Source organism: Urocampus carinirostris, chromosome 11 (genome assembly GCF_059441175.1).
Source record: "Urocampus carinirostris isolate Australia breed hairy pipefish chromosome 11, RoL_Ucar_1.0, whole genome shotgun sequence".
In the NCBI taxonomy this organism is placed as follows: domain Eukaryota; kingdom Metazoa; phylum Chordata; class Actinopteri; order Syngnathiformes; family Syngnathidae; genus Urocampus; species Urocampus carinirostris.
The window spans coordinates 11386185-11635506 of NC_142359.1; the positions used below are offsets into that span (position 1 = coordinate 11386185).

Here is a 249322-nt window from a genome sequence, read left to right on the forward strand (position 1 = left end):
CACCTGACCCGTTGTAGCGAGCCGATGCAGCCGCAGCCAACAGAGGGCGCCGCCGACCACTTTTTAAGTCTTAGGAATGACTCGGCCGGGGCGCGAACCACCGACCTCCCAGTCTCAAAGCGGGCGCCTTACCATCTAGGCTACTGAGCTGGTACATGGCTGCACGGCCGCTATTGGGAAATGTGAAGCACACTGTAAAGCGCTTCGGGAAGTCTTGACTTGAAAAGCGCTATATAAATGCAGATCATTTCATTTCATCCATCCATCCGTTTTCTGCACTGCTTATCCTCAGTAGGGTCGCGGAGGGTGCTGGAGCCCATCCCAGGCATCTTAGGGCAGTGGAAGGGCAGTCACAGGGAACCAGTTTTAGTCAATATAAAAATGAATCCATCCATTTTCTGCACCGCTTATCCTCAGTAGGGTGGTGGGGGTGCTGGAGCCCATCCCAGCTATATTCGGGCAGTAGGCAGGGGACACCCTGAATTGGTTGCCAGCCAGTCCCAGGGCACACAGGGACAGACAATTCGCTCGCTCATTCACACCTAGGGTCAATTTGGACCGTCCAATTAACCTAACATGCATTTTGGGAATGTGGGAGAAAACCGGAGTGCCCGAAGGAAACGCACGCAAGCACAGGGAGAACATGCAAACTCCACACAGGAAGGTTTGATCTCATGACCTCAGAGCTGTGCCGCACACATGCTAACCACTGCGCCGCCATGCTGCATAAAAATTAATCATTAGCAAAAGATAAAATAGAATGGCCAGAATTTTTTCAATTCATAACAGTTTTTGCTATGTTAGATTCGTCCAATTGGAACAAATCAAGGGTCCAAACACATTTGAAAATCGCTAATGTTAACATTGACACATTTCTTTCATGCTGTGATATTTTTGCTCGCGATTATCATATTGTCTGAATCTCATATCGACCTATACCTACAAGGTGCATACTGGAATATTTTTAATGTCTTACACTGTGTTTGAGGTCAGATCAAACCCGACTTGGAAATGTGGGCCGGGTTCGGGCTTAAAATGTCCATCATTATGTCGGGCCGGTCGGGCTTCTCTCTCGCCATTCATTTCTCTTTTTTTCCCATCGTGTGGAGGATCTGCACAGCACACACTTACTTTCACTCAAGTAATTCTTTAGATAAAGGAAATGCTTACTAAACTCTCAGTTTAACGCTGTGAGAGGTCACCCAGTATCCACCCCAAAGAAGAAATTGGTGCTTCTACTTCCTTGTTCGTGTGTAAACATTCTATACTGTATCTCTAGTACACTAAGAACATTTTTACTGTTTAATATCTCGTGCATCCATTCAATATGGTTGGTGTAAAGTGTAAAGAAGAGGCGAGTCATTTCTTTTGAAATAAAAGTGGAATAAGAAAGCTTGATGTGGTTGAGAAGATGGTTGGATCGCTTTTTTTTCGTCCATTTTTTACCACGGAGGTAAACTCTTCCAAAAGTAAGTTAAACTTAACTTTGTTTATCTTTATAGTCAAGTCAAGTCATGTTTATTTTTGACGCCCTTAATCACAAGGAGTCTCATAGGGCTTCACATGATGTCAATGCCTAATATGTATCTTTGTTTTTCAGTAATATACTTTATCATTCAGCCTGCTTTGTAACGTTACAGAGCATATTATTTTACTAAACGTTTATTTTTCTGTTTCAAAACAATACAGGTTACTTATACGTGTCACGGTTGCCCAATTGGCCCCCGCTGTGTGTCTCCAGCTTCTGTTACGGTTGCCTTGGAGCCCAATTGGCCCCGCCCGTGGGCGCCAGCTGCAGCTTGTTGACAGATAGACTCCCTGTCAGTATTTAAACTCTGTCCTGCCAGTCCCCATTTGTCGGTCCGTCTGCGAATCTCCGTTTTTACACGGCAAGCCCTTTTTTTTCGCCTGTCCTTTTTTTTTACTCCTGTTTTTCTCCCGCTACGATCTGTTTTAAGCTAGACCACGTCTGCTCTCCTGTCCCGAATAACGACCCATTTTCTGATATTGATCACATTTTTGCTCTTCTATTCCGGCTACTGGCCTGTTTTTTTACCGTTACCGACACCGCCATCGCTCGCCACGGAAGTCCCACTTCCGCGTCTGAGCAACCGACTACCCACGACCAGCGATCTCCGGATTGTGAGTGCACTCCTTCCCTTTTTCCCAATAGAACTGAGAGAAACTTTACGCGAATGGGTCCTGTCTCCGTTCTGGTCCTGACAATATGAGCCTTAAACACACTTATACAAACCTTAAACATACAAAATTATAGCGCTGAAGCAACTTACAAACAAATTCAACTTACGAACAATCGTTTGTAAGTAGGGCAGCGTTTGTATGGATATGTTGTTGGACGGCAAAAAAAATCAAAATGGTCGTATAGTCTTATCTTTCTGATGCAGTGTACATATATGAGGTATTCCTGGAAGGCATCAAGGGTGAAGTGAAGTGACTGGTACGGCCTGGTTGGTGCATCTTTTTGTGCACGTGAGTGTGCACAGCAACAGGCCCGCGCAGCCTGGCACAGAAACAAGAGAACCGGGGAGACAAAGAGTGTTAGGATAACAATGTGACGGACTGACAAAAGGAAGGTTTGTGTTTGTTTGGTCATGTCACTCCAGCTCATGTGAAATCTCATCTGAGCTGTCGTTACAACTTGCGCTACTCTGCTACTTTTTAAAAGCACTTTATGAAATACTATGTTTTCTGTTGTTTGCCGGTTTATCTTTTGCTTACAAAACGACATGACACCTTTAATTCGCCAACAACACAATACTGAATGTAACTGATGAACAGGGTGGGAATCAATGTTCCTTCTAATTTTCAACGGGTCTGAGCGTTCACACAAAGTCGGTGAGCAACGCTTGAAACAACGGTGAGCAACCATAATCCCAAGTGTGGCAAGATAATTAATTGTCAAACATGTCCAAAACTTGACATCAAGTTACATTTTGCTGAGTTTCCGGCAATGCAAAATTATTTTTCTCTTTTGAATGAATTGACTCATGTACTATTGCAAAGGTTGTACGGCCTACAAACGTCGTTTGTTCTTACAATTCTTTCACAAGATATCCATTTCTTTTTATTTCCTGACATATTTTGTCGCATAATATTTACATTTTGGGGGGCTTATTTAGTCGGTTGTAAGATACAGAACTGTAATTAATCACATTTTTTAGTGGAAGTACAATGTTGGCAACACGATTCACTTGATATAATTGGAAATTATTTGAATGCAACGCAAACTTTTTCTTCTTTTTTCCGTGTTTTTTTTCTACTTTTTTTTTAAATTCCTTTAAAAAAAATCTCATTGTGCTTATTTTTTCTGAGCTGTTACTTTTTTCTTTTTGTTCTCTATTAACTTTTTTCCTACATTTCTTTCTTTTCTTTTTTTCTGGCTTTTTTCTAAATTTTTCCTTCTTTTTTCTCTTCCCTTTGTTTCTTTTTTTATCAGCTTTTCACTACTTTTTCATTTTGGTATTTGTTTTCTTTTTTGTTCTATTCCCCCCTTCCTTTAAGTTATTTTGTGCATAATTTTACATAATATTTGGTCATGTTGGGATTAAAGAAGCAAAAACAACCCAAAGGGCCGTTTAGGAACCGAAAGAGTCGGTTCCTTTTAGTGAGCCGAGCCGTAGAAGCCCGTTCCCGACAAACTCTACTAACTTTACTCAACTTCGTTCTCCTTCGACTCGACTACAAAATACCGCATTTAGGACACAACGTCAGGGGAACCCGTGTATTTTTACCTTCATGCACTGTAACTTTGACTTGAGTTGCTTCTTAATTAGTCATTTTGAGCCCTCATTTTTGTGCGCTGGCTCGATTTTCTTGTGCGCTGAGAATGTGCGAGCTCGCTGCTTAGAGGGAACACTGGTAGTAACTAATAACTAACTATTTACTTACTTCAGTAACGTGCCCAGCACAGCGTGTGAGTAAACATTAAATTATGAAACTGTTGCGTCTTTTTGACTGGAATTCCAACACCATTTGGCATGATTAGTCGATATCTGCAACACGATAGTGGACCGTGCCAAAAATAACATGTAGCTGAATAAATGTGCTTCCTATTAACCCCAATTATGGATGCCGAGAATAAGAGAAGCCGAGCGACAGGTTGCGCCAGTGTTTCGCAACTGTTTACATACGCGAACCGTTGCTACACCTCGTGTCTGAGTGACACAACCCTCCAGAGAGGAAAATAACAAAACACGAGTCCGAAAGTGAACTTTGAGCCCTGCTAAAGAGCGGATTACTCGATCAGCTGTCAAAAACATCAAGCTCGAAAGCCTCGCGGTCTCGATAACTATCAGCGACTTAAATCTTTCAAAGAATAATTGGAAATACTCGAACGAGAGGCAGCATGCAGAGAAGAGCAAACAACAAAGGCGCAGTGGCTAAACTTTTTAAGTTTCTAGGAATTATTATAGAAAATAGTGGGTTGGCTGACTGGTCATAAAAGCCTCTCATTTGGGGATTATGTCGGAATCTGCTGCTATAATAGTCCCCCAAAACAATCCGGGTGAAGCAGTCCATTGTGTGCTGACAGCGCAGACAAGAGAAGCCTAAGTCTGGAAAACCACAAAGAGGGATTTGTGGAAGAGCCCAAATAAAACAAGATGGTTCCTAGAACGGATTTAAATGTTGCAGAAAGTAAGGAAACGTGTTGTTGCAGAAATGTGAGCCATGCAGAAATTTCAAGCCAAGCAGAACTGAGCCGCAAACGTATGTGTAAAGCATTACTTCAGTACAAAAGATACAAAAAGAGAGAGTGTTTCTTATTGAGCACCTCCTAGTGCACAGGTGTCCAACTGGCGGCCCGCGGGCCAGATCAGGCCCGCTAAGGGATTGAATCCGGCCCGCGAGACAACACTCAGAGAAGCGCAAGATAAAAACAAGCTGCAGGTTGAAATATGTCAACTTGATGTTGCTAAAGAATGGTGCTTCTCACAAAGACACTGCACTTGTATTTATTTCTCTCTCTCTCTCTCTCTCTCTCTTTCCTCCCACTCTCTGTCTCTTTCACTCTGTGTCTCTCTTTTTCTCTTACTTTGTTGCTCTTTGTCTCTTTCTCTCTCTGTCTTTTTAACTTATTTTGCCCTAATTTCCTTTTTTTCCTTTTCTCTCTTTTCTCTTTCTCTCTTCCTACCCTGTGCGCTTTCTTTTCTCTTTTCTCTCCTTCTGTCTTTCTATTTCTTTTAGATTTCTTTCTTCTTCTCCCTTTCTTTCCCCCTCTCTCATGACTTCTCTTTTTATCTCTTTTGTTTCTCAGGCTCTCCCCCTCTCTCTCTTTCTTTATCCCCCCTCTTTCTCTTATTTCTTTATCTCTCTTTTTCTTTCTCTTTAATCTACTGGTCCGGCCCCCAACAGAATGTTTGTTCTATCGTGTGGCCCCCGAGTTAAAATGAGTTTGACACCCCTGTCCTAGTGGTAAAAAAAATGTGATTTAAAAAAAAGCAATATTGATTCAAAAAACGGGCAAATTAGATAAACTAAGATACAACCATGCAGGTTTAAGGTCCTTATAGGTCAAGAAATATGCATTTACTTGACATAGGCCTCACCTAGAAGAAGCTGCTACGAGTACCCAAAAATGTAAAACCTGGCAATAAGCTGGGCTAGCTCCCCGTTAACATCGGGGCTGCCAAGAGCTTTCCTGTTTTTGTTTGCTCTTGGTTGGCGCGAGTTGGCTGTCCACCGCGTGTTGTTTGGCTGGCTCTCCTGGCATTAGCACCAGATTTTGCCATCTGACTTTCTTCACGTTTATTGCAGTAGCCATTGTTGCTGGATCCTGATTACCTTGGCTGCTCACTGCACCTAAACACCACCAAGACCAGAGAGATGGTGGTGGACTTCAGGAGAACCAGAACTCACCCGGTTCCTGTAACCATCAAGGGAGAATGTGTAGAATTTGTCCAGACCTACAAATACCTGGGTGTGCAGCTGGACAACAAACTGGACTGGACTGCCAACACAGAAGCTCTATGTAGGAAAGGGCAAAGCCGACTTTACTTCCTCAGAAGGCTGGCCTCCTTCAACATCTGCAAAAAGCTCCTGAAAATATTCTATGAGACAGTAGTGGCAAGCGCCCTCTTCTATGCGGCAGCGTGTTGGGGAGGCAGCGTCAAGAAGAAGGATGCCTCTCGTCTCAATAAACTGGCTAGGAAAGCGAGCTCTGTTGTGGCCAAAGAGCTGGACAGCCTAACAACAGTAGCTGAGAGACGAGCACTGAAAAAGCTGAGGTCAATCATGGACAATCCATCGCATCCACTACACAGCATTATCTCCAGACAGAAGAGCAGTTTCAGCGACAGACTGCTGTCACTGCCTTGTACTACGGACAGACTGAAGAGATCTTTTCTTCCTCATGCCATGAGGCTCTTTAACTCCACCCGGGAGAGTAAAGGCCCACATTAAACCACACCACCTACATTGGATATTACCGAATCTTACAGCAATATGTATTCTGTGTAGCACTATCTAGTTACTCTATATAACACGCTACAGTGGGCATTTGCACGTCACACTGGGTATTTGTATATTGTATTCTTTTGGCTTTATTATTGTACTGTTCTCAGCTCAGGGATGCTGCTGGAAATGTGAATTTCCCTTCGGGGATGAATAAAGTATCTATCTATCTATCTATCTATCTATCTATTTTTTTGCTGAGGCAGTGGCCGTCTTTCGTTGATCACTCCCAGTTAGCCTCTTTTTCGCTGCACCCCCTTTGTCTTACCAGTACTGCATCCACCTGTAACAAAACGCCTAGGCATTCTCCACAAAAACGACTCAAATTTGCTTAAAAAAACATAGCCTATTCGACTAATGAACAACGACTGGCTTGCTAGGGTAGTGGTGTTCCTCTCATGACGTCACAGCTCTGGATGACAAAGACAAGACACGCTGTCTACAAAACGCATCATCTCAGAAAATAATTGGAATACCGTAAAGTCCGGTCTATAGAGCGCACCTGATTATAAGCCGCACCCACCACATTTTAAGAGGAAAACCGATTTTGTACTTACACAAGCCGCACCTGTATATAAGCCGCACGCGCCCACATTAAAAAATGTAACACAAACACCAAATTAACCGAAACCCGACTTTAAGTCCCGCGATTGAAACTGAATGTCCTTCATTAAAGTACACAGCCGGCAAAATGAACGGAAAATGATACTGGTACTTAATGTTTGATGCAGACCTGCACAGTCCGGGTCCCGTTGAAAGTAATCCAAGGAAAAAAGTATATATTTCCAAAGGTAAGGGTGAGAAAAATATATATCCACTATTTTTGTCGACCGCGTCCACAAACACGTCTCACGTTTACTCCACTTCCCGTCAGCCCCCATGGTTTTCGTCCCTTCTTTTTGATTCGCCCGTACAAAACATATCAGAATAAGTCTCTAAAATAAATACATTACACAAATATACAGTTGCAAATACATATTATACATGGTTACACATATTTACAAAGAAAGACGGTACACCGAGAGAGTTTTCAAAGCTTTAATAATAATAATATAACTTTCATCCCAAACGGTGCCTGTGACAGGGCAGTTAATGGTAGCAACACGCTAGCAACACGTTGCAACACAGTAAACAGGTCTGTTAAAAAAACATACCGTACTTGTAAAAATCACGGTAAACCGTCCTCATCTTCCTCCTTAAAACTGAAGCCATCAAAGTCGTCTTCCTCAGTGTCGGAAAGAAACGTTGTCATATAGACGTCGTCCCACGCTCCCATCCACTCCTGATTCTGTGCCCTCCTCTTCGTCACGCAGCAAAACCGGCTTTTCGGAACCCGTTGGTGATGGTGAATTTTTCGATGCAGCCCCAAGCTGACATGATCCACCTGAAGACTTGCAAAAAAGTTGCCTTTCGCATGCGGCCAGTTTTAGTGAAAGATTTCTCGCCGCTAGTCAAGCCAAGAAGTTGCAGTCTTCCTCGGCGCATATATTCCACCGGTCTAAATATTACCTTTTGTACTCGAGCGCCGCATCACTGAATAAGCCGCAGGGTTGAACGTTTGGGGAAAAAAGTAGCGGCTTATAGTCCGGAATTTACGGTATAAAGATCTAATAAATATATCAATTTTATGCAAAACCCATGTACTATTTCTACACATTTTGTGTGTTTAAGAATTGAAATTACTATGAAGAGCCACACAAGTGTGTAAAGAAAGAGAGAGAGAAGAGAGCTGATGGGAAGAATGGAAGCAAGTGAATAAGCTATTTGTTTCAGCCTCCGTGCCCTCTCTAGCTTGGTGCAATATTCTCTCATAAGGACTTCTGCCATTGTTCTACTTTCAGTAAGTGTTCTCGTCCACAACGAGCCTGATCATGCAGGGACTCGGGAAGACCGACCGTGGAGACCAAGGCAGGGACTTGGACCTGACGTCCCAGAGATCCACCATGCCAGTTGGCGGTCCCCTTCAGGTTAGTAACTCGCTTGCCACTCGTGATGCGACTGAGTCACTGAGGCTTTCTCGCCGAGTTGCGGTATGTCCGGCCTACGTGATAGCTGAAGATCACAGGGGCTTCCAGGCGGCTCTTGCAAAAGCCAGAGGAGCACTATACGCACTATTGTGAGACAAAAACCCCACCGGCGGCATCAATCAAATATCAATTAGGGTCCAGGTGCCAATGCTAATAATACAGCTACACACTAAAGAGGGTCAAGGGTGGGCCGCTTTGTCAGCTGTTGACTAGCTGTCTTTTATTTCGAACCATTAGAATGTCTGGGAACTGTTTGTAGAAGAATTTTGGTCCAGAAAAACTTGCCTATGTAACAGAGTTGAAATTTGATTGTTTTGAATGTTTTTTTGAATTCTCACAAAATCTGTGTTTTTGTTGTATTACTGGTAATATTCCGGTACCTCATTCAGTTGTTAAGTCATGGGCGTCTGCGACTGTCTTTTTTCGTTTGGCACTTTATGGGCTTCAGCGCTTGCCGTAGCTTAAGTGAATTTGTAAGCACTGAAGGTAAGATGTGCCCAATATCAGTTGGATAAAAAATGCATATTTTGCTAGACATATGAGCTGCTTTCGCAAATTATTTTTGTATATAAAGATATATAAGTTGTGCTAAATGATGTATATTAAAAAAAAGCACTAAATAAGAAGTAAAGCAATACAGCTTGAAACGATGATGCAACGTGTTTTGATGCAAACACGCCACGAGGTGCGGCCTGTTGAGTGATGACCCGTTTTTTTGTATCTTTAATATTTCAGATAATTGCAGTCGTGAACAGATGCCCCTGACTTTTGTATTGTTTTGTTTACTGAATGCAGGTACGTGGGAAAGTTATGTTCATTGTTATTATGGAAGTTTCATTATTAATGTGCTCGCATGTTGTCTGCTTGCCGTAGCTTAAGTGAATTTGGAAGCGCTGAAGATAATTGCAGTCGTGAACAGATGCCCCTGACTTTTGTATTGTTTTGTTTACTGAATGCAGGCAATAAACCCAGAGACTGTGAAACTTTGTGTCGTGCATGAAAGAGGGTCGCTACACCTACAACTATCAAACTATAAAAACAACATACTCCACTTAGTTGGTTAAGTCTTAAATTTGGTAATCATGAAAATTGACATGAAAAGACATTGTAACTTTAGAACTGTAAGACTTGACTGGTGTGTCCTATTTAATCCATTACAAAACATATCTAGTTAGGACTATTTATAGTAATAATCAATGTTCCCTCTAATTTTCCACGGGTCTGAGCGTTCACACAAAGTCGGTGAGCAACGCTTGAAACAACAGTGAGCAACCATAATCCCAAGTGTGGCAAGATAATTAATGATCAAACATGTCCAAAACTTGACATCAAGTTACATTTGGCTGAGTTTCCGGCAATGCAAAATTATTTTTCACTTTTGAATGAATTGACTCATGTACTATTGCAAAGGTTGTACGGCCTACAAACGTTGTTTGTTCTTACAATTCTTTCACAAGATATCCATTTCTTTTTATTTCCTGATACATTTTGTCGCATAATATTAACATTTTTGGGGGCTTATTTAGTCGGTTGTAAGATACAGAACTGTACTTAATCACATTTTTAGTGGAAGTACAATGTTGGCAACAAGATTCACTTGATATCATTGGAAATTATTTGAATGCAACACAAACTTTTTCTTCTTTTATCCGTGTTTTTTTCTACTTTTTTGTTACTTTTTTCTTTTTGTTCTCTATTTACTTTTTTCCTACATTTCTTTCTTTTCTTTTATCTGGCTTTTTTTTCTAAATGTTTCCTTCTTTTTTTCTCTTCCTTTTGATTCTTTTTTTCTCAGCTTTTCAATACTTTTTCATTTTAGTATTTTTTTCTTTTTTGTTCTATTCCCCCCTTCCTTTAAGTCATGGTCTGCATAATTTTACATAATATTTGGTCATGTTGGGATTTAAGAAGCAAAAACAACCTGAAGAGCCGTTTAGGACCCGAAAGAGTGAGCCGAGCCGAAGAAGCCTGTTCTCTACTAACTTTACTCAACTTCGTTCTACTTCAACTCGACTTGAAAATACCACATTTAGGACACAACTTCAGGGGAATCCGTGTATTACCTTTATGCACTGTAACTTTGAATTAAGTCGCTTCTTAATTAGTAATTTTGAGCCCTCATTTTTATGCGCTGGCTAGATTTTCTTGTGCGCTGAGAATCTGCGAGCAGTGCGCAATTGCGTACTCGCGCAGCTTAGAGGGAACGCTGGTAATAATAATGAGATAAAAACACAAATTTCGCACAAGGACATTTTTATTTCTATGTTTCTGTGCGGAGTTTGTATGTTCTCCCCGTGCTTGCGTGGGTTTCCTCCGGGCACTCCGGTTTCCTCCCACATTCCAAAGACATGCATTTCAGGTGAATTGGCCGGTCCAAATTGTCCCTAGGTGTGAATGAGCGAATGAGTTGTCTGTCCCTGTGTGCCCTGCGATTGGCTGGCAACCAGTTCAGGGTGTCCCCTGCCCACTGCCCGATGATTGCTGGGATGGGCTCCAGCCCCCCCGCGACCCTACTGAGGATAAGCGGTACGGCTAATGAGATGAGATATTTCATTTGTATATACTTGTATAATTGGTATCGATACAAATTTTATACACAGTACACAGTGTTTAAAGGAGATACAGAAGAAGATTGGATTCAGGTGCTTGGAGTGGTTGCTGGTCGTAAGCTGCAGTACCCAATTTGGCCGCCAGAGGGTGTAAGAGACCCCAAAAAAGCAGTTCACACAAAAGCATGATGTTTATAGGTTTTGTTGGTGTTTATAGGGGTGCCTTGAAATGAAACCTAGCTATAGCCATTTGAAGAGGCCTTAAATGGGCAGTGTGTCATATTTAGTGCCGCCTAGTGGTATAAAACACTTTCATTTAGTAAAAAAACAAAAACAAAACAACAAACACTGAAATGAATTGTTGGTTGATTGGGTGGTTGGTTGGTTGGTTGGTTGGTTGGTTGGTTGGTTGGTTTGTTCCCTTAACAACTAGGGTTGTAGAGCAGCATTTCCTGTGGTGTGTCTTGGGAAAGTACAGCCTGGTGGTGCCCATCCCTCTCCAGGCCAACATATGTACAAGGCAAAAATACAGGAACTATGTAAAAATGTATTTCTTTTATTCTGTAGAATCCCCACTTTGGTCCCCGCCATGTTTGTCTGGTCCCAACCACCACGTTGTGCACCCTCGCACTCGTTGGCACCTGACTCACAGTGCCACCTTGTGGTCAAATAGTACACACTGTCGCTTCACAACCGTGTACATTTTCATGAAAATCGGTTTCGCTACACAGACGCACACACAAATTGGGATTAATAAAGTAGTTTAAATTCGATTTAGCTAGGTTTATTTTATAAACTCTACAGTTTAGACCACCGGTGTCAAACAGGCGGCCCGCGGGCCAGATCAGGCCCGCTAAGGGATTGAATCCGGCCCGCGAGACAACACTCAGAGAAGCGCAAGAGAAAAACGAGCTTCAGGTTGAAATATGTCCACTTGATGTTGCCAGAGCCAGGTGCCTCTCACAAAGACACTGTACATGAATTTATTTCTCTCTCTCTCTCTCTCTCTTTTCCACCCCTTTTCTCCCACTCTCTGTCTCTGTGTTCACTCTCTGTGTCTCTCTTTTTCTCTTCCTTTGTCTCTTTCTCTCTCTGTGTCTTTTTAACTTTTTTTGCTCTAACTTCCTTTTTTCCTTTTCTCTCTTTTCTCTTTCTCTCTTCCTACCCTTTGCCCTTTCTTTTCTCTCCTTCCGTCTTTCTATTTCTCTTTGGATTTCTTTCTTTATCTCCCTTTCTTCCCCCCTCTCTCACGACTTCTCTTTTTATCTCTTTTCTTTTTCCCTCGCTCTCTTTTTTTGTCCTGCCCTCTCTCCTTTTCCCTCCCTCTTTCTCTTATTTCTTTATCTTTATCTTTATTTCTTTTTCTTTCTCTGTAATCTACTAGTGCGGCCCCCGACAGAATGTTTGTTTTATCGTGTGGCCCCCGAGTTAAATTGAGTTTGACACCCCTGGTTTAAACCATTAAGTACATCTACGCACTTTCTCTCAGGTAATCAAAGTCACTATTGTGTATCAGCATTGCTTTTTCCCATCATGCAACGGGTAAATCAGTTAAAAGTACATTTCGTAACAGACCGAACAAAGTGTTACTCAAAAGCGAGAGTTATGATTGAGATGACAAAAATCATAAATGGAATAAGAATGAGTAGATTCTTATCGTTGAATTCAAATATGTATATTGTCATGATTACTGATGTGATGCACCTGTGCCCGCTCCTTTGGCACCAACTGCCTCAGACTCTGATTGGCTCCCTGTCCCTATTTAAACCCACTCCTTTCTGTCACCTGTTGTCAGTCCGTCTGCGAACCTCAGTGTACTCCAGGCAAGCTTTTTTGACCCTGACTCCTACCCGTTTTTGCTCCCGTCTGTTTCCGGGCTTGGACCCGTTTTTTGATCCTGACCACGTCCACTCTCCTCTCCTGGCTTTTGACTCGTTTCTGATACCGACCTCGTCATTTGCTCATCTGCCCCGGCTACTGACCCGTTTTTTCAGTTCCCGACACCGCCATCGCTCGCCACGGAAGTCTTACTTCCGCGTTCAGAGCGACCTGCTTCCCGCGACCAGCGATCACCGGATCGTGGGTGCAACCAGTGTTCCCTCTAAGCTGCGCGCGTGCGCAATCGCCCACTGCCAGCACATTCTCAGCGCACAATAAAAGTGTGTTTTATGGAAGGACAAGTTACTTAGCAGGGTTGGGTAGGGTTACTTTAACTGGATTACTTTCAATTACTTTTGGATTACTCCAATACCAAATATGCTAATAAAAGACAAAAGAAAATCTATCCAGCGCAATGTTTCCTCGAAGCTGCGTGTGTGAGTTTTTAGAGTTTTTTGAGAACTGGCTTCTTCGGCTCGGCTCACTAAAAGAAACCGGCTCTTTCGGGTCCTAAACGGCTCTTTGGGTTGTTTTTGCTTCTTTCATCCCCATATGACCAAATCTCTCTCATCTCATTAGCTGCACCGCTTATCCTCAGTAGGGTCGCGGGGGTGCTGGAGCCCATCCCAGCAATCATCGGGCAGTGGGCAGGGGACACCCTGAACTGGTTGCCAGCCAATCGCAGGGCACACAGGGACAGACAACTCGCTCATTCACACCTAGGGACAATTTGGACCGGCCAATCCCCCTGAAATGCATGTCTTTGGAATGTGGGAGGAAACCGGAGTGCCCGGAGAAAACCCACGCAAGCACGGGGAGAACATACAAACTCCGCACAGTAAGTCTCGTAGCTGGATTTGAACCCACACAGGAGGTTCCCGAGACCTTAGAACTGTGCCGCACACGCGCTAACCACTGCGCCGCCGTGCTGCCCATATGACCAAATATTATGTAAAATTATGCCCAAAATGACTTAATGGAAGGGGAATAGAACAAAACAAAACAAATACCAAAATGAAAAAGTAGTGAAAAGCTGAGAAAAAAAGAAACAAAGGAAGAGAAAAAGGAGGAAAAATTCAGAAAAAAAGACAGAAAAAAAGAAAATAAATAAACAAAGGAAAAAAAGTAAATAGAAAACAAAAAGAAAAAATTAACAGCTAGGAAAAAATGAACACAATGAGATTTTTTAAAAGGAATGAAAAAAAAATAGAAAAAAAACAGGGGGAAAAAAAGAAAAAATTTGTGATGCATTCAAATAAATTCCAATTATACCAAGTCAATCTTGATGCCAACATTGTACTTCCACTTAAAAAATGTGATTAAATACAGTTCTGTATCGTACTACTAATGATTTAGTTGCCACACTTGGGATTGCCGTTGCTCACTGTTGTTTCAAGCGGTGCTCACCGACTTTGTGTGAACGCTCAGACCCGTGGAAAATTAGAGGGAACATTGGGTGCAACCCTTCCCTTTCTTCCAATAAAACTGAGAGAAACGTAACGCAAGTGGGTCCTGTCTCCGTTCGGGTCCTGACATATACAAACATAAACAATATCTTGCAGGCTCGTATCATTTCTGCAGATTTCCTCAAAATTACTCTAATCTAGCATTGACTACATCGTGGTAGTAGGATTGCCTAGTATTAACTGTAAATGAAATGTAATATCACAATCAGCTATCATCTGGATGCCAGATGTAGTTGTAGCTTGTGAATTGAAAAGGTCCATCACCCTCCATTTAGCAGCCATGAATGCTGGCACTGTTCATTCATCCTGTTTTTTTTTTACATTGAGTTTATTGCTTTCTATTCTCTAGCGTCTTACACAGCCTGGTACGGTACCTTAGAATGTAAAGTTTTTTTAAAAATGTATTATGCATTTTGCATACAAGGGCAAATATCAGAACACACCCTATGGTGTGTATAGCTGATATTAACAAGAAATTGACATTATTTCCTCAAAATCATTACAAATGAAAGGGATCCGATCAATTGCGGTTTTCATTTTGGCACAGACGTGTGGCGAATCTATTTCTAAGGTGTGAGGGCTTAGCACCTTTTGCCTACTTTCTATGTATAGTGCGACAGAAATCATGCCTTGCGCACTGACGCAGAATAGCGCTAGGGAATTAAGCGTCCTTTTCAATAAAGACAGCTAGGTTTCATAATAAAAGTGTGTTTTATGGAAGGACAAGTTACTTAGCAGGGTTGGGTAGGGTTACTTTAACTGGATTTCTTTCAATTACTTTTGGATTACTCCAATACCAAATATGCTAATAAAAGACAAAAGAAACTAAATATGAATAAAATGATGACTCACAACACGTGGTAAGCTTTGTCTCCTGGCTTTGATCTCTTTGATCTCCCTCAAAACTAACATAAAATGCGACAGAAACAAAATGAAAATAAATCCAAACAGCTTGCCAACATCATTTTTGCCGTTCCATGTATTCCGTTACTCCCCAAGCCTGCACAAAATTTAGTCATTTTATTCATATTTAGTTTCTTTTGTCTTTTATTAGCATATTTGGTATTGGAGTAATCCAAAAGTATTGAAAGTAATCAAGTTAAAGTAACCTTACCCAACCCTGTTACTTAGTTACACAAACTATTGGAATCCTGCATCAAAAATCGGTCCTTTGTGATAATATTGCACTGATTTTCTTTGAAATTCTAAACAAATCAAAATGATCTACAGAACAAGGGGAGAAAAACAGTTTTTTGGAAAATAAATCGGTCTATTTACATAACAGCGCTCAAAATAAGCAGTTTTCATTGTTGAATTACCGTAATTTCAGTCACTGGTATTTTTAAAGTTTTATTTTCATTTTTTTTTAGAAAGCTCTACTGGTTACAAGTCATCTACTTGTGTGGTCCTTTCACACCACAGCAACTAGCTAGTTTTAGATAGTGCTCAGATTAATAAATACAATTTTGAAGTCTCTTCCAATACTGTCTATCATATACTGTCAAATTTGGGTGAATACAAACAAGCTATGCTAATTCTACATCAATTCTGTGCTAGATAGATAGATAGATAGATAGATAGATATTTTTTAATGCAACTCTAGATCTACTGTAGTTTTAATTCCATGTGCCTTATAGTCCAGTGCGCCATTTATCTGAAAAATATATCTCAATCACAAAATCTAGGGGTGTACCTTATGAACGGGGGCACCTTATAGTTTGGAATACTGTACATTGTCATTACATTTATACAAATTTACAAAAATATTTGTGTTGGATAAGTATTTCTTTAAAATTATCCTTCTTTTTCTGGGGGGAACAGTGATATGTTTATAAAGTGGAATCTGTATCTGATATAGAAGACTACTTGGTCTGGAAGAAAATGTTATTAAACATGACTTGTACCCACTAAACGGTTTCCTGGGTAGATGCATAGCTTGCTATATTTATTTCATTAATCTCCATTAGTCTTTCTTCTTTCACCTTTAAGGATGCATGGCTTTTCTTTTGTGCGTATATGTACATGTTCCCAGCCACTGTATGGCCACTGGCACATTCTGAGCATGAGTGTAAGGAACCAGCAAGAGTATGTGTTTGTACACCAGGTACACTTTGTGGAGCATGTCCCCTAGGAGTGATCACATCATCACATGGTTCAGGGTGCGGTCGTTATACAAGATATTTGAGTTTCACGGCCACTTTGTCATTTATAATAGAAGTTATATCTGTTGGATTGGCGACTCTCTTGTTGACTTGGTTGTAAAATATCCTGCTACCAGTGACGTGCAGTGAGGTTTGTGTCTAGTGAGCAGAGGTGGGTAGAGTAGTCAAATATTTTACTCAAGTAAAAGTACTGTCACTGTCAGGACCAGAACGGAAACAGGACCCAACTAAGTTACGTTTCTCACAAGTTTTAATGAAGGAAAGAGGAAGGGCTGCGCCCACGATCCGGCGTTCGCTAGGCGCGGGAAGCAAGTCGCTCCCGTACTCAGTTTGTGATCCGTAGCGAGCGATGGCGGTGTCAAGGACGGAAAAACAGGTTGATAGCAGGGATAGGAGAGAAAAAATGTGGTCGGGGTCAGAAACGGGTCATAAGCTGGGACAGGAGAGCAGACGTGGTCGGGATCAAAAATGGGTCGTAAGTCGGGACGGGAGAGCAGAGGTGGTCAGAATCAAAACGGGTCGAAGCTGGGGGGACAGAAGGGTGCAAAAATCAGGTGGGAGTCAGGGTCGAAAAAAGGCTTGCCTAGTGTTAACTTGGGTTTGCAGACGGACAGACAAAAGGGATAGATAGGAGTGGGTTTAAATAGGGACAGGGAGCCAATCAGATTCCGAGGCGGTCGGTGCCATGGGAGCGGGCACAGGTGAGTCACATTGGTATGGGATTTATTGAGTAACGAAGTAACGACTTCAATGTTGCCTAATGTAGTGGGGTAAAAGTACATTTTTTTCTTTACAAATGTAGTAAAAGTAAAAGTATAGGGATTTTAAAATTACTCCTAGAAGTACAAAATTTCCCAAAACTTACTCATGTCAGAACCAGGACAAATGGTAGACCCAATCGCATAACGGTTCACACGAAAGTTTATTGGGATATCGAGGAAACAAACGCCATCGATACGGTGCTCGCTGGACAGAGGGAGAAAGCAGCTCACGGGATCGTAGCGCTATCAGAATGCGGAAGTGATTCGCCAGGATGGAAGATCAGAGAATGGTCAGGGGCAAAAACGGGTCGATAGCCGGAACAGGAGATCAGAATGTGGTCGGTGGTCAAAAATGGGTCGTTAGCTGGGGCAAACGCGAAAATCAGGAACAGACGAGTGGACACCAACGAAGACGGGACAGACGGGATCCAGAATCAAAGTGCTTGCCTTGCGTATGCAGAGGTTCGCTGACGGACTGACCAGGAGTGAATGAGAGCACTGAGTTTAAACAAGGCGGAAGCCAATCGGGCGGGGCCAAGTGAGGGCAATGGGCAACTGTGACAACTCAAGTAAATGTAACAGAGTAAATGTACTCCATTACTACCCACCTCTGCTAGTGATAAATTTCCCCCTTCTTATTGATCTTGTATTCTGTGAGATTATTAAGATAGTTCACTGAGAATGTTGTCACTATCACATGAGTTTTCTAGCTATACAGACGTTCCCCTACTTACGGCCATTCAACTTACGAAAAACGGTAGCTACGAACATTTTTTTCGGGATGTGGAAAAATATCCGGACATTGCTGTGAGTTAGATTTTGTAGTGTGTGCACCTTCTTCCGAGTAGAGGACAGTACTGTGGCGCTTCTTTCCGCCGTGAGGAATATCAAATTCTAACCCCCGCTACTTGTCATATTGATACACAGGGTTGGGTAGGGTTACTTTAACTGGGTTACTTTCAATTACTTTTGCATTACTCCAATAGCACATATGCTAATAAAAGACAAAAGAAACTAAATATGAATAAAATGATGACTCACAACACGTGGTAAGCTTTCTCTCCTGGCTTTGATCTCTTTGATCTCCGGCAAAACTAACATAAAATGCGACAGAAACAAAATGAAAAAAAATCCAAACAGCTTGCCAACATCACTTTTGCCGTTCCGTGTGTTCCATTACTCCCCAAGCCTGCACAAAATTTTGTCATTTTATTCATATTTAGTTTCTTTTGTCTTTGATTAGCATATTTGGTATTGGAGTAATCCAAAAGTAATTGAAAGTAATCAAGTTAAAGTAACCCTACCCAACCCTGTAATGATACACCCTTTATTGGTTATAAGATGACATCAAGAAACTGTTTTCTGTTTATTTAATAGACAGTTATGCTCCGTGTACGTACACACAAAGCGCTAACAACGAACACTTAATCAAAATGTTGGCATTTTTGCGAGTTTCCCTTTCTCAAGTCATAAATTGTCTCGGCAACCCCCCTGCAAAACTCCACGTCCGTGACGTCACTTTATTGTCAATTGTAAATTTTAATCCATTTAAGTGTACCCAATAAAGTGTCCAACAAGTCGTGTGTTTACTCTAAGGCCTGAAATAATTATTGTTGGATTTGCTTTTTGTGCTAACCTTCCACCCGGCCTTTTTCTATCAGTGCAGTGTTTTCTTTTCATTTCTGGAGGGGAAATGACTGCAAAATCAGGTTGAATCCCGAAAAGCCTAATTGGAAAAGAGCCCAGCCGACTTCTTTGGGAGTGTAAGCGTAAAAAACACTGTCATCACTTGACCAAATATGAGTGGTCGTTAGATTTTAAAAGAAAGTTTTTCGGGATAAGGAATTCTAAAACTGGACCCATCTGTTACTCGGAACAATTAAATGCAACTTTCAGCGTTTATTTGCAGTGTTGAGAATAACGGCGTTACGTGACGATGTCATTTTTTTAGTAACGAGGTAATTTAACCAACTACTTCTTCCAGCGGTACAACACCGTTACCGTTACTTATAGTCAAAAGTGTTGCGTTACTGCAGAACGCCAACAGTGGCGTTTCTCCGCATACCTGACACTGTTTGTTCCGAGTTCGTTATGTCACATATTTTGGGATTATGTAATCATTCAAAATAGCGACTACCACATAGTTTGATAGCTGTAACGAATACAGTGTGGAGATTTTTCTAGGTTTAATATTGAAAATCTTTAGGATTGAAAATGAATTATTCTTTACTGTAATCAGTTAACAAATTTGCCTACAGGTGTTGAAGCTTTTTTATTTTTCCTGAAGGATGCTAGAAACTCCTACACAGATAACTGTTTTTTAGTTTTGTTATTGGAGTTCTTATATAAATTACTAAACCCCCAAAAATATAATCAATGAACTAGGCCGATTGAAAAAGGACACACAATTTATCAACACAGAGAATCAATGATGAGGGGAAAAAAAGGCAGCAGAGGGTTGGACCGCCAGAGATTATGGGAGTGTTCGACCGCTGAAAGTCTGGAAGTGTCATGATTGCCGAAGTGAAGACACTTGTGGCAATCGTTTGGCGCGCCGGAGCGCACTCTCTGATTGGCTGACGTTCTCTTCTTAAGCGGTGCATTAAGCCTGCAATGGGTCAGGCAGGAAAGAAAGAGAGCGAGTTATTGATCAGCTACTCTTTTCACATGGACCAGTAACGCTTGATCAGATCAGATCAGGCCTCTTTGGGCGTGGTCTCAGATATCTGATACCGCCAGTCTCCTGGAGTGCCGCGTCCAATCTCTTTCCCTACAATGTCAACACGTTGCTATCAATGACAATGAAGACTCCTCGATTCTATTCTATTCTATTCATTAAGACTGAAGTCCAATCAGAATTGTTCTCTGACTTCATATCACTAATTACTTGTTTAGAAAACTCATACAACCATATTTTAGATATGGCGATGATTATCCTTGGACAGACATATGGCCACAAATCACACCGAGGTACGTAAAAGTTGAGAATACTGTACTGCACTATACTTTCACATTTAGAGTTATAACATTGCACACAACCACATCTCGCAGAGTACATTTCCCAAGTTATTAGTTCCCTTAAACCCCCTCTGCAAACATATATGCACAGCATATTTATAAAACAAGCCCCCAAAACTTCGGAGCCTTTCAGCCTCTCTCATTTAGAAAGATTCATATGTCCCTTGACCTCCTCAACCAGAGTAAACAAATACGGTCCCACACAGACTCATGAAGAAAAACAAGAAGAGGTAATGTATTTAGTCTGTATGGGCAACGCACGCTGACCAAACTGGGTCATTCCTGGAATCTGAGTGGAAATTAGTCGAAGTACACTGCGAACGAACAAGAGAGACATGTCCTCACTGCATGTGCTCTCTGTTTGATCTCATCTAAATGCAGAATGATGTTATCTTGTTTAGGCCAATTTAGTCTGTCAAAGAGAATGTTAATGGAAGTTGCAAGGACGATAAACTTAAATGATTAGTGTGATATACAGCTACTGCGGTACATACTTGCACCATAAACAGGGAGTAGGGCCTGGCAATAATCAAACTAATTTGATAGATTCGTGGTTTTTAAAAATGAGAATTGGAAAATTTGTCATTATTACTGATGTGACTTAGCTGTGCCCGCTCCTTTGGCGCCAACTGCCTCGGACTCTGATTGGCTCCCTGTCCCTATTTGAACGCACTCCTGTCCGTCCCCTTTTTTCAGACCTCAGTTAACGCTAGGCAAGCTTTTTCGACCCTGACTCCCACCTGTCCCGTTTTTGTTCCCATCTGTCTCCGGCTGTGACCCGTTTTGATTCTGACCACGTTTGCTCTCCCATCAAGGGTTACGATCTATTTTTTTCCCAGAATAAGTCTACTTACAACCCGTTTCTGACCCGGACCACGTTTTGCTTTCCTGTCCTGGCTATCGACCTGTTTTCCATTCTTGACAAAGCCATCGCTCACTACGGAAGATCCTCTTCCATGTTGGGATCACAGACTTAGTACGAGAGCGACTTGCTTCCCGCACCAAGCAAACGCCGGATCGAGGGTCCTTTAATAAAACTTGTGAGAAACGTAATGCAATTGGGTCCTGTTTCCGTTCTGGTCCTGACAAAATTTACTGAAGAGTGAATTTGATGGTAGGAGATCAATTCAGATTACTTGAAGCTGGTGCTAATTATTAACTCATTCAATGCCAGACGTTTGTCTCAAATGGCAAGTGCGGGTGCCAGAATTTTTTTTGCCATTTTGAATCAGTTTTAAAGGCCTAAAGAAAATTTAGCTCTTTATAGGAAATATCAAAGAAAGCTTCAACTCTCGTCTTTCATTAAAAAAACACTATGTTTCTAGCTTTTACCATTGTTTATGTCAGGACCAGAATGGAAACAGGACCCATGTGACGTTTACCACAAGTTTTATTGAAAGAGGGGGAAGGGCTGCGTCCATGACGCGGTGTTCGCTGGGCCCGGGATGCAAGTCGCTCTCGTACTCGGATTATGATCTGAACACGGAAGTGGATCTTCCGTAGCGAGCGATGGCGGTGTAAGTGGCAGAAAACTGGTCGGTAGCCGGAACTGGGAGAGCAAGACGTGGTCGGGGTCAGGAACGAGTTGTAAGCCGGGACGGGAGTGCAGACGTGGTTGGGATCAAAAACGGGTCGTATGTAGGGACGGGAGAGCAGACGTGGTCAGAATCAAAACAGGTCGTAGCCATAGACAAACAGGAGCAAAAAACGGGACAGGCGTGAGTCAGGGTAAAAAAAGGCTTGCCTAGTAAACACGGAGATTCGCAGACTGACTGACAACAGGGGATTGACAGGACTGGGTTCAAATACTGACAGGGAGCCAATCAGAACCCGCGGCAGTTGGCGCCAAATGAGCAGGCACAGCTGAGTAACATCAGTAATCATGACAGTTTAGTAAACAAAATTTTCTTGAAAATATCCGTTTCCCCAAAAACTACTGAGAAAAATGACTTTTTATTTGCAATTCTGACTGCGCAAGATACAAAATTTCCTGCACGTCACTTATGTGTTGGCTATGAAACACCCCAAAAGAGAAAGTTGCTAAAGTGTCTTTAAAAAAAACCTGTTCATTCACCACACCTCCACCTTGGGGGCACTAAAGCATAAAGCATCGCGTGAGACTGCTAATTATAATGGATGCATAGACGCACGCTTTATTCAGAAATTGGCTTTGCGTCTATCCATGTAGCAGTGATGATGTGCAATCATGTTTTCTTTGAATACTGTAGCGTGACTTGGAATCGACATTTCTCTACAATTACTTTGATTTATGTTCTTTACAGAACAATTATTCTCTTTTTCTGGAAAACCTTGTCCAATACATTTGGGTAGTTTTCAAAAGTAAGGTGCGACATTAAAGAGTATAGCATGTATACAAATTTCACATGTCAGTTTCACATGCACTGGGATTCTTTTTTTAACCATTTTTTTAGAATTGCTATGTGAATTCCTTTATTGGAGATATTGGTTTGTTATTGGATCAAGTATGAGAGGCCGTTTGAGAAGTAAACCATACTTGCTCTCACATTTAACATCACATGCACAACTATGCTCTCAGGCACAGTCATACCCATGCAGAAAAAACTAATATACTGTACTCTCTGATACACACTTCTATCATACTCACACTATTATACCCTCTTACGCATACTATTATACCCTCATACACACTACTATGCTTTCACTCACATACTATGATACTGTCATAGTATAACTTATGCTAACCATGGAGATGCACACTGGTCTGTGTGTATATGTTGTACAGTTCCCAGTATAGTAGTATGTGTGAAACAGTATACGAGTATGTGTAAGAGATTACAGTAATATATGTGAGAGAGTATAGGTAGTAGGTGTGTTATTGCATAGTAGTGTGTGTATGAAAGTATAGTAATACAGACACTCCCCTACTTACGACCATTCGACTTACGAAAAACGGTAGATACGAACATTGTTTTCGGGATGTCGAAAAATATCCGGACATTACTGTAAGTTAGATTTTGTACTGCGTGCACCTTTTTCCGAGTACAGGACATTGCTGTAGTGCTTCTTTCCGCTGATACCTGCGTGTGGTGGCACTATGAGAAGTAACCTAATATCCACCACGAAGGAGAAATCCGGCATTTACGTCCTAATTCATGTGTAAACAAACTGCACTATATCTCTAGCGCGCTTAGAACTTTGACATTTTTACTGTTGAATATCTCGTGCATCCATTCGATATGGTTGGTGTAAAGTGTAAAGCAGAGGCGAGCCGTTTCTTTTGAAGCGAAAGTGAAATAAGAAAGCTTGATGGGGTTGAGAACATGGTTGGGTCGCTTTTTTTGTCCATTTTTTTTATCATGGAGGAGGAAGTCCACCTAACTCTTCCAAAACTAAGTTAAACTTAACTTTATTTATCTTTATAGTCAAGTCAAGTAATCTTTATTTGTTTAGAACTTAATCACAAGGAGTCTCAAAGGGCTTTACAGACACAGAATGTCAATGCCTAATGTGTAGCTTTGTTTTTCAGTAATATGCTTCATCATTCAGCCTGCTTTGTAACGTTATAGAGCATTTTAATTTACTAAACGTTTATTTTTTAGTTTCAAAACAATACAGGTTACTTATACAACCCTTAAACATACTCAAGCACTGAAGCAACTTACGAACAATTTCAGCTTATGAACGATTGTTGTTCGTAAGTAGGGCAGCGTCTGTATGTAGTAGAGAGAGTATATTAGTTTGTATGAAAGTATAGTAGTATGTGTGTGAGAGTAAAGTAGAGTATAGTAGTTTGCATGAGACAGCATAGTAGTGTTTGTGCATGGTGTATGACTGTATCTGAATGAGAGTATAGTTGTGCATGTGTGAAAGTATGGTGTTAAATGTGAGAGCAGGTATCATTTACTTCTCAAAGGGCCTCTCATAAACAAGGTTTGATAACAATTGTTTTCTCCAAGTTCATTTACGGAAGTACAAGGAATTCTAGCCATCGTGCTGACAAAAGGCGTGCTTGAAATCCATGCGTCTGCTCTACAAACATTCCCCGGTCGCAGTAAAAACTTCCAGCAAACGTTTGACAATGACTAGTACATTTTTACAGGGGTGCAAATCATGCCGCAGGGGACGCTGGGATTTCTGTCAAACATGCTTTTGTGGCCAAACCATGAGTAACTCCGATAAGCGTGCTGCCTGATTTGCTGTCAAGCGTACACTTAGAGGTAATAAAGATATACTTAGACTTATTTAATACAGGAATGTTAAGCAGGATACTAAATGTGTACTTTTTACGAAGTCATTAAATATATTGAATTACATGCGTGGAGTCATATAAAACTGCATAGATAGTATGCACGGACATTTTGGGATGTCACAAATTCACGCCGTTCGTTTGGGAGAGACACAATCTCGGCATGTAGCCTAGCTACTTTTTGTTTACTAGGAGTGGGCAATACTGTTGTTTCCTTTATTAATCCGATCCAAATGAATACAAGGTGGTATCGATCGATAAAGATTCGATACATATACTTTTTACTTGGAAATCTCGTGATCATCAAACAATTAGATAACTCTACCTTTGAATTAGTTTATAATTACGATAAAAACAGCCCAAAAAATGTGCCTTTTTAATCAAAATAACTACTATGCAAACTCTAATAGTATAAAAATAAATATAAATATTTATATTGCAATTGTTTCAGAACAGGTCATGAGAGTCAAACAGAAACAGAAGCGATATAACTAAAATACAAACACAACAACATGGCTGCCGTCATTGCCGACGTGCAAATAATGTAAACAGTACAATCTCAAAACCTCTATCGGTATTAGAAATAAAATACTTTTACAGCAACTGTTTCAGAACAAAAGTCAAGAGTGTCTTACGAATACTGTATAACAATGTCAAAATAACAACAAATATATATATATTACATGTAAAGATATTCTCAGTTTCAGCTCCCTCAAATGTTACATTTATAAAAATTACTTTAGAGGCTCAAAGTCGAAGCTAAGAACTAAGACCAACTTAGCTAAGAGTCCAGAAAACAATGTTCAAATATAGTTTGATACGATGCACACAATTTAAAATGTCAATAACTGATTTGCATTGACATTTTTTAACTAAGTAAGCACGATACTACAAAGATGTGGTACCGCTGACACGTTGTTAGTATTAGGCATTTTGTATACAGGTTAATTTTCATTAAGTTCAATACTTTATCTAGATTGAGGTTTTGTTCTAAAGTGTTTTCGTACATCAAAGTAGCAAGGGAAGCTACTGTTGTCAAGGTTAAAACTTGAGATTGTATTAAGGTAAAGAATGAACACCCTGTGAGTCAGAGATTAGGTTTTTAATAACCCATCCATCAGAGGCGTGTCCCACCCGAGCTTTTACCAAGGTATGCTTCCAAGATTGGCTCAGGGAGGAATCACAAACTCCCAATGGCTACAGGCTCATTTATTGAATATACGGGCGTAAAACAACACATCTAATTAGCTTAGACGAGATCACATGGATACATGAAACGGATCGGATTGGTTTAAACTGAAATCACATGTTTAAATGAAGTGATTAATGCTGGTCACTAGATGGCTTGCGAGCATAATGTATGATTAGTAAGAAAAGGGAAACTTTGTTAAACAAAAGTACAGTAACTGTAAAACCTACAGAGTGTAGAAGGGAGGCAAGCTGGTGACCAGACTTCCCAGCACTAAAGTGAAGGACATCTTGATGAATAGCTATATATTTGGCTTTGTTATGATACTTTTGAGGATATAAGGCACATTCAAACTATAATTTCCCTTACAACTGTATACTAGTAAGCCAAATGCTAGGGCAAAATATCCTTTTGGAAAATTGCGACAAAGCCTTCCTGGGTAAATACACTTGAGGAATAAGGCTGTTATGGCTATAAACCCTGCAATCGCGTCTTGTCAGGTCACATGTAATTCACAGCAAAATGTGTGAAATATATTCATAATATATATCACGACCAGAACGAAATTAGGACCTAGATTTGTAACGTTAACCACAAATTATTGAGATATAGAGGAAAGGCAGCGCCCACGATCCTGGCCGCTCACAGAAACGGAATGTGTTCCGAATGCAGAAGTGGATCTCCTGGGGCACGAGATCGCAGTGTAGTAGACGGAAAAACAGGTCGATAGCCGGGACAGGAGATCAAAATGTGGTCTGGGTCAAAAAACGGGTCGTAGCCGGAGACAAACGGGAAAATCAGGAACGGACGGATGGAAAACGGATGAAAAAGCGGGACCGACGGGAGTCAGAGTCAAAATGCTTGCTTTGTAGAATCAGAGGTTCGCTGACGGACTCACAACAGGCAAGTGAAAGGACGAAGCTTAAGTAGGACGGGGAACCAATCAGGAAGCCAGCGAGCGGGCACAGGTGAAATTAATCACTCATCATGACAACACATATATATGTAAATATGTTGTATGTAGGTCCAAGCTGTAGTACGACAGTGTACCCGTGGTGCTGTGTGTTACCTAATGTTGTGGCCCACAGGAAATTAAGGCCACTTAAAAGCCAGTGGAACGCATACCTGTCATTCCGCTCAACTCATCACTTTCCTTCTAGTCAGGACATTCTTCTTACATGTGTTTCCTTTGTCCATTGTTGCCATGACAGTATGTACTGTATATGGTGAAAGCATCGATGGATGAGTGCAATTTGCCTCCCACTTGGCACATTTTCATGCACGCATATGCAATGCACATGTACAGAATGGCCAACAGGCAGATATGCCGAACGATGTTATCACAACAGAGTGTTGACGTCAGTGTATGCAAGGCACTCGATGTCCTGACAGTTGAGGAAAAGCAGGACTTTAGTGTCTGGACACTGATGTAGATATAATATTTGTTACTGCTTATATTCACTCATCATTACCGTAAATTCCGGAATACAAGCCGTTATTTTTTCTACATTTTAAACACTGCGACTTACAATACGTAGCGAGTATATTCTTCTTTATTTTGACAATGGGAATCCGACTGTTTATTTAAAACAAAGGATAGTGCGGGCCTGCAGTGGTTGATGATGCAATGTGATTTCTGCCCAGTGCCCTGAATGTGTAAAGAGAAGAAATTGAATGAGGCATGGGTAAAAGGCGGGAGGAAATATGTACAGAAAATTCACACATTTTGTCACGATTAAGACACAATCACTAATAATCAACTAGCACAGCAGTTTAAATTTGATTAAATTTGCATTAACATATGCAGGCGGGTGATAAAAACATTCCTAAAACAAAACTCAATATAGTGTACTGACTAAAATTCAGGAGCTATACATTCAGAACAGCCTGTTCACATTCTGAGCCATTCGACTGATCTTAAGCTCTCCCATCCCTTGTGCACATAACAAAATGATAAAGGACACAAAGTACTGCTACTACTAGATACAAAATGGTTTATTGTTCTATTACTTTCCTGTGCTAGACAGAATTTATGGTATATAATTTCTTCATTATTTTAGTCATAATTATGTAACTTCAGTTGTGAATATTTTCATAGTCAGGAAGTGGCCCTAGGGGCCATTGTTAGGTCTATGACCTTACTTCTTTAAATGGAACTCATAATGGAAACATCAATTTCAGCTTACGAATAGATACGTAAACAAGCACATCCCTGAGTGCCAGCACGGAAGATCACATGGTGTGAAGTCGTTCATAAATTGAATTTGTTCGTAAGTTGCTTTAGTGCTATATTTTGTATGTTTAAGGTTTATATAAGTATGTTTAAGGCTTGTATTGTCATGATTTTCCAATTGCTCTCATCTGCGCTCTCTCATTTAGCCCCAGCTGTCTCTCATTACCGAATTAGTTCTCCTCCTATTTAAACACATCACTTTCATTCACCCCCGGGTCAGTTTGTCAGCGAACCTCCGCACATGCAAGGCGAGCACTTTTTGACTCTGGCTCCCGTCTGTCCTGTCCGTCCTGTTTCCTGCTCGTCCGTCCCTGGCTTCCCGATCGTCTCCGGTTACCCGACTTGTCCCGATCCCCAACCACGCTCCGTTCTCCTGTCCCGGGCTGCCCCACTTGTTTCCATCCTCCGACCACTCTACGATCTCCTGTCGCGGCTGCCCGACTTTTTACCTTTCTCGAGGGATTCCTTCTCTTTCTGCGCAGCGAGCACCGGAATCATTGTTGTTTCCCCACGCCTGACTTCTTCGATTCCCCAATGAAGCTTTGTGTGAAACGTTACGCGTTTGGGTCTACTGCCTGTTCTGGTTCTGACATGTATAAGTAACCTGTATCGTTTTGTCCTAAAAATAGACATTTCATAAAATAATATGCTCTATAAAAGATAAATAAAGTGAAGTTTAACTTACTTCTGGAAGATGAGCTTCAAGAGTTAGGCGACTTCCTCCTCCGTGGTGGAAAGTGGCCGAAACAAAGCGATCCAACCATTTTCTCAACCGCATCAAGCTTTCTTATTCCACTTTCATTTCAAAAGAAACGGCTCGCCTCTTCTTTACACTTCACGGCAACCATATTGAAAGTCGAGATATTAAACAAAACAAATCTTGCATGATTTTTCTCAGGGCACTCCGGTTTACTTCCACCTTCCAAAAACATGCATGTCAGGTTAATTGGCCAGGCCAAATTGTCCCTAGGTGTGATTGAGCGAGTGAGTTGTCTGTCTCTGTGTTCCCTGGCAACTGGCTGGCCACCAGTTCAGGGTATTCCCCTGCCCACTGCCCGAAGATAGCTGGGATGGGCTTCAGCACCCCCGCGACCCTACTGAGGATAAGCGGTGCAGATAATAGATGGATAAAATGACTGCCATGGCAAACACAGCCAAATGATCAGCCTCCAGATTGTATGCAGTTGTGCATACTCTTATAGGATCTTTAATGGAATTCTTTTTCTTTGTAAGGCCACCATAGTACAGGAAGCAATCACGACTTCCTTCCATCTTGTGTAACAATAGTCCACGCTTTACCATAAGAGAAAAATGGCCTGACAGATTAGGAGACAAACATTGGCAATGGTTTTACCTTCCGGAGCAAAACTAACATACATTAGTTGAGTATTGATGAACATAAACGGAGTGCATTCGTGTCTTGCACAACAGTGGACAGTAACCAGAATTCTTAGACCTGGAATTTCCCAGAAAAGGTTTCACGACTTCAGGATTAGGTTTAGAAGGATATTGAGTGTTCAATGATGACATGTGGGCAATGGACTAAGTCTTATGTATGCCTTTTGGTGCAGGAAACGAATTCCAAGCCTCCCAAGCATATGCAGCCCTTCAAGCTGGTTTTTCGCACGTATTTTCTCCTTATTTGACAGCAGGTCAACAGCTGGCTTTGAGTCGCCAACTCACGGTCAAGAAGGAGTAACAAACTTGGGGCATGTGGACAAAAACATAAAACTAAAAAAAACATAGATGGAGTGATGGAAGGACATTGAATAATACGTTTTGCAAGCGAAATCAAAACTTCGCTATTGGCTATTGGAGCAACCAATCGAAATGCAGGGGAGGAGCACTTCCTGTGAGGTAACAGAGAGGGGCTCCCATGTGGTCTTGTGTATGTTTGGATGTGTGTTGCAATTTAAAGTGGAGAAACTGGCACATATCCTGTGTCAAGTTTTGTTTTCAGTGCAAGTGTGTGTGTCTGTTTGTGTAGTCAGCATGGCTAGGGCTGTGATTTTGGGCCTGTGTTAGCACTTTGCTGCTTTTTAAGGATGTGCGGCTTTTATGAGGACTCTGGATTTCTAGGAAGAATGTAGTGTATAAACACACACACTGGGCAAACTAGTACAGATATTTTCCACTCTGAAGCAGCCACCTGACTCCTTCTTAGCTGCTGGAGTGACAAAACATCTGAAGATATTGAACAGGGGATCAAATAACCAACAATTGTCGATTCATTTTCCCAATATTTTCATTTTAAAGGGATAGTGTGTATTATTTAGCGCAGTGGTTCTCAACTGGTCTGACTTCAGGACCCACCATTCTACCCGTCAGGACCCGAACAGAGACAGGACGCACTCGCATAATGTTTCTCACAGTTTTATTGGGAAGAAGGGAAAGGAGTGCACACACGATCCGGAGATCGCTGGTCGCTGGGAGTAGGTTGCTCAGACGTGGAAGTGGGACTTCCATGGCGAGCGATGGCGCGGTCGGGAACGAAAAAAAACAGGTCAGTAGCCGGGATAGAAGAGCAAAAACGTGGTGATTATCAGAAAATTCGGGACGGGAGAACAGACGTGGTCGAGATCAAAACAGGTCATAATTCGGGATGGGAGCGCAGACGTGGTCGAGATCAAACAGATCGTAGCGGGAGGAAAACGGGAGCAAAAACACAGGACGGGTGAAAAAAACAGATTCGCAGACGGACCGACCACAGGGGACTGCCAGGACAGAGAATAAATACTGACTGGGAGCCAATCTGTCAACAAGCTGCAGCTGGCGCCACACGGGCAGGGGCCAATTGCGCGCCATGGCAACCGTGACACCACCCTAATGACAAGCGGTGATCCAAATCAAGAACAAAAATTCCACTTCTCCAGTTTATCGTATGAAATGGTTTCACACTCTAAAGTAGCGATAGTATAATATATTAAAAAAAAATGTCCAGCAAAACCGAAATGACTTTAAGTACCCTATATACTGGAATATAACCCAACATCACATATAAGCAACCTAAAACTGCTATAAATAGCCACATAATGGTTGGGTGGATCCCTCACCCACAAGGGTGCAGGGGCAACATTTCTGTGCTCCGTCTTGGGCAAGTACAGCCTGGTGGCGCCCATACCTCTTCAGGCGAACAAATGTTTCCACGTGGTCTCGAACTGGGGTTAGGGATTATGCTAACCACTGCAAAATAGCCACATACTAAAACGTTCAACATATCAATGAAATGTGTACCTGAACAACGATAATTGCTACATTTGGTAGATAAAAACCTTACAAATATAAGATTCTAAAACCATTTACTGTACCTTCCAGCAGGGATTCAATGGCACTCGTACACCATTTTCGTATTTCACAATCATTTCCTTCTTTGACTCCATCGCCGTGTCACGTTATCCACTTTTCCTTCCCCTTATCACTAACTTTCTTGGGACTCGTTATTATTGACGGAAGGAAATAAAACCAACCAAATCACAATAAAAAGAAATGTGGTCCCTCTTGAGTCAAGTCATGCTTATTTGTAGAGCACTTAATCACAAAAAGTCTCAAAGGGCTGAAAACACAATTGAGACAGTGCCAATTGATTGAACAGGGAGAAGAGATTGAGCAAGGCATTGTACGCAGTGGTACGACAAAAAACAATAAGCATAAATGCTTGTAGTGTCGGCTGATTGAATAGTTTAGATTTTTAGATTTAGAAAAAAGAACAAGCTGCATCATATTGCAAGCCGTCGTGCAGGAGTCACCAAACTTTTTCCTGTTAGGGCCACATAACTTTTCCCTTCTCTGATGAAGGGCCGGGGTCAGTTTGTAACAGAAAAAGTGTGATGATTGCAGGAGTGCCTAAATGTAAAAAATTATTGTACATCTCACCTGCAAAATAGATGGTAAATGTCAGTCTCACACGACACCATTTACTTGTTGACATTAAGAGTGATTTATTGAACAAGTCTCATTAAATCACGTGAGGTCACGTGAGACTTGCCCCAAACACCCTCCTCTGACCTGTGAGACTATGTCATCTAGTGGTGATATACTGGTACTTCACTTTTTCTGCTTTACAAAACAACACCAAAATCCCAAAATATAACATTTTAACTAGTCAGCAACCCTTGTTGCGCTATATAAAATAGTTACTAACTAATAGTTAATAATGAAAATAGTTCATAACTAAGGAACATTTTATTGCAAAAGTCCAACTTCATTATCAAATACAAATACACATATATGAAAAAAAAATCAAAATGCTTTCTGGTATTGTCCAGGGGGCCGGACCAAATGTGGAGGCGGGCCGCATCCGGCCCGCGGGCCGTAGTTTGGGGACCACTGCCGTAGTGTGTTAAAATTTGGGAGAAAGGTAGCGGTTTGTAGTCCAGAATTCACAGTGCACAACAAACACATCTAAGTTTTTTTTAACTCTTCTGTTGTTCTTTTATTGTGTGTTTGTGGTCCTTTTGAACACCACTGCATTAAATATTACACTGCCCGAACTCCAAAGAACTTTTTTGTGCAGACAGGGCGTTGACCTTTAGCTACCACCTGCCACCGCAGTAAATAAGAATCTGTGAACACCCACTGTACCTGGTAAGCCAAACTTAAACTAAAATAATACACCCTGGAAACCGTTGACTCAATTTGGTCAGGCATATTCGGGACGACTTTTTGTTAAGTGAATGCATATGTCCTTTATTCCTATATCCAGACATTGTAGGACATTCCTAACTTGTGCGACTGTGTTCACGTGTGTGCATGTTGGCAGTCCATCCTGAGCTGATGTTGACAGAGTAAGACCACAAGACTCTAGGGGAAGGGAGCGGATGGACACAGACCGGCACATATACATTCTATACATACTTTTGAAATGTTCATATTGACTCCTTTTAGGACCTTTTGAAAAAATGTTTCCATGCGAAAAAACATATAAGGTTGTTGAATCGTGTCGAAAACGATGTTTTACGAAATTGATCGGTGACATTGATTGACTGATCGATCATTGAACTATTCTATACTGTAAGTGTAAAGCCTTTTCTTATGTCATCTGCATTGTTGCAAGTAACGCTGTGACTTAAAAAAAGCATTTGATACCATTAATCATAATATACTATTAAAAAAACTGGAAATATATGGCATCAAGTGCGTGGCTTTGCAATAGATTCAAAGTTATTTGACGGGGAGGAAGCAATATGTGAAAATGGGAGAGTTGTCATCTGAATACTTGGACATCTGTTGCGGAGTACCACAGGGTTCTATCCTGGGTCCAAAGTTATTTCATTTATATATTAAAGATTTTTTTTATCTTTCAAAACTATTAAATTTAGAAATATTTTTAGACGACACTTACATTTTCTATTCATATGATAACTATATTGATTTGGTAACCTGCATTAATCGTGAATTAATTAATCTAAAAGTATGGATGGATATAAATAAATTATCTTTATAATGTTTGAAATAAAGTTTTCATTCATACTTAACGGCGTTATTTTTCATCAACCGGGTAAAAAATCCCCCCCCCGTTTTCCAAGCCGTTACGTTACTGACAGTCAAATTTATTATTAATTAATTTAATTAAAAGTGGTGTTACTTCACTTTGGCTGGTTAACGGCAGTGTGCCTCTGCAAAATTGATGCCATTTTCAGCAGCACGGTTTTCCTTTCTCCTTCGAGTTGTTTACATCATGTCTTTTCGGATCGTGTCACCATTTAAAATAGCAACTACCATATAGTTGGATAGCGAATATGAATACAGTATTCAGTAATGCGGTAAGTGAGGGCCGGCCGAGTAGCGAAAAATCTAAGCCTTTAGTGCTGTTGACATTCGTGGATGCGGCGCAACAGACTCTCGCAAGTGAACGAAGGGAGCTGGTTGCCCACCAATCAACACGCCTCTTTTCTTGTGATTGGTCAATATGCATTTTTAGGGGAATCTGTGTTGTTGACTTTAAATTTGTTTTCCATAAATAGATTTATATATATTCTAATTGTATTTTCTGTGTTTTTTTAGTTTGAATGTGATTATATAAAAATGTAAAGTGTATTATTTTTTTCTTGAATGGCTCTTTTTCCTTTTGTCATGATTACTGATGCGAGGCACCTGTACCCGCTCCTTTGGCAACAACTGCCTGGGACTCTGATTGGCTCCCTGTCACTATTTCAACCGGGTCTTTCTGTCACCTGTTGTCAGTCCGTCTGCGAACCTCAGCTCACGCTACGCAAGCTTTTCGACCCTGACTCACTCCTGTTTTGGCTCTCGTCTGTTTCCCGGCTTCAACCCATTTTCTGATCTCGACCACGTTTTTTTTGCTCTCCTATCCCGGCTACTGACCTGTCTTTTCCACTCCAGACACCGCCAACGCTCGCGACGGAAGTACCACCTCCGCGTTTAGAGCAACCTGCTCCCCGCGACCACCGGATCGTGTGTGCAATCCTTCCCCCTCTTCCCAATAAAACAGAGAAACGTACGCAAGTGGGTCCTGTCTCTGTTTTGGTCCTGACAGTTATTGTATTTTTTCTTTTTTTCATTTAATTTATTAAACTCACAATGAATCGTTTACTGCTGATTGTTTATTTAATATATTGTTTAGTGTTTTTATTTGTTGCACTTCAAGTGTAGGATAGATCGGTTGCAAGTGAGGTGAAATGAATATTACATGGTTCTATAACACAACCAGCTTCCTGTTCTGCTCCTTTCAACTGACTCAAATACTGCTCAGAAAATTTCGAATTCTTTGACATACAACTTATTTTTGAAGTAACGGAAATAGTTACCTTCCCTGGTAACCAGTGGCTTTTACTATAGAGTAATTCAGTTACTAACCCAGTACAACTGGTGATCTGGTTGTAAGGTATCGGCTCCCTCATTGTCACAACCCGGGTTTTAATCCCATTGTGTTGCAAATTGGGATAGCAATTATTATTAATTAGTAATGATTGATTATTCAATGCTCCAATGTGGTGGTTTACCATAAAACCCAATTTAGTAACACACACATTCTGTATAAACACTGAATGCGTTACCGATTGTATCCATCATTTTACGGCCCATGGATTCCTTAATTGCCAGGGTCTTAGGCGCACCATTTCCTGTAGTGTGTTTTGGGCAAATACAGCCTGGCGGCACGCATCCCTCTGCAGGCTGTTATTTTTGCAGGGTAGGGGTTTTCTCCCCCACATGAAAGAGATAGATAATACTGGTTTCAATGGTTAACAGTAGCAGGAGAAGCCTCCTGATCTGACTCAGATACAGCACCTTCATCATCGGGTCGCCATTGTTTTCGGTGTAAAGCGTCATCTCGCTCTTAAAGATGAGCTGGACCTGGGCAATAACGGGCAGCAGTGAATATAAGGTGAACCAGATTACTAGGCCCCCTACAAATTTCTGACCTACATGTTTTTTTTTTTAAGTGTGCTTTATAGTCCGGAAAATACAGTAATTACATATTATAGGACATTTATTGTATGAAGATTAAGGACAAGTAGTTGGTTAGAAAATCTAGAAAATATGTTTTTTTCCCGTCAGGACCAGAACGGAGTTTTTATTGGAAGGAAGAGAAAGGGCTGCGCCCACGATCGGGAGTTCGCTGGACACGGGAAGCAAGTCGCTCTAGTACTCGGATTGTGCTCCGAACGCGGAAGTGTATCTTCCTTGGCGAACGATGGCGGTGTCAGGGACGGAAAAGCGGGTCGGTAGCCGGGACAGGAGAGCAAAAACGTGGTCGGGGTCGTAAGCAAGTCGTAAGCCAGAAAAGCAGAGAAGACGTACTTGTGGACAGAAAGAGGTCGGAAGCCGGGAAGGGAGAGCAGACGTGGTCAGGATCAAAAACGGGTCGAAGCCGGGGACAGACAGAAGCAAAAAACGGGACAGGTGGGAGTCAGGGTCGAAAAAGCCTTGTTCACTGAGGTTTGCAGACGGACTGACAACAGGGGATTGACAGGACTGGGATCAAATACTGACAGGGAGCCAATCGGAACCCGCGGCAGTTGGCGCCAAAAGAGCAGGCACAGCTGAGTTACATCAGTAATCATGACATTTTTCTATCATTTTTTTTTCAAATTGTGAAAGATCGGAGATGTTTTCCTAGAAAACAAAAAATACAAGAACTGCCTTGTCGAGAAGGAAATGTGTCAGCTGTAGTTGAGTACAAAAGGGAAGTAAGTGCAGAATTAGTAATCAGATTTAGTTACTGAAAGCACTTTCACTATTCATTACAAATGACAACCATTTTACGAAACGGTATGCTCTACTCTGCAACTTAGTCTAAAAAAAACAGTCAAGACCGAGAAAAGAAACAGTTCTGCGAATCAAGTGTTTATTTTGAATTTTCAGTGAGTGAGATCATAAAACAAGCCTCTCGTGGGCCGATGCCTTGCATGCCATTTACTGCACGTTTTCTAAGACAAATCTCTATTTGCGTGCATGACGACAAAGGCTTCGAGTAAAACGATCCAGTCGCTGCTAAAACCAAAATGTTGATTACTTCAATATGTGCAGAAAAACTACTAAAGAAACTGGGTATCATTTGTCATAGTTTCATGCGGTTACGTAATAATATGTGATTTTTTTTCTTAAAAGTCATGCGCAGTCCCTGAATCTTATTCCTGATTTACATAATATGCACCACAACATTTGTATCCACGATTTAAAAATGCAAAAATTTTATACATCGGAATTTTGTCAGCGTATTTGGTTGAATCTTTAAGGGTAGGGTGCGACGTTTAAGGTGTCTTTAAAAAGTAGAATGTTTTCTCCAATAAGTATGTGTTAACAATAGCCAACTGAGTTAAAAAAGCCTTATTAGTTTTTTCCCACTGCACTTATACTGCTTTTATCTTACATTTAGCATTGGGGGGATGGGGGGAGGAAGGATGGAGAGTGATTTCATGCTTGTTTCCGTTTTTCTTTGTTAGTGTCATGATTACTGATGTGATTCAGCAGTGCCCGCTCCTTTGGCGCCAGCTGCCTCGGACTCTGATTGGCTCCAGATCAGTACTTGTACCCACTCCCGTTTGTCCCCTTTTGTCAGTCCGTCTGCGAACCTCAGTTAACATTAGGCAAGCTTTTTTAACCCTGACTCCTACATGTCCTGTTTTTTTGCTCCTGTCTGTTCCCCGGCTTCGTCACGTTTTTGATCCTGACAACGTCTACTCTCCTGTCCTGGCTTTCGACCTCTGTTTGTCCCCGACCACGTCTTCTCTCCTATTCTGGCTTACGACTCGCTTCCGACCCCGACCACGTTTTTGCACTCCAGTCCCAGCTACTGACCTTTTTTTTCCGTCCCCGACTCCGCCATCGCTCGCCACGGAAGATCCACTTCCGCGTTCAGAGCACAATCCGAGCATTAGAGCGACTCGCTTCCCGCGTCCAGCAATCACCGCATCGTGGGCACAACCCTTTCTTCCAATAAAACGCAACGCAAGTGGGTCCTGTCTCTGTTCAGGTCTTGACAGTTAGAGTAGCCTGAAAATGGTAAAAGTAAGAGAAGTCCTGCTTCAAATACAATCCAAAGGCCAACCCAAACTCACCCAAAAATGGGGAAAAAAAGATGTGTTTATTAGTACTTGAGGAATGAGCTGACTGAGGCTGCTACCATGACTTTAAACCAAGAGATGGCAGCAGAGAGTAGCACCATTTCAAGTTGAAGACACCACCTTTGAGTCTGATAAACATTCCCTATGACCAATTAATACATAATATACTTAAGATGCTCCTCCTATCGAATAAAACATATGGTCATTATTATTATTTATTTATTATATGTATTACTCTCTTTTCTTCTCTTTATCTCCAGAACACTTGATAGCTTTGTATTGTTGTTCGGCTGCTTCATGCCGATTTTGTTTGGAATGATCAATTCCAATTAAAAGAAACGTCTGATTAAAAACAACAACAAACATATAAAATGTTCGAAGCAATATTGAAAGGACCTAATGTTAAAGGTACAAGAGATTTAAATTATGTAGCAAACAGTTAGTAAACAACTTGTGCAGTGTTTTGCTATTAGATTTCTTTTACATCCAGGTTCAAGCGAAGCTCTTTTAAAGTCCTAAAATGATAAATAAAATCTGTATACAGTCAATTCATATTTAAATGAAAATAAGTCAAGCCACAACATGAATAAAAATACCTACTGTTAATGTTTCGCTAGAGCTCATATTTTGTACTCGTAGTTATTCAGCACTAGATCTTGTGCAATGCTTCTCTCGTGTGGCGACTTTTATATTACTTGGATTAAGTACATCCGGGTCACTGCTGGCTGGGGTCTGTTATTCAATGTCAGTACGGCGTTACAGATTACTTTGTTTGAACAAGTAGTTAACTTACTTTTTTTTAGTAACAAAAGGTAACTCTCACTGAAAATGTAAAAGTAATTATTTCCATTAATTGTTCCAGGGGAAAAAAAAGGAGAAATACATTTAGTTACCGGTACTAGTCCAGTGGTGGTCAAACTACGGCCTGGCGAGTTTTGAAATCCAGACCGCCCAAAAAACTTGATAAGAATATAATAATATAAATAATAATAATAATAATAATAATAATAATAATAATAGTAATCATAATAATAATAATAATAATAATATAATAATAATAGTAATCATAATAATAATAATAATATATGTGAAAGTAACAAGTACCAATAACAAACATTAATCATCGTCTCGCACCGGAGTGCCCGGAGAAAAGTCACGCATTATTTTTATTGTTTAATATCTCGACTTTCAATATGGTTGCCGTGAAGTGTAAAGAAGAGGGAGCCGTTTCTTTTGAAATGAAAGTGGAATAAGAAAGCTTCATACGGTTGAGAAATTGGTTGGATCGCTTTTTTTCGGCCGCTTTCTACCACGGAGGAGGAAGTTGCCTAACTCTTGAAGCTCATCTTGCAAAAGTAAGTTAAACTTAACTTTATTTATGTTTATAGAGCATATTATTTTATTAAATGTTTATTTTTCAGTATAAAACAATACAGGTTACTCATACAAGCCTTTAACTCTTGAAGCTCATCTTCTAGGAGTAAGTTAAACTTCACTTTATTTATCTTTATAGAGCATGTTTTTTTAGGAAATGTTTATTTTTTTAGGACAATCATCGTCTCGCACCGTTTCTCCTTTTTGTTTGTAATTTATTTATCAAGGTATTTATAAAATATAGAACATAAACCATTACTTTTCTTTCACTCTAATTGTTTCAAAATCAATTGTATGTTATGAAATGATATATAAACAAAAATAAAATTGTCACGGTTGCCATGGCACCCAATTGGCCCGGCCCGTGTGTCACAGTTGCCATGGCGCCCAATTGGCCCTGCTCGTGTGGCGCCAGCTGCAGCTTGTTGACAGATTGGCTCCCTGTCAGTATTTAAACTCTGTCCTGTCAGTCCGCTTTTGTCGGTCCGTCTGCGAATCTCTGTTTTTACACGGCAAGCCCTTTTTCGCCTGTCCCGTGCTTTTGCTCTTGTCTTTCTCCCACTACGATCTGCTTTAATCTTGATCACGTCTGTTCTCCCGCCCCGAATAACAATCCGTTTTTGATCTCGACCACGTCTGTTCTCCCGCCCCGAATAACAATCCGCTTTTGATCTCGACCACGTCTGTTCTCCCGCCCCGAATAACAATCCGCTTTTGATCTCGACCACATCTACTCTCCTCTCCTGGTTTTTCGACATTTTCCGTTCCGGACACCGCCATCGCTCACCACGGTAGTCCCACTTCCGCGTCTGAGCAATCTTCTCCCCGCGACCAGCGATCTCCGGATCGTGTGTGCACTCCTTTCCCTTCTTCCCTATAAAACTGTGTGAAATGTTACGCGAGTTGGTCCTGTTTCCGTTCTGGTCCTGACAAAAATGAAATATAGCAAATATTCATATGAGAAAAAAAGGGGCCTGGCCAACATTATCTGCCTTTCCTCATGTATCGCTAAGGTATCACATTTGAAACTGTATCGGCAGACTTATAAAGTCTGATTAGTCAAAAATTTCTTCTCTTCTTGGTCCAGCCCCTATATTTCATTTTTTTAACCAAATGCAGCTTGCAACTCCAAAGGTTTGCATACCCTAGTCCTTTGTACAATACTGCTTTATACTGTGTTTAGAATGTGTTATATTAAAACTTTAGTAGTCACTCAAAACAAGGAGAGAAGACATCAATGGATTTCAAACTTGCAAAGACGGCCCGGGAGTGAAGCATTCAGATAAGAGAATTCCACCCCTTCTCAAGGGTGTGGGATCAAAGAACAGCAACACGATTGGCCGATGGCGACAACGACGTCATAGTCAACGGACAACAGTGTGTCAAAATAAACAAGTGGCATCTGTTAGGAATTAAATATCAAAATGTACCGTTTAACAAATTGTTCGAATTAGTTATCTGACTCCATTAACCAAACACAACCTACATTCACCCAACAACTCATGCGCGCCCATTTCTTGAGGGAAGAGATGAACAAGAAAGCCGACATTTTCAAACGGGGGCAGATTTAATTTCATTAACAATTTAAATAAGTATACTCCATCGAAAACGACCAATTTAGTGTCGTTGGAGTCTCTAGGAAGCCCTCTTCTCAAGTCATTTAGCTCTCTCCTATTGGCCATCTTCTCCCCGCATAATGGCGTGCCGACTCCTCCCATGGGTGTGCCAAGGAAGCCCCCCCTGGACGTCGCGATGTCTGGAATACTCAAAACCACCCCGAGCATTTCCACGTCATCAGGGCCTTTCTGCGTCTGGATGTGCTGATTATCTTATCAGCCTTACGTCCCGTTCTCGCCGTTCCTTTAAACATTTTCCACCAGGGTACCCTGACATATAACTACAGCCTAGTCAGTGAACATCTTCTTTCATCTCATTATCTCATTAGCTGCACCGCTTATCCTCAGTGGGGTTGCAGGAGTGCTGGAACCCATCCCAGCAATCATCGGGCAATGGGCAGGGGACACCCTGAACTGGTTGCCAGCCACTCGCAGGGTACACAGGGACAGACAACTCGCTCGCTCAGTCACACCTAGGGACAATATGGACCGGCCAATCCACCTGAAATGCATGTCTTTGGAATGTGGGAGGAAACCGGAGTGCCCGGAGGGAACTCACACAAGCACGGGTAGAACATGCAAACTCCGCGCAGGAAGTCCGGTAGCTGGATTTGAACCCACACAGGAGGTTCCCAAGACCTTAGAACTGTGCCGTACACATGCTAACCACCGCGCCGCCGTGCCAACATCTTTTTTCATTAAATGTAATTTGTAGTCAATCGTATCAAATCCTTTATAGTCAAATGTATAAAATCCTTCACATCCTAATAAAATCTCCTTTTTAAAACAGAATGAACTTAAGCGTCACTGGATGTCTTCAAGATCGAATAGCTAAAGCAGCATGATACAGAAAAAGCCTGACTATTAACAGACCCTAATCCTTGCCCGCCCACCCACGCAGGGGGGAGGGGTTCAGACTCACCAATCTGCCAATATGTGACTCAATGGTCTTAAATGGTTACTGGATACTGTGTGCGAGGGTGTCTCAAGATCACAAAGAGCCAGAGAAAGTACAAGTCACAGCAACCAAGAGGTACAGATAAAATCTTCTATCTGATACATGGGTGTCAAACTCATTTTAACTCGGGGGCCACACGATAGAACAGACATTCTGTCGGGGGCCGGACTAGTAGATTAGAGAGAAAGTAAGAAAGAGACAGAAATTGGAGAAAGAGAGGGAGAGAAAAGAGAGGGTGAAACAAAGGAAGAGAGAAAGGGAGAAAGAAAAAGAGAGAGAAAAGAGAGGGAGAGAATGAAAGTGTGAGAAACAAAAGGAATAAAAAGAGAAAAAGCGATAGAGGGGGAAAGAAAGATAAAGTATGCAATCCAAAGAGAAATAGAAAGAGAGAAAGATAGTAGGAGAGAAAAGATAGAAGGGGGAAAGAAATGAAGAATTATAAAGAGCTTTTCAAGTCAAGACTTCCCAAAGCGCTTTACAGTGTGCTTCACATTTCCCAATAGCAGCCGTGCAGCCATGTAAAGCGCTAACCTGCTTATTGGGGGTATTAGGGGTTCAGTGTCTTACCCAAGGACACTTCGACATGTAACACGGAGGAGCTGGGATTCGAACTGCGATCTCTTGATCCCAAGACGAGCGCTCTACCTCCTGAGCCACTGCCGCCCCCAAAGAGAGATGGAGAAAGCAAGAGAGAGAGAAAGAGAGAAAAGGAAAAAAGGAGAGCAAAAGAAAATAAAAAGACACAGAGAAAGTAACAAAGAAGAACAAAAAAAGAGTAAAAGACCGAGAGAGTGAAAGAGAGAGATAGAGTGAGATAAAATGGGAGGAAGAGAGAGTGAGAGAGAGAAAGAACAGCATTTGTGAGAGGCACCTGGCTTTGGCAACATGAAGTGGATATATTTCAACTTGCAGCTCCTTTTTCTCTTGTGCTTCTTTAAGTGGTCTCGCAGGCCAGATTCAATCCCTTAGCAGGCCTGATCTGGCCTGTTTGACACCCCTGATCTAATATTTGAGAGGCCTGATCTAACAACCCTCCTGTTTGAATGGCCTTAAGGGTCACTTCACCAAATTTGAGCTTATGATTGGTACGAGTTTTTTGAGGTAACAGTAAAGCAGGCCTAAACTTATCAAAACACCATTCTTTTTTATGTTTTTATGACAGGGTGGTCTGCCATTTAACTTAAACATGAACCTGTACGCTACCAAGAAAACGGCAGCTGAGGGGATGCTGGACATTGCTCTGTTCTTGGCGAACATCACGCACATGAAGACTGTCATCGAGCAGGGGGCGGGATACAGGTATGGACATAGAAACTATTAATGAATGAATGATTTAAACTTTGATTTCGAACACGACAAAAGCAAAAAGAAAACAAATCGAAAAAAGGAAAAAAAAGCACAAAAACGCTGTTAACGTTTGGGGGTTTTATTAGAGTAAAAAAATAATAACAATGAAGCAGAATATTCTGGGTTCGTGAGTACAGGACAAGGCTGTAGTGGATTCACAAGTGCGCTTTCAAAACGATTGACAATCGTTTTTATTCTAAATGGGCAGAAAACTGAAGTTAGTGGAAAATTTCCAAAAATCAGCTTCAAAACCAGTTCTTTGTTCAGACGGAATCCGCCCATTTAGAATAAAAACGATTGTCAATCATTTTGAAAGCACACTTGCAAATCCTTTACAGCCTTGGCCTGTACTCACAAACCCAGAATATTCTGCTTCATTATTATCATTGGTTTCCTCCCACATTCCAAAGACATGCATTTCAGGTGAATTGGCCGGTCCAAATTGTCCCTAGGTGTGAATGAGCGAGTGACTTGTCTGTCCCCGTGTGACCTGCGATTGGCTGGCAACTAGTTCAGGGTGTCCCCTGCCCACTGCCTGGAGATGGCTGGGATGGGCTCCAGCCCCCCCGCGACCCTAGGGATAAGCGGTACAGCTAATGAGATGGGATGAGATTCTAATAAAAACCCCAAACTTAGCTGTCTCTTCTCATGACCCAAATATGGATTCGAATATATGAAGAAAGAGAGTATATGTCCTCCATCACCATTCAGTGTAAAAAATGTGGAAAATTAAGTAAAATCTAGTGCAGGGGTGTCAAACTCATTTTAACTCGGGGGCCACACAATAGAACAAACATTCTGGCGGGGGCCGGACTAGTAGATTAAAGAGAAAGAAAAAGAGAGAAAGAAATAGGGGAAAGAGGGAGGGAAAAAAGGAGAGAGGGCGGGCGGGACAAAGACAGAAAAAGAGAGAGAGAGAGAGAGAAAGTGAGAAACAAAAGATAAAAAGTCGTAAGAGAGGGGGAAAAGAACGGGAGAGGAAGAAAGAAATCCAAAGAGAAATAGAAAGACAGAAGGAGAGAAAAGAGAAAAGAAAGCGCGAAGGGTATGAAGAGAGAAAGAGAAAAGAGAGTAAAGGAAAAAAGGAAGTTAGAGCAAAAGAGGTTAAAAGACACAGAGAGAGAAAGAGACAAAGAGCAACAAAAGAAGAGAAAAGGAGAGACACAGCGAGTGAAAGAGACAGACACAGAGTGGGAGAAAAGGGGTGGAAAAGAAAGAGAGAGAGGGAGAGATCGAGAGATCGAGAGAGAGACAGAGAGAGAGAGAGAGAGAGAGAGAGAGAGAGAGAGAGAGAGAGAGAGAGAGAGAGAGAGAGAGAGAGAGAAATACAAGTACAGTATTTCTCTTGCGCTTCTCTGAGTGTTCACAGGCAAGTTCCGGAATCAATCCCTTAGCGGGCCTGATTTGGCCCGCGGGCTGCCTGTTTGACACCTGTGATCTAGTGTTAAGTGTGTTGGGCTGAATATGTGTACATATGAATATTTTTGTGAGTACTTAACTGTATGTACTTTTGATACAGACTTGAACGAATGGGGTCCTCGTATATGTACACATTTCTTTAATTTACCATTCCAGGTATTACGCTGCCGTCCTGACACTCATCTCATTCTCACTGGCTCTCCAAATAGTCGCTGGAATCCTGATCATTATCATCGGTAAGAGATTATAATTAATTACATCAAATTAATCCGCCATCTTAACTGATCCATGCCAGTGACGTGCAGTCAGGGTAGGCAGGTGAGGCTGTGCCTCACCTGTTTCATGGAGATATAAAATTAAAATTGTATGTTTGTCTCTTTATACTTCACAATCAAGTTCTTTTTTAAATACATACAGGCCAAATGCTCCTTCCTGCCACTAGAGGGCAGTAAAGGTGGATAATAGTTAGGATCCAGTCTGGTTTCATGTTAAAGACAATCAGGGTTGAGTAGGGTTACTTTAACTGGATTACTTTCAATTACTTTTGGATTACTCCAATACCAAATATGCTAATAAAAGACAAAAGAAACTAAATATGAATAAAATGATGACTCACAACACGTGGTAAGCTTTCTCTCCTGGCTTTGATCTCTTTGATCTCCAGCAAAACTAACATAAAATGCGACAGAAACAAAATGAAAATAAATCCAAACAGCTTGCCAACATCACTTTTTACGTTCCATGTGTTCTGTTACTCCCCAAGCCTGCACAAAATTTAGTCATTTTATTCATATTTAGTTTCTTTTGTCTTTTTTTAGCACATTTGGTATTGGAGTAATCCAAAAGTAATTGAAAGTAATCCAGTTAAAGTAACCCTACCCAACCCTGAAGATAATATTATGCAGTATTTTCTCAGCTTCAGTTGGCCCATCCTTAGTTTGATCTGATGTTATTGCGCATTCACTGCTAAAACACAAATTTTGAATATTTTTTAAAATGTATTTCAAAGCCGTATGATAATTAATGCAAGGCTATTTTTAGTCATACCTCCCACTTGAGCTTTGTTTCTGTTTGTGATGTTTGTGTTGAGTTGGTTCAGATGTAAAGCTGCATTTGCTCAACTGTTAAAATCAAGAAATTTTTACCACAATCCATTTTTTACATTGAAATCATGTTTTCCCACTATTTTTGAGTAAATATGCGCTTAGAAAAGATCTCTCATCATCCGTTCATATAATTTGTAGTAGAGGTGAGACCCGGCCTGCGGGTATAAAAGCCTGGACCAATCCGCGCCTGGCTAATTACCTTGATTTGACGGACCGAGCGCGAAGCATACCCAGATTTTAGCATTTAAAGGTTAAAACGAGTGGAACTTCCACAAAAGAAAAGAAACAGAACAAATGGATAATTTGAAAAAAGTCAGCAAGAGGGAAGCCTGGCCCGAACCCGACGTCATGATTGACACTTTAGCCCGAAAAGGATTTCCATGTATGGCATTGAATGTGTTACCACTTTGAAATTGGGCCGGGTTCAGGCTTGGGCAAAATACCATACATTTAATTTGTTGGGTAGTCTGCAAGTGTAGGCTGATTGATAAAGGATAGTACTGAAAAACAGTAAATATTTAGTGTTGACATTTTTTTATTGATCCAGTCCACCTGAGAACATAAAGTTTGGATCCAGCCCCCGAGCAAAGCTGAGTTCAACATGCCCGAATATTAAGTAAAGATAAAACAATGAAACGTGTTTTCTATGCAAGAATTTATATATTGCTCTCTTCCTCTGGCAATCAAATGATGAATAGGACGTAGCAGGGGTTGGAAACCTATGACTTGCGAGCCACATATGGCTCTTGTCATGGGTACATATGGCTCCGTGATTAAATATAAAGTGTGACTTTCTTCCAAAGTGTTCCTATTCTGACAGCCTTACTAACAGGTTTAATATTTGATTCAACTGCAGTTATGGGAAAATTTCAATCCTGTATATAAAGAATTTAGTTTACTTACAGTTTACAGTCGAGATGTCTCAGCAACAGACCCCGTTTTGGTTGTACATTGCTGAAAAATCCTTTATATGGAAGCTCACTAAATAACGAATATTCATTGTTGAGACACTTTATGATAAAAACCCCACACAACGAATTGTATTACCCACAAACGCTAGCCAAGCACACAGAACGATTTGATTGGGTGAGCGGTAGGGGTGGGCGGAGCTATGCAACACAGCACACACACACCCCACACGCGCCCACTGCGATGAAGAGAAATATATTCAGAAAATTTCTTTCCTTTGCAGTTTTTGGTGACATATTTACAAAAGACCTTTGCTTTCACCTTGTTCTGAAACCATTTTGTAAGAAATGAAGGTGAAAATGAGCCTCAAGGATCTTAAGTAACAAGTTTCAAGTTGAATGGTGTGTTTGTTGATGTGGAACACAGGCTCTGGCATTATTATTATTATTATTTCATAAATTTTATCAAAGCATCTAACGTCGAAAAATGGAATAAAATGCGCTGAAAAATTAGCTTTTGTCTGGAGAGTCTGTTTGGTGGTTTTGTTGAATTTTGTCTTAAGATATAGTATGGCTCACTCTCCCCCCCAAAAAAAAATCAAAATATGTTTCTATTGTACGGCTCTTGAGGACAAAAATAGAATAGAATAGAATAGAATAGAATAGAATATGTGAAATGAAATGAAATGATCTGCATTTATATAGCGCTTTTCAAGTCAATGACTTCCCAAAGCGCTTTACAGTGTGCTTCACATTTCCCAATAGCGGCCTTGTATTGCAGCCATGTAAGACGCTAACCTGCTTATTGGGGGTATTAGGGGTTCAGTGTCTTACCCAAGGACACTTCGACATGTAACACTGACAAGCCGGGATTCGAACTGGGATCCCTTGATCCCAAGAAGAGCGCTCTACCGACATGTCGCATTTTATGTTAGTTTTGCCGGAGATCAAAAAGATCAAAGCCAGAAGAGAAAGCTTACCACGTGTTGTGAGTCATAATTGTATTCATATTTAGTTTATTTTGTCTTTTATTAGCATATTTGGTATTGGAGTAATCCAAAAGTAATTGAAAGTAATCAAGTTAAAGTAACCCTACCAGACCCTGAAAATAATACAGGTACGAACTCTACCGCACGTCACTGTTTTAAACCATCTTAACTTTGACGTCGATAGGCGTGAACACACTAAAACACTGAAACCGTAACCCACTGTTCCCGCAAATTACGCAAACTTAAAAAAAAAGAAAACAAACTGCTGCTGATGCTATTTAGCCATCTGTGCATCTCGCTGTAGCCCGTCGAGACCTCAACGATGAGGCCAACCACAAGCGCCTGGACAGCCTCAACAACAGCGCCACCATCATCATCTTCCTCGTCTTCGTTACCAACATCTTCATTTCTGTCTTTGGGATGGAGCGCACAGGCCTCTTTCGAATGCATTTTTAAGACACTGAGATAAATGCAATACACTAATCTGGCGGTGTCCAAATAATAGGCCACTTATTGTCACCAACCATTCTTGAGGGGACATTGTGTCTAATTTAACGCCTCCTATTGATAAAAAAAATAAAAAACATCCAATATTGATTGTAATAAGAAGCAAACTATCATTTAAACTTGCATTTTCTCTCAATATTGTCGGTTTAAAAAATTGCATTTATTTTACACAACAGGAGCGTCCCCTAGAGGGAGCTGACTAAATTGTCAGCCATCTTGCTTCTACGGATACTCTCAAAAAACAAAAACAGTTGTGAAAGGCTGTGTAAAAAAATGGGGGAAGAAAAATGTTGTGGTTCGGTCTCTTTGAGTCTCCATAGTTTGTTCTGTTCTTTGTGCTTTGTGGCACTAGTTTTCGGTTGCACTACACCACGGGTGTCCAATGTGGTGCCTGTGGGCACCAGGTAGCCTCCTAAGAACACCAAAGTGGCCCGCGCACAGGTTCTGAAAACTGATAACCAGTGGTCAATGCAATTTTTTAGCAAATTTTATTTCTCACTGAAAAGATATTTTATAATCATAATAACAACAATAATAATAAGATAAGTTAACATTATTATTATTCTATAATGTTATACCATATGTCAGGACCCGAACGGAAAAAGGACCCACTCGCGTAACATTTACCACAAGTTTTATTGAAGGAACAAGGAAGGGGTGCGCCCACAATCCGGTGTTCACTCTCGTATTTGGCTTGTGATCCGAGCACGGAAGTGGAGCTTGATGGCGATGGCGGTGTCAGGGGCGGAAAACTAGTCAGTAGCCAGGACTGGGAGAGTAAGATGTGGTTGGGGTCGGAAACGAGTCGTAAGCCGGGACGGGAGAGCAGACATGGTCGGGATCAAAAACGGATCATAATTCGGGACAGGAGAGCAGACGGGGTCGAGATCAAAACAGGTCGTAGCAGGAGAAAAACAGGAGAAAAAAAAAACAGGACAGGCGTGAGTCAGGGTCGAAAAAGTGCTTGCCGTGTAAAAACAGAGATTCGCAGACGGACCGACAACAAGGGGATTGACAGGACTGGGTTTGAATAGGGACAGGGAGCCAATCAGAGCCCGCAGCGGTTGGCGCCAAAAGAGCGGGCACAGGTGATTCACATCAGCAATCATGACACTATATACATTTTATGATGACACATTATTATATTGATAATTTTAATAATTACGGATTAATTGTCGTTATCATTATCTTTTTGATCCCACCAATATGAACGGTGTATTTAAGTTAACGTAGGTGCAAGCTAAAGAAAGACAATTCTTCCAAAGTTTAACTTATGAGTGGGCCACTATTTACAATTTCTATTGTTGTTGACTTCAATCATTTAAACAAAGTTGGTGTCTTGCTGATGGCACATATTTTGTGCTTATTTGAGATATCGCTATCTACGACCCACGTTCTTATTCTGTAAATGGGCTTGTATAAACCGATGAATTCCGCCGTTCTGCCTTAACAATGCGCGCGCAGCTTGGCTACCTCACACTTGTTTACAAACACAGAGAGGGGTTATGCCGGTGGTACTTTGAACATGTTAGGTAGGGCCGCAAGAACTCATTGATAACATTGATTAAAATGGATTGTTTAGAGCAATGGCAACTAATTAGATCATCGATTCGTTGTATCACATTATTTATAAGCCATCAAGTACGTTAAACCAATGCAAAAAAGAGGGCAAAGAATTTCGTTGCACTACTACTTTGGTTCGGCAGAGGGCGCCAAGACCGTTTTTATAAAAAAGGTATCTTAGATTTTTTTCTTTTTTTAATTGAACATTGGATCACTACAAAAATTTGTTAGAACAATTTCAACTTTGTAATGTTTGTCTTTCAAAATCAACAATTTTCAAGGGCAAAGAAAGTGCTGCAGAGGTACAGAGAAAGAAAACCTGAAAATAAGGAAATAAAATAGTATAATAATGACATGTGTAACTGTGCAGATTCCAAGAATATTATTTTCATATTGCTAATGGTGATCGCATTCAAAGATTTGACCAAAAGAAAAACAAAACTTTGAAAGTTGTTTTTTTAAACTTTGATATACTGTATTTTATTGTGGATAAAAACATTTGCTACACCTAAAATAAAATGCATTTCTATGTCTTTTTCGTTTTGTATGATATATCCAAATTGTCATGAACCAGAACAGGATCAGGACCCAAACTTGTGACGTTACTCACACAAGCCTTTTATTATATGTGAAATGGGGAGTCATGCACGTTAGGCAGAAGTCTGGCGTGAAATGAGGCCGAAGAGATCGATACCAATTGCCCGAGTTGATATTGGACAGATGGGGTTGATACCGGACAGGACGGGACAGACAGACAGGAAAGATGATGAAAAAGGATATGGAAAATAAACAGGACAAACTAGACGGGAACAAAAACTGGAGAGAATAATAACCATGACAAAAATAGACCGGAACAAAACTGGAAACCGATATTAAACAGGACAAAGATAAACGGGAACAATACCGTAGAGATAATACCAACAGGAAACAGGACTGAGTCAAAACCCACGTCTTGCGGGGCGGAGGTTCGTTGACAGACTGACAAAGGAAGCGTGAGAGCACTGAGCTTAAATAGACGGAAAGCCAATCTGTCAACGAGCCGCAGCTGGCTCCACATGGACGGGGACAATTGGGTGCCATGGCAACCGTGACACAAATATAAAATGGTATTTGTATAAGGTGATATGTGTAGGTGTATAGCATATATTTGTATGTATCTTTGTTTATTGTCAAGTTAATTGACAAACACTTAGATTTTTTATTGTTCTATATTATAAAATATTCTGCTGTTGGGTGCACTATTTTCCTATCTGTTCAAAACTTCAATATTGAAAAAAGAGTAGGAAATAAAACATGTCTTCAACGAATCCCATTCATCGATTGATCGCAAAAAACAATCAACCGATTCATCGATTATGAAAACAGTCGTCAGTCGCAGCCCTAATGTTAAGTATTATTATTATTAAATATCAAAAAGTACCGTTTACCAAATTCTTCGAATTAGTTATCTGACTCCATTAACCAAACACAACCTACATTCACCCAACAATTTATGCGCACTCGTATCTTGAGGGAAAAGATGAACAGCAACCCGACATTTTGAAACGAGGGCAGATTTAATTTCATTAACAATTTAACTAAGTGTACTCCATCGAAAACGGACGAATTAGTGACGTTGGAGTCTCTGTGAAGCCTTCTTCTGAAGTCTTTTAGCTTTCTCCTCTTGGCCCACGTCTCCCCGCAAGATGGCGTCTCGGCTCCTCCCATGGGCGTGCCAAGGAATTGTTTTGCGCCCACCGTTCTCAGAACACAGCGCCCTGTTCTCAAAACAACGCCTGCCGTCCTCCTTTAGAGTCCTGTTATCAACAGAACTAGACAAAATATACTGCATTTGAAACAGCCTGACCCGTCATTGAACTAAAGCCTGCTCAGTGAAAATCTTCATTGCATTATGAGTCAATCGTATAAAATCCTTTATAGTCAAATATATAAAATCCTTCAGTATCCTATTCATTTGAATTTTCTGCCAGAACTCTGAAATAGACCAACCACATGGATGGGTGTTTGTGTGCGTGTGTTTTTTGTGTCCAGCTCGCGTCGAACTGACCCAGCTCCCCTCATACCAGCGACTCTTAAACTTGCTCAACAATCTGACAACAGGCATCATCTTCCTCACCCTTCTCGTCAATATCCTCAAATCTGCTTTCGGCACGCAGCGCAGCTGCCTACTGCGATGGATTTTTCAACGTTTTGTTTTATGAATGGGGGTTGATGGTCGATGGGTTGGATCCCTTAACCACTAGGTTCGGAGGGGCACCGTTTCCTGTGGTGTGTCTTGGGCATGTAAAGCCTGGTGGCGCTCATCCCTCTCCAGGCCAACATATGTTTCCACCAGGGTTGGGTAGGGTTACTTTAACTTGATTACTTTCAATTACTTTTGGATTACTCCAATACCAAATATGCTAATAAAAGACAAAAAAAAATAAATATGAATAAAATTACTAAATTTTGTGCAGGCATGGAACGGAAAAAGTGATGTTGGCAAGCTGTTTGGATTTATTTTCATTTTGTTTCTGTCGCATTTTATGTTAGTTTTGCCGGAGATCAAAGAGATCAAAGCCAGGAGAGAAAGCTTACCACGTGTTGTGAGTCATCATTTTAGTCATATTTATTTTCATTTGTCTTTTATTAGCATATTTGGTATTGGAGTAATCCAAAAGTAATTGAAAGTAATCCAGTTAAAGTAACCCTACCCAACCCTGGTTTCCACCAGGTCTCGTTTAAACACGTTTTTAAAGAGGCCCTTGTCGTTGCACGTTCGAAGCAGTTTATTAGCACTAGAGGGCGCCACATTACCGATTTTAATTCCATTAACTACTTCACGTCAATATTTTTGTGGATCATCTGTCAGTGCGGCGTGGTGAGGTTCGCGTCTGGCATTCTGTTTTACAAATAAATAAACAAACAAACCTACATATTATTCATCATTTGACAGTCAAGTCATGATTGTTTGTATAGCTCTTGATCACAACAAGTCACAAAGGGCTGCACAGAACACAGACTATTATTACACCATTCCCTGATCTAACACCAACATGATGGCAAGGAAAAACTCAAAAACCTCAGCTAAGGAGAATGAAGAAACCTTGAGAAGGGACCGCACATGAGGTAATCCTCCTTCCAGGATGACCAGGGTGCAATGGATGTTGCATTAATAAACAATAAAAATAAAGATAAAATAATTAAAGTATAACATAAAAAAGGATGGTTATGTTGCAATGGATGTAGTATTACCAAAAAATAGAGAGACATTGTCAACATAAAATATATAGGTCATTCATAAACTAAAGAATAGAAGTTTGTTTTAAGCCCAGATTTAAACAATTCCGCTCAGAGGGCAGAGCATTCCATAGCACCGGGGCCCGAATGAAGAACGCTCTTGAACCTGCGGATCTCTTCTTGGCTCATGGAGGTCACTAGAAGACCTCCATTTTCAGAGCAAATGCTCTGGGCAGGTGCATATGGGGAAATTAAATAGCATGTAGTTTGGGGTGGACCTTCATCATTTGATTATTGTTTGGGGCTAAGTTGTGCGTAAAATCTGAATCTTCAGTCTCACTATCGCCCTCTGCATGAAGCAAAAGAATTGCATGCCTCACTCTGCATCTTCATATGCTCTGCACAGTTATATGTTGCATACTAATTGTATGAAAGGGACAGTTGTAATGTTTAGTTGTCACGAGACCGGACCAGATCGGAGGCAGGAAGGATGAACTCAATCGCGTAACGACCAGTTACTTTTATTTAGCAAAATAAAAGTTGTCCAACACTCAGGGACAAAACAAAACAAAAACAGGCTTACAGGCAAACAGGAACTCAGACTAGGAATACTCACAAAACAGACTTTTACTCAGAACGTGCAAACACAGGTTTCCTAAAGTCAGACAGAACAGATTAATGCAGAACAGAAAACGCAATGAACCAGCAACCGGCAATCCCCAAAACCCGCCTTTAAGAAGCACACACGCAAATTAGACGATCTGCTACAGCCGGTGCCCAGGGGGTGGGGCCAGACGGTCACCACGGCGACCATGCTGGACATGACATTAGTGCCTTTTAGTGGTACAATAACAAACATTCAGTAAAAAAAGCATTACATTGATTAATAAGCAAAAATACACAAACTATCATACCAATGTTCATTTTCATGAAAAATTATAAATCGAGAAATTAGTTTTTCTTTTACACCCCGCTTAAGTCGGCGCCATGTCTGTCCGGCATCCTCCCGCGAATCTGGCCCTTGCACATACCATACATCTGTCACGGACCAGGAACGGAGACGGGACCCAATTGCGTTTGTTTTACTCAGCTTTATTTAGAAAGTGGAAGGGAATTGCATCCACGATCCGATGATCGTAGCTCACCGGTAGCAGGTAGCTGGGACGCGGAAGTGGCACTTCCGTGTCGAGCGAAGGTAGTTGTTGAAAACGAGAAGAACAGGTCGATGGCCGGGGCGGAGGAGCAAAAAACATAAACGGGTCCAGAAAAGAGGTCGGCAACGGGAATCAGACAGAACACAGGGCAGGATAGAGTCGGAGAGTCACAAAAGCTTGCCTAGTGGGTAGCATAGGTTCGCAGACGATCTGACGAGTGTTTTCAGGAAGGCGGGAGTTTAAAAAGAGTCCAACAGCAAATCGGGGTCCGTGGCTGTTGGCGCCAACGGGGCAGACTCAGGTGGGTCGTATCAGCAATCATGACAACAACACAGTGCCCTCTAGTGATCAAATATTACACATTAAGGCTGTAATAATATTTATAATATACTGTGGAAATTTAACAATTTTGGAAAACTAAATCCCCAAATTGGAAAGGTAAATGAGAAAATATGTTAACACTGAATAAATATAACCATTTCATGTACAGTATATTTGATTTTATACCGCCACTTTGACAGGCGAGGCAAAGCCACTCTTGCCTCCCTTGACTGCACGTCACTGTAGTACCCCAGGACTACCTCAGTCGTCCTTCCCTCCTGTGAGTTGCTTGAACCAAGTGTGCATGTCTGCCTACCTTTGCATGTGTGCATTGCAGCACGTAGAGACCTGAACGTGGTTTCCAATCAAAAACGACTGGACTACCTGAACAACCTATCCACGGGCGTCATCTTCCTCACCGCAGTCACCAACTTTTTCATCAGCTTCTTCGGATCCAAGAGGACAGGATTCTTCCGTTGGCTGCTTGCTCGTTTACACTTCTAAAAAAAGATGCAATATATTAATATTCCATATGATCATACTGACAATTCCTAATCTCTTTTATTTTACAGTTTTTTGTGATGTTCAACCTGTTCTATTAAGAAAGGTGATCAAATAAATGCATTGGTAAAACGTGTTTTCTCTGCATTGTGTCTTTGTGGGATGTGTGTGTGTGATAGGGCGTCGGAATGTGAATAACTCAGCTCTTCAGAGCCGCCTGGACTACTTGAACAATGTAACCACCGTCTTGGTGTTCATCACCACGGCACTCAACTTATTCATCAGCACTTTTGGCATGCAGCGTACAGGACACTTCCCGTGGCTGATGATGCGCATTCACTGATCCCAGAGGGCATACGTGTCAATTAAACAATTTTGTTGTATTTTATACGTTTTTGGGCTAAACTATCCATCTGTCACGGTTGCCATGGCGCCCAAATGGCCCCGCCTGTGTGGCGCCGGCTGCGGTTCGTTGACAGATTGGCTTCCCTTCTATTTAAGCTCAGTGCTCTAACTCACCCTTTGTCAGTCCGTCAACGAACCTCTGCACCCGCAAGACGTGTGTTTTGACTCCGGTATCCTGCTTGTGAATCCTGTACGGTATCGATCCCGTCTATCTCGTCCTGTTTGATATCTGACTCCAGTCCCCAGTGTCTGGTATCAATCCCGTCTGTCTTGTCCTCTCTGATATCTGACTCCAGTCTCCAGTATTGGGTATCGATCCTGTACCCCCGCCTGCGTTTCCTGTCTGGTATCGTTCCTGTCTATGTTTGTCCTGTTTGTTATTATCCCCAGTTATCGTTCCGGTCCATTTTTGTCCAGTTCATTATTATCTCCAGTTTTCATTCCCTAGTTTGTCCTGTTTAATTTCGATATCCTGCTTTGACAACAATCCCGTCTGTCCCGTCCTGTCCGGTATCGACCCCATCTGTCGAATATCTGCTCGGGCAATTGGTATCGATCTCGTCGGCCTCTGGCTTCCTGTCATTCCACGCCAGACTGCTGCCTAACATGCATGACTCCCCATTTCCCGGAAAATAAATGCGCGGAACCCCAACGCCAGTGATTCGGCGATCGCTGGGCGGAAGAAGTAAGGCAGAAGTCCGGTGTGGAAAAAAGGCCGACGAGATCGATACTAGATACACGAGCAGATACCGGACAGACGGGGTTGATACTGGACAGGACGGGACATACAGGATCAATACCAGATACACGAGCAGATACCGGACAGACGGGGTCGATACCGGACAGACGGGGTCGATACCGGACAGGACGGAACAGCCGGGATCGATACCAGATACACGAGCAGATACCGGACAGACGGGATCAATACGGAACAGGACGGGACCGACAGGATCGATACCAGATACTGGAGAAGGGAGACAGATATCAGACAGGACGAGATGGACAGGATCGATACCAGACACTGGACACTGCAGTCAGTTACCAAACAGGTCGAGATAGACAGGATCGATACCAGACACTGGGGACTGGAGTCAGATGTCAAACAGGACGAGATAGACGGGATCGATACCGTTCAGGATTGACAAGCAGGATACCGGACAGAGTCAAAACACACGTCTTGCGGGTGCAGAGGTTCGTTGACGGACTGACAAGGGGTGAGTGAGAGCACTGAGCTTAAATAGGAGGGAAGCCAATCAGGCAACGAGCCGCAGCTGGCGACATACGGGTGGGGCTAAGTGAGGGCAATGGGCAACCGTTACAATTAACAAAGTTACAACATAGTAATAACAGGATAAGTTGTGATTTTAAAGATGCGTATAAAACTGGTAGCTCTTTTGCTAATTAGTAACGAAAAGTAACTCTCTGCTTCAAACAAGGATGGAGACCCATGTTCTAAAGATTATAAACGTTGTAGGTAACTTCTTTACCGGTCGCCGTTACAAAACAAGTTCTCTGTGCGATGAGAGATGTTTGTAAATTGGACAGTTCTACAGTTCTAAGTCAGACAACTGCAATCGTAGGGTACAAACTGCTTTTTGGCAAAGACCATGAACAGGAAACCCGATATAACATAGTGAAACCTTCATCCGATCTCATCAGAACGATAAGTGAAGCGTTCTATTCAGTAAGAATGTATTATAATCTTGTGTTGTAGAAGAAGAATCTTTGCAACAAGATTGCCAGGAATATAATTTATATTGGGGACAATGACTTGTATTCATTAAGGTTGCTAGGAGCATTGTTAGTTAAGATGATAAGATTTTTGTGATAATTATTTCATATTGTTTTTGTAATTTTATTGTTAGTTAATGCAACATCCATTGCAGCCTGGTCATCTTGGAATGGGGATTACCTCATGTCCCCTTCTCAAGGTTTTTTTCATTTTCCTAATGCTGAGATTTCTGGGTTTTTCCTTGCCCTCAGGTAGGTTTTAGATCAGGGGATGGTGTAATAATAGTCTGTAGTTTGCAATGGTCGAGTCAAGTCAAGTCACATGTATTTGTATAGCCTTTAATTACAAAATTTCTCAAAGGACTGGACAGGTTTCAATTACACCATTCCCTGATCTTGGTCGGTGGTCTGTGCAGCCCTTTGAGACTCTTTGTGATTACAAATAAAAATAATTGACTTAACATTAAAAATTTAAAATTTAGTATTGGGTTGTTCATGGAAAGTCTGTAGTTACCCTCTCTGGCCATCCTATGATTTAAGAACCATACGTTTGTGTCCGCAATACAGTTGAACATGTCATGATGACTGATTAGTTTCACCTGTGCCTGCTCTTTTGGTGCCAGCCGCTGCTGGCTTCCTGATTGGTTCCCCGTCCTACTTAAGCTCAGTCCTTTCACTCGCCTGTTGTCAGTTCGTCAGCGAACCTCTGTTTCTACAAGGCAAGCATTTTGACTCTGACCTCCGTCTGTCCCGCTTTTTTCACCTGTTTTCCACCCTTCCTTTACTGATCTCCCCGTATGTCTCTGGCTACGACCTGTTTATTGACCCCGACCACGTTTTGATCTCCCGTCCTGGCTTACGACACATTTTTTGACCCCGACCACGTATTGTTCTCCTGTCCCTGCTATCGACCTGTTTTTCCGTCGACGACACTGTGATCTCCCACTCCGGAAGATCCACTTCCGTGTTCGGAACACAATCTAATTCTGTGAGCGGCTTGCCTCCCGCGTCCAGCGAGCACCGGATCGCGGGCGCTGCCCTTCCTCTTTATCTTAATAAACTTGTGGGTAATGCTACGCACCTGGGTCCTAATTCTGTTCTGGTCGTGACAGAACACTCAACTCAAGTCAAGTAATGTTTATTTGCAAAGCCCTTCATCACAAGGAGTCTCAAAGGGCTGCGCAGACCACAGATTATTGCAAACCACAGACTATTATTCAGATTCAGATTCAGATATATTTCATTGTCATTTTTGTACACGTGTATACAGAACGAAATGTCGATACATCTGATCCGCACAGTTTCCTTGAATGAACAGATATAAATAAATGTTGTACTGAGTTAGAGTATTGAAGGAAACTGTGCGGGTCAGATGTATCGACTTCTGTATACATGTGTACTAGAATGACAATAAAGTAGATCTGAATCTGAATCTGAAGTACTAATAATATTCTAAATAATTATAGCTATGTATAGTATTATACAGTAGTGCAAAGAGTGCAAGAGGAGCAGCTAACCAGATGTGCAAAATGGGCAGTCTGGTAAACAAGTCGCTATACAATAGCAATAACACTGGAGTACGATAGTGCAGAGGAGAACAGATGAGCAAAGGAGTGGCTAGGTATAAGACACCATCCCCTGACCTAAAATCTACATGAGGGCGAGGAAAAACTCAAAAACCTCAGCATGAGGAAAAGTCAGAAACCTTGAGATGGGATTGGACATGAAGTCAAAGATGATAGTGTTGGAATTGCCGTCGATCATCGAATAAACGTATGTTGGCGGTGGTCAGTACAACTCTTCTAAGAGGCAAAGACAGGCGATTATTTTAGATACAACAATATTTGTAAAGCCCTGACAATTCCAGACTGAATATTTAGTGTCACTAGTGCTTTATCGACAAAAACGTGCCCAGTAGTAGAGCGCTCCATTGTCAATGACGTCCTCATCCAGTGAAACCCGATACTGTATTGCAATTGTTCATCTACTATATCTACGCTATGTCTATTTTTCCATGTCTGTGATTTTGACATGCACATTGTCTTGACAGTCGTGACTTGAGTGACACAGCATGTCTTAGATTCTCCGCTTTAACTCTTTTTTTTGTGTCTGTAATCGACTCTGTAAGTATTGTATTGATTTCATAGTTATTTGTAAAAAAATTCATGAAAAAAGTTTATTTTACCTTTGCTTATTTTACTAATTTAGGATTTTTTGTCAGTATTTAGTGTGCCTTTGATAAGGTTATCTGTAAATGGTCCTTGCAGATATAATTTGGCCTAGTACTTGATTAAATCATGACTGTAAACAATCAATCTGCCACTGATTAGCTTATTTCAGAGTATTTATAGTTCTAGTTTCATGTTATATACAGTGGCTTGCGAAATTATTTGCCCCCCTTGAACTTTGTGACCCTTTGCCACATTTCAGACTTCAAACATCAAGATATAAAACTGTCATTCATTGTGAAGCATCAACAATAAGTGGGGTACAATCATGAAGTGGAACACGCTTTATTGGATATTTTAAACTTTTTTAACAAATAAAAAACGAAAAAGTGAGTGTGCAAAATTATTCAGCCCCTTGACTTTTAGTGCAGCAAGCTCAGTGAGGATCTCTGAATGATTTAATGTTGATCTAAATGATTAAAGATGATAAATGGAATCCACCTGTGTGTAATCAAGTCTCTGTATGAATGCACCTGCACTGTGATAGTCTCAGAGGTCTGTTTAAAGCGCAGAGAGCATCATGAAAAATGAGGAACACACCAGGCACGTCTGAGATACTGTTGTGGAGAAGTTTAAAGCTGTATTTGGATACAAAAAGATTTCCCAAGTTTTAAACATCCCAAGTAGCACTGTGCAAGCAATAATATTGAAATGGAAAACTGCTTTTCAAAAACGCTTTCCATCCAACCTCACTAAGCTCAAGCTATTTTGCAAGGAGGAATGGGCAATAATATCAGTTTATCGATGTGCAAAACTGATAGAGACCTACACCAGGCGACTTGCATCTGTAATCGCAGGAAAAGGTGGCGCTACAAGGTCTTAACTTAATGGGGCTGAATAATTTTGCACACCCACTTTTTCGTTTTTCACTTGCTAAAAAAGTTTAAAATATCCAATTAAGTGTGTTCCACTTCATGATTGTGTCCCACTTGTTGTTGATGCTTCACAAGAAATTAAAGTTTTATATCTTTATGTTTGAAGCCTGAAATGTGGCAAAAGGTCACAAAATTCAAGGGGGAGAAATAGTTTTGCAAGCCAATGTAGGTACTCATTGTAATCAATTTCAATATATATTTTAAATTTTACCTATACATTCACACACACAAATTAAATATGATGTTAGTTCAACATGTTGAATCTCAGTTTAATAGTGAACAAAAATGTAGGACTAAAATGTATCATTATTGTGCATGTTGTGTGTAGTTTTCAGTATTTTCTTGCATGTAAAAATTCAAGCATCTGACTATTTAAGGTTGTGGTGGGAAAACTACGGCACGTCTGCATTTTTAATCCAGCCTTCAAAACGGAAATGCTAAAAATGTTTAATTATGTATGCTAGAAAATATAGTAATAAAGGAAATTGTTGTTTTGGTGCCTATCTTTTCCTACTTTTTGACATTTTACTTTAGTTGCTATTTTTTAATAATGTGGATATTAATGAATATATTTATTGAATTTCTGGTCAAAAAACATTTGTTGAGTTTTTCAATGCATGTAATTAAATGTTGTGCCAAAAATAAGGGACAGCATATGTTAATCTGTTTTACTTCTGAGTGTTTCAAAAGTAATCTGATGAAATTGTCTAATAAATATGAAATAAAATACAACATGTATGGGTTGATGTCTGCAGGTGTATTTATTCATTAATGCATATGACAAAAACTGGATCGTTTTTTTCCTGCATGTATTGCCGAGGTATCGGATTCCAGACTCTGTGTTGAATGAATCAATTCATCAATCATTGATTTTCTCCAGCCCAGGGCCCCTCAGCCCAAATTTTTAACCCAATGCAGCCTGTGACTCAAAAGGTTTACCCAGCCCTGTTTTAAGGTTGGAACATTATTTTTTTCCACTTATTTAAACCCTCGCCATTGTTTAGCTTAGCTTTTACACATTTTAGTCACCCAGGGTATGAAAGGGAGGCATGGAAAGTAGTATTCTCATATTTAAGAATTTTTATTTGTCAGGACCAGAACAGATGGTTGACCCAAACGCGTAACGTTTGACAACAAACTTTATTGCGGAAGCTGAGAAGTAAGGTATGGGAACGCAAGCGCCAGCAATCCAGCGATCCCTGGGCAGGAGCAGGAAGCTCACGGAATAATGATGATAATTATAGCAATAATGATGATGATAATAATAATAATAACAATAGGGCAGCATGGCGGCTGAGTGGTTAGCGCACAGTTCTGAGGTCATGGTTTCAAATCCAGATACCAGCCTCCTTGTGTGGAGTTTGCATATTCTCCCTGTGCTTGCGTGGGTTTCCTCCGGGCACTCCGGTTTCCTCCCATATTCAAATTGTCCTTAGGGGTGAATAAGCCAATGAGTCTGTCTCTGTGTGTCCTGGGACTGTCTGACAACAATTTCAGGATGTCCCCTGTCCACTAGCTGGGATGGGCTCCAGCACCCCCGTGACCCTACTGAGGATAAGCGGTGCGGATAATTTTAATAATAAAAAGATGATAATAATCATAATATTTCAACTACTACGACTATTACAACTAATGATAATAATAATGCAATATTCATCTGTATTGGGGAATGAAGGGATTTTCGTCCAGATACAACAATATCTGTAAGGCCCTGAACTTATACTATTGACATAAACGGACATGTTAATAACTATCAAATTGCAGTGAAGGGAAGAGGAGAGCTGCAAAATCTTTTGGTGTGTGTCGGACTCTGGCGAGTAGACTATATATATCAGCTGTCTGACTGACTGGCGCCCGGGGGAGCAGGGAAACTGTGTGCAAATGTTTTCTTCTTGATGCCGAACCGTGTGTAAGGTCAGTGGGTGTCAAAGTTGCAAAGATTTATTGGAATGACGTACAATTGTCTGGGAAAGTGATAAGTAAGCATTTGATGGCAACTCGCTATCATCCTAAAAGTTCATATTTATTCTGAAAAATATATATGTTGCAGGAACGATTTCTCTTTCATGATATTTTTTCTTATTTTACAACAATTTGACCTTTTCCTCAAGTAAAAAAAAGGACCATAATCTTTAAATGGGCAAAATGATCTGATATAGCACAGGAGAGACAATTTTGCGACTTAGAATATATTACTAAAATCGGTAAATGTTTTGCCACTATAAAATATTTTGCTTGGTTTAGCTTTGTTTTAAGGTTACATGTACATATTAAATTACGACTGTTCAAAAGTTTTAAATTTCCATTCTTTGATGAAAGCTTGAAGATTGAATGAAATATTTTTATAGTCTAAATATTTTTTTCGAAACCTAACCTTAACTCTGAATAATTATTTGATTTTTTGTCAATTTTACTGATGTGACTCACCTGTGCCCGCTCATTTGGCGCCAACCGCCGCGGGTTCTGATTGGCTCCCTGTCACTATTGGAACCCAGTCCTGTCAGTCCCCTTTTGTCAGTCCGTCTGTGAACCTCATTCTATACTAGGAAAGCGTTTTTCGACCCTGACTCCCACCTGTCCCGTTCTTGCTCCTGTCCTTCTCCGGCAACAACCGGTTTTGATCCTGACGACGTATGCTCTCCCGTTCCGGCTTACGACCTCTTTTTGTCCCCGACAACATCTACTCTCCCGTTCTGGCTTACGACTCGTTTCCAATACCGATCATGTTTTTGCTCTCCCGTGTCGGCTATTGACCTGTTTTTCCATTCCTGACACTGCCATCGCCCACTATGGAAGATCCACTTCCGTATTCGGATCACAAGCCGATTGCGAGAGCGACTTGCTTTCCGCGTCTAGCGAGCACCGGATCGCAGGCGCTACCTTTCCTCTCTCTATCTCAATAAACTTGTGAAAAACATTACGTGATTGGGTCTACACTTTGTTCTGGACGTGACAATTTTTAACCTTTTTAGTCTCACCTGTACTTTCTATTTATTTGCAAGAAAAAGAGTGTTTTTTCATATTCATTTACTGGGTGACTCCAAATTTTTAACTGCAGTGCATGTGAATTTCCCTATGGCGATCAATAAAAAAATCTATCGATCTATCTTTGTTTATATGTCAGGACCTTGAACGGAAACAGGACCCACTTGAGTGACATTTACCACAAGTTTTATTGAAAGAGAGAGGAAGGGCTGTGCCCACGATACTGTGTTCGCTGGGCGCAGGAAACAAGTCACTCTCGTAGTCTGATTATGCTCCGAATGCTGAAGTGGATCTTCTGTAGCGAGCGATGGTGTCAGGGATGGAAAAAAAAAACGGTCGGAAGCCGGGACTGGGAGAGCAAGGTGTGGTCGGGTCGTATGCGATTCGTAAGCCAGGACGAGAGAGTAGACGAAGTCGGAGACAAACACAGGTTTGCAGACGGACGGACTATATATATATATATATATATATATATATATATATATATATATATATATATATATATATATATATATATATATATATATATATATATATATATATATATATATATATATATATATATATATATATATATATATATATATATATATATATATATATATATATATATATATATATATATATATATATATATATATATATATATATATATATATATATATATATATATATATATATATATATATATATATATATATATATATATATATATATATATATATATATATATATATATATATATATATATATATATATATATATATATATATATACAGTATATATGGCAGCACGGCGGCGCAGTGGTTAGCGCTTGTGCGGCACAGTTCATGTCATGGGAACCTGTCGTGGGTTCAAATCCAGCTCCAGACTTCCTGTGCGGAGTTTGTATGTTCTCCCCGTGCTTGCGTGGGTTTCCTCCGGGCACTCCGGTTTCCTCCCACGTTCCAAAAACATGCATTTCAGGTGAATTGGCCGGTCCAAATTGTCCCTAGGTGTGAATGAGCGAGTGAGTTGTCTGTCCCCGTGTGCCCTGCGATTGGCTGGCAACCAGTTCAGGGTGTCCCCTGCCCACTGCCCGGAGATGGCTGGGATGGGCTCCAGCCCCCCCGCGACCCTAATGAGGATAAGCGGTACAGCTGATGAGATGAGATGAGATGAGATGAGATATATATATATATATATACACAGATTTTTTTCTTTACCCTTGAAGCAAGTAGTAAAATGAGAAGAATTACATTTAGAATGTGCAATTTTTTTGCGAATAGAGTACCAGTCATATTTTTTATTTATATTGTATATGTTTATTTTTTGCAGTGTAATTGCCTTAGTGGGTAGTATGTAAATACAAATATTATATATATATATATATATATATATATATATATATATATATATATATATATATATATATATATATATATATATATAAATATGACTTTAGTAACTGTTTAGCCCTTTTTATCCGTATTTGTGTGTTTGTTTCAAGTTAGATTTTTTTGTATGGAAATGTTTAAAACCTCAATAAACACTGTCACTAAAAAATCAAATAAAAGCTTACCTCTAAAATACACCGTTTGTTCAAAAATGAACAAATATTTTAACTGAATAAAAGTAAACAAAATATAGGTTAGCCAAACATTTGTCAAGTTTACTCCACCAGCTGTCAGAGCTTAGAGGCGGGGCTACGTCGCGTGGCGTGCGTCAGCGTCATGACGTCACAATAGCGTCCGCTACGCTCAGTGGGGAAGCCGCCTGCCTCTTCGCCTGTGGAAGAGCTTGCAGTGTCGGGTCCATAAGCAGGAGAACCGCGGAAAAACGGCTTCGTACGGCTGCAAGGGAGCCGAAAAAGAGCCCCCTTCGGCCCGATCAACGTTGCTGAGTACCTGCAAAAACTGCCTGGATCCCAAGATAATCTTGGAGCTTCTTCGGACTGTCCATCTTGAAGCTTATTTCGCAACCGTGAGTAGTGGAAGTTAGCTGTCAGTCGGAGCCTGCGAGCGTGGATGTTTTTTAGTAGACGGAATGGTGGATTTGTGCAATTCCCTGCAAATGTCGTGAGCTAAAATGCGAATAGTGTGTGCCCGTGTATGTGTGCGCGCTGACACTACCCTACACGGGCAGGAACATCAGCAATAACATAATTAAAATTTGATGGCTAGTGAGCCAAAGCACTTTGAGCTGGAGCAACCCGTGTTTAGGGACACTTTTGGGCTTGACTCTCTTTAACAATCTACAAAACACGTACTTTAATATCGCCGATTCCATGGTTGCCATTGTTACTTTACAATAGTATTGCCCTTTACACATTGGTTTTCTGCTGTTAAAAGTGTAGATAAAAATTGTTCAAACCTTATCTCATCTCATTAGCCGTACCGCTTATCCTCAGTAGGGTCGCGGGGGGGCTGGAGCCCAGCCCAGCCATCTGCGGGCAGTGGACACCCTGAACTGGTTGCCGGCCAATTGCACGGCACACGGGGACAGACAACTCACTCGCTCATTCACACCTAGGGATAATTTGGACCGGCCAATTGTGAAATGCATGTTTTTGGAATGTGGGAGGAAACCCAAGCACGGGGAGAACATACAAACTCCGCACAGGAAGTCTGGAGCTGGATTTGAACCCACACAGGAGGTTCCCATGACATGAACCGTGCCGCACAAGCGCTAACCACTGAGGCGCCGTGCTGCCCCTGCTCAAACCTCATATTGTTATAATATGATATAATGAAATTGTGAATGTATTTAATTGCTGTTAAAAGTGTCGATAAAAACTCATATCGTTGGGATAGGATATAATGAAATTGTGTCAAAAATGTCGGAAAAAAATGTTAAAACGTCATATTGTCAGATATAACGAAATTGTGAATATGCTTAAGTGCTGTTAAAATTATCGAGAAAAAATGTTCAAACCTCACATTGTTTATTTGCTGTTAATAGTGTCGATAAAATTGTTCAAACCAAAAAAACAAAAAAGTAATCTGATACAGTTACTATAGTTACCTGTTGAAAATTGTAATCAGTGATGTAATCCAAATACTATAATATTGCAGTAATGCAACTTGATTACTTTCAATTTTTAGGGGATTACTTCAAGCCCTAAAACGCAATTAAAAGACAAAATAAACATAATATAAAATACTAAATATTCTTTAAAGCAGTGTATTAAACATAAATAGTACTTACTAAATACTATTTTGTTATTTTTTAATGATTTTAACTGGAGTACCCTGATTTCAAAATGCATTAGCTCATTACAATAGGTTTTCATCACTTTTTTACACATTCACCGTGATGGGGTATCTGGGGTTAACTGAATATCTAAAAATAAACAGTTATCTAAGAAAAGAGTGTTTTGTATATTCTCGTAAAATATTTTTTTTTTAGTGGTTGGCTACGTCTATTTAATGGCTGTTTATAACAATTAAACCCGTAAGAACATACTAATCATATATTAAGTAGTTATTTTAAAAATTCAAAAAAATAATTTCAAGTTCATGGGTTTGAAGGACAAACAAATCTATTCAAGTATTGATAATTCAGAGATTAGAATGAGAATCTATTTGTGTATGAAACGTATTTATTTATTCATATTTTTATTGATTTATTTCACAGGAAATACAACAAACGAAATTTCAATGTATGGGTTTTAGAAAGCAAATGAGCAAAATGTTTTTTTAGCTAGCTATCTGGCTAGATTTTTAGTTTTCTAGATAGCTAACTTCCTTTTTTTTTTTTAGCTATTTAGCAAGCTATTTAGCTAACTTTTTACATCTTTTGCATGGTTTCTATTGAACATTTTACCTTTTTGCTTATTCTCAAGCAAAATGTTGGCTACTTCTGTTTGTTTTTAGCTTTCTATCCAGCTATTTAGATGGCTTTTTTTCTTATACTAGCTATTAAGCTCTTTTCTAATTATTTACCTGTTTACCTTTCTAGATAACTATTTTTTTACTCTATTTAGCTAGCCATCTAGTTAATTTGCTATTTTAGGACGTCATATCAAACTGGGTGCACTTTGCGCTTATTAGGAACAAAAAGTAGCTCGACGCTTGAAAAAGGTTGGAGAACCCTGCTTTAAAGGGATGGTGTGTAATATTTAGTGCCTCATATTAGTACTAAAAACATTCATTCGGTAAAAAACATTGCTTTGGAAATTAGGCAAAAATACATACAACTATTATACCAATGTTCATTTTTTACAAAGAAATTATAGATCAAGAAATTCGTATTTTCATGTTTGTTTGGTATCTAGCCGCCACACTGTGGCTCTGGCCCTTGCTCGCACCTGACAACACATTGCCATCTAGTGGTGAAACATTACACTTTGATGCTTTGAAATAAATGCACAATAGAATTGTTAATAAGGAATGTCAAACTCAGTAGTCTTATAGTTTTTAAACAAAAAAAAACCCAACAAGATACGCTCTGTTTTAGTTCTCATTGAGAGCACATTAAGAAAATAGTATTCTTTTTAACACGCCAAGTGTTCTCTTTCTGAATTTCCAACAAACTCTGGGAGGTTTTGTGTCCAAGTTCATGTTTTACTTGTTTGAAGTGGGGATGCCAAACCTCTTTAAGATATTGAGATTTACTAGGCTCTCCATTCATCCCTGGCCTGTACTTGCCCAAGACACACCAAGCAACCATTCATCCCAGATTGACTGGTGTCTCTTCTGCATCAGGCAAAATGTCTCACACAAAAAGTCCCTATTGTGGCTTGTACAATCTATCTATGGCACTGATCAAAAGAACAAGTTTTTTGTTGTTGTTGACTCTGGTCACTAAAATAAAGTCCCTGTCTTGCTGCTCGCACATACTTTCTGTTTATTTAAGATGTTACTTCGATCCACGGTCTTACTCTGTCAACCGGCTAGTATAAACTGACATGTATTCAGTTTTTTGCCTCAACCATCTCACTTGTTTACACACAAAGGGGTCTATATGTAAATGTGGTTGGATCCCTTAACAATTAGAGTTGTAGGGGCACCATATCCTGTGGTGTGCCTTGGGCCTGGTGGAGCCCACCCGTCCCCAGGCCTACATATACATTCAAATAAATATACCATCCATCCATTATCTACACGGCTTATTCTCAGTAGGGTCGCAGGGGTGCTGGAGCCCATCCCAGCCATTTTCAGGGGACACCCTGAACTGGTTGCCAGACGGTCACAGGGCACACAGAGACAGACAATTCGCTCACTCATTCTCACCTAGGGACAATTTGTACCGGCCAATTCACCCGACATGCATGTTTTTGGATTGTGGGAGGAAACCGGAGTGCCCGGAGGAAACACACGCAAGCACGTGGAGAACATGCAAACTCCACACAGGAAAGTTTGATCTCATAACCTCAGAACTGTGCCACTCACGCGCTAACCACTGCGCTGCCGTTCCCAAAAGAATATACATTTAAATTAAATGTTAATCCTGAAAAGTAATCCGTTTTACTAAATATGCCTGTTCTCTGATTATGTAATTTTTCTGTAACTGCAACGAAATATAATTACATTATTTTCTGTATCCTAACACCGTTCCACATATTCTATTACTCCCTGAGCCTGCATGACTAGGACACAACTTCAACAGCCCGTCATACTGTGCAAGGCTTTCTCTGCTGGCCTAAAAATATCAGAATCATGTGATTTTAATTATATTTTGTCCATGAATACTTATTAAAAAATTCCAAATTGTCTGTCGACCTCCTCTTATTGCTTTTCCCCAATTGCGCTGCTTCCAAGTGTGTGCTTTCATATTTAGGTATTTAACCATTTACAGTAAAGTCATTACTTGTCGCCAGGGCCAGAAATCTACCCAGAGGCCTTCACGATCAGTTCTGCAGGCTCTGAGACATAAAATAAGTGTTGATAAAGCTGTTGGTTTAGTCAGTCAAATTTCGAGTAAGGAGAGCCAGCGCCTTCTTGCTGGCCTAGGAAAAGGTCAGTGGTTTCACAAACTATGGTTAGGTTCACACTCCATTAAAATTGACTTATTTTGCATGGATGCGACCTTTACCCGATCTGTTAAAGTCGGTCCAAACTGCACATATCCGCTTTTTTCACACCAGACTAGGGCCACTTTCATATGTGGTCCTAAATCCGATACATATTAAATCGATAAAATGCGATTTTAGTCTGAACGTCATCTATAGGCGACAAATGTCACAATTCTGCATTTAACCAGGCGGGAGAAACCGAATAAATAAACAAATTCAGTGCATGAAAGAGGGGCCATTATATCACGCATTCATGAAAGATAAACTCTCTGTTTATTTTGTAACTCGTTGAACAGCCAACATTGCGTCGCAGATTCACAACATGTCACTTAAGTTCATTCTTAAAGCGATGGTATCCTCTAGTGGTAGTTAACAATATTTACATTCAAATCCCACCACACGGACAGCAGTCATGGGGGAAAGCAAGGTTTGGGATTTAATTAATATTTAGGTGGAGAACACTGCTGTTGAAATCCATGAGTACTTACGCTAACATGAGTGCATTGCTTGTGACAACACGTGTCTTCTTCTGCGGAGGGTCAAGTCACATACGACTCGCATTTAGTTGGAAAACGTGAACAATCTCACAAAAAATTGGAATTGAGCATTAAGCTCTGCAGTGTGAACCTAGCCTATTATTGGCTGGGGCGATACAGAAGAATGACAATGAAAAGGTGAAGGAAAAAAAAAAACCCAATGTCAACTGCTTCTGTCGATTGGACATTTTCAGCCCAAAATCGAATAAAAACAGAAACACGACGGGACAGGCTTGACTTTCAGCATTTGCTTCTATGGTGATAGAAAAAAACCTCTTGATGTAACCCAAACACACGGATAATATGTACGACAGAGTAATTGAAATCTTCTTACCGAAAAAAAAGGAGAATGGATTTTGTGCACGAATAAATCAGAATTTTGGTAGGTAAAATATGTCTATATTCTTGAATAGTAGGGGAAAATCACAAGCAAGTTTTAACGCATTAGCCAGTAAAGGCGAGGCAAAGTCTGCAAGCAGCACACTGTCCCCCACATAAACCTGTGAGCCTCTCGAGGGCAGATAGCAACCCTAACAAAGATTCCCAGAAGAGGGCACTGTTTTCTTCAGGTTAAAGCATGTCACTCTGATTAAGTACTCACCAAAAACAAAACTTGAACAGAAAATGCATTTTTATTTTAGAATCCAAAAGTAGCATCAAAATTGCAGTACTGGTCTTAAAAAAAAAAATCACAATTAATTTTTTTTCCAAAATGGTGCATCCCTACTGGATAATATTCCAAATTCATGAGAATAATTATCATTGATGCTTTTTTATGTGTCACACCTGTAGCTGCAGTAAATGTTTCATAACTGAAATGGAGGGTTGGATTGGTTCAGACATAGCTTTACTGAAGGCCTAGGTGGGAAACGCATGCCCCGCCACTGTGTAGTAGTATCGGTGTCGATGACTACTTGAGTTGCGTATCTTCATCAGTATCGATCTGAAAACCCAAAACATTTTATAAATCAATTCTAAACACGACTTTTTAATCTTCATGCCAGATTTTGTTTGCCAGTGGCTTGTATCTTCTTCAGCCTTTGTATCAGGGGTCTCCAACGAGGGACATCTGAGGTGCCTGCGGACCTGTTTTGAAAATAGCTCACCAGTGCTGGGTCATTGTGATATTTTAATAATATTTTGAGTCTATTCAACCTTACTTTTAATATTAACAAGATAAGAATGTAGTAATAACATAGTAACATCATAGTAATAACATGATAAGTTGTTATTATTTAAATGGATATCAAACTAGGTGCCCTTTGCGCTTATTCGTAACAAAAAGTAGCTCTCGGCTTGAAAAAGGTTGGAAAACCCTGCTTTATATTATGTGACATCCCATTGCTGATACGAGGTAATGGCACTCGCCCTTCCCTACTAATATCAGTTCTCTTTTTGTTTAAAGTTCAGTGCCAAAACTTTTTGGCTGAATTACACAAGTTGCTCAACCGTCATATCGCTCCGAACCCTCGTATCTCTCTAAAAAAACATCAGCTATCCGCCCGACTCTCTGCACAAGGGCAAGACCAGTGCAAACACTCGTTTTCTTTGTCCAGATAATAAGACATTTGCAAACCAAATGGACTGTGAATCTGATACGGTGGCGTTGGCGCGGGCGGCGGGGTGAAATCTGCTGTGCAACGCTCAGTAGGAGAGAAAGCGAGAATGAGAGGAAAAAGACGCTGCGATTTCCTCTCACAGCTCCATGTCTTCGGCCCCTCCTACAGGAAAACCGAGCTAGGGAACCTGCTTCCTTCCGCAGATTACTGTAAACACTCTCCTGTCTTCTGCTTGAGTGATTGAACGAGAGAAAGTCTTTTTTTTTAAAAGAAAAAGCTCCGTTCTCCTTTGTGGCATTGACAAATCGAGTCTAAGAACCCCCTTTTACCCTTTATGCCAGGGGTGTCAAAGTCATTTTTACCGAGGGCCACATCAGTGTAATGGCTGTCCTTAAAGGGTCTGATGTAACTTATAAATGTAACTGGTATGTAAATTTTTAATGTAAAGTAACTTATACAATATCAGTGTTCATTTTACCTCTGAAAAGTGATGGGTGCCGGGAACTCGCATTCTCAAAAATCTATGGGTCCCAACAGAGATCCATGGGTCCCCAAAATTTAGTGTTATCGAGGTTGAAATTGTAAATCGGCGACAAATATATAAATAAATCTATAAATCTATATATTCATTCAGTTTTAATCATCACACTTAATTGGTAATACAAAGCAGTTATTACTTCATATTTTTCAGTTCACAAAAATATTGTACATTATACAAAATAATATTGCTGAAATATTAGTCTATATATTTATGCAGTTTTAATCACTTCAGATTTTTCAGTTCATATATTCTTCGTGGTTTGCTGTCCCGCCACAGTTGTAATGCCTTCTCAAGGTCCAATTGCAGCAACGGAATTTCCATAGCTAATTTGTGGTTTTCATTGTCGTTGTGCCGATCCAATGTGCTTTTCTGAAAGTTCGTATTGCGAAATGATTTATGCAATCCAGTTTTTTTTGTCACGCTGTGTGCAAGCATCACTGAACATGTAGCCTCCATTATCATCCTCCTCGTAGCGTAACCAGGAATATAATTGAGTCCATTTTGGCAGAAAAGTCCTTTTCTTGCTAGGAGTATTCTTTTGTTTATCTTTCGTCGAATCGTTGGTTTCAAAACACGTGTTTTCCTTGCCTTCGCGGTCTTCTGAAGAATTTCTCCGCCGTTTTTTCGGGCCGGAATTATTGCCGTTGTTACCACTTTCTGTTTTATGTTTCGACTTATTACCGACACTGAAGAAATTACCAATTTTTTGTTGATTTACACCCAATACCAACTGTTTTTACGGAGGCATACTTCTCTTTCACTCGACAAACACCGAAACAATGATGTCATCTCGAAACAACGAGATCTCGTTTGCCGAGATCGGCGTGAGACCAAAACAACATTGCGGATCTGCCTGACGAAAGGTTTGGAGTGCGGTAAATCTTTGTTAAAAAAAAGTAAACGGGTAATAATGACAATTTGGTGTTAAAAAAAGTTGCGTCCCGGGGCCGCACGTTGATTTGACACAATGCGTCCCCAGCAAAAATTATGCGTCTAGGACGCAGGGACGTGGGCAAACGAGAACACTGCAATATTAATTATTGTAGTTACAAACATTACAGTTGCATGAAAAAATGTTACAACATCCATCCACCCATCCATTATCTGCACCGCTTATCCTCAATAGGGTCGCGGGGGTGCTGGAGCCCATCCCAGCTGTCTTCGGGCAGTGGGCAGGGAACACCCCGAACTGGTTGCCAGCCAATTGCAGGGCACACAGGGACAGACCATTCGCTCGCTCATTCACACCTAGGGACAATTTGGACCGGCCAATTTACCTGATATGCATGTTTTTGGAATGTGGGAGAAAACCGGAGTGCCCGGAGGAAACCCACGCAAGCACGGGGAGAACATGCAAACTCCACACAGGAGGTTCGACCTCATGACCTCAGAACTGTGCTGCACACTGCGCCGCCATGCTGACAACAAACATATGTTATAAATTAAATACAGTGATAACTCTACAAATGAGGTACTCCACCTATAAACATGAAGTACAAGATGTCCTTTCGAGCAAATATTTTGCACGACATGCGAGAGAAAATCCAGATCAAGAGAATTTCCAGACATTACCATTAGAGACCGGGGCTTAAAAGTCGTTAACAATGTAACTAAATGTTATCGGTATGTAAAATTAATGTAACTTCTGTTAAAGGAAAATAACTTTTTAGTTGTTGATTATTAAGGTCACAAGAACGTTTGGCTCCAGAGCCAGATATGGCTCTTTTCATGAATACATCTGGGTCGGGAAGACGAGGGACACAGCAATTTCCGTGGTAACTATCTGAATTAGTCTATGCAAAGCCGAACCTACACAGTTAGTTTCCCTTGGGTCAAAAATAAATCGGGAAAAGTTTAAACCACAGTTTAAGTCACGTTACACCAACACAACCCATTTTGGCTGTATGTCTCTCAAGAAACCCTTATATGGAAGCTCATTCAACAATCTATATTCATTGTTGAGACACATGATGGTGAAAAAGGGGTGGGTGGATCACTCCACAAATAGCGCACTTCCCCAAATGTATCCGTGTGTTTGTTGCTTGCAATATTTTGTGACATTTTTACAAAGAACTCTGCTCACACCTTCTTTTTAAGCATTATTTACGACAAAAGTGATGGTCAAAATGAGCCTCAACAATTTTAAGTAACTGCGGGAGATGCATTATAAGTGTTTTATTTGTTGACATGGGACTCGGGATCCGGCATTATTATTATTTCCTAATTTGATCAAATCATCAAACGTCGCATGGGGAAATAAAATGTGCTAAATAATATGCTTTTGTATGGAGAATGGGCTTGACGGTTTTGTTTAATTTTGTCACAAAATTGGGATGTGGCTCTTGAAAAAAAAATCGCTTTCATTGCTCTCTGAGTCAAAAATGTTCCTGACTCCTGATGCATTCTTTATTTAGTCTGGCAATATCCTCTTCAACTGAGTAGGAAGGTACTACTCCCATTTTATGATAATTGAGGTTGACAGTTCACCTTTTCATTCGATGTTGTTTTCCATATAGCCCCAGTCGCATGTAAAATTTTTGGAGCAGAGCCGATGTAATCTGCCATTTATCAGCCTCGCGCTTCCCGTTGCCTAAACTTTATTCGTATCCGTCTTATCTGCGCCTTGTGAGGGCGAAGTTACGAGTAGTCAAACTCGCGAGGAGGATATCTCTCTCAGACATCTTAAGTTGAACGAGTTATTCTCATGTCGTGTTGGGTTCCGGTCCTGCAAGATTAGCAGTGATGCCGATATTTAAGATTTTAATCCTTTATACATTTTTAGTAATAATAATAATAATACATTGTATTTCGAAGCCCAAGGTCGCTGGACATATAGTAGGACACAACAATAAAGGAAGAGTAAAACAAGCGAGTAATAAATAGCAAATAAAACACATTGGAGTTAAAAGGGGCGGTATGTGAAGCAGATGGTCAAGAAAAGGCAAGTCTGAAGAGGTGAGTTTTGAGTCCGGATTTGAAGGTACACAGTGTCGCAGAATTTTTGGAAGTCAGGCGACAATGAGTTCCGGAGCTGGGGGAGAGAGCGGCTGAAAGCTATGCTCCCCATGAAACTGAGGCGGGCAGGGGGTATAGTGAGAAGGAGGGAGGAGGAAGATCTGAGGGTGCGGGATGTCATGGCAGTGTGAATGAGGTCGAAGAGGTGGGGAGGGGCAAGGTTATGAATGGCCATGTAGGTGTAGAGCAAGATGGTTTTGGCCTTTAGCAAAGAGTGTTTTCTTCTTCAAGTGTTTAGAAGAGTTTTTTCGAATTGGAATGGAGTCTGTTTCAGATCAGGGGATGTTGTATCTCTTTGAGACTCTGTCATTAAGGGCAATGCATATAAATGTGTCTTGACTTGACTTGTTTGAAATCTGGTGACAGGTCTAAAGGGGCCTATACTGATCAAATAATTGCTAATTCTTAATAAAATTAATTAATAAGAACGATTAATAAAATGTATTCTCAGATTTTGGAAGGGAAAATACCCACATTGGGAATTTGTCACAAATTGATAAATCTAATATATTTTACAAACATCTAAAACAGTTTTCAGTCCACCATATGTGGTATATATATATATATATATATATATATATATATATATATTGTACTTTTTGCACAATTTCAGTTATTACTTATGTTTATTGTTGATGTTGTCTATGTTTTGTCTATTTGGTGCCCATGCAACATACTTTATTTAGTGCCTGGTCATCGTGCATGGGGGTTATCTTTATGTGCGACCCCTTCTAAAAGTTTCTGAGTTTCCCTCATGCTCGGGTTTGTGGAGTTTTTCATTGCCCTCTTGTAGGATTCAGATCAGAGATTGTTGTAATTGTAGCCTGTGCAGCCCTTTGAGACTCTTTGCAGCCCTTTGAGACTGTGCAATTATGGATAATATAAATAAATATGACTTGACTTGACTTATATTGTGACACTATATGATTGTGTCAAATAAAGGGGGAGTGATTGAGGTTAAGCGTTTCCCATATAAATAGAACATGTGCAACACCTCGGGAATGCTGGGGGAAAGACTGCAAAGAATGCAGAGGAAGAGGAAGTGGCAGACACCATCCTTATATTATGCATTTAACCCCGAAGACTCCTCACTGCCCAGTGTGATATTCTCAGAGTTTATGAGATCTGTAACATAGTAGGGGTAGAAGTTAAACATACGTAGAGTAATAAGTCATACAGAAAATAATTTGGAAAAAGCAAAAATAAATAAAAGTCGAGAAAAATGGATGACAGGCGTTCCCATGCTTATGATATGTTGAGTCACAGAGGATCTGTGTGCCTCTATTTCTGACTCTTGGCATTCATTCTTCAAGAATGCCACTGCAGACTCCCTCACCGCAAAGCTACTGCAGTGACTGGAAAATAGAATTAAAGCGTGATATTGACACCCGTTTTAAATGCGTTACGTGTCGATTGCATGAGCTTTACAAAAATCCCTACATTACAGATTTGAAGAATTTCTTTGTAGAATTGCTTTGCAGATGTTTTCACTCGGCAGCAACGTGTTGGTTTTTCACATGATTGCCTCGCCTGAAGGTTGCATGCGAGCTTTTTGCCTCATCTTATGATGCATCACAAGATATTGCGTTAGACCTGATGGCCGTTGTGCTTACACTATTGTCTAAAACTGAAAAAAGAGAAAAAAAAAAGTTGAACAATTCGTACAAATCGAATGTATAAAATAGAATTGAATTTTCATGTCTTATACTGCTGCAACTTGGGAGAACATTGAAATAGAAAACTCTGTAAAATGGGCAATTGGTAGACTTTCTTCCGCCTTAACTCTGAAAAGACCGAAATGTTAGTTTTTGGTCCATCTAAATGCTGTGACTTGTTCTCAAAAACTGCTCTGAACATTGGCAAATGTAATATCACCCAGAGTGACTCAGTCAAAAATTTAGGTGTCATATTTGACCTCGATCCGTCCTTTCAAACACACGTTAAGAATATTACTAGAACAGCTTTTTTCCATCTTCGCAACATTGCTAAAATTCGCCCTATGCTGTCTCAGTCAGATGCGGAGATTATAATTCATGCATTTGTTAATTCCCGTCTCGATTACTGTAATGCACTACTCTCCGGTCTCCCGAAGTCCAAAATCAAGAGCCTTCAATTGGTACAAAATGCTGCAGCGAGGCTTTTAACTAAGACAAGAAAGTTTGATCACATTACCCCGATTTTAGCTAACCTGCATTGGCTCCCTGTTGGCTTAAGATGTGATTTTAAGGTTCTGTTGGTACTATACAAAATCATGCAGGGACTTGCTCCCTCATATAGTTCAGATTGTATTCCCCCCTATGTTCCGGTCCGGAGCCTTTGCCCTGAAAATGCTGGTCCACTAGTGATCCCAAGAGCCAAAAAGAGATCTACAGGTTTGAGAGCGTTCTCCATTCGGGCCCCGTTGCTGTGGAATACTCTTCCCCCTGAGATTTGATCTGCAACTTCAGTGGAAATATTTAAATCTAAGCTTAAAACACACTTCTATTCTATAGCATATGAATAACCTAACCGATCCGGCGTTGGTCAGGTACTGGCTCGTCAGGGGTCAATTGTTACATTGCCGTAGCACTAAACCAGAACTCCTCAGTACCTTCCTGGACCCTATAACAATACACAAAGCACCCGCTGGTGATCCCTATTTCTCTGCACTCCTCTGACTTTCCTCGGAGTCTGATTTATAATATATAATAATATAATATAATAATAATAATAATTGATGAGTATAATATAATTTAATTGATGAGTTTCTTTTCTATGTGACTAGATCCTAATAGCTGATAGTCGCCGTCTGTTTCAGGTGAACAGCATACACCAGCCTATTACAGTCGCACACACAGGTGGTTATGCCCACCCTACACACACACACACACACACACACACAACATGCTCCCATGATAGCATTTGCTTTTTGCTGTCTGGTGAAGAACAAAACGGACCATTTGTTGATATCAGTCACAAAGACAAATGAATTCAAAATTCACGAAGCATTGAACCAGCAATATCCAACGCGCGGAGTAGTGAGGGATTACTGTAAGTAATAAATCCCACTCATAGTATTCAGGCTGAAAACCTCTCATTTTTTCTAAATGTTGCAGCCCGAATGAGGTTGAGTTATGTCAATGTGCAGGGTTGGGTAGGGTTACTTTAACTTGATTACTTTCAATTACTTTTGGATTACTCCAATACCAAATATGCTAATAAAAGACAAAAGAAACTAAATCTGAATAAAATGATGACTCACAACACGTGGTAAGCTTTCTCTCCTGGCTTTGATCTCTTTGATCTCCGGCAAAACTAACATAAAATGCGACAGAAACAAAATGAAAATAAATCCAAACAGCTTGCCAACATCATTTTTGGCGTTCCATGTATTCCGTTACTCCCCAAGCCTGCACAAAATTTAGTAATGTTATTCATATTTAGTTTCTTTTGTCTTTTATTAGCATATTTGGTATTGGAGTAATCCAAAAGTAATTGAAAGTCATCAAGTTAAAGTAACCCTACCCAACCATGTCTATGTGAAATATTGTACTGCCAACAAGGTGAAAATGACAAGCGCTATCATGAGGCATTTCAGTGTCATTGTCCGCCACAGTAAGCATTGAGCAAATAGGACATTATTTACATGTCAGCAAGTCCCCAATCAACCAGACACACACAACATCTTCAGTGTGTATTATTACTAACATGGCCACTGAACTGTTCATGTTCGTGCATCTGTCAACTCGATACGTTCCCCTTCGAATAGCAAAACCTTATGCATGCTTTCACTTGATTGGGTGAGACTACATAGTATGTATGCATGCAAGTCCTAATACAGGTGTGTGCGTATTTGTGTGCAATCCCGAGGGGGGGCACGGCACAGATGGTTTTCCCTTTTTTTTGTGGAGCACATGAAACCGTCATTGATGGGCTGCGAGTTTGCACGGCGCCGGCCAAGAATCAGAACAGTTAGAAGCGTGCATTGCTCACACTGCTTCGGGGCTGTGGAATTTTACACAGGGGCCAACTCATGGGGTGCGCTGCACTGTGAACTGTAACTGAAATCTGAACGCTTGTCAATCAAATGTACCATAAGCATTATTATGTTTTGCAGTAGCAAGGTTTTTATTGGGGATGGACGTAAATGAAAACGAAAATGGGAAAATGAAAAATAAATCTATCAAAATCTAAACTAATATAAAATAATGCATTCGAATCTATCTATCAAAATCTATCTAAACCACTTTCTGAATCCGGATTTGTGTCTGTGCGTACGTGTGTCTGTTTGTGTTTGTGTTCGTTTGTGTGTGTGTGTGAGACTCATTGGTTCTGAAATGGCTATACAGACGCTGCTCGACTTACGAACCAGATAGGTTCTTTAAGAGATGTGTAAACAAGCACATCCCCGAGTGCCAGCACAAAGGATCACTTCAAGTGAAATCCAGCTTTTGTCCCTGTTGACAAAATGCAATTGATTTCTTCAAGCGAATGTTGAGTGGTTTGATTGACAGACGCTGCCCTACTTAGAAAGGAACGATCGTTCGTAAGTTGAATTTGTTCGTAAGTTGCTTCAGTGCTATATTTTGTATGTTTAAGGCTTGTATAAGTAACTTTTATTGTTTTGTACTAAAAAAATAATTATTTAATAAAATAATATGCTCCATAAAGATAAATAAAGTTACGTTTACCTTCTTTTGGAAGATATACTTCAAGAGGTCCTCCTCCGTGTTAGAAAAAGTGCCTGAAAAAAGCGATCCAACCATTTTCTCAACCGCATCAAGCTTTTTTATTCCGCTTTCATTTCAAAAGAAACGGATTTTAACTTCTTTACACTTTACACCATGCATATGTAACGACCCTCAATCATGCGCAACACAAGGGTTCACAGTCACTCGGTTTATTGCCTGCATTCAGTAAACAAAACAATACAAAGAAGTCTGGGCGTCTGTGCACCACTGCATACGTCTTAAGACGTTAATAGAAACAAAAATACAAAAACGGGACATCACTCAACATGCCGCACATCGTGGCGTGGTTGCATTGAAACATGTTGCATCACAGTTATCATCAAGCTGCATTACTTTACTTTTAATGAGTGCTTTTTTTATATACATCGTTTAGCACAACGTATATACATTTATATACAAAAGTAGTTTGTGAAACCAGCTCCTATATCTAGCAAAATATGCATTTTTACCCAAACTGATATCGGGCACAGCTTACCTTCAGCACGAGGTTATTGAGGTGAAGGTACGGCAAGCGCAGAAGCCCATAAAGTGCCAAACAAAAAAGACAGTTGCACACGCCCATGGCTTAACAAATGAATACGGTACCAGAATTTTAACAGTAATGCAACAAAAACACAGATTTTGTGAGAATTCAAAAAAAACTCAAAACAATCAAAATTTCAACTCTGTTCCACTTATTGAATGGACGCACGAGATATTAAACAATAAAAATTTCAAAGTTTTTAGCGCTCTGGAGATCGTAGAGACATAGAGTAGACACTATAGAATATTTTCACACGAACTAGGAAGAGGAAGCGGATTTTTTTTTTGGATGGATGCTGAGTGAGCTCTCACAGCGCCACACGCCGCGGCGGAAAGAAGTACTACAGTAATGTCCTGTACTCGGAAAAAGGTGTACACTATACAAAATACAGCATTGTCCTGATTTTTTTTTTTTACATCCCGAAAAAATGTTCGTATTTACTGTTTTTCATCGAATGGTCGTAAGTAGGGGAGCATCTGTACCGATTTTCGTAAAGATATTCACAGTTGTACTATAGGCCTCCGCGAGTGTCGTTAGCTAGGTTTTATGTCAAGGCACCCGCAATAAATACCAACAAAATCCATAAACATCTGCTTTTCTGGGGTCTCTAACTCCCTCTGGCGTCCAAAAGGGTAATGCAATTCCTGGCCACCAACCACCCCAATTGGCGCGGCAACGCCCGGCCATTTTGCTTTTAAATAGTTGATTATTCATCCATCCATCCATCCATTATCTGCACCGCTTATCCTCGGTAGGGTCGCGGGGGTGCTGGAGCCCATCCCAGCTATCTTCGGGCAGTGGGCAGGGGACACCCTGAACTGGTTGCCAGCCAATCGCAGTAGTTGATTATTTATTTGTTATATGTAATTTGCACTGATTTGCTAAAAAAAAGGTACAATCTATGATAAAGAACTGACTTCATATTACTCTAAACCGTTAAACCTCAGCCAATTGCTCCACTGACCAATGATTTAAATTCCCTTTGTTAAGTGATCTTAAACCTTCCAATCACAACACAGCATCTATTTTTTCACAGCATGACCCATTATATAATAAAAGCAAGCATAATTCATGTAAACAAGTTTATTTAATGTACAGAATAAATGCTTGATCGAGGATAACATTTGGTAGTTCACAGCAACGATTTTAGCAATAGATAGATAGATAGATAGATAGATCAATATGTGATGACGTTACTACCAGTGACTGAGATGATCCGGAAAACAGACTAAATTGAGATCAAGATGGTTTAAATTTTTTTTAAAATGTATTTAAAAAAAATCCCCAACAAAAACGGTCGACGGCATGCTCAATTTGAAATAATCAAAAAAACGTATAAAATACGGGAAACCATGTACGTTGACCGATATGTAACTCCATGCTAATTTGAAAATATTTCATTTATTATATTCTCATAAAACAATAAAAACTGTATTTCAGTGCTTAAAAATCCAGTCAGACAAATGAATTGGTACAGAAGAAGTAAAAATATTCAAGGATCTAATGTTAAAGGCAGATGTAATCATGAAAAGAGCCATATCTGACTTGCAAGCCATTTGTTCCTGACCCCTAGGTTAGTGGGTAAAATACTCTATCCCAAAAATCTTCGATAACTTTTATTACTTAAACTGGTAAAAATGGAAATCCAGTAATTTTTCGTTTTTCGCGGGGGTTGCGTTCCAAAAATGTCCCGTGATGTGTATAAACCTTGTTTTATTTATCAAATTCATTATTTAAGCATTCATTAAGTACAAGCCCAATTTACAGGATCAAGTATTTGTTAAACAAATACAAGTATCATACTTTATAATGTGTTTTTACTTATAACTTCTGTACTCTCAATTTTTTTAATTTAAAAAATAAACTCTTTGTCTAATTGCATTACTGTGGATTGTCAGAGATCGACATTATTAAGACTATTTAGTGGCTATATTTGCACAGATAAAATACATGTATATAGTTTAATTCTACATGATGTTGGCAGCAAAGAACTTACATCCTTCCTGGGTGAAGTCCAAACAGATAGAGGGAGTGGTTTATTTTGCGTCAGAGGAATCAGTACACACAAGAACATGATTTCAAAATAAAAGAATATAAGATTGATAAACGTACAAGAGATATGATTACACTCATTGTTGAAACGTTACTTTATGTGTGTATGAGAAACATTGTTTTTATATTTAGTAATATAAAAACAAGCTAATTACCTTGAGACAGAAATTCAAGAGATTTACATTGAAAACCTGACAGGATTAAGGACATGATCCACTTTACTTCACATGATACTTTGCTGCCATAATGTGGACGATATAGAAAACTGCATTTACTTTCTGGGTCTGTCCTACATGTTTCATATATTTATTAAACATTTTTGAAAAGGCGCCTGAGAGCCAATAGGGAGCTCCAAAAAAGCTGCATGTGCTCCAGAGCAGGTTTAGCGGGTCAACGAGTCTAAATGTGTTGGCCATAGAAAGCATCTTCGTCTGTTTAACTAATCAGAATGTAGAACACAGTACACAATGCAAATCCGCAAAATAGCGTAACTGCGATAACAGCTATACAGCAAGGGATTACTGTATTCAAAAAATTCCTTGGTGAAATGCGCTCCACGCTTTGCTGACTAGATCCCCTCTAAACTGTTCTCCTCCCACAGGTGACTCAGTGATTGCTGCCTTTGTGGAGTAACAGACTGCATTCGTCCCAAATTGGACTGGATTATAACATCACAGGGGTGTCTTCACTGCATCACCAGGTCAAGAAGAACGTCTCTCGTGGATGACTAACAGGAACTGATTTGTTCTTTTTGTCGCAAATTCAGGATATCGCAAGCACCCTCGTGCCTAATGTTTTCATCGGGCCTCAAGTCGACTTCTCGGATTATTAAATTTTTGCTGTCTGGTGCGCTCACTTAGTCGCTTTTTTGGACACCAAAATCCTCTCTCATTCCTTCATCATGTATGGAAGTTCTCGGTCCATCTCCAAGCTGGATGTGGTCGGTTCCAACGGCAACGGCCCGGCATCTGGCAGCCCTGGCCGTTCGCCACGTTTACCCCGCTCCCCGCGTTTGGCTCACCGGCGTAACGGCAGCAGCTCCGGCGACGGCCTCACCGGATCTGGGAAAACCTTATCCATGGAGAATATCCAGTCGCTTAATGCTGCCTACGCCACGGGAGGTCCTATGTATTTCACCGAAGGGAGCGAAGACCCGGTCGGGCTTGGGAGCCTGGGTAGTGGGCTGAACCCTTCTCTGCCCAAAACTACTATGACGCTAGGAAGGGCTGGAGTGAGGGTACCCTACGGGGTCCGGACTGCCTTTGTGGGCAGCAGCCCAAATATCAACTCTGCAGGAGGGGTCATGTCCAGTGATGCTATAGCCTTTGGCGGAGAGGTGCAAAGTCAGCCCACGCAAGCTTCCACTGTGCCCCATTCCATGAGACAGGTGAGGCTTTTCTTTTTCATTTCTTCACTGCTAGGTGAGTTGTTTAATTTTTCTGGAAAATGCCATCCAATGCACGGATGTCAAACTCATTTTGACTCTGTGGCCAAATCCAGACTTTCTATTCTCTTGCACATTACATATTACGATCAGGGTTGGGTAGGGTTACTTTGACTTGATTACTTTCAATTACTTTTGGATTACTCCAGTACCAAATATGCTAATAAAAGACAAAAGAAACTAAATATGAATAAAATTACGACTCACAACACGTGGTAAGCTTTCTTTCCTGGCTTTGATCTCCGGCAAAACTAACATAAAATGCGACAGAAACAAAATGAAAATAAATCCAAACAGCTTGCCAACATCATTTTTGCCATTCCACGTATTCCGTTACTCCACAAGCCTGCACAAAATTTTGTAATTTTATTCATATTTAGTTTATTTTGTCTTTTATTAACATATTTGGTATTGAAAGTAATCAAGTTAAAGTAACCCTACCCAACCCTGATTACGATGCACTATTCTTTCTACGATTCACTATTCTTTCTATTCATCAATATTGCACTATTGTCACTACTTCGGGCAGTTTTTAAGCACTATGCCGTAAATATGTTTTTATCTGCCTTTTATCCTAATAGTCTATTTTATCTTCTTGATCTTTGAAAACGTTATTACCCTGAAGTGTCATGTCCAATCTCATTGGATATAATGTTTCACAACACTGATATCAATGACAATAAAGCAGGGATGGGTGGAGTAGCCAAAAATTGTACCCAAGTCAAAGTAATGTTACATCAGGATAATATGACTCAAATAAAAGTAATAGGTGGCCATTCAAATAACTACTTGAGTAAAAGTATAAAGTAATTAAGTACAGTGGAACCTCGGTTCTCGACCATAATCCGTTCCAGAACCCTGTTCGAAAACTGATTTGTTTTTACCGAAATCATTTTTCCCGTTAAAAATGATGTAAATCGTTTTAATCCGTTCCAACACCCCGAATGTTTACCCTAAATGTTTAACGTAAACATGAAGCTAACCCAGGATAATCGTACGTTCGCGTTAGCGTAATCTTGCGCACGAAAGATTACGCTAACATGAACGTGTAAAAATTAAAAAATCAGGTCGTTTACAAGTCATTTAGCACCCGGGTCTCCACAACAAGTGGTGAGCGGTTCATTGGAAAGGGGGCTCCATTCCAACACCCTCAATGCTGGACTCCATTCCAACACCCTGAATGTTTAACGTAAACTTAAAGCTAACCCAAGCTAATCGTACGTTCGCGTTATCGTAATGAATAGGATTTCTTACCTTTGTGGTGGTCGGCACAAGGCACCTCCTTCATATTTGGCTATTATTTCTTTTTTAAATGCAATAGTTGTACGCACTACTTTTCTTTTTTCACCTGTAGCAACTTTGCTGCTTGCACTGACTTTCTTCGGAGGCATAATAAGGGGCTAAAACACCCTTATGCCGCTCAGCATCGCACCCTAGCGTACGCACCCACGCATTACCGGCGTTCGAACTCCGATTTTTTGACCAAACAGCGAAGCAAGAATTTCTCAAAAAATCGAAAACCGAGGTTCCACTGTATTGAGTAAGTAAGCCTTAGTACTTTTTTCTCAGGCTCTGCTGGCAGAACGACAAGCTAGCCCCAGGGTCGGCACCCCATAATGTTGAAAGATCCATATTGGACTCAGGAAAAAAATGCACAAAGTTAAAAGCCTTATATAAGCTTTATAATGAACGCGACATATGCTGCATGTATGAATATTAGCCTATTGTCAAAATGATGTGACTAAACTTGTATGTAGCCTAATGTAGCAGAGTAAGAGTACTGTCTCTTCTTCACTAATATACTTAAGTAAAAGTGAAAAGTATAGTAAGTCTAACAGACCATCAGAAGTACAAAATGTTCCAAAATGTCTAATAAAAACCATAAGAAGTTTGCAGTATGTTTTTATAGAACAGAAGATCCCGCCTCCCACTCTCTGCAACATTAGTCATCACCTGAAAGCCCATTTAACACAGTTTCTGGTGGTCTAAAAATGTCAAAATACCCAAAAACCCCAATGCCTTAAAAACAAAAAACACTGTGACAGCGAGCTAAGCAACCACAGAAAACCCATGAGCACAGTGGACGTGATATTGAGACTTTAATTCCTTTCTCTGGATGGTGAAAACTGCAAAAGAACATTACAATGCATTGGAACCACCAATAATAAACATTAACTTTACATCTGTATTAACTATTACAAGATATAGTTGTTTTTACATCATATAAACAAGACAGTATTCTTCTAGATTTCCTAATACCAACCAAAACTGACTATTTGGTTTCAATTGTTTTTCCCCTAGGTGCGTGAGGGTGCCATGACAGACCTGCAGGGCCAACTGAGGGAAGTTCTGCGGGAAAATGAACTTTTGCGCAGAGATGTAGGCTCTTTTTGAAAATGAATTGAATATTTTAATTCTTAATCCTTGTCTTTAAACATCTTGCCCACATATTCTCCTCAGCATCCTTTTTTTATCCACTTTTAATAATTTTAATCATTAGAAACATGCTTTTTTCATATCAGTTAAATATGGCAGTCAACTTTAACCTATAACACTTGTATAAAGGTCAACTAGAATGGCTGTTTCCCATTAGAGCATCACCCTATTTAGATACCAAACCATTTCTGGGTGAAATTTCAGTTTTTGACAGGGTCATTGGCATTTACACTTCTAGAGTAACCTACCAGATTGCTTGAGAAAGATCGTGATCCTGGCCATACTTGTTCTGAGTTAAGAGACTAGAATGTCTTTCAGAGAAACCTGTTGAGTAAGCAAAACCAAAAATTAGATTTTTTGTCAGATTTTTTTGACAGTTTTTACATCTGGGTTAACCTGCCTGCCTGTTGCATATGGTTTTGATAATCAATGTCGTTCTGGTCTGCGAGAGTGAATTGTCTTTCTGGGAAAAAATGCTGAGTCAACAAAACCAAAAGTGCTAATAACACTTTTTACATACCGTGAAATTCGGACTATAGAGCGCACCTGATTATAAGACGTACCCAACACATTTTTAAGGACAAAACATTTCGTACATGCATAAGCCGCACCTGACTATAAGCCGCATGAGCCTACATCGAAACATGAGACAAAAGATCGTACATATCATAATATACAGCACCTTAACCCCTTAACATTCCGACGGCCAGCCGGTGGGTCGCCGGACTTTTGATATACAAATGTCTCTACAATGTTACCAGTCACTGAAATACATCATGCCACTGGAAAGCTTAAACTCCTGGGGTTCAAGATATATTCATCAGAGAAACATCACGATCAGTCTGAAACAAAATACCCGAAAACTATAAAGCCATTGTAACTCACCGTTACGTCCCCTGGCTGTCGTCAAGGTCTTGGAATATCTACGAAAATGGCTTTGTTACATCAAGGATAATGCATGGAATCCAACCGTGTAAACTATTTATCCTAAAACACAAGATAATGCCGACAAACAAATATAAAGCCGTCTAAAATATTTCTGCTTTGTTCGACGTTGCTTCTTGTAATCCGGTCGTTTGGCCACATTATTTCCTTTTACACATAAAAAGACTTTCAAAATTATTCCTAATATGGTAATCAGCCCTGTCCTTTAGATTTACCCCTTTTCCATGATGAGGGTCTGTTCATGTTAGTTTCATTTGTACGTGAAGTTACATTAAACTTCCTCGGCACATACTGGACTGTCTCAGAAAATTAGAATATTGTGATAAAGTTCTTTATTTTCTGTAATGCAATTAAAAAAACAAAAATGTCATACATTCTGGATTCATTACACATCAACTGAACTATTTCAAGCCTTTTATTATTTTAATATTGCTGATTTTGGCTTACAGCTGAAAAAAACTCAAAAATCCTATCTCAAAATATTAGAATACTTCCTCAGACCAAGTAAAAAAATAATTGTATAACAGCAAAACTAAATCAAACATTTGAAAATGTCCATTGATGCACTCAGTACTTGGTTGGGAATCCTTTTGCACGGATTACTGCATCAATCCGGGGTGGCATGGAGGCAATCAGCCTGTGGCATTGCTGAGGTGTTATTGATGCCCAGGATGCTTCGATAGCGGCCTTCAGCTCATTTGCATTTGTAGGTCTGGTGTCTTTCATCTTCTTCTTAACTACACCCCACAAATTCTCGATGGGGTTCAGGTCAGGGGAATTAGCAGGCCAATCAAGGACAGTGATGCCATGGTCAGTGCACCAGTTACTGGTGGTTTTGGCACTGTGGGCAGGTGCCAGATCATGCTGGAAAATGAAATCCTCATCTCCATAGAGCTTTTCAGCAGATGGAAGCATGTAGTGCTCTAAAATCTCTTGGTACACAGTTGCATTTACTCTGGACTTGATGAAACACAGTGGACCAACACCAGCAGCTGACATGGCTCCCCAAACCATTGCTGACTGTGGGAACTTCACACTGGATTTCAAGCAACTTGGATTTTGCTCCTCTCCAGCCTTTCTCCAGACTCTGGCGCCTTGACTTCCAAATGAAATGCAAAACTTGCTTTCGTCTGAAAAGAGGACTTTGGACCACTCTGCAACTGTCCAGTGCTTCTTCTCCATAGCCCAAGTCAGATGCTTCTTCCGTTGTCTTGAGTTCAGAAGTGGCTTGACCATGGGAATACGGCTATTGTAGCCCATTTCCCGGACACGTCTGTGAACTGTGGCTTTTGATACCTGGACTCCAGCTTCAGCCCACTTTGAAGCTCCCCCAAATTCTGGAAGCGGCTCTTCTTCACAATTTTGTTAAGGCTGCGGTCATCTCTTTTGGTTGTGCAGCGTTTCCGGCCAGATTTTTCCCTTCCAACAGACTTTTTGTGGATATGCTTTGAAACTGCACTCTGTGAACAGCCTGCTCTTTGAGAAATTTCTTTTTGTGTCTTACCCTCCTGATGGAGGGTATCAATGATGGTCCTCTGGACAGCAGTAAGATCAGCAGTCTTCCCCATACTTGTGATTTAGTTTACTGAACCAAGCTGAGTGTTTTTAAGGCTCAGGAAACCCTCGCAAGGTGTTTCGAGTTAATTAGATGATACAGGTGATTAGTTGAATAGCCTACTTGTATACTTTTTCATGATATTCTAATATTTTGAGATGGGATTTTTGAGTTTTCTTAAGCTGTAAGCCAAATTCAGTAATATTAAAATAATAAAAGGCTTGAAATAGTTCAGTTGATGTGTAATGAATCCAGAATGTATGACATTTTTGTTTTTTTAATTGCATTACAGAAAATAAAGAACTTTATCACAATATTCTAATTTTCTGAGACAGTCCAGTATATTCCACCTGTCTCAAGCCGTACTGCTCAGGCGCCATTGACGGCCGTCAGAAAAAAAATGCATAAATTAGCCGCGTCATTGCATAAGCCGCAGGGTTACAGGCCATGGTCCGAATTTAACAGGACTTGGATCCCAAACGAAAACATTATCACCACTTTCGGTTTGCTCGCTGGTGATAAACGTTTACTCTGTTATCATTCTAGTTGGATGCAAAGGAGTCCAAGTTGAGCTCATCTATGAATTCCATCAAGACCTTTTGGAGCCCGGAGCTGAAGAAAGAGCGTGCGCTGAGGAAGGACGAAGCCACCAAAATGGCCGTATGGAAGGAGCAATACAGGGTTGTGCAGGAGGAAACACAGGTACCGTAAGCCTTGCAAACGCAACAGTTATTGAGACCGGAAAACGTTTGATATAGAGAAGATGAGTCAACACTCAGCAGTCGCCCACTTGATATGTCTTGAGTTGTGTAGTCTTCAGCAGCTCGCTTGGCAGGAGGTTGGAAAATTGTTCGAAAACACAGTCGTTGTCACTCAGGGCCACACAATGAGTCATGTACAAGTGTTGTTTGTGCATCCTCACTTGAAAAGAATACGAACTCGGTGGTCTGGAAAACCAAGCTATTCTTATTCAGTAATCCTTCAGCTCCGAAATATAAGGAACACGTGGATAAAAAGTCTGTACACCCCTATACAAAGAGTGGAGCAAATTATGAATAGATACCGTATTTATTATTTTATAATGCATTTTCCATTTTTACCTAAAACAAAAAACAAAAAATGTATCTACTATCACATCCATCCATCCATCTGCACTGCTTATCCTCAGTAGGGTCACGAGGGTGTTGGAGCCTATCCCAGCTATCTTCGGGCAGCGGGCAGGGGACACAGAGACGGACAACTCTCTCGCTCATTCACACCTAGGGACAATTTGGACTGGCCAATTAACCTGACATTTTTGGAATGTGGGAGGAGACCGGACTGCCCGGAGGAAACCCACCCAAGCACGGGGAGAACATGCAAACTCCACACAGGATGGTTCGATCTCATGACCTCAGAACTGTGCCGCACACTCGCTAACCACTATCTTTTACTGTAGTTTTATTTCCATGCGCCTCATAGGCCAGTGCGCCAGAAAAAACGGTAATCTTGTATAGAGGAAGGGGAATTGAATGTTTTAACCACTAGAGGCGCTAAATAATTCCCCTTTTTCCTTTTAAGATTTATACAATGCAGTTAAAGGGAAATACTACTCGAGTTGTGGATGTCTTGCATCAAAGGAAACAAATTAAATCTTTATTCGCAGGCAATGCCGTAAAAATGAAAGGAGGAGTTGAGTGAATACAAAGCAACAGCTTATTAACACGGTTGCGGGAGGGAAAACACGTTAAGACATGAAAGCATCTTCGTCTCCTCGCGTGCGTTCATGTCCCTTTTTTCGTTTTGCTTCTCCTGCCTTTTCATTTTCCTTATTATCTCCTCTCCAACTCCTTTCTTTCTCCTTCATTTACCGCACCGCTTTCTATCCCGGTCATCCCACGGTGAGTCAGCTCCGTCTCCTTCACTCGCTTTTTTTCCCCCTGTCCTATTTCCATGTTTGAAATTAAGTGGCTAATTTATGGCTATATGGTCCCGCCGACAGATATGCTTGGTCACGCCTCCAGAACCCCCAGTCCTCTTTAGGAATGTTCACCTCGGCCCAACCCTCCCATGCTTCATTTTTTTTCCTCCTGTAAATTGATTAAAAGGTGCACTCGCACATTTTTGCAAGAAACTCCACTTTGTATGTTGTACAAGCCACACCAGATTTTAAGCCGCAGGCTTAAACAGCCATAAAAATGAACGCAACCACATCCATTTTGTTCAATTTTAAAAAATCAGCGGGGAAATGTCTAGTAAAAAAGTGATATTGTGCCGCAAACTGTGTCCGTAGATGTCAATGTCAATCACATAGTGCACCACTCAATATTATTTACATTTTAATTAACCTTTAGGCAGGAGTGCAACAAAATCATCATATTTTAACAAGATGGGTCGGCTAATTGAATATTTTAGTGTGGCAGCAGGTGACTAATCACTAGGTATAATTTTCATGTAGGACCGAAAATGTGACTTCATATTAGGCTGTGATCAGTCCAATAACTCTGCCTGATAGTTATTGTGTTATTGTGTACCCCTCCTTAGTTAGTAACTAGTATGTACAATGTAATAGTAGCAATACTTGGTCTCCTCTCTTACTTTGTCATGTACGCAAGGGATGGGAGAGCTTAAGATCAGTCGCCTGGCACAGCAAGTGTAAAAGCTGTTGTTATTGTACAGGCTTCTTAATTTTATTCAGTACAATTCATTGAGTTTTGTTTTGAGAAACATTTTCTGGATCGTTCCTGCGTTTGTTACTGCCAATTTAATTAATATTGACTGCCGCGCTAGTTGATTGGGATTGACAATTGCGGATAGAGACGGCAAAGGAGTGTAATTGTCGCGGCACAATGTGTACTTCATTTTCCCGCTGACTCCGCCAAGATTGCTTTCTTACTCCATAGGGTCAGTGGGAATCTCGTTCATCTATTCATGCGCGTCACAATTCAGATGACGAGGCATTTGGCCACCGGAGGGAGTCATAGTTACTCTTGATGTTTTCCTGCCCTGCATTGAATTTCTTCCCTTTGACATTCAGAGCACTTGGCAGAAATTGCGATGCCTTGTTTTCATGGAACAGTCGGATTCTCTCCTCTGCACCAGTTCTAACTCAGCTTTTTAGAGCTGGCAAAGGCAAACCGTGTCAACGAAGAACCTTAGCTGGAGAGATCCGCGGGAAGGGTCCTTGCGAGCATTCGCCTCACCCCAAAAAAACTGAAAAACCAGCCACAACGTATTTAAAGCCGCAGTGTTTAAAATGTAGGCTAAAAGTAGCGGCTTGTAGTCTGGAATTTATGGTACTCTCCCCCTCGCAAACAAGTTAGAATAAGCCAGAATTCATTCCCCTCCACAGTAACAAGGATGCTGTTTAAACAAGCACATCACCATGGCAACTGGTTCCTGCTTTGCATCGTAAGCATAGATTTTAGCAGTTTATGAGCACTAAGAAGCTATAAAGTAATGCATTCTTGTTAAGAGTCATGGTGATAATCTTTACATTTTGCTCTCCGCTTGACTAGGGCGAGTTTCCTTTGGAGAATATAGAGCAGGTTCATTTTTCATTCTCTCTTTTACGGCCTTTTCTCCATCCGGGCCTTTGGAGCAGCATGGCTGGAGAGCGTTAACAGCTAGAATGAAAAAGAAAAAAAAAGAAAAGAAAAACCTGGCATGTCCGAATGCATTCATCCAAATGCAAACCGTGAACTCGATTCCAGCTTATGCCGCACAGCCCTCACTACCTTACTCTTATATTTTCATGATTGGTTTCTTGTTTGATCCCTGCAGGAAGAAAGAAAAAAAAGGCTGTAGGGAAGAAAAAAGGAATGCCAGGAATGCTGGCTTCCGTCTTGGCTTTTTTTCTCCTTCGTTGAGTTTTCTTCCTGCAGTGTTTCTAACTGTATGGTTCTCAATCTATTTGTTGCGAAGTAGAGCTCGCAAAATCCTTTTTCAGACAGTTACCCCTAACTTGAGCAAATGTTATTTTGGGCTCCAAAAATATATTTATAAACAATGGATGATTCATGAAACTTTCTAACTTTTTTTTTTTTTTTAATTAAGTATGACTGATCGGTCTAACTGTTTTGTTTATGTTTTTACTGAAGCGCCTTATAGTCCGGCGCGCCTTATGTATGGAAAATATATGACAAAATACTATTTTTTTGGGGGGTGCGCCTCATAATAATTATAATATAATATAATATAATATAATTAATAATTATAATAATATAATAATAATTTTTCAACACAAGGATACTGCTGGTAGTGTGAATTTCCCAACGGGGATGAATAAAGTCTATCTATCTATCTATCTATCTATCTATCTATCTATCTATCTATCTATCTATCTATCTATCTATCTATCTATCTATCTATCTATCTATCTATCTATCTATCTATCTATCTATCTATCTATCTATCTATCTATCTATCTATCTATATAATGGGGCGGCAGTAGCTAAGGAGGTAGAGCGATCGTCTTAGGATTAAGGGATCCCAGTTCGAATCCCGGCTTGTCCGTGTTACATGTCGAAGTGTCCTTGGGTAAGACATTGAACCCCCAATTACCCCCAATAAGCAGGTTAGCGCCTTTCATGGCTGCACAGATCACGGCCGCTATTGGGAAATGTTAAGCACATTGTAAAGCGCTTTGGGAAGTCATTGACTTGAAAAGCGCTATATAAATGCAGATCATTTCATATAATCCGATGCGCTTAATGATGCAGAAAATACGGTAATTTGTAATAATTTTTCAATACGAACGCTTATTTTTAAATTTTCTTTTCAAATCTCACATATTCTTAGGAGGTGTACCTCTTTAAGGTCTTGCACAACAAACACTCAAATTGATGAAACAAACAATAAGCACAGTGTCCTTTTTTCCGCAGTTGCCAAATAGTGTCTTTACTCTGAGCTGTTTGACGTCAGTTTGTTGCACAAAGTGATACACAAGGGAGAGTGTTTGAGGGCGAAGATTGAGATGCACGCATGAAGAATGAGGCTTTTTTGCATGCTATTTTTTATTTATTCATCTGTTTTAGTCATTTCTGCTGCCTTTTGTTTATCCGGGTGTGTGCCCTCCTTCCTTTGTGTGTTCGTGTCACCCTGTGTTAATGTGGCTGAGTATACAACAATCGGGTTTCTTAACTCAGGATGTGGTTGCCATTATGCATCAGTTGAATCGAAATATAAATTCCTGTTTTATATATACCGGAAATGCCAGACTACAGGGCGCGCCTTATAAAAAGCCGCATGCGCACATCTGAGGAAGAAACTCAACTTTGTTTTTGTACAAGCCGCACAGGATTTTAAGATCTTAAGCTCTCCCATCCCTTGCACGCATGACAAAGTGATAAAGAGGAGAGCAAGTGTTGCTGCTACTACATTAATAAAGTCACTATAAATGCCGCCGACACTAGTTACAAATTAAAGGGGGTACACGTTATTTATCCGGCAGACCGCTATCAGACTGACAACTGCCTAAAATGACGTCACCTATTTCAGGCTGATAGGAGAAATATACCCAATAAATTTTTGTCTGCTGCCATATCAAAATATTCAAACAGCCGACACGAATTCTTAGAAAGATTCCCAGCATTTATGCATAATTTCTTTTAGTAGCAATACTTTTTCTCCTCTCTATCACGTGGTCATGTGCGCAAGGGATGGGAGAGCTTAAGGTCTGTCATATGGTTCAGCTTTTGTACAGGCTGTTGTGATTGTACACAACTCTGAATTTTATTCAATACACTACATTTAGTTTTGTTTTAAGAATGGTTTGTAGCACTCCTGCGTGTATGTCAATGCCAGTTTATTTAATATTGACTGAATTGCTAGTTGATTTATAATTACATCTGCGGACACAGTCCACAAATGATTGTTTTAATTGCAGCACAGTGTGTTACTTTTCTGTACTTGACATTTCCCCGCTAATGTTTTTCAAATGTAAGAAATGGCTGTGAATGACTTCATTTTTATGGCTGCTTAAGCCTATAGCTTAAAGTCCGGCACGGCTTGTACGAAAACAAAATTGAGTTTCTGCCTCAAATTTGCGCAAGCGGCTTTTAATAGGGTGCACTCTGCCATTGGGAATTTACGGAAAATTAATTTTGGACACTGTAGCCTTATCCATCTGCAGTGCAGATTTTCCCCCTCAATCCAAAACAGTTGAAGGTTCTTGCATATTTTAGATACATGATGGATAACACAATGCAGAAATCCGGTTGCGAACACAACAAAGTCTGCAGAAAACACTCTGCACTCTGACTCATTAAAGGCTTATAATCTGCTACTCAGCACTTAATGTTATTACATTTGGCTTTGACCTGAGTATTTCTAATTTCACTAACAAAGCTGGTGCGGAGACTTGAGACGTCTGACAAAATCCAGCCTTTCAAAAGCCAATGTTTTGTGCCAAAGAGAAAAAATGCTATTCCGGCAAAATGCAGATAGAAAAACGGTCTGATGAATTGGAAATCGGAGTAAAATGCGTGTAAAACAAAAACTGACCAGAGGTGAAGAAATTAAGGTACAACGGACGGGGAGGGCAGCGGCAACTGAACATCAAGAAATAATTGATAGACCCAACAAGAGGGTGTAAATGTTAGGCATTAAAAATGAATGCCAGGGATGCTGTGGAAATAGATCGATGATGCTCAATGTTTTTTCAATTTCAAACTTATGTTAATGTATTTTCTGGACTGTAAGGTGCACCTAAAAACCCAAATCGGTCAGAAATTTGAAAATGCGCCATAAAATCAATGCGCTTTATATACCGGGATATACGGTGGATGAAATTAGAAATGCATATTTACAATTCAGTTACCGTAAGATTCGGACGATAAGGCGCACCCGATTATAAGCCGCACCCAGTACATAAAGGAAAAAACATTTTACACATACATAAGCCTCACCTGACTATAAGCCCACCTTAAAACATGAGATATTTACAAAGAAACGCAGAAAGAGTTTTAATAATATATGGTACCTTAACTCCTTAACATTCCGACTTTTGATAAACACATACGTGTCCGTACGATGTCATCAGCCACTGAAATACGTCATATCATTGAAAAAATTAAACTCATATGATTTAAGAAATGATGACCATTTCAAATATACTCATCAGAGAACATCACGTTCAAACAAAAACAAGAAACCTGAAAACTATAGAGCCGCCATAACTCACCATTACGTCCCCTGGCTGACAATCCATAGAATCCAATCATGTAACATATTTATTTCAAAACATACCATAATGCCGACAGATGAATTGGAATCCGCCTTAAACATTTCTGCTTCGTTGGCTGTTGCTACTTGTAATCCATCCATTTAGCCACATTATTTACAATCATAAATAAAATGACTTGGAAATATATTCCCTATATGGTTACCCCTTCCTTTTCGATTAGCACCTTTTCCATGAAGAGCCGTCTGCTAATGCTAGTTTTATTCATCCACAAAGCGCGAAGGTACATTAAACTTGCGTCTTCTTCGTCACATATATTCCACCTCTCTCACTCTTACCTTTACTGTTCAGTCGCCCCTGGTGGCCGTTAGAAGAAAAGCATAATTTAGCCACAATGAATAAACCACAGGGTTCAAAGCTTGGGGTAAAGTCGCAGATCATAGTCCAAATTTTACGGTATACCGCATATGGTGACTGTTATGGTAAATGGAAAATGGTCTGCATTTATATAGCGCTTTTCAAGTCAATGAAGACCTCCCAAAGCACTTTACAAAGTGCTTCACACTTACCCTTAGATACACACTCACACACCAATAGGGAGTCAGCCATGCAAGGTGCCGACCTGCCTATTGGGGCATTAGAAATTCAGCGTCTTGCCCAAGGACACTTCGACATATAACACAGAGGAGCCGGGAATCCTGAGCTAATGTTGCATACAATGTTTTTTGATGATCAATTATTGCACCGAAATACCGAAAGTGTATGAAATATGCATTGGTTATACACGAATAAATATGGTAGATCATACTGTAGTATTAACTTCACGCGCTTTATAGTCTAATGCACTTTATACATAAAAAAACATGTGACTAATGGCTATTTTTGGGGGGTACGTGTAGAATACGGTAAGGATTTGAAGCATTTCTATAGCATTTTTCCAAACAAGCAACATTTGCACTGATTTTAGTGTGTTGAATTCAGGTAAATTCTTTGTTTCCCGTATGCAGTTTGGACTCTTCTGATTTATAATCACTTGCAAACAAAGCTAGCTCCTTGCTAACTACTTTGACAAACGATGTATTGAACATGTTCTTTAAGTAAATGTAAATCGCTCCAGAGTGCGATTGCGCGAACACAAAGGCACCCACGACGGGAACTCGGCCTTGGGTGAACCTGGAAAACACGTCACGCTGACTCAGTGGTTTATAAAAAGGGATTTCTTTAAGGGATATTTGCCTTTGATGCCCAATACGACCTCACATAAGACAGCGACGATCATCTGTGTGTCATGGGTCTCTTGGCTTGGCCTCTGCAGCCGGCGTTGTTTTCATGAGCTGATGACTCATTATTTCCCCAACCGTTTGTGCGTGTATGTGTGGTACTCCCTTTCCCTTTCTTTTTTTGACAACAAGAAGCAAATTTTTGAAAATAGTCGCTTTTGGGCTGTGTTGGCTGTCTGTTTTTCACACATGAATACTCGTGCCTAACATATGGTCCTGGAACCTGCATGTTCACTTGGGTAGAACAGAGGGAGTGAGCAAGCGAGCGAGGTAAATAGAAGGAGAAGAACAGAGCAGATGGAGAGGATCAGGGGGCTGGGAAGAAGGAACAATGAAAAAAAAAACGTAGAACTCGTGTGTTATGAAACTTTGGCTTCGATGCAATGTGCAGGACCGGCAAAACTATATACAGCAGGGATGTCAAACAGGCGGCCCGCGGGCCAGATCAGGCCCGCTAAGGGATTGAATCCGGCCCGTGAGACAACACTCAGAGAAGCGCAAGAGAAAAACAAATAGGTCAATTTGATGTTGCCAGTGCCAGGTGCCTCCTACAGAGACATGTATTTCTCTCTCTCTCTCTTTCTCTCTTTCTTTCTTTCTTTCTTTCTTTCTTTCTTTCTTTTCCACTCTGTCTCTCTTTCTTTCTTTCTTTTCCACTCTGTCTCTCTTTCTTTCTTTCTTTTCCACTCTGTCTCTCTTTCTTTCTTTCTTTTCCACTCTGTCTCTCTTTCTTTTTTTCTTTTCCACTCTGTCTCTCTTTCTTTCTTTCTTTCTTTCTTTTCCACTCTGTCTCTGTCTCTTTCACTCTCTGTGTCTCTTTCTTTCTTTATTTTCCACTCTGTCTCTGTCTCTTTCACTCTCTGTGTCTCTCTTTTTCTCTTCCTTTGTTGCTCTTTGTCTCTTTCTCTCTCTGTGTCTTTTAACCTCTTTTGCTCTAACTTCCTTTTTTCCTTTTCTCTCTTTTCTCTTTCTCTCTTCATACCCTTTGCGCTTTCTTTTCTCTTTTCTCTCCTTCTGTCTTTCTATTTCTCTTTGGATTTCTTTCTTCCTCTCCCTTACTTCTCCCCCTCTCTTACGACTTTTTATCTTTTGTTTCTCACGCTCTCTTCCCCTCTCTCTTTTTCTTTCTTTGTCCAGCCCTCTCTCCTTTTCCTTCACTCTTTCTCTTTTTTATTTATCTCTCTTTTTCTTTCTCTTTAATCTACTAGTCCGGCCCCCGACAGAATGTTTGTTCTATCGTGTGGCCCCCGAGTTCAAATGAGTTTGACACCCCTGATATACAGGGTTGGGTAGGGTTACTTTAACTTGATTACTTTCAATTACTTTTGGATTACTCCAATACCAAATATGCTAATAAAAGACAAAAACTAAATATGAATAAAATGATGACTCACAACACGTGGTAAGCTTTCTCTCCTGGCTTTGATCTCTTTGATCTCCGGCAAAACGAACATAAAATGCGACAGAAACAAAATGAAAATAAATCCAAACAGCTTGCCAACATCATTTTTGCCGTTCCATGTATTCCGTTACTCCCCAAGCCTGCACAAAATTTAGTCATTTTATTCATATTTAGTTTCTTTTGTCTTTTATTAGCATATTTGGTAATCCAAAAGTAATTGAAAGTAATCAAGTTAAAGTAACCCTACCCAACCCTGACTATATAACAGGGGTGGGGAACACGTTTGACACAAAGAGTCGAAATTTTTAACTGTGAGAGTCAAAGAGCCACACCACGCACTGACCTGCCATGACAGACAGACACTCACAAACACACACAATTAAAACATTTTACATCCCATAACACACATAACATAACACATAACACTATTTCCGCTTCGCTTTGCATTTTGCCATTTTGACCGTGAGGGTAACAGTCTGCACGCTCATGAAATGTTTACTTAATTTCCCGGCATTAGACCTAACCTAAGCAGATGATTGGCAGTCAGTTATGTGTCCAAAGCAGCATAAAAACAACAAATCTGCCAATTTAATTTCAAAATTGTATTTATTATTTGTTATTAACTCTGATGGATTCAAGTGTGTTTGAAGTGGGGGAAAAAACTAAACATGAAACGAGGCAAAGAGCCACAGTGTGTAGAAATATGATGAGGCAAAGAGCCGCATTCTGATTGGCCAAGAGCCGCATGCGGCTCTAGAGCCATGTGTTCGCCACCCCTGCTATATAATATAAAGTTGCAAGTATATCTGGTGTAGAAGAATATGAAAATAGTTTCTGGCGTAGAATGAGTAGGTCTGAACAGGACCTTAAAAACCCTTGAAAATGCTTGAATGTTATTGTTATGTTTTTAAAGGGTGAAGTTCTTGTAAATGCTTGAACTTGTTACCATGTTTCTCCTAAGTCTGCTTAAGAATAACGCCGGCACGGCTGTTAGCTTCCCTTTGCCATTTCGGTTCTTCTTCCTTAGTGATTATCTGTAGCTGGCATTAGTTTGTATTGCATTGTCCTATGAAGCGTCACGGCCCCCTACGGGTCGCGCCCAAGATGACAGGTGCATGCTACACCTTAACTGGACAGTGTGAAATGTGTATTAGTGATAGTATTGCATATAAATAGTGGACAATTTTTTGGGGGCCACGCTTAGAACAAAGGTAGTGTTTCCCAATGGTAAATTGTAATGGGAAGAACTTCCTTTAACTGAAAATGTAAGCTACATGTTACTGTCATTTTTACCCAACACCTATATGGGGACCAGCCCAACTTTAAAAAAGTAATTGGTTATAAATACTCTTTACTTCTTTAAAAAGTAGCTGAGTTAGTAACTTTAAGGTTTCTTCATTTTCCTCATGTTGAGATTTTTGAGTTTTTCCTTGCCCTCATGTACGTTTTGGATCAGGGGATGGTAAAAGTAACTAGTTACCCGGGAAATTAACCATTTCCGTTACTTTAAAAACAAGTTTTTGTACGTATTTGAGTCAGTCCAACAGAGAAGAACAGACAGGTGCAATAGAACCGTGTGATATTTATTGCGCCTCACCGGCAACATATTTATCTTACACTTGAAGTCCCAAAAATAAACAGTGAAAAATATAGTAAAATAACAATCAGCAGTAAACAATGTAGAGTGAGTTTAATAAATTAAATCTAACTCTCACAACCTGAGACCACTTGTCAAGTAGACATATGCTACTGTACTTCAAGTATTTTGTTCACAACAAAAGTTAACTGTAAAATAATATAAAGTGAGATTCTCTCTATAGAATAAATAACAATCTCTAGTCAAACAACGTCTCAAGTAGACATATGCTACCGTACTTCAAGTATTTTTAGACAACAAAAATAAATATTAGGAGGAGTGGGCTGGGAAGAATAATATTAAGTGCACTTACTGCAAGAATTACATATTATTTAAGGAAATTGTTTAGGGGCCATGCTAGAAATTAAGGTAGCGTTGTGTTAAATTGTCACGGGAAGAACTTCCTGCAACTGAAAATGTAAGCTAGTTATTACTGTCACTTTTACTCAACACTTATATGGGGGTATTTTTGAGAGCCAAATTTGCCAACAAATATATGTAAGATTTGTTCAAGATCTAAATGTCTTATGTCTTCAAAATGTAACGCGAGATTAATAATCTCATATGTAAATTGCAGATATATTTGTGTCTGTGCACAAATACACGAATTACACTCGATTTTCGCTTTTATTGATACTGAGGAAATCTGAAAATTTGTTTGAGAGTTTTAAAAAAGTGGTTGAATTTGGCCATGGAAAAGGTGTACAAACCCTGAATGAGATAACTTGCATCATTGAGGAAATCAATGTCAGTTTTTATTTACATAGAAAATGCTAATTTACAATCTAGAAGAAGACAATACTAGTTTTTGGCCATGCTAGTTTTAAAAATAAAAGCTAAATAAGCTTTACACAGACTACCTTTTAGTGCAGGGGTGGCCAACCCGGTCCTCAAGAGCCGCATGTCCTGCATGTTTTGGAGGTTTCTCAGGTGATGCAAATTTTAAGATTGTTTGCAAGCTGTGCGGGAGCTTGATAATGACCCAGGTGATTGGGATCACCTGTATTTGAACAGAGAAACTCCAAAAACATGCAGGACATGCGGCTCTTGAGGACCGGGTTGGCCACCCCTGTTTTAGTGTGTCAAAGCAATGTTTCTACAGTTTCATTTCATTTAAACTCATCTCATTAGCTGCACCGCTTATCCTCAGTAGGGTCGCGGGGGTACTGGAGCCCATCCCAGCAATCATTTAAACTCTTTATCATTAAATATGGAAAAAAATAAAATAATTTAAACACCTTTTATAATTGTAATAAATTGCACCTTTTGTGGACAGCATTTTGAGTTCTCCAATTTGTTCCTGCATAAGCAACGTTGACGCTCTCATGCTGCTTTTGACCACTGGATTGCAGCGTATCCCAACAAATACAATTTCCCGTGATGTAGCAGTACTACCTCTGCGCTCCACCAGTGGGTTGCTATTTTCTTAATGAGCACCCCTGCTTTATAACAACAACAACGGCGACCAGATGATGAAGGTGCTTTATCTGAATCAGATCCTGAGGATTCTCATACCAATCGCAACCATGGAAACCAGTACTCTGTTTCCTTAGGGGGTGCGAACCCCTTCCGAAAAAAAAAAAAAACAGTTTGGAAAAGAATGGGTGCCCCCAGGCTGTACTTGCCCAAGTTCCAGTATCCGAGAACACTAGAAAACAATCAAGCAGGGCGGAGGCTTTGACCTTTAGACAGCGACCCTCCTCCTCCTCTCTTTTTCTCCACTTTCTTTGTGAGGTGCTGTGTTTGCCTGCTGAGGCACCGCAGGCGTCATGGCTCTCCTTACAAGGAGCGACTCTGGACAGGAATGAAGCGGGTGCGGAGGCATTCCCCACTTTTTTCCTTCCACCCTCTCACTGCAACTTGACATGAGGTGAAAGTGCTCATTGTAAACGTATGTGACAGCTGGCTGCTCTTCTAACATTTTCCCTTGCCTGTAAACCCAACTCTGACCCTGATGCAGCATCTCAATGTGACTTATTAGGGTCAACATTGGACTTGAGGCTCCCAATGGTTGCGTTGTTTTCACTGTTTACTTGTTTTGACTCTTATACATCGATTTTCTGCAACTCATGATTATTTCAAGAGTTGACTAGTCACCTACTATTGATATAAGTCAAATAATCGGATAGTTATTGTTATTTTCTGGAATTTGTTTTATTTTTATTATAATAAACGCAAGAAAAATTGCTGCTATAAGAAATACAATCGGCAGCACGGCGGCGCAGTGGTTAGCGCGTGTGCGGCACAGTTCTGAGGTCGTGGGAACCTCCTGCGTGGGTTCAAATCCAGCTACCGGCGTTACTGTGCGAAGTTTGTATGTTCTCCCTGTGCTTGCGTGGGTTTCCTCCCACATTCCAAAGACATGCATTTCAGGTGGATTGGCCGGTCCAAAATTGTCCCTAGGTGTGACTGAGCGAGTGAGTTGTCTGTCCCCGTGTGCCCTGCGATTGGCTGGCGACCAGTTCAGGGTGTCCCCTGCCCACTGCCCGGAGATGGCTCGGATGGGCTCCAGCCCCCCTGCGACCCTGATAAGGATACAGCTAATGAGATGAGATGAGAAGAAATACAATCCTTTCTCAAGGTTTTTTCATTTTCCTTATGTTGAGGTTTTTGAGTTTTTCCTTGCCCTCATGTAGGTTTTAGATCAGGGGATGGTGTCGTAATAGTCTGTGGTTTGCAATAATATGTCGTCTGTGCAGCCCTTTGAGACTCTTGGTGACTAAGGGCTTCACAAATAAACATAACTTGATCTGACTTGACATCTTTTTTAAACACACTGTGGTTTCATACAAAAATTAAATAAAAATGTCTCATCTAAATAAAATTAGGCCCATTAGGGATATAACTCCATGAATTGACCTCTGTCAGTATTTTAGGGACATGAAAATCAATGAGAAAATCAAAAAAACATTTTTATTTGTCCCTGCAAACCAAGAACAGGCGTATTAGAAGTAGGTGAAGAATAAACAAAACAAATACTATGTGCATATTGTTAAGTATATCCAGTGGTCAACTGCAAAGTTTTAACAAAAGTAATTAGCAATTCTCAACGGTTTTGACAACTGGCGTTTGTTCTTTTTAACATTTTAACAACTGCCGTTTGTTTTTCATACTGCATATATTTAAATTTGTAATACGTTTTTGAGGCACAGTCTGGCATATTGCTGAAGCTCTTTGATAGTGAATTAGCGTAAATTCCGGACTATAAGCCACTACTTTTTTCCCAAACCTTCAACCCTGCGGCTTATTCAGTGATGCGGCCAATTTATGTAATTTTTCTAACAGCCGCCAGCGGCGCTCGAGTACAAAAGGTAAGATTTAGACCGGTGGAATATATGCGCCGAGGAAGACTGCAACTTCTTAGCTTGTGCACAAATTAAATTAGCGTAGACATATCCTCATCATGCAAATTGCAAAAAGAAAGGCACATGACGTAGCTTTCTAGCTAAAAGCAAACGGGCAGTCCGATAAAGAAGGAAACAGAGCTACTGCACGTATACTTCACTTTGCGAGTGTGTTGCTAGCATGCTTTTGAATAAGGGAGCGTGGGACGACGTCTTTGTGACAAAGTCTCTTTCCCATACTGGGGAAGACGACTTTGATGACGTCAGTTATAAGGAGGAAGATGAGGACGGTTTACTGTGGTTTCTACCAGTACGGTATGTTTTTTTTTAACTGACCCGTTTACTGTCTTGCGAGCGTGTTCCTAGTAGCGTTTTGCTACCCTTCACAGGCACGGTTTGGGATGAAAGTTATAATATTATAATTAAAGCTTTGAAAAGTCTCTCGGTGTACCGTCTTTCTTTGTAAATATGTGTAACCGATGTATAATATGTATTTGCACCTGTATATTTCTGTAATGTATTTATTTGAGACACTTATTCTGATATGTTTTGCAAATTAAAAAAGGGGCGGAGCAAACGCGGGCTGACGGGAAGTGGGGTAAAGGTGAGTGAGACCTGTTGTCGCGGCGGACAATAGTGGATATATATTTTTCCCACCCATACCTTTGGAAATATAGACTTTTTTTCCTTGGATTAGTTTCAACGGGTACCCGGACTCTGCAGGTCTGCATCAGACCATAAGTACCGGTATCATTTTCTGTCCATTTTGCCGGCTGTGGTTTTTGGACTGTGTACTTTCTATTCAGGTACAATCGCGGGACTCAAAGCCGGGTTTGGGCTAATTTTGTGATTGTGTTACATGTTTTAATGTGGGCGCATGCAGCTTATATACAGGTGCGGCTTGTGTAAGTACAAAATCGGTTTTCCTCTTAAGATGTGGTGGGTGCGGCTTAAAATCAGGTGCGCTCTATAGTCCGGAATTTACGGTATATGGATTTCAAACGTGTTCAATGCATGTCATCCAAACCGTATTGCTTGAATGTTACAGACGCTACCCTACTTACGAACAAGACAGAAGTTGAATTTGTTCGTATGTTGCTTCAGTGCTATACAGTATTTCGTATGTTTAAGGTTTATATAAGTATGTTTAAGGCTTCTCTAAGTAACCTGGATTGTTTTGTATAAAAAGATAAACATTTAATACAATAATATGCTCTATAAAGATAAATATAGTGAAGTTTAACTTACTTTTGGAAGATGAGCTTCCACAGTTAGGCGACTTTCTCCTCCGTGGTAGAAAGCGATCCAACCATTTAGTCAGCCGCATCAATCTTTCTTATTCCACTTTCATTTCAAAAGAAATGGCTCGCCTCTTTTTCACACTTTACACCAACCGTATTTAATGCATGCACGAGATATTAAACAATAAAAACGTCAAAGTTCTTCAGAGATACAGTGGAGTATACGTATATACGTGTATATTTACACACAAAGTAGGAAGAGGAAGCGGATTTTTCTTGTTCAGGGTGGATTCAGTCTGACCTCTCACAGCGCCACACGGCGGAAATAAGTACTACAGTAAAGTCCTTGAAAAAAGGTGTACACAATACAAAATTTAACTGACAGCAATGTCTGGATATTTTTCGTCCAGATATTGTTCGCATCTACCTTTTTCCGTTAGTCAAATAGTCGTAAGTGGGGGAGCGTCTGTAATTAAATTTTACCGAGGCAAGTCCGACTCCGCTTTGCTCGACTTTTCTCTTTAAACGTTAGTGCATCAACGAGGTACTGCCATGATACGGCATGTTTTCTTTGCAAGCTTTGTAAGTAGTCTTTCTTTTCGGAGAATACAGGCTGACGTGCTCCCAAAACTTCACAAGTTTTGGTACGTGTACTTGATGTTGATGCCATTATTTCTGTATGATACTGCTCGATACAGACATGCTGTTGCAAATGAGCGACTCTCAGCAGAGATTATAATCATGTAAGATGCCTTACTCTTTTATAAAAACGTGTCCTGCGACTATAAACGACTTTGGAATTCATTGTCGACTATTTCTATTATCAATTTTTGTTGACATCGACTAATCGTTGCAGCCATTTATTCTGATGTGTTTTGTACTCAACTATGAGAATGTGATACAGTTTTCTGCGCTCTGCTTTCTCTAAAAGAAGGATTTTCTGAAATTGTTCCAACTTCATATCCTCTTAGCGTGCGAGTGGGCGATCTCATCAAAGTGCTCCGGTTAAACACACACAAAGGATGCAAATAGATACACGTATATGTTTGTTTGCGTAAGTATGAATCAGCCAGTGAGCGAGGGATGAGACGGAGGAGTAACATGGTTCTTGGTTAAGGACAGCAGAGCGGTGGCTGCAGGGTACAAAGAGGCGGGATGAGATTAAGTGTCACTTCCTGGCGCCTCTCGTGTTTTGCTTTTTTTTGCCCAATTTCAGCTATGTAAAATGTCTTTTAATGCGATATGTGCAAAATCAATGACTAATTTTCTATTTTTCCTTTTTAAGTTGTCATAAAATTATGGCAAAAAGGATTTTTATTTTATTTATTTTATTGGTACCTGAAAAAGTATTTACAGAGGACAACTGCAGTTCATTCTGGCTGGACCAGGGGGTTGGCAATGCAAAATGTTGAAAGACTTCTCATCTCATCTCATCTCATCAGCTGCACCGCTTATCCTCAGTAGGGTCGCGGGGCCATCCCAGCAATCATCGGGCAGTGGGCAGGGGAAACCCTGAACTGGTCGCCAGCCAATTGCAGGGCACACAGGGACAGACAACTCACTCGCTCAGTCACACCTAGGGACAATTTGGACCGGCCAATTCACCTGAAATGCATGTCTTTGGAATGTGGGAGGAAACCGGAGTGCCCGGAGGAAACCCACGCAAGCACGGGGAGAACATACAAACTCCGCACAGTAAGGCCGGGAGCTGGATTTGAACCCACGCAGGAGGTTCCCACGACCTCAGAACTGTGCCGCACACGCGCTAACCACTGCGCCGCTATTGGACCAAAAATAAAAATGGGTTTGGAGCCACAAAAATTTACAAGATTTATATAAGCCCTATAAGGAAGGCAACACACTCTGTACATACAGTGAAGAAAATAAATAACTAAATCGTAAAAAAATCATACATTGTGATTTCTGGATTTTTCTTTTTAGTTTATCTCTCTCACAGTACACATGCACCTACGATGAAATTCTAAATTCTAATTGGGAGGAATAACAAAATAGCAGGGAGTTCAAATACTTATTTTCTTCACTGTATACCCTGTAGATATCTACATGAAAATTTATTGCAAAACAATAAGAATGTTTTGTGTCACGTTTGTTAGTCGACCAGGGAGCCACTAGGGAGTGCCAACGATCTGTATGCGTTGCCAGAGCCGCTTATTGCTGACCCCAGGACTAGTTTCACACATTCAGAAACCAGTGACAACAACTTTTAAAGATGAGAGAAAAAACTCGAGTCACAGATTCTTGCTGGCGTTTTTCCTGTTTTGTTTCTTATGTTTCAGTTCTGTTACACTCTAATTGTTGTGGGATATATGACAAAAATATTCAAGTGGTTTTGATAATAATAATAATAATAATAATTTCCTTGTATTGTCATTCTGTGTAACAATGTACACAGAACGAAATGTCGATTGCACCTGACCCGTTGTAGCGAGCCGATGCAGCCGCAGCCAACAGAGGGCGCCGCCGACCACTTTTTTTTAAGTCTTAGGAATGACTCGGCCGGGGCGCGAACCACCGACCTCCCAGTCTCAAAGCGGGCGCCTTACCATCTAGGCTACTGAGCTGGTGGTTCGCGCCCCGGCCGAGTCATTCCTAAGACTTAAAAAGTGGTCGGCGGCGCCCTCTGTTGGCTGCGGCTGCATCGGCTCGCTACAACGGGTCAGGTGCAATCGACATTTCGTTCTGTGTACATTGTTACACAGAATGACAATACAAGGAAATTATTATGATTGCATGTTACAGACTTTTACTCCAAATGTCAGTGACCATGTGACATTGTACCAAGAGATTGACTCCCTGCAGCACATTAACTCAGCCCTTGTTGTGCTGTGGGCTTAATGTTCGGTGTCAGGTTGGGAAGAGCGAATGGGAATGAATGTTGGGTAAATGTGAGTGTCATCTTGAGTCTAGCCACCTCCCACTTGGGGGATATGGCTTTGGTATATAGATGGATAGATAGATAGATAGTACACGTATAAATTAGGACTGAAATGAAATGATCTACTGGGTAGCTCAGGAGGTAGAGCGATCGTTTTAGGATTAAGGGATCCCAGTTCGAATCCCGGCTTGTCCGTGTTACTTGTCGAAGTGTCCTTGGGTAAGACACTCAACCCCCCAATACCCCCAATAAGCAGGTTAGCGCCTTACATGGCTGCACAGATCACGGCCGCTATTGGGAAATGTGAAGCACAATGTAAAGCGCTTTGGGAAGTCATTGACTTGAAAAGCGCTATATAAATGCAGATCATTTCATTTCAGATCATTTCATTTCATTTCATTTCATGACTAAAATTAACGCTTTGGGCACAAACTGAAAAACGGACATGTAAAACGCTCGGAAGTTGATAATGAAAGGCCGGAAACAAATAAATGTAAATATTTTGCACTGACTTGCAAAAAAGGGTAAAATGATGAAAATGTTCTGAGATGGTCTGGACCTATGGAAAGAATGGATGAAAGCCGTTTGACTAAAAGAGTATTTAGTGAAGAAGTGGTAGAAATGGAGTAAGAGGAAGGCCCAAATATGGGTGGATCGATGGGGTAAAACTGATCTGGATGTAAGGTCAGTTCATTTAATGGAGTGTGTGTAATGACAATATGTGATTAGTGAAGGACAGTTAAGAATGACTGATACTGACGCATGTGACGCGGAGGGGGCAAACCAATGTATGCTATCAAGCCTCCCTGCAGCACATTAACTCAGCCCTTGTTGTGCTGTGGGCTTAATGTTCGGTGTCAGGTTGGGAAGAGCGAATGGGAATGAATGTTGGGTAAATGTGAGTGTCATCTTGAGTCTAGCCACCTCCCACTTGGGGGATATGGCTTTGGTATATAGATGGATAGATAGATAGATAGTACACGTATAAATTAGGACTATTTATTGTGGCCCGTGCAAAAAATTGAGGATGTGTTTCCCAGTTGTATATGTGATGGGAAGAACTTCCTGCAACTGAAAATGTAAGTTACATATTATTTGTACCCAATGCCTACAGTATATGGGGTAGAGATTTGTCTCATAAACAAATATATTTGAATCCCAGATGTTGTTGTCTCCCTGCAAAATACACAATTCATGCTGGATTTTTTTCTTTCAATAGTACTGGAGAAATGTGAAATCTCGTTTTGGAAGTCCTGTATTGCTCTTCCCCCGGAGATCTGATCTGCAACCTCAGTGGAAATGTTTAAATCTAAGCTTAAAACACACTTCTACTCTATAGCATATGAATAACCTGTACTTTTAGTAGGCAATATCTCTGAATTATTTGTGATTGCAACATCCTTTGCTGTCTGGTAATCCTGAAAGGGGGATCCCACATGTGTGGTCCCTTCTCAAGGTTTCTTCATTTTCCTCATGTTGAGGTTTTTGAGTTTTTCCTTGCCCTCATGTTGGTTCCAGATCAGGGGATGGTGTAATAATAGTCTGAAAAATGTGTAATAACCTGTGAGGGCAGCACGGCGGCGCAGTGGTTAGCGCATGTTCGGCACAGTTCATGTCATGGGAACCTCCTGCGAGGGTTCAAATCCAGCTCCAGACTTCCTGTGCGGAGTTTGTATGTTCTCCCTGTGCTTGCGTGGGTTTCCTCCGGGCACTCCGGTTTCCTCCCAAATTCCAAAAACATGCATTTCAGGTGAATTGGCCGGTCCAAATTGTCCCTAGGTGTGAATGAGCGAGTGAGTTGTCTGTCCCTGTGTGCCCTGCGATTGGCTGGCAACCAGTTCAGGGTGTCCCCTGCCCACTGCCCGGAGATGGCTGGGATGGGCTCCAGCCCCCCCACGACCCTAATGAGGATAAGCGGTACAGCTAATGAGATGAGATGAGATGACCTGTGAAGCCCTTTGAGACTCTTTGTGATTAAGGGCTATACAAATAAAAATGACTTGACTTGACTGTATATGTAATGTATTTAAGAGCATACTATTAAATACTAGTAAAACTATTGACCATAATTTCACAAGCATTTTTCCCTAGGTGGGAGGACTTGTCATGTATTGAAAACGAATATCTTTTGGGCTGATTCACAGCACAAGTCTTTTCTGAAACGTCCAACTTTTGCAGCATATTGAACATGCTGCACCGTTCCTGCCTTTTCACTTTCAATCTGTTGTATTCCCTTTTGAGGTTTTTAACGGCTTGTTAATGGATGCCTCAATTAATTCCTTCCCCTGCGTCCCCTTCACTCTCTCTCAAGTGGTCTGGCATTTCTCAGCTGCACACTCCAGCTGCGTCTGTCAGTGGGAGCTCTCGCATCAGCGCGCGGACTGCGTGTGCGTTTTTATAATCCGAATATTTCGTATGAATCTTTTCCGAAGTTAGCACGGTGTTCACCGACATCATCTGCATACGGTCCGAGCGTTTTGTTTGCCCCGAGCCACTCCGATGTGGTTTGGTATGCTTGACGAGAGCGTTTGTGTGTCAGAGTTTGTTAATTTATGCCGGGATTGCGTGCCATAAGAAGTCCAGCTTTTCCCAGCGTATACATACTGCCCAATATGAGGAAACTTCTGAGTAATTAATCAGTGCTAACCATGGAAAACATATACGATTGCTTGATTACTGTATTTTCTGGAATAAACCTAAAGACTTCAAATTGGCCTGGAATCTGAAAGTTTATACTGCAAAATATGGATGATAAAATTAGAAATGCACAGTTAATGCATAATAAGGATAAGGCATACTGAAAATGTTCTGCCCTTGAGAAACATATAGATTGGTCTTGAAGTGCCCTCTTGTGGTTAACATGTCAATTGAACCAACATGCTTGGGGTCGTTATTACGAAAATGCTACAATAGTATTTTTTTTTTGTCTTCATCCTATTTTCAGGGCTGTGTCAATTATTTGATAGCTTTTCATCCAAAATGTTGTAATTTAAAAAAAGCAACGTGTTTGTTTGATTGGATAGAAATAAATGTTTGGTTCACAATCATTTGTACCGATGTGATGTCACTGTTCTGCCTTTGAGAAACATATAGCGAGGTCATTGTGCACCCTGTTTTGGTTTATATTTATACATTTCTTTTTTTTGTTGCTTAAAAGGAAAAAAAAAAGGCAGAACTTCCGCAGTAGAACCAATGCCGGCTTTCGAATCCTCGTTGTGAATCCTTATAATTGTTGCACATCATTCACTGCAAGCTAATGTGACATTTTTGAAATAGGACTAGAACTAGAGAGAGAGAGAGAATTTGAAATAGGACTAGAACTAGAGAGAGCGAGAGAATTTGAAATAGGACTAGAACTAGAGAGAGAGAGAGAATTTGAAATAGGACTAGTACTAGAGAGAGAGAGAGAATTTGAAATAGGACTAGAACTAGAGAGAGAGAGAATTTGAAATAGGACTAGAACTAGAGAGAGAGAGAGAGAGAGAATTTGAAATAGGACTAGTACTAGAGAGAGAGAGAGAGAGAGAGAGAATATGAAATAGGACTAGAACTAGAGAGAGAGAGAGAGAGAATTTGAAATAGGACTAGAACTAGAGAGAGAGAGAGAGAGAGAATTCGAAATAGGACTAGAACTAGAGAGAAAGAGAGAGAGAATTCGAAATAGGACTAGAACTAGAGAGAGAGAGAGAGCGAGAGAGAGAGAGAGAGAGAGAGAGAGAGAGAGAGAGAGAGAGAGAGAGAGAGAGAGAGAGAGAGAGAGAGAGAGAGAGAGAGAGATTTGCTCAAGATCTACTAATCGTATGTTTTAATAAATGCACACGCAAGATTAAAAATGTCATATGTAAATCACCGTTACATTTGTGGCTCTTCAAAATACATAATTCACAACAGATTTTTTCTTTTAATGCTACTGGAGAAATTGGAAAATTGGCTTTGAATGTCCCTAAAAAAATGTTCATAGCATCCTTGAGGATGCTCCTGCGTCCTTCCATTTTATCTGCGTGTGGTCCTCATAGAAAAAGTCTAGTCTGCTTTACGCTGCAGGATTCTGATTCCCCCTTGTCTGTCTCCTCCAGCATTTACAGGGCACCATCCAGGCCTTGCAAGACGAGCTCCGGATCCAACGCGATCTCAACCAGCTTTTCCAGTCCGATTACTCCGAAACTGGCCGTCAGGGCTCGCAGGCCGTCTCCTTGCAGGAAATGACCGAGGAGAACTTCCTGCGTCTCCACAGCGAATACGAGCGACAAGTCAAGGAGCTCTTCCTCCTGAGGAAAACAGTCGAAGAGATGGAGCTCAGGATCGACACTCAGAAGCACACTTTAAATGCTAGGTGACGTGCCAAATGCTTCGATTTACTGTACTTGCAGTGTTTAGCCAAAGTAATGGCTCCCCCAGAACCCTTTGTCATTTTGCCACGTTTCAGGGTTGCACCTAAAGCTTAGAAATTTAAAATATTCTCTAGGAATCAACAATATGTGAGACACAATCGTGAAAAGGAACCAAATTGTTTCAACGTTTTATAAAAAAAATATATATATATATATATATATTGCCCCCCTGTTCTCTCAGCTCAGCCAATTGATTCCAGAAGTTCCCTGATGACTTATGAAAGATCCAATGTCGACCTAAATGGCTAACAATGTCCCAGTGTGTAATATTTAACCACTAGATGGCACTTTGTTGTCTGGACAGTGCCACAGTGCAGAGCGTGGCGGCATTCTGAAGGACAAACATGGTGGCTACCTCAGTGGGAATTCCACGGGGAAAAAAATAAAATACAAATTTCTTGACCTATGATTTTTTTATAGAAATAAACATTGGGATGCTAGTTAATGTATTCAAATCAATTTTTTAAAATGTGTTTTTACTGATTAAAATTTTTTTTGTACCACTAGGAGGCACTGAATATCCCACATGGTCCCTTAAGTCTCAGTTAAAATACACCTGCAATGGGCTTAGAGGTCTGTGAAACCAAACACAGAAGAACAGAGAGCCTTATGAAGAACAAATAACTTGCCAGAAGAAGTTGTGGAAATGTTTAAAGCAGGAATGGGATAGAAGAAGATTTTTCAACATTTACACATCTCCCGTGGTACTCTGCAAGCAAAAATAACATAATTGAGAGAGCATAAAACTGCAAACCTACCAACACCTGCCCATTCCTAGATGAATGTGAAAACCCTAAATTACAGCACTAAAATATAAAATCAATAACCTGTCCCATCGCATGAGCCACAGTGACCACCAAAGGTAAAAACGAGATTATACTGTCAATCTAGAAGACATAATTATTAAAAAACATAAAGTAACAACTAAATGAACCGAGTGCCAAGAATGACTTTTCTAACATTTTTGATGGTGTGCCTCAATATTTCTTCATAAAAAACAAGTGCCTTGGCTCCAAACGAGATGGGAAACACAGACTTAATATTTTGATTGTGATTTATATAACTTTGTTAAAGACAAGGATTTGTTCAAGTGCGTAGTTTTGTTCTTGTCTTGGCATTGGTGGGGAGATAGCACATTATACTTTATAATATAGGTAGGCACGGTTTGTATGGTTGTTTGAAATCCTTACACATAGTTGACCTTTAATATAGTGTTTTCAAGGATTAAAAAGTGCTTGAAATTCTTTCCATGTTTCGCAACAAGTCTGCTTAAATATGACGCCAACGCTGCTTTCTGGTCGCTTCCATTTCCCATTCTTTTTGGTCTTCCTTTGTGAACAACAGCAGCTGGATTTAGTGTGTATGGCATTGTCATACAAAGCATCATTAGCCCTGTGAGTCGCGCCCAAGAGGACAGGTGCACGCTACACCTCAACAGCCCCCTATGAAATGTATATTAGGACAAGGATTACGTATCAGTAATGGACATTTATTATGGGCCATGCAAAAAAATGAAGGTAGTTTCTCCGTGGGAAATTGTATTGGGCAGAACTTCCTGCAACTGAAAAGGTGAATTACAAATAACTCATTTTTACCTAACACCTGTATGGTGAGATATTTTTTTAAGAAATATGAACACAATGCATGGTTCAGATCCACAAATTTGTGATGTACTCAAGATCTAAAAATCATATGTCTTGAAATTAAATGAAATGATCTGCATTTATATAGCGCTTTTCAAGTCAATGACTTCCCAAAGCGCTTTACAATGTGCTCCACATTTTCCCAATAGCGCTAACCTGCTTATTGGGGGTATTAGGGGTTCAGTGTCTTACCCAAGGACACTTCGACATGTAACACGGACGAGCCGGGATTCTCACTGGGATCCCTTGATCCCAAGACGAGCGCTCTACCTCCTGAGCTACTGCCGCCTCTGATAATTCTCTTTTAAAGGGTGTGCAAACCCTGGGTGGGGACGAGACAATCATTCATTATTGGGGACACGTCTCATCCGTCCATGCCAAGACTAATTGTTCGTTTTTATTTCTAACACAAAATGCAAAATATTATAAAAACGGTTTTGCAGTTAACGGTTAACAGTCAATAACTCACATTAAGTCTCTTCTCTATCACAACAGGGACGAGTCCATTAAGAAGCTACTAGAAATGTTGCAGAGCAAGGGCCTTTCTTCTCGCGCAACGGAGGAGGACCACGAGCGAACGAGGCGGCTGGCCGACGCAGAAATGACCATCCACCAGCTGGAGGGCTTCCTGGAACAGAAGGACAAGGAGATGCTGCTACTCAGAGAGGTGCTCACAAATTCAAATAATCCTTCCTCTCAAACGGCCATCCACTCGTGCTTGTTTAATGCAGGATTTCCCCCTAGTGGCGAAATAGAGTTGGTGACACATGGTCAATGCAGAAGTAAATCTTAAATTAATATCCTAATTGACCCTTTTATAGCCTCCGTCATTAGCATATCAGCACAGGATGCGAGCGCATTGTTAACCTTAAAGAACCGGGGTAAAAGCCCGAGTTTGAGCAGAGCGAAAGCAGAATTGTATGTTGAGTTGCGTTTTTAGAGTTGCAATTGAAGAAAACACGCCCTGTCGCAATTTTCAGGAACACAATTTCTTCGTACGCCTAGAAGAAATGGGCTTTTTCAAAAGTACTGTAGGAGCCTGTGGCTGCTAGCTATTAAAATAACTGACTCAACTACTGTATTTATGAGCTAGTCATCTGAGGCACTATTCTGGTCCGTTTAACTGGCCGACATAAAATGGTATTTTACTCTTTACTTACCCGATATGGATTGACTTTGTATACGAAAAAGACACACAAAAGCGTAAATTATAAATACTGTTCGTTGTTGTTGTTGTTGTTGACTTTGATCACGTATATAAATTCGCTATCTTGCCCCTTTCGCATATGTTGTGCTTATTTAAGACGTCACTATCTATAATCCACCATCTTAAGAATAAAGACCCTTTTTTTTGTTTTTTTGGAAACAAGTAGCCAAGCTGCGTGTGCATTGTTAAGGCAGAAGGCAAATATATGTCAGTTCATACCAGCCGATTGACAGAAAAAGATCGTAGGTAGTCACATTTCAATCAAGCACAAATAAGCAAGCAACAAAATAGCAATTATTTTGGTAAAACCCCTAGTTCTTATGATCGCCGGGACACGTTTATTAGATTGCAAGCTACTTTGTGGAGCTTTTGGATGCCACCTTTTTGCCTCATAAAATACGTTTTTATAATAATAATAATAATAATAATAATAATTTCCTTGTATTGTCATTCTGTGTAACAATGTACACAGAACGAAATGTCGATTGCACCTGACCCGTTGTAGCGAGCCGATGCAGCCGCAGCCAACAGAGGGCGCCGCCGACCACTTTTTAAGTCTTAGAAATGACTCGGCCGGGGCGCGAACCACCGACCTCCCAGTCTCAAAGCGGGCGCCTTATGCCAGCAAGTTAAATGGATTCAAAAGGTGGCACACCTGAACAGTTCATCTTTAAAGTATCTTAGTTTACTCAAAATTTTACTTTCCATGGCTTGCACTCATATTAAATGTGGTTTTGGGGTTTTTAAGGGTTATTGTTCTATCTTCGTTATTCATTATCCATTATCCGTTATCGGTCAGTTCATAATACGCTACAAAGCCTAGGAGCCGGGACACTTACTCTCAGCCAAAAGGCCAAGCTAAGGTCCTAGCCCTAAAGCCTTGCTGCGATCAGGGCAAATCTAAGAACCTTGCATTAAAGCCTTGGGCCAAGTTAAGGACCTAGCATTTGTGTTTGTGGGATCATTAATTATAATGATAATGACAATAAATCAATAAGAATAACATATAGATCACTAATAATGTTTTTATTATTGGTATGGTTATTATTATAATAAAATATGTTCTAGCTAGCACCAGACGAAGCAATCATACCTTTTATAGTAGGGATTGGTAGCAAACTCTTAGCATTTCTCCGACACTTATCCTACTTACACTTCAGAATGCATTCGGTATTCAAGTAAATCCAAACTTGATTGCCACGATTATTATCCAAGGTCAATCAGTTGTTTAATGGCTTGCACCCACAGGCTCCTACGGTGCTTGAAAAAATTTTGAAAAAATTTTGACTCAAAAGATGTAACTCAACATATACCGTAAATTCCGGACTATAGAGCGCACCTGATTATAAGCCGCACCCACCACATTTTAAGAGGATAACCGCTTTTGTACTTACACAAGCCGCACCTGTACATAAGCCGCATGCTCCCACATAAAAACATGTAACACAATCACAAAATTAACCCAAACCCGACTTTGAGTCCCGCGATTGTAACTGAATATAAAGTACACAGTCCAAAAACCACAGCCGGCAAAGTGAACGGAAAATGATACCGGTACTTAAGGTTTGATGCAGACCTGCAGAGTCCGGGTCCCGTTGAAAATAATCCAAGGAAAAAAAAATATATTTCCAAAGGTAAGGATGGGAAAAATATATATCCACTATTGTCCGCTGCGTCCACAAACACGTCTCACCTTTACTCCACTTCCCATCAGCCCCCGTTGTTTTCGCCCCTTCTTTTTGATTCGCCCATGGAAAACATAACAGAATAAGTCTCTAAAATAAATACATGACAAAAATATGCAGTTGTAAATATATATTTTACATGGTTACACATATTTACAAAGAAAGACGGTTTTCAAAGCTTTAATAATAATATTATAACTTTCATCCCAAACCGTGCCTGTGAAGGGTAGCAAAACGCTACTAGGAACACGCTCGCAACACAGTAAACGGGTCTGTTAAAAAAATATACGGTACTTGTAGAAATCACGGCAAACCGTCTTCATCTTCCCCCTTATAACCGACGTCATCAAAGTCGTTTTCCCCAGTATGGGAAAGAGACTTTTTATATAGACGTCATCCCACGCTCCCTTATTCAAAAACACGCTAGCAACACACTCGCAAAGTAAAGTTTACGTGCAGTAGCTCTGTTTCCTTCTTTATCGGACTGCTCGATTGCTTTTAGCTTGAAATCTGCGTCATGTGCCTTTCTTAATGCAATTTACATAGTGAGGATCACTGAATAAGCTGCAGGGTTGAACGTTTGGGAAAAAAGTAGCGGCTTATAGTCTGGAATTTACGGTAAATTTTCTCTCGCTCCATTCAAACTTGTACTGCTACTCCGGCTGTTTTGGGTCATGAATACACACACATTCTGTGGTGTTTCGGGGATGACGTATACCTTCCCATATTTCTATATTTCAATCAACCGTGACCTCCACTTTATGGTCTTTTTTGTGTGTATCGACATTGCCCCCAGCTATGTCAGCCAACATTGCTTTCACATACGTGTGTTTGTGACTTTGCTACTCTGCCCCTGAGAGTATATTCGGCCAAAGAGAATCAGTGATGCGAACACTCCTTTGGTGCTGTTCCGCCCTCCTTTTCTTCACGCTTTTCTTCATCTTGTGCTTCGGCATCCCCCTGTCATCTCACTTCACTTGAGATTGGACTGGATAACAACTCAAAGATTAACGGGAAAACAAACAATCTTGAGTAGAGTGTGCGGCGGGTTTGGAAAATTCTTGCCATTATTTTATTGGTTCTTCCAACTGTTAGTGTTTTCTTTTCTTATATCTGGGTTTTTAACAATGTGGGATGATCGGATCGACCCAAGGAGGCTCAAAGCCGGTGCTTCAGCAAGAGGGCACCATCCCCGCCCTTGCTCCTCATCGGCCCCCATCACGCCTTCGTTTCCCTCTTCTCCCTCAATCCCTATCCCAACTTCCTTCCATCTTTCTCCCAGATTTCAGCCGTCTCACTCTTTCCCCCTTCTCCGCTCCTCCCCTTCCTTCCCCGCACCTTCTCCACCTTCTCGCCGCCACTATCCCGTCGTTTTCACCTCCCCCCGATCTCCTCGTCACGTCCTCCTCCAGCATTCTCCATCCTTCCCTGTCCCAATCGTGCGACCTGCTCTGCAACCTTCTCATCATTCCACTTCCCCGATCATAATCCCACGACCCTCTCCCCCTTTGCTCCATCCCTGCTCGCAGTCGTCTGCTGATAACTGTGCCAAATTTATCCCTCAGGAGCTGCACCGAAGGTACGAAGCAGCTCCTGAATCCACCAAAACCAAGGCCCTGCAGACGGTCATCGAAATGAAGGTGAGGCGCTGTTTCACCACATGGCTCTTGACTAGGGCTGCAACTAGATAGATAGATAAATACTTTATTCATCCCCGTAGTGAAATTCACACTTCCAGCAGTATCCTTGTGTTGAAAATAAAATAATAATGAAATAAAATAAATAGAATACAGAAATACCCAATATAACGTGTTGATACGGAGTATTTAAATAGTGCTACATAAAATACACACTGTAATAAAGATATGGTATTATGCAAATGTGGGGGTGGGGTTTAATGTGGGCTTTTACTCCCCTGGGTGGAGTTAAAGAGCCTCGTGGTATGAGGCTAGTCTATTCAGTTAGTCAACTCAGCACCAACTTTTAAATAAAATGAGTCGAATTATGGATAATTATTTATTTTTTCTTAAAGATGGGGTGTGTCGTTTGAGGTGTCCTCGCAAAGTTGAAAGTCGAATATTTTCTCTGTATGTGTTAACAATGCCCAGCTGAGTTCAAAGAGCCCTTATTATTGCCCATGTGTTTTAATCTTACTTATAGAAAAGCTGTTCAGGCTGCGGAACATTTGAGAAAGAGGAGTAGAAATTGAAATGAATTCTAGAACCAATTCGGCACGGTATCCGTTCAGTGGAATCCATAAATAAAACACTGTTCTTTTTGAGGGACAGGCAAAATTCATTAAACTTTTATTTCTTTATCCCTGTAAACCAAGAACAGGCTTATTAGCAGCAGTAGAACAGTAAATAGATGTCAAGTCATGTTTCTTTGTATAGCCCTTAGTCACAAGAAGTCTCAAAGGGCGGCTCAGATGACAGCAGGGGTTTCAAACTCGATTTATTTGGGGGCTGTCAAAACTTGGGTCCCGATGAGGTTCGTGATGAATCGGGTTTTCCACCAGAAACCTCTTGTATAAGAAGTTGCACTCTTCCACTTTCAACAAAATATGTTACATGAAATAAGTTTAAAAAAGAAAAGAAAAAAAAGAAACTGAAAAAAATAATATGAAAGTCATCCATCCTTATCTGCACCGCTTATCCTCAGTGGGGTCACGGGAAATATGAAATTCAATCAATCATTAATAAATCAATCCTTATTTTACATGGGCTGCACTCACGTGAAAAGGACAGTGTGTATGATCTGACCACTAGATGACACTGTATTTTATTGTGCAACCAAAAAAGGTGCTACAAAGCACAAAGTATAACACAAACTATAGAGAATCAAAGTGAGCAAAAAGTATAAATTTCCCCCCCAGCTATTTAAAATGAAAGAAGTCAAGTGAAATTTATTTGTATAGCCCTTAATCAAAAATGTATCAAAGAACTGCACAGGATTACAATTACACCATCCCCTGATCTTAAACCAACATGCGGGCAAGGGAAAACTCAAAACCTCAGCGTGAGCAAAAAAGAAACCCTGAGAAGGGGCCTCACAAGTGGTAATCCCTCTTCCAGGATGACCACGGTGCAATAGATCTAGCATTGGGTAACAATACACAAAACATAGTGAACATCAAGAATAAAATCATAAAAAAACACAGGTATTATGTAAAGATTTGTCCAGAAAGTGCAGCAACGACGCCTCGATCCTTGATATTGTCGAAAAAGTCTATGACCGCAACAATGGAGCTTAAAAAGGAAAACGATGAAAAAAATTAGAAAAAACAAGGAAACAAAGAGAAAATGAATTAAAAAAGAAAATGAAAAAATAAGAAAAAGAAAGAAAAACAAGGGAAAAAAGAAGAACAAGAAAACGTTTTTTTTTTTTTTTAATAGCAGTAAAATGCCGGACAATGAGCCCATGTTATGTAAACTACATCCAAATATCTCGACCTACAATTATTTAAAAACTTGAAAACTAATATCTTATTTTGCCTTCTTTTTCTAAATCAACATATCTTTTAATCAATTATTTCTTTTACTACTGGGAGGCTCTTAAGAATACACAGTCCCTTTAAACTTTTCTATTTGAAGCTGGGGCCTCAAACTTGTCGCAAGTTTGAGACCCCTGGACTACAGACTACCATTTTATCGTCCCATGATCCGAAACCAGCATGTGGGCAAGGAAAAACTCAAAAATCTCAGCATGAGGATAATAAGAAACCTTGAGAAGGGGCTGCACACGAGATAATTCCCTATCTCTTTCATCGCAAAATATCTATGTATAATACACAAAATGTAGTGTGTCCCCCTTCCCCCCGCTATATCCAGGCTAAAATGCTTCCAGACTTGAAAAGTTTTAGTATGAGTACTTGATGTTAACACTGTCATTTTTGTTACCGCTCGAAACACAGACACTATTGTGCACGAGTGACTCTCAGCAGAGATTCTAATTATGTAAGAGGCCTCACTCTGTCGGTTAATCATGCAGTGTTCTCATTTGCCCGCGTCCCTGCGTCCTAGACGCATCATTTTTGCTGGGGATGCATAGTCTCAAATCAACGTGCGTCCCCGGGACGCAACTTTTTTGACACAAAATTGTCATTATTACCTGATTACATTTTTTTAAACAAAGATTTACTGCACTCCAAACTTTTCGTCAGGCAGATCCGGCAAATGTTGTTTTGGTATCGCGATTCGAGTTTTCGTATGTACGCCGATCTCGAGTTGTGTGGTGAAAAGTCCGTCTCTTTTTAGAGAATAGGCGTTTTCGGCTCAACTCATTCAAGAGAGCCGGCTCTCTAACGGCTCCCTTGCTTTGATGCATTATATTACGAATTATTATGTTGTATAAAGAAGTTAAGAAAAAAAGGAAGTATTAAAGGAGAAAATGAAAAAAAGACAGGTTTGTGGTTATCCCTTTAATCGGTATATTACCAACAATAATTTGATGCAGAAAATGAATTATTAATTTGATGATTAAAACTGAATGAATATATAGATTTTTATTATATATTTGTCACCGATTTACAATTTCAACCTCGATAACACTAAATTTTGGGGACCCATAGATCTCATTTGGGAACCATAGATTTTTGAGCTTGCGAGTCCCCGGGACTCATCACTATTCAGAGGTAAAATGAACGCTGAATCATGTCTCGCGACAATAGTCATAAATGGAATTGATTATTGACTATCCCTACTCTTGATTTTCGTTGATAATATCGATTGATCATCGCGGCCCTCCTCTTGACGCTTTGAATTCCCGCCAGGATGCCAAAATCAGCTCGCTGGAGCGTGCCATGAGGGAGCTGGAGGACGAGGTAAACGTGCTCAAATCCAACGGTGCGCTCAGCAGCGAGGAGCGAGAGGAAGAGATCAAGCAGATGGAGGTGTACCGATCCCACTCCAAGTTCATGAAGAATAAGGTGACTCCTTCACGTAGCTTTTTTATAACCCCTCCCAAATACGTCAAGTGATAGAAAGCAGGAGGTGGATCGTTTCTCAGGCGGCGGCACGGTCTACCGTAAATTCCGGACTACTAGCTGCTCCTTTTATTCGACATTTTAAACACTGTGGTTTACAATACGACGCGCAGCTTTCTTTTTTTTTCCGCCAGGCGGTTGGTTTCCGTGGCGAATTCGGACGCGCATTCTTAAAAAAGTTGTCGGCCACCCGGGCAGACGTTATTTCACACACTGCTTAGACGCATGTATGTACTGTACGGGAGAGTATCTCCATGAAATGAAATCAAATGAAATGATCTGCATTTATATAGCGCTTTTCAAGTCAAGACTTCCCAAAGGGCTTTACAGTGTGCTTCACATTTCCCAATAGCGGCCGTGCAGCCATGTAAGGCGCTAACCTGCTTATTGGGGGTATTAGGGGTTCAGTGTCTTACCCAAGGACACTTCAACATGTAACACGGAGGAGCCGGGATTCGAACTGCGAGCGCTTGATCCCAAGACGAGCGCTCTACCTCCTGAGCCACTGCCGCCCCATGATGAAAATTCAGTACCCACATAATCTGTGCTTAAAATGGCGCGACGTAACTGTCTTAAGGTGCACCTTAAAGGTAAATATAACCCTGTTGGTGATATTGATTGTTGGTGATATCGATTGTTGTCACAGATGGCGATAATAAAACACCATCATTTATGATCTGCCCTTTGTAATTAGCGGAGTAATGCACTATAATGTAAGAGCAGTTGAGTTACAGTATTTTACTAGTAATGCGCTACAGTACTCGTTACTGACTAGTTGCTAATTGCATTCCTTTGTAACGTGTTAGTCCCAACACTGTACATAGGCATATGAGGCAGTAAGGTACAGGGTGGCAGTAGCTCAGGAGGTAGAGCGCTTGTCTTGGGATCAAGAGATCGCAGTTCGAATCCCGGCTCCTCCGTGTTACATGTCGAAGTGTCCTTGGGTAAGACACTGAACCCCAATAAGAAGGTTGGTCGCAATTGGTGTGTGTGAGTGTGTGTGTGAATGGGTAAATGTGAAGCACATTGTAAAGCGCTTTGGGAAGTCTTCATTGACTTGAAAAGCGCTATATAAATGCAGATCATTTCATTAAGTCAATCTCTTTCTTTCTATTCTGCACAGATGGATCAGGTCAAGCAGGAGCTGAATCGAAAGGACAGCGAACTGCTGGCTCTCCGAACCAAACTAGACACACTCAACAACCAGTTTTCGGACAGCAAGCAACACGTGGACGTCCTCAAGGAATCGCTCACCGCCAAGGAGCAGAGGGCAGCCATATTGCAAACTGAGGTTAAAAAAACAAAGAAAATAAAGTTGGTGGAAAATTAGATGCGATAATGTCGGCTTTCTCAATGTAATGCATAGGTGGACGCTTTGCGCATCCGTCTGGAGGAGAAGGAATCCCTCCTGACCAAAAAGAGTCAACAGATATCGGAGATCTCGGATGAGAAGAGCACGCAGAACGGAGAGATCAGCGACCTGAAAGACATGCTCGATGTTAAAGAGCGCAAAGTCGTCGTGCTCCAGAAGAAGGTAAGTGTACAGTCTTTTCCGGACTATAAAGCGCACCAGAAATTTGTCAGTGAGGCTTATAATCCACTGCACTTTATATACCGCTGAATTTGGCGGATAATATTGAAAAGGAATACAGTAATTATAGGTGTGCACCACTACACAAGATTTTATGGTATACTGCTGCATTGAGTCATGAGATTGAAACTTCCTGTGTGGAGTTTGCATGTTCTCCCCATGCTTGCGTGGCTTGCGTCCCTATTTATTATTTCTACACATGTTGATTATGAGGCAGCACGGCGCCGCAGTGGTTAGCGCGTGTGCGGCACAGTTCTGAGGTTATGAGATTGAACCTACCTGTGTGGAGTTTGCATGTTCTCCCTGTGCTTGCGTGGGTTTCCTCCGGGCACTCCGGTTTGGTCCCACATTCCAAAAACATGCATGTCAGGTTAATTGGCCGGTCCAAATTGTCCTTAGGTATGAATGAGCAAGCAAATTGTCAGTCCCTGTGTGCCCTGCGACAATCTGGCAACCAGTTCAGGGTGTCCCCTGCCCACTGCCTGGAGATAGATGGGATGGGCTCCAGCACCCCTGCGACCCTACTGAGGATAATGGTGCAGATAATGAATGGATGGATGTTGCATTGCGGACCCAAATCGCAATACATTGTATGCAACAGGATTCAAACCCAGGTCATGGCAGTGAGGACACCAACTCGTGCAGATGACATATGGAAAGGCATTAGACCTTTTCTCGTGATTTCACTATTTTTACTCATGGTGCCACAACACCAATATGCATAGTGCATTTTGTTCTGCATTCGGAATCGAATTTTCACCTGAAAAACACGGAAACAGAAAACAGAAAGTCCTTCAACAAAATATTATACAATTTATTTTACGTAAGTATACATTTTAAACCGCAACGTTATTCACACACCGGTTTAGAAGTAGAGAGACCGTTTGACCTATAAGAATGCAGAGCAAAATGCACTATGGAAATCAGTGTTTTTGGCACCGTGAAAATAGTGCGATTATGAGATAAGCTCTATTGCCTTTACATATGTCATCTTCGATTCTTGTTGCATACAATGTTTATCAATATTCATCAGACTGATCAGTAAGTGTTTATACAAATAACCAGCAATTTTTACTTAAACGGGGGTCACAGTCAATTGAGTTGGGGGTTGCTGATGCTAGGATCCAGGTGAGGTTGGGCCAAATGGGGGTTTTCCACAAAAACAGCGCTGATAATAGCATTCTGCTGTTCTTAAAGGGCCATTGTTTTACATTTGTCAAATTGATGTCGTTGTAATGTGTTCTACACTCAAAAATAAGTCAAAGGAAGACTACCAACTACAGAGCCAAAAAGCAAATGTACCCTTTTTCTTCCTATTTTTACCCAGCCTTTAACAAAGAAAGAAAAAAAGAAGAGAACAAGATTTAAAAAAGGAATAACAAATAGGGAAGAATAAATGAGAAAGAGGCAATAAAAGGAACATGGGTACAAAGCAAAGCAGAGGAAAAACAAAACAAAAAAAGGAAAATGGAGAAAATGAAAGAAGTAAAGGAGAAAAGAGACAAAAAATTGAGAAAAAAATGCTGTTTTATCTGTTTTATCTTTTCATTTTTCTTTTTTTTCTTTTTCTTTTTTTCTTAAATTTTACTTTTCGTCTTATTTTTTTCATTTTTCTCTTTTCTTTTAATGTCCTTTTTTTTTTTAAATTTCACCTTTTTTCTGGGTTTTGTTCACTCTCAGTCTCTGTATTGTGTCTCCTTCTGTTTTGCTTTTAGTACTCGTTTTCGATGGTATGACAGAATACAGTGACTTGTAGTAGGAAAATAATACACACTGTTCCATAAACCTTTATATTAAGGCGGGGGCCTTTACCTATCGTGCTGGGGACCTCACATTTGAGACCCCTGTACTATAGTCTTAATTTAATGTGCCTTATAGTGTTGTGCGCCTTATGTTAGGAAAATATGACAAAAGATTTTGGGGTGCGTATTATCATCCAGTGCACCTCTTTGGACCCATTATTATGGGGAGACAAAATAAATAAAACCGACAAAATCACAATGAAATGAGATTTGGTCCCTCGAGCGCGTAGATTGACTAATCAAGTTGAAGAGTTTGAGCAGGGGCATCTACTATTGTTCCTTATAGCATTATTTTGCTTTGGAAAAGGTTATGGCGCTCTCATTGTAGTATTTGCTTGTTTCTTTTTTGTTTGTTTGTTTTTGTTTTATTTCACTAATCCTCCAGAAAGAACCAACTTTTCTCTCTGACAAATAAACAGATGAATGGGAACTGCACCTATACATTCACTATTTCACTTATAGTCTGGAAATAGAGTTAATTTTTGTGTGACCCGCTTCTTTAAACTCAAAAAAGTGCTCAGGTCCTAATTATATTTTTGAAAATTGTTGTGTATTAAAAACTGCTGTCAGTGGTTCAATGATTCTGGTTCTCTCATTTTGGGGATTTTGAGATTTCCCTTGCCCAGAAGCAGGTTTATAATCAGGGGACGTTGTTATGGTGGCCTCTGCAGCCTCTCTTTGATTAGAGCTCTACAAATACATGTGATTTGTCTAAACGTGAATCTTTTGAAGAAACAAAACTTAATGCACAATATTGTTCCTAACAACAAACAAATATACCTTTTTCTTGATTTATTCTGTGGTCTGCAACGGCCTGTGTTTAAAGTTAACGTTGTCCATTTGGTTGTACTTTTAAAAACTAAACAGTAGATGGCAGTGTGATACAAGGTAGTCAAAAAGCTCCAAAGGTAAAGTCAGATACTTAATAGTGCTGTTTTGCAAGAAATACATAGGTAAATAGAGATTCAAATTACACGCAATTTACTTTGCATCCAATTAGTAAATTAAATGAATTGCACTTGCATTATTTATCTATTTCATAGTTTAGTGGTCTAATGCAGTGGTCTACAACTTTTTTTTTGTACCATGGACCGGTTTAGTGTCTGACAATTTTCTTGGGGCCAGGCCCCACAATAACATTGGTAACAATAGAATACCATCTATCCATTATCTGCACCAATTATCCTCAGTAGGGTCGCGGGGGTGCTGGAGCCCATCCCAGCTATCTTCGGGCAGTGGACAGGGGACACCCTGAACTGGTTGCCAGCCAGTCGCAGGGCACACAGAGACAGACAACTCACTCGCTCATTCACACCTAGGGACAATTTGGACCTGCCAATTAACCTGACATGCATGTTTTTGAATGTGGGAGGAAACCGGAGTGCCCGGAGGAAACCCATGCAAGCACGGGGAGAACATGCAAACTCAGCATGGAAAGGTTCGATCTCACGACCTCAGAACTGTGCCGCGGACACGCTAACCACTCAGCCGCCGTGCTGGCCTAATAGATTACCAATGAAAATAATAATAAAGATAATAATGATAAGCCTAAATCCACTGTGTAATTACTAAAGCACTAGAGATGTAGATGTCAAAGGAAAAGGCTTTAGATTTTATATTATCAACTGCACTATTTTTTACTAAAGGTACTACGTTATTGAATACATGGGGCCACAATCAAAATTGACATGTACATTTTATTTTGGTATTGTATTCCTCTGACCACGGATGAAATGGACGAGCCCATTCTTTTTATAAACAGATTCTCTAGGAAAATAATTGCCAATCCAAAAAGAAAGCTGATGAGAGAGAAGGTTGAAATGCTGATGAATCCTAACGAGGTGCCCATCTTCAATAAAAGATGACATTCGCCGCCTTCAAAAAGGATACTGTCTGAGGGGGCCAGAGAGACTAGTCACCCTAACCTCGATCCTGTCTTTATATCTGGTTTAAAGAGTCGGAGTATGCTGAAATATGTTTATAGGCTTTTTAGTGTACAAGGAAAAGAAAAAAATCAGGTGTGAAAACAAGTGTTGTAACTAATGATTTTAATAGTCAACCATTGAAACAAGTAGTCTAATAATTGGATTCTTATGATTTTTTTCTTATATTTAGCATGAAGTTCATTTAATAATGTGGCAAATAATAAAAGAATAATTGTACAATAATATACATTTGTTTCTAACATACTGCAAATTTGTACAAAAATTAAACTAAAATGCCCTATTTAAAACCGATTAAACAAAAGGCTTGGTCAGTAGGGACGTAAAACCATAGGTAAACCTCTGTTAATTTTAGGAATTGACCAATAAATAATAAATTAGAATCAAGTAAACATTTTCTATCCCTCTAAAACCAAGATCAGGCTCAGTAGCAGCAGAACAGTAAATAAAACAAATATTTTTCTAAGCATATTGTGAAGTATATTCATTGTTCAACTGCAAAGTCTGTAACTAAAGTATTAACAATTGTTTGAAATCAAACGGTTTTATTGACTGACGTTTATCGTTTTTAACGATCTTACAAGTGATCTTCAGACTGCATGTATTTCATTTCAAACTACATTTGTCAGGCAGAGGCTGGCATAATGCTCAAGCTCTCTTTTATAACGAAATAGATGTGTGAAAATGTACAGTGCATGTCATCAAATCCATATTGACTTGATTGTTACTTCAATCTTACTGAGGCGAGTCAGACTCTGTGCAGTTCAAATGTCCGACTGTACTCCATGATTATTTGTGCATCACCAAGGTACTGCCATGATATGCAAACTTGTCAAGTACAATGGTTACCTCTCCTTACAAATTTAATTGGTTCTAGGAACCTGAAAACTTCGTAAATAGAGGAGCATTTGTATGTAAATGCACTAATGTGTTTCAAGCCCTGCAAAAGTACAGTATATTTTTTATTAAATCAAAAAAGAGCGTCAGAAGATAAAAAAATATATACGTTAAAATCAGATTACCGCGCAATAAACATAAAACGAGAGGCACTTGTATAATATAAAAAAAACAAATGAAGGAAATAATAGAAATATTCATTCACTTATTTTGCATAGCATCTATTGAAAAACTGATCCAATAAAGTCTGTTTTTGCCGGTTTTTGGCTATCTGCTGGAAATAAGCGAGGCAGAAAAGGTCAATCAATTTTAAAAGTCTTAAAAATGTGAACACATTAATATGATTTATACTTGTTTGAACTAAAAAGAGTAAGTAGTGCAGAAATGGTAGGAAATAGAATGAGAGGAAGGCCCAGATATGTTTGGATGGATGGAGTGAATCGTGCTCTGTCTGTAAGGTCGGTTAATTTAATGGAGTGTGTGCTTGGATAGGACAGTTAAGAATGACTGCTATTGACGTTTGTGATGCGGAGGAGGTAAACCAGTGGAGGCTGTCGGGCCTCTCTGCTGATGACGGGTTGCATGGCACAGCCACTCACCCCTTGTTGTGCTTTGTGCTTAATGTTTGGTGCCAGGTTGGGAAGAGCGAAAGGGAATAATTGTTTGGTAAATGTGAGTGTCTTTTTGACTCTAGCCACCTCCCACTATGGGGATATGGCTTCAATATATAGATAGATGGTTTACATATTAATTGAGGACAATTCATTATGGGCCATGCAAAAAAATAATGTTGCGTTTCCCAGTGTTTATGTTCGGTGTCAGGTTGGGAAGAGCGAAGGGGAATGGATATTTAGTGAATGTGTTCTTGACTCTAGCCACCTCCTACAAAAGGTAATATGGTTTTGGTATATGGATAGATAGAAAGAAATTTAGTTACATTCATCAATTTTCTTTTTTAATGATTTACCGATTTACTTTTGTGGCTACATTGCATGACCACAACAATGGAACTATCAAAACTGTGATGTTGTTTCAGTCGGACCTTTCACATCAGATGAATGTTTTAGGTCTACCCACAATACACATAGCAACTTGGGACAGAGTCGTTTACTTTGGACCTTAGGGAAGTGTACATTTAATGAGAAGCGGCTAAAAGCTATGCCAGTTTGAGTGCATGAGGGATAATGTATTATGTGCAAGAAATATTTGTGCATTTTTGTTTTGTTTGTTTCAGTTTTGTGTTTTATGATGACTCGGTCTTAAATTTGAATTCAAAAAGCATTTTGTAATTCAAAAAAAGGATTTAATTTAACTTGCCTTAAGCACCAGGAACCATGTGTTGACAAAAACCCGTAGTTGACTCTGATAATTCATTCTCGACCATTCCCATTATCGGTTATTGTCGACGTTGTCGATTAATTGTTGCAGCCTTAGTCTTCACCATACCACAGTTTTACGGCTGTGTGTTAGTCATCCGCCGCCTGTCAGTTTCAAGAAGTGCAGGAGGGATCAAAGACCTGCAACTTTCCAATGTCAAGCGCTCAAGAGCGAGCTGTCAGTCATGCTGTCAAGGGAGCGCTTGATTAATGAGCTGCCGGAGATGTTTTTCTCCACACACACAATGCACGCTATGAGCCGGAGAGCTTTTTTTTCCCCTCGTAACTTCATGACATCAAGTTTCGTGTCTCAAAAACCGTAAAGAAAAAGTTGAATCAGGTTTTATTTAAATTTTACCACGACTTTAAATTTGCATGTTTCCCGTCTTCTTCTATTAAAATCTTTTTTTTTCTTTTGTGTCCTGCGCCGTTTTGGTTTCATCATTTTATTTAATGAAAACCACATCACGTTTCTTTTTTTTACAGTACATTTCTTCATCAAATCTGCAGTTGTGTGTGCACGTGTTTTGATTTTGCACTTTCACAGATGGTTAATCCAGATGAGTATGCAAAGGAACAGGTGGAGGAGAGAGAGTAGGGAGTTTGGGATAAAGAAGAAGATTAAGATAGTAATTAAATGCTCGGTACACTTTAAAAAACAAAAGTGAAAAAAAAAAACTTTTGTCTTTAAAGGTGGAGTGCGGCGTTTGAGGTGTCCTTCAAAAGTTTTCCTCAATAAATATAGTGTCAAACTGAGTTATTTTTCCCCAATGCGCCTATCTGCTTTTTTTTACTTCAAGCGAAGCTGTTCTGGCCGCGGAACACATTAGGTAGGAGGAAAAGTGTGGGGGGTCTTGGTATTGGAGACTGTCTTGATGCTCATAACCACAGTTTTTTTGTTAGTGTAGCATGAAAATGGTGAAAGTAGGAAAAGGCCTGTTTCAAGTACAGTCCAAAATTCAACCTACACCCCAAAAAAAGATGAAAAAGGAATTGTTTATTCAAGCACGCTATGATGACGTGAGTGAGTAGAAAGGTTCTAAATTACGTACAGCCCCTTTAAGAACTGTGAAAACGAAAATACAGCAGATGCTCATTTTTTTCAATTTAATGTCTAGCAACAGAGCACGTAGCAGCACAGCAATTTACAATTTTGGCAGCCAGCCTCAAGCACTACAGTCACTGCAGTATGAGATAACGTTTCAGCAGGAGAAGGCACCATTGTGATGGATTTAAGACCAATTGGTCTGAAGTGATACATATATATACAGTGAAGAAAATGAGACATCATGGAAGGGTCTGAAATTTTCCTCATAGGTGCATGTCCACTGTGAGAGGGATAAACTAAAAAGAGAAATCCAGAAATCACAATGCATATATTTTTTTAACAATTTATTTGTGTGATCAGCTGCAAATAAGTATTTGAACACCTGTTTATCTTCTAATTTCTACCCTAAAAGACCCGTTAGTCCGCCCATTAGAAGTCCGCCTGCACTTCATGTATTATTCTGAATCAAATGCACCTGTTTGAGGTGGTTAGCTGCAAAAAGACACCAGTCCACCCCATACAATCAGTAAGATTTTAACTTGTAACATGGCGAAGACCAAAGAGCTGTCCAACGACACCAGAGACAAAATTGTACACCTCCATAAGGCTGGAATGGGCTACGGAGCAATTGGTAAGCAGCTAAGTGAAAAAAGGTCCACCGTTGGAGAAACCATTAAGAAATGAAAGAAGCGAAACATGACGATCAATCTCAATCGGAATGGAGCCCCACCCAAGATATCACCTTGTGGGTTCTCAATGATTTTAAAGGTGAGGAATCAGCCCGGAACTACACGACAGGAGTTGGTTAATGACCTGAAAAGACCAGGGACCACCGTTACCAAGGTTACTGTAGGTAATACACTAAGACGTCATGGTTTGAAATCATGCATGGCATGAAAGGTTCCCCTGTGCAAACCAGCACATGTCAAGGCCTGTCTTAAGTTTGCGTATGACCATTTGGATGATGCAGAGAAGTCATGGGAGAAAGTTTTGTGGTCAGATGAGACTGAAATAGAACTTTTTGGTCATAATTTCAATAAGCGTGTTTGGAGGAAGAAGAATAAAGAGAACAATCCAAAGAACACCATCCCTTGGCTGAAGCCTGGGGTGGTAGCATCATGCTTTGGGGGTCTTTTTTTGCACATGGGACAGGACGAGTGAACTGCATTAAAGAGAGGATGACTGGGGACGTGTATTGTAAGATTTTGGGGAACTACCTTCTTCCCTCTGTCAGAGCATTGAAGATCGGTCGTGGCTAGGTCTTCCAACACGACAACGACCCAAAGCACACAGCCAGGAAAACCAAGGAGTGGCTTTGTGAGAATCATATCAAGGTTCTAGCATGGCCCAACCAGTCTCCAGACCCCAAACCAATCGAAAATCTTTGAAGGGAGCTCAAAATCTGTGTTTCTCAGCGACGGCCCAGAAACCTGACTGATCTAGAGAAGATCTGTCTGCAGGAGTGGGCCAAGATCCCCCCTGCAGTGTGTGCAAACCTGGTGAAAGACTACAGGAAATGTTTGACCTCTGTATTAGCAAACAAAGGCTACTGTACCAAATATTAACATTCATTTTCTCAGGTGTTCAAATAGTTATTTGCAGCTATATCACACAAATAAATCGTTAAAAAAATCATGCATTGTGATTTCTGGATTTTTCTTTTTAATTTATCTCTCTCACAGTGGACATGCACCTATGATGAAAATTTCAGACCCCTTCATGATTTCTAAGTGGGATAAATTGCAAGATCGCAGGGTGTTCAAATACTTATTTTCTTCACTGTATATACTGTATAAAGTAATTCACACAAACAGCTACTCTCACGAGTGATAAATAAAATCATAGTGTGATCAAACTTTTAGCATGGAAACATGTTTAAAAATATAACTCCACGTGTAGTGTTCTTCAACAAGCAGGCCTTTCTCATTTTGTATTCCCTAGGAACACATTTCTGGCCTCGCATATTTGAATATATTAGGACAAGCAGTGATCAGATCAGCCAAAACTCAGGGCTTTTTTTCATAAACCATCTGTTTTTGTATAAAGCTAGAGTCACTTAAACTGCTCCGCTGGCTCACTGTGCGTGATGATCTTCTCCACGCAGATCGAGAACCTCCAGGATCAGCTGAAGGACAAAGACAAGCAGCTGAGCGGCCTCAAAGGTCGAGTCAAGTCTTTGCAGACGGACACTTCGAACACCGATACAGCTCTGGGAACCCTAGAAGAGGCTCTGTCCGAGAAGGTGAGATAGAAGAAAGCAGGTTTATTATCATGCCAGTGATGTCTTTACACGTCCAAGATGCATTTGAACTCAACAGGTATTGACAACCATTTTTAAAAGCTGACGCAATTTCGCAAACGTAAGACCAGTGCAGTCTTCAAGCGGAAAAATGGGGCTTTACGTTGATATTAGGGCTGCAACAACCAATCAATACAGTATATTACTATAAAAGTTGGCAACGAATTCCATGCTCCATCCATGCGCCACTTAGCACGTTAATTTAATGCAAATATGCATGCGTTGAATTTTGGTGTGATGTTGTGGTGTAGTTTGGCTGTTAGACACGCTTGTCGTACCACTTTTATCCAGCAGAGGGCGACTCAAGTCCACATTTTGATGCACGGGGTCCATTTAAGTTGAGAGGTATGCATGCATTTCAAGCAATGTACTACAATTCTGACGTCTTGGTGGAAGAGTCGTGTTTAGTGGAGTGTAGTTAGTGAGTTTCACTATTAAACTTAAAACTTGCAGTGCATTGTTTGCTGTTTTTTTTATCTCTGTGTAACTGGAGTTCTCAATTTATGTTACATTATTTTCTTGTTGGAAATACAATTGGGAATTCGGGTTGTTTGGAAATACTGCCCTGTACCACTACCACCAACACTGCAGTGAATACTGTCACCATGCCTTGACTATGAGCAATATCTTGACTTAATTTATTTCTTGTATTATGGCTTATACAACTTGAACAAACAAATAAGATATTTCATGCCTGTTTTTTGTAAATGATCTGCATTTTTATTTAGCACTTTTCAAGTCAATGACTTCCCAAAGCGCTTTACAGTGTGCTTCACATTTCCCAATATCGGCCGTGCAGCCATGTAAGGCGCTAACCTGCTTATTGGGGGTATTAGGGGTTCAGTGTCTTACCCAAGGACACTTCGACATGTAACACGGAGGAGCCGGGATTCGAACTGTGATCTCTTCATCCCAAGACGAGCGCTCTACCTCCTGAGCCACTGCCACTCTTAACAGTCTAGATTAGAAATACAATCTGCTGCCACCTACTGCTATAGATGAATACGAGTTACTCGGCTTATCACTGAAAGAATAAAAAAAAAAGTTTTACAACAGCATGCCTTTTTTCAAATATAAAGTTAAGGAATTTCCTGCGGCACACTAGACAAAATCTGACGGCACACTGGTGAGTTTATTTGGCTGCTAGTGAGAGGGTTAAATTTTTCACTTCATGAGTTTCCCAAAAAATGCAAAGATACGTACAAAAACTTAATAATAAGAAAAAGTCCATTTTGTTTGCCCACACGCATACAGGAAGCAAGCTTATTAATTGTCTAGGCACTAATCAGGCTAGTGTTTGTATTGGCAGACGCAAGTGACCCTCTCCCTCCTCGGTTTTATTGCACTGGCTGCCTTTCTTGCTTTCCTTTACATGATCTATTTCCCCTTGTGTTACAAAAATACAGCGCTCTTATCGTGTCAGTTGATAAAAAATATATATTATTCAAATTATTTCTGTGTAGCGTCTTTCTTTGTAAATATCTTATGTTTTGATATGGGCACATGCGGCTTATGTATGTACAAACCATGTTTTTTCCTTTGCAAACTGTACTGGGTGCGGCTTATAATCAGGTGCACTTGATAATCCGAATTTTACGGATTTACCCTGATTTCCATCTGTTATTGTTGCCATCATTTTTCCCTCGGCTTTGTCCAGGAACGCATCATCGAGCGGTTGAAGGACCAGCGGGAGAAAGAGGAACGAGAAAAGGGAGATGAGGCGGAGTCCACCAAGAAGGAGCTGAAGGAGCTGCGGGTGAAAGTTTCGCAGATGCAGGCTGACCTTGCAGACCGCGAGGTACAAAATACACCCACATGTGCGTCAATACCAGATGCACACACATTGTCTTCCCCCAGGGGTCTGGAACCCAAAATGTTGAAAAAGCCATATTTGACCAAAAAAAGAAAAATGCTCCGAAGCCGCAAAAATGTCAAAGCCTATACAGACGCTCCGCTACTTATGAACATTCGAGTTACGAAAAACAATGGATACGAATCTTTATTTTGGGATGCTGAAAAATATCCGGACATTGCTGTAAGTTAGATTTTGTATTGTGTACACCTTTTTTCGTGTAGAGGACAATACTGTAGTGCTTCTTTCCGCCGCGTGGCGCTGTGAGAGGTCGCCCAGCATCCACCCCGAAGAAAATCCGGCTTCCTCTTCGTAGTTCGTGTGTAAACATTCTATACTGTATCTCCAGCGCGCTAAGAACTTTTACATTTTTATCTTTTAATATCTCGTGCATCCATTCAATATGGTAGAGGTGAGCCGTTTCTTTTGAAATGAAAGTGGAATAAGAAAGCTTGATGCGGTTGAGAAAATGAATGGATTGCTTTTTTTTGGCCACTTTTTACCACGGAGGAGGAAGTCAAGCTCATCTTCCAAAAGTAAGTTAAACCTAACTTTATTTATCTTTATAGAGCTTATTATTTTATGAAATGTTTATTTTTAGTACAAAACAAGCCCGCAGGGTGATTGTTTGACGCTCCCACCATAATATGTAAGTTTAAAGGGACAGTTGTATTATTTAGCGACCCCTAGTGGTAAAAAAAAGAATTCATCAAAAAGAACAATATTGATTAAAAAAAAAAAAAATACACGAACTATGATATAAACGTGCATTTAAAAAAATACTCAATACTCAAGAAATGTTCATTTATTTTACATAACTTATTAAAATGTATGCGTTTTGGTCACTTTGAGCCTCCATAGTTTGTATTCTTCTTGTACTCGTTTTTTGGTTGCATTACACAATATAGCAACATCTAGTGGTCAAATCATACACATTATCCCTTTAATTTAAGTAAAGCCCTTGCAAGTTACGGATTCATTTCTCCTTTTTCACATCAATTTATTTAAAGTTTCACCTTAATTCGTAATGTTTTTCAGATTTTATTCTGTGTAGAAAATTAAAAACATATTTGAGAACATTGGGAAGTTTTTAATCAGTTTTCCTGGGGGAAAAATGATTTTGCTCAGTTTCACCCGGACCCTAACTCCAGAGCAGTTCTAGGAATTAAATGGACAGAACTATTTCAAGGTAGTGGATTAGTTCCGGCGCTGTGTTGTTTTCTTTCTCTTTTTCTAAGGAATAAAGAGCTTTAAAAATGCTTTAATTCTTCTGGGTGCTTGAGTTGAATTTGGGGGTGCTTGAGCCCCCTCAAAAAAGGCTGGTCAAGCCCATGGGTAAGAGTTCACTGTAGCTTGAAAGATAACGCCATGGGGATTGCATCTTTCAACTACAGCGATTTAGAGCGCGGCTGTCAGGTTGCACGCTAGCATCCGGTATCCTCGGACTGTCCCAGGTTTCCGCGATGATTACAATACAACTTTCTCGAATGTAGCGGTTTCTTAGGAGTTGGAGCTCCAGGTCATCCGTTTCATAGGTAATGGATCTGCCTTTGATGAGATTTAGGCTTGGTATGGGTAGCTTGTGAGAGTTGTTACATAGCTTAGCCATAGCGGTAGGCTGACCTGCAGCACCGTCATTGCTTTCTCTTTTGTCTCCTCCTCAGTCGCTTCCGGAACCTGAAAACAATCCACAGAGGACCCACCACTTACCATTTCTTTGCACTCTTCTGACTTACCTCAGTGTCCGATTCAATCGATGAATATTTTTCAACATAACAAGACGCTAAAAGCTAGCTGTTGCCATGCTTCGCAGTTTGTTTTGGTGGCCAAATTGACTTGTGTGCCGCCCTGCTGTTTGACTGACAGCATACGCCAGCCTATCACAGTCGCGCACGCAGACGGTCACGACCACCAATCACACACACATACAACCTGTCGCCATGATAGCATTTGCTGTATGCTGTCTGCTTAGGAATGCAATGCACTATACATCGATATTAATGACAACAAAAACAATTCAGTTCAATTCAAAATCCGTGAAGCAGTGAACCAGCAATAACCAAAGCGCAGAGTAGTGCAGAGTAGCGGGGAGTCTCTGTATATGAGGCGATAACCTGTATCCCCTGCTTTTACCACCCGATACCAATGAGAGAGCAAAACAAAAACTATATTTTCCTCCCCCATCTTTTGCAATTCGTAAACATTTTCCGAAAAGTGCCAGCGAGACACCAGGCAGCGTTCAAGAGCCGAGTGCGGCTGACCCCCGTCCTCCCCAGTCAAGGAGAAACTGACTGATCTATCTCTGTGAAACAGATCCGCTATCCCGCCAAGGTCCTTGTGCCGGAGGGCCGCAATGATAAAACAGTTACGTCTCCTTGACAACATAATATAAGACCCCAAGCCTCTGGAAAGCACACCTTCATGTGACCTTTATGTAGAGCGCACATTTGTAGGAAAACGGGAGAAGTGGGGAGTGACAAGGCAATTTCCTGCTTTCTTAATTGAGTTAGTGCTCGTCGCTGATGCTGGCATCCACCACACTGGTTTAATACAAAGAAACGGTTAATGAGAGGACCTCTGCCAAGGTTTGAATATTTGTCACTCGTAAAATCGATTCCCTGTAAATCCCGATTGGTTTTGCGTACCCGCAACCCCCACGCCTTAATGCCCTTAAAACTGTTGTATTTTCCCTTACAAAATACAAAAAAAATCTTACACCATATATATTTTTTTCAAACGTGTTTATTTATGTAGTTTAACATTTTATATTGTACATGTGTCGTTATATCATTCTATACGTATTCTTAATAATAAAAAAAGAACAATTTAAATCAGCGTAACTTAAATATCCATCAATAACACTTTAAATTTAAATTTGAAAATAAAGATATTTTTGGAGGAAACAATTACAGCAAATTCCGGACTGTAGAGCGCACCTGATTATAAGCAGCACCCACCACATTTCGGGAAGAAAACCGATTTTGTACATATACAAGGCGCACATGTATATTAGCCGCATGCGCCCACATTGAAAAAACGCAATACAAACACGAAATTAACCCATACCTGATACAGTCCAAAAAACACAGCCGGCAAAATGAATGGAAATGATACGCCGGTATGCCGTATGCCTCACAATACTTAAGATTTAATGTAGACCTGCAAAGTCCGGGTGCCCGTTGAAAGTAATCCAAGGAAAAAAGTGTATATTTACAAAGATAAGGGTGTCGGCCGTGTCCACAAACACGTCTCACCTTTACTCCACTTCCCGTCAGCCCGCGTTTGCCCCGCCCCTTGTTTCTCATTTGCTCGTACAAAACATATCAGAATAAATCTTCTAAAATAAATACATTACAAAATTATGCAGTTGCAAATACATATTATACATGGTTACACATATTTACAAAGAAAGACGGTACACCGAGAGAGTTTTCAAAGCTTTAATAATAATATTATAACTTTCATCCCAAACAGTGCCTGTGAAGGGTAGCAAAACGCTACTAGAAACACGCTCGCAACACAGTACACAGCTCTGTTAAAAAAAACATACCGTACTTGTAGTAAGGACGGTAAACCATCCTCATTTTCCTCCTTACAACTGACGTCATCAAAGTCGTCTTCCTCCAGTATGGGAAAGAGACTTTGTCATATAGACGTCGTCCCATGCCCCCTCATTCAAAAACACGCTAGCATCACGCTCGCAATGTAATGTTTACGTTCGGTAGCTCTTTTTCCTTCTAAATCGGACTGCTCAATTGCGTTTAGCTTGAAAGTTGCGTCATGTGCCTTTCTTTTTGCAATTTGCATGACGAGGATATGTCTACGCTAAATTAATTTGTGCACAAGTTAAGAATTTGCAGTCTAAATCTTACCTTTTGTACTCGAGCGCTGCTGGCGGCCTTTGGAAAAATTACATAAATTGGCCGCATCACTGAATAAGCCACACGGTTGAAAGTTTGGGAAAAAAGTAGCGGCTTATAGTCAGGAATTTACGGTGGTTGGCATTTCTATTTTGTAAACCAAACTACAATATCAACCATTGATGTGTAGTGCTTAATTTCGACTCCCCTGCAAAATCCTCCCCCCTCGCGTGAAGACGCACATTCTGCTGCGCTTCTGACAATAGCTTAATTGTTTTAATAAGCTTATGATATAGAATACGATCGCTATTGTGGGAAGCGCAGCAGAATGCGCGTTCACGCAAGGGGGGGGAGGATTTTGCATGGGTGTCGAAATTAGGCACTACAGCGGCAGACGCATGCGCACAGTAGCATCAAACCGGTTGCTTCGTTTGCAATGAAAAAAAATGATACCGAGATAGAGACCACCGCGGCGAACTCGTTTGACTTGATTGATTTGCCGTTTTGTGATAGTCGATGTATACAAATTTGCGTTCCGTACAGATTTCCTTGTACGTCGTACACGTTTTAAAATGCGTAATAAACGTACTTTGTATGACAAAAACGTACAGGTTGACAGGTATGGTTTTGCAGTAATATACCGTATTTTCTGCGCGATAGGGTGCACCGGATTATTAGGGGCAACCCCAAATATGTATCCTGTGATATATTTTTCCTACATAAAGGCACATGGATACAAAATACACCCTCTTGCGCGCCAGTACCTGAATGGAACACCATTTCTGTTCAAAAAGGAGTCAAAATGGCAAAAATCGGCTGGCCCTGGCTCTTACCATTCGAGAGAAACATCTGGCATTGAATGAGTTAAAACGAAAATTTTCTACATTCAACTTTAAGGTCTTAATTAAGCCAAGAATTTGCACACAAACAAATCTGCTTCTCGACTTGCTGTGGCCTTGGAGCCACCTGTCAAAAGACACGCTGCATAGTTATAATCCAAACCTTTTAAAAGAGTAACTCCACCCAAACACCGTGCCAAAATGCACATGTTGTTTAAAAAGCGAGGATGGTTAATTTCACCTTCTCTGACTTGTACTACAGTATGCGGTCACTTTTAGCGTGTTGCGGGCTCATAAAACCCGTTAATGTCTAGTTGTAAAATTTCCAGATATAAACAAGAGAAAATAAGCATTTTGAAATGCCCGTGTGGGGTTTTTGCATGACAACAGCAACCGATACACACATACCGAAATACTTGGATCATGAGAGTCGAGCAGCAAGTATTCTCCGACCAAACTCGATCTTCTGCAGAGTCAACTGAGTGTAAAATTATACATCTTGGTGACTTCCCTCCTACTATCGCTGCTGTAAAGACAGAAAAGAGAAAAAGGAGATGGACTTCACGCATGGAAAGATCCAGTGGCAAGAAAGGAAAAAAAAGAGGGAAAGAAAGTCAGGTCATGGGAAAAGGTTTTGAAGGGAATGGTGATGATGAGTCACACTCTTGACTTGAGAGGAATACCTCAAAGGATAAAAATAGCGGCTTATTTTGATTGGGGTTTTCATTTTCCCCACAGTTATGACGGAGATGCAAGGAGTAGGTTATTGCCGAAAGGAAGCGCTTTTGACAAAGTGCTCAAAACAGAGTTTGAAAGGTCGATATGCACTCTGGATGGGAGAGCTAACACCCTTCCCCTATCTAAAAAATGAGCTGTAATGATTTCAGCTACCCAAGTGATGAACTGGTGTCATTTATTTTCCACTTCTCTTCTTTCCACTTTTCCAGGCTTCACTTTTGGACCTGAAAGAGAAAGCCTCATCTCTTGCCTCTTCAGCTCTGAAAAAGGACAACCGTCTGAAGAGCATGGAGATCACCTTGGAGCAAAAGAAGGAGGAGTGCATCAAACTGGAGAACCAACTCAAGAAGGTCCGTCCTCAATCTCAAATTCTGTGCCCTTGCATATATAGATTGTGGCGGGTTCTAATTGGTCCGGCCTCTTATGAATTTGGTCCCGCCAGAGTCTCATAAACTTGTAGTATTAAAAGATAAATAATATGTTAAGTCAAGTAAAGTCAAGTCATGTTTTTTGGTAAAGCCCTAAATCACAAGAAATCTCAAAGGGCTTTACAGACCACTATTACACCACATCATCAATACCAGACGATTTAGTCGTCCTGTGTAGAAAACCATTAGTTCAATTTGTTTAAAATCAGAGTAATCCTGTACATAGTCATCTAGTACAAATAAAATAAAAATGGGTAACTGGGTTTAAACTACAGACGCTCCTCTATTAGTTACTAACATTCGAGTTACGAACAACGGTACATATGAAAAATGTTTTTCAGAATGTCAAAAAATACTCGGACATTGCTGTAAGTTAGATTTTGCATTGTGTGCACCTTTTTACGAGTAGAGGACAGTAATGTAGTGCTTCTTTCTGCCAGCATGTGGCGGTGTGAGAGCTCACCTTGCATCCACCCTGAAGTAGAAATCCGCTTCCTCATCCTAGTTTGTGTGTAAACATACTACTGTATACTGTATCTCTAGCGCGCTAAGAACTTGGAAATTTTTATTGTTTGATATCTCGTGCATCCATTCAATATGGTTGGTGTAAAGTGTAAAGAAGAGGCGAGCCATTTCTTTTGAAATAAAAGTGGAATAAGAAAGCTTGATTCGGTTGAGAAAATTAATGGGTCGCTTTTTTTCGGCCACTTTCTACCATAGAGGAGGAAGTAGTCTAACTTCCACAAGTTAAACTTCACTTTATTTATCTGTATGGTGCATATTATTTTGTTAAATGTTTTTAATACAAAACAATACAGGTTACTTATGCAAGCCTTAAACATACTTATATAAACTTTAAACATACAAAATATAGCACTGAAGAAACTTACGAACGATCATCTGAGATTTGTTCATAAGTAGGGCAGTGTCTGTGTATTGTGAGCCTTCTAAAGATTGCTATACACTGCAGCGGACAGGGAAAAAACATACAGAGAATAATCGGCACAGCCCAGAAGCTCATCTGCTGCTCTTTGCCCAATCTAGAAGACATTACTAGCTTGCGATACCACAGGAAAGCCATCAACATTATAAAGGACTCTTGACCTGGTGCCCTCTGGTAGGCACTACATGTCCCTAAAACATTTAGAATAAAACTACATACTAAGAATTACTGATTCTCGCACTTATGTAAAAATATTGAAAACACCATGTTGCGTATTTGTGCTACGAATCTTTGTCATAAGGAATCTTGGTCAGTCAGCACCTCCCCCTGTGATGACATTCAGTTGATATTTGTTTTTCCCACCCCGCCTACACAGTGATTAGACAGCTGGGTAAAATGTTACATTGACGAGTGTTTCAACTCTCTGCAACCAGTAAAAAAGGTAAAACTGAGCGTAAAAATACAGCGCTGACATTGCAATAAGGGCTCCCTAACTGAAGCTTATAAATTAGTTTGGATCCCTTAACCACCAGTGTTGTTCCTATGGTGTGTCTTGGGTATGTACAGCCTGGTGGCGACCATCCCTCTCCAAGCCAGCAAATGTTTCCAGCAGGTCTCGAACAGGGGATCTTTCAGGTGTGAGGCGATGTGCTAACCACTGCACTACAGACACACCAGCTCATAAATCACGTGTGAGAATAACCTCCTGTAAACCATCGAAGAAGAACTGGTACCTGTCATAGCAGCAATTACAAAGTCCTATTCAAATCAAATTAAATGTATCTTTAAAGCACTTTTCAGGCAAAAAATTGCCATGGGACCTCGGGGACCGCGAGGGATGATCTCATCTCATCTCATTAGCTGTACCGCTTATCCTCAGTAGGGTCGCGGGGGTGCTGGAGCCCATCCCAGCTATCTTCGGTCAGTGGGCAGGGGACACCCTGAACTGGTTGCCAGCCAATCTCAGGGCACACAGGGACAGACAACTCGCTCGCTCATTCACACCTAGGGACAATTTAGACCGGCCAATCCACCTGAAATGCATGTCTTTGGAATGTGGGAGGAAACCGGAGTCCCCGGAGGAAACCCACGCAAGCACGGGGAGAACATACAAACTCCGCACAGGAAGTCCGGTAGCTGGATTTGAACCCACACAGGAGGTTCCCAAGACCTTAGAACTGTGCCGCACGCAAGGGATGATAATAAAAGCAAATCAGACATATAAGATGGCCCAAGACCGTTAAGACACTTAAAAATTAGTACAAGCATCTCAAAATGTATGATGAAAAGCACAGGGAGCTAATGCAACAATTTAAAAAAATGTGTAATATTATCCCTCCCCCTAATCCCCGTTAGCACCCGTGCTACTGAGTTCTGTAATAGCTGCAAGCTGGCAATACTCTTTTTGGGAAGACTAGAGAGCAGGGGATTACAATAATCTAAACGAGAATATATAAAAGCATGCATCTGTACCTCCTTGTTTCCCTGAGAGAGAAATGGGCAGATTCTGGCTATATTTTTGAGATGATAAAAAAAAATTGTTATGTTTTAGTTATGTGGAATACAATTGAGTTCAGAGTCAAAAATAACACCCAGGTTATTAATGTAATCTAAAGGTCTAAAATCTTGTAGTCTTGGTAAAAGTTTCTTTCTTCGAATTTCAGGACCAACAAGTAAAACCTCTGTTTTGTTTGTTTTCTGCCATCCATGACATCATATCTGAAATGCAATCCAAAGAGGTATCTGTAGCAGAGGCAATGTAGAGCTGGTTGTAATCAGAGTAACTATGGAAGTTGACTCTGTGTCTCCTGATAACATCTCCAAGGGCAAGCATATACAGATTAAAACATACTGGGCCTAAAATTGAACCTTGGGGAACCCCACATCAGGGGTTCTGGAGGAACATGCATCCATACCTACCAAGAAATGTCGGTCTATGAGATGGTAACAAAACTGGTGTAAAACAAAAGCTGTAGTACTGATATTTAATACTGTAATTGACCAAATCACAGAGTTTTATCGAGGATTTGGTTTGTCTACTCGCTGATACAATACCTCAAAATAGTTCAGCATCGGAACAACGCTTATTATTTTTAGTCCTATTAACCGACTAGCAGTTTTTTTTTCACTCCTGTTTACAATGCTTTAATTATGATGTATTAGTTTACAAGAGCACGCATTCATTATAGATCTAACTTCTTGATTTTGCTTTCAATATATCAGATCGATGCGTTTGATTTTGAAATACATGCGTTTAGTGTGTTTGTGAGGTTAGATTGACAGCCCGCGTCGATCGTGTCTATTGTGTTTTTCTCCCATCTTCTATTTGTCGTGCACAGCCATTAGACTGTCGGACTCCCTAACATTTACTCTCCATATAAAGACCAGTAAAAGCATGTGGACTCTTCCAAAACTAATAGGGTTGATAATTTGTGGGCACACATACACACGCGTGCATATGCATACACAAATGTGTCCCAAGAGCAACATTTGCTTCTGGGAAAGACTCACAGCTGTTATAACTTCTGCTTTTGACTTGCGGTTGTTTTTCTTTGTTTTTGTGTGCCTGAGGGTGTATGTGTGTCTGTGTGTGTGTGTGTGTGTGTCTTCTTTTTGCAAAGCACAGATTGCATGGAGACAATGCAACTATTGTGTTTTATGGCAAACGTATATCAATTGAGGAATATATATAAAAAAAGGAGTGTGTATGAGTTTAATGAACATGAAATGGACGCCAGGAGAACTTTTGTTCAAATGAGCAGCAAGCATTTAGCTACCCCTCGAAATCTGTGACCCCTTTCGGGATAATGCTCGATCATGTCAACTTTAATGTGCCTTGTTGTTTACTGTGAGTGCATGACAAGAAGGGAAAGCAATGGCTTACTTCTCAGAGTCCTTCTTAAGAGTGCCTCATTATTAACCATTAACAAACAGTGGCTTAGGTGTTCTTCATGATGCTCTCTGTGCTTTAAACAGACCTCTGAGACGATCACAGTGCAGGTGCATTTATACAGAGACTTGATTACACACAGGTGGATTGCATTTATCATCGTTAGTCATTTAGATCAACATTGAATCATTCTGAACTTCTGGACAGTTTGCTGCACTGAAAGTAAAGGGGCTGAATAATTTTGCACACCCACTTTTTCGGTTTTTATTTGTTAAAATAGTTTAAAATATCCAATAATCACTTCATGGTTTTGTCCCACTTATTGTTGATTCTTCACAAGAAATTACAGTTTTATATCTTTATGTTTGAAGTCTGAAATTTGGCAAAAGGTCACAAAGTTTAAGGGGGCCAAATAGTATCGAAAGCCACTGTGTAAAGAAGGGATGGGCCCATGAACCACATGCATTTAAGGCTTTTTCATCCGACGCGCCAGACAAAAATGGTCAAAATATCATAACAATACATATAACAGTAAATAAAGTACCACTACCAAAAAATGGATGCCAACTTTTTCTACCACTTTAATACTACAGAACTGAATATCAAATATAGTGCTTAAAGGAGGAAACTAATATGATAATTTGCTCTCCTACTAAAAAGAAAAAATACTATAGAAATACGACAAAAATCCTACTACAATAATACTGTAATATAAAAGAATACTACAAAAATATTACACCAGAAACACTTCAAAAATACAACTACAGTTATGTTACAAAAATTAGTAAAGGAAGCCTACAGAATGACCAATATGGAAATACTACTGAAATACTACTATGGAAATGGTTGGTGGGTTGGAAACCCTAACCACTAGGTTCATAGGGACACTCTTTTCTGTGGTGTGTCTTGGGCAAGTACACCCTCGTGGCACATAAACTACCACTACAGTAATACGATAATACAAACGTACTATTACAGAAATACAAAAAAGCCACCACAGAAACATGATGGAAACACAAAAAAATCCAACTGAATAAATACTAAAAAGTACTTCAGATACACTACAAAAACTCCACTATAGAAATACTACAACAAATGAATATGGAAATATAAATTACTACTGCACAAATATTCCAATTGTAGCACAAACGTATAACGACACTAATACTGCAGAAATACTACAAATGAAACTAGGAAAAAAACACTACAAAACTAAATATCATATTGAGTGCAGGGACCTAATGTATTATTTTGCTCAAATTGTGAGAGTTTAAAACTAATTTGACAAAATTAATCTATTTAAAAGCAAATCTAAAGCAATATAACAGTTAGATGTAATATTTGAACCCATTGACTCCAAATAGCGATAAACATTCCCCCTTTTGGCAATAATCAATGTTGTCATGTTGTTCCTGTCCAATACGAAAAACCAATACTAAATAGTCTGTGTATATATATATATATATATATATATATATATATATATATATATATATATATATATATACAGAGATCCCTCGGTTTTTGTGGTTAATGGGGACCAGGACCATTAGCGAAAAATGAGAACCCGCGAAGTAGCGTTCTAACTTCATAAAACGCCCCTTTTACCTCAATATGAGGTCATTAATCGACTACGAGTATACAACTGTAAAAAAAAACACAATTATAGATCTACAAATAATGACACACCTCACATAATAGAAGTTGAATGAATAGTTTTAAAGATCAAACGAAACTGGACTGCTTCTCCTTTCAGCGTGAGAAAGCAATTTAGAGAGCGGCCGGCTAGCTGCGCGCTAGCATCGGGTCTTCTCAAATTGAGCTAGGTGGTGATTAAATTAATTAAATAGATGATTAAATAGAGACCGTCCCGAAAGTAGTGGTTTATCATAATTTGTGGCTCCAAGTCATTCATTTAATGTACCGAGGTGTTAGCAAGATACAAGGTCCACAGCTGTGGCTTGAAGTCTGAGTTGTTAGCCTAGCTGTTAGCAGTAGGCTGGACCAGCAGCACTGCTCTTGCCTTTTCCCAGACGCCGCCTGAGTCGCTTCTGGTATCCGATAATAATCCACGAAGCACCCGTCGGTGATTAGCACTCCTTTGCGTTTGTTTGACTTTCTTAAGAGTCCGATTGAAAATTGAAAAAAATTAGGGCGGTATTGGCTCAGGAGGTACAGCGCTCGTCTTGGGATCAAGAGCTCGGAGGTTCGATTCCCGGCTCCTCCCTGTTATATGTCGAAGTGTCCTTGGGCAAGACACTGAATCCCTAATGCCCCCAATAAGCAGGGAGGCGCCTTGCATGGCTGACTCCCTATTGGTGTGTGTGAGTGTGTGTGAATGGGTAAGTGTGAAGCACATTGTAAAGTGCTTTGGGAGGTCTTCATTGACTTGAAAAGGGCTACATAAATGAAGACCATTTACAATTTAAAAAAATATTTTCAATGTAACGAGCCGCTAAAAGCTAGCTAGAGGCGGCACCCACCCGCTGTTAGACTGACACCATACACCAGCCTCACAGTCTCACCCACCCAACACAGAGCGCCCTCCTCAATCTGTCTCCGCTGAACACAATGCACGATATAATGATATCAATGACAACAAAGACAAAATCAATTCATTTGAAAATCCTCGAAGGAGAGAACTAGCTATAACCGAACTGCTAAGTAGCGAGGGGTCTCTGTGTATACAGCGTTCTACTTGAGTTTGTTAGGAATTAAATTATTAAAATGTACCGTTTACCAAATTGTTCGAATTAGTCCTTTAACCAAACACAACCTGCATTCTCCTAACAATGCACACTCGTTTCTTGATGGGGAAAAGATGGACAAGAATAGCCGACATTTTCACACGGGGCAGATTTATTTTTTAAATAATTTAGCTACGTGAACTCCATCGAATTAGCCGAATTAGTGTCGTTCGAGTCTCTGTCAAGCCTCCTCTCTCGATCTTCTTTTTTCTCTCGACCCACGTCCCTCTGCAAACTGGTGTGCCGGCTCCTCCCATGGGCGTGCCAGGAAAACCCCCACGTGGGGTCCAAACACCTCGCCTCGATGGTTGAAATGGTCAAAACATCCCCGAGCGTTTCTACGTCACCAGGGCCGTCTGCGTCGGAAGCGCTGATTATTTTATCAGCCCTTTATCCCAGTTCCCCGCTGTTCCTGTAAACATCATTCTCCACTAGGTTGCATTGACCTCGCCCCACAGCTCAGCCAGTGAATATCTTTTGCATTTAAATGTAATTTGTATTTGATTGTATAGAATCCTTTATAGTAAAATGTATAAAATCCTTCAAGTTCTCCCCAATTTCTTTCAGAATCAAGATTTTTTTCGGCAGCTTAAATGATTTAATTGTCCACATAGTTTTGGAGAATCTTCTTTGCCTGATAATTTGTGAGGACAATGGGTTCATGTGCTTGCTATTGTGTTTTCTGCCTCATTGAACCTGTAAGCAAGTCGTCCTCAAAACAAATATTGTTCTTGGCTCATTCCCGTCCGTCCAAACTCAATGAACTCCTCGTTTCCATAGTCGCCGCTTACCTCCGTGTTTTGTCTTTTGTCCTCCATTTTCGGCGGTAGGCCCAGAACGCGGCCAGCTCCGATCTATCCCGACTCATTTCCGACTTGGAGCAGGAAGTGTGCCGTCACAAGGAGGATGCGGGCAAAGCTCAGGCCGAGGTGGAACGCCTCCTGGAGATCCTCAGGGAGATGGAGAACGAGAAGAACGACAAGGAGAAAAAGATCCATGAGCTGGAGAGGTGAGCGAGGGAAATGAAAGGAAAAGCGGGGTGTACAGAAAGGCAGCTCATTAGATTGAATGCCCGTTTTTTTGTGGTTTCAGTTGTCATTTAATATACCGTAATTCCTGAACTATAATGCCCACTGGATTACGAGGGGCACCCACAAAAAACTTTGGTGACATATTTGTCATAGGTAGGAAGCACTAGACTATAAGGCGCAGAGAGGGAGAGAAGTGGAGAGGGGGAGAGAGAAATACATTGTTAGAAAGAAAAAGAGACAGAAATAGTGAGAAAAAAAGAGAGAGGAATGGCGAGAAAGGAAAAGAGAGAGAGATCCAGAGAGAGAGAGAAATGGTGAATAAGAGAGAGAAATGGTGAGAAAAAGGGGGCGAGAGAGAGTGAGATGGTGGGAGAGAGAGGGATTGAAAAGGAAAGAGAGAGAGAGAAAAATAATGACAAATAAAGAGCGTGAAAAAAAAGAGAAATAAAGCGAGTGAGAGAGCAAGAAAAGAGACAAAGGGAGAAAGATAAAAAAGAGGGAGAAAAATGAGATGAGGAGGAAGAAAAAGGGAAAGAAAGAGACAGTAAAAGAGGGTGTGGGACAAGAAAAGAGGGAAAGAGAGAGAGAGAAAACAAGAGAAACAAAATAGATAAATAGTGACAGAGGGGGAAATAAAGAGAGAGAAAGAAAGAAATCCAAAGAGAAAGAGAGAGCTGAGAAAGAGAGAGCTCAGAGAGAGAGAGAGAGCTCAGAGAGAGAGAGAGAGAGAGCTCAGAGAGAGAGAGAGAGAGAGCTCAGAGAGAGAGAGCTCAGAGAGAGAGAGAGAGAGAGAGAGAGAGAGAGTACTACAGCGTATTTGTGAGAGGCACCTGGCTCTGGCATCATCAAGTGACCATATTTCAACCTGCAGCTCATTTTTCTCTTGCGCTTCTCTGAGCGTTGTCTCACTAAGGGATTGAATCCGGCCCGCGGGCCACCTTTCTGACACCGCCGCTCCAATTCAAAGATCCTGTAGAACTTGAAAAAGTGTTTATTCAAAGGCCAGACGTGGTTTTCATCATCCGGTCCCGCTGCAACCTCTCCTCTCTTTTCCTTGTCTCTTTTTGAGGGCAGTAAAACTAATGACTGCTAATGATACCGGGGACATTTCCTTTCATAGTGTCCGCATTTGGCCGACTGGAAAAAAAAATTAAAAACCGACGTGGTTATTTATAATTCAGCAGCCGCCTACGTCCAATTAATAATAATAATAATAATTTCCTTGTATTGTCATTCTGTGTAACAATGTACACAGAACGAAATGTCGATTGCATCTGACCCGATGCAGCCGCAGCCAAGAGAGGGCGCCGCCGACCACTTTTTAAGTCTTAGGAATGACTCGGCCGGGGCGCGAACCCGAACCTCCCAGTCTCAAAGCGGGCGCCTTACCATCTAGGCTACTGAGCTGGTTAGCATGTGGCTGTATATTTTTAATGATTTAGGGCGCCTTGCAAAAGTATTGCCCCCCCCCCCAAAAAAAACTGTGACATTTTGCCATATTTCAGGCTTCAAAATAATAAATAAGAAATATATATTTATATTTTATAGGAGACACAATTGAGAAAAGAAACCAAATGTATTCCAAATTTTATGTATATATTTTAACAAAGTAGACGTTGCAAAACTCTTGGCCCCCTTTGAGTTAGTACTTTATACTAGCTCCTTTCATTGCGATCACAGCTACTAGTCTTTTTGAGTATGTCTCTATATGACTTTCACAAATTGAAACAGAAATATTGGCCCATTCTTCCTTACAAAACAGCCCAAAAACCTGCTTGAATTTTGGATAAAGTGCTTGAAGTTGTTGCCATGTTTCTAAACAAGTCTCTTTAAAACTGACGCCGACACTGCTCTCTGGTGGCTTCACTCTGCCACTGCATTTCTTCTTCCCTCGTGACTAATGGCAGCTGACATAAGGTAGTTGTCAGGTGAAGCGTCATTAGCCCCCCCTATGGGTAGTGAACGGATGCTGGCGACATCTAAATAGGGTATTATGAAATATGTATTAGTGCAAGGATTTCATATCAATTATGGGCCATGCAATAAAATACGTAGCGTTTCCCAGTGATTAATTGGAATGGGAATAAGTTCCTGCACCTGAAAATGGGGGAAGGGTCAGGAGGTAAAGCACTCGTCTTGGGATCAAGAGGTCGCGGGTTCGATTCCCGGGTCCTCTGTGTTATGTTATGCGTCCTTGGGCAAGACACTGAATCCCTAATGCCCCTGATAAGCAGGTAGTTGCCTTGCATGGCTGATGCTGATATCAGTGTGGGAGTGTGTGTGAATGGGTAAGTGTGAAGCACATTGTAAAGCGCTTTGGGAGGTCTTCAGTGACTTGAAAAGCGCTATATATGTTCATGTTTACCCAACACCTATGTAGGGAGAGATTTGTCTCAAAAACAATTATTATCGCTGTTTTTTCAAGATCTAAAAATCATATGTCTTGATAAATGCACACGCAAGAGAGAAAGAAAGAAGGAGAGAAATATAAAGAGGGAAGGAGAGATGGAAAGAGAGAAGGAGAAAAACAGAAAGAGAGAAGGAGAGAAAGGAGAAGGAGAGAAAAGATAGGGGGAGAAGAAGAGAAAAGGGAAGGATAGAAAGAGAGAAAAGAGAAGGGGAGAAGGAAAGAAAAGAGAAGGGGAGAAGGAGAGAAAAGAGAAGGCAATAAGCGCTTTGGGAATTCTTCAAAAGCGCTATATAAATGCAGATCATTTCAAAAAGGAGAGAAAAGAGAAGGGGAGAGTGAGAGAAAAGAGAAGGAGAAAGTGAGAGAAAAGAGAAGGAGAAAGTGAGATAAAAGAGAAGGAGAGAGTGAGAGAAAAGAGAAGGGGAGAATGAAAGAAAGGGAGGAAGAGAGAAGGGGAGAATGAGAGAAAGGGAGGAAGAGAGAAGGGGAAAGTAAGAGAGAGAGGAAAGGAAAACGGAAGAGAGAGAAAAATAAGGTAAAAAGACACAGAGAGAAAGAGACAAAGATGACAAAGAAAGAGAGACAGAGAGAGTGAATGAGAGAGAGGTAGAGAGTGAGAGACAAAGGAAGGGAGAGAGTGCGACAGAGAACGTGAGAGAGTGAGAGAGGGAGAGAAATAAAGAACTACAAGTACAGCGTTTGTGAAAGAGACCTGGCCTTGGCAACATCAAGTGGACATATTGCAACCTGCAGCTTGTTTTTCTCTTGCGCCTCTTCAAGCGTTGTCTCACGGGCCGGATCCGGCCCGCGGGCTGCCTGTTTCACACCTCTGCTCTAAACAGTTCAAGAACCGCATTCAATTGACTTTGGATTGAGATTATCGGTGAATTTTACAGAAACGTTCAGCGGTTAAATTATAATGCTATTAAAATAAATTTGACCTTGTGCATCTAAATACTGCCTGTAGTGCCCTCTGCTGGACCAAAGTGCAACTACAACTTTGTTGCCGGATCAGGATTAAATTCCATGCACTTTCTTATCTCTCACTCTATCAAACAAGGACTCAAGGAGGAAATTTACCAACACTGTTAATAATCGATTTTAATCGATTTTATCGATTCACGGTTGCAAATAGTGTACTGTGCCTCTCCGACTCGTACTTCCGTTCATCTCCGTACTTTGCGCGATCAAACCGGCTAACCTAGCGACCGCTTCCTGTCTCACCTTTCCCCTTTCTGGCTTTCTCTCATCTGCAACGCCGCCGTGCCAAGTCTTGCCTCCAGGTTAGTATACGGCATGCTTTCTTCCCCCCGTTTCCGCCGACATCCTCCTTGTATCCGCTCTTGTCATAAACCCCGCTTTTTAATCATTCCCGTCGTGTCTCTCCGCCGTCGCGAAGCCTTTGACTTTGACGGCTTCTCACTTTTGTCTGTCGAATCTCGCCGTCTCCCCCGAGGTGGAAACTGTCTATGCCGTCAAGCCTCTGCTAAAGTAAAATAATAACAGCGCATGAGCTTCGATTTCAAAGCACAAATATAACTAATTAATACCAGTTTCATAAAATGTCACCGCTTTTTACTGATCGGTAGGGGCTCGACGATAATATTGATATTCTGACCTAGCGCTTCCATACTTTAGTGATTTTCATGTACAGTGGAACCTCGGTTCTCGACCATAATCCGTTCCAGAACCATGTTTGAAAACCGATTTGTTCGATCACCGAAATAATTTTTCCCATTAAAAATAATGTAAATCGTTTTAATCCGTTCCAACATCCTGAATGTTTACCTTGAATGTTCAACGTAAAGATAAAGCTAACCCAGGCTAATCGTACGTTCGCGTTATCGTAATCTTCCGTACGAAAGATTACGCTAACATGAACGTGTAAAAATAAAAAAATCAGGTCGTTTACAAGTCATTTAGCCCCCGGGTCTCCACAACAAGTGGTGAGCGGTTCATTGGAAAGGGGGCTCCGTTCCAACACCCTGAAAGTTGGGCTCTGTTACAACATCCTGAATGTTTACCTTGAATGTTCAACGTAAACATAAAGCTAACCCAGGCTAATCGTACGTTCGCGTTAGCGTAATCTTCCGTACGAAAGATTACGCTAACATGAACGTGTAAAAATTTAAAAAAATGATTAAGAAAAGAATTGTGAATAGGATTTCTTACCTTTGTGGTGGTCAGCAGAAGGCGCAGGTGGACAGTGGGGTATTCCCTAGCAAGATCAGACACTCGCACACCTCCTTCATATTTTGCTATTATTTCTTTCTTAAATGCAATAGTTGTACGCACTACTTCTCTTTTTTCAACTGTAGCAACTTTGCTGCTTGCACTGACTTTCTTCGGAGGCTTAATTAGGGGCGAAAACACTTCGTACACCTATATTGACAATAAAGGTATATTCTATTCTATTCTATTCTATTAAAAGCGAAAGCAAAACGAAGCACGTCCGCACACGATAACAGTTGGTCACGAAAAGAGCGATCTACACAGGAAGACGGGGGTTTAAAAAGAGATGAGCAGCCAATCAGCGTCCGAGGCAGTTGGCGCCAAAGGAGCTGACTCAGGTGCTTCGCATCAATAATCATGACAAAAATAAATATCAGCGATTTTGAAAAGGAAAATTCAAAAATTGTGACGTTAAATGAAAAATATTTAAACACTGATCACGTATAACCATTTGATATATTTTAATTTATAGATTTCAATCATGGCCAGTGAGGCATAGCCTCATCTGCCTCCCTTGACTTTGCATCACTGGTTAAGACTCACAAACTATACTAGCAACTATTTTCATTATACCAATAATCAACATTATCATATCATTAAACCTAACCTTTCTCACTCTTACTTCCAAAAACTATTGTGAACTACACAGCTAATGAGTAGCATAAATGCTTAATTTAAAAATAAATGAGCAAATTAATAAATAAAAGAAACGAAATTCAATATAATAGAAAAAATGAAGAATAAAAAAGCATATATACAACAAATATGATTAGAGGTCATATATACATAAAAACAATTTGCATGTATTTAATACTATGGATGCCGTCAGCATGAAATGTGACATATCCATCCGTCCATTTCTGTCCGTCTGTCCATTTATTTCAGTTATTGCCTTTCCCCCCTTTATACGCCTCTCCCTGATGTTTTATGTTTACAAGACCAATATTGTAATTTTTTCTTAGCTGCACACCAAAATGTGTGGTTTTTTCATGTTTGTTTCGCAATTTTATCTTGCCAAAAAAATCAGGCTATTGTCCAGTATTTTTGCTATCTTCAGACGAGGAACTGTAATAGCCATCCATATCAGTAGGTGGCAGTAGATTTTTATATACTTTTTATATAATAATTATCTGTTCATGAGGTAGCACAGTACATTTAAAAACTTAATTTATTCAACAAAGCGGTTTAAGTTTGCACTGTAAAGAATAAAAACATAAATAAAGCACATTATTCTTTTTTATTTTAAGTAAGTATTTTCTTCTTTTTATGGACTAATTATCTGCTTATGAGGTAGTACAGTAGAATATTTGACATAACTTCATTTTCAAACATTTTCGACGGAAGGTGTGCCTCTGAACTTTTTTAAAAATGAAAGTCTACCTTGGTTTGAAAAGGGTTGAAAAACATTGCACTAGACCATATTTGCCACTGTACTTATCATTACCTGAAATCCGTTTTTTGAAAAAAATCATTCACTGGAGATGTTTCCAATTTGTCGAGGAAAGCATGCTTGCCTTTAAGAATGTCAGGTTTTTCTAAAAGAGAAAAACAGCATAGTTGAAAGCAGGAAATATACATCTTTGCAAACTTTTTTCAGTATCTAAAGCTATTTTATATACCGACGCTGCCCTACTTACGAACGATATAGGTTCCGAAATTCGTTGTTGTTTTTGAATTTGTTCGTAAGTTGCTTCAGTGCTATATTTTGTATGTTTAAAGTTTATTTAAGTATGTTTCAGGCTTTTGTAAGTAACCTGTATTGTTTTGTTCTAAAAAAAAACACTTAATAAAATAATATGCTCTATAAGGATAAATAAAGTTGAGTTTAACTTACTTTTGGAAGATGCGCTTCAAGATGACCTCTTCCTTGGTAAAAAGTGGCCGAAAAAAGCATTCTCAACCGCATCAAGCTTTCTTATTCCACCTATATTTCATAATAAACAGCTCGCCTCTGCTTTACACTTTACACCAACTATATTAAATGGATGCACGCGATAAAATGTTGAAGTTCTTAGCGCACTGAAGATACAGTATAGAATGTTTACACACGAACTAGAAAGAGGAAGCGGATTTCTTCTTCGGGGTGGATGCCGGGTGACGTCTCACAGCGCCACACACCACTAGTGGCAGAAAGAAGCACTACACTAATGTCCTGTACTTGGAAAAAGGTGCACACAAAACAAAATCTAACTTACAGCAATGTCCGGATAGTTTTCGACATCCCGAAAAAAATTAGCGTATCTACCGTTTTTCCTAAGTCAAATGGTTGTAAGTAGGGGAGCGTCTGTGGTTGGAAAGTGCCATATATACTGTACTGAAGCACTACTTCTACAGTGTTGCCTAACAGAGAAAGAGAGACAAGCGAGAGACCGAGAAAAATACTGCAAATCTTCTGTGCAGCACCTTTGCGCTAAGAAAGACTCGCAGAAGGACCTCAAAGCAACGGAACAAAGAAACGAAATAATTCTATTTGGGATGTCAGACGTCTGGCGCGGTATTAAGAGTTTGTCACATCAAAGAAGGAGATACGGCCCGGACAAAAAAAAAAGACCGTGAAAGACAAAGAACTTACCCAGCAAAGCAACTTTTCCATTTTCCCATCAGAGTTGGAATTGAATCATCGAAACACCGAAACTTCTTAGAGTTGTTGTACCCTGAGCGTCCTTGCTTTTTCACTTCTCTATAAAAAATAGAGAAGTGTAAAGCTCAGAGAAACACACGGAATTTGAGAAATTCATTATTACAACTATTTGGAGTTGAGGGCCGCATCGGGTTAAAATATGTGGTCTAGGGGCCAATCATGGAGACCTATTAGTTTTTTTTCATTTATGAGTATATAGGTTATACTGTATTTCTTTTGAAATAATTTCGTCTCTTCAAATTGGTTTTGAAACTAAATATTATTTTAGGTCCCTGTTTCAAGCACTTTATTTGATTTTTCGTTTTTTAGTATTATCATATTTTATTTTTTTAATTATTTTTGCAGTCTTTTTTTGTTGTAGTTCTGTTGTATCACTGTAAATTATATTTTTGTAGTATTTCAATAGTAGTATCTTTAAGTATTTTTGTAGTATTTCTGTAGTATTGTTGTTCTATTTCCTTAGTTTAATTTTTGCTGTATATCTGTATTATTTCTGTAATATTTTTGATGTATTACTCTACTTTGATTTTCTTACTAATTTTCTTGTATTTTTGTGGTCACATTTTTGTAGTGTATTTTTGCAATATTTCAGTCGGAATAGTTTTGTAGTAGTATTTTGTAATATTTCTGTATGACTATTTTTGTTCGTAATATAATATTTCTTTTTTGTAGAAGTCTTTTTTGAAGTTTTTCCAAAGTAGTATTTTATAGTGTTTCTGTTTTTTTAATAATTTCCATAGTAGTATTTGTTTATTTATATTTATTTTTTTGTATTTTTGTTATATAAAGTAGTTAATTTTTTGTAGTATCTCTGGGTTAATGATTCGGTAGTAGTAATTTTGTTTCATAGTACTCCTGTAGTAGTATTTTTTTAGTATATTTGTGGTTTTTCATTCTTTTCAGAAAGAACGCAAGCTAATATATTAGGTCCCTGTTTTTAAGCACTAAATTTGACAGTTTTTGTAATATTTTTCCAGTGTTTTTGTAAGAGTATTTTTGTCGTAGATTAGGGGTCTCAAACTTGTTGCCCAGGGGACAATTGCGGCCCCCATGATGATAGTTCGAGGTCCCTTCCCTTATATCAATCAATCAATTAAATGCATTGGCACTAAGATGAGCACAATTGACTTAAGCCGTGTATGGTTTGTGAGAAGAAAAAAAAGGGTCAGGGTGGGCAATAGTTCAGCTGGAGGGCACCGCTGAATATTAGTCTAGCGCCTCCTTGAGTTGCTTGGTGGTTGGCTTGTAGACAACCTCTTGGGGCAAGCCGTTCCAGGGCACAGCAACACAAACAGCAAGGGATGCTGTTCCTGAAAGTTAAAGGGGCAGTGTGTATTATTTTCCACTAGATGTGACTGTATTCTGTCGTGCCACCAAAAACGAGTGCTAAAATCGTCACAGAAGAAGACAAAACAAGGAGACTCCAAGTGACCAAAACGCACCTTATTAATTTTTAAAAGAAGGGAAATATGAAGAATAAAAAAATAAAATGCAAAATGAATAAGAACATACAAGAAAAAAGGAACAAAAAAGAGAAATATGAAAAAGAGAAATAAGACAAACTAAAAAGGTAAATAAAAATTAAAAAAGACACCAATAAAAATAAGGAAAATATTTTTTCTTTTTGTCGCATTCACATTATTTTGGTTTTTGTCTTTTTTTCTCTTCAATTCCTTTCTTTTCTTTCTAAGCTCTTTATTATTTTTTTTAATTTATTTTCCCTTCTTTGCTTTTTTCTTCCTACTTTTCTTTCCTATTTTCTATTCCTTTCACACAAAAAATCTTTTTGTCAGACTTTTTAATAGGCTGGGTAAAAAAATGGATGAAAAAGGTTGCTTTTTGCTCACTTGTAGTCTTCCCTGGACTCATTTTCGTTTACACTATACATTACAGCAACATCTAGTGGACAAATATAAAATACTGTCTCTTTAAGAACAGCAGAACGTTTTTATTGGCGCCGTTGTTGTGGAGAATCCCATTTGGCCCTCCCTCACCCAGACACTAGCTTCAGCAGCCCCCCACTCAAATGAGTTTAAGACCCCTGTTGTAGACACACAAAGGGAAAACGGGGACACAGTTGGCACAAATATAACTTTTTCATTAGTAGTACTTTATTTACATTATGCATATTTGGCATTATATCTTGACCACTTTCGTTTGGCCGGCCAGAAGACAAAGCCTGCATGTAGCTCGCGGGCCATAGTTTGCCCACCCTGGTTCCAAGCAAATATTTTATGCTGGAAAGGAAATGCCTCTGCATGAAAGACGAGAGCTCTTATCGTAACTTAGCATGAAGCTCATCTGGCCTTCTCCAATAGTAACAAAACCCTCAAACTTCATGTTTAAAGCTATTTAAGCGCCTTATCCCATTTTATCTAAAGTCAAGAAACGTTCTGCAAGATAGATGCTTCACACCAGAATTTTTTCTTTTAATGAAATTGGAGAAATTGTAGAACTGACTTTGAAAGTCCTTAAGTGCTTAAAAATGGCGTACATGTCATGATTACTGATGTGACTCAGCTGTGCCCGCTCCTTTAGCGCCACCTGCCTCGGACTCTGATTGGCTCTCGATCAGTACTTGTATCCGCTCCTGTCCGTCCCCTTTTGTCAGTCCGACTGCGAACCTCAGTTAACACTAGGCAAGCCTTTTTCGACCCTGACTCCCACTTGTTTTTTGCTCCCGTCTGTCTCCCAGCTTCGACCCGTTTTTGATCCTGACCACGTCTACTCTCTCGTCCCGGTTTTTGACCTCTTTTTGTCCCCGACCACGTCTACTCTCCTTTCCTGGCTTACGACTCATTTCCGACCACGTTTTTGCTCTCCTGTCCCGGCTATCGACCTGTTTTTCCGTCCTTGACAACGCCATCGCTCCCTACGGAAGATCCACTTCCGTGTTCGGATCACAAACTGAGTACGAGAGCGACTTGCTTCCCGCGCCTAGCGAACGCCGAATCGTGTGCGCAGCCCTTCCTCTTTCCTTTACTTAAACTTGTGAGAAACGTAACGCAATTGGGTCCTGTTTCCGTCCTGTTCTTGACAGTACAAACCCTGTATTGTTGTTTGGTTACAGATACTTCGTTTCAGCATAATTAACCAGATCGAAGGTTTTCTGCATTTTTGTGAGAAAAAAATTGAAATTCCAAGCACTTTAAACGGCACCCTTGATGTTAATTTTGTGTGAAGTGCGTGCAGTAAACATACATCAGTCCTCTGGAGTATTTCTGATCAAATATTTATGCAGGACTCCAAATGCAATATTCATATTACCTTCACGTGGACCCCTGAATTTTAGCTGCATGCTAATGAAGGAGGTAGAAAAGTTCTTCTGTCGGGGAGTTTAGAGTAGTTTCGGGAGGATTCAACCTTCTCGTCGAAATTAAGATCTCTTATCAGTTTTCGAGGTTTCTGAACACGTACTCGGGTTCAAAGTGCTGTCGACAAGTTTTTGTGTGTATTTACGCTAACACCTCGCGTAGCAGGTTTACCGCGCGGTCGGCGTGTTTGCGAGAACTCACAAGAGCATAAAAGAACACGTGTAAGAACTCTCTCTCGAAATATTTGCGTGTGTGGTCTGAGGCCCGCGCCGTACAAAGTAGCTCGTGTTGAGAGTCGATATGAATTTATAAAAATCTCACTTGAGGAATTAAAGAAGACGTGGTCGAAAATTCCTCACATTCTGAAGCTTATAATGAGAGAGCTAGTTTACACAAATATGTAGGTCTACCCCAGGGATGTTTGATGAGGTTTGTGTATGGTAAGGCAGTGAGATTTACAAATAAATGAACCTACATCTTATTCACGGGCTTCGTACGGGCGCTTAAAATCCTTGAAAACACTTACATTTCAATGTGGTGTTTTCAAGGTTGGAGAAATGCTTGAAAAGTGTCTGTAATTTCTTATTTCTTAATTTTGCCATGAAGAGAAATGAAGGAAAAAGAAACAAGTCTGCCTAAAAATGACAGAGACACTGCCTGCTAGTGGCTTGGCTTTTCCATTGAAATTCTAAACCCTCCACCACCCGTGATTAACGGCAGACTTCATTAGTTTGTATGGCATTTTCACGTAAAGCCTCATTGAGGAACGGCAAAACTCATGTCAGCTTGCACCAGTCAAGTCACATTTATTTGTATAGCCCTTAATCACAAGATGTCTCAAAGGACTGGACAGGTTACAATGCCTCCATCCCCTGATCTTAAACCAACATGCGGGCAAGGAAATACTCAGTACGAGGGAAATAAGAAACCTTGAGAAGGGGCCGCACAAGTGGTAATCCCTCTTCCAGGTTGACCAAGGTGCAATAGATTTAGCATTGGGTACACAAAACAGTATACAAAACACTGTGAACATCAATAAAAGAAAACAATAGGTACATCCATCCATCCATTATCCGTACCGCTTATCCTCAGTAGGGTCGCGGGGTGCTGGAGCCCATCCCAGCTATCTCCGGGCAGTGGTTAGGGGACACCCTGAACTGGTTGCCAGCCAGTCGCAGGGCACACAGGGACAGACAATTCGCTCGCTCATTTACACCTAGGGACAATTTGGACCGGCCAATTAACCTGACATGCATGCTTTTGGAATGTGGGAGGAAACCAGAGTGCCCGGGGGAAACCCACACAAGCACGGGGAGAAGATGCAAACTCCACACAGGAGGTTTGAACTCATGACCTCAGAACTGTGCTGCACACGTGCTAACCACTGCACTGCCGAAAACAACAGGTAACAGCCCATTGACAGAAAAAGGTCATATAGTAACATCTGAAATAAGCAAGAAATGTGCAGGCAGCAAGAATGCACCCTTATATGAGTTATTTTGATTGACACTACCCGTAAATTGTGCAAGCCACTTCGTACCACTTCACTTTCATGCCAGGAAGTTAAATGGACAAAGATAGTGGCTCAGGTGACCAGTTTATATTTACAGTAGCTTAGTTCACAGTTAAACTTGAATTGACTTTCCTTGGCACAGCCTCACCTGCCTCCATTGTCTATACCTCACTTGTCCAGCCCCAGTGTTTAGTCTTCTCCTGCGGAAACCAATTGTCAGGTTTTGCGTTAAAGAAAATATATAGCAATTGTTAGCCGAGTAGATCTATGCTAGTCGATCTAAAGAGCTTCAGTCAGCAGCAAGGGGGAATTAGGTTTGGGGCATCAAGAGTGGAATTGCCATCGAATGCGTGAGAGCTTGTGATCTGCAAGCAGCAAACAAGATGCAAGCAAAAACAAGTGATTAGCCGGATGAAAATCAAGATGAAAAAAAAAACTCCATACGCACACTCTCGTGTACATGCAGTAAATGTTGCATGAAGGAAGTAGGGGAGAGTGGGGAGGATTTTGGAACATTTAAAGCTAGATGCTCGCCACTATCTGGATGTCCTCCAATAGGAACATTCCTGCCTGTTTATGACCTGTTAAACTCACACAGGGCTTGAAAAGAAATTCCAAAATATACTAAAAACGTGCCTGCGGACATGCGCCAAAACGTGCTGCATATCACATTGAGTTGGTTGGCTTTCTTTTTGTTCAAGCTGCCGGGAATGAGAAAAGTAAATTCAGTTATTTGTAACTCAAACAACTAAGGAAAGGTGAACTAGAAGCCTTAGAGTGATTCTGTTGACTTCCCATCACTGGAAGTCCTCTGGCTTCCTGACAAGTGAGGATTCTATGATAGCAGTGACACATTAATATCTGCACAGCTCAAGCTCAGGTACCACACAGCACTCACAGGCAGTCACTTGCAGAATGTTTGTGTTTCTTATCTTTTATCCCGTGATTTTGTTATAAGCTGAGAAACCCTACAGACCCATCCATCCATTATCTGGACCGCTTATGCTTACTAGGGTCGCAGGGGTGCAGGAGCCGATCCCAGGCAGTGGGCAGGGGACACCCTGAACTGATTGCCAGCCAGTCGCAGGGCACACGGAGACAAACAACTCACTCATTCACACCTAGGGACAATGTGGATCGGCCAATTAACCATACATGCATGTTTTTTGGGACGTGGGAGGAAACCTGAGAGCCCGAAGGGATCCCACAAAAGCAGGGGGAGAACATGCAAACTCTGCACAGGAAGGCTGGTAGCTGGATTCGATCCCATGACCTCAGCCGCTGTGCCAGTTTTCTGAAAATGTGGCAATAACAATGACTCATATAACTCAATTTCACTGTAAAAATGATATATAATCGGCAAAACAAGTGGTAATGTAACCATTGATAATATTCCCTTGCCTTTTGTGGTTCCACATTCGCGTCCTCGGTGCATTTAACATTTTTTGATCGATTCCACGGAAAACTATGTACTTTGCAGACATATTTCCAAGTCTCGCCTTACAAATGAAACCAACCACAGAACTGTTGTTTGTTGTCTGGAAGCGTATTCAAACAATGAATGAATCATTTACCTGTCAAGTTATGAACCAATCGAATCAGGGGGACAATTATGAGTGACGCATTTAACTTTTAACATGAAATAACGGCCGATTTCATTGAGGACTCTCACCAAAATCAACAAAGTACCCGAGTTTGTCTTTTCCTCCCTTTCAAAAGTGGGCTCATATTTCTTTATATGAGTTCATACATGACTTGCCAGAAGCATAGACTTACACTATATATGGATGGATTTAACTGTTGCATTTTCACCTTGGGGGTAGAGTGCTTTATGGCATCAAAATATCGCTGATCAGGGAAATTGATGCGCACAAGTAAACTGATTACTTGTGTTATGTTGCAGTACATAGTGTAATATATACATGTGTAAAGGTTGCTACTTCATGAAAATTCACTTAATATGGGTGGGTGTGGAATGGATTAACCAAAATTATTGAGGGTATACTGTATTTCAATTTTATTAAAATGGACTCTTAATTAATTGTCATGGATGCAGGTTTCTAACCAACTACACTAACTAACTAACCAGTTTACCCATACCATTTAGCTGAGAATCCTAAGGAAAGTTGAAATGTCGTCCTATTTTTATGTTTGTATTTATTTCCACATTTTCTATTTGAGATTCATATGTGTTTGCGTAAGTGCGTGTGTATATGTATGTGTATTTATCTATTCATTTGTATCCAATTTCAGAATTGTAATATCACATTTATTTTCTTCATCCTGAGGTTTTTTTGAGTTTTCCCTTGCCCTCATGTAGGTTTCAGATCAGGTGATGTTGTACTGTGATCTGAGCAGCCCTTTGAGACTTTTTGTGATTAAGGGCTATACAATTTAACACAACTTGACTTTTGCGTGTATTTTTCTTGTATTTGTGTACTTTTCCTATTTTCTCATTTTGATTTAAGGCATTTTTGTTTCTCCATAATGAGTTGCCTAATGGCCAACCAAAACGCACTAATACACACAAACCTGCACATGTATTCATCTGGAAAAATGTGATCTTCTGTTTGGTGGTCGAGTATAAATACGATTGTATTGAGTATTAATCTTGCGTTTTGTGTACGCAGGCAAATGAAAGATCAGTCCAAAAAGGTGGCCAACCTAAAGCACAAGGAGCAAATTGAGAAGAGCAAGAATGCCCAGCTGATGGAGGAGGCCAAGAAAAGGGAGGACAATCTAAACGAGAGCTCTCAGCAGATTAAGGTACGGAACTGGAGGAAAGAGCCAAAGTTTAATAGGGGGGAGAAAAACTTTCTCCCCCTTTTCGCTCCCTGGCCTATACCTTGAATATATTGTCGGCATCAAAACAATGGCAATGTGTCAAAATGTGACAGGGAGCCGCCTTGGGCAATGTCAAAGTGGCAACGCTCTGGTGTACACGCACACACTGAATGCAGCTCGGGGAGTGCGCGCTAGCGGGTATCTAGAGAGGATGATTGACATGGAACGAGGTGACATGAGAAGCAAAAGACCGTGCGTGCACATATACACACTCGTGCACGCTCGTGCATATACATATATATGCGGTGAATTTTGTTTTGAATTGTGGCCTCAGTTCCTAGGGCAACATCTCCTGCATTGAAGTCCCGATTTGCAACTGCGCCATCCTTAATTTTTTCATCTATTTTTACAGTTCGTCCCCTTTAACTTTTCGCGCTCACCTTTTGTGAGAGACACTCTAGAGTCGCTTTTCCAGGAATTGTCGGTAGCCTCTCTTATGAGAGGCAGATGTCAATTTTCACTCGCGTGATTCCACAAACGTCTGTAGGGACCTGGCAAATAACGATAAGCAATCCACATGCTTCAATTCTGAGCAGTCCTCACCAAATGTTTTGACTAAAAGAGTAAAATATTGACCGTAAGGTTTATTTTTCACTCGTCGAATTAAGTCAGTCTAGGTACCGTAAATTCTGGACTACAGGGTGCACCTGATTAAAAATCACATGCGCAAATTTAAAATTGAAAATAGATTTTACTGTACCTTTCAATCCATGCGGCTTATAGTCCAATGCGCTTTATATATGAAATATGTAGAATAGAATTGAATAGAATAGAATAGAATATACCTTTATTGTCATTGTTACAAAATGGGTTAACATATTGTGACAACGAAATTGGGCATGACACTCCAGTATCACACATTCACAGTGAGGTAAAAAAGCCTAGAAGATAAAGGAACAGAGAAGATAAGGTTATAAAACAAGGAGGATAAGGTTAGAGATATAATTTACACAATATTTACACAAGAAATGTCGGCATGTAGGATGTTACATACAGTTTGGTATCGTAAGGGTTTGTGCAATTATGCATTTGGTGCAAAAATAGTCATCATAGTGCAAAAAATAGTCAACATGCAAAAAATAGTCAACATGAAACCATTCTCCCCGTCGGGGAATCGAACCCCGGTCTTCCGCCTGACAGGGGAGATACTGTTCCACTATACTAACGAGCACTTCAAAAAACTACTGTATGACAAGAGACAATTTTTTCTGTGTGCCTTGTAATCTGGTATACCTTATACTGTAGTGCGGAAAATACATGAGTCGCACCGTACTAAAAAAATCAGGCTTAAACAGCCATATAAATTAACTGAATATGTTTAGTTTCTACACAAACTTAAAGCTCCATTATATAAGTGAATCGTGAATTAAAAATTGTTAGCTGAGTTTGAACCTATGTTATTATTCATTCCGGAATATAAGGGACACCTAAAAACCCTAAATTGGCCAGAAATTTGCATCTTATGACTTAATGCGCCTTACATGTGGATACAATTGGAAATATACTCAGTATTTATTTGTGTGCAATATTATACGAGGTTTTTTTTGACCGATTAATCATTGCACTAATTCAGTGAAGAAAATACGTATTTGAACACCCGGCTATTTTGCTATTTCTCCCATTTTCTCCCATTTCCATCGTAGGTGCATTCCACTGTGAGACAGATAAACTAAAAAGAAAAATCCGTAAATCACAACGCATGATTTTTTCAACGGTATATTTGTGTGTTACAGCTGCAAATAAGTATTTGAAAACCTGAGAAGATGAATTTTAAAAATTTGGTACAGTAGTCTTTGTTTGCTATTACAGAGGTCAAACGTTTTCTGTCGTCTTTCACCAGGTTTGCACACACTGCAGGAGGGATCTTGGCCTACTCCTGCAAACAGATCTTCTCTAGATCAGTCAGGTTTCTGGGCTGTCGCTGAGAAACACGGAGTTTGCGCTCCCTCTAAAGATTTGATTGGGTTCAGGTCTTCAGACTGGCTGGGCCATGCTAGAACCTTGTTATGCTTCTTACGGAGCCACTCCTTGGTTTTCCTGGCTGTGTGATTCGGGTCATTGTCGTGTTGGAGACCCAGCCACGACCCATCTTCAATGCTCTGACTGATGGGAAGGAGTTGTTTCCCAAAATCTCACAATACACAACCCCAGTCATGCTCTCTTCAATGCAGTGCACTCGTCCTGTCTGGTGTGCAGAAAATCACCCCCAAAGCATGATGCTACCACCCCCATGCTGCACAGTAGGGATGGTATTCCTCAGATTGTACTCTTCATTCTACTTTCTCCAAACATGCTTAGTGGAATTTTGACCAAAAAGTTCTATTTTGGTCTCATCTGACCACAAAATTTTCTCCCATGACTCCTCTGTATCATACAAATGGTCATATGCAAAGTTAAGACAGGCCTTGATATCTGCTGTTTTAAGCTGGGAAACCTTTTGTGCCATGCATGATTTCAAACCATGACGTCTTAGTGTATTATCTACAGTTACCTAGGAAACGATGCTCCCACCTCTTTTCAGGTCATTGACCAACTCCAGTGGTCTCGTTCCAGGCTGATTGAGACCCCAGGAGGTGATATCTTACATGGGGCTTCACTCCGATTGAGATTGACCGTCATGTTTAGCTTCTTCCATTTTCTAATGATTGTTCCAACAGTGGACCCTTTTTCACCAAGCTACTTGGCAATTGGTCCGTAGCCCTTTCCAGCCTTATAGGAGTGTACAATCTTGTCTCTGGTGTCTTTGGACAGCTCTCTGGTCTTCACCATGTTACAAGTTAAAGTCTTACTGATTGTCTGGGGTGGACAGGAGTGTTTATGCAGCTCACAACCTCAGACAGGTTCATCTGAGTCAGGATGATACATGGAGTGCCGGTGGACTTCTAATGGGCGGACTAACAGTTCTTTCAGGGTCAGAATTCTAGATGATAAACAGGAGTTACAGCCGTATCACACAAATAAATTATTTAAAATATCATGCATTGTGATTTCTGGATTTTTCTTTTTAGTTTATCTCTCTCACAGTGGACATGCATCTACGATGAAAATTTCAGATCCCTCCATCATTTTTAAGTGAGAGAAATCGTAAAATAGCAGGGTGTTCAAATATTTATTTTCTTCAGTGTATATACCGTAAGTATATAAAGTATGCAATGGATATACATGAATAAATACAGTAGATCTTACTGTATTTTTCAGTCCATGTGCCTTTTAGTCCAATGCGCCTTATATATGTAACATGTATGTCAAAGGACTTTTTTTGTGTGTGTGCCTTATAATTAGGTATGCCTAATAGTGCGGAAAATATATACATTTTGTTTTTTTGTCATTAGCTAAAATAACTGTCCCGATATTACCCTTCTGTTGCAGGACTCCATTCGCTCTAAGGAAGAGCGCATTGAGGAGCTGGAAGAGGCCCTGAGGGAAAGTGTTCAGATCACAACGGAAAGGGAGCTGGTGCTCGCCCAGGAGGAGCAAGGCCGCACGCACGCTGAAAAACAGGTACTTTCTATATTCGTATCACGCAGACACAGGCATTACAAAAAATATATCAAATATCTATCTATCTATCTTGGTCATATCCCTCAAGAGGGGTGACCGACAGCAAGACAAACACATACAATAACAAAGAAAATAAAAGGGGGAAAAAAAGCAAAAAACACACACAAAATTTTTTGGACCATGGCCAACCCAATTGCCCAAACACCCAAACAAGTTAGGCACCTCGGCACCTAAGTTGGTCATGCTTTCGTCCTTCCAGATGAAATGGGACACAAGAAAGCGGCCATGTCACTCGGGTCAGGGTGACACAACACACTCTTTTGTTCACCAGCAGGGCCCGACAGCTTTCACTGGTTTACCCCTGCGGCATCATACGGGTGCCCAGCCCATCCTTTAGAACGCGTCCACAATCCCACTATCCTTTCACAACACCTCTCCACTCCTTCCTATCACCAACAAGAGCTCTAGCTTCCAATATATCAAATAAATAAGTATAAAATAAATAGAAATAAATACCCATCCCTCAACCTTCCCTCTAACCGCACTTTGATTTATTTTTTATTTTTTATTTTTTACTTTTTTGAAGTGTCAAACACGGACAAATGTGTTTTAGGCCCAACGGCCGTGCCAAACCTAGGTAATGGCCTTACTCTCGCCCCGAGTGCCAACTGAGCTCATTCAGGTGCGGCCATGTGTTTGCCCAGTCACTCCTCATTTTGTAAACGTCCCTATTTAGAGAACAACTTGCATTTTGTCCTCTCAGGCAGCACACAAACAGCTTTGTGCAAACTGGAGCGTCTATTCAGGAGGTTGCATTTAGAAGATGTCCTTGTAGTCGTCTCCTCCGCCTACTAGTTACTGAGGGATTGTGTGTAATAATTCGCCACTAGAGGGCCCTGTATCATAGATCAGAAGCTGTGAATTGGAATAACTGTACTAAAATACACTAGGATACCATTTCGCAAAATTTACAAGTCTAGTTCCAAATATTGTTTTGTGTGAGCTGAATTTGAGCAATTGACAGGATATTAAAGTTAATGTGAATCCTCGCGAGCTGGATTACCTGTAACTGCTGTAAGAGAGAGTCCTTTTGGAATTGGTAGCTGGTGTATGCCACTGTTTAATGGCTAGCAAGAGAAAGAAGCCTCTGGAAAGATCAGTTAACGCCATTCGTTGGGTGTCAGCGACTCCAAGGCCTTCTCTGCTGGCCTAAAAAGACGTCTAAACTAGTGATATACAGTAATCCCTCGGTTATCGCGGTTAATGAGGACCAAAACCACCCACGAAGAGTGAAAATCTGCGAAGTAGCGACGCCCCTTCAAAAATGCTTAAAAAAATAAATAAAATAAAATAAAAAATAAAAAAATATTATTTTATTTTCTTATTATTATTTTTTAGACCCGCGAAGCTCTGAACCCGCGAACGTGGAACCGCGAAGTAGCGAGGTCCCACTGTAAAATTATATTCTGGCCGTGAATACTTAGTTAAATAATTCTCACCTGTGTGTGTGGCTCTTTTCATTGCACTTCCTCTAGTTGCGCTGGTTCCAGATATGTTTTCATATTTAAGTTTTTAACCAATCATATTTCACTCATGACTTCTTGCCAGGGTCAGAAATCTATGTGAAGGCCTTCACAATCAGTTCTGAAGGCCTTTTGGCAAAAAATAAGTGTCAATAAAGCGTTTGCTTCAACCAATCGGATTTTGAGTTGGTGAGACCAGGGCCTTTTAGTTGGCGTAAAGAAAGCGTTTTTATAAGCATTTGGTTGATTGTCTCCAAATCTCCCCTTTAAAAATTAACAGAATTATTCCTGATAATTCCATCTAAGGCCTCTGAGCCTTAGATGGATACCACTCTTGGCCACAGCCCGCATTAGCCGATGCAGGCCTGGAGTTCAGAATATTTTCAGCCAGTTGTAACCAAATTGAATGACGATTGACACATTGGCTAGCCAATGAAATTTCCAAAATATGTTTATGTAATTTTTCAATGTTTATTCAAATAATAAACGCGCATAAATGCAACTCAGCATCCATATTACACACCATTATTACGCGCAAGTGTGCACAATCATTTATTTAGTTCTGGAAAGAGAAGTCAAACATTCACAACTTCTTCACAATGTCTAAAAATTGGCTAAAGTAAAATACATATTTGCGAAATTTTAGTGTTGTAAACTAGTCGTCTCCAAACGGCTACTTTTGGAAACACCTTGACCTACCATTTGAAAATGTGTAAAATGTGATGTTTAGTTTTTCAGATTGTGATCAAATTTGACGAGGTACCAAGTAAGGCTTCAAGCTATTGTCTCACCCGATTTCCAGCTAAGATGGTGCACACACCTGCAGGCATTTAATTGAAAATAAATAAATCCGACGGGGATAAAAACCTTCTATTTCTGTGTGTTCCAACTCATATTACTCAATATTAGTAGCACTTGCAATGATTGTTTCAGTTTGGGACAAAACTTAAGAGTTTTACCTTTCAAAATTGACTAAAATTATCCATGTTCTCCAAATGGTTCAAGAACAGCATTAAATTTTGTATTTGAGTAGGTCTTGGATTGTGATTTCAGGCAATTTTACAGGAACGTTGGGGTTAAGTAAAATAAAGAGGATTAGTTAACTTGAAGCTTAGTTAACTTCTCCTAGCTCAAGCAAGTGCTACAGATACTTCAGTAGTTCTGTAAATGAAAGAACTCAGAGATGTAAAACGTTCCTCAGGCTGCACAATGTTGTCAAAAATTTGAAAAAAATACAAAAAAAAACGTGGTAGACTGTGAGGATAAATACTGGCTTGAGAAAACACTTTACTGTGTGGCTGTTGGCAAAAATGTCGGCACCCTATTGTTATTAGTGCCTTATAATGTTGGCCGCCCCGTCGACAGACATTAAAGCAAACAGCGGTCATCGTTTTGCTTTTGCCGCTTTTGCTGACAAGCTCCGTCACGGTAAATTCGGATTATTTGGACAATCGTATTCAGCGGCGAGTCCGCCTCCAAACTCACAATCAGAGTATGTAATGATAGTGCCTTGCTTGTTGTTTTTTGACAAACTTAAACCTCATAAACTGAACTTTTAGGTCTCTTAAGTAGGGTGAGAACCCAACCGCTGGGAAAATTTAAGCTGGATTTTGATGAGCACAAATTGACTATTACTGTCAACGCAATACAAAATCTAACTTACAGCTATGTCCGGATATTTTTCGACACCCCGAAAAAAATGTTCGTAGCTACCTTTTATCGAAATGGTCGTAAGTAGGGGAGCGTCAGTATAATCAGTAAAAATCTGCTATCAACCAATAAGGATGGGGGTATGTTTTTTTTTTTTAATTCATCACAATAAATGTCCATTAACTTACTTATTTAAATTATTGAATCAACTCAAAGGTATATTAGTATTCAAATTCTCTTTATTGTCTTTAATAACAACATTGTGAACATTGTTTACAAGATTAGACATATAACTCTCAAATAAAAATGTGATAAAGACTTCAAAAAAGTAAATTAAGATAAAAAGAATGTCAGGATGAATAGATAAAAAGTATTTATACAAAGTGCTTATAGTGCTTGGTGAGTGGCCTAAGTTGTAACTGCATCAGAGCAATAGTGCAATAACATTTAGAAGTCACATAATTCCAACATCAGTTGAATACCCATTTTTTTTTTCAATAGAACAGGCAAGGTATATAGTTTTTACTATGTTTTGCACTTGTTTAGGGTGGTGATGGCCCTGGGGAAGAAACTGTCTCTTCTTGTTTTAAGGAACTTGTTCGCCTTCCAGAGGGCAGCAGGTCAAAGAGGTGGTGGCCGGGGTGACAGAAGTTCTTTAGAATGATGTTGGCTCTACTGCGGTTGCAAGCCAAACTGCCAGTCTGGCTAGACACCGGCTGTGTTGACGACTAAATTATATTACTTACGTGACTTTTTGTGTTGCACAACCACTTCTAATTCAGTTTAACAGAAGTTTAGCCAACAAGTGCAAACAAAATTCATGCATTGGTTTTCTTGGAGTCTTCCGTTTTCTTTTATTTATTTATAAAGTATCGCCATAAAACAAAACAAAAAAGTAAAGTAAAAGTGGACTCTGTAATTAGTGGTGCCGGCGCTCTTGAATCATGCCACAGTTCCTTTGACTATCCTGGACTTTGGGTGCCTTGTCATGTACAATAGGCCTAATTCCTGCTGCAGAAAACATGCCCCAAACCATGACACTTTCTCCTCAAAATTTCCCCGACTTTTTTACAAACTTTGGTTTTACTCATTCTCCAATTTGTCGCAGAACATAATTCTTCCCATCAGACCCAAATAAATGAAATTTGAATTCTGGACCAGTTTTTATCTGTCCACACAACGTGCTCCTCAGCACTTGAAGTATTCTCTAATTTTGATCAGTGCTTTTTTGGCCAAATAGAGGTTTTTGTGGTGGAACAAGTCTGCTAGTAGCAGGGTATCAATGCAACAAAATTTCATTAAACTGTTGAGCAGTGAAGGTGGCATTTTACCCAGATCTCCAGTGTAGCTTTCCCTCTATGCATCATAATGTTTATATCTACTTAAAAATATTCTATCTATCCACCCTGGTCATATCCCTCGAGAGGGGTGACCGACAGCAAGACAAACGCAAAACAAAGAAAAGAAAAAAGGGAAAAAGTAGCAAAAAACACACCACACGCTCCTCTGTTCAACAGCAGTTCAACCAGTTTTCACTGGTTTACCCCTGCCGCATCATAGAGGTGCCCTGCCCATCCTTTAGAACGCGTCCAAACATCCCTCTATCCTTTCACAACACCTCTCCGCTCATTCTTATCACCAACAAAGGTCTTGTGGTGAGGGGCCCTCTCCCACTGGGAGGTGTGAGAATTCTCCCACCTTGGTCCGCTGCGTGTCGTAAGAGGCAACTCAAGTGGACGGATCGTGGGGACTGGGGATCCTCTCCTCTCTATCTCTACTCCCTAAGAGACAGCAAGGCAAAGAAAGGTGGGCGGGAGACCGAAAGGTCTCGCAAACCCTAGTTATAGGGTCACTAAATGTGAGAGGATGTGGAAGTAAAGCGACTGAGTGGAAGAAAGAGTTATAAATAATTATAGATAAAATGTACAGCTTCGCCAAGGCATGTGTGCCATTCACTTGTATAACATTCCGAAGTAACGAAGCAGGATTTTTATCAGGTAGAGTGGAACAAAAAATATTGTGCATCCTTATCTACATACATGTTGATTATGAGGCAGCACGGCAGCGAAGTGGTCAGCGCATGTGCGGAACAGTTCTGAGGTCATAAGATCGAACCTTCCTGTGTGGAGTTTGCATGTTCTCCCCGTGCTTGCGTGGGTTTCCTCTGGGAACTGCGGTGTCTTCCCACATTCCAAAAACATGCATGTCAGGTTAATTGGTTGATACAAATTGTCCTTAGGTGTGAATGAGCGAGTGAGTCTGTCCCTGTGTGCCCTGGGACTGGCTGGCAACTAGTTCAGGGTGTCCCCTGACCACTGCCCAAAGATAGCTGGGATGGGCTCCAGCACCCCCGTAACCCTACTAAGGATAAGCAGTGCAGATAATGGATTCATGTTAATAATGTGGGCATCAGTTTTGGCTTGTAACCACAGCCAAACATCTTGAAAATCTGAACAAGACTATGTATTAATGGTCATCATAGAATTGTGTAAGACTGTGGCTTGGTGGTTAGTGCATCACACACCCCATCGGTCACATTTCGCATTTTTTGTCAGCATTCTGTTCCACCATTCCTCCTTTTTCCAGCTGGGATTGTCCACCTTTCATTCTTGAAAGTACGACCATATACACAATTCGAATCTGCTCTCTCTTGCTGTTGTTCTTGACGACTTCTGTCAAGGTCGTTTCAAATGAAGTAGTTTACTGTTTAATATTTGTGAAATATTTCCATGCCAGGGTTTGTTCAGCTTTTTCAAATTCAAGCACTTTTTGAGGACTTTCAAAGACAATTTTGGATTTCTCCAGTTCCATTTAAAGAAGAAATCTGGTGTTATTTGTTTGTTTTGCATTGCTACAAATGTAGCTATGATTGAGATATGTGATATTTAATCTTAAGTGTGCATTTTTTAAGATATATAATTTTTAGAACTTGAATAAATCAACAATATATGTGGATCTGAACAATCTGTGTGTAAATATTTTTGAGACAAATCTCTCCCTATCGGATGTTGGGTAAAAATTATGTACCGGTAATATGTAGCTTTTCTCTTTCAATTGCAGGAAGTTCTTCCTCTTACAATTCACCACCTTAATATTTTGCAAGGCCCATAATAATTCTCCATAACGTATACATAATTCTTGAACTAATACACATTTCATAGTGCCTTGTTTAGGCGTAGCATGCACCTGTCCGGTTAGGTGTGACCCTAGAGGAGCTTTGTCGCTTCATAGGACAATGCCATACAAAAATAATACCTACTGTCCTTAATCAAGAGGGTAAAAGTAAATGCGGTGGCAAAGCAAAGACATAAGAGAACAGTGTCAGCGTCATTTTTAAGCAGACTTATTGAGACACATAATAACAATTTTAAGCATTCACAACCATTTTCAGCCAAAATCAAAGCATTTTTTATTCTTTGAAAACACAACATTAATTATCAAGCATTTTTAAAGATTTCAAGCACCCGTTACAAACCCTGTAATGGACTCCTCTATACATTTTGAATACTCTTAGTAATGGGAAACATATATCACAAGGCGTTCGGAAGGTTCTCTTACATTCTCAGTTCTTTCATTCTGAATGACTTTAAACATTTCTATCTTCTCCTCTCCTTACCGCTTTTCCTTTCTCTTTTTGTTGGATCCTGTTTTCCGTCTTTTTCCTCCACTTGTTCCGTCTGTTTTTTTCCCTTTTGGGCCTCTTTTTTCTCTCTTCACGCAGCTCTCTCATATCGAGCTCAGCGCAACTGGCTTTAGGTGGTCAAAGGTAATGATGTGGAATCACTGTTAATTTGTTTTTTATGAGTATGTTTTTTAGTTAGAACTGTAAATTGCATTTATGTTGGTATTTCTGTTAATTTATTTATATGGCATTTATACGTAGGCATTTATTTATTCATACATTTATGTTTACATATGGCAGCATCCATCTTCCACACTTGTTGTATACTAACTAGCATTCCCAAACAATGTCTCTGGAAAACCCCAGATTGCAGAGTACGCATATAATGTACGTTTCTGTGTGTCAGGTGGAGGATCTTCTGGTTGCTATGGAAAAGGTGAAACAAGAACTGGAGGTGATGAAAGCCAAGCTGTCATCCACTCAGCTTTCACTGGCCGAGAAGGAAGGTCACTTGACTGCCCTGCGGGCTGAGCGCCGGAAGCATCTGGAGGAGGTTCTGGAGATGAAGTAAGAATTTGAATTCAAGACTGGGGCTTCTGCCAATTACCCCCTGCACTTTCCTTGGGGTTTTTCTCACTCGGCACCTCATCAGTTCCTCATCTCGACCTCCTTGCCTTATCTTCTCTCAGCCCCTTAAAGCCGCAGAGTTAAGTAGAAGGCTATTAATGCAGTAAGCATGTAGAACTTGGGAGCTCTTCACGTGATTGATTACATGCACAGTCATCCACCCGGGTTGCCTTTTAATGCAACATTAATGGAAGAAGAGTCCAGCCGTCTGATGTACTTACACCGCTGGGGATTTAGATGGGCTGGAACAATACTTGAGCTTAAAGGTATTCCAAACATTTTTTTTTCTACTAGGCACGGAACATTTCTGATTCAAGAACATGTAGGATTCCTCTAGCGCTTTTCCTGATGAAAGAAGTGAGAACAGTCTGTGGCCCATGTGGCTTGGATCCATGGCAAAAGGTTTTTCTTTCCTTTCGACTGAGTCCGCTTATATGGTTTTCAACTCAGGAAGTGGGCGCCCCACATTGCCCCGTGCAGTGCTAATCACCCCTGCCAGTTGTTTCCTCTCCTGTGCCGTGCAGCTGTCATACCAAACAGTCACGTTGAGGCAGATGATGCTCTCAATTGTGGCTCTTTAAAGGTTAGGGAGCAGCGGAGGGGAAAGACAGGCCTGTTTAGGTTTCTTGAAGAAGAACATTCTTTGCTGGGTCTTCTTCACCAGGCACCAAGTGTTGGTTGACCAGGTCTGGTCTTATATGATGTGGAGGCCCAAAACTTAATGTTGTTGTCCACCCGCTCTGCCACATCTCTATCCAGGAGGAGGGGGGTGTGGACATTCTTTCTGGACTTTCTGAAGTCCATGATGACTTCCTTGTTCTTATCAGTGTTTATCACCAGGTGGTTTGCTGGACACCACTGTGAGAACTGGTATATATATTCTCTGTATTGGGTCTCATTGATTCACTGTAGTGTTATCTGTGAATTTTACAACTGAATTGGTGAGATGGATGGCAACAGTCGTGAGTAAACAAACTGAAGAGGCCTGAAGTGACGTGCCCATTCTGAGGACAAGGTTGACCTTCCTCGACTAACAACTGGAGTTTTCCCATTTGGCTTTTTGTGGTAGAGCTGGTACATCATTAAAACGGACACAGTACTTTCAAAATGGCGAATCCCATCAACACGTGTGAGGCCAGCTCTGAAACACACCGCAGTTTTACTGAACAGTGATTGCATACTGCTCATTTCTGCTTGGAAGTAGGCGATTGTGGATTTTTGTTTGGATTTTTTGTCACATGGGTCATGGTTGGTGTCATTTTGTCCGGCTAGCTCCGAGTTGAGCTTTTTTGATTTGTTTGCTCTCAGTTGACGCTCGTTAGCTGCCCATAGTGGTAGTTTAGGAGCTCGCCTGGCGATAAACCCTCGGTTTACTCCGGCTTTGCTGTCACGGTTGCCATGGCACCCAATTGGCCCCGCCCGTGTGTCACGGCTGCCATGGCGCCTAAATGGCCCTGCTTGTGTGGCGCCAGCTGCAGCTTGTTGACGGATTCGTCGGTCCGTCTGCGAATCTCTGTTTTTACACTGCAAGCCCGTTTTCGCCTATCCTGTGTTTTGCTCCTGTTTTGTCTCCCGCTACGATCTGTTTGATCTTTACCACGTCTACTCTACTCTCCTAGCTTTAGACCTATTTCCGATCCCGATCACGTTTTTGCTCTTCCATCCCGGCTACTGACCCGTTTTTTTCCGTTCCCGCCATCGCTCGCCACGGAAATACCACTTCTGCGTCTGAGCAGCCTGCTCCCCGCGACCAGCGATGTCTGGATCGTGTGTGCAATCCTTTCCCTTCTTCCCAATAAAACTGTGAAAAAACGTTACGCGAGTGGGTCCTGTTTCCGTTCTGGTCTTGACATTTGCGTTTATAGCCATAGCTGCTCTTTATTGTTGGTTACCGAGTGCCTGGGTGCTCACCACATGTTTTTTGGTCAGCGGGTCTTGTGTTTTAGACCAGGCTGCGTTTGCCTTTTGTTGATCTGGCCTGGTTAGCCCCCCCGTTGGCAGCTCTTTGTGTGTTTTGAACCCAGTTAGCGTCTTTTAGACTGCTCGCTCTTTGTAATACCGTGCATCCACCTGCTACACCGCACACAGGCATTTATCACAAAAAAAAAAACAAAATGTTGCTTAAAACACTCATAAACTCTTAGACTAACACAAAAAGCAATATGGTGACTGGCTTTTTAGGGTGCTTGTGCTCCTCCGATGATGTCACGGATCAGGATGACAAAGATAAGACAAGCTGTCTTTAAAATGTATCATCTTGAAAATAATTATACATTGGATATACTGATAAAACATATCTGGATTTTATTCCAAAAAAACATGTACTATTTTCTCATATTTTCATGTTTAATAATTTGGGATCAGCCAGTGTTCAAGACCCCCATTTTTACTGTGGCATCTTAAAAAAGTAGACTTAGAGCTTGAAGCCTCCAAATCACTGTTTATGTGACAAACACAAAGTCACATAATCATGCTTTATTCCCGCCAGACGTTAATAACCAAACTCTCTTTTAACGGCGCCTCTAGTGCGTATCCTGATGAACATTTAATGCTAAATGCTGAAACACATTAAAAATTAACGGCGAATAGAATAACATGCTTGTTGAAATAAGAAAAGTGCTGGAAATGATAAACTTTTAATAAGGTCTTGCACATATTGCCACTCTGCTTTGAATGCTTTTACAGCATACAGGTGCGAAATATTGATGAATAGAAATGTTATTAAAGAGACAGAGTGTATTATGTGACCACTAGATGATGCTGTATTCTGGTGTTTAACCAAAAACAAGTGCTAAATATCACAAGGAAAAGTAAACGATGGAGACTGAAAATGACCACAATGCACAATTTTTCTTCTCATTTTTTGCTCGGCCTTTTTAAGGCTTTTGTGTACCCGTGGCAGCTAGATGGCTACCGATTATGTCCGCTCCCTTTAGGTTGAGGTCCATGTTATGAGGAATGAATGTTAGTTTCTCGCCCTGTATTTTAAATAAAATGCATGTTCATTTGATAGTTCATGTATTTTTTGCTAATTATTCAAATCTATTTTATTTTGTATAATGAATGAAGTTTTTTTTTACCACTAGGGAGCGCTAAACTACAGTATACACACTGTCCCTTTAAATAAAAAATCCCCTTAAGCAAGAAGAACATTTAATAATGACTGATAGCAGTATTTGACAGTGAGTTAATTATGAAAACTGTAAAGGGAGTCTAAATATACAATCAACATTTTCACGAGATAAAAACCTTGATTTTTTTTTTCTTTCTGTACTATCTCTTTTTACTTGTTTTTTTTTTAATTGTAAGATGTTTGTAATTCGTCCAACCTCAAATATGAAATAAAAAAGAGAGGTTTATAAGGAAAAGAGGTCAATTCTTTTTTTGATCCACACCAACAACTAGAATGGAAAATGGAAGCTCCAATTTACTACATGAGAAGAGATTTCTCTCAAAAACAAATATATTTACGATTTACTCAAAATCTCTGAATCATGTCTTGATAAATGCACATGCTTGAATTTGTCCATGAAAAATGTGTACGAACCCAGTATAGTATAGCACAAACATACAATATATGGATCCCTTTACCACTCATAGAGGCTCCATTTTCTGTGTTGTGTCCTGGGCAAGTACAGTCTGGTGGTGCCCATATATATATAGTCCCTGTATTCACAGTATTTTGCATAAAATCCTTTATGGCGCACAACATTGTGCCAGCGCGTTCATCCCTGTAACACTCATGAAAAGCTCCGCTCCAGCAAAGGCGGCTATAACTCTTTGAGGTCTTGATGTCTGATTTGTTGCCCGATTTAACACTGGTATAAAGTTTAACGTCTCTCGAAGACAGGATATTTGATAGTACAGCTTTCAGTGGGTTTGAGGACTGGCTTAGAATATATTAAATACACACACACAGCCAGGTAATGCATTTGTGACATGCTGTCTCCTTTTCCTCCCGACTGCACTCATCCAAGAAGTCATCAACGAGCGCGTCGTAGATCCCCGAGTAAGGGGAAGTGGGACGAACATCGCGGGGATAGTAAAAGGAAAGAAAACGAGCATTAAAGTGTTTCTTGGCCGCCATGGAATGAAGGAAAGTGTAGAGGACAAAGACAGCTGTCCAATGATAACTTTGCCTAGCCAAAGAAAACGTGCGCTCCAAATAATATGACAACCATCACCGTCTCTGCCGCTCCTTCGGTTCATCCGTCACGCTTTAAGACTCACTGTAAATATTTTTTTTCAATTATTAAGCCCTCACTGTATCTCTGTTTACTTTTCTCGGTTTCAAAACTTTGCAAATTTCCATCGTGCATTGTGTTCTGCCTTCTTTTCTGCCTGTGTCTGCCTGTGCGTCAATAACGTTACGATATAAGTTGTACACGTACATGAAACAGCATGAATAACCTACATGCAAATATTTTTCAATGTTTAATTTCTTTAAAAGCCACCATGTCAAGAAAAGGCGGAGGAATAGGCTTTTTATAACCCGCAAAGTTGAAAATGTCCACATGCTAAAGCAGGAGTCGGGAACCTTTTTGACCCAAAGAGCCATAAAAGCCCCCCAGTTTTTTGAGAGCGAGCCACACCATATATTTTAAGACAAAATATAACAAAACCGTCAAAGGTGCTCTCCAAACAAAAGCTAATTCTTTAGCACATTTTATTTCATGGTGTGTCATTTGGTGATTTAATCAAATCTATGACTTTAATAATAATACAAGAGCCTCTGTCCCATATCAATATAAATATACCACTTAAAATATGTCTCCTCTTGCAGCTGCTTAAGAGAGTTGAGTCTCATTTTTCTTAAATAACAGTTTCAAACAGGGTGCAAGCAAAGTTCTTTTGTGAAAATGTCCAAAAATACTGCAAACGAGGATACCAACGTAATTACATTCTGTGCAGACGACCCTGGGCGAGATGAGTGAGTGGTGTACAGCTCCGCCCATTCCTACTGTTTACCCAATCAAATTGCTCTTGGTGGTTTGCTAGAGCTTTTGGATAATTGAGGTTTGTTGTGTGGCTTTTCATCATAGTTGTGATTAAGGGCTATACAAATAAACATGACTTGACCTAAAATGTCTCAATCATAAATATAGATTGTTTAATGAGTTTCCATATAAAGGATGTTTTAGAGAATTACAACCAAAACGGGGTCTATTGGTGTGACACCTTGACTGTCATCCGTAGTTAAAATGGTGTCCTACATATACTGGACTGAGCCCTTGGAGCAGTATTGTCTCGACTTTGCACTTTTGACAATCGGCTCTGCATGAAAAATCACATCAAATAATTGAAAAGTTTCCATTTTATCTCTTGAGCCATATAAAAACACAACAAGAGGATTACATGGCTCGCGAGTCATAAGTGTCTTTTGCTAAATGAAGATAAAATATTTTTAGAGTACATTTTTGTTTTCCCAATAACGTCCACATGATGGCGACAAATTATTAAGAGTTTTGAAACGTCCAGAATTCGTATTTAATTAATTCTAATATGCCCAAACTGGCAAAAATGTTATTATAACATATCGTCACACCAATAACACAAGTGCGTAATTTAGTTTTCAATTAGGTTTCCATAGAAAGCTGCTTTTTAGCGCAAGTTCCCAAGTCGGTCAACCAAACTTATTTCAGATAACCAATCAATTGCGTAATATAGTTACAAGATTATTTTCAAAATTATATTTTACCAGTACAGAAATTATTTGAAAAAAATAAATGAAAAAATAAATTAAAAATGTTTTACAATTATGTCCACATGTGGGCGACAAAATACCATCTGAAGCAAATTTGGTCGTGTTTTTTATCAATAAAGCAGCAAGAATATTTGAAAAATCATAATTTGACAGTACATAATTGTTTGGTAAAAGAAAATAGCGTTTATGAAATGCAGTACTTTTATTTATTAAACAAACGATTGAGCTTGTAAACTTTGTGATTGGGTTTCAATGTATAATACAGAATTTAATTTAAAATAATAAAGGTTTACATGTCAAAGGTTTTGACTATTGCGGGACCTTTTTGGAATGCAACACCAGGGGAAAAAACAGCGATTACTGAATAAGCATGTCGTAGTGTTCAACACTCCCGCGCACCGTATAATTTATAGTTCATTGTTTTTGCCATTAAATGCGCGCTTACATTTTTATGAGCGCTGATAAACGGAGTTGTTAGCCCAGGCAAACATTCCGAAGCATAAAAACCAGCGAGATGTCAATTTAGGTTTATTTGCAAGATTGGTATGGTGATTATAACGTTAAAAAATATGATTTATTATGTTGGAGAGAATTGAAGGCATACTTGAGAATTTTCTTGGGCAGCATGGCTTTCAATCTTATTCTTTGTGGTTTGGCAAAAGTGTTTTGTATGCTGCCACAGGCAAATAAAATGTGATAATTGAGTTGTTTTTAGGCATGGCGATGTGCTATTTTTAAAACCATGTTTTCCTCTTTACAACATACTGTTTTTGAAAGTCGTCTCTGCCAACATAGAAAAGTTTTGTCGCGAGCCAGGTTTACTTATTTATTACTTCACAGCTACAGTGAAGAAAGAAAGTATTCGAACACGCTGCTATTTGTCCCACTTAAAAATCATGGAGGTGTCTGAAATTTTCATCGTAAGTGTATATCCACTGTGAGAGAGATAAACTAAAAAGAAAAATCTAGAAATAACAATGCATGTTTTTTAACGATTTATTTTTGTGACAAAGCTGAAAATAAGTATTTGAACACCTGAGAAAATGAGTGTTAACATTTGGTACAGTAGCCTTTGTTTGCCATTACAGAGGTCAAAGGTTTCCTGTAGTCTTTCACCAGGTTTGCACACACTGCAGGAGGGATCTTGACCCACTCCTCCACACGTATCTTCTTTAGATCAGTCAGGTTTCTGGGTTGTCGCTGAGGAACACGGAGTTTGAGCTCCTTTCAAAGATTTTCAATTGGGTTTAGGTCTGGAGACTGGCCGGGCCATGCTAAAACCTTGATATGCTTCTTACGGAGCCACTCCTTGGTTTTCCTGGCTCTGTGATTCGGTCGTTGTCGTGTTGAAAGACCCGGCCACGACCCTTCTTCAATGCTCTGACTGAGGCAAGATAGTTGTTCCCCAAAATCTCACAATACACAGCCCCAGTCATCCTCTCTTAAATGCAGTGCACTCGTCCAGTCCCATGTGCAGAAAAAAATCCCAAAGCATGATAATAGCACTCCAATGCTTCACAGTGGGGATGGTGTTCTTCGGATTGTACTCTTCATTCTTCTTCCCCCAAACATGCTTAGTGGAATTGCGACCAAAAAGTTCTATTTTTGTCTCATCTGACCACAAAACTTTCTCACCTGACTCCTCTGTATCATCCAAATGGTCACATGCAAACTTAAGACGGGCTGTGACATGTGCTGGTTCAAGCAGGGGAACCTTTCGTGCCATGCATGATTTCAAACCATGACGTCTTAGTGGATTACCTACAGTAACATTGGAAATGGTGGTCCCAGCTCTTTTCAGGTCAGGCTTATCTGCTCTTCAATGAAAATCCGCTAAGTACACCACAGTACAATAAGGGATTACTGTACTTTGAAATATGTTCTGGTAATTGTCAGATACCAAAACCTTATATCAGTACTCACCTATTTCTATTCATAAAATGTAATGTAATGTTTTTTTAAAATGATGTGTTTTGGATGACAGGCATCAAAATGAAATTGATAGAATTTTTATCAAATTGTTCAACACATTGATAAAATAATAGAATAAACACAAAGGTAAATACCAGGCACATTTTCGAGTAGAGCCGTCCTTATGCTGGAATTCCTCCTGCTTTCTCACTCTCCCGGTGAATGTTGATGTCTCAAGGATAACACCGTAAAAGCAATTTATCTCCCCTCAGACGCTCATTCTCCACTTCCTCTCGCTCCGCACTGTCCCTGGTCCCTTTCCTCCTCCGTCCTTCCTCAGTCCACCCCCGTGTTCTTCTCATGCCTTGTTCCTGCCTGCCTATGCGCCTCTTAAGTATAGGTAATAGGTAGCATAGGGTGACCTTGACTTCAGCTAGGTCTCCGCAATGATTAAAATACAACCATCACTGATGTAGCAGTTTCCTACGAGTTATAGCTCGAGGTCGTCCGTTTCATGGGTAATGGATCTGGCGTTTTTCAGGTACAGGCTCCGCTGGGCTGGCTTAGTTGTTAGCCTAGCTGCAGCAGTAGACCTCGCTCCCGACGCCGCTTCAGTCACCTCCCGGACCCGATAAAATCCACCTAGCACATACTCCTGATCCCCATTTCTTTGGGCTCCTCTGACTTTCCTCAGACTCGGATTTTGTTGATGAATTTCCTTTCAATGTCGTGAGCTGCTAAAACACTTGCTCAGCTGTAGCCATGCTTTGCAAGTTTGTTTTGGGGTGTGAACACATTGACTTGAACGCCTGCCCCGCTGTTTTAATGACAGCATTCACCAGCCTATCACAGTTACGCATGAAATCACCCTTACCAACATACAAAGTGCTCCCTAAGGTGCCCCCGTGACAGCTATGTGCTGTCTGCAGAACACAATGCACGATACGTTGATATCAATGACAATTACATTCAAAATCCACAAAGCAGTGATCCAGCGCAAAAGTAGCGAGGGGGCTCTGTTTTTGCATTATAATTGACGCCGTTTTTTGCAGACTCTACGTGTAGCAATTACGCTAACAACGTGGCAAGCATGTCGCCTGTGCAAATAAGGCTAGCGGCCAATGTGCGTGCATAAACGGACAAGACAACATGACTGTTTACTAAACGTACATACATGTTCATAATATGGCTGCAAGACAAGTGCTTTGATCCCCTCAGACAGCAATGAGATTATAGCAGAGTGCCAAACGGAGGCGGCGCAGAAACGATTCTTGTGTGTTGCGAGCTTGTCGGGAGCTTAGTGCAGCTAAAAGGAGCCGCACTTTGATACTCGCAAGCGCAAAGTGTGGCGCCTCCAACCTTCTTCGGGGGGTTTTTCGGTGCTTTTTGGGTGATTTGTACAACTCACACTTAGAAGAGACGGGCAAATCGAGTTTGGAGAACTCCAGCGTAACCAAAGGATTTGATTTTGGATTTTAACCCTTACCTTTTCCTGTACTGCAGCTGCATTGTATTGCACTTACAGTACCAGAAAATGAATTATTCCACCACTACTGTATTTCTGGACTCTACAATGCCTGGCGACAGTCTAGTCAAGTCATTGTCATGACCAGAACGGAGACAGGACCCAATCGCGTTGCGTTTCTCCCATGTTTTATTGGAAGAAAGGGAAAGAGTTGCGCCCACAATCCGGTGATCGCTAGGCGCAGGAAGCAGGTCGCTCTGAACGTGGAAGTGGAACTTCCGTGGCGAGCGATGGCGGTGTTGGTAACGGAAAAAAACGGGTCAGTAGGCGGGACAGGAGAGCAAAAACGTTGTCAGGGTCAGAAATGAGTCGTAAGCCAGGTTAGGAGAGTAAGAGAGGTCAAAAGCCTGGACGGGAGAGCAGACGTGGTCAGGATCAAAAACGGGGGACAGACGGGAGCAAAAAACAGGTGGGAGTCAGGGTCGAAAAAGGCTTGCCGAGTGTTAACTGAGGTTTGCAGACGGACTGACAACAGGTGACAGAAAGGAGTGGGTTTAAATAGGGACAGGGAGCCAATCAGAATCCGAGGCAGTTGGTGCCAAAGTCATGTTTATTTGTATTAGTCCTTAATCACAAGGACTCTCAAAGTGCTATACAGACTACTTTTAGTCCATCAATAATAATATCTATTACACCCAAAAAGGAAAAAAAAATAGAATAACTACAATAATACAATAACTGAAATAATACTACAGAAATATTACGTAACAACTAAAGAAATACTACTACGGAAATACTACAAAAATACTGTTATTACATGTTTTACCCTAGAGTGTCATGTCTAGTCTTGTTGCATATAATGAATCACAACATTGATGTCAATGATAATAATGAGAATCCTAATTCTAATTCCAAGGATGTTGCTCGTGGTTTAAGGGATGTACGTGACCGTATGAGTAATGCAGACTTATTCAGCAGTCAGAGAACATCACTATTCATTATCTGCATACGATAAGTAACGCAGTAACACTCCCATGTGGTAATGAAAGTTGAATTACAGAATTTTATTAGTAACGCGTTACAGAAGTCGCGTAAAGAGTAAAAAGCATGTATGGTTTGTGGTGTCCTATTCAGTCCCGAAATAGGATTCTATAATAAACTTTTGAATGTTTTTATTCAAAGTCCGATTCAGCATCAGATGCACAAGAGTTGTTCCTTTTGATATCTTTCAGGACAACTTTCTGTTTTTCCATTCTCTAACATTAGTCTCTGGTACCCTAAATGAGCGCGCACAATTGAAAACTTATATTTTGTGACTTTGTTTTTTTTTTGTTTTTTGTTGTTGTCGCTAAATGTTATTTCACTCTATCTATCTATCTATCTATCTATCTATCTATCTATCTATCTCTACCTACCTACCTACCTACCTACCCACCTACCCACCCTGGTCATATCCCTCGAGAGGGGTGACCGACAGCAAGACAAATACATACAAAAAACAAAGAAAATAAAAAATGGAAAAAGTAGCAAAAAAAAAATCCCACACAAAATGTATGGACCATGGCCAACCCAAATGCCCAAACACCCAAACAAGGGAAGCACCTCGGCACCCAAGTTGGTCATGCTTTCATCCCTCCAGATGAAACGGGACACAAGAAAGCGGCCATGTCACTCGGGTCAGGGTGACGCAACACACTCCTCTGTTCAACAGCAGGGCCTGACAGCTTTCACTGGTTTACCCCTGCCGTATCATACAGGTGACCTGCCCAACCCCTAAAACACGTCCAAACATCCCAATATCCTTTCACAACACTTCTTCACTCATTCCTATCACCAACAAGAGCTCTAGCTTCCACTAAATTTAGACCTCTTTCATGCCACTGACTGTTATACACGTTATGTTTTTTCTATGCTGGCTGTAAATGAGTTTGCATTGCTCGCAGATATATTTGTGGCTCTTCAAAATACATGATTCACACCGGACTTCTTTAGTTTTGGGGAAATTAGAAAATTGGCTTTGAAAGTCCTTAAAAAGTGCTTGAATTTGGTCATGAAAAACTCTATGAACAGTGGCGTGGTCCCATTAACTCCCGCGCACCCTTAATAACTCTTATTACACCTTTACTATGTTGCTTTTGTCCGTTTGGGCGAAAAGGAGACGGAATTGTGAACAAAGAAAAGGGGGCGGGAGAAAGCACGATTCAAAAGGGGGAGAATGTGTCAAAATCAGATCCTCATTCTGTCATGTAGCGGTCCCACCTTCCCACTTCTCTCGTCTGGCTCTTTCTCTCTTTTCCTCTCTCCAATGCGTCGGCATCGTCTCTCGCCCCCCCGTTGCGCCGCTTCTCCCCCTTGCAGTCTCACTCCCCCTTCTTGTCTCTTTGATTTGTTTTCCCTTCAAATCCTCCAGGCAGTTTCTTTCCCTCCCTGTCAGTGTTGCTCTCGCTGTCTTTTCTTTAAGCCCCTGTGATGTAAAACAGCTCTTTGAGGCAGATTTTCCTTCTTACGCTCACACCCTTTTAATTCCACTCATTCACCTTTTCCAGTCGTCACAAGTCATCGTTCAGTCCATTTTCCGCGCTATAAGGTGAACAGGATAATAAGGTCCACGCTCAAAATTAGTCTATAGTCTTAGTCATATAGTTTTCCTACATAAGGTGGATGGATGGTGTTATGAGTGTACTGCAGGAAAGAAGTCTAAATATAGTGGAAGCTAGAGCTCTTGTTGGTGATAGGAATGAGTGGAGAGGTGTTGTAAGAGGGATGTTTAGACGTGTTCTAAGGGATGGGCAGGGCACCCGTATGATGCGGCAGGGGTAAACCAGTGAAAGCTGTCGGGCCCTGCTGTCGAAGAGAATAGTGTGTTGTATCACCCTGACCCGAGTGACACGGTCGCTTTCTTGTGTCCCGTTTCATCTGGAGGGACGAAAGCATGACCAACTTGGGTGCAGAGGTGCTTAACTTGTTTGGGTGTTTGGGCATTTGGGTTGGCCATGGTCAAATCTTTCGTTTTTTGCTACTTTTTCCCTTTTTTTAAATTTTCTTTATTTTTGTCTCTGTTTGTCTTGCTGTCGTTCACCCCTCTCAAGGGATATGACCAGGGTAGGTAGGTAGGTAGGTAGATAGATCGATATAAGGTGCACTGAATTATAAGGCGCATTAAATTAAAACCACAGTGTACGGTTCGACCTGAACCTCCGCCTGGTTCTTTTATGTTAAATCTTCAGTATTCTAGAATTATGAACCAGGAGACAGGACTTGGATCTGACGTATGGCATGATCTAGAACCTGCTGCATCGGTCGATATTTTGGAACAGGAAGCTGTCAAGAAGTCATTCTGTCATTACCTATGTTGATGATGTCTGTGTATTGTCTGTTGATGCGCTTGCGATATCCATTGCAGCGTGATCATCCTAGAAGGGGGATTCTCTCATGTTTTCCCCGTTTTTGAGTTTTTCCTTGCCCTCGTGTAGGTTTCAGATCAGGGGATGGTGTAATGGTGGTCTATGAAGCCCTTTGATACTTTTTGTGATTAAGGGCTATTTACTGGATGCCAGATAGATAGAATACACAGATGTGGAGACTTTTTCTGCATGACGTGAAAGAAGTCCGCCTTATCTAAGATAGTGCCTAGTCTTATACTGTCTTAGCCACCCACCCGGGGAGAGTGTTGGTACTCAACTACACACTTTTGCCAAAGTCAGACTTAAGTTTCTTGCTTTAAACTCGATGAGTGCAAGAGTGCTTTAAGATGGGAATACGCCAAGCAAGGACTGGTCACAGCAACCTCAAGCTTTCGATCAAATATCTAAGAGGCCTGATCTAACAACAGAAAGAGCTACTCTATTTATTTGTGTGCAACTAGTGAACAGTTTACACACCTACAGCCTCTATTAGTGCAATGATTGATCTTTATAGAGTGTTAATGACCAAAATTACAAAACATTGTATGCAACAGGATTTGAATTTGGGCATTTAGATATGGATAAACGAAAAAAAAAGCACATCGAGAGAAACAACTCTTTCGTGTAGCTGATGTTGAATTATCAGGACAATATTCTCTTTTTTCCATTGTTTTAATATCCGTTTCAAGCACTATGAGTAATAATAGTGTGATGATGTGATAAAATGCAATGCCTTTTCATAGATTATCTGTTTGACTGGTGGTCTAGTGTATGGGTTTTCAATCTTTTTCAAGCCGAGGGCTACTTTTATCAGCGCAAAGGGCCCCCTGTTTGATATGCATTTCAAAAATAACAACTTATCATGTTTTACTTTTTTGTTATTATGGTATTACCAGGTTAACCACTAAAAATCAATTTACTTGAAGATCTCAATGACCAAGCGCTGGTGAGTCAAGTCAAGTCATGTTTATTAGTATAGCGCCTAATCACAGAGTCTTAAAGGGCTGCACAGACCACATATTTATGCAAACTACATACTATTATGACACCATCCCCTGATCTAAAACCTACATGAGGGCAAGAAAAAAACTTTGCAGACCATTTACCATTTATAAACAGGTCCTTGGGCACCTCCACTGTATTAAGGGGGCACCACGTAGGAAACCCCTGATCTAAAGAGTTGCTGACCAAAATCGCAAAACATCGTATGCAACGGGAATCGATCCGGGGTCGCAGCGCAGAGGGTGCCAAATCCTAACCACAAGTAAAAGTTATAGGATGGCATTTCCAAAAGGCTTTAGATTCTCTCTTATAATCACACTATTTTTATTCACGGTACCAGAGACGAATGTTTGAGAATGGAGAAAACAGAAAGTCATCCTGAAAGATATAAATAAACACAGAAAATCTTGATGGAAGACACAACTCTCTGGTGTATTTGATGATGAATCATACATTGAAGGGCATTCAATAAATACATTTTATATTGGTATTGTGTTCATAGTTCATGTTGTCAATAAATTAATTCAATCATGGCCACATGTATTACAATGCTAAGAATAGAAGAATAGAAATAGATTTTTTGTCAATCTCACCTGTGAATTGAACAACAGAATTAATGTGAATAGAAATTGTGAAATAACGCAATAAAATTGAATACCCTTTCGTATGTCATCTATATCACCGGTGATCTATAGGACAGGATTCGGCACTCTTTTCATTCAACCGTAAAGTTTGAGCCGAGAAAAAAATGAAACAAAATGTTATACCAATTTCTAATAAAAAATGGGATGCACGATATACACGAGTGCGCGTTATACAGGAATAAAAACGGTAATCCAAATAAAAGCACCCACCCACACGCACATCTTGAGCTTTTAATAAGCACAATTAAACCCATTGGCAGGGTGAATATTAACCCGCGAGGCATACATAATGATAATTCCAGACACCCCACGTTTTTTTTATATGTTAAAGGATCCCCTCGGCATCCATTTAAAGAGAACCTCCACCAGGAATTTAAAGGCTCATTTTTTAACACACACAGCTGCAGCAGGAGTTCGATCAGTTTTCCCGATAACAAAATTCAACGGTTGAAAATGAGACAGCGAGAAGCAGTAAATGTTTTTATTTTTTTCCGCCCCCCATCACTTTATTGATGGCCATTGCTTTGATGGTGCACATATGGCCGGATGGACAAATGTTTCTTGAGTTTCACTCTGACTTTTTCGTTGGCTTGGCGAATAAAATATCTGCATAACCTTGTTCAAATGTCACTTTTTGCTCCAATTGGAGAATAAAATTGAAATAAATCCCCCAAAACAAAACAAAAAATAAATCTCCACCCAAAAAAATAGCATTTAGTTTGCCTGAAAATATACATTTATGTGTGTTGTTTTTAATCTTGCTATATTTCCCCAAACAACTTAACCTCATTGACAGAAAATTTGGCTCATTTTAAACCCATTTTGTTTAGTTTGAACATATTTATGTCACGGTTGCCTATTGCCCTCACTTGGCCCCGCCCATTTGGCGCCAGCTGCAGCTTGTTGCCCGATTGGCTTCCCTCCTATTTAAACTCAGTGCTCTCATTCACTCCTTGTCAGTTCGTCAACAAACTTCTGCACTAGCAAGACTTGTGTTTTGACTCTGTCTGGTATCCTGTTCATGTATCCAGTATCTGGTATTGATCCCGCCTGTCTTGCCTGTCCGGTATCTTGCGCCAGTGTCCGGTATTGAACCTCTCTGTCTCGTCCTGTCCAGTATCTTGCTCCCGTCTCCAGTATCCGATATCAATCTCGTCTGTCTCCTCCTGCACGGTATCTCGCTCCAGTCTTTAGTATCCGATTTCGATCCCACCTGTGTCGTCCTGTCCGGTATCTTGCACCAGTCTCCTGTATCCGGTATCGACCCCATCTGTCTCATCCTGTCCGGTATCTTGCTCCAGCCTCCAGTATCCGGTATCAATCCCATCTGTCTCCTCCTGTCTGGTATCTTGCTCCAGTCTCCTGTATCCGGTATCGACCCCGTCTATCTCCTCCTGTCAGGTATATTGCTCCAGTCTCCAGTATCCGATATCGATCCCGCTTGTCTCGTCCTGTCCGGTATTATGCACCAGTCTCTAGTATCCGGTATAGATCCCGTCTGTCTCATCCTGTCCTGTATCTTGCTCCAGTCTTTGGTATCCGGTATCGATCCCGTTAGTCTCATCCTGTCCGGTATCTTGCTCCAGTATCCGGTCCAGTAGAAGATATTTAAACTATTTTTATTTGCTCGTAAAATACGGAGTAATTTTAGTAAACAATTGGTCGATCATTTTGCTTATTTTATGTATTTTCTTTCCGAGCTTGGTTACAAATATTTCTTAAAATGATAAAAGCAATCTTCTGTCTGCTACATCAACAACTTGGCCTATTATGAAGCGCCAATGTGTAATATTTGACCACCAGGTGGAATTGTGTTGTCTGCGAGCGAGGGCCAGGATGCCGGGAGAATCTAAGAAGGGATTCCACGGTGAAAAAGAAATAGAAATATCTCCACCTATGATTTATTTGATACATATTGACATTGGTATGATAGTTCATGTATTTTGCCTAGTATTCAGATCAATTTTTTTTGTTTGCTGAATGAACGTTTTTCTACCATTAGGGGGCACTTAATATTACACACCGTCCCTTTTTTTTCCCCGCAAGAAACAGGACAAAGTATATTCAAAAAGGAAAAAAGAAACTTAATATAGGAAAAATAATTCTACCAATGGGGTGAGAATGATTTTTTTTCCATTGTAGACCTTTTATATACACTCTGCATCTGCATCTGGGGACATTAATGATGCCCGGGAGGAATTAGTGAAGGGGATTCAATTGAAATCCTTGCATACAAAGTAGATGTCTGCTCAGGTGCTCGTATGGATTTGTGCTTGGCGACCAGATGCAGGTTCTGTATCTCATTACTTTCACTTTTCACTGCTCAGGCTTGAATATTTCCCCTCTCTCTCTGACTGCGGAGCGCTCGTACTTCACTTAAAGTTGTGTTTTATTAGCTGCAGAATGAAAAGCGCGCACTACGCTGCCCCTGCGCGTCACCTGCGCTCTTGATCTTACGGGGCGGCAGTAGCTCAGGTGGTAGAGCGTTCGTCTTTGGATCAAGGGATCCCAGTTCGAATCCCGTCTCGCCCGTGTTACATGTCGAAGTGTCCTTGGGTAAGACACTGAACCCCTAATACCCCCAATAAGCAGGTTAGCGCCTTACATGGCTGCAGGGCCGCTATTGGGAAATGTGGAGCACATTGTAAAGCGCTTTGGGAAGTCATTGACTTGAAAAGCGCTATATAAATGCAGATCATTTCATAGATCATTTCATTTCATAATCATTTTTTGTTAAAATGAGGGGTGATTTTAGGTTCAGAGCTTAAGGGGTGCTGAGCACCCAGAGTGTCTGGCTGGTTAAACAAAGAAAATTATTTTAATTAATTATTATTTTATTTATTTATACGGCATATTATTACAGAACTGGAGTAGTCGTGGAACTGAGCAAGCGTGTTGATAAGAGAGTACTCGGTTGGTTTGGACACATGGAGAGGATGGATGAGGAGCGAATGTTGAAGAGGATCTACAGAGGAGAAGTCAATGGAAGGAGACCAAGAGGAAGGCCGAGATTGACGTGGATGGATGGTGTTATGAGTGCACTGCAGGAAAGAGGTCTAAATATAATGGAAGCTAGAGCTCTTGTTGGTGAAAGAAAGGAGTGGAGAGGTGTTGTGAAAGGATAGTGGGATTGTGGACGCGTTCTTAAGGATGGGCCGGGCACCCGCATGATGTGGCAGGGGTAAACCAGTGAAAGCTGTTGGGCCCTGCTGTTGAACAAAAGAGTGTGTTGTGTCACCCTGACCCGAGTGACATGGCCGCTTTTCTGGCCAACATGACCAACTTAAGTGCCGAGGTGCCTAACTTGTTTGGGTGTTTGGGCAATTGGGTTGGCCATGGTCCAAAAATGTTTGTGTGTGTTTCTTTGCTATTTTTTCCCTTTTATTTCTTTGTTATTGTATGTGTTTGTCTTGCTGTCGGTCACCCCTCTTGAGGGATATGACAAAGGTAGATACATAGATAATTATTTTATTTTACTTGTATCTTAAGATCATTCAACACTTCACCGTGAGGGACCTGACATAAATGTGTGTCGTCTTGCTGCTATGGGTACATGCAAATACCTTGTGAAAGGCTGGGCAAAGAAATGAGAAGAAAAATAATGCATTTTAGTCTCTTTGAGTCGCAGTAGTTAACCGTGTATCCTTCTTTTTGGTTGCACTACAATACAATACAATGATCTAGTTGTTAAATAGTACAATGTTTTTTTTTTACGAATAAAGTAATTAAGAAAGCTAATGTCTGAAATGAGCTGACAAAGTCGGGTGCATTTTGCAAGTGGATTTAAAGTCACCTGACTGACATTAGCACTTTGAGTCAACCAGCAGTGGTTCCCAAAGTGGGCGGTTGTCCGAAGTCGAAGTCGGAACGTTTGTTTGACGATTTGTGCATAACACGTCGGGGCCGCACGATGAACCGAAATCGAATCGACATAGTGATGTGATGTAGTGCGGTTGTGAAACCGCAAAGTTTTGAGTTTTAAAAGCTCCGACCAATCAGAGGCAAGTTTTAATAATAGCACAAGCCAATAAACGCGATTCAAAGTTTGCAAGCACCACACTATGCCACACCCACCTTGTGAGCTCATTAAGTGTCATGGCGGACTCCGTAAACATAGTCCCAGAGTCAACAAACGAGAAGGAAAGAAAGCTTGCACCGAAGAAGGACGCTACATCACTTGTTTGGACCTATTTTGGTTGAGACGAAACGGGAGGTGGAACAGAATAAAACGCCCGTTGCAGAATTTGCTTTTGCGTTGTCGCTAGGTCCAGGGGATACACAAGTAATTTGTACCAGCACCTTAAAAGTTATCACGGTATGCATAAAGGATTACAAGTAAAAGACGAAGAAGGTGCATCTACAATTAGACTGAGAGGTAAACAAACCTCCATCAAAGCAGCATTTGCGCCCTTCACGCCATACGGAAAAAATTTGCAAAGGCACAAAAAAATAACCAATGCTGTGACTCTAGCTAAAAATGTCTAATAGTGTCTAACCCCAAAACTGCATCATCGATTACAGGTGACACTTTTTATTTATGCAAGGTAATAAGTGAAATGTTATAAGAAGAGTAGTAAATAGTTGTAGCAGTAGTGTTACACTGGGCTAAGAATACACTGGGGAGCCAAGGGAGCGCCAGCCTGCAAAAGCTTAGGACCCATTGATTTAAAAACTCTTTTTAATTTTGGTGTTCAAATTTGGCTAGGTATTGCACAGAGTGAATCAAGGAAGCAAGGTTTTGGGTGCTCTGAGGAGAGTTATGAGTAACAAGAGTATGAGTATAGATGTAAAGAGAGGACTGTAGGAGTGTGATTGTGCCGACTGTGTTGTATGGTGCAGAGACTTGGAGCCTGAACGCAGATTTGAGAAGGAAATTAAATGTTTTTGAGAAGAAGTGTTTAAGGACTATGTGACAAGGAGTGACAAGGTTGGATAGATTGAAAAATGAAACTGTGAAAGACAGAACTGGAGTAGTAGTGGAACTGGAACTGAGCTAGTGTGTGGATAAGAGGGCACTCGGTTGGCTTGGACAAATGAAGAGGATGGATGAGGAGCGAATGTTGAAGAGGATCTACAGAGCAGAAGTAAATGGAAGGAGACCAAGAGGAAGGCCGCGATTGACGTGGATGATGGTGGTATGAGTGCACTGCAGGAAAGAGGTCTAAATATAGTGGAAGCGAGAGCTCTTGTTGGTGATGGGAATTAGTGGAGAGGATTTGTAAGAGGATAGTGGGATGTTTCGACATGTTCTAAGGGATGGGCAGGGCACCTGTATGATGCGGCAGGGGTAAACCAGTGAAAGCTGTCGGGCCCTGCCGTTGAACAGAAGAGTGTGTTGTGTCACTCACACCCGAGTTACATGGCCGCTTTCTTGTGTCCCGTCTCATCTGGAGGGAAGAAAGCATGACCAACTTGGGTGCCGTGGTGCTTCACTTGTTTTGGTGTTTGGGCTTTTGGGTTGGCCATGGTCCCCAAAAAATGTGTTTTTTGCTACTTTTTCCCCTCTTTTTTTATTTTCTTTGTTTTTGTATGTTTGTTTTGCTGTCTGATATGACCAGGGTAGAAAGATAAATATTTGGAAGGCTATGATTATGATTATTCTCCGGGCTTTTTTATGAAACAGGATTATTTTCTGTGGCTCTTATATGACCTCTCGCAGTCCGATGATTGGTAAGCACTGCTTTTTGCATGATATGAAAAAGATATTTCTCTTTCCACATTGGTATATCCATTCGGCCGTTAACCCCCTTTTAAGAAAATGAACTTGTAAAACAACAATTCCTTCAGGGCCTTTTAGAGTGTAAACCGCAGTGCCTGTCGAGTGGTGCAGCTAGAGCAAACATGTCATCGAAAACAATAGAGTGCTGCTTTATAGCATTGGGGTTGTATAGTGGCAGAAAGAGAGAGGATTCTTTTTAAGGGAGCCTCGTGTTTGTTTTACAGAGACTGGTCAATGTCACACCACATGCACCCGCACACATTCTTTCACAAATGTGAAGTACCGTAATTTCTGTGCTATAAAACCCACCTGATTATGAATTGCACCCCTACTTCAAAGACGCTTGAAATTGAGACGGCAGTAAGAGATACCTGTTTATATGTTTATAAGTGCTCTTTAAACTCTTATGGGATTTAATCGTGCAAAGATAAATTAGTTGATAAGTATAATAGAATAGAATATACCTTTATTGTCATTGTTACAAAATGGGTTGAACATATAGTGACAACGAAATCGGACATGGCACTCAAGGTTCACATTTAACAGTGAGGAGAAAAGGAACAAAGAAGATAAAGGTATAGTTGTTTTAAATCATAAAACATTGTTTGCAATGGTAACCAGGACTGGAGTGGGCCCCCTTTTCTGCCCAGGAGTTTTATGCCCAAAGCCGGCCCACATAGCTATGGAGGAATGAGATCTGGTGATTTTATTGGGAAGAAATTCAGATCTATGTTGATAATAGAAACCACTTTAACATTTTGAATTAAAGAAAGATCATACAAAGATTCTGATGTAGGTGAAAACAGATTTACCCGTATACAGGATGCATTTGCCTTCCCAACAGATTGCGAGATGTTACCCTAAAAACTCTTATGAAGCAGCTTTAGTACACACATATGAAGTCGGCAAAATCCTCCTAAACAAAGCACTACTCTCTGCTATATTGTTGATGACCATGTCATTGTCTATAGATATGACAATTTCTTTTCAGTGTTCATCAGTATAAAGGCCTCCAGTGGTTCCTTAGACGGTGAGCTTCTTAGCCTGGTTTTCACACATTTTAACCCGAGTAAAGGAAAGGATCAACAGAAAATGGAAATGCCAGTGACATGGTAGGCATCTGTGAGGATATCGTGAGAAGACTAGCTGATTCATATAATTGGCGCTGTTTTCTGTAAATTTTACCGCTACGGAAAAGGAGAATGGTGGTGGGCCGAACCAACTCAAAATTTGCAAGGGGAGAATTCCCCCAGATGGTAAAACTAATTTCGTTTACCAAATAGCTGACTAGAGAATTAATCCACGCGTAAGGCTATAGTGCAATTGACAGATACATGTTGAAATCATGATTCCCATCCAGCCAGCTCAAAGCGACCTTGACATTAGCTGGCCATTAGGGAAATCTCCCGCTCTTCCTGATTAGTCTCCCCGACATTGACGGTAACTGGACCGCAACGGTGAGGGTGCCGACACACTAGATGCCCAGTGGTACAGATGATATCCGGCAAAGCTTAAGACCTTATCTCATTATCACACTATTTTTACTCACAGTGCCAGAAACACTCATTTGCAGCGCTTTATACAGCCTCTCCACTTCTTCGCTTATGCGTTAATAACCTCTCGGTTTAATATGTATACTACGTGAAAGCGGTTGTGTAATATTTTTTTGCAAGACTTTCTCTTTTCTGTCAAGTGCTGGAAATTAAATATCAAAATGTACCGTTTGCCAAATCGTTCAAATTAGTTATCTGACTCCATTAACCAATTATAACCTAAATTCACATAACAATGCGCGCTCGTTTCTTGATGGAAAAGATGGGCAAGAGACCGGCATTTCCACACGGGGGCAGATTTATTTTCCCTAACAAAAGAACCAAGTGAACTCCATCGAAGACGGCCGAAGAAGCGATGTTGGAGTCTGTGTGAAGCCTATTTCTGAAATTTCTGTGAAAATCTTGCATTAAACTCAATAAATGTAACTTGTATTCAATCGTATAAAATCCTTTATAGTCAAATGTATAAAATCCTTCACAAGTGAAGAGTGGAAAGACTGTTTAACCTATTCGAATGCACTCTAATACATTTTCGTATGTCTTCTTTTCCACTGGATATCGAGTTGTAAAATGTCGGAGCACTCACCGCCACTACTCAAATTCGAATTCTGTAAGTGTATAAAGAGCCGAACAGTTATGCTTTAATGCACATGGTAATAACTCTTCCTGTAGTTTTAATTTCATGTACTTTAAAGTCTGGTGCAACTTCTGTATAAAAAATGTATGACAAAATACTTCACCACTCAACTTCCAGTTGTACAGATGACATAAAAATAGGTAACTTATCTCATTATTACACTATTTTTACTCTCTGTGCCAGAAACACAGATTTGCATAGTGTATTCTGATGGGTTTAACTTTCTCTCCACTTCTTTACCAACAAATGTTAGAGAATGGAGAAAACAAAAAGTTTCGCAACAAAATATTATACAAGCTGTTTTATGTGCATGTACATATTAAACCACTACATTATTGATGCACGGGTAAACAAGTGGAGAAGACTGTTTAAGCTATTAGAATACACTATGCAAAGCAGTGTTTATGGCACTGTGAATGAAAAAACGTGATAACAAGATAAGCTCTAATATTTTTTCGTATGTCATCTGTACCACTGGAGGTCTAGTGTTAAAGTGTCGGCTCTCTCACCACCACAATCCAGTTCGAATTCCGTTGCTTACAATCTATTACGATTTTGGACAAAAGGTGACTCTCGTTTTATCAATCATTGCTCGAATACGGAAGTATATTGTGAAACGCCGTGGAGTAATACACACCTATAAATAGTGTATGCATTTTAATCATATCCACCATATCATGCGGGATATAAGGTGCTTTTTCACATTTCTTGGTGTTTTCCAGTGCGCCTTATAGTCCGCAAAATACGGTACCCCAAAAGGAGGTACGCTGTCACAACTGCAGACATTGAAATCTCGGTTGATTATGTTCTTATACACACACACTCACTGTTGCTGCGGTGTGACAGCACCAGGGGAGATAAGGGGTCGAACGCCGACGTTTCGGGATCTAACAGTCGTGGTTACAGTCAGGGGCTTTAAGAGGTTTTAGAAAGGAGAAGGGCCGGCTCGCGTGCACCCGGGGGCGGAGGTCGGGTTTCTGGTGCGTTCGAGCGCGTCTGTTTACTATCTGCCTTGTCGCCGCCGCGATGACATAACGGCCGCCAAACGATGGAAAGAATGCCTCTTGTCCCCATGCGATAGAGCGAGTGATGGAGGATCGGCGAAGGTGGAAAAGATGAAGGGGGAAATAAAGTGTGTGCGTGTTATTCGGAGATACAGCGAGAGGCCCACCTTGGAGACATCTGGAATAAATATCGTTTTTATCACCTTGGTTTATACGCATTGTGACCAGACAGGTATCGCTCAGATTCGGTTTCAAATAAGGCTTCTCATTTTTGTTCAAAGGCGCTCATGTATTTGTGTCTATATATGTTCTATTTTCTACATATTAGGTACTTTTTGTGTTTTTCGATTAGTTACAGTATCAATAGACCCAAGCAATTGAATCGCTAATGTAAATGACTTGGACCATTTATTGTAACGAGAATAAAATAACATAAATTCCGGACCACAGAGCGCACCTGGTTGAAAGCCTCATGAAAAATTTAAGGAAGAAACACAACTTTGTTTTTGTATAAGCCTCGCTGGATTTTAAGCCGCAGGCTTGAACAGCCATAAAATGAACTCATTCATTTCCATTTCTTACATTTGAAAAAAAAAATCAGCGGGGAAATGTCGAGTACAGAAAAGTAACATATTGTTACATATTAAGCAGGGTTGGGTAGGGTTACTTTAACTGGATTACTTTCAATTACTTTTGGATTACTCCAATACCAAATATGCTAATAAAAGACAAAAGAAACTAAATATGAATAAAATTTCAAAATTTTGTGCAGGCTTGGGGAGTAACGGAATACATGGAACGGCAAAAATGATGTTGGCAAGCTGTTTGGATTTATTTTCATTTTGTTTCTGTCACATTTTATGTTGGTTTTGCCGGAGATCAAAGAGATCAAAGCCAGGAGAGAAAGCTTACCACATGTTGTGAGTCATAATTTTATTCATATTTAGTTTCTTTTGTCTTTTATTAGAATATTTGGTATTGGAGTAATCCAAAAGTAATTGAAAGTAATCCAGTTAAAGTAACCCTACCCAACCCTGATATTAAGAGACTGATTATCAAACTGTGTCCGCAGCTGTCAATCATAATCAACTAGCTCAGAGGTTAATATTATTAAAGTAAACATACAAACAGCAAAACAAAATAACTATCAAAATAAAAGTCAATGTACTGTACAGACTAATATTTAAAAGGCCATTCAATCACAACAGCCAGGCACAAGGTGAACCCTGCGATTGATCTTAAGCTTTCCCATCCCTTGCGCACATGACAAAGTGAGAGAGAGGGGACACCAAGTGTTTGGTCACTTTGAGTGTGCATAGTTTGTAATCTTCCTTGTGCTTTGTATCACTCATTTTCTGTTGCACGACACAATAGAGTAACTTCTAGTTGTCAATAATCCATCTCCCTTTAAAATTGCATATTCCTGAAGGCAATTTACAATTCTTTAATTTCAGGTTCCTGAATGTTAGAGATATAAAATGTAATGAGCAATACATTTTACACGCTGATTTTCATATACTAAAATAAAATTAATCTTCAGGAAAATGGATCCATCAATTATGCCTATAGCGTATTCAGCTCCTGTCTTAATGAGCACCGCAGCACAAATGCATGATGGGACACTTGACAGCTTGGTCAGCGAGGTTTACCGAAGAATCTATGGGCCTTCGCCCGAGCGAAACGTGCAATCCGTCTTCATTTGGACGCTCTCATCGTCGCATTCCGTCCCTGCCGCCGCCACGCACGCACGGCTTTATTCCAAATCGTGACAAAGAAAAAAAATAACGGAGCAATAAATGCATGACTTTGCGGTAGAGGGAGAGATGTGGGTGGATTCGTATAATTGCACGTCTGCGTTTTGAGGCTTTTGTCTTCATACATGCGATTACGTAGAATTTATATCTTGCTAGGGCAAAAAGGAAAGCGCTGAAACGGACCATGCAATCATGCTTCATTTGTTGCCAGCTCATGTTATGAAAAAAAGCTTTTCTGATTTGGTTTCCCACGCTGTTGTGCAAAAGTTAGACATTTCACAAGGTTAGCCCTAACCCCTAATGCCTGGTTTTACCAATTTGGATCTTTGGAGCAAAATTTGGTCCTGTCCATAGTGTTTAAGTTTCTCCTCACCTAAGGATTAATGATTGCTATTCAAAATAATAGCAGTGGGATATGACTAACCAGAAAATCCCTGTTTTTTAGTGTATTCTTTATTGTTGCATGCCAGACAAGTTACCAGTTGGTGCAGTAGAGTCTCAGGAAACAAACAAGACCCAGCATAATAGGCATGCTCCGAAGGCTGTGTAATTGGGCAAAAGGTTCAAATGAGTGGGTTCAAAAAATAGTAGTGTGGCAAACAATCTCTGAATTCATCAGTTTTGAACAAGAATAAAAACAGATGTGAATTGGGCAGGGCCTATTCAAGTATGATAAAACCAGCACAGGTTGAACACTACGAAGAACAGCGTTCTTTGACTAAAAAGTTGATTGGAGAGGGAAGAACATATAAGGTGCACAAAATGGTAGGCTGTTTAGCTAAAATGATCTTCAACGCCTTAAAATGGATACAAAAACCAGAGTTACGTGGAAGAAAACGGAAGACAACTATTGAAATGCATCGGAGAATTACCAGAATGTGAAAGTCTCCGCCAATGATCAGCTACAGGATGATCTGTAAGCGCTGTTACAGTTAGAAGTTGTCTGTGTGAAGCCGATTTATTTTCAAAATTCCAACGCAAAGTTAAAAAAAGGCATGTAAAGAAGAGGTTACAATTCGCCAAAGAACACATGAACTGGCCTAAAGAAAAATGTAGGAACATTTTGTGGACTGATGAAAGTAAACTGTCCTTTTTCGCCTCAGGGTCTACAGACCGTGTGTGAGACAAATCCTAAACTCTGAAATCAAATCTCAATACACATTGAAGACAGTGAAGCATGGTGGTGCAAGTATCATGGTCTGGGCATGTTTCTCCTACTCTGGTCTTGGGCCCATTTATCGCATAACGGGGATCGTGGATGTCAAGATACTTGAAGAGGTTACGTTTCCTTATGCTGAAGACGACATGCCCTTAAAATGGGTGTTTCAACAAGACAACGAGGGTGTTACATACCCCACAAAAGCAGATATTTATCCATTTTGCTGGTATCTATTAGGGGTGCCTTGACACAAAACTTTGCTAAAGACACTTGCGGAGGCCTAAAAAACAATCTCCCCCTTTTTGCAAGAAAATCGGTTCAGCCGTTTTGAATCCTATGAGTCACCTACAAACACACCACACAAATCGGGATATGAAAAGTAGTTTAGATTAGATTTAGATAGTCTTGCTTGTTGTGAGTAAATAGGGGTTGTGTTGTTTTTGGAAGGTGTGTTATTTATTAGTCAGTTAAATTGCAATCATAAATAAGGTGAGCAATAGGCGGAAGTTGACGGATAAAAAAATACTTCGTCGAGGATCACATTTGATTGTTTACCGCGATTTTAACAATCTACAATGATGTCATATGGTACAAGTGACCGATACGATCCAGATTAGAGCAGAACGATGACATCGGTCTAACAGAAAAAAATGTTTTCTTTAGAGGCAAGCTGTGACCGTCTTGAAGTCTTATTTAACCTACATTTTTTGTGTCTGCAGACAAGAAGCGCTGCTTGCTGCTATTAGCGAGAAGGATGCCAACATTGCCCTGCTGGAGCTTTCCTCATCCAAGAAGAAGAAAACCCAAGAAGAGGTGGCAGCCCTGAAGAGGGAGAAGGACGGGCTGGTTCATGAACTCAAACAGCAGGTACGATTCCTTTAGAGAATAAGTGTCAAACTCACAGCCCGCGGGCCACATCTGGCCCGGCGTACAATGATATCTGGCCTGTGTATATCCATCTACTATAATGGCCCGGCTCTATGAAACACTGATAACTTTCAAACTATAGATACCACAATGCAGAGAAGGTTCCCGCAATAATGGAGTTAGCTGCAGCCTGACGAGCACAGACACTTTTAAAACTATCTACTGAAAAACAACACGTCGGCCAGCTCAGAAACAAGACAGACAAGTGCATTAATTGTGAGTCTTGAGTGTCAGGAAGCGGAGATGTAACACCCAGAGAAGAACTTCTTTCTATCACCAGGGTTTGGTAGGGTTACTTTAACTTGATTACTTTCAGTTACTTTTAGATTACTCCAATACCAAATATGCTAATAAAAGACAAAATAAACTAAATATGAATAAAATGATGACTCACAACATGTGGTAAGCTTTCTCTCCTGGCTTTGATCTCTTTAGTTTCTTTTGTCTTTTATTAGCATATTTGGTATTGGAGTAATCCAAAAGTAACTGAAAGTAATCAAGTTAAAGTAACCCTATCCAACCCTGTCTATCACAATGTAAGGGAAGGCTAAACGGAGAAAAACAGGGTGACGTTTCTGTTGCTGTGGATTACGTGGATGCTATAGCCTCACAATGGCTAAGCAAAAAGTTGATTTACTGCTTTTGATTGCATTCGGCTCTGGGGATTTGCATGCTTGCATGGGAACCTGGAGGACCTTGTATGAAAAGGCCTCCTAAGCGAGGTGTCAGTGACCCAGGAGAAAAGCGCGTCCGCAAACTTCTAACCGCCGACGGTAAATTTAGGATCGGGCTACCACTCCTGCCTGCGTTGGAATAAGAAATCTTACAACACTTTCATAGCAGTCCGTGTTGATTTATTGACGCAGTTAACCAGAGGATACGTGTGCTTGAACACGGGATACTCTTCACTCTGCTTCTGTATGTTTAGAAAGTTAACACACTGGCAATAAAAACAGAAAATAAACATGACAAAATGCCCTCAAAATCAAATGCATTAACCAGCCACTGGAGGATGAACCAACTGCAATCAGGAACTTATTTATCTCAGTCAATATATGGTGCAAAATATTGGTGTTTATTCATATTACAGCTAAGGGTTTGGTAATAAAACAAATGTATTTGATTGAAATTGTATTTTAAATAAAGACACTTTGAAAATATGATGAAATGATCTGCATTTATATAGCGCTTTTCAAGTCAATGACTTCCCAAAGCGCTTTACAATGTGCTCCACATTTCCCAATAGCGGCCTTGCAACCATGTTAGGCGCTAACCTGCTTATTGGGTGTATTAGGGGTTCAGTGTCTTACCCAAGGACACTTCGAAATGTAACACGGACGAGCCGGGATTCGAACTGGGATCCCATGATCCCAAGACGAGCGCTCTACCTCCTGAGCTAAGTTAACTTTTATTAAAGTTTTATTTGAATTACTGAAAGCTAGGGTTGATTATTAAACACAAGTTACTATCTAGTTGAGTGTAGCAAGGCGGTCACAAACTATGTGTAGCAATTTTAGGGCCACGAACTGTAAATATTTGCAGGTTTCATACAAGTGCTTGACAGCCTTTAAAATGCTTGAATTTTAAAGTTGTGTTTTCAAGGTTTGAAAAGTGAATTTTGGTTAGAGTGCTTATACATTCTTGAAATTGTTGCCATGTTTCTGAACAAGTCAACTTAAAAATGACACCACTGCTTTTGGGTGGATTCTTTTGCGATTGCATTTCTTATTCCTCATGGTTAACTGCACCTATCATTAGTTTGTACGGCAGTGCCTTATGAAACGCTATGGCCCCCTACGATTCGCCTCCCAGACAACAGGTGCATGCTACATCTAAACAGGGCACTATTTAATGTTTATTAGTGGAAGGATTACCCATTTTGGACATTTAATGTCTTATGGGCCATTTAAAAATGAAGGTAGAGTTTCCCAGTGGTAAATTGTAAAAAAATGTCCTGTAACTGAAAATGTGAGCTACATATTACTATCATTTTCACCCAACATTTATTCGAGGAGAGATTTGTTTCGAAAACAAATTTATTCACGATTTACTCAAGATCTAAAAATCATGTCATCATCTTAAATGCACACACAAGATTCAACATCACATTTGTAAATCTGAGATATATTTAAAGCGCTGCAAAATTCACAATAAACACTGGATATATTCCTTTTAACGGTCCCGCAGATATTAGAACGTTGGCTTTGAAAGTCCTTAAAAAAGTGCTTGAATTTGGGCCATGAAAAAAAGGTGTGTGAACCCCGCACTTGCTTTGTGTATTTGAAATAATTGTTTTTGTCAAAATATTTTGCACAATAATTATTTTTTAATCAAAAGTATCTCCAAAAAAATCATGTGTTTCAATCAATTAATCAGAATGTAACTAGAGCTTTATAGCCAATGCATTGCCACTCAAAGTGCTGTATAACATTCATTTGGACAGGTAACTTAAAATTAGTTTTACCTGGTTATATCAGTATCAGAAATTATTTTCCCCCCATTTTATTAACACTCCACTTATTGAAACATAAATATTTTGTTTGTTTGTTGTACATGATTCAATTGTTTGTTTGTTTGTACATGATTCAGATTGAATCGTTTCTTGTACATGATTCAATTGTTTGTTTGTTTGTACATGATTCAAATTGAATCGTTTCTCCGGCGCCGTCACGAATGGCAGCCACTCCAGCAGCTCCCGTGTTATTTTCGATTGTTCTCAGTTATTTTCGATTGTTCTCAGCTTAGGGATGCTGCTGGAAAAGTGAATTTCCCTTCGGGGATGAATAAAGTATCTATCTATCTATCTATCTATCTATCTATCTATCTATCTATCTATCTATCTATCTATCTATCTATCTATCTATCTATCTAATGCTATCTATCTATCTACCCTGTTCATATCCCTTGAGAGGGGTGAACGACAGCAAGACAAACACACACAAAAACAAAGAAAATGACAAAAGGGGAAATCTAGCGAAAAACACAAACAAAAACTTTTGGACCGTGGCCAATCGAAATGCCCAAACACCCTAACAAGATAAGCACCTCTGCACCCAAGTTGGTCATGCTTTCGTCCCTCCAGATGAAACGTGACACGAGAAAGCGGCCATGTCACTCGGGTCAGGGTGATGCAACACACCCTTATGTTCAACAGCAGGGCCCGACAGTTTTCACTGGTTTACCCCTGCCGCATCATACAGGTGCCCTTCCCTTAGAACGCGTCTAAACATCCCACTATCGTTTTACAATACCTCTTCACTCATTCCTATCACCAACAAGAGCTCTAGCTTCCAATGTAATTAAGGATAGCACTGTATAAGTAAGTGTACAATAAGAAAAGAAAACAACCCGAAACACCAAATACACAGACACCCAAAATGGTTTAAACAAAATAAAAACAAAATAAATAGTAATACAAATACAATTTATGAAATAAATACAATTATGGCAAGGCACAGATTAACCATGTGAGTAAAGGGACTTGAGGGGGGCTCATCCACACATGAGGTTTATTGTTTGAAATAGATTTTGGTCCAGAAGTACAATGAAAAATAGAATTTTATATTTTGAGGAGTTGGAATTCTAACAACATTATAGAGGTGGGTCGACATTCTTATCAGCTGATTTTTTTAAGTCCATTCCTTGACGTGTGTTCAAAATGTCTGCACGTTTGGTCTATTAATTCAAAATCAATGAAGAGGATAGCACAAACTAACTAAGCAAAATATATATGTATGCATTTTTATCAATAGTTAAAACAAAACACTAACACCATAATATTGCGGTGCTGGTTTTTTTTTTAACCCAATGTTTTTCCAAATGCTTGGGCCTACTCACATAAAATGGAGCAGTAAAAGTCGTAAGGAAAAGCAGTAAAAATGTACATAAGCAATAACATCTGTCTGTGAGCCAATGATGGAATTTCAATTCGAAACCACACAGTGGAACCCTGCACGTTGTGTGGAATAAGGGAACGTTATCGTATAAATAACACCTTTTGAAATGCGTTGACTCGAGTTGTGCATTTAATTAATTTTCGCACTTCACACTGGATATCATGAAGGTTACTGCGGTCATCATTTTCCAGTTAAGTGTGAAAAAGATGTATGAAAAGGAGGGGTGGGTAACTCCAGAGTGAATTAAAATGCAGTTGGATATGTGATGGCAGCAAGGAGGTTACATACAGTAATGCATGGTTTGACTTATTATCAAGTCAAGTCATGTTTATTTGTATAGCTCTTGACTCATTCACTCGCAAAGGCATCTTTTCGTGTCATTTTCTTTGTTTTCAGCCAAAATTCCAAACAATTAATGTCTCTGAAATATTGCGAAATTTGGGAAAAAACAATAAATGACATTTTTTGACGATAGAATAACATTTTTTCTTTTTTTTTTTTTTTTTTTTTGCTATAAAACCACATTAAGTTATAAATTGAACTAAAAATATTGTAAAATGTTACCCTAAAAAAGTAATAAAAGACATTTTCTGACAATGACATTTTTTGTGCAATGGGAGTAAACTGTTACTTTAATTTTCAGTAAAAATATCATAAAATTAAAAGATAAAAACATAAACTACATTTATTGACAATGGGGTAAGGTTAAAATATTTTTGCAATAAATTTTGTTAGGAATTTCTGTAAAATGTCGTAAAATTATATTCAAACGAATTAATTCCTGACAATAATGATTTTTTTCAATGCTATACATTGAAGTAACAAGAAGTTGTATAATCAAAAAAATAAAATGAAAATAAGCGTCATCTGCCAATGAGAAAAAATGATTTGTATTTCTAATGCAAACATAATCTTGTCATAAATTGAAGTAGAACATTTGTATAATTCCAAAAATTTAATTAAAAGAAGTGATATTTTTTAAAAATATGGAAAAAAAGATAAATGACATGAAAATATGTCTATGGCTGCACAGACTACCAATACACCATCCCCTGATCTGAAACCTACATGAGGTCAAGGAAAAACTCTAAAACCTCAGCATGAGGAAAATATGGAAATATCATGTATATAAGGCGCCCGCTTTGAGACTGGGAGGTCGCTGGTTCGCGCCTCGGCCGAGTCATACCTAAGACTTATAACATTGGTAAAAATGGCGGCGCCCTCTGTTGGCTGCGGCTGCATCGGCTCGCTACAACGGGTCAGGTGTATCGACATTTCGTTCTGTGTACATTGTTACAAAGAATGACAATACAAAGGAAATTATTATTATTATTATTATATTCAATGAAACTCGCCATCAACATCAAATGTATTTATTCTGTGGCTTAACAGATGCGAAGATCCGAAATAGGCAGTGTTGGGTGCGTCCCTAAAAACTGTAATTATTTTCAGATACTAGTTACTTCATTTTAAATGTAATCGCGTTACTGACACCCAAAAGTAATGCGATACTCTGAAAGTGCATTTATACACGCATTGAAGCCAACACCTTAAAACTGCTTTGAAATAGCCACATAATGAAGTAAATAGGAAACAAAAATGTGTACACCAACCTGTGGAAGCAGTTAACTATTCCTATTTGTTGGCTTGTGGACTCTTTGAGACCTTGCATACAAACACTTACCTAAGACACTCCATATCCTTTTTGTCTCTGGGCGAAACCACTGAAAGATCTCCTTCTCTAGTCAAGTGAGGTCAAGTTTATTTGTGACACCCTTAATCACAAAGGGCTGCACAGATGATTGCAAAGCACAGACTATTATCACACCATCCCCTGATCTAAAACCAACATGAGGGCAAAGAAAAACTCAAAAAACCTCCACATGAGGAAAATGAAGAAACCTTGAGAAGGGTCCACACATGAAGTAACCCCCCCCTAGGCTGCAATAGATGTTGCAATAACAAACAATAATAAGTTATATAAAAGGATTTTAAAGCCACAGTCTCTAGCGGTAACATCTGAAAATTCTCATACTTGGATTTTCTCTCGTATGTTGGGCAACATGTTTGCTCAAAAGAAATTTCATATCTCAATTTTGCTGGTATGTAGAGGTATGACTAATTAATTTATGACATTATATAGGTGTAGTGACGTTCTTTCATTAAAAGTCTAATGTTTGTGACTTGAATAAATGATGATAACGAATCATCGTTAATTGTAGGAGAAAGGCCGCTAGCCTTCTCCAATTCTGGGAACTGTTCAAAACGTTTTATTTTTTTTCCCCAGGCAGGGTGTATTGCAAAAAGAAATGGACAAATATGAAGACAAAAATGCAGACATTTTTACTGTAAATGTTGTGTTTGCGTTTGCCCAATTGATTTTTTCCTGTAGAAGCCGCCACAAACCCACACCCCTCCCCACATGGTGGCTTTCATTTGCAACAAAGGACACACAGCAAAATATGCGTGTATAAGATAACCCCCTGATTCCAGTATTTCAATTCATCGTTGTAAATACGGATTAGATGCAAGTAGGGAGAATATTTCCATGAGGAGAAATTCAGCGCCCTCATACTCCCACCACTGGAGCCGATAGCCATGCCCACACATTCTTCTCTAAAGGTGTTCCATTGTTAAACGGATACGACAGAAAATATGTTTCAAGTCACTTTTCAAGTCTTCTTGTCAGGGTCTCCAAGCTGGTCTCAACTATCTTTCTACAAGTTTGTGTGTGTGCACCAAAGGGCGAGATCAGTTTTTTCCTACTTTTATCCTCCCCCTTCTTGTCTATCCACGGCCCGTCTTTTTCTCTGTGGTATCATAATTTTCAGATCCGCAATGATGGATCACAGCGGATACTTCCTCCAAATTCCCGCATGTGCATTTCTGTGTGAGCGCCGATCGACAAAGCCGAAGCTGATGGCGTATTTTTAGCTCCCACGCATTCCCTCCCTGTGTGGGGAACTGTCACATGCGGGTAAAAGGCATGGACAGTTGTAAAACAGGACAAGTTGGGGAAATCAAATCAGCGAGGCACCAGCATTTGTATTGCTTTGGTGCAAAGAAGGCTTTATGCACACAATAATGGAAGTGATGGTAGATAATCAAACTGCAAGGGAAGCATTTTCATCCAGATAAGGGGTCTCAACCTCAATTTACCTGTGTACCACCAGAGCTCGGGTCATGGTGACAAATTAAGTTTTCCACAAAAAAAATTGAATAGAAACATTCCAATGTTTGCAAATATCCCGTTTTTGAATTCCCTACGCAGAATAGGATCTAAAAATAATTTAAAAAAAAAAAACATTTGGAATGCATTTGAACTAAATCAATCAATCAATAATACATTCATCTATAATTAGTTTAGGCTGCACTTAAAGGGACAGTGTGTATAATCTAATACATCCAACTGGTAAGGAAATTGTGGGATCTAAACCTCTATTACTTTGGTTTACTCCACCCACATGTGGTATAAAAAGACAGTGGTCTGATTTCAGATCGGAGTGACACTTCATTTAGCTTCTTGCAAGAAGGACACTGGCAGAATGCAGCCTGCTGAATGTGTGCTCTAGTGACTGTTTGCCTTTTTATGCAGTTCCAGTTGTGAAACAGGATATGACTTGAAACTTCAACTAGAAAATCAATCATTGAAGACCGCTGAATCGTGAGCTTTAACACAATGAACAACGGTGACCTTCACACAGTGCGAAACAAGATATGACTTAAAAGAAAACCAGTTTCTCTCGTACAATTTCATTTGTATATATCTGTTTTAGAACAACCCAGCTCATTTAAACTCAAGCACAGATGGCCGGATGCTGTTTTGCTTTCTTGGGGAAACGTAACTAGAAAAATCAATCATTGGCTATAGGAGTATATGTTGGGACATTGGGTTTTATCAGCAGAAGTGCAGTGAGACCATACATTGTTTTTTTGGGTTGAATATAAGGTTACATCACTCACCCTCAGCGAATCTGATTTGATAACATAAAAAGACACACATTTATTGTTTAATTTACCCTACAGAAATGTCATTCATTTAAAAAAAAAATTAGTTTTAATGGTTAGCAAAGTACATGAACTATCATATAGATGTGCCTTGTTTTTAAATACTTGTAGGTTGAGCCGTATTTATTTATTTTACATAATTGTCCGCCATCTTGCTGCTACAATAAAGGTACTTTATGGTCACTTTGAGTCTCAGTAATTTTCATTCTTACTTGTGATTTTTAGCATGTGTTTTCAGTTGCATGACAGAATACCACCACATCTAGTAGTCAGATAACATAACTGGCCCTTTAACTTTGTTATTAAGGCAGGGGCCTCAAACTATTGTCCTGGGGGTTGTAAATGCCCCCTGGTCCGTGAGTTTAAGACCCCTGATCAGAATTAACACCAGAATTTGGGGGGAATTCATGTACATTGAACATTTAGTCTATGACGGTGTCAGTCAAACGGATAGAGGGCAAAATAAAAAAATGGTTACAATCCAAGAAGACCGGACTGATCGAATGTTGAAAATGTTTTAAATAATGCATCTAGTGAGGTTAATTAAACTTATTCAGAAGTTAACAAATACAATTTAATATATTAAGAGAAATAAAGCCACAGGTTCTTATGTTATGTCAGTAATTTTCAATAGGCTAACAAAAGAAATACTGTTCATGTTGCATTAAAATCCACATGACATGATAATTAAATAAAAGGGTACTATTCAGGCACCACCAGTAGCTTGTAGTTTGTATTTTGGTTGGGCAACCCATGACGTTGCTTGATTATAAATCCCATTGCCTTTTCACTTGTTATCTATATCACTGGTGTTCTAGTGGTTGGAGTTCAGAGCTCTCAAACCTTGATTCGAATCCCATGACTACCAATGTTTTGTGATAATACAGTCAAACTTTGTGTATAACGCGCACCCAAAGTTATAGTTTTTGTAAGGTATAAAATGCATTATATGTATGCCAATGACCGAGATAGTGATGATTTAATAATCTCAGGGGCCTTATCATCTTGCAATAATTTTTTCCGACCTCCTCCATTGTCACGAGTCAGCTTTTTCCTTACTTCGCTTCATTTGTTTCTCTTCTTTATCACGGATAGCAGCGGGTGGCGGGAAAAAAAGAAACTAGAGATTGTAATAATGAAATTATCTTGTGAAAATTCCATTTTGTTTAAATTAAATGAGCCAGGGGGATGAGGTCAGCAGTGCTGCTTATTAAAAAAAAAACGTCCTATATAAGGGAGAGATGTGTGGGGGGTCGTGAATCATTCCTTTGCTTCTTATCCTTTATTGTCACATTTATATTCGTTGGTTCTTATGGAACTGCAGTGAGTGCAAACTTTGCTAATTTCAATCAATTCTGGCCTGCGCAAATTTAAGGAAAAAACTGCTTTGTTCTTGTAAAAGCCATACCAAATTCTAAGCCGTCAGACTGTTGATAAACAAATACGTGTCTGTACAATGTCACCAGTCACAAATATGTCATGCCACATTGTAAACCTTAAAGGGGAATCAAGATATAATGACCATTTCAAAATGTATCCAACACAGAAACATCACGATCAGTCTGAAACAAGATACCCGAAAACTATAAATCGGCATAGCTCACCAATTATGTGCTCTTGTCATCAGCTGATTATAGGTTTCCCAGCAAATAAGGACTTGGTACATCCAGAACAATCCAGTGAATCCAAAACACACAATAACGCCGACAGATTTTCAAGAAAAAATCCACCTAAAAGCATTCCTGCATCATTTGACAATCCTTGTTGTAATCAGTTTGTTTCACTCCATTATTCCCTTTTAAAGATAAACAGACTCATCGCAGACAGCTCACGATCAGTCTGAAACAAGATACTCGAAAAGTATAAAGCTATCATAGTTCACCTAAAAGTCCCCAAGGAAGTCAGCTGATGAGTTGAAACTCTGCAAAAATGGAGACATTCCATCCAGGATTGTGCAATTAGTCCAGGCCTGTAAAATATTCAATCTAAAACACACAATAATGTCGACAGATGAAATTAATCCACCTAAAAGCGTTTTTGCATCGTTCGTTTTGCAACATAATTTCCGTTTACAAATAAACAGACTTGTAAAATCATTTTCAATACCGCCGCTAGCCTCTGACAATTTGATTGACACTACTATCGGCCAATACCAGGTTTTTTTTTTTGCATGGTCCACAGCCCGCATTAGCCAACAAGGGCTTGTTTAAAAAAGGATCTTGCTTCCTTTAGCTCCAAATGTCTTCAGCCACTAATAACCGATTTAAATGATGATTGACATATAAGTTAGCCCATTAAATTATAAACAGATAATCGCGCAGATATTTACTGTGTATTCAAATTTGACCTCAAAATCAGAGTGCGCAACGCCACTAGTGTTTTATTTTTTTCTCTCTTTTTTTCTTTATTTCGTGCAAATGTTCCAAATCATTGAGTGACTTTTGGAAAGAGAAGTCAAACATTTACAACTCTTTCAAAATATCTATTAAAATGGCCAAAGTGAAATTGACAGTTGCAAAACTATTAGTTTTGTCAACTGGTCATCTCCAAATTGCCACATTTAAAAACGCTGAGACCTACAATTAGAAAAAAGTCTAAAATATAATGTTTAGTTTTTTAGATTGCGATTAAATCTAACAAGGTACCAGGTAAGGCTTCAAGCTATCGTCTCTCTTGTTTTCCAGCTAAGGTGACCATGCTACACTCATCTATAGGCCCTTGAACTGATTATTTTAGAGTCTTACCCTTCAAAAAAGACCAAAATCGTCCCTATTCTCCAAATGGTTCAAGAACAGCATGCAATTTACTTAGGGGAAGGCTTTAATTGGGATTTTAGGCCAATTTTACAGGATTGTTAAGGGATTCAACAGCCATGAAAATGAATGTATCAACGTACATTTTAAAAATTTTGTGAGAAAATTTCTAGTACAGAAAACTAAAACATTGTGCCACGATGAATACACTCGTTTGCAAACTGTGTGCGCAGTGATCAATCTTAATCACGTAGCTCAGCAGTCAATACTAATTAAATTGGTATTAAAATATAAGCACGAGTGTGACAAAAACATCCTCAAAACCAAACTCAAATTACTGTACTGACTAAAAATAAGAAGCCTGTACACTCACAACAACCTGTACACAAGCTGAACCATGCGACTGATCTTAAGCGGTCCCATCCCTTGCTCAAATGACAAAGTGATAGAAAGATGATCACGTTTAGTTATTACTACTTAAAAAAAAATCTAATCGGGGTTCAGAATTTTAGTGCGTATAGTACGTTGAGTTTTGTTTTTAGTATGTTTTTGTTTGAATCTTGCATATACAATATCTCATCTCATCTTATTAGCTGCACCGCTTATCCTCAGTTGGGTCGCTGCAGCCCATCCCAGCAATCATCGGGCAGTGGGCAGGGGACACCCTGAACTGGTTGCCGGCCAGTCGCAGGGCACACAGGGACAGACAACTCGCTCGCTCATTCACACCTAGGGACAATTTGGACCGGCCAATCCACCTGAAATGCATGTCTTTGGAATGTGGGAGGAAACCAGAGTGCCCGGTGGAGGAAACCCAAGCACGGGGAGAACATACAAACTCCGCACAGGAACTCCAGTAGCTGGATTTGAACCCACACAGGAGGTTCCCAAGACCTTGGAACTGTGCCGCACACGCGCTAGGATATACAATATGTTAATCCCAATTTTATCAAGATTGACACCTGCGGAGAGAGTCCGCAAAGGAGTGTCCTAATCCTGGCACATTGTGTTACTTTTCTGTTCCAGACATTTTACCTCTAATTCTGCCAAGATCGTAATCGTAATCCATAGTGACAGTGGGGACTTCATTCATCCGTTTATGCGCGTCACTAGATGAAGAGACATTTGGCTACAGAAGAGAGTCGTAGTTACTCCGGCCGTATACTTTTTTGAATTTCTTCACTTTGACATTCAGAGCACTGAGCAGAAATCACATCACGCCATCACCTGCAGCAGGCCCTCGTAATGCTTTGTTTTGAATAAACAGTCGGATTCCCTGGTCCGCACCAGTTTTGAGCCAGCTGCTAGGCACTGGCCCTGGCGACCTGCCAGGAGCGCCAGAACAAAAAACAAAGAAGAAGCCAAATCATATTGTGAGCCGCCATGTTTAAAATCTAGCAAAAAAAGTAGCTGCTTGTAGTCTAGAGTTCATGGTAAGTGTAGAAAAGAAGATGAAAAAAATAAGGACTTGTGTCAGAGAAGGAGGCATGATGAGGGACAGCCAGTAAATCGGTCTGATACAAAATAAACAATGAGAGGCCCAAGAGGAGTAAATGTCCAAAGAGAGGTAGAGATACGATAGTATGTGTTTGGATGAGAGTATTAATAGTCGAGCTAGTAAAGTCCCTTCTTGTTTAAACCAAGGAATGGATGCCAAGTTATTCGTAGCGCTCCTGTCAGTCATAAGAGCGGCCTCACTCGATTAAATTAAAAAGCATGAGACAGTAAATGAATTGAAAGATAATAAAAATATTGAGTCATTGAGATTCAGGAAGTAGTGACTGGCAAAATATAATCATGACTCTGAGGGAAATACATGGTATATGTTAGGGATGGCAGATTTGGCAACCCAAAATGTTGAAAGAGCCATGCACTGCTTATCCTCAGTAGGGTCGCGGGGGTGCTGGAGCCCATCCCAGCAATCATCGGGCAGTGGGCAGGGGACACCCTAAACTGGTTGCCAGCCAATTGCAGGGACCTAGGGACAATTTGGACCGGCCAATCCACCTGAAATGCATGTCTTTGGAATGTGGGAGGAAACCGGAGTGCCCAGAGGAAACCCACGCAAGCACGGGGAGAACATACAAACTCCGCACAGGAAGTCCGGTAGCTGGATTTGAACCCGCACAGGAGGTTCCCATGACCTCGGAACTGTGCCGCACACGCGCTAACCACTGCGCCGCCGTTCTGCCCCTGGACCAAATAAAAAAAAAAATATATATGTCTATAACCGCAAAAAGATTAAAAGTCTTAAATAAGTCTTCTAAGGAAGGAAACAGATACTGTGTCCATCCATATTCATTGGAAACAGTTACAAATGTGTCCTGTTTGTGTTCCTACGGAAAACATACATGTTTCTATTATCAAACATCTTTAAAAAGCACCAGGGCGCAACGAAAGAGTGCCAAAGAGCCACATGAAGCTCCAGAGCACGTTTAGCGGGTTGAGAAGTCCATATTTGTTGGCGATATAAAGCATTTTCTTCTCCAGAACGTTTTGTGTGCATGATGGTTTTCAGAGAAACCTGAAATTGAAAAAGATATGCACATACTTAATGTCGTTTTTTTGATCTGAACATACGCTTGGAACTCAGAACGTGATGTCATTGATGCACAGGCAGACACAGGAAGAAAAGCGGAGGGGTGACTGTTTAGCAGAGCACAAAATTTGCAAAGTGGCAAGTAAACCGCAAGCAATTACTGTACTCACTCAGGGTGGCACAACTCAGTTTTAGAATTAGAGTTTGTTGAACCTTCATTGTGAAAGTGGCTCCAGGTCAGGTAAGATGAGGTCACATTGGTGGCTGAAAACCAGGGACTCTCGGTTGTCAGAGAATGAGTTAATTTATGCGCACATTTCATCATCTTTCCGATCCCCAGTATTTCACGTTGGCTCGTTTCCTCCAAGGTTCCCCGTTAAAAGCTGGATTTACTACTGTAACTTAGGAAACAGAACAGTAAGTAACTAGGGGGAACTGAAAAGGGATACAGGGTAGCAGGGGACCTCTTAGGGAGTGGATGTGATGAGAGGAACTCAGAAGAGAAGAGAGGAAGTGGAAAAGACAATGTGTGCGTGTATCATTGACATCATGTTTTTTACTTAGAACTGGCGTAGGTCATATATAATACTAGGGCTGCAACAAACGACTATTTCAAGACCCGAGCAGTCGAATAATCGAAAAATTATTAGTTTTTCCTGAAATTCCCATCTTAAACCAATCAGACATATTGCTTGGTCAGTAGAGACATAAAACCACGAATAAACCTTCTTCCATTTTTTAGAGACAGGAAAATAAATGATAAAATTGAAACCAACCAAGAATATGCTCATTAGCAGCAGTACAACAGTAAATAAAACAAATATTATGTGCATTTTGTGAAGTACATTTAGTGGTCAACTGCAAAGTCTGGAACAGAAGTACTAACAATTATCAACAGTTTGAAATCCAAGGGTTCTAACAACTGACATTTGTTGTTTTTAACGTTTTAACAACTGGTTGTTGTTCTTCAAAACCATGTATTTAATTTCTAAAACGTTTGTCACTCAATCTCTCTTTTATTTCAAAAGTATGCGTATTAAATGTGCAATGTATGTCATCACTACTGTATTGGCTTGAATGTTACTTGAATCTTACCGAGGCGAGTCAGACTCTGTTTGATTCAACTGTCCGACTGTTGACAGATAATCGAGGAAATTAGCACCATATGCTAGATTAGCACCATTGAGTGGGAGGCTCTTTTAAGTGTTCTTTAATTTTCCTTGTCTCTTTGTCTCTCTCTCTCTCTCTCTCTCTCTCTCTCTTTGTCTCTCTTTGTCTCTCTTTGTCTCTCTCTTTCTTTCTAGTTTACTCTAGTATCTCTCTTTCTATTTTTCTCTCCCTCTGTCTGTCTTCTTCACTTTCTCTCTCTCTTTCTATTTTACTCTATTATCTCTATCATTATATTTCTCTTTCTGTCGCTGCTTTGCTCTCTTTCTCTCTCACTTTCTCTCTCTGTTTCTATTTTACTCTATTATCTCTATCATTATAATTCTCTTTCTGTCCCTGCTTTGCTCTCTCTCTCTCTCTCTCTCTCTCTCTCTCTCTCTTTCTCTCTCTCTCTCTCTCTCTCTCTCTCTCTCTCTCTCTCTCTCTATTTTACTCTATTATTTCTATCATTATATTTCTCTTTCTGTCACTGTTTTGCTCTCTCTCTCTCACATTCTCTCTCTTTCTATTTTACTCTATTATCTCTATTATTATATTTCTGTTTCTGTCGCTGCTTTCCTCTCTCTTTCTCTCTGTCTCTCTTTCTCTCTCTGTATTACTCTATTATATTTTTCATTATATCTATCTTTCCGTCACTGTTTTGCTCTCTCTCTTTCTGTTTTTATTTTACTCTATTATCTCTATCATTATTTTTCTCTTCCTGTTGCTGTTTTGCTCTCTCTCTCTTTCTCTCTCTGACTCTCTGTCTCTTAAAATGTTCATGCATCCCGGAGATACTGCCATGATATGCAGATCTGCTTTGCAAACTGCAAGTGTTCTTTTCATTTGCGGCATCCAGGCAAAAAAATCGTTTCAGTACGCGTACTTGATGTTGACGCCGTCAGTTCTGTGCGTTACCGCTCGAAATGAAATGAAATGACCTGCATCTATATGGCGCTTTTCAAGTCAATGACTTCCCAAAGCGCTTTACAATGTGCTCCACATTTGCAAATAGTGGCCTTGAAGCCGTGTAAGGCGCTAATCTGCTTGTTGGGGTAAGGCGCTAACCTGCTTGTTGTGGGTATTAGGGGTTCAGTGTCTTACCCACTTCGACATGAAACACGGACGAGCCGGGATTCGAACTGGGATCCCAAGACGAGTGCTCTACCTCCTGAGCTACTGCCGCCCCGAGACAGAGACGCTATTGCAGAGACGCCTCATTCTGTTGAAAAACCGTGACCGTCGTCAACATTTGACAACGGAATTCGTCGTCGAGTGTTTTTAGTTTCGCTTTTCATTGATGAGATCCGCTAATCCTCGCAACCCTGTATAAAAACACCCTTTTTTTTAATTTCGTGCAGACTCAAAACAGGATGAAGCTCATGGCCGACAACTATGACGACGAGCACCTGAAAGTGTCGTCACCCAACTCAGATTTGCCCAATAACCACAAGCCATCGCCGGATCAGGTGAGTGTTGTCCTTTTTTATAATTGTTTTTAAAGACGAAACTCGTCCTTGCTACTTCCTTCCTGTTTCAACTAACTTCCCCCGCTGCTCTCTGGACTCACGCTGCCTCAGGACGATGAGGAGGGCATTTGGGCCTAGCGTCCTTTTCTTTCGCTTTTTTTCACCGCTTTGTACAGAAGGGTGAGCATCTTACCGCCGGTTCTCGTTCCTCATTCCTCCGTCATACGCTCTCGCTCCCTTGCATGCCAGCGAATCATTTTTCTGTGTTGCCCACTTCCCATTTTTTTTGTCATCTGTTCAGTCATGAATCATCCTGATGAAATTAGAGACTATTTCTAATCTACTTGAACTCCCAGTTGTTGAGGCTTTAGGACAGGGATGGGCAGACTACAGTGTCTGTACAGGTGCTTGAAAGCCATTAAAATGTGTTAATGTTAATGTTTTGTTTTTAAGGATCGGAAAGTGCTTGAATTTTGGGTGATATGCTTATAAATGCTTCAAATTAGTGCCATGTTTGACAGCAAGTCTTCGGAAATATGACGCTGACACTGCTCTCTGGTGGCTTCACTTTGCCGTTGTGATTTACTGCAGCTGGCATTAGTTTGTATGACGTTGTCCTGTGAAGCATCATTGCCCCCTATGGGTCTAGCCCAAGAGGACAGGTGCATGCTACACCTAAACATGGCACTATGTAATTTGTATTAGTGCAATGATTACGTATCAATTAAGGACATTTATTATGGGACAGGCAAGAGATAAAGGAAGCGTTTTCCAGTGGTGAATTGGAATGGGAAAAAAACTTCCTGCAACTGAAAATGTTAGCTACATATCACTGTCATTTCACCCAACATTTTGGGGGGAGAGATTTGTCTACAAAATGTTTACACAAGTATTGTTCAGATCCACAAATATATTGGTAATTTACTCAAGATCTAAAAATCACATCTAGTGGTATATGTGACGGAAAGAACTTTCTGCAACTGAAAATGTAAGTTACATTTTTACCCAACACCTACAGTCTATGGGGAGAGGTTTGTCACAGTTTACCAAAGATGTAGAAATGTCATGTTTTGATAAATGCACATGCTAAATGAAAAATGTGCATATGTAAATCGCAGATGTACTTATGGATCTCCAATATACATGATTCACACTGGACATATTTTATTGGTACTGGAGAAATTGAAAAATTGGCTTGAAAGGTCCTTAAAAGTGCTTGAAGTTGGCAATGGAAAAGGTGTACGAACCCTTAAATTTGTGTTGCCCACTATTGGTGAAGTGTGCTGCATTTTAAATCATTCACTTCTCATTTTGATTTCAGTTAAAATGTGTCATCTGTTCAGTCATGAATCATCCTGATATCATTTGTGTCTTTATTGATTTGCTTGTTGTGGCTTTAGGACATAAGAGCATAAGGGAATATAAGGGTTTTTTACAACACTCGGAACACTTTGTAAAAAAAAATAACCCAACTTGAGTAGAAAAATAAAAAAAAGGAAATTGAACAATCCACTAGTGGTAAGATATTAAACCCAAGCCTGAGTCGGGCCTAAGATGTAAATCATTATGTTTGGGTTGGGCTGGGTTTCATTTTTGTTTGTTTTAAATGAACATGTTTATGAAAATGATAACTAAAACAATGTGTGGATACTAAAGAAAAAGTAAAATTCATTTGTCGGGTCTTTATTGTTCTTCTTTGACTCAAATCAAGTCAGATTAATTTGTATACCCCTCAATCACATTGTCTCTAAGGACTGCACAGGTTACAATGCCACCATCCCCTGATCTTAAACCAACACACTGGCAAGGGAAAATTCAAAACTTCAGCACGAGGAAAAAGAGAAATTGAGAAGGGGCCTCATAAGTGGTAATCCCCCTTCCAGGATGACCAGGGTGGATTAGATTTAGCATTGGGTACACAAAACAGTACACAAAACACAGTGAACATTATTAAAAGAAAACAATTAGTAATATGCTGAAATTCGTCCAGAAAGTGCATGGCAGCAACGAGGCCTCAAGCCTATAAAATAGTCCAAAAAGTCCATAACAGCAGTCTCTCTGCCTCTCTCTCTCTCTTAAAGTGCCGCGCTAGATGGTCCTAAAATTCATATCTTAAAAGTTTCATCCTAAACAAAATCTGTGAATGATGGAAAATTGTCGGTTTATGTAACCTCTGCAAACACACAAATATAAAAGACGAAGATGTTTACACAGTCTCGTTTAACTTTGATTTTGTGCTGCTTAGCTGCTCCTCTTGCACTCTTTGCACTACTGTATAATACTATACTTCCTTATAATTATTTACCGTATTTTCCGCACTATAGGGCGCACCGGGTTATAGGGCGCACCCCAAAACACAGTTTTTGGTCCTATACCTTCCATAGATAAGGCGCACCGGATTATAAGGCGCTACAATGGGAATGTCGACAAAACAGTCAGATAGTTCAGTCAAACTTATTACCCCCTTAACATTCCCAAAGCTTGCAAAGAAGCAAATACGTGTCGTAGACACGTGCGGATGCGGTGTCCGTACGATGTCACTCAAATGGATCGTTCCAAATATCATTCGGCAGGTTAAAGTCTTGGGATTCAAGAAATGCCAACCATTCCTTAGTTTCTATCTTCTTTTTCGCTCGCAACTTTACTGTGCATATGACAATAAACACTTGGAATTGAGTTTAATTTAAAAAAAGACCCATTACAGAAACATCGATATCACTCTGAAACAAGATACTGGGAAAATATATAGCCGGAGTAGCTCACCAAAGTCGTTGTGTTCAATAATAATGTGCAACCATGGTCCTCTTATATCCGTGAGTGTAGTAAATTCAGGAGAATAAAATATTTACAAATACAGAATAGTAAAACATGCTTTCTCTATGCCGTAGACAACCAAACAAACTTGCTATTCACATTCATCTTTTTCGGCCAATTGCAGGCTTTGTTTTGTCCCTTTAGCCTATGCAAGCCCGTAAATGATAAAAAGGATCCGCCCCCTTTACTTCCGAATAACTTAAGCCAACAGTGATAGATTCAACTGATGATTGACACATCTTTTTCGGCCAATTGCAGGGTTTGTTTTGCCCCTTTAGCCTATCCGAGCCTGTAAATGATAAAAAGGATCCGCCCCTTTTACCTCCGAATAACTTTAGCCAATAGTGATCGATTCAAATGATGATTGACACATTGGTTAGCCAATGAAACGCCGGTATATAAATCCCATCATACACCGCGGACTACTTCACGTTCGGGGGAAAATCTAGTCGGCGGCTGTTGCATTAGTTGCAAGACTTTGCGACACACCATTGAGCCATATATAAGGCGCACTGTATTATAAGGCTCATGGTCGGCTTTTAAAAAAAATTAAGACTTTTGGGTGCGCTTTATAGTGCGAAAAATACGGTAGTATATTATTAGTACCTCAATACTCCAACTCAATACAACATTTTATTTATATCTGTACATTCAAGGAAACTGTGCGGGTCAGATGTATCGGCATTTTGTTCTGTATACACGTGTACAAGAATGACAATAAAGTATATCTGAATCTGATCTCTGAATCTATATTATTTGTCATCTCAAACGTTGAGAGAAGATGCTTGCCGACTTCTGCCCGCATGTACCGTACAATCATGGCACAAGCACTCTCAGTGTTGCGTGGCGATTAATTTGCCATAGCACATTACATCCGAACACTAGGTGCCTGTGTTCATGACTGGATATCGCTAGCATATTTGTACAAGGACATTTTGAATGGTCTTTGCAAGTATTCGATGCCTCGCTGACAAAAGACAAGCATGTAAATATTTTCACTCCCCGTTAAAATCCAGTGGAGGACTTCATATGTTTGTTTTTGGGAATCATGTAAAAACAGCCTTCTGAGCTCGATTGTGAAGTATTTTTTTTTCCTGCTGGGCAGAGATGAACCTAGATATTCTCAATCCTATTCCATTTTTTAATACAATTATATGTTCAGATATTATTTTTGATAAAATCCTTCATTTTAATTTTTACGAATGCAGCATATCATAAAATTAGAGAACACACCGATCAACAAGTGTACAGGCTTCTGTAGTCTCTCACACTGCACTGGTGTAATTTTGGTCCATTCTTCTTCCAGCCTCCTCCAGTTTGCTGATTGTAGTGGCTTTCTTGACCATAACTTTGTCACTAAGGATTCTTTATTGGGTTAAGATCAGGACTATGGGCAGACTATGCCATTAGTTTTTACCCTCAAGGACATTTTCAACCCGATTTGCCTCCGTGACCTGGAGCATTGTCCTGCAGGATGATTGGGAGATGAATGCAAGTAAGGAACTATGTGGGATTGAAGAAGGCTCTGATACACATTTGCATTAACTCAGAATGGAATATACCTTTATTATCATTGTTACAAAATGGGTTGAACATATTGTGACAACGAAATTGGACGTGGCACTCCAGTATCACATTTTACAGTGAGGATAAAAGAAAACAAAGAAGATAAAGGAACGAAGAAGATGTTTGTATTGTCTCAGCTGTACAAGAGGCCCAACTCCTGCTGCAGAACACATGCCCCAAACCATGACGCCTACCCCTCGACCTTCCACTGACTTTTATACACTTTGGTTTTAGCCTTTGTCTAATATGTCGCTAAACATAATGCTTCCAATCAGACCGAATAAATCAAATTCGCTTTCGTCACTGAAGTGGACTCTGGTCAGGTTTTCTTCTCGCTATACAATATGCTCCTCAGCAAAGCCCAGTCTAACTTTTTTAACTTATTTATTTTTTGGTAATGAGATTTTTGGTCCCCCAGAATTGGGGTAGACCACTACCATGTTCCGAACTAGCAAGCAATTCCAGCTGCTTAAGTGAAACCGATTACCCATTGATATCCTCGGCAGTGACCTGTCCTCTCTTGCATTTGTGTTCTGTGGACAACCAGCCTTCTTGGGCGATTTAAATGAGTTTTTAGTTTTGTAAAGATTCAATGTTCTTGAAATCACAGATTTGGAACGATCAACCCTTTCGTTTTCAAACTGTTATCCTGCTTTCGAAGGCTTTCAGTCACTTCTTGCAAAGTCAGTAAAACTGGCAGTTATAATTCAAGGAAATGAGCACCATGAGCTAGATTAGCTCTTGTAAGAGTTCTTTAATTTTCTTTTGGTTCTTTCTCTCTCACTCTTTCTTTCTATTTTACTCTATTATCTCGATCTTTATATTTTTCTCCCTCTGTCTCTTTCGCTCTCTCTCACACTCTCACTTTCTCTCTCTCTTTCTATTTTACTCTATTACCTCTATAGTTATATTTCTCTCTCAGTTGCTGCCTTGTTTTCTCTTTCTCTTGCTCTCCCTCTTTCTCCCCCTCTCTCTTTCTCTTTTTCTATTTCACTCTATTATCTCTAGATTTATATTTCTCTAACCATTCTCTCTCTCTCTCTTTCTACATTACTCAATTACTTCTATTTTTGTATTCTCTCTCGTTTTCTCGCTCGCTATCTCTCGCGCTTGCACCCTGTCTCTTTGTCTCTCTTTTTTTTCCCTTTTTTCTCTTTCTCTTTGGCCTTCTCTCTCTCTTTCTCTCTCCCACTCACACTGTCTTTCTTTCTCTCTCTTTCTATTTTACTCTCTTATCCCTATCTTTATACATTTCTCTCTCTTTATCCCCCTCTCTTTCTATTTTACTCTCTTATATCTATCTTTATATTTCTTTCTCTCTTTCTATCTTACTTTTATCTCTATCATTATATTTCTTTATCTTTATCTCTCTCTCTCTCCTTCTATATAGTTTGACCCTCACCCCCCTCATCAACCCCCCGGAGGAAAACAAAGCCTACTTACAACAAAGTCAGTTAGTTCTTTGTTCCTTTGTCTCTTTGTTTCCTTATCCTCACTGTTAATGTGGAACTGGAGTCGTCCAATTTCGTTGTCACAGCATATCCCATGTTGTAACAATGACAATAAAGGCATATTCTATTCTATTCTATTCTATATTACTCAATTACTTAAGTTTTTATATTTCTTTCTCGCTCTCTCGCTCGCTATCTTTTGTGCTTGCGCTCTCTCTTTCTCTTTCTCTTTCATTTTGTCTCTCTCTGTTTCTCTTTCTCCCTCCCCCTCTCTGCCTTTCTCTCTCTCTCTCTCTTTATATTTACTCTCTGTCTCTCTCTCTCTCTCTCTTTATATTTACTCTCTGTCTCTTTCTCTCTCCCTCTCTCTATATTTACTCTCTCTCTCTCTCTCTCTCTCTCTCTTTTTTTGTTTTACTCTCTTATCTCTATCTTTACATTTCTCCCTCTCTCTTTCTAGATTACCTCTATTTTTATATTTCTCTCTCTCGCTCGCTCTCTTGTTCACTATCTCTCGTGCTTGCGCTCTTTCTCTTTATCTCTCTTTCTTTGGTTCTTTCTTTATCTCTCTCTCTCTCTCTCCCTCTCCCTCTCTCTCTCTCTCATCCCGAACAAATAATTGAAAGAGAGACCCAGTTTTTCAGGTGTCTCTCTTAATGAACTCTGCTCACCTCTCCCAATCTACGTTAACCCAAACATGACACGAGATCAACGGTGACTTTATCGCGCAACAATAGTCTCTAGATAACACTCCACGATAACAGCCTAGCTCTAGTAGTTTCTCACCTTAAAGCACACATACGCGTGTTATTAAAATAAACAAAATCACTTGCAGCATAAATGCCTAAAACTTAATAATGCCACCCCGGGTGTTGGTATCATTGCGGTCAGTGGACTGAATGTCTCTCTTTGGAGCCGTTGGACCCGGTGTTCAGGGTGCAGCAGCAGGCCTGCAAGGGAGGATCATAAAACGCACAAACCTAAACACTCACTCATGACACTTGCACACGGAGGCGCAGAGTTATTTCTCTTTGGAGATGTTTTCATAGCGCCGTAACGCACTCATTTGATAGCGTTGCCGGCTCGTTAAACCGGCACTGTTTAGGCGGGCTCTGTAATACAAAAGCAAAACACGCGTACCGTGCCGTGTATATAGTTTATACGCGCGATAGCGGAGAAGAAAAGCCATACATTTCAACTCCGGCGAGGGAAAATGAGCACCTGCGTTCAAACAAGTCAAAATTCTTCCTGCGCTTTCTGTCTGTTTCCCATTTGCTGTGAATTATTTGATCCGCGGCAGACCTGGAAAGTTTCAACATTCGATTGTAAGGCGCAAAGTGTGAGAACAGCTGTTGCACATAGGCAGAGAGAGTCGGTTATAGTAATTCCTTGTTTTTCGCATGGGTTGTGTTCCAAAAGGGTCTCGCTGTAGTCAAAACCTTCGAAGTAGTAACCCTTTATTTAATTATTTAGTAAATACTTTATTATACGCTGAAACTAAAGAACAAACCCACTTTACAGGCTGAAACATTAAGCTCACTCTACTTTATAAGCATTTTTTCTTGACAAGAAATATCTGTACTCTAAAATTCTAACAACCAAAATACTAGTTCTCTTTTATTGCACTACTGTATATTTCGACATCAAAAGAACATTAAAAAAAACATTTCAAGCAATGAATAAAAGTACAGTACAGTGGAACCTCGGTTCTCAACCATAATCCGTTCCAGAACCCCTGTTCGAAAACCGATTTGTTCTATCACCGAAATCATTTTTCCCATTAAAAATAATGTAAATCGTTTTAATCTGTTCCAACACCCTGAATGTTTACCTTGAATGTTTAACGTAAACATAAAGCTAACCCAGGCTAATCGTACGTTCGCGTTATCGTAGTCTTCCGAACGAAAGATTACGCTAACATGAACGTGTAAAAATTAAAAAATCAGGTCGTTTACAAGTCATTTAGCACCCGGGTCTCCACAACAAGTGGTGAGCGGTTCATTGGAAAGAGGGCTCCGTTCCAACACCCTGAAAGTTGGGCTCCGTTCCAACACCCTGAATGTTTACCTTGAATGTTCAACGTAAACATAAAGCTAACCCAGGCTAATCTTACGTTTGCGTTATCGTAATCTTCCGTACAAAAGATTACGCTAACATGAACGTGTAAAAATAAAAAATAAAAGGATAAAGAAAAGAATTATGAATAGGATTTCTTACCTTTGTGGTGGTCACCAGAAGGCGCAGGTGGACAGTGGGGTATTTCCTAGCAAGATCAGACACTCGCACACCTACTTCATATTTTGCTATTATTTCTTTCTTAAATGCAATAGTTGTACGCACTACTTTTCTTTTTTCATCTGTAGCAACTTTGCTGCTTGCACTGACCTTTCTTCGGAGGCATAATTAGGGGCTAAAACACTTCGTACACCTATGTTAAAAGCGAAAGCAAAATGAAGCACGTCTGCACGCGATAACAGTTGGTCACGAAAAGAGCGATGTACACCCGTACGCCGCTCAGCATCGCACCCTAGCGTACGCACTCACGCATTACCGGCGTTCGAACTCCGATTTTTTGTCCGAACAGCGAAGCAAAAATTTCGAGAAATTCTTTGTTTGAACTGAGAGGCGTTCGAAAACCGAGGTTCCACTGTACTTCATAAAAGTTTTTTTACAGATGACTTCTGTACTGTCAAGTAATAATTCTAAAGATAGTCTTATATATATTTCAATATTGATTGGTTATATGAAATACGATTGGTTGACCAACTTCGGCAGATAAAGCAGCTTTTAATGGGAACCTGATTTAGGCAATAATCTCAATTCGGCCCAAAAATATGAACTATACACCTATGTTATTAGTGTGAAGATATACAGACACTGCCCTACTTACGAGCGATCGTTTGTAAGTTGAATTTGTTCGTAAGTTGCTTCAGTGCTAAATTTTGTATGTTTAAGGTTTATATAATTATACTTAAGGCTTGTATAAGTAACCTGTATTGTTTTGTACTAAAAAAATAAACATTGAATAAAATAGTAGGCTCTATAAATATAAGTAAAGTGAGGTTTAACTTACTTTTGGAACATGGGCTTCAAGAGTAAGGTTTCTTCCTTCTTCATGGTAAAAAGCGGCTGAAAAAAAGTGATCCAACCATTTTCTCAACCGCATCAATCTTTCTTATTCCACTTTCATTTCCAAAGAAACGGCTTGCCTCTTCTTTACACTTTAGACCAAAGATATTGAAAGGATGCACAAGATATTAAACAAGAAAAACATCAAAATTCTTAGCGCGCTAGAGATACAGTACACGAACGCACGAACTAGGAAGTAGAAGCCGGATTTCTTCTTTGGGGTGGATGCTGGGTGACCTCTCACAGCACCACGCGGTGTAAATAAGCACTACAGTACTGTCCTCTACTCGGGAAAAAGTGCACACAATAAAAAAATCTAACTTACAGCAATGTCCGGCTATAAATCCCGTTCATATCTACCGTTTTTCGTAAGTTGAGTGGTCATTAGTAGGGGTGCGTCTGTATTATCATTATATTTAACGTTTCAAATCCATCCACTTTACTTTATATATTTGGTCACCATGATGTAGACATTATGAGAAACTGGTTTTGCCTTCCCTTAGTGCAGGGGTACTCAAACTGTAGGGCAGGCCCCTCTGGGGGGACACAATGCTCCGTCATGGGGGGTGCAGGCATGTTTGACAGAATCGTGCAATTAATAGATTTGGCAGAGTGCTAAGCCACGCCCTCCATAGTTAGAGTATCCATGTATCACACGCGGGGCAAATAGGGTGGTCAAATCAACAGCGGGCGACTCTCTGAAAAAGATTTGTGCGTACGTAATGTCGGTTCATCAAGCTGTCTTACAGCTTTGACGGCTACCTTATTGACGCACAGGCAGACACAGGCAAAAAAGAGGCACGGTGACTGTTTACCCGAACAGAATGCAGAACTCAATGCATGTTGAAATTCCGCAAAGTAAGAAACCGCAAAACGTAAACTGATACAGCGAGGGATTACTATATATGGCAAACTTAAAGCTACGGTCACGCCTGGTTTCCTCTTTTCTTGCTTGCTTTGAAAAAAGCACGCCACCTTTAATTTCTTATGGACTTTAATTGGCTGTCGGGGTGCGGTTCGGAGCCCTTGTAATGACTCCGACAATTGTATTTTCTGCCCGTGCATGCTTCATTATGCACCCACCTAAATTGTACGGTCTTCTGAAAGGGGTGAAAGAGGCTAAAACACCAATGATCCCACTCGCAAGCTAGCGCACACATTCAATGTCATCCGTTAAACAAGACTTGCAATAGGAAGTGACAGCCCCTTTGATTTAACGTCAGCTTCCATTAGGAACACCGCACATAAATGTTCCTTTTTCTTGACCAAATGCATACACGTATCTACACGTAGTGACATATTATTTTAATTATTGATTGATTATTATTTTGATATATACCAGGGGTCCCCAAATGTTTTCTTGTGAGGGCCATGTAACTTTTCCCTTCTCTGATTTCCATTTTTTTCCATCATCTGCACCGCTTATCCTCAGTAGGGTCGCGGGGGTGCTGGAGCCCATCCCAGCTATCTTCGGGCAGTGGGCAGGGGACACCCTGAACTGGTTGCCAGCCAGTCGCAGGGCACTCAGGGACAGACAATTGGCTCGCTCATTCACACCTAAGGGACAATTTGGACCGGCCAATTAACCTAACATGCATGTTTTTGGAATGTGGAAATGGGAGGAAATCGGAGTGCCCAGAGGAAACCCATGCAAGCACAGGGAGAACATGCAAACTTCACACAGGAGGTTTGATCTCATGACCTCAGAACTACGCCGCACACGCGCTAACCACTATGCTGCCCCCTTCTCTGATTGCAACAGATAAAGTGTGATAATTGCAGTTTTCTAGAAAGCCACAATCAAATAACTTTTCTTGATTCTTCACAGAACAAAAGTCAAAAAATAATAACACTATTTAATAAATAAAAAAACGAAAAAATAAAAATATTCACAGTACCAGAGACCCAATGATAATGTTGTTGTGTGTTTCACATGTTGCCATGACAATAAATGTGTGGTATACAATGCTTAGAATATGAGTTATTGTCATGGTAACATGTGAAATGTGCAACAAAACTAACCTTTGTCTCTGGTATCATGACTAAAAATAGCGGGACAATGAGATGTAAACCAATACCTTTTCACCTGTCATCTATATCACTGGTATTCTTCCTTGTGTTTTTCAGCATTTGTTTTGGGTTGCACTACTTAATACAATGTAATCTAGTGTTAAAGTTTCACACAGAAATTTTTGACTGATTTATTTATTTTAAAATCATTTTTTAATTTATATATATCATTCTATCTTTCTTTGTGCAATTAATTTGAAAAAAAAGATATTTGAAGACAGTGGAATCAAAACTTCTTTGTGGAAAACCCGATTTGGCCCAACTTTACTAGACCCTAGCCTCCTGTGGCCCCCAGGGAAATACATTTTGAAGACCCCCGCGCTAAATAATAAAGACTGTCCCTTTAAAATCTGAGATAAGATACTGGAACCCAGAACTAAATGGGATAAACCTTGTAATCAGAGAGTTACATATACTTTTAAAGCTGAAGCTTCAACTTGTGACACAATTACTTAAATGAGCTGTACGGATTTTGGATTTTTTTAATGCTCATTATTGCAGCCGTGGCCCGCTCATGATGCACGTGCAAGTATGTGCATTTCTTAGATGTGATTAAATAAACTTTTTCTTTTCCAGCTTTTTGGGGGGTTTTGGGTTAGCGTTTGGGCGATACTGGAAATGGGCTTCTGATTTACACCCCCGTCTTGTTACACGAACAAGAGGAAAGAAAAAAATATGTGGGGACGAGCTTGAAGATACTCTCCAGCCCTCCTTTATTCCTGCTATCTTATGTGTTCTGCGGCTGGAACAACCTTTTAAAGTAAGATAAAAGCAGATAGATCCAGTGGGAAAAAATATAAGGGCTCTTTGAACTCAGTTGGGCATTGTTAACACATACTTAATTGAGATAATGTTCAACTTTCAATTTTTTAAGCACACCTCAAATGACACACACACACACACACACACACACACCTTTAATAGTCCTCATCCGAATATATGAGATATCTTGGGGGTTTTGTTGTTTTTTTCTGCTTTCCATGATTTTCTTTTTTATTTAGAACAATCTCACCCTTTTAAAATTTCCGTTTTCCTCACTAGATTCTCTCCCATCTCCTGGAACTGGACCAGACCCACAGTAAACTGAAGCTGTACATCAGTCACCTGACTTCGCTGTGTCAGGATCGAGACCCGGTCATCCTGCGAGACTTTGCCCCTCCGCCCGCCTACCACCGCGCCGACTCCGCCGCCTCCTCGCAAGCGCAACTGCACGGCATGACGCATGAGCAGGTGGGCCGTCGTGCTTTCAAAGAAATCCCCGTTTTTATGTCCGTTTCCATTCTCCTGCCGATGTCGTAAAACAATCGTTTGTGCGTTCGTTAACGACCTCACACGTGACAGATTTATATTCGGACTACATTTTTGCCGGTGATTTCAACCCGGGAGCGTAGAAATACAGTTAGTCGCTGGATAATCTTATCCCCAACTCACTGTCACAAGCTCATTTAAAGTAAAACTGGTGGGCTAGGACTCAAAAGAGGGTCCTGTTTTCAGTCGGTCGCTGTCCTTTGCCTAAGCTCATAAAAGAAAAAAATTAAACTGATGGTCATTGAACAGGGTACGTACGAAAATGCTTGAAATTCAATGTTGTGTTTTAAAGGCCAGGAAATGCGTGAATTTTGGTTGAAGTGCTTGAAAATGCTTGAAATGGTTGCCATTGCCATATTTCTTGGGAGTCTGACTCGATAAACCACACCATAGATTAAGATTTTTTTTTTTTTAAAGTGTGTGAAAATGACACTCACACGCCTGCCCTGGTGGCTTGTCATTATGATGTTGTCATGTGAAGTGTCACAGCCCTCTAATGGTTGCACCCAAGAGGACAGCTCTATTTAGAAAACCGATTCTTTTGGCTCGGCTAACTGAGAAGAGACGACATTTTTGGCTCCTAATCAGCTTCAATGGGATTTTTTTTCAATGATATAGTATCAATAATTACATTATGCACGGAATTATTTCGTTATTTCACATGTTTCGCACGGGATCCCTGCAAAACACATGAAATGTTAATTCGAATATTGAAATGTTCATGTAAAATCTTTACTATTTATGCACTGAAAACAACACAAAATCCCCGAAAATTCAAAACAATAAAACAAAAATTCAAAGACAAAAAAACAATCTTCAGTGATATAAATGTTAAAATGCAAATGGAAAAAAAACTATTTAAAATTCTGTTTTTACCAATTTAAAAGCAGATCCTCTGAAAAGCAGACAAAAAATATAAATTAAAAAAGGTAAACAAAAAGCAAAAGATCAGCAATCTCAAAGGGTTGAAAGATTAAATGCACTCTGCTTCGGAGTTATGAAATATTATTAAAATGAGTTTAGATTAGGCTCATATTTCTGCTTTTTATACATACAGTACTTTCTTTCTTTATCTTCCATATTCAACTAAATTAATACCCAACACCTATAGAGCCTTTCCGTGTTTGCAAACAAGTGTGACGTACCCAAGCTGTGTGTCCATTGTTGAAGCAGAATGGCAGAATTCATGTCAGTTTATAGCAGCACATTGACACAAGAGATTGTAGATCATAGGAACAGCTTAAGATAGCGCAAATTATGTGCTAGTAGCATGATAACAACTTTATTCTAGTCTTCAGAGCCAAAAACAACAACAAAAAAATGATGATTGATCGATAAAGGATTTCTTCCATTGAAGGTACTGGAAAAACTAGCCTTGAAAGTGCTTGAATTTGGCCATGAAAAGTGTGTACTAACCCTGATTTGAATCGTTTCAAGCAGTGTTTTTCAACTGGTGGTTTGGGGTCCAAAAGTGGGTCATTGACCTGTTTTTAACCGGTCGCTAATTGATGATTAAATTCATCACCAATAATTTTGAAATCAAATAATCAGTTAATTAACTTTTGAATTCATAATTTTCCAAATATTTGTCGTTTTTTAGCTGCTATTCAATACAACAGACCATAAAGAATTAGTCAGATAAACAAAACAAATTTATAGAAGAAACATACATATATATAATATATAAAAAATATAAATTTGAAATGAATCAAATATTAAAATATTGAGTTTTATGTTGCAGGCTTGCATTTAAACACACAATCTTCCCATCTTTATGAATGCAACCTTATTTTCCTTCAGGTTTTTTTTTAATCTGCTCCCAAAAACATAGAACGTCCTCTGTGGTCTACTGGCTGTAGGCCCAAATACCCCCATTCCACCCCCAAAAGAACGCCCTTTTAATAAAAATTGAGTTGTGGGCTTCTGAGAAAGGGCGTTAATGTTCTTATTAGAGTCAGTTTTCCACTAGTTGGTTGGACCTGGGCTTGTATAGGATTGCATCATACAACATGAAGTAATTGAGAGAAAAAAATCAGCAGATGAGTATGGGAATCCAAGAAACAGTAGAAATGAAAACAGCGATCGAAAATATATATTTCCAAGTTTTTCCGTACAGTATTTTTGTCAGGACCAGAACGGAAACAGGACCCAATTGCGTTACGTTTCTCACAAGTTTTATAAAAGGAAAGAGGAAGGGCCGCACCCACGATCCGGTTTTCGCTAGGCGCGGGAAGCAAGTCGCTCTCGTACTCCGATTGTGATCCGAACACAGAAGTGGATCTTCCGTAGCGAGCGATGGCGGTGTCGAGGACGGAAAAACGGGTCGATAGCCGGGGCAGGAGAGCAAAAACGTGGTCGGGGTCAAAAACGGGTCATAAGCCGGGACGGGAGAGCAGACGTGGTCGGGATCAAAAACGGGTCGTAAGTCGGGACGGGAGAGCAGACGTGGTCAGGATCAAAACGGGTCGACCCGGAACACTGAGAGAAGCGGAAGAGAACAATGAGCTGCAGTTTTAAATGTATCCACTTGAGGTCACCCAAGCCAGGCAGCACTCGCAAAGCAACCGTAGTAGTATTTCTCTTGCTTTCTTGCTATTCATTTCTCTCTTTTTCTTGCTCACTTCTGCACATCAGTGGGAAAAAAAATGTATGCTCAATGAAAATTGTTTTTCTGAATACTGTACCACGGTATTGCTATACTTGAGCCAAAAGACCAAATTTATTCTTATAAATATTGTCGCAGCTATTTTAAAAAGCCGGGCATTTTTTAAGAGTTCTTGCATTTTTGCACTTTCTTCATTGAAAATATTCCATTCATACAAAAAGGATCAGAAGCTGACAGCCTTTTTAGAACAGCGGCACCCATTTGAAGTGTCTTTTTCACATCCAGCAAAAATCAGGAAAGAAAACCAAATGTCACACCACTTCCTAGATGTGGAATAGAACTCATTTGCACACAATAGCCACAGCAACGTGTCAGTCGGCAGCTTTTTTGATGTATTTTTTTTTTTCGCAAACGTGACGCTTTTTGTAATCATAACAGCGCAACATGTCGCGGAGGCCACTTGCCGCCGGCGTTTTTCGGGCGTTTACATGCAATTATGGCGAGGTAGCACAAATACATCGGCTTTTGAAAGGGAGGGCCGTTTCTATGCCAATGATAATAATCGTCGTGGCGGAACGAAATCTCTAATGAGCAGAGCGGAGACTCGGATCTTTGCTCCTGGCCCAGGTCATAATACGCAGGTTGACAGATTTTATGGGCACTGGAAAGAAGTAATGAAGTCTCTTTTATGAATCTTGAGTGTGTCCTTGTCTAATTTTGTCCTGATCAAAAACATTTTTTGAAAAATCAAAAACTGTATAATGCAGCCTATTTACAATGGGAAAGTCACGCTAATGAGGCAAAGTAGCCAACAACTACAGAATGCTCATTTGAATTGCCGAACCACCGTAAAAAATAAACCAGAGCTTCTTTTGCATGCATACTTTTTGGCTATTAGGTGCTTAACGGACTAACAAGAATGTGCAATATACCGATTAGAAATAAAACCGTGCAATTATTTTCTAGTTGAACAAAAGCTTCTTTTTTTAGAAAAAACTCAGAACTTTGGAATGGATCGATAGAGGCGTCCCCTTTTGGACAATTCCCAAACGTACCAATTCACAATGTACCATAATGAAATCTGAAGTTTGAATGTAATTAAAACATCCTAAGGTATGTTTTGATCAAATAATGTTCTCACCGTGCGTATTTATGTTGATTGGAGGGGCATTCTCAAGTATAGAACATTACGCAAGTTTCCCACTTCTTTGGCTTTCTAACAAGTTTACCAACTTCAATCACTGTCATCCGAATTCTGATGTTCTCAGACGACTATGACCCCGCTCAAAGAGACATGACCTGGTCAAGCGACCCTGGTCCATATATAAAGGGGAGCCGATCGATAGAACTCTTTCTTTTTCTCCTTCTTGCTTCATCGCAAACCGACCAGTTGACACGCTCTTGCGGGCCTGCACTGCGGCTTTGAGATGCACGTGTGCCATATGTTGAGACCATACGGAGCACGAGACCAAAACTCTCCACAACACAATTAGGGTGACAATTTCAGATTCAACACCATGTTTGCTGGTTCTTGGGAAATCGACTAGCATTATAACGGGAAACTTTCTTTTTGTGCTAGTAACTTTCAGCGGTCGAAAACTCCCATTATCTCCGGGTGCCTTTCCCTCCCTTTTGTTTCCCAAGCATTAATTATCTGTGTTCAAAAATTACTATATGTGCGCTATTTTAATCGGCCTGGTTCATTGAATCCATTTTCTTGGGATTAGTAATTCATATCAGAACTCAAAAGAACTTAAAGTGATGACGTAAGTTAATTTTTTTTAATCAGTGTAAGATTTTCTAGCATCCTTCAGAGAAAAAAAAGATTTATGGCAGAGCACAAGCAACACCTAGAGGCAAATTCGTTTACTAACTGCTGTAAAGAATAATTTGTTTAAATTGAAGGTAGAAAAATTGCTACAATACTGTATATTTTTGTTTAAATGAATCCAATTGCGTTATTTCGGACTCAACTACAGGGTTCGTACGGTGACATGAAATCCACGAAAAGGTCATGAAAATGCTCGAATTTGGGGTAGTCTGCCTGAAAATGCTTGAAATATTTGCCATTGCCATTGCCATTTTTCTTGGCAGTCTGATTCTATAGAATGGAAGCCTTTTTTTTTTAAAGTGCATGAAAATGACACCCACACGCCTGCTCTGGTGGCTTGTCATCATGCCATTGTCATGTGAAGAGTTAACTGCCCCCTACTGGTCGCACCCAAGAGGACAGCTCTATTTCAAAATCCGGCTCATTTGTCTCGGCTCACTGAGAAGAGCCGCCGGCGCTTTCGGGTCCCAAATGGCTCCTAAGATTTTGTTTTTTGTTTTTTAAATGACATATTATCAATGATAATAAAACATTAAGAACCAAAAGATTTTGTAATTCGTAGTGAGTAGAAAAATACATTAAAATATTGATAGATCTACAAAAAAAATCTACCAACAATTTTAGCTTTTTACACACTGAACAGATTTAAAGTCGAACAACAACACAAAAAATGAAAATGCAAAACGAAAAATTTGTGCTATAGTTAAATGATAATACGCAAAGAAATGTTTTTATTTCTATTATAGCCAATTTTGACACACATCATCTGAAAAACAAAAAATATAAATCGAAATAAGTCAAACAAAAAATAAAAGATCGACAGTCTCAGAGATTGAAAGATTGAATGCACTCTGCAATCAAAATCATTCGAATTAGTCCTAATTTGACTTATTTTCCAGCTTTTTATACATACAATATTTTCTTTTTGTTCACTCTGCTTTGGATCTATGAAATATAATTAAAATGAGTTTAGATTTGGTTCATATTTCTGCTTTTTACACATACAGTTCTTTCTTTCTTTGTCTTCCGTATTCAACTGAATTAATACCCAACACCTACAGATGGTAAATGTTAAATGTAGCGCTTTTCAAGTCAATGAAGACCTCCCAAAGCGCTTTACAATGTGCTTCACACTTACCCATTCACACACAGACTCACACACCAATAGGGAGTCAGCCATGCAAGGCGCCTACCTGCTTATTGGAGGCAACCTGCTTATTGGGGGCATAAGGGATTCAGTGTCTTGCCCAAGGACACTTTGACATATAACACAGAGGGGCCGGGAATCGAACCTGTGACCTCTAGATCGAGCCTTTCCGTGTTTTTAAACAAGTGTGACATACTCAAGCTGTGCGTGCATTGTTGAAGCAGAGCGGCAGAATTCATGTCAGTTTATAGCAGCCTATTGACACAAAAAGGATAATAGATAGAAACAGCTCAACATAGCACAACGTGTGTGCTAACAGCAAGATAGCAACTTTATTTTATTCATCAAAGTCTTCTTTTGAAGTGCTGGAAAAGTTGTAAAATTGGCCTTCAAAGTGCTTGAAAATATCTTGAATTTGGCCATGAAAAGAGTGTACGAACCCTGCAACTATTTGAGTGTATGACATGGGTGAGGAAAATCCAAATTGTCATAGTCTCGGCGCCACACGGTGTTTGTTATTTCACCATCGAGGCCCCCCAACGCAGACTGGCAGACGTCGACGTGTGCTTTTACACGGGCACTATCGTGGTCACCTAACGACGAGCGATACAAAAACAGGACAGGGCGTCGGTGGAACCTTCCTGAACACAGCCGCCGATAAAACAAGATGGAACATTCGGCGGTTTCCACGTGTTTGTTTACCTCTCCCTTTAATAATAAATCGGAATATTACTGTATTTGCCTAATCTCATTTCCTCTTCTCCTGAGCCTACTTCCGCCGAGCTATGATATTAAAGCGCAATTATCACATTACGTCGAATCACCCTCAACACACAAACAAACAATCGTGTTTGCCTTCAGCCTTTATGGCCGAAGGGAGCGGGTTGTTTTTTTTTTTCGTTTTTGGTAGCCCCAGCGGAGTACTTTTACACCACTTGTATTCCCTTTGTAGCCTGTTAACCGTGTACACAAACACAACACAGAGCGTTAGTTCTAGGCTTTGTGGGCTTTAGACAGCTACAAAGCTGCAGCTCTACTCTTTGAATTTAGTGTTGGTTCTTTGCAGCCCAAATTGGAGTCTTGCGATCACAGCGTGAAGCGAGATGTCCCTCTCATGTCGAATACAAACAATGATGCGCTACTTTTAAAGCAGCTTGCGGTCGGTCCATTGGCGAGCAGTGTTGGGTACGTTTCTTTAAAAAAGTAAATGTAAACGGCAGTGTCTGAAACAGATGACAAAAAATTACCGGACACCAGGGCAGACACAAAGCCATAAAGATGCCTGCCCCATTTTTCACAACTTGAAACTCAATAAGACGACTAATCGCAAAAAAAAAAAAACATTGTTGCAAAGTATTAAGGATTGATAATCACAATATATAACAGAACAACTATCAGGAGACCAGAACAGACCAGGAAGCATTCGTTTCAGTTATTTATTTAGGGAAGCGATCAGGGCTTGCGGGAGACGAGATCGCTGTCAGCCGTCAACAGCGGAGCCGGAAAGAAGGCTTCGGATCGGGTGGCCAATCGGAGGGCGTAAGTCAAGCAGGTCGAGTTTACCGGGGCTGGAGAGAAGATCGTAGCGTGGGACGGAAGCAGGTCGAATCGGAGGCAGGCAGAAACAGGTAAACAGAGTTCTAGACGAAACGGGTAATCAGGAGAGTCACACAGAGTTCCAATCGTAATACTCATAAGGCGTCCACATGATTGCTCCAGGTGACCAGAGTTAGCAATCATGACAACAACACTTTAAATTTAAGTTTATTATAAATCTACTTATCACATTCATTGCATGTATATGACATCGCTGTTTTCCATCTATGTACTTGTATTTACTCATCTTCATTCATGCAATGTTTGTGTTGCGTTGTCTGGTCCAAGCCACGTGAACTCCTCTTTCCACGATGCTTTTAATGTACGTTTACGTTTTATAGCGTCATACATTTTCTTAGCTTCTTTTGAATCTTTCTTCTGGGGCTGAGGTTTTGGCTTGATTCTTAACCACTTCTCCATTTTTCTTGAGTTCTCTGTGCGTCTACTTTGGAAAATGATGCAAATGCACGACCTTAATTGTAATGGGAAGAACTTCCTGCAACTGAAAATTGGGGGGTCGGGAGGTAAAGCCCTCGTCCTGGGATCAAGAAGTCGCAGGTTCGATTCCCGGCTCCTCGGTGTTGAATCCCTATCGCACAGGAAGGAAAGAAAGAAAGAAAGAAGGAAGGAACAGAGAAGGAGTAAAGGAAGTGGGAAAGATCAAAGGAAGAGAGAAATACAGAAAGTAGGAAGAGAAAAAGAATGAAGGAAGAGGAAAAAAGAAAAAGGTGCAAGAAAGAAAGAAACAAAGACAGGAAAGAAAGACAAAATAGAGAAAGAATGAAGCAAAAGAAGGATGAAAAAATGAAATAACCTCAGATTGTTTAGGTTCCAAATTGCATTATGTGGTTCATATTACGATATAATAACTCCGACTCAATATGTCCTACCGCATCAACCTCGAATACCTGTTTGCGATACGAGGCACAAAACCCACGCCGACACACAACCCCGGACCCTCCCGATTTTCACGTCTTTCCCGCTCCGGCGTGTCGGAAGGCATACATATATCGCGCGTGTGCGCTTGATAATCCATCACGATAATGGAGCTTTAATGGCTGTTGTAAAAATCATCATCTACAAGCGAACACACTCTCGCACACATATCTTAGCTCTTTATCTGTTCCTTTCAACTGCGCTCGCTCGCAATAAAACACGCTCGCCACTATAGTCACCTTCATTATCGGAAGGACACCGCGCTCGGTTTTCTTTGGGACGAAATGCTTTCTTTTCCGGACTACAAGGCGCACCACAAAAACCCTAAATTGGCCAGAAAATTGAACCTGCGCCTGGTATTCCAGTGTGGCGTATATGCAAACAAAAATACAATATAATAGAAGAGAATATACCATTATTGTCATTGTTACAACATGGGTTGAATATATTGTGACAACGAAATTGGACGTGGCACTCCAGGCTCACATTTTACATAGAGGATAAAGAAAACAAAGAGATAAAGGAAAAAAGAAGATGTTTGTACTGTCCTTGTTGCATAAGTTTGTTTTCTTTCAGAGGGGGTGTATGATGGGGGTGAGGGACAGACAGAGGTGGCCGGATCCAACTAGATGTTTGATTTTACTGTAAACACGGTCCAGTGTTTTTTCCCCTGGTTGCTCAGTCCACGTATTGAATGAATTTGGGAAGTACAGTTCTTAAGCATGCCTGATTAAAATCCAGCTCAAAACGGCTGAATTACCTCCCACAATGCCTTTTTCTTCATTCAGTTTAGAATATCTCGTCAAGACTTTGCAGGTCAGCAATACGGACTGGTTTAATGTCTGACAATATTCTCGCGGCCCTGCCTAATAATAACATCAACAATTTAGGTATGGTGACTAAAAATAGTCATGTCTTTTCATGTGTCATCTGTATCCCTAATGGAGTAGTGGGTAGGATCTGTCACGCTCCCCGCCAAGATCCGGGGTTGATTCCTATTGCATCCAATGTTATACCATTGTGATTAATGATATATCCCAACTGACCAATAAATGTACAAATACGGTACTTTTTGATTTTTTGTGAAACCTTTACCTATACCATAGTTTTAAATCCACATGCCGTAAAATTATCCCAAAAGACTATTTTTGGGGGTGCACATCATAATCTGGTGCACCGTATAGTGCTGAAATTATGGTACATTGTGGCATGGAGCGCGAGTAAGACGTTATCTATTACCGGCTATTCATTGCGTCCCAGCAATTTCTGAATCTCATCTACGGAGAGTCGGCCAGGTCAAGGTTGCGAGAGGCGACGACAGATAGGCGACACCTCCGTTCTATATCTACGCTTATCTTTACGGACGTGTTTTTCTGGGGGATTGCGGCTGAAGCTGTTAACAGCGCATTCAAAATTGGGAAATGTTTTGTTAGTTTATGGATGCAATGCTGCAAGCAGTGGATTTTAGTATTGAGGTCAAGTTCCCTGCAGCAGTCTTTTTTTGACTTAAAATTGATTAAGAATTAATATTCTGAAAATATCCATACACATTTGGCCTAGAAAAGTGGTGTCTGTGCCCCATTTGTTTCCCGTCAATAATTTTTCAATGACTTAGCGTGTAAGGAAAAAACGTTTACACCCAATTTTGCCTCTACGCTGCGCCAAGAGCAATTGCGCACTGGTTAGACTTTCTCAGTGCACAAGAAAATCTATCTGGTGCACAAATATCAGGGCTTGGAATTGCGAAATTAATTCACTAGCATATTTGGCCAGAATTACAGTGCATTAGGGCAAAAACAAGGCATGTTTCATCTACGTTGTATTAAGCGCAGTAATTTGAAGTCAATGTCTACACTGGATTGAGTAAATGAAAGCACGCGTGCGTGTGAGCTCGGCGTATTGCGAGAGAGGGGAGGCGGGGTTTCAGTTGTAGGAGATTTAGGAGATTTATTTTTAAAAAACTATTATTATTGTATTATTTTTTATCACTGGTTAGTTGGTTGATTGGATGGATCCCTTAACAATATAGAGGGACAAGTGTGGTTTATTTGAATTATTTGAATTGCATGTTCCAAATGTATTGGAACACTATGCAAAAATACATAAACTATCATACCTGTGTCAATTTGTATAAATATCCGTAAGTCAAAAAAATGTGTAGTTCTTTAATACCATGGGATCCCCACTTAAGTGTACCTATTTATTTGACAAATCATGGATACATTTACATCCATACCTAAATTGTTGAAACGTCAAACCGATGAAAAAACAACCACCTTATATTCTGGAAATATGGTAAGCTGGGTCATATCATGACTTATTTCATTGTCAGAATAGGAATTGGCTTCGTGGGGCCAATTTTTCTCGTTTGTGTAGTTCAGTTTGGTGTGTTTGGCTAAAGCTGGAGACAAGTTGTTTTTAATGGATACGATGAAAAATACTTTTGCTGTTCTGATCGATTTATGGAGGTAAAATCACCGCAGTTGTCAAAATAGTCTTACATCAAATTAAACTGCACCATAGAACTAGCCCCCAAAGGGTACTAGAACGATACAAATGGAATCTCCTTTTTAACAGATGTGCTGATTTTATTAATGTGACGTGACAATGACAATATATTTGGTCTCACAATATTGACGTTAACGATACATCCTTACTATTTACAATTTGGAACTTTATTATTTTTGAAAATAGCTTTTTGGGTTCTCCTTTACTAAAAATGATTTTGTATGCTTAGGTTAATACTAACTCTGCATAACACTGTATTCGGCCTAAGTCAGGGTCAAAAAGTAAAAGAAAATGGTGGGTGAGTGGATCCCTTAACCACAAGGCACGGAGGGCCACCCATTCCTGTGGTGTGTCTTGGGCAAGTACAGCCTGGTGGTGCTCATCCTTCTCCAGGCCAACAAATGTTTCAACCTGGTCTCGAAGCGGGGACCTTTCTCATGTTAGGCGAATGTGTGTCATAGTCTAATGGACGGAAGGCCCCAAAAAATAGGCTACAAGCCGAGGGCCGGCATACATTTATAGTTTAGTAGCCACTCAAAATAAGGAGAGAAGACATCAATGAATTTTAAACTTGCAAGGAGAATAGGACCTCACTTTGCCAAATTCTAAATCTGTTCTAAAGGTCCTTCCTTGAAGCCCTTTCTTTTCATGAAATCTTCTAGATGACAAAAAGCACATCTGCTCTAAAGGGTGTGGCTGTCAATGAATAGCAACATTTTTTGCCAATATTAATGATGAATAAGTAACACAGATTAGTCAAAATAACGTATAACGGTGAGGAATAGCACCACGGCGGCGCAGTGGTTAGCGCGTGTGCGGCACAGTTCTGAGGTCATGAGATCCTACCTTCTGTGTGGAGTTTGCATGTTCTCCCCGTGCTTGCGTGAGTTTCCTCCGGGCACTCCGGTTCCTCCCACATTCCCAAAAACGTGCATGTCAGATCAATTGGCCGGTCTAAATTGTCCCTAGGTGTGAATGAGCGAGTGAGTTGTCTGTCTCTGTGTGCCCTGCGATTGGCTGGCAACCAGTTCAGGGCGTCCCCTGCCCACTGCCTGATAATTGCTGGGATGGACTCCAGCAACCCCCGCGACCCTACTGAACATTAGCGGTGCAGATAATGAATGGATGGATAAAAGTAAAGCTATAGTTTTTTGGTCCTCTGCATGGATCAATATTTGCTCTTATCAATTAAAAACTAATTCTAATTTACAGCATGTCTTATTTGCTTAACTATATTGCACTTTGTTTCTTAACTCAGGATTGGTACGGGTGCTTGAAATTAATTTAAAAATCTTGAATTTTAATGTTGTGTTTTCTAGGTTTAAATGGGTTCCATTTTTGGTTAAAAATGCTTGAATTGGCATGATTCACATCAAATCTGCTTAAAATAAGGCCGACACTGCTCTCTGGTGGGATTGCATTCCTTCCCTGGTTGTTAACGGCTGCTGGTATGAGTTTGTATGGCATTGTCCTATAAAGCGTTGGTGCCCAGAAGGACAGCTGCATGCTACACCTAAACAGGGCCCAATGAAATGTGTATTAGTGCAAGGATTACATATCAGTTATGGACATTTATTACGGGCCATGCAAAAAATATAGGTGGCGTCTCCCCGGAGTAAATTGTAAGTGGGAAGTACTGAAAATGAAAGCTACATACTACTCTAATTTTACACTTTTACGGCGAGGGATTTGTCTTGAAAACATTTACCCACGTCTTTTCAGATCTACAAATACACTTGCGGACTACTCAAAGTCTGTAAATCATGTCTTGATAAATGCACAAGATTTAAAATAGATCAAATACATGATTCACAACGGTTTTCTTTTTATTGGTACTGGAGAAATTGAAAAATTGGCTTCAAAAGTCATTTAAAGTGCTTGATCTTGGCCATGAACAAGGTGTACGAATTCTGTAAAATGTTAAGAAAACTGAGGAAAACTTTAGTGTATTGAAGTAGGATTGATATATGATATTCTCTCAAAAACATCCAACCCTGATATTGTGCTTCTATAAACATGTTTTCCTAACATTCTTTGTGGTTTTAGTGGAAGCAAGGACCCAAAATATGGCATTTCCATTTATTTCATTCGGGACGATACTTTGAGTTTACGGTTCTCATAACAAGACAAGTCACCACTGTAAGAATAAACAGAAAAAACAGTAACACAATATTTGGAATGGGAGATATTTGGAATGGGAGATATTTCTCATGCGATTTCCACGACTCATTAACACGGTCATTACTACCAGATGTTCTACACTTGACTTTTAATGTGCCGTTAAGATTTCTGTCCAATAGATGAGAACGCTGAAAGGAGTTAACCTTTGAAAGGGTTGGCAATGGTCGGATTCTGTTTACACGCACACGGAGGCTAACGTTAGCCTGCGTTATACGGCTCCTCGAGCAGCGTCCCTAGTGATACGGATGTATAGGTCTTTAGGCAGTCAGACGGTCCGATTCGGGGCCAAAATAAACGGTTGCCGGTGCTTTCTCACAGAAATGTTGCGCTAGCCCCGGGACATACCGAATCGCTAAAGCTAAGGAGTTAAACATGATCCGATATTTCTTATGTGCCCTCGGGCGCGTAACTGAGGAACCGTACAATTAATTGCAGTTACTTCATGTAAAGCACAGGTGTCAAACAGGCGGCCCGCGGGCCAGATCAGGCCCACTAAAGGATTGAATCCGGCCCGCGAGACAAGATTCAGAGAAGCGCAAGAGAAAAACAAGCTGCAGGTTGAAATATGTCAACTTGATGTTGCCAAAGAAAGGTGCCTCGAACAAAGACACTGTACTTGTATTTATTTCTCTCTCTCGCTCTCTCTCTCTTTTCCACCCCTTTTCTCCCACTCTGTCTCTTTCTCTCTCTGTGTCTTTTCTCTTTCTCTCTTTATACCCTTCGTGCTTTCTTTTCTCTTTTCTCTCCTTCTGTCTTTCTATTTCTCTTTGGATTTCTTTCTTCCTCTCCTTTTCTTTTCCCCCTCTCTCGTGACTTTTTGTCTTTTGTTTCTCACGTTCTCTCCTTCTCTCTCTTTATCTTTATTTGTCCCGCCCTCTCTCCTTTTCCTTCCCTCTTTCTCTTATTTCTTTATCTCTCTTTTTCTTGCTCTTTAATCTACTAGTCCGGCCCCCGACAGAATGTTTGTTCTATCGTGTGGCCCCCGAGTTAAAAGGAGTTTGACACCCCTGCCGTAAAGGTAATCCTTTTCATCCACGGATTACCAGTGTTGGGCATGTTACTCTGAAAAAGTAATTATAGTTAGTCATAGTTACTCACTACTACTTCGTTCGTAAGTTGAATTTGTTCGAAATGTTTATAAGTATGTTTAAGGCTTGTATAAGTAACCTGTATTGTTTTGTACTAAAAAATAAACATTTCATTAAATAATATGCTCTATAAAGATAAATGAAGTTGAGTTTAACTTACTTTTGGGAGATGCGCTTCAAGAGGTCCTCCTCCGTGGTAAAAAGTGGCTAAAAAAAAGCGATCCGACCATTTTCTCAACCGCATCAAGGTTTCTTATTCCACTTTAATGTCAAGAAAAACGCCTCTTCTTTACACTTTACACCAACCATATTGAATGTATGCACAAGATATTAAACAGTAAAAATGTCAAAGTTCTGGAGATACAGTATAGAATGTTTACACACAAACTAGGAAGAGGAAGTGGATTATCTTGTGTGGCTCTGGGGGAGGTCACCCAGCATCCACGCCGTTAGCGGCTGAAAGAAGCACTATAGTAATGTACTCGGAAAAAGGTGCACACGATACAAAATCTAACTTACAGCAATGTCCGGATATTTTTGGAAAAAAAATGCTCGTATCTACATTTTTACGTAAGTTCAATTGTTATGAATAGGGGAGCGTCTGTAGTATAATTTTTATCTCCGGGCCATATGTATTCATGATAAGATCCACATTTGGTTCGCGAGCCATTGGTGTCCAACCCCTGGTCTGGTGGTTGGAATTCATACTCCTTACACCCGTAACCCGGGTTCAATTCCCATTGCATCCAACAGTTTGCAATCGCGGTTCGCGATATTTCTCTACTGATCGGTCTTCGCGAAAAAGGTAACTTTGAGTTTTTTATGAGGTCAAGTAAACAATGTGCATCCTACATAAATAATCATAGTGGGGTTTTTTTTTTCGCTTCACAGTTGGAGGCGAAGTTAGCACTGTGCGAGCAGGAGGAGGCGGAGCTTCAGGAGTACGCCAATCAGGTGCTGCAGCAGATCGCCGACCGTTGCCCCGACATTTTGGAGCAAGTGGTCAACGCTTTCGAGGAAAGCTGACACTATTGGACCCAAACGCCATCATCAAACAAATTCTGTTCACGTTTTTTTATGGTTTGCAAGCGTACAACTTGGTGATACTAAGAGCACATTTTGTTTGGAGTCAGCCATTTTGTTTTGACACTACATGCTGCTATCTTTTTCATTGTATTTTTCTTCTATGGTTTCGGTCCGCCTTTTCTTGTACCAGAAACATTCGCAATAATCCCTTTACTAGCAAGTGTAACACAGGGAGGATCTTATTTGATTTTATTTCTGGGCGGGGAGGGAGAGAATATAAATATCTTTTTTTTTTTTTTTTTTTTTTTTTTTTGCTAATATATAAATATATAAATGTTTTAATTCCAGTTGTTCTACCACGTGCTTTGTTTTCACCAGCAGGAGACTTTGCCGGTTGGAAACGTTTACTGAAAGAGAATTGTTGACGGGAAGAAGAAATAAAGTGGAATTAAATCTTGAAAGTGAAAGAGTTTTTTAAAATGTTTTAACCTGATCATGTTTTTAAAGAGTCATTGTAAAACAGGGGTGTCAAACTAGAGGTAAGATCTTAAGGCCGAGGTCAGCCCTGGGCCTAAATTGATGATTTCTTATTTTTATTTTTTAATAATCCACCCCTCATTATTCTTTGTTTCTTTTTCTTTGTGGAGGATCCGCGAAGATCCAGCGCCTTCCGAATCCTCACAATTAAAATATGTAAATTCTGGTTTTCTTCAGGCTTGGTCCCTTAAATCAAGTTAATGGGTTGTGGTCGGGCTTTACTACCCGCAGACCTGGGTGTGGTTGGGCAATAAAATATTGGGCCCCGTGTTATCACTGAGAAACTTATTTTAGTTTAGTTCAGAAACCACATGGTAGAAAAAACATTTTCATGGGGGCGAGACTAGTAAATGAATAGCTTTAAAGGTTTGCCTCAGCTGGAAGGCAAGGGGTCGTTTTATAGCTTTATGATTAAATTATAACCAAAAATGTAATACTAGATTACCAAACGATTATTGAGGGGTATGATTCCTGAAGTTTTATATGGATCTCTTGTAGTGTTTATTAAGTGTGATTCCGTAAAAAAAGGAAATGACAACCATTGAATTAATTTCCCTTCAGTTTTTTAACTCTGGTAAACTTAGGCAGTCAGGTAAGTGACAGAAATATCGTAAAAAAAAAACGGATATCAATGATGGTATAATTCAAAAGTTTTTTCATTTTGAATCCTTGACTTTCATTCTTAGTCAAATAATATCGAGATGGGTTTTCTCAATGTTGATTAACGGTAGTCAGGAAATACAGTGGGTGCTTTGCGAGTGGCGCCTGGCTTTGGCCACATCTAGTGAACATATTCAAAACTTCAGGTCATTATTTGACGCGATCAGCTCGTTTTTATCAGGTGCTTCTCTCTGCCTGACCACGCAGGCCGCATAAAAGGATTTGGCGGGCCACATTTGGCTCGTAAGCCATGAGTTTGAAAGTGCTTCCAAGCAAATGTTCCTAAACGAATCTTGTAACAATCCCGTTATCGGCTCCTTTTTTCCCTTTTTCTTATCTTGACCCTGCCACCGCTTTATTTTCCCCCCACGGAAAGCCGCGATTCCGGGGCTCGCTCTCTCCTATCTTTTGCGACGCTCTCTTCCTGTTGCACTTAACATTCTTTCCACCTTAGGATGCAGAGAAGCCACGTTCACCTGTCCTTCACTTAGCATTCTTCTTTCTCCATCTTCTGTCGTAAAAAAATAAATAATAATTTAAAAAAAAAACAGAAGAAGCAGCAATGTCTTCTAAACCAGTGTTTTTCAACCCTTTTTGAGCCTAAGCACACTTATTTCATCAAATACATCTTGAGGCACCCTTGCACTAGTTTTACGGTTTTTAAAGGGACAGTGTGTATTATTTAAACACAAGATGTCACTGTATTGTGTTGTGCAACTGAAAACAAGTACTAAAAAGCACTGGGAAAAATACGAACTACAGAGACTCAAAGTGACTAAACCACACCATTTTCATTTTTTTTCCAAGGCTTTCACACAGGGTTTGTATGGGTGATTTAAATCTTTGCAAATGCTTGAACTTTAATGTTGTGTTTTTAAGGTTTGAAAAGTGCTTGCATTTTGGGTGAAGTGCTTGTGAATGCTTGAAATTGTTGCTGTTCCCCAACCAGTCTGCTTAAGAATAATGCCGACGCTGCTCTCTGGTGGCTTTGCTTTGCCATTTTCCCCTGGTGATTAACGGCAGCTGGTATTAGTTTGTACGGCATTGTATTGTGACATGTCATCGCCCCCTATTGGTTGCGCTCAAGAGCACAGGTGCATGCTACAGCTGAACAGGGCACTCTGAAATATTTATTCGTACAGGATTGTGTATCAATTTTTTTTTGGACCATGCAAAAAATTAAGGTAGCGTTTCCCAGCGGTAGCTGTTTAAAAGGTAGCTTTCGCCATATTTGGCAGTTTGTTTTGGGGGCCACATTGACTTGTGCGCCCGCCCTGCTGGTTGACTGATAGCATACACAGTCGGACACACAGGCAGTCACGCCCACCTAACACACACACACACAACCTGTCCCTGTGATAGCATTTGCTGTCTGCTGTCCACTGCAGAACACAATGCACGATACATTGATATCAATGACAATAAAGACAGTTTCATTCAAAATCTGCAAAGAGTAAACCAGCGATACCCAAAACGTGAAGTAGCGAGAGAAATAAAATCAGGCAATTTCCTGCGGCACGCTAGACCAGGTCTCACGACACACTAGTGTGGTCCGGTACACCGGTTAAACCACACTTCTGTAAACCACCTGATTTATACTCTGACATTTACGACATCCTAACCCGTGCTAGTTATTTATTTAATTATTTGAGCTCGCGTATAGAAGTGCAGGCCTCAGGTCATGCATGTTGGCACATTCAGGGAGAAAACATCCAGCGTGGCCGGTGAGGCGCTCCAAAGTAAACCGTTATAGGATCTGCTCTAAATCATGCACATTAATGGGTCTTATCACGGTAAATAAATATGCCACACAAATATTTAACCTCACAAGCATGCAAATGATGACAAATGCGCCTGTGTTTTATTATTGCCCATTTATTTTCCAGCAGACGGCTAACTACCTTGCATTTACATTAACTCCAGTATGAGATTGGTATCAAAAGACAGAAACGCAACAAAATGTGAGGTGGAAACAAAAAAAAAAAACACTATACACAGTGTAGCACAGCCCTGATAAGAATCGATGATATCGATGATCCACTTCGCAATACTGGCGATGTCCTTGTGATAACGTGTTGGTGAGAGCATTTAGAAGGAGCCTATTTATAAAACATGGAAGCGCGTTGAATAAATGTGCCAAGGACAATGGGAGGGCGGATCGAAACGATGCGATAGGAGCGAAGCTGCTAGAATAAGTTGTTAGCTACCCAATATGGAGAAAACACTTTTATTTAATACTGATGATGAGGCTTTGAACAGCAGCCTTGGTTAGAATGGTAGTGTCAGGACCAGAACGGAGACAGGACCCACTTGCGTTACGTTTCTCTCAGTTTTATTAGAAGAAAGGAAAGGGACCACATTATGGTGCATTGTAACAATGCATTTTGGGTGAAGTGCTTGTAAAGGCTTGAAATTGTTGCCGTTTCCCAACAAGTCTGCTTAAAAATAATGCGGACACTGCTTTCTGGTGGCTTTGCTTTGCCATTGCATTTCTTTTCCCCTGGTGATTAACGGCAGCTTGCATGATTATCATTAAAATACAGGCCAGTTTTCTAAGCACTACGTTGTGATTATTATGAATATTATTTTTGCTTATTTATCCTTATAGTCTTTCCTCCTTTTATCTTTATTAGATGTTTTACACTAGGGTCCCATACAAAGGATACACAAAGTGACCAAACACAACGTTGATCTCATCTCATCTCATCAGCTGCACCGCTTATCCTCAGTAGGGTCGCGGGGGTGCTGGAGCCCATCCCAGCAATCATCGGGCAGTGGGCAGGGGACACCCTGAACTGGTTGCCGGCCAATTGCAGGGCACACAGGGACAGACAACTCACTCGCTCAGTCACACCTAGGGACAATTTTGGACTGGCCAATTCACCTGAAATGCATATCTTTGGAATGTGGGAGGAAACCGGAGTGCCCGGAGGAAACCCACGCAAGCACGGGGAGAACATATAAACTCCGCACAGTAAGGCCGGGAGCTGGATTTGAACCCTCAGAACTGTGCCGCACACGTGCTAACCACTGCGCCGCCGTGCTGCCCACACAACGTTGATATCAATGACAATAAAGACATTTTGATGATTTATTTATGAACCATTTACTATTTAAAAGAAAAACGTTATGAATTGTTATATATATTTCTGGTACTGGTGCCCTGCGATTGGCTGGCAACCAGTTCAGGGTGTCCCCTGCCCACTGCCCGGAGATAGCTGGGATGGGCTCCAGCCCCCTCCGCGACCCTAATGAGGATAAGCGGTACGGCTGATGAGATGAGATGAGATTTCTGGTACTGAATTATTTTGGGTAATTAATCAGCTTGTGGTTGAGAACACAAGGGTAGACTCTTTATTTATTATTTCATTATTATTCAAAAATTTAACCACAGACACTCTGGGTGCCTAGATCCCCCAAATTTCTGAACCTCAAATCGCCCTTTATTTGACCAAATAAACCGCTGTGTATTTATTTTATTTTTTGTTTAGAAAAAAAACAACAATTTTAGCCATTACAATGAGACTTTTTCTTTTTTGTATCTTACTTTAAATGAATGACCTTTCTGACTGATTATTGCCGAGGGTTTGAGACTTTACCTATTTTTACAAAAAAGAAAAGCATTTTTTCCCTCTCGGGCCTTTTGCCAAATGATTTAACCCAATTTGCTGCAATAGGCACTGTATCAGAAATTAAGTTTTTATGGGTCATAATAGATAATAAATTAAGCTGGAAAACACACATCAGACACATACAAACTAAGGTATCTAAAAAAATTTAAATAATTAATAAAGCCAAATTCCTTTTAACCTATAATACAATGTATTTATTATATCGTTCTCTAGTTCTGCCATACTTAACATATTGTGCAGAAGTCTGGGGCAATAATTACAATAGTTCACTGCAGCCCCTTTTTATCCTCCTAAAACGTGCAATTGGAACAATACGCATATTTTATTCCTGCAGTCCAAATTATTAAAATTCAGTAAAATTTTTCACTTCGCAACTGCTATTTAAGGTCAGCAAAAATCAGAAACTGCCAGAAAACATCCAAAAATTATTCACTTGGAAAAAGGGAAAGAATAACTTAAGGGGCTGTAGTAAATTCAAAATCCCAAAGGAGAGAACCACCAGGAAAAGTATGTGTGTGTCTGTGTGTGGAGTCAAACGTTGGAACAATTTACAAGACGAGATCAAACAATGTCCCACCATTCACGTGTTCAAATTTAAATACAAAAACACGTTACTGGCAGAATACAGAGATGAAGAAAATGGGGTATGAGTGATAGGAGAGATTGGAAATACTGCGTTTATAACTATGGTTAACTTTGTTGTTATTGTTGCTATTATTTATCATAATAATGATGGGATTCCGATCACCCGTGAACAAAGCGAAAGCAGAGCAGTAGGCCTACATTACAACATAGTTTTGAATTTTCTTGGGATACAATCATCAAGTCGCAATGGCCGAACCTGAATTAAAACGCCGTAAGTGGATTGAGTAAATTTGAAATACATGTGGTCTTAAAAACCATCGGATTTTATGTGGTAGTTGTGTAGTGAAAGGAAGTCGGTCTCTTTTTAGCGAACCGGCTTTTTCGGCTCAACTCATTAAAGAGAGCCGGCTCTCAAACGGCTCACTTGCTTTGATGCATTATTTTACGAATTATTATGTTGTATAAAAAAGTTAAGAAAAAAAGGAAGTATAAAAGGAGAAAATGAAAAAAGACATGTTTGTGGTTATCCCTTTAATCAGTATATTACCAACAATAATTTAATGCAAAAATGAATTCATAATTTGAATAATAAAATATATTATTCTACTTAATTATGTATGCATGTATTTTTTCCTTCTACAGTGAACATCCAAGCTACTTCATTTTGAACTTTTTTTTATAATAAACCTCATTCATGTCGAGCAACTGAGGATCTCACAACAAAATGTTAATTAACAATATATATGATTGAATGAGGGCAGCACGGCGGCGCAGTGGTTAGCGCGTGTGCGGCACAGTTCTAAGGTCTTGGGAACCTTCTGTGTGGGTTCAAATCCAGCTACCGGACTTCCTGTGCGGAGTTTGTATGTTCTCCCCGTGC

General features: G+C 40.2%; 2 protein-coding genes across 12 annotated transcripts; both read left to right on the forward strand.

The window, feature by feature from the left end:
• The first annotated feature begins 8180 nt into the window (after positions 1–8180).
• On the forward strand, positions 8181–54997 carry LOC148356405 (ninjurin-2-like). 4 transcript variants are annotated; one of them, XM_088348282.1, is made up of 5 exons: positions 8181–8222; positions 8313–8438; positions 42620–42756; positions 44380–44459; positions 51328–52202. In XM_088348282.1, the coding sequence occupies exons 2-5, from the start codon at positions 8343–8345 to the stop codon at positions 51495–51497; spliced, it is 483 nt and encodes a 160-aa protein (XP_088204408.1). In that variant the 5' UTR covers positions 8181–8222; positions 8313–8342; the 3' UTR covers positions 51498–52202. The 4 variants fall into 4 exon arrangements, with proteins under 4 accessions (XP_088204408.1, XP_088204410.1, XP_088204409.1 ...); XM_088348284.1 differs by lacking the exons at positions 8181–8222; positions 51328–52202 and adding an exon at positions 54671–54997 and having other exon boundaries at positions 8258–8438; XM_088348283.1 differs by lacking the exons at positions 8181–8222; positions 51328–52202 and adding an exon at positions 54328–54627 and having other exon boundaries at positions 8258–8438.
• A 9473-nt stretch (positions 54998–64470) lies between these two features.
• Positions 64471–243489, forward strand: LOC148356406 (ELKS/Rab6-interacting/CAST family member 1-like). 8 transcript variants are annotated; one of them, XM_088347184.1, is made up of 24 exons: positions 64471–64677; positions 82268–82366; positions 82433–83053; positions 85412–85489; positions 88593–88748; positions 111084–111340; positions 113537–113708; positions 117499–117573; positions 120705–120860; positions 122041–122208; positions 122284–122451; positions 131679–131816; positions 133531–133671; positions 139372–139512; positions 147001–147179; positions 150883–150894; positions 161942–162077; positions 165525–165656; positions 172551–172595; positions 172858–173018; positions 199754–199901; positions 215665–215772; positions 227844–228032; positions 242894–243489. In XM_088347184.1, exons 3-24 carry the CDS (start codon positions 82568–82570, stop codon positions 243026–243028), a joined length of 3381 nt encoding a protein of 1126 aa, XP_088203310.1. In that variant the 5' UTR covers positions 64471–64677; positions 82268–82366; positions 82433–82567; the 3' UTR covers positions 243029–243489. The 8 variants fall into 8 exon arrangements, with proteins under 8 accessions (XP_088203310.1, XP_088203309.1, XP_088203314.1 ...); XM_088347183.1 differs by having other exon boundaries at positions 82268–83053; XM_088347188.1 differs by lacking the exon at positions 242894–243489 and adding an exon at positions 215884–215952 and having other exon boundaries at positions 82268–83053; positions 227844–227989.
• The last annotated feature ends 5833 nt before the right edge of the window (positions 243490–249322 follow it).

Bases quoted from the DNA above. Each gene is read 5' to 3' on its own strand.
- LOC148356406 (XM_088347183.1), top strand. From the start codon at position 82,568: ATGTATGGAAGTTCTCGGTCCATCTCCAAGCTGGATGTGGTCGGTTCC. The intron at 111,341-113,536 runs GTGACGTGCCAA...CTATCACAACAG, and splicing joins AAGCACACTTTAAATGCTAG to GGACGAGTCCATTAAGAAGC. The intron at 215,773-227,843 runs GTGAGTGTTGTC...TTTCCTCACTAG, and splicing joins ACAAGCCATCGCCGGATCAG to ATTCTCTCCCATCTCCTGGA.
- LOC148356405 (XM_088348282.1), top strand. From the start codon at position 8,343: ATGCAGGGACTCGGGAAGACCGACCGTGGAGACCAAGGCAGGGACTTG. The intron at 42,757-44,379 runs GTATGGACATAG...TTACCATTCCAG, and splicing joins GAGCAGGGGGCGGGATACAG to GTATTACGCTGCCGTCCTGA. The intron at 44,460-51,327 runs GTAAGAGATTAT...TTTTGTGTCCAG, and splicing joins AATCCTGATCATTATCATCG to CTCGCGTCGAACTGACCCAG.